The 260,853-nt window shown below is 32.9% G+C and overlaps 13 protein-coding genes and 4 long non-coding RNA genes across 28 annotated transcripts in view; 7 read left to right on the forward strand and 10 right to left on the reverse strand.

Annotated features, from left to right (window-relative positions):
• LOC148619823 (FAD-dependent oxidoreductase domain-containing protein 2-like) overlaps positions 1-97 on the reverse strand; it is a 19,838-nt gene extending 19,741 nt beyond the window's left edge. Inside the window, exon 1 of the mRNA XM_088580148.1 lies at positions 1-97. This exon is cut by the window's left edge and continues 23 nt beyond it. The gene's annotated coding sequence lies outside the window, so the exon portion shown is untranslated.
• A 28,629-nt stretch (positions 98-28,726) lies between these two features.
• On the forward strand, positions 28,727-32,541 carry LOC148619824 (uncharacterized). Its single transcript, XM_088580150.1, has 2 exons — positions 28,727-28,871; positions 30,757-32,541. The coding sequence occupies exon 2, from the start codon at positions 30,757-30,759 to the stop codon at positions 32,467-32,469; it is 1,713 nt and encodes a 570-aa protein (XP_088436276.1). The 5' UTR covers positions 28,727-28,871; the 3' UTR covers positions 32,470-32,541.
• Positions 32,542-35,205: 2,664 nt separating this feature from the next.
• On the reverse strand, positions 35,206-40,233 carry LOC148619825 (UPF0728 protein-like). Its single transcript, XM_088580151.1, has 4 exons — positions 40,150-40,233; positions 36,954-37,057; positions 36,203-36,322; positions 35,206-35,388 (listed from the first exon to the last, which is right to left on the reverse strand). The coding sequence occupies exons 2-4, from the start codon at positions 37,045-37,047 to the stop codon at positions 35,324-35,326; spliced, it is 279 nt and encodes a 92-aa protein (XP_088436277.1). The 5' UTR covers positions 37,048-37,057; positions 40,150-40,233; the 3' UTR covers positions 35,206-35,323.
• A 53-nt stretch (positions 40,234-40,286) lies between these two features.
• On the forward strand, positions 40,287-57,943 carry LOC148619826 (NFU1 iron-sulfur cluster scaffold homolog, mitochondrial-like). Its single transcript, XM_088580152.1, has 7 exons — positions 40,287-40,372; positions 44,573-44,694; positions 45,020-45,155; positions 45,764-45,830; positions 48,207-48,321; positions 49,247-49,350; positions 56,738-57,943. The coding sequence occupies exons 1-7, from the start codon at positions 40,308-40,310 to the stop codon at positions 56,951-56,953; spliced, it is 825 nt and encodes a 274-aa protein (XP_088436278.1). The 5' UTR covers positions 40,287-40,307; the 3' UTR covers positions 56,954-57,943.
• A 13,046-nt stretch (positions 57,944-70,989) lies between these two features.
• Positions 70,990-93,295, reverse strand: LOC148619827 (cadherin-23-like). The gene is made up of 12 exons (XM_088580154.1): positions 93,021-93,295; positions 89,654-89,720; positions 86,858-86,929; positions 85,292-85,491; positions 79,803-79,859; positions 79,002-79,079; positions 78,132-78,242; positions 77,615-77,749; positions 76,886-77,020; positions 74,150-74,234; positions 72,919-73,016; positions 70,990-71,842 (listed from the first exon to the last, which is right to left on the reverse strand). The coding sequence occupies exons 2-12, from the start codon at positions 89,703-89,705 to the stop codon at positions 71,267-71,269; spliced, it is 1,599 nt and encodes a 532-aa protein (XP_088436280.1). The 5' UTR covers positions 89,706-89,720; positions 93,021-93,295; the 3' UTR covers positions 70,990-71,266.
• Positions 93,296-96,529: 3,234 nt separating this feature from the next.
• Positions 96,530-102,156, reverse strand: LOC148619828 (uncharacterized). 2 transcript variants are annotated; one of them, XR_015921654.1, is made up of 3 exons: positions 101,836-102,156; positions 98,654-98,738; positions 96,530-97,295 (listed from the first exon to the last, which is right to left on the reverse strand). It is a non-coding gene; the product is annotated as an uncharacterized LOC148619828 (long non-coding RNA). The 2 variants fall into 2 exon arrangements; XR_015921653.1 differs by having other exon boundaries at positions 96,530-97,332.
• An 8,318-nt stretch (positions 102,157-110,474) lies between these two features.
• On the reverse strand, positions 110,475-124,212 carry LOC148619829 (uncharacterized). 2 transcript variants are annotated; one of them, XM_088580157.1, is made up of 12 exons: positions 124,064-124,212; positions 121,551-121,688; positions 120,758-120,817; positions 119,312-119,520; positions 117,712-117,777; positions 116,662-116,745; positions 116,173-116,286; positions 115,024-115,152; positions 114,004-114,153; positions 113,662-113,749; positions 112,445-112,542; positions 110,475-111,724 (listed from the first exon to the last, which is right to left on the reverse strand). In XM_088580157.1, the coding sequence occupies exons 2-12, from the start codon at positions 121,594-121,596 to the stop codon at positions 111,119-111,121; spliced, it is 1,650 nt and encodes a 549-aa protein (XP_088436283.1). In that variant the 5' UTR covers positions 121,597-121,688; positions 124,064-124,212; the 3' UTR covers positions 110,475-111,118. The 2 variants fall into 2 exon arrangements, with proteins under 2 accessions (XP_088436283.1, XP_088436282.1); XM_088580156.1 differs by lacking the exon at positions 124,064-124,212 and having other exon boundaries at positions 121,551-121,746.
• LOC148619830 (uncharacterized) lies at positions 121,821-128,520 on the forward strand. Its single transcript, XR_015921655.1, has 2 exons — positions 121,821-122,148; positions 126,469-128,520. It is a non-coding gene; the product is annotated as an uncharacterized LOC148619830 (long non-coding RNA).
• On the reverse strand, positions 124,949-130,232 carry LOC148619831 (carboxylesterase 1D-like). The gene is made up of 3 exons (XM_088580155.1): positions 130,089-130,232; positions 126,428-127,956; positions 124,949-125,765 (listed from the first exon to the last, which is right to left on the reverse strand). Exons 1-3 carry the CDS (start codon positions 130,098-130,100, stop codon positions 125,606-125,608), a joined length of 1,701 nt encoding a protein of 566 aa, XP_088436281.1. The 5' UTR covers positions 130,101-130,232; the 3' UTR covers positions 124,949-125,605.
• Positions 130,184-138,705, forward strand: LOC148619832 (uncharacterized). The gene is made up of 3 exons (XR_015921656.1): positions 130,184-130,855; positions 132,809-132,930; positions 138,292-138,705. It is a non-coding gene; the product is annotated as an uncharacterized LOC148619832 (long non-coding RNA).
• On the reverse strand, positions 134,292-139,452 carry LOC148619833 (uncharacterized). Of its 2 annotated transcripts, none has more exons than XM_088580158.1 (6): positions 139,252-139,452; positions 138,563-138,619; positions 137,311-137,598; positions 136,835-136,933; positions 135,984-136,071; positions 134,292-134,965 (listed from the first exon to the last, which is right to left on the reverse strand). In XM_088580158.1, the coding sequence occupies exons 1-6, from the start codon at positions 139,334-139,336 to the stop codon at positions 134,482-134,484; spliced, it is 1,101 nt and encodes a 366-aa protein (XP_088436284.1). In that variant the 5' UTR covers positions 139,337-139,452; the 3' UTR covers positions 134,292-134,481. The 2 variants fall into 2 exon arrangements, with proteins under 2 accessions (XP_088436284.1, XP_088436285.1); XM_088580159.1 differs by having other exon boundaries at positions 139,279-139,450.
• Positions 139,453-154,456: 15,004 nt separating this feature from the next.
• LOC148619834 (glycine amidinotransferase, mitochondrial-like) lies at positions 154,457-162,413 on the forward strand. The gene is made up of 7 exons (XM_088580164.1): positions 154,457-154,640; positions 154,881-155,144; positions 156,569-156,740; positions 158,028-158,190; positions 160,140-160,261; positions 161,168-161,318; positions 162,083-162,413. The coding sequence occupies exons 1-7, from the start codon at positions 154,528-154,530 to the stop codon at positions 162,205-162,207; spliced, it is 1,110 nt and encodes a 369-aa protein (XP_088436290.1). The 5' UTR covers positions 154,457-154,527; the 3' UTR covers positions 162,208-162,413.
• On the reverse strand, positions 162,371-172,715 carry LOC148619835 (uncharacterized). Of its 3 annotated transcripts, none has more exons than XM_088580161.1 (7): positions 172,093-172,715; positions 171,652-171,708; positions 169,997-170,290; positions 166,759-166,821; positions 166,233-166,388; positions 165,747-165,840; positions 162,371-164,055 (listed from the first exon to the last, which is right to left on the reverse strand). In XM_088580161.1, the coding sequence occupies exons 1-7, from the start codon at positions 172,148-172,150 to the stop codon at positions 163,557-163,559; spliced, it is 1,221 nt and encodes a 406-aa protein (XP_088436287.1). In that variant the 5' UTR covers positions 172,151-172,715; the 3' UTR covers positions 162,371-163,556. The 3 variants fall into 3 exon arrangements, with proteins under 3 accessions (XP_088436287.1, XP_088436289.1, XP_088436288.1); XM_088580163.1 differs by having other exon boundaries at positions 172,309-172,711; XM_088580162.1 differs by having other exon boundaries at positions 166,305-166,388; positions 172,093-172,705.
• Positions 172,716-180,911: 8,196 nt separating this feature from the next.
• LOC148619836 (uncharacterized) lies at positions 180,912-218,642 on the reverse strand. 4 transcript variants are annotated; one of them, XM_088580165.1, is made up of 9 exons: positions 218,590-218,642; positions 216,094-216,182; positions 215,524-215,808; positions 214,891-215,028; positions 214,224-214,571; positions 210,416-210,679; positions 183,816-183,857; positions 182,430-182,511; positions 180,912-182,020 (listed from the first exon to the last, which is right to left on the reverse strand). In XM_088580165.1, the coding sequence occupies exons 2-9, from the start codon at positions 216,158-216,160 to the stop codon at positions 181,471-181,473; spliced, it is 1,776 nt and encodes a 591-aa protein (XP_088436291.1). In that variant the 5' UTR covers positions 216,161-216,182; positions 218,590-218,642; the 3' UTR covers positions 180,912-181,470. The 4 variants fall into 4 exon arrangements, with proteins under 4 accessions (XP_088436291.1, XP_088436292.1, XP_088436294.1 ...); XM_088580166.1 differs by lacking the exons at positions 210,416-210,679; positions 214,224-214,571; positions 214,891-215,028; ... (1 more) ...; positions 216,094-216,182; positions 218,590-218,642 and adding exons at positions 184,283-184,540; positions 186,420-186,767; positions 188,307-188,441; ... (1 more) ...; positions 190,441-190,523; positions 192,107-192,281; XM_088580168.1 differs by lacking the exons at positions 210,416-210,679; positions 214,224-214,571; positions 214,891-215,028; ... (1 more) ...; positions 216,094-216,182; positions 218,590-218,642 and adding exons at positions 184,283-184,540; positions 186,420-186,767; positions 188,307-188,441; positions 190,441-190,523; positions 192,107-192,281.
• On the reverse strand, positions 193,118-205,364 carry LOC148619837 (uncharacterized). Its single transcript, XR_015921657.1, has 4 exons — positions 202,847-205,364; positions 201,075-201,368; positions 195,167-195,374; positions 193,118-193,487 (listed from the first exon to the last, which is right to left on the reverse strand). It is a non-coding gene; the product is annotated as an uncharacterized LOC148619837 (long non-coding RNA).
• A 9,621-nt stretch (positions 218,643-228,263) lies between the features above and the next one.
• Positions 228,264-241,563, forward strand: LOC148619838 (uncharacterized). 3 transcript variants are annotated; one of them, XM_088580169.1, is made up of 6 exons: positions 228,311-228,422; positions 233,407-233,647; positions 235,385-235,702; positions 235,983-236,015; positions 236,631-236,706; positions 237,143-241,563. In XM_088580169.1, exons 2-6 carry the CDS (start codon positions 233,560-233,562, stop codon positions 238,479-238,481), a joined length of 1,854 nt encoding a protein of 617 aa, XP_088436295.1. In that variant the 5' UTR covers positions 228,311-228,422; positions 233,407-233,559; the 3' UTR covers positions 238,482-241,563. The 3 variants fall into 3 exon arrangements, with proteins under 3 accessions (XP_088436296.1, XP_088436295.1, XP_088436297.1); XM_088580171.1 differs by lacking the exon at positions 233,407-233,647 and adding an exon at positions 233,712-233,738 and having other exon boundaries at positions 228,317-228,422; XM_088580170.1 differs by lacking the exon at positions 233,407-233,647 and having other exon boundaries at positions 228,264-228,422.
• Positions 241,564-247,547: 5,984 nt separating this feature from the next.
• On the forward strand, positions 247,548-259,852 carry LOC148619839 (uncharacterized). 2 transcript variants are annotated; one of them, XM_088580174.1, is made up of 6 exons: positions 247,573-247,694; positions 253,440-253,489; positions 253,955-254,019; positions 255,751-256,008; positions 256,347-256,484; positions 257,408-259,852. In XM_088580174.1, exons 3-6 carry the CDS (start codon positions 253,986-253,988, stop codon positions 257,626-257,628), a joined length of 651 nt encoding a protein of 216 aa, XP_088436300.1. In that variant the 5' UTR covers positions 247,573-247,694; positions 253,440-253,489; positions 253,955-253,985; the 3' UTR covers positions 257,629-259,852. The 2 variants fall into 2 exon arrangements, with proteins under 2 accessions (XP_088436299.1, XP_088436300.1); XM_088580173.1 differs by lacking the exon at positions 253,440-253,489 and having other exon boundaries at positions 247,548-247,694.
• Positions 259,853-260,853: the final 1,001 nt, after the last annotated feature.

Genomic DNA, 260,853 nt, shown 5'->3' on the forward strand with positions numbered 1-260,853 from the left:
ATCTGCTCTAACCTAATTTAAGGACGGTTCAATCATTTTTTTCTCTTTGTTATTTATTCCATACGGTGGAATGAATAATCTGTAAAATCTGTTCAAACAAAACGCTTAAATTGTTACTAAAATACATCTTTACAAACTTTTACTACTTTTGTTTTGTTTATTAAACACTTCACCTTTCAAATACAAGATAAATATGAAATATTGCATGGTAAAGTACAAAACGTAATGCACACTTTCTTTCTTAAATGGTGTCACGAACAAAGAAAATGAGCAATGGGTTATAAATAGACTTTCACATGACACAGCACACACGTGAGTTCGAATATTTACTATGACTTTATTTGTGATATTAATTATGGCCTAAATAATAAGGCACAATTACGAACATTTGAAAAAAAGCACGACATTCCTATTTTTTTTTTATCAAAAACTTCTATCTGAACTATAAATACAAGTTTCACAATTCCAATACAAAACATTTGCAGTGCTTGATCAAGGAATTTCGAAAACAAAAAGCCCGCTAAAGTAATGTTCAGTTTTTTTTCTTTATAATCTACCACAATTTTTCGAGCACAAAGAGGACCCGACATACGGCTACTCTGACATTTTGTAGATACACCATGACTTGAATAAAAGATGGAATTAAGACCCCTTGAAACATTTATACTTATGAAAGGTTTGTAGTTTTTTTTCCAATTTCATTAAGTGTATTAACGATTGATGTCTGCTATTGTATTATGGTCGGCCTTACTCTTCAAACGTTTAACAATTCGCATGCTTTTAAAAACACAACTTCAAAACGACCGCGGATTGGTATATTGTTTTTGTTACATACTTCCCTTTTTATCAAAACTATTATTAATTTTGTAATTTTATTTAATATATATTTAATCATTTTTATAATTAATTTTTATTATTTATAAAAATGCGAGTATGTGTGTCATGACTAATTATCTGATAAATTGTATTTAAAAATGTCCATTAAATTATAAATTCTAAACGTTCATTCCGAAAGTTAAACATAATATGGCACGCACTTATTTATATAATAATGCGTTACTAAGCCTTAGCAAAGCCTTTTATCTGTCTATCGAATAAACATCGGACGAATGAGGAACAATGAGATAAGATAATACAAAAGTAAAAATAAATGACTAAAACGACATTTGAATGACTTCCATTACATAATACGTGTGCATTATCGAGTGTTAACTCTGTAATCAATGCGTAAATACACGACAACTGTGGATGGAATGTGTGTTTAACATGCCACATATTAATTTAATTTATAACATCTTTAGATACCATATGTCATAGAATGCAAGTTTCAGTAATAAACTTAATGACTTGTTTCGGTCTTTCATTCATTTTTGTTGCAATTGTTTGTATCATTTGGGAGATTACTCACTTACAATATGGCGTGTGCGGGACATGCTTACCTTTCGGGGGCACCTGATATCACTCCCGGTTTTGTGGGTGCTAGTGCTTTAGTTTTTGATGTGACATCTTGTTACTCTCATCTTCTCTTTTATGTGTAACCTTTTTTTCATTCGGTTCGCTTTATTGTGTATTCAGGTCGTCTCTCTTTCATGTGTTTACGTTTAGGCCATATTTTGGGATTTTGACGTATTTGAATCCTCCCACTGCGGGTGTTATTTTCAAGTTGAAATTTTAAGACATATTACTTTTAAAGCAAGGGCGGTTTGAATAATTAGAAAATATTTTGCTCTACCATTTAGGATATATTGTTAACACAAAGTCACCACAAGTCTGGAAGCACAGGACGTTATGTTTTCAGCGTAAATTGTTTTCATTGAACTGATTTTACATATTTAAGACGATTACAACCATATATGAAATATAAAACCTCCTTTTTGATATGTAAATGAACTGCCATATCATTACTTTTAGCATTCAAAATAAAGGTAATAAATGACCTAATAAACACATACTTTGACTGTATTGTATATTTGTAACCAAGGAAGGTAATACAAAGTCACCTTAACTTTCCAACTTTTATTTTTATTCGTATAAATCGTTTTACAAAAATACAGCAATGATGCAATACTTGTAGTTAACTTTGATGTATCCTAAATAAACGTACTAAACATTAACAACAGAAATAAAATAAATACACGTAGGTCATAATCCCTACCGCTTATCAAAGTCTTAATCGTTTTTGACATTCAACTCCTACTAGGTTTGTTTCACTTAAAGGTGTTGTGTAGTATATTCATTTTCATACGATGTGTATAACAAACATAAAAATATAAAAATAAGAATCCTGAAAATTGGCAAAAACCAAAACTTTTTTTGATAGAATTGGCTTCCTATTTCGATTTTTTTTATTGTTTGAAGTACTTCTTGTTGAAGGAATTGTTGTTTGATCGCAACTTTCTCACCTCGTATGGGGAATACGAAAAATACTATTCATATAAATATTGCAACTTTCAGTATCTGACTCCAATTAGCATGTAACAGAATGGTATTTAAGAATTTGATAAAAAAAAATGTCAATTGATAAGAAATAAGCTAATAGTTGATTATATCAAATACAAAATAAGAGTCATAATGGAAATATCGATATTCTATATACACGTGTTTCAAGGAGAAACATGAGAATCAAATACATAGGAAGATCGAAATAAGAAACTGATTATTGTTTACAATAGTTACTCAAAACCAAGACAATCGAAATGGGAAGCCAAATCAATCACCAGGAAGTTCTAATGATCCACCAGCAAAATTTGCTGCAAAATATTGAAGTATTATAAGGCCACTATAATTTGTAACATACCCATCTTATAATGGAATAAACATTGTAATATATGAATCATACAAAACATATTTTTAGCAATGATTAAGGTATTATAACATGAATTTATTCGGGGAATTTCAAAAGGGATTTTAGCATAGGTTGTTTATGATTTATTACAGTATTTTGTTTGCAAATTCTCTGATGATAAACAGTACGATCACCAATAAATCAAAAGATAGCTATTTTGAGACAAATTATATCGAGGAAAAGCCGGACACTCTTAGAACTTTTCAACATGTATTGAAAAATCAAAGGAGTGTAGAATTCAAATATAATACTAAGTGTATTGTCTGCATGTTACACCTAAAAATAGGATCCAAAATCACTGTCATTATCGTTTAAAAGAGTAATCAAGGGAACCATGGTTATAGCGGTAATCAAAAGAATGTAATCCAGGGACAAAGACCAGACATACACAACAAAGAACATAAAATAACTAAAATCATACATACAAAGTAACAAAAGTAAATGAGCAACTCGGACTCTACTAAAAACTGGGGGCATGGACAAGGTGCACCGGTAGGTCAGTTAAAATCATGTATTATTTTGCTATCATATATCGGGTGATGACGTCACTTTAAAAGAGTTTTTTCACAACCTTCACCTGGTATAAATAAGGCAATTACTTGAATCAGGAAAATTGGGAAATATATATATGCACCAAAATTAAACATGCACATTTTAACAGAAAACCGCCAAAATAACCCGACGTCATAATATACCAATGCACGGTACCATAAACGAATATGAAAAACTACTACGAGAAAAATCACTACGAGATTATTAAATATACGACATAAACGTCAGTTCAAACGGTTGTTCTACGTTTGCGCAAATTTACCATTCATTTGCGCAATATATCATTTCCGCCACTACATTTTCAATGATGTATGTACCAATTGCCCTAGTCCATATACATCATGACTTTCCTCCTTATTTTTCTGGGCTTGGAACCAGCAGGTTATTAACCTTGGGGGGGTTAGTCATTTTAATGTTCTTTGTGCGAAAACTTGTTGTTTTAAAACGATAAAACTATTTACAGACTGTGTTTCAAGGACTTACTCTCTTGATAGGTGGTTGGCATTTATAGCTGACAACAAAAACAAACTGTTATCTGGTGATTTCTCCTGAAGACAGTTTATTAAATTTTTCCTCAAGAATCTTTCTTTCTCTATTTTTTTCCTGATACGAACACCTTCATCACTAATGCTCCTCAGTTTTTTTTATATGATGTTAATTGTATTTTAGTATCAGTATCCATGAACAGAAACAGTGATGGGTGAGATTGGTAGAACTGTTCATTGTAGTGTGCATTGATGGCATCTGATCCATTGTTTGTTCGTCTGGTTTGTTGAAGGAATTTCAGCCCAAATAGTTGGTGGAAATAAGAGTAATCAAGAGAACCAATATTCTAGTGGAAATCAAAAGAATGTAATCCAGGGACAAAGACCAGATATAACAAACAGATACACACAACAAAGAACATAAAATAACCAAACAAGTACATAAAAAGTAACAAAAGTAAATGAGCAACTGGGACTCCACTAAAACTAGGAGCATGAACCGAATGCACCGATAGGGTAAGCGTCCACTGATTTTCTAGAAACACCCACCGAGTTGTTCATAAAAATTCCAGAGTAAACGAAAGAGGAAGGGAAAATCATCGCGTTTGTCGTATAGTTCAGTCAATTCTTTCCCTTTACCTTTGATCCATAAGTGTAGATTAAGATATGAGGCTGATTTCACAGTGCCTGTAGTAATCTTTATATCAAGTTCTTTGGGGTAGATGTAATCCCCGAAACTCGGATTGTTTAACGCTAATACGTTATCTATATAGCGGGAACTGAAATTAAAGGATCTAAATAAATGATCCTTCCTTTGGATCAGATCAGCTATAATGTCAGGCTATAAGGGTGAAAAAATAGTTAAGCAAGTAGAGGAGTACAATTTGTTGCCATTAGAATACCGATCGTTTGTTAAAAAAAAAACGCGTCCACCACACTGGGCAAGTATGTTGTCGATCACAATTCCAGCATTTTCAAAACATATTCTTCTGTATAGTTGGAAGATGATTTGTTATTATTTTTTACAAAGTATGAGGAATCTTTGCCAGGAACTACATATTTGTACATAAGTGTACTGTCTTTTTTGGAGTAACAACGATATATAATGGTTTTGAGGCAGGATTTCAATTAAGAATGGGGAATAGGAGTATAAAACGTTGAAAATTAATCATAGGTTTGAATGCTATTGTACTCTGATAATAATAATCCTAAAGTGAGGATTTGCAGAAGATTTTTCGAATTTAAGATCCGCATTGAATTAATACCAATACGGGAGTAACGAGTGTCGTGGTAGGACTTGAGACCCTCTTTGGCCACTACGAGTGTAGAAGTTTTGAAAGAGGTTTGGATGTACATTTTGCAGATCCGGACATATAGCGTTGGTTGTAAGGATTCTTGTGGAGTTTAGGAATCCAGTACATAGACGGTAGAGCACAATCATCGTTTTGGTAGAGAGACCAAAAAGAGGATAGCACTGAGTTATGGTTTTTCCCCATCTCTTCTTTGGAGAAATATTTGGACTCGTTGATCAACAGGCATGTCTGGCATTAAGTCTTCTGGGCATTCGGTTAGTAAAAATTGACGCAATTATATATGGATTAGCGCAAACGTATGATGCCCGTTAAAACTATTCCTCATATGTTTGACAGATATAACAGATGGTTAACTATTAAATCCTTATGTTTGAAAAGTAAAGAACGAAAGGGAAATCGGTGTAATCAGGATCAGAACGGTCATCAGAAAGATAATAATCCAGGAATAACGATTAGACCAAGAAAACAAGACAACATAGAATATTCAAAATAACACGCACAAAGAAACGAAATAAGCCGCCAAGATTATTGGGAATATAGAACAGGTGCACTGATAAGTTAGGCGACCTCTGATAAACTCAATAAATCAACGTATTTGTACAATTATAAATGACTGAAGGAGACCTTTGGTGAAGATCCCCCTCATATATATTCTTAAAAGACTATTACAGTAGCTATATATATATATTTATAGAAATCCACCATCTGAACACATTGAATGTGTTGCTTGCGTTTATTCCAATGAATCTCAATCTATGTAGCATATAGTGTGTTTTTGCATTATATAAACATACAGAAAATAAAGATTTGCTATTTTACATAAATTACATGTAGGGTGATCATATCACAACTCATACATTATGCCAGAGCTTGCCGAAACTATGCAGACTTTTTGTATCGCGCTAGACTTCTAACAAGTAGGCTTCTGGAACAGGGTTATATTGCTACAAGATTGAAGCCATCACTACAGAAGTTTTATGGTCGTCAACATGAACTCGTGTATCGTTACGGCGTATCCTTCTACCCCGCACTTTTTATGAGCAACTCAGCGGGTGTTTCTAGAAAAGCAGAGGACGCTTACCCTACCGGTGCACCTGGTCCATGCTCCCAGATTTTAGTGGAGTCCGAGTTGCTCATTTGCTTTTGTTACTTGTACGTGTTATTTTATTTACTTTATGTTCTTTGTTGTGCATGACTTTTTTTCATGTCTGGTCTTTGTCCCTGGATCACATTCTTTTGATTACCGCTAGAATTTTGGTTCCCTTGATTACTCTCTACTACTCCATTGTAAATAATTTCTTTGATACTTATATTTTTCATACATCTAGGTTTACCACACTATTTCTAGACGAACTGGTTTTACTACATTCTTTTCGGAGAAAAGAAAATGACAGCCTATGTAACTTTATCTTTTAGAAGAGAATAAACGCTATCATTAAGCTAAAGTAAATCGCAATAGTATTTCCAAGATCGATGAATTTGAAGGTGGTTTAAAAATAAAAATACAAGACACTTCAACTTGTTTGTATGAAGTGTACTCGTAACTTGGTCGTAGTACATGTAACAACCTACTATTCTTATATTAATTTAGAATTTCCTAATGGCATTGATGAAAACACCTTTTTTCACATCTATCTGCTACGTGGTCGATGAGCATCAGTTCTTGTGAATCACCAAAATTTCCAAGATTCGTAAAACTACATGTAACACAAATCCTTACAAATGAAGCCACTTTTATGACTGACTTGCGAGTGCTTTGCGAGTGGTCACGAGTATGAATGTTCACTTTACGATTTACTAAGAATGGATGCGATGCATTTACAATAACAGTCTACGATTCATTGTGGTTAAATACGAGCAATTTACGAATGCATATGATATATTTAAGAATAAATTGCGAGTGCAATGCAAATTGTTACAATTTGTCCAAGCTTTATGGATAATAGACGAATGATTTACGATAACCTATCGAGTTTTTTTACGAATACTGTCTTGCGGTTTATTTTCGAGTGTTGTGTGAACGGTAATGAATTTTCAGTGGGATTTAATTTTGTCATTTGAATCCAACCCATACAGTCTCGTGTTTCTTCAATTTCGCAATTTGCATGTTTTAAGAGAGAACAATCAATATTATACTACAAAATCTTTTGGATTCTTCGCCCACTGGCACGACAGCCTAACCCTCATTATCTTGGGCAAAGTATTCGTATATTATTCGCAAAGTGCTCGCTTGAATTCATGTTTATTCTTTAATCCATCGAAAAACTGTCGTAAACTACTCGGGATCATTCTTAAATGAATCGTTAAACAGTCGTGTAAAATAGCAAACCAACCAGTTCTTGCGAATGCTATACGAGCTCTTGCGATCGGGTTTCGATGGCTTTAGAATTGTTTAAAGTGGTTTGCCAGCTGTTTACGAATGACATATTCAATAAAGATTCGTGGACATTCGTGTAAAAAAACAAATCATATAGAAAAGCATTCATAAACCTTTAGAAAAACGGAACGAATGTCTGCGAATGTAAGAGTTTTTAAGGGGTATTTACGAAGTCGAAGAGTTAAATATGGCAAAACATTGACTATTCGTAACGATTTGTGTATGTGAAGAGGGTATAATAAAGGTAACCGGATAACGTTCACACAACAAGGAAGTACATTAAAAATTAATGTGTTTATTTATGGTACAGGTATTTATTTATAGTAAACAAGTGGGGATACAGACTTATGGTGTACTTGCATGGATGTGTTGAACTTTGCTATGTCATGTTAAGGATTGGCCATTTCGCTTAATGTATGTTTGTTGCTCTAAATCTGGACTCTCCAAGATTTTTTAGTTTAACAAAAACTAAGAGTGTGGTATATATCAGTTACATTGAATAAGGGTATTTCTGTACTGAAGTTTTTTGAGTCCCGCAACTCTGCAAGAAAGCCGCATAGTTGTTATAGATTACATGAAGTTAATGTATTAGAACTTTTTTACATTCTTATGTAAAATAAAATAAAGCAATGAAATTGGTGCCATTTTCCTGACATTTTGTATCTTTAGGAGAAAGAACGCCAAGAAACTTCTTGCAAGCAATAATTTATTTCAAGCAACAATTTCCTGTGTATTTCGTCAGTTCGGGCTCTTCAGAGACTGCAAAATAAATAATTAAATTGGTGAAAGAGGATATATTGTTCTATAACAAATGAATGTGTAAACGTTGGAATCATACACTCAGTGCCAATTGGACTAGTAATAATACTACAAATATTTCGAAGGTAGTACATGATATAAAATTAAAAACATAATTTAGATTGTATGGTTTATTTAGTTCAAAATGTACTTCAATTTAATTGGTTGAAAATATGAAACAGCCCTGGTATGATAAGAAACATACCTCTGTGTGACTCATGACAGTTTCATACGACTGCGGGGTTGAACCTTGAAAAAGTAGGGGCAAGTGTTCAAGGTTAATACAGCTTAGAATTTTGATTGCATCGACACAGGATGAGAATATCACCAGAATCAACGTGGCCTTTTTTTTTACCTAAATTAGTTCAATCAGTCTAAAACATTCCCTCAAAGAAAATGAATTTTACTAGAATCAGTGTGGCTCTTTTTGACCCAAATCAGTCTGAACATTCCTCTGGAGAAAAGGCACAATGTGATTTAATTTCAAAGAGATCAGTTCTGTTTTACTCAAGTTATCATCCAGACATCAGGAAAATGCTGGTTTTTGACCCCTAGTTCTTAATCAGATCAAGTCACAACCCCCAAAATGGCACCTTGTAGAACAATCTTAAAAGAAAAATCAATTTACTTGTACCTGGTACTACAGGAAAATACTGGTTTCTGGCCTTTTTGGCCCATCATAAGTCTAACCTTAGTGGTATAGAAAATTGTAGAGCAATATCAGAGACATTCATTTGCTTTTATTTGAGTTGCACGTATATAGTTCAATGCTATGAAATGCTTGCTTTTGTCCCTAATGGTTCAGGTCACAACTCCCAAAATCAATACCACCTTTCCTTTTAGGTTTGAAAACTTTAGCAATTAACTAATACTTATATTACAGGTAATTACCACACTAAACTAAGTGTCCATGGACATGCATTGACAACAGAGTAAGTGTCAAATCATTACGTGACAGCAATTTTGCCAAGTCGAATAAAACATAATCAATCGAATTTTATTAAAATCGGTACAAGTTGTTTGAAGTAATTGCGTGTACTAGTTTGAACAAAGACAGGGTTCTTCAAATTTTATTTTGAAAACCATGCATAATACTTGTAGTACATGCTGTAGCATGCTGTAATACATGTTTAAACTGATTTTTTTTTAGCGCTCGTCATTTCCGTCATTCACGGAAGACTTTTTAGAATGACGAAAATAATCTAGTCTCATTTCGTCATCTGAAATCTTTGAAAGTACAAAAAAAATATGAAGCGCTGTAAGCCCATAGCAACATTAGTTCAAGTGGCGAAAGGGACAATTTTATTACCCCAAGCGAATAACAACTCTCAACAGGTGTCAACTATCACCTAACTCGTCAATTACACTAATTCAGTTAATAATATGATTCCTATGATAGGGCAGTATAGATATGGATGTTACAAAAACGCCCAGTTATTTGGATTGTCCTCTGTAAATTAAAAAAATGTACTTCCAATTTAATTGATTGAAAATATGAAATTGCCCTGGTATGATAAGAAACATACCTCTGTGTGACTCATGACAGTTTCATACGACTGCGGGGTTGAACCTTGAAAAAGTAGGGGCAAGTGTTCAAGGTTAATACAGCTTAGAATTTTGATTGCATCGACACAGGATGAGAATTTCACCAGAATCAACGTGGCCTTTTTTTTTACCTAAATTAGTTCAATCAGTCTAAAACATTCCCTCAAAGAAAATGAATTTTACTAGAATCAGTGTGGCTCTTTTTGACCCAAATCAGTCTGAACATTCCTCTGGAGAAAAGGCACAATGTGATTTAATTTCAAAGAGGTCAGTTCTGTTTTACTCAAGTTATCATCCAGACATCAGGAAAATGCTGGTTTTTGACCCCTAGTTCTTAATCAGATCAAGTCACAACCCCCAAAATGGCACCTTGTAGAACAATCTTAAAAGAAAAATCAATTTACTTGTACCTGGTACTACAGGAAAATACTGGTTTCTGGCCTTTTTGGCCCATCATAAGTCTAACCTTAGTGGTATAGAAAATTGTAGAGCAATATCAGAGACATTCATTTGCTTTTATTTGAGTTGCACGTATATAGTTCAATGCTATGAAATGCTTGCTTTTGTCCCTAATGGTTCAGGTCACAACTCCCAAAATCAATACCACCTTTCCTTTTAGGTTTGAAAACTTTAGCAATTAACTAATACTTATATTACAGGTAATTACCACACTAAACTAAGTGTCCATGGACATGCATTGACAACAGAGTAAGTGTCAAATCATTACGTGACAGCAATTTTGCCAAGTCGAATAAAACATAATCAATCGAATTTTATTAAAATCGGTACAAGTTGTTTGAAGTAATTGCGTGTACTAGTTTGAACAAAGACAGGGTTCTTCAAATTTTATTTTGAAAACCATGCATAATACTTGTAGTACATGCTGTAGCATGCTGTAATACATGTTTAAACTGATTTTTTTTTAGCGCTCGTCATTTCCGTCATTCACGGAAGACTTTTTAGAATGACGAAAATAATCTAGTCTCATTTCGTCATCTGAAATCTTTGAAAGTACAAAAAAAATATGAAGCGCTGTAAGCCCATAGCAACATTAGTTCAAGTGGCGAAAGGGACAATTTTATTACCCCAAGCGAATAACAACTCTCAACAGGTGTCAACTATCACCTAACTCGTCAATTACACTAATTCAGTTAATAATATGATTCCTATGATAGGGCAGTATAGATATGGATGTTACAAAAACGCCCAGTTATTTGGATTGTCCTCTGTAAATTAAAAAAATGTACTTCCAATTTAATTGATTGAAAATATGAAATTGCCCTGGTATAGTAAGAAACATACTTCTGTACGGTTGTATGTCAGAATAAACTTCTACTCAAATGACCTGGTAACACATTGATAACTACACTGTAATTTTCTACAAAAAATAACACATCTACACAGTGTATGACATACAGTTGAATCTTTGTACTTAAAATTTTAAAATATGTATGTTCCTATAACCCAGCAAAATACTTATATTATATGTAATTATCACATGAAACTAAGTGTCTATAGACATGCATTGGTAATAGGGACGACAGAGTCAAATCATAATGTGACAGCATCTTTTTCACAGTAGAATAAAAACGCAACTAATCATTTTTTTTGAATTAAAATCGGTGGAGGAAGCAATTGTGTGTAGTGTATACAAGGACAGGTTCTTAAACTTTTATCTTGAAACCCATGCATAATATTTGTAGTACATGCTGTAACTACATGCATAGATAGAAAACCTTTTCAATTGGTATAATTCCTAGGACTATGATAGGGCAATATACATATAGATATGGATATTACAAAAATATCCAGTGTATTAGGATAGGTCTCTGTAATTAAAAAAAAGTTCTGCTGGAACAAATAAAATAGAAGCCAGATTTCTAGCATTACCAGTTTATCAATTAAGGCTGTTCAGAGTTCATCTTCGTAGATACATGTACATAAAGGAAAACAATACATGTACTCTTCAAATGCTTGTATTAATAAAGACTTCCGAATATTGATCACTCAATTACTTCTAATAAATAGTACACCTGTAGCACCAATGTAGCACCAACATATTGAAAACTTTTTGCATTTTATGAATGCTTGTTTTAAAAAATGCCTGCTTGATAGTGTATGTTATATATTAGATATAATTAAATCCTTCTAATGACTTAACTAATCCCTTGACTTGTGGAACCACATACTTTGTAAGACCTGAAACTTTTACTTCAGTAAAACTTAACACATTTTGAATAATAAAATAACTTATATAGTTCTTCCGTCACATCTTCTTCTGGGGCAATGGCAACACTAATTTCCCGCGCTATATTGGGTTAGTCTTACGTATATGTGACCGATGGCTCACAATGATTAACAATCTAAACTGCTTTTGCACTGTTCGTTGAAAACTTAATTGTTAATTTGATCTTTAAATGATTTTTAAAAAATGGTGAAGTAAAAAGACACAAAACACATATAATCACCAATTTGATTGTAAGAAATGATAAACACCCATATGAAAATTGTTTTAGACTCATCTGTATTGATGCGGAGGACAGAATGCGAAAAATTGGAATTTTCTAATATGCAGGTGACCGAGGGACTATAGTTAAATTTGCATTTAACAAATCAAATCGTACATTACACGAAATATTAGAAGATATATTACTAAAATATTTATAATAATATGAATACTCAACTTTCTTAAAAGATATTTACACGGAGTGTAAACTTACATAACCCCTCCGCAGAATTGTTTAAACCGCTTCCAATTGAGATACCGTTGGGCCCAACTTTTCATTTATACAACAAATGTTGACTAGCGTGTTGTAAATAGTACACAGATGTATAGCATTGAAAACTTGTCAACTACTCTTGAAGGTAAACTATTCGCATCGAAAACATGATCAACTAAGGTATTGAACACAAATTATTAATAAATAATAGTTTTCATATAGAAGTCACCTTTTCATACCCCTTTTACTTGCAAAAGCTCTCTTCCGAATATTGCTTTACAATATAGAGTGAAGGTACTGCGAGGTACATACATTTCAACCCTATTTTAAATTGCTACTGTGGTCATTATATAAGGTTTCGCTTACTTTTAACGGTACAGACATGATTTTCATGAAAAAGCTGTCGACAAATGTTTTGAAACGACAAAACTTCGCCATTAAAACTATCTCTCTTCTGAACTCTGTGTACTATATGATCATGACCGATTAAAGGATTTCTCAACGTCCTTGGCTATTATTTCTTCATGAAAATCATTTATGTACTTTAGTAAGCGAAAGATATTTATATAATTATCACAGTAACAACTTTTTATTCACATAGATGAAATGTACCTCCACGGTACCCTCTCTGTCTATGTCGTTAAGCATACCATATGAGTGCAAAGTATATATTCTTAGTTCGAAAACAGCAATTACACCAAATATATGAACAGTCAGCTGATGTCAGCGTCACCCATGTCGTGCGTTCGATTGGTTAACACTGCGTTACGAAAGATTTTTGGGGGGATTTTTGTGGTTTATAAGCTACGTTGTCTTAGCTTTATAATAAACGAATGAAGCTATTAAGGATGTAACGGATATACGGATAGTGCTATACTTTTCATCTTTATTGTTATAGTGTTATTTAACTAGACTAAGTCTTTAATCAATAATAAGTTCAATGAAAATATGTTAATCATTTGTGTTCATTCCAAGTTCTAGTTCATTTAAACATGAAACGGAACCTAGGACTAGTAATTAGAGCAAACATTGACGTCATCATTCTATAAAGTCACAACGTGGGAGAATTCGTATAAATTATTTATATGTAATTATACATTGTTGAAATACCAGTCCTGTAAATGTAATTGTACTAGAACTCTTGAGAAGACTTGAACAGAAAATACTTCTCATTTATACCTTAAACTATATATATATAAACGTCTCAGCTTCACTGCTCCATCGGATCAAATTGATACAAGGAAGATAATGTAAACGTAAAGAAAGGTCTGAAAAATTCCCAACGATGTTAGAACTGTCAAATTTGCGATGCAAATTTTTGGTCGTTCCCTCCGCGGGACTCGAACTCGTACCGCTGTGACATCTATGGCAACACTGCCTGCACAAAGTCCAGCGTCCCAGACCACTAGTTCGAGTGCCACGCTGGAAATCAGTTCTCTGAATTCAGCATACGATGCTGAATACATTGAGTGAATTTAAGGTCGACAATCGGGAGATGGTCAGAAGTACAACTGTACATCCTATCAGGAAGGATTTCATAAGGTCTTATATTTCTAATTAGGCCAGATCATTTTGATGAAACATGTATATGCATATGAAGGACCTTTATTTGCAGTACTTTTCGATCCCCACCATTAAAGGAATTCGCTGGTCGTGTTCAGCCATTTTTGTCATTTTTTTCGGACTGCCCTGGCTTTATCCATTTCATAGCATTTATTTTTTTGCCCAGTGACACTTTTCTTTTTATAATTTCATCACCACACACCTTAAAATGTTATTTTAGATGTTTTATGAAATCCTCGTTATTCTTAAATAGACCCTCTAATATCCTTAAATAACTAATGTATAGTTACAAAATGTAATAATTCTACAGATTTCATTTTAAATGATCTATCCTTGTCTTGTTCCAATGATTATGGGTTTCATAATGAGTAAAAAATTGTACATCGTAAAATGTTAACTAAAGTTATTTAATTTCAACATCAAAGCAGACGATCCTTGGCGAGTTGGTATTTTGCGAGTTTGTTATGATAGTATAAATTATACGTAAAACGGGTTAATACTTTGCTGTTTTCAACTTTCCCTCATTATGAGACCTATATGTATGGAACCCAAATTAACCAAAACCCTACCTATAGGATAACACTGTTATCTATGGGTTTACAGGCTGTAACTCACAATATCGCCTGTGATCGATAATTAAATTCCGCTAACTATGGGTTAGCAACCCGAAACTACGCAGACTTTTTGTATCGCGCTAGAACTCTAACAAATAGGCTTCTGGAACAGGGTTATGTTGCTACAGGATTGAAGTCATCACTACAGAAGTTTTATGGTCGTCATCATGAACTCGTGGATCGTTATCGTGTATCCATCAGCACCATGAAAACTGATTTATTCAACGGGTAATAGTTTTTCTTTCCTTGTTTGTCTACCCCGGACTTGACTTTTTATGAGCAACTCGGTGGGTGTTTCTAGAAAAGCAGAGGACGCTTACCCTACCGGTGCACCTGGTCCATGCTCCCAGTTTTTAGTGGAGACCGAGTTGCTCATTTACTTTTGTTACTTTTTATGTATGATTTTAGTTACTTTATGTTCTTTGTTGTGTATGTCTGTTTTCCATGTCTGGTCTTTGTCCCTGGATTACATTCTTTTGATTACCGCTATAACCTTGGTTCCCTTGATTACTCTTTGAAAATGTCTTTCATGGTACCAAATGAGGAAACGTTATATTCATTAATAATTTTATCATCACCCGGTGATTTGTTATTTTTGGCATCTCGTATTGCCTTGGCAATCTCATTTGTTGTGATTCTGCTATTTAAAATGACATAGAGTTTTGTGAATGGTCAGCTTTTTCACCCTGGCATTTCCAACTTGCTTTTAACTTAGAGGATATCTTTGGTTTAAGGATGTTTCATATTTGTTTAATAAAAATAAAGCATTATGGTATTCTTCGTAATGAGGGTCATTTTGCCGCAAACCCTGTTTGCCCCGGCCATTTCTTCCCTATTTCCGTTTGTTCCAAGTGGTTTCACCTTATTTTGACTTGTGAAAAGAGTACTTTGTTTTTAATTATTGTGTAAAAACACAAGCTGATAATTTCTTCCATCTTTCCCCATAATGTTACCTAGTTAACTGGTATTTTTTTTTAAAGATGCTTAAAAAATTGACACTGATTAACTACTGATTATGAAATGTTTATTAAAATTCTTAAATTTTGCAAAACTGTTCGAGGAATTGTGTTCAAATTTTGTAACATTGTTAGTCATTAAATGTATATGATAGTATTGGACCGTCATTTTATTTCTACAAATTTTACAGGAGTTATGGGACTTGTTTAATTTGTACAAACTTCACTATAGGAACACTAAGTGGATGCAACACCTCATAAACTTCTTAACGGATTATGTTCTAATTTTGTAGGGTTATTAGTCACCATATATACCGGTAGTTGATCATATTGAACCAGCACTTTGATTTCTACAAATTTGACAGGAGTTATGGGACTTTGTTGAACTTGTACATACTTCACTACAGAAAGTGAATGCAACACCTCGGAAACTTCTTAACTTATTTTTTTTTTCAAATTTTGTAGGACTGTTAGTCACCATATATACTAGTAGTTGTTCATATTGAGCCAGCACTTTAATTCTACAAATTTTACAGGAGTTATGGGACTTTGTTTAATTTGTACATACTTCACCATAGGAACACTTAGCGAGTGTGCAATAATAAATACTAGCCAAATACATGTATATTTAATGGGTGTTAATATCGGGTACGTTCGAGCACTTTAAAATAATTGACCTTATTATACGGTTATTGCTCGCTGGATGTAGTGTCTTCTCGCCTGATTTATCTTTGTTTGTTCTACCGGTAATACTTAAATCCAACATCGAATATGACGTTTTGAACATTAAAACTGTCTTTGCTAAATGCTTCAGTGTCCAGTACTTCTTTAACAGTTGATGCAGATTTTGACTTTCTGGAAGTGGAAGCTTCACTTTCGGTTTTGACCACCGATACCAAGCCGTACACAAAGGTGACCTCTAGTACTCTTCTCTGAGTTCGTGTTTTGGCTAACCAACATAACTTAAATTTTCTTGTTCTAATGAATTTGCAATAAATAAAAATTGATGTTATTAAAATTACAATTAGAATATGCCAAATAGGGTATTGCATCCAATCTGCCTTAATCCCACTTCACCCATCTCTTGCAACCTATCAATTAAATGATTCATTGGTATAAGTTCAGTGGTTTTAAATTCCCTTGGAAAATTCAGGTTTTTTTCAAATTTTGGTTACAAATTCATATAATCGCTAAAAGCAGAGCAAGCCCTCGCTAACCAAATTTTGGCTATTGGCGCTCTAGCGTACACTGCAGGGTGGTTTGATTTTCCTGTTTCAATGTAAACTCAATAGAAAATAAAAACTTTATTACTTAAGTTCACTTTACAAATGATGATATGTGCTAACAGTAAAAGGGATCAATGTCTGAAACACATTTAAAGCCCATGCAAGAATGAGTCTCAGATAACAAACGGTTATTTCTGCTATTTATTAAATTATAACCCATTAACATTGATGATTTAGAAACCTCATAGCTTACCCGCTGTTTAAAATAAATAAATAATTTTTTTTAAACATTTAACCATATTTTTAATGACATCGTTTTGTCACAGTGACTACTAACTTTTTAAAGTTTTACTTTGACTTTTCTTTTTCTTTTAGTTTTAATTAATCCGATTGACATGTTGTCGTCAGTACTCTGCTCATTTTCGTTAGCTGTAAAATCAGTTTCAGTGGTTTTATCATACCTTTCATATGAAAGATCTTATTGTAACAAATGCTTATGTTTTAATTTAGCATTCAAGTCCATATTTGGGATATAAGACTCAGAATTAGACAGATAAGTTTTTCACGTCAAAGTCTTTAAGCAATTTTTATTAAAGGTACATTTCGGAGTCACTGGTATTATTGCTACTTTCACTTTTGGCATGCTATGGTGAAATAACAACTGAGTAGCTCTAACTGGGTGATTAAATTAAACTTTTGGAATTTCCCATTCATCAATATTAGCAGGAAGGATACGTTCAGCATCAGTTTTAGTATTTGATTAATTTAATTAATTTTTAATAACTATTTTTTTCAATTATTCTATAATACGGTTGCCAATTTACTTTGTTTTGTTTGCGATGACGCTTAAAACACACTGGATTGCCAACTTCAAATTTAATTTCTTTTGCGTTTTTATTAGTATATTTAGCTTGACGTTTTTTAGCTTTCTTTAAATGCTTATGAACCACTGAAAAAGATTTATACAGATCTTTTAAAGCGATCTCTTGTTCCTCTTCCCTTAAATACTTTCGTCGGGGCTTTAAGATATTGTCCAACGGCAATATAGGATCCCTACCATATACGAGATAATATGACGGAAATTTTGTTGACTCATCAACATTGAACCTAATAGCAGCTAAAGTTTGTTTTAAATATAAATCCCAAGTTTGCATATTATCTTGAATATTTTAGATAAAACATGTAAAGTTCTATGAAATATTTCAGCTTTAACAGTACTTACAGGATGGTAGTAAGCTGTTGTTATATGATAAATATTTGAAATATTAAAAAAAAACTTTTTGAGTCGGCTTGTGTTTTCACTGCCATTATTCGTAAAAAAAAATGCTAGAGGACATGGAAATCCAGGGAATATATCATTAATTAACAAATGTGCTACATTTATGGACTCTTTATTTTTAACAGCAAATGCTTCTGCCCAACCATTGTACATATTAACAAAGGAAACAAATTATACATTTATTTCCTGACAATGTTGTTGGATATGGACCTGACAAATCTATTCGCAAATGGAAATGGTGGACTACCTGTTTTTTTGTAATGGGGTTTTTACTTTCTTAATACTTCTCATTTGAAAAAAAAACTAAACATTTGGAGATATATTCATAAAAGTCTGTACACAGATTTTGCCAATAATTCTTTAATTTTATACAATTAAACACTTTGACTATATCCATGTGCCCATTCACATCATGATATTGATCAATCACGATATTACGTAACTGTTTAGGTATTATATACAGACGTGTAATTGGTCCATCATCAGCATGAGAGAGAAATAAATTTATTGTTTATAGTTTTGTTATCTGTTTGGTTATTCAATTTATCAATGATTTCTATAGAATTGTATAAGGGTCATAAATTACGATTATTGGTATATGTTGACTTATCTCATGTTGATAAGAAAGTCTTGCATTAAATAAAATGACATATTCAATTGAAATTTACAAAAAGCACATATGCAATCTGACTTGTACTGTTTAATTCATACTCCTACTGAGGAAGATTCTGACATAAATTAAGTCACAATAAAGGAACTGATGACACTTTAGATAAGGTATTTAATATTTTTTATGTTAATATAACATAGTTAGCATACCATTTTATTTCAGATAAGGCGATCAATCTAGATTAAGTGTACAATCGTTAAAAAAATATATCGACATCTGCGAAAATTCAGATTGATATAATTTTAAGATGCCTAACTTCAGCTGACATCAATAGATTAAAAATATGAAAATGAAATAAGCGGAAGGCAACAGCTTTCACTTATTTATCTGTTGAGGCGCGTGAAGTGTGTACCTATAAGTTGCAAAACGAAATCAAAAAAAAAAAAAAAAAGACGAAACTATAAAGCGAGCTGTAAATCTAAATCTACGGCTCAAACTAAATTAAGTGAAACTATTCACGAAAGACGAAAACACAAAACTTTCATTCTTATATTTCAATTGAAATTTAAAATAACTTGGAAAAAATCAATATCCACTAATGCAGAATTTTTTTTCTCCTCTGGACTTATGTTTTCCCTCTGGTAAATTTCTGGCACTTTTTTGGTAAAATGAAAAATTCTTGTGCAATTATCATAGAATTACGGCTGTACTTTGTTACCAATAAGACTAGTTTACGACTAGCATTAACAATATAAGAATCTTTTGAAAAAAATTGTGTGGCTCTGAAAAGATTGATTGATTGATTGTTGGGGTTTAACGTCCGAGCAGCAATATTTCAGCTATATTCAGACGATGAACATGAAACGGATAATAAAATGAACATGAAATGATGATGAAATGAAAAACGGGATGGGACACAAGGACAGTAGGGTCGACAAATTTTGATTGCCACTAGAAAAAGGGAGGGATGGGCAAGGTCGGGCAATCTAGCCTCCTGCGGCGGAGCGCAAAGGTTCCTACTCCTATCGAATACCACAGCAGGGTTCTTTAACGTGTGAGGAACGTGGCATCTTTCCCAACACGGTGCACCACTATGGCTTGCGGTCAGGTTTTCCGTATTATAGCCTGACAACCCCAGCATGTAACATGCCAGGGGTACCCCATTCCACCACCTGGGGCACACATCCCAGTAGCTCTGTGGGCAGAGCGCCTAGCCCCCGGCTAGGTTTCTGAGCACTATTTAGTCGCCTTTTACGACAAGCTTAGCGCTGCTGTAGGCCTATTCTTTTGACACCCGGACCTGCACGGGGTGGCTCTGAGGAGAGCCGTTTTTTTTTTAATGTTCATCTTTATTTTTTTAATGGTACATCTCAATGTCTGTTTCATTTGAGAAGATATCGATGACTTTACCAAACAGCTCTTGGCGTAGTTCAGAAATGGTCTCTGCTTTGTTGAAGTGCGTCAAGTGAGTAGTTCAGCTGGACAATTTGTTCACAGGCACTCTTAAAACGCCGCTCACTGTCGACAAGTGTAGACCGCTTGTTACGGTTTTTCATTTAGACTTTGGCTTTCATTTTGCAGTTAGCACTATGATGACAGAAACAAGTTCTGGTTATTCTGGATATATCCATTGGTTATATAGCTCTCCAGTTTGACACTTGGAATTGAGAAAGTCAAGGTAATGACAGAAAAGAGTAATTGAGTTTAAGGCACGAGTCCATTGACAAAATAGTCGCGTGTCGTGGGCTTCAACCTTATCTGTCGAAAAAAATTGAAACGCATAATAATAAACATAAAAAAAAGAAACATGTCTTTATAACACAAATTACACCCACTTTTAAATCCATCTCTATATTTTTTTCACAAAACTGAAATCTATTCATTTTGACCTGTAAATATCTGCTGTATTTATATGAACATTCCCGTTGATGAAATTGATTTTCAACCAAATATGAAGCCCCAGAATTGTAATTCAAGGTAGAAATAAAGACCATGTACTGACTTTTTTTTTCAAACTGGCGAACGAACTAATCTGACCCTATGTCATATTTATCATTTAGAAGGCATATATACATCCAATATGAATTTCCTGCTGTTATGATTCACTTTATGAAGAGAGTGGCATTTACCTGTTTTCTGTTTTATTCCAAGATTTAGTATCCTTCTCACAATTTTACGAAATACTATCTTATTTTATAATTGTTCAGTAACGCAGTAAGACTTACTTCTATGTTTGGGTTTTTAGGCCGATTCTTTTATGGTTTTATCACTTCTGACGAAGGCCGCGATGCCAAAAATGTTTGCTCCATTATTTGGTGTTTTTTTTTGTATTCATTTTGTAGTTTTCCCTTTTAAACGTGGGTATTTTTTATCATCCCTATTTATCAGTGAATCACATAAATAGCAAATATTTTTTGTTACCCTAAAACAACCCTGTACACGACATTTTGTTGCTTAATGTATATCACATATTAATCGTCTATCGGAACGACTGTTTTATAACTTGAAGGAGTGATCTGCCCCTATCAGGAATGTAGCATTCTGTCTTTCTCGGCCAAATGAAACAAAATAAAACAGAGTGAATATTAAAACAACTGAGCTCTTTGAATCGGATTGTGTCTTGGAGTTCAGTAACTCAATAATTTGGTTTAGATAAGGAAGGTTCATGGTGTGCCAGAATTCCTGTATGTCCTTCTATATTTTTACCTCATACACAATAAGTTAAGTAAAGTTGTTGATAAGTGTGAACATCATTTTTATGGGAAGTAAGGTGAGGTTAACAGACTTGTAAATGAATAAAATTTGCATGTGCATGTATCCACAAGATACACATTAACTAATTCCACCGACCCCGTGGTTAATCATAACAGCAGGAAATTAAATTTTGACGCCGCCAGAATGATCCATTGGGGTAATTTTCCGTTCATATGTCAGTATGAATAGGAAGTTAGTACATGGTTTGTATTTCTATCCTAAATTACAATACTTGACCTACAGTTTTGGTTATACTGATTTTTTAAATTCTAATGTTCATATATATATTAAGAGGGTGTCCATGCAAAAAACAAGATTGCACATGACAAATTTCGTTTTCAAGATTTATTCACCTATCTATATCACAAATGCATCCTTTCTCAAAGATGAATGTTAGTTTCGATTATCTGCAACGAATAAAGAGAAAAAAAAAATACATAGAAAGCATTGAAATTCATTTTGACATTCATATGATGTACACATTACATTAGAACAAAACATTCAGTGGAATAAAATTTACCCTGTGCCACTCATATCATAGGATCAGCCTGACTTTTTACATGGACAGCCTCTTAATGATTTACAAGACCATTTTAGATTTTAGATTTAAGTAAAAACAGGTAGATGGATTTGAATGGGGTGCACAAAGTGGAATACAGATATACCTAATTTCTTATTTAGCGTGAGATAAGCTAGACATGGCAGGGGCGGATGCAGACACTTTTAAAAAGAGGGGTGCCAGCCGGGTTTCCTCAGAAAAAAAGGGGGATGCTAGGACATTATTAACCATTCTTCGTCAATTTTACTTGTGAAAATGACAAATTTTCCAACAAAAAGGAGAGGTGCCAACCCCGTGCACCCCTGGATCCTCAACTGCATGTATAAGGTCATACCTTACGATACAATGTTGAATTTACTCTAACCCATCGGAAGTTCTAAATTATGACTGAAAATATTAATTTAAGACAGAGTTTTACATTTACAAAAGCTTAATTCACCAAAGTTCTTTATTCCATCAAAATAATTCCTTAATCCATATCCTGTTACTATTCAACCAAGTCTATTAATGCAGGAACAAAATTTTATCGTTATTCATTTTGAAATCAAAGCAGGACGGCTTTTAAGTGCAAACTATAGTGAAATACATTTTTTTATTTAATTTTGCTTTTTTATTTTGTTTCGTCATGTCTCGAATTGTTTCGTTTCTTTTTTCTCATTTCGTTTCGCAGTTTTTAGGTACCCACTTCAAGCGACTCTACCGATTTAAAGGATGAGATTTTATTTTTGTAATTTGATTTAAACTCCTATAATGAATACAAAATCTTGTTGAACCATCGTTCTTTTTTATTAATACAATAGGGCTGACCAAGATGATTGTGATCGTCTAATTATATTCGCATCCAACATTTCCGTTACTACTTGTTCAACTACTTGTCGCCGTTGTAACGGCGTTTGGTATAGGTTTAATTTCGGCGGGTGGTCTCCAGTATTTATTTTCATTTTAATTGTTTCAGTCCTACCCATTTGTGCATCTTTTGCACTAAAAATATCTTTATATTTTAAAACAATTTTCTCTATATGAGGTCTAAATACTTCTGGAACATTTATTTTTTTAAACTGATTTCATTAATTTGTGACTTTTATTTTGTTAACGTTATTTATTGAAACAAGATCTTCTTCTAAAATGGGTTTAATGCGACCTACTATGCAACCTCTTTTTAAATCTGAAGTTTTGTTTGTATTGTTAACAAACATTATTATTTTTTTCCAAAATTAATCCATTGTATTACCGAATTGGTTAACATTAGACCTGGTTCAGTACTGACATAGCCTGATTCATTTTGTGATATTTGATAGATTTTATCCCTATCAATTTGTGGATCTTCCTTAACAAAAGCAAAACATGTATTAGCATTTTAAGGATTTAAAATAATATTAGATCGTAATCAGGCAATTGTGGCTATTCTTACATTTTCGAACTCATAGATAACGGTAAATTTATCATCATTACCGTTTGCTATTGATAATTAATTAATATACATTCTTGCCAACGGACACGAAACTGATTGCAGTTCAAGTCTTACCCAGTTGTACGTAACACGTCATTTGATTGGTCAAAGTGTTATCAATGAATTAATTGCGTTATCTATGAATTGGCTTCGGTACCGTATAGCTAGTACCCACCTGGCTAAACACACACACACTATTTTGTAAATACTGTAAATATTGTATATATTATCCATAATGTCTCTGTGCTTATGTAATACGGTGATGAGAAATAAAGATAAATACAGTTGCTAACCCATGGATAACGATAATTTCGTAAATTAATTCATATATAACGGCGTTTTAAATGAATTAACTAGAATTAATTATCAACAGCAAACGGTAATGATGATAATTTTTCCGTTATCTATGGGTTAGCGGGCGTTATCTACGGGTTAGCGAGTGTTATCTCATGGGTTAATACCTACAAGACGTGGTAATATTGGGAATTTCAGTAAAACTGTATTGAGTGTTTCTTTATACAGAATGGCAATGTCATGTTTACCATGAATAGCCACGGGAAGATATCTCGATGAGGGTTTTTTTTTTTTATTTATGTTAACTAAAGATAGATATGACGTTTCACACGCTATTGCGGCACATACGGTAACGTCGGAATTTGACGTTTGTCTACACTTTTCGTTTCTTGCTTGATGCTTATTGAAACACGTGTACAGTATAGCGAAATATACAATAATTTTTAATTGGTAGCAATTGAAACATCTTTAACATTTCTTAGAAAATCGAAAATAGTAATTAAATTGATTATCAGTACTACCGGTAAATTTAATTTGCACATGCATGTGCATCGCAGCGTGGAATGCAAACACAACATATATGCACACTCTGTCTGTCTAGAGAGGAAACATTGCAACTTTCTCCTACGATAAGTTAAAATTTTGATATACATGTATGATTTTAATGTTACATGTACCAATAGCAGAATTGGACCTTTCATCACAGCTTAGTATTTCGATTGAAAGAGCTATCTATTCATCAGGAAATCGGGCTTTTATCAACACCCATTAGATAGCCGCTCATTAATGAAGATTTTAATTTCACTTGCTTATTTGCCCTTTCCGAAATAAAAAAAAATATTTATGACTCCCTTTTATACTTTTATACTATCTACTTTCTATACCTTATTAAAGTTCTGTCAATTCTATGTTGCTTTTCAGTCATTCCACTCCGATCGAATTCCTCTTAATTAAGAATTTATTCAATTCTTTTTTTGGTTTATTAATATTCTTTCGTTTGTTAATAACACAAAATAAAGATACTTTTAGTCTTTTTGTATCCCATCGATTTCGATTTTTTTGTCTCTTTCAGTTGCATGTTCTGTACTTGTAATTGCAGTGACGAGTTTAAGTGTCTGGTTTCTTATCACCCAAAGCGGGAATTATTTCCGTTTTATTTCCCCACTTCCCGATTCACGGAAAACGTTCCAAATGTCCAAAAAGTGAAAGTTGGAAAAATCGCTAGACATTTGTTTTGTTCGAATTTTATCCGTTTTAAACAGTTTAAATCATAAAAAAATGAATTATGTGTATTCCTAAGTGTATGTACAATTACAAAGTATCATTATTTCACAGAAGAAATTGCCAGTTGTCTGTAGAATTGCGTTGGAGCATGGAATTTTCTCAACGAACCCGGAAAATATTGACATCTGACATTTCGCTAGACATTTTCGAAAAAATGTAACTTTTTTGTTTGTACTGAAAATTTTATCAAATGCCGACGTAGAATTGCTGAAAGTATGTACATTTATAGGAAATATTAATCGGAAAAGAATATTGTGTGAATAAGTTCTTACTTTAATAATATAGTTTGATTACTGAACACTTTTAGAATTCTGACCATTTACCAACACTTAGTTTTTGCCTTGAATATATTTTTGTCTTAAATTAACACAATTTCGATAATTATCACAAAAAGAACATATGAAATTATTCTTCCATGCAAAATTTGGCAAATTCCGTACTCTCTGCAATAGCGCAATTCACCTTTTTAGCTTTTTTAGACCTACAGTTCGTTACACCTGACAGGCGGAATTTTGATGTTTTTACGGGTTCTTGGAAAGTTCAATTGATTATAAAGAATTAGAAGTACCATTTGTGACAAATATTCAGAACTAATAATTTGTCCTGACTCCAACAGTATACAGCTTTCACATATTCACAGTTTTGATTGTTTACAATAGTCATTTAAAGTTTACATAGGTGTGTTTTTTTTTTTTGCAATACAGCCGCAATAGCGTGCGTAACGTCATGTACAAATTCACAATCAGCATTTTCTAACAGGTGACTAAAAGAGATAGTGGAGGATGTAATGCACAAAAAATAGCTTTTTATGCTTATAGAAATTGAACCATTTAAAAACATAAGTTTTAGGTTTCAAAATAATTATTTTAAATTAAAGTTCAAGATAAGTTTTAGAATGCAATATTTTGACAAATACTAGTATATGTTGTAAATGGAATTTTTGGCATTTAGCTTTAAAGCTGCATGAGTTGTCATTTTCGTTATTTTTTGTTTCTGTTGAAATATACCTTAACTTTGGATTATTTCTACTAAATTGTACTTTTCATGCATAATTTCATTTGATATCCACAAATAAAATGCATTAAATACATAAAATAGATGTCTATGCATTATTATCTTGCAAGACAAAAAATCTAACTAGATAATTTCGTATGCATGTGACTGCTGCTGACCTTAATCCGCGCATGTGCTGTAAGGATCGATTCTTTAATAACAAATCTGATTGCAAAGCGGAAGTGGTTATTCAACGGCAAGGAAGACCGACGGATTCAAGCCGTAAAATAAAAAAAGTTCGAATATAACGAAAGAATCCTATTTGAAATTTACGTATTGTGATATAATGTGGCTCAAATATGGTAATTATTTATTTGAAAACTGATCAAGAAATAGATGAATTTAAATGATATGAAAACAAGACGTGTATTTTGAACCCAGGTGAATATTCCTGTCGGCAATCTTCGGAAGTAATGGCGAAAAAATTAGATAAGCGCTATCGATTTTCTCTGATTAAAAAAACGTTGTTTTCACAATATTCTGTGGGTGTTATCGACATTTATTACTTCAGTTGCATTACTACAAACTTATTTCACTTAATCAGCAAAATCCAGTAGAATCAAAACTGAACAAATTTGGCAGCTAATGCAGCTTTAAGAATAGAAATAATTTTTAGGATAATAGGTTCTCACGCAACACATTTTAGAAATAATGTTTAATTTTACATGTAAGTTGCGATAAGGTTAATTGTGTCACAAATAATTAAAAATAAACAAGTATGGTGATTACAGAATAAAAGGGTTTATTGTCTCATATACATATATACACTTATGATAAGACTAACATCTTTAGATAACAAAGGTTTTTTTACGTCCTTGAATAGTTAAGTGATATCTTAAAATATAACGGTATAAACATTGATAAGTTGTAAATAAGTTTTATGTATATATATAATATAAAATTAGGTTGCAATTAATTACATTTTTGAGTTATTATGCACTGGATTTCCCTTGACAATATTGTTTAACTATAGATATACGTAATACTAATAAAGTTAGTCATTATTATAAATTATTATATTACGAAATACCTAGTCAAAATTAAAAATAACCTTTAAATGGAAAATATCGACCCTTAAAGAGTATTTCACAGTCATTTAAATAGTTTCTCAATGTGAATGACTGAATGAACCGCACATTAGATTTGAGAAACCAAATGTTTTTGTTCATTAAAATCAATACTTTTCTCCGAAATAGAGTAGGAAGTCTAGAAGTTTTGTTTGTTTGTTTGTTTGTTGGGGTTTAACGTCCGAGCAGCAATATTTCAGCCATATTAAGACGATGAACATGAAAAGGATGATAAAATGAAATGATGATGAAATGAAAAAAAGGATGGGACACAAGGATAACAAGGTCGACAAGTTTTGCAATTTAGCCTCCTGTGGCGGAGCGCAAAGATTCCTACTCCTATCGAATACCACAGCAGGGTTCTTTAACGTGCTAGGAACGTGACATCTTTCCCAACACGGTGCACCACTGTGGTTTGCGGTCAGGTTTTCCGTATTATAGCCTGACAACCCCAGCATGTAACATGCCGGGGGTACCCCATTCCACCACCTGGGGCACACATCCCAGTAGCTCTGTGGGCAGAGCGCCTAGCCCCCGGCTAGGTTTCTGAGCACTATTTTTAGTCGCCTTTTACGACAAGCTTAGCGCTGCTGCAGGCCTATTATTTTAACACCCGGACCTTCACGGGGCGGAAGTCTTGAAGAAATAAACTTGATAATTAAAATAACTTAATATCCAGATATAATCACATAGATACAGGAAAGTCTCTAATATCATACCACCCTCCAGCAAAGAGGATATATTGGGATGGATAATCACATATCAGCGCGAAGATGTTTGTACTAAAATAATTTGCATAAAGAACTTCTTCTATTATTTTGGTGACGCATTTCTGTCATGTATGAAGTTTATTTACCAGGTTTTACCTCATGTTGCACAAATTATGTGCCTAAGCGTTCAATAAAATTTACAGAGATTTTTTTTTACAAAGTTTACTGATTATGGCAGGGATGTAAAAACTTCGAAATATATTTAGCGAATATACTAGTCCAGAAGTTTGGTTTATTTATAAGCTGCTTAGTAGAGCCTATAAGCTAGCGACAATGAAACAAAATAAAATAATGAAAGACGACTAAACAAAACCAATAACTGAAAATAAACAAATGAGAAAGAAAGCAACACCCCTACAAATAAAGTTTAATAAAACAAAGCTACCTCCAAACATACACAAACAAAAAACATACTTTTATAAAGTTATTCTTATAGTTTAAATTAAATATGAGTTAATAATTTGATCCTCATAAACCGAATATTTATCTAATTAATAAAAACCTTGTCCTAAGGAATGCTATTCTACTAAGGGGATTTTTAACGTCCTTGGGTACTCTTACGAGTCTCGCTTGGACGGTACATAATGCTATTTTAAGGGAAGCTAAATATGTATCTTGTGAAACTACTTCACGGAATTATATGAGGAACTAGATGAACCAATCACGTATTTAGGCTGTAAATTTTGTATGATATATATATATTAATTCGTGCAGCGGATAATCAGTAGGACTTCAAAATCGTCTAGCACTGTTTAAAGTGAGTTGCATTTAAGTTACATATTCTGTTTATCATTGAACGTTATATGTTATAAATTTTGACAAATTTTGATGTTGCGGTATACGTAGAAATACCAATCTTACAGTTTAAAAAATAAACAAATATATGAAGCGTAGATACAATATCAAATTAACAAATTAACAATATAACATTATAACACTCATGCCAAGACCGCATTCAGATTCAACTCGTGCGCGGAACAAGTTCTGCACACTCGTTAAATCTAGGCGTTCTTCGGCACTCGTGATCATATTTTGGTTATTCACTCTTTCCAATTAATTATCCTAATATCATTGTGTTTTAAATGTATAAATCTTTTTTTTTATTCTCACGAACTTCCCAAAACCGTAAGGCTCTTATTCAGTTCTCATCGTGAATCATGTGATAGGTCCAAATTTAAAGGAATTGTGTGGTACATTTGTACCAGATGAAACATTTTGGAATAAATAAAAATCGCATACATATAGACAAACTGACTTTACGACAACCTGTATTCAGCAGTAATCTATCTTAAAAGACTGATTAAATATCCCCATGATTGCTTGAAAGACCACCGTGGATCCAAGGACTGGCGTACCGGGCGTACGCCCCCCATAAATCGGTAAGAAAAAAAATTCACCTCAAATTTCACCCCGTAATATTTTTTTGCCTTGCTTTGCACGGCATTTAATTCAATTAACGCCCCCTAAACTCAAATCCTGGAACCGCCCCTGCCTGTTTTATCTGACTTTCTTGACAATGTGACGGGATGAGGAATGGGACGTTAGATATGGTAAATGAAACCTATGTTTTATTCATTGAAATCAGTTCAAGTTCTGGATAATTCTTGAATTGTACTCATGTAAATAATACTATCATTTACTTGTTTTGTTCTGTCTGGAAAACTGGTGAAAATGTTATATCTAAGGGATAGCTAAAAACTAGCGTAGGTGTCATTTGTAAGTCAATCAACATGTAACTTCAATTATTAACTAAACCAGTTGCGGATTCAGAAAGTATGAAAAGAGGGTGGGTTCGTTGATTCATGAAAAAAGGAGGTCCAGGCTACTATGTGCTCATTTTTTTACCCAAATTTATCAAGAAATTAACAAAACTTTTCAAATGGGGGTTTCCTGACCTTGGAACTCCCTAGATCCGCCACTGTAGACTATTTCATAGTTTCTACAATGGGCAGTTCATGGACAAAAGTAACTTCCTTGGCGAAATAAAACAACAAAACCAAACAAACAAATCAAAGCCAGTCAGATAAAATATAACGGAAAAACACTAGCAGTAGAAAAAAAGAGAGGAAAAAACTTCAACTTAACTAGAACGGTATATCTCCAACATGGGAAATGTAATGTGTTTCGATAGTTCTTTATTTGTTCAAAGATGGACTTCTAGAGTATCATTAAAAGATATTCTTTTGTATCACAGTAATGATAAAGATTGGAGGGCAAGCTATTTCTGACTTAGGGAGCAACCATTTGATTTTTTATGGCGGGGAGGGGCTAAGATCAAATGTTTTGTCCCGGATCTTTTTTTTTGTGTTAAGACTATCCTGACTTTTCATTTTGGAATCCAGCCTGTCTTGGATTTTTTCGTGATATCTACAAATATGACAAATTAAAGTATTTACAAAAATGCATGTCCTGATTTTTTTCAAACATGCATCCTGCCTTTTTTACCCGAATAGTCATCCTAGATTTTTTTACCATCTACTATAATTCTGCCTTCTTTCAAATTTAATCCTACCCACGCCCCCATAAAAATCAAATGGTTGCTCCCATAAACGGAATTAGAACCTCTTACGTTGTAAAGTGATGCACTGTTACATCATGTAGATTTCAACCTAATTTACAATTATCTACTCTCTTCTTTATAGATGACTACCGTCGCACTAACCTGCATCTTACAGACACTGTGGACACTGGTAGGAGAATCACCGATTTCCAAAGAAGTGGCTAGGGAAATTATATCGCACCTGTTTGAACGACTTAATATACAGTTTCCGGATAATTTTGAAAGCATATTCAAAGACGAGACCATTCACAGGAGTGCGTTTCTTAATTTTATATCTAAAATATTTGAACGAATAACGGAAGTGCAGCCTTCTGATATAGAAAAGGCATCATTTGACTTTTGTCATAACCATATAACAACGACTGATACTTCTGAAAGTGAACTTGAATCCCTATGGGTTATATTTTGCAGATTATCGGATGCGAGTGAATATCCTCCCATAGTTAAAGACGAAAACACGACTGTATTTTACCTACTGCTCAAGAAAAGCAGTTATCAGGAACATATATTAAAAAATGGTACCAAATACAAACTAACATTCAGTAAACTAGTCAATCTCTGTGATTCTGAAACACAAGAAAAGACAGACTTGTATATTTCCGAATTCATTTCATGTCTTGAAAAAATTGTAATTCAAACTGACAGAGTAGGATGGGTATACGTTAAATGCAGCCGAAATAAGTCATATTCAAAGTTCACGAAACGTTGGTGCTGTCTCAAAGATTATAATCTTTATCTGTACAACACAAAAGAAAGTGTTTTCAAACCTCATTTACATTTCAGCATCTCGTCCAATATCAAACTAAAGCTGCTGTGTGACAAGCAATCTCTTCAGCCTTCTATTTGCTTGACATTAGAAAACGGACTAGTTTATCAACTGAAAGCTTCTGGAAATAGTACTCAAAATTGGTTCAGATCATTGGAAGCGGTTCAAAGTTCAAGAGAATCTAAAACAGTTTTCCCACTTAGAGAGTCGCGTTTGAATACGTCAATGCCAAATATATATAAAGGAAGCTCTAGTCCTTCCCTTTTCATTGAATCGGATGTTCCAGTCAGGGAATCTGCTGAACTTAAAGACGGGTTTAAACAAGTTCGTGATCGTTGGGACTGTTTCATATCCCTTAAAAGACAGGGTAATTGTGGAAAAACCATGATGACTACGCGCACAAGAATTCTTGCTGATGTTGCACCAGGAGATTACAAGCTAAAAGACCTTATGCCTGTCAGAGATCTACCTCCATTAAGGCCAAAGCATACAGTGGTCAGGAACGTGCAGTGGATCAGGAAGAAAATAGGCCAGGCTTCTGGAAAAATCGTTTTCCCACATTCGTTTAACGAGTACGTGGTTATTGAGTATGCTACATCTGAGTTTTTGTCGTACTACGGGTGTACTTTTGCTGACATGTCATCTCGTAATGTATCGTTGTCGCTACGTCACGGAATTCAAGATTTTGACTATAAGAGAGGATATTTGGAAGAATTCGTTCTAAAAAATAGCACAGGGGCTGGTATTGAAAAACATGACTTTACCCATTTAGATTGTCCACTTGAGGAAGATTCCGGTTTCTTTATCCTCGGGGAAATGTACGATGAAAATGAACTTCATCTCACAGCATTTAAGATTCCTCCTTTGCATACGCTATTCGTACCTAGAGGCTGCATTCATTCCAATGACTACCTCCAGGGAGTATGGCGGACAATGCTGTCCGATGAAGCTGACATTGATCATGTAACTTTAGTGAAGAGACTTATTAACTCGAAAAAAGCTGATCAATTTCACTTCAAATTTTACTGACATTCACGTAGGCTTAGCCCCCCTCCCCCACCCCAACCCTGAAACAAAACAACACTAGAGACCAATGAACCATATTACTATTTCTTAATCATAGTGTAGTTTTCATCCCGACAATCGCAATATTTCTGAATTTCCATATGGAGCGAGATCTCAAAACTAATGTATGGCAAGCCAAAGTGGACAAAAATCAATATTTTGTAATATTAGAAAATGAATTTTAAATATTACAAAATCATTTTTTAATATTAGAAAAGATTTTTTTTTATATTAGAAATACATTTTGCAATATTAAAAATTCATTTTCTAATATTATAAATTCCTGATTTAGTAATATTATAAAATATCACACATTTTCTAATATTACAGATTCATTTTCTAATATTATAAATTCATTTTCTAATATTATAAATTTCTGATTAAGTAATATTATAAAATATCACACATTTTGTAATATTACAAATTGAATTTGTAATATTAGAAAATGAATTTGTAATATTAGAAAATCAGTCACATTTTTTAATATTACAAAACAATTTTCTAATATTAAAAAATGGTCATTGAATATGACAAATCTATTTTCTAATATTAGAAAATCAATTGAATTTTTAATATTAAAAATTATTTCTTTTTAATATTAAAAAAGTGTCTGTGATATAAGAAATCTAATTTGTAACATTAGAAAATGAATTTGTAATATAAAAAAATCATTTTTTTAATATTAGAAAATGCTCATTTTTGTCCACGTTGGCTTGCCATATTTATGAGTGCAATATGTCTTAAAAATGTCATGCAATTTACTAATTGTTTACTCATTTTTTTTAAATAAAAAGTACACTAATTGTTGTTGGCTTGTTCTATTTTAAACCCATGTTTTAAAGGTCTAACAATTAATGTTCACAGACATGCAACTATTAACATATGACGTTATGAGAAATCACAGCGTAAATCCATTTTGATTTTAGTTAGCAAAGTATGAATATTACACCCCTAATTCCATTTACTAGTGAAAATCAAGTAATTTAAGATTCGCTTTTCTCGGCAAAGTGACACCTACTGACTTCAAATCCTGGATCTTTCCCTGCATTAACTCATACATGTAACAATATAAAAAGCAAGCATCTTTCCTGAACATTTACAGATGTGGCAAATTATGGTCACAAGTTCAAGTTTGACATACTGCTCTGAATTTTGTCTGACAGCATAAGATTTTGGCAAGAATGGAAGTGGTAAAATAATTTTTAATTTGCAGTACATGGGCGGATCCAGACACTTTGAAAGGGAAGGGTGCCAGTCGGGGTTCCACGGAAAAAAGGGGAGGGCTAGGACATCATTTGCCATATTTTGTCGATTTAACACATGAAAATGAAAAATTTTCCAATAAAAAGCAGGGACGCCAACCCCCTGCACCCACCCTGGGTCCGCCACTGCAATAAGACTTATACAAACTAAAAGATTACATGAAAATAGTGAGACGAATAGATGGACAGATGCGATTTAAAAAAAATATTCATTGATTTCTGAAGGGAACGATAAATATTGAGAGGCCATATAACGGGAAATAAATAATTCGTCTGTCCAGGTATTCCATGGATGAATTCTTCGAGGGCCCCATTTTTGTATGAATAGTGCTGGCAAATAACTCAAAAATTGGTCAGACAGAAATCGCCAACATTTTGTAAATAGGAAGTAGATGTCAGACAGGCTTGAAATCGGATCTCACGATATGTGACCCAGATCTGATGCTGGATACCAAATATCAATTGCGATTAGTAGTTGCCGAGAAAGGTATTATGAAAATAATTTTCTGGTCCACCTGCCGACCGCCATACCAGCCCGACCGACTGACCTGCCCAACTGACATGCACTATGCTGTAATCCAATTTTCACATGTGAAATTCTGCCAAAAATGTATATTTAAAAAAATTAAAATCAAAAGGGAGCTTGCAATAATAAAAATAAACAGTTCAACAAATTGAGCTGTTTCAAGTTATTTTGTAAACACCTGTAACCGTCCTTTTTCTAAATAAAGTCCCATAACTTAAAAAGTTCAGAAATTTATAACAACTGAAAGGGAGCTTATTACAATAAAAATAAACTATTTCCAAAAGTTTTATGGAATTGGGTGCCATCATTATTGAGTAATAGTAAAGAAATTGCAAACCCTCCCTTTTTTTATAAATAAGGTTCAATAATACTATATAGTAATATTGGAAACAAGGGAGCTTACATCATCATAAATGAAATATTGTATAGTGGATAGTTTTTGCAGTGTGCTAATTTTGGCATTTTGGCATATTTTAGCAGTCTGTCAAAAAATGCCAAAATAAATTCTGTGAAATAAATACTTTGGAATTAAGTACTTAGTGCACATGACTACTGACTAGTCAATATTAGAATGCCAAATTTTTTTTGTATACTTTTTTGCTTTAAAATTGCCCAATTTTTCACCAGCCATACCATATTCACTAAATACACAACAGAAGAAGAACATTCCCAAATACGGAGAAGTAACTTCGATACCAACATCAATTTCATTACAATGTTCACACAAATTTTTGTTAACAACTGTCCCCCTAATATAAAGACATATTTCTTAGGTTAGTGATATAATCATCTAGCTTTCTCCCTATATTCTGTCAAAGTCATCTGCATATTCCAAGAGGTAGAATACTTCTTAGAAACTATATTCTTGTTGTATGGAAATCAGGTTTTTAAAAGGTACTTAATAAGTGCATATTTCAGAATCATAATATATTACATAAATCAAATGTACATATAGAATAACAAATCACATTTAAATCATAACAAATATTGCCCCATTTTAAAAGTAGAGTCATCCAAAATATTTAATAAATTAAAAAGCATTGTTCACATTTTCCACAGCTTTTTGACATAACATATCAAGTTCACCATCACTACCTGTAAAAAAGACAAAACAAAAATTTAAATTCAATAGAGATATTGGAAAAGTAAAACTTTTGAGTTATCTCCCCTTTTTATTACAAAAAAATAATTTGAAATGTAATACATGTAATAGAAAACAAGTGAATCAAAAGGGAATAGCTTAGTCTTACAGTAAGTAACACAAATTTTAGAATGATTGAATTATTTTATACAATACATTACCTTTATATTTACTTTGTCAGGCCAAATCAAAAAGGTTTTGTGTTTCCTATTACCCTATTTGAATAAATAATACTGAAAATTCACATTTTTACCTTTTCTGCTAACTGGCAGCATGCAGGCAAATTATTCACACATTCAAACAATATTCATACATTTTTGTAGTAAATTATATATATGGTTTTAAAGTACACATTCTCAGCTTTATTTTGCCTACTTTTAATCAGAATACACACAAATAATGCACAAACAATGCATAGGTCTAGGTTCAATGTGTTTTTGGTACTACATATGTGGGTGGCCATTTGACCATTGGTTAGTGAGACCCTATTTTTCAGTTTAGAGTAGTGTACCCTTGAGCTTGTTTAGTTGTCATTTTTCAATAAGCTCTGTAAAAGTTGGAATGTTTCTCCTATAGACTAAATATGTTAAACAAAAATAGGAAAATAAAAAAAGTATCCCTATTTATCCACATATGTTCACTGTCATTTTTTTTTAATTTGTGAAATAGGAAACACCCTTTACAGTTTTTACCTACAAATGTACTTAAAAGCATGTGGTATGTAATCAGTAACGTACCTACAAATGGGTTATACATCTACATTCTTACCAAAATCTAAGTCTTGAATTTTGCAGTCAAATACTTTTTCTCCATTTACCCATAATTCAACAACATTCCAATCTTCAATCTCTTCTAACTCAACTGTATGACCTTCTTTTCGCAACATACCTGAAAAATTCGTTATTTTAATCACAACACTCCAATATCTGAAATACTTAAAAACTTAAATATGTCATGTCAACTTTTTTATGCCATGATCTCCCTTGTTTGACCAATGATAAAGTTAATGTTTTGTAACAGGAAACCCTGAAAGTCAGAAAAAGAAAAAAGGAAATGCATAATTGCATCATGTGACAAAGAATTTGTAAAAGTTTCATCCAATTCTATTCAGTAGTTCTAGAGAAGTGTGGATTAGAAAATGTTTCACCCTGGTCAAACAATGACAAAAGTTCATGTTTTTCTTCAGGAAACCCAAAAAGTCATTCAGATAGAGAAACCAAATAGATTGCATGTGATTAAGAATGTTTAAAATTTTCAATGAAATCCATTAAGCAGTTTAGAGAAATTGCAGATTAGAACTGCCTTCAACTGGGGAAAGATGGACAGACAGACAGCAAGATTATTACGGTATAAGTTCTTGCTTTGTCTTCCAATTTCTAACACATTTGTCGCAATTTTACTATTGAGTGAAAAGATAAACAGTGAATATTAAATAAACATGAAAAAAAAAAAAATTTTTCAAAAAGTTCTAATCAAAAGTCTTGTCTAGAAATTTAGATCAGCTCATGCAGGCACTTACATTGTAGACCATCTAGCCTCTGTGTTCTGAAGTCTACATTTCCACAAGATTCATATGGACCATGAGCAATTAGAACTTGAGCATTTTGTGGCATTTTCTTTACACTGAAATATATTAAATAATAAGACATAAAACATATTCAAAAACCCCATTGTGTTGAGAAATTGTTAATTAACTGATCATGATGCATCACTTTTAGATAGTTACTGAAGCTTCATGCTGATGATTATACATCAACTCTATGTATTTCTCATCATTGAAGGCAATGAATTGACCTGTAGAAGTTTAATTGTTTGCTGCTTTGCTTTTTCATGGACGATGGTCTTATTGGCAATCACACCACATCTCCAATTGTGTGGTCTTTTGATGGTCTTATTGGCAATCACACCACATCTCCAATTGTGAGGTCTTTAACATACAATCTAATTAAAACTAGTTAATGTGATTTTAACATTGCACTGCCATAATTTAGAATTCAGTGATCAAATAACACGAGCTAGTTTGAATAAGATTTATACTAATTATGCTTCTAAAGGGAGATAAATGGTAGAAAAGTTAAAAACAATGTGAAAATGAAAATCCAGGTTATGCTATACTATGTGTCCTGCAAAGAGGGTGGCTTCAAGGGATCTGCAATATACCATGATGTCACAAAGGAACATGTTAAAATGAAAGTCAGACCAAGATTTGATCTGACCAAACAGCTAAAATGGTAGCCGTGATAATCTTGATGTTTCTGCACATTTGTTAAAACATTTAAATTCAATGGACAACACAAGACTGCCTCACAGAAGTGATGTTATTTTTATTTGAAAAGATGTTTGTTGATCTTGCATAACTTTATCTTTCATTACTACTTCCATATCATATTATGGTAATTGTTTTCATCTATTTGACTGCCCTTCTTCCCTAAGTAAGATTTGTTGGCACTAGATCATCCAATGAATTTTCTCTCCGTGAATGTATCTCTTTCCTCTGATTTGAGACATTGCTTAACTTCTGTTAGTGATGAGTTAAAGTTATCCTTGAGGTACATTATTGTATTTTCATTTCAATCATGTGAGTTAACAGGCATTTGTAGATCTTGAAAATTTAGTTCACTTGTTATCCAGAAACAGCACTCCACAGTATTTAAGAAATGCCAAATTTTGGTCTTGTAATTTTATGCTTTGTAACATTTATCGCTTAAAAAAATTGTCAAGCATCTGCAAATCTATATATCTAAAAATAGATCAAGTCAAGGCCTTCAGAATGCAGTAAAAATTTTCTGGCAAAAATTACCCAAAACAAATAGGATTACCATAGAAACCATGTAAAATATGCTAAAATTTGCAAAAAAGTTGATAAAATCAGGTTTAAAAATGTCAAATTTCCCGCAAAATATCTTGAATTTTTAGTTCATGCTCTGAAACTGTCAAAACATTTTCCTTGGAAAACCTCTTCTTCATATGGGCATCACCAGTTTAGCTATTTCGCTTTGTAATCCACTTATCAAATTTAGCATGGTGAAAAATGACTTACTTTCACTCTCACAATGAAGTCAAATTGTCACTGGAAAAAAGCCCCTTCAACATTGAAAATATATAAAACATTCCAAAATACTCTTAAAAGTCCCCTTTTTCAGAAATTGTTTTATCTACAATAGAATCTTCATTTTTTAATCACTATAGCAAACACCAGTTTCCATTAATGTCATTTTTCATCCCTAGCCAAAAGTGCAAAACTTAACTAAAGTGTGCAGTGTTTCCAGAATTGTTGTGTTTAAATTGTCCTATTGTTCTTTGTTGATGTTTTGACATGAGTGTTGTAAATTCTGATCACAGATACTACACCGTGTGAGCTCTACCATTATTACGTGTACTTTTTATAAATTTCCCTTCTGTTCCCCAATATACTAAAGAAAAAAAGTCATGTCCAGGAAGTAACAAAAAGTGACTGTCCTTATGGAGAAAATTCATCATTTCCTTCAGTCAAGCACATAAAAAATAAAGGTAAAGATTGTGTTTCTGTAAAAATAAATTTTATCTTTTCTGATAGTTTTCAAGTCTTTTTCTAATTTGTTTTACTTATTTAAAGAAGTGAATGTTATGATTATAAAAACTTCGGGAAACATGTGGATGTAAGTATGTGTATCTCCGTTGTTCCACTGTTGCTGTTGTCAAGAACCTAACCCTCCTTGGAAAGAAATGTAACTCCGATTATATTATAAAAATCGAAGTATAGCTTTTCTAAAATAGGGAAGGCAATCATTTTCTTGTTTGGAATTTGCAGACTGTAATATTTCCGGTATCTGTACAGATTGATCTGACAGGACAAAACTAAAATGGATGTTGCTAGAGATGCCCTTGAGGGATAAAAAATGTTAAGTATTGCGAAGTGCTATAAAGTTATTGACAATTTTTAGAGCGAGGTTGGAAATTTTGGGAAAATTTTTTTCAAGTTATTTGTTTATTGAGAATAAAAACTCCCCCATAAATTAACAAAACAGATGTCTAAATATAAATATTGATTTTCCTTGCTGCTTAAATATACATGTAGATAAAAATATTGCACTTGTGAAGAAAAGTTTTCATCTGGGTCGACCCCCACTCTTTATAGTGTCCTTCATTATTTTTACGAGTCTTGCACAGACGGTATATAGTTAAGCTCATGGTGCTCGCTGATTTAGGCAATGCCTACCCCATATTAAGGTTTTGGTTAGAGATCTATTCCTCATAGTGAAAACATATGATTGCATATTGTTGGCCCTGAAGCATACTTTGGAGTGGAGTACTTGTCAACTTCTCCACACTGGGATTAATGGAAAGCATAACAACCAGATCTGTTGTTGGCATAGCTGTAGATGATGTGCTAGTTAAACCACCTTGTTTTGGGACAGACTGGAATCCTTTTTCAAAAAGGTCTGACAGTTTTTACTATCCCAATCTGTGGATATTTTGTTATGTCGGCAACGAACAGTATTCAGTATCGACTGTGGCTTGTCAACTTTAGGTACAATGTGGGAAATGGCGACTGGTTAGCATTGAATCAAAGTTGGTGGAAAACAATATTTTTTGAATCTACGATATATGTACGCGTGTCTTGTCCAAAATAAAGGCTATATTAAATCAACATTGTACATTTGGTTAATAAGTTATTAATTTAAAAGATTTAAGTAATATCATTCATCAGAACTTATAAATTTCAGCATATTTACCTTTTATTGAAGAACTACTGCAATTTGTGAAAAGGCGTCATGTATCCAGGAAGTCAATTTGGATAATTTGTATTCTTGGTTAGCTAAACGCTTTTTTATAAAGAAAATAATAGATTTTGTATTTAAGCGTTTACTAACGTCGATTTCGTCAAAATAAAATGGCCACCAAAATAAACTTCTTTCTGCGGAATACATTTTGTAGACGAAATTTCTTTCTTGGAAGGTATAAAGAGACCCCCTAGTCAATATCATCTTCAAAATTTTGGTCAAATTTATATTTTTTTGCCACAAATTAAATGAAATTTACCAAATTAAGCTAATATTTCACACTTCTTGAAAAAAAATTAATACAGCGATACTAATCATCAGTGATGTGGTACTATGTCTTAGGTGAACACTATGTAATCTGGACTATTTTAGAACAATTAAATGGACGAGGAATTATTCTAGTAATGCAAAAATTTACATTCAATTGCGATTGGTGGATTTTGATCTTCACCTTAATGTTCATCATAACATTTCACGAAGGTGACCCCTATTAGTAGTACATGTATGGGCCTTATAGCGGCTAAGCCTCAATTTTACTGCAACTATTCACTCTGACTACAGGGACTTGCTCCTGGTCAAAAATAGGAGTGTGCTATCAAAGGCAACCCATTTTCTAAAATCGACAGTGGAGTTGCCTTTTGATATTACACCCCAATTATTGACCAGGAGCAAGTCACTCTGACTCCAGACAAAACTGTGTACCTATAAAATTCTTAAGACGTTAACATGTAGCATGCCTTTGATATAAAAAATTATTTCGATTTTATGTAAAACAATACTGAATACTGACCTTACTTTTGCTGTTTATTTTTTTTCAACTTCACAGAGAGTGCTAAATAAAACCAACACCTGTGATTCACTTGATATGACCCACTTGTTTATTTAGTTTAAATCACATACCGCGTATAAGTGGTTATTGTCCTTCTATTGGCCAGCATGACATTACCTTTAATATGTAGGGAATATCCCAAGACAATATCTCAACTTAGTTAATTGTGGCACTATCAGAATCTACAGAATTGATGAAAATACACAGTAAAAGTTGGATAAGTTTTTGATATAATTAATTTTGCATGAAATTGGTGTAACTTTTTAGCTCACCTGGACAAAGGCCATGTGAGCTATTGCCATCACTTGGTGTCCGTTGTCGTCTCTTGTCGTTAACAAATTAACGTCGTTAATTATAAAAACTAAAAAAGCTCTTCTCCTCTGAAATGACTTGACTAATTAGAACCAAACTTGGTATGAATGTTCCTTGGGGTATCCTGCATAGAAATCGTGTGGGGATTTTTGATCCTTCAAAAAACATGGCCCCTATTACTAAAAATAGAACATAGGTGTCAGACAGTAGTTTTTCACATATACATGTATCTTTAAAACACTTAGATTAAGCTTAATTCTGACAGGATAAAAGTGTTCAGCAGGATGATATCTATATCTGGTCAAATTTGGGTATTATTCCATTATGGTCTCACTAACCACTTCTAACGTTTCCATTACTTTACATGTTAAAAAAGTAATTTTCAAAGTCTCACTGTGAATTCCCAGGACAAATGACATCTTAAAGCTGCATACCGTTGCGAAGCTTGGAAAATAAGGCTTCCAAAATCATTATGCTAATGGTACGATCATAGTAGAAATTCTTCACAAAATTTACTTGAATAAATAATACTGAAAATCCACATTTTTACCTGTTCTGCTAACTGACAGCATGGAGGCAAATTACTCACACATGTAAACAATATTCATACACTTTTGTAGTTAATTACATATATGATTTTAAAGTACACATTCTCAGCTTTATTTTGACTACTTTTAATCATAATACACACAAATAATGCACTTACAATGCATATGTCTAGGTTCAGTGTGTTTTTGGTACTACATAGGGGGGTGGCCATTTGACCCGGAAGTGGTTAGTGAGACCTAAGCCATAATTGAGTTATTGCCCTTTTTCAATGATATTTGCTATTTGCTATTTCTTTCAAAAATCTTTTCCTCTGACACTAATCGACCAATTGAAATCAAACTTAGTATGAATGTTCCTTGGGGTATCCTGCATAGAACGTGTGGAGATTTTTGAATTGTCAAAAAACATGGCTGCTGTTACTCAAAATAGAACATAGGTGTCAGACAGTAGTTTTTCACATATATCTCCAAAACAGTTTGATTTAGCTGAATTTTGATGTGGGTAAAAGTGTTCAGCTTGATGAGATCTATCCCTGTTTTAATTTTGGTTTTACACCGTTAAGTTATGTTGGAGTTATTGCCCTTTTTCAATGATTTTTGCTATTTTTAATGTTATTTCTTTCAAAAATCTTCTCCTCTGACAGTATTTGATTAATTGGAACCAAACTTGGTATGGATGTTCCTTGGTGTATCTTGCATCAATGATGTGGGGATTTTTGATCCGTCAAAACACATGGCCGCCGTTACTAAAAATAGAACATAGGGGTCAGACAATACAATGTAGTTTTTCGCACATATCTCCAAAACTGTTATGTTTAGCCAAATTCTTTCAGGAGCTGAAATGATCCTTATTATTAGGAGTACAAAGGTTTTAAGGGATAAAAGTTGTCAGATGACTCCTTGTAAGAGTTATTGCCCTTGAAAGGGGAAAAATGACTTTTTTTTACAGTTTTCAATCAATATCTTGAAAACTGATAGATTAAATGAAACTTTTAATTGTTGAAATGATCCTTATGATAGTCCTACCAAATATGTCTTGAGTCAAAATTGTTGGACAACTTCTTGTTAAATTTTTTGCCTTTGAAAGGCAAAATTCAACCAGGTGAGTGATTCAGGCTCTTGGAGCCTCTTGTTTCATATCTAAGGGATGCTGTGCCTTAAAAAGTTCTCAATACACAAGTTTGTCTGTAGTCTAAGTGAATTTTGCAGTAAAATTGAGGCCATATTTGTCGAAAAGTTATGATGAACCGTAATTAGTACATAACAACAAAAAATATACACATACATGTACTTTATGTGTAATGATGTATCAAGGGTGGACTCAGGATTTCAAGAGGGGGTGGGGATGGGGTTTGTGTAAATATAATTCCATGCATATCGAGGCCAATGAAGACAATTTTGGGAAAAATGAAGATTTCATGCTGAAAATATTTTTCCAAATGGTAAGGGTAGGCCTAGCACTACTGGATCCTCGCCTGTGTATGTACATAAAAATGTATATGTACACAACACATTTTCAGTTTTTAAACTTTTAAACAATTTTGCCATAGAATATTCAAAGTTCTTGAAAATAAATCAGAAAGTGGATTATATAATATGTTGCTTTCGTCAGAATCAGAGTTTTTGTGAGTCAAGACATCACCCTTTAAAAAAAAATTAAGCAAATCGAATTACTTTTCTGTGTCAGATAAATGTGGAGATCATTAAGATATTTTTGTATAAATTTAGGATCATTTCCCCCTCTCCGATCACATCGATCTTTCTCAAATATAATTCATCTCTTGATACTTTCTATATTTTATTAAATGAAAGGTTATCAGATTTATTCATTGAAAAAGGTACAAATCATTATTGATTTAATAGCAAAGTCGGTTGATCTGAGATTTGTTTACAAACATGTTTGACTCCCTGACACATTAACCCGGTCCCTCCAGAAATGACCAATCAAAACATTGTATTATGGTTAGCATGCACCAAGCATATTGTCTTATTACAGGTATAGGTGATTAATAAGTAAGAGATATTTGGAGATACATTGCTGATTTGCAATGTGTGTGACGCAAATTTGAATACATGGCACACACCAAATAAACACTAGGTGCTCGTTTTGAATTCATGGCGCAAGGAATGTAACACATGGCGCAGCTCCATGCAAAAAGGGGTCATTGAGACCCCTGAAAATTTTATTGTATACTTTTGTGATGGTAATGTTCAATGTAACCACATAATGTGATATGTTTAGTACTCAAGGTGGTACATGTATATTCATGTGGACCAAGGGATACATGTACATAACCTAAATTTTTGGTACATGTATATGTTTGCTGTACATGAAATGCTCATTATATACCCCTGTCTGTTCATAAGTTATGGGACAAAAACACAGGACATGTTTAAGCGCAGCTGTTTATTTTCGCTCATCTCAAGTATTACCAATTTTAGTGTACATACATGTATATATGTACATGTATATCAGAGACAATATTGCTAGTTAGATCTGAAGTTCTGTAACTTTTTACCTGCTATATTAATCTTTTATTCTATATTAAATACATGTACACATATAGCAATCATACAAACCTGTCATATATGTATATGTTTATGCAGTCTTTGATTTTCCTTTTCAAAATATATGGAATAAAAAAAGATGTGAATGTATATCTATTCATTCTGTTGTCTATTACAGAGTTTCAAGTACCAGTATTCATACATGTACAAAATGTAACCCTGGAAGAAACAATACCACAGATCTATATGCATCTAAGAAAGCATTCCTCCAGCCTACGAGTCTTAACAGAGCAGTTTCAGGTTATTGTAGTTCTATTATTTGTACATTTTAAGTATAAGTACATGTACATAAATGTTTTATTGTCTAGGGCATTGTCTAGGCTGTTTTCATCAATGATGTGCAAAGTATCAAATTTGTAAATCACTTCTCTGTGTATAATATTGTTATATATTATCTCTTCTAACATTTATACAATAACTTTTTGTTCAAACAAAATGAACTTAAGGGTTTTACATATAAAGGAGTAGGTCTGATGTACATCACAAACAACAGGTAAAATTGAATCTCTAATACCTCTGTTGGAATAGTGTATCTGTACTAACTTAATTTTTTTTTCTGTAACAGTGAGACATATGTTTATACAGACCCAGGAAACACCAAACCCTAATAGTCTGAAGTTCATACCTGGAGTCCAAGTATTGGAGGCAGGGACTAAAGACTTTCCAAATGCTGCTTCTACATATTGTTCTACATTGGCCAGGTATTTCTATAGTTACATGCATCCCATCAGAGATTCTAATTTTAGTTGATATTTGCATGGCTTAATATCAGAGATATGCAAAAAAAAACAACTTATTGAATGTATCTTGCACCTTGCAAAACTGAAGATTACTTGTACAGTTCTTAATATGGAAACAGAGTTCAATTATTTTCATAGAAAGGATATAATTGTGACATTAAACTGCAAATCGTGCAAACTATATTAATGTCATAGCAAAATGGGTAAAAAAGAAGAAAAAAAGTTTGTCTGTCAAAATGTTGTATTGTACATTAAAAGATACTAAACGTCACATGATATTTACATAACATATCATAACATGTAAATAATGTCAATGTTCTTGCATTGTGCACCCATAATTATTCTCAAAACAATGTATAGCTTGTAGAAATGAGATAAAAATAAAAGAAATTACTGAAATTGCAGTATTTTAAAGATTACTTAAGTACATGTAGATTGAAACAAATCTTGCTGGAGAAATTGTTTGGATAAAAAGGGCCTTGTCATCCTTACAAATTCATGCTTAGATTATAAGTTCATGTAAGAACCTGTAAGATTTTATATTATGGTTGAAGTAATATATCTTTCAGGCAATTATTTCGTATAGATGGTGTAAGAGGTGTTTTTTATGGAACAGATTTTATAACAGTGACAAAGGTATTTACTAAGATGATGCGGGTATAACGCATAAGAGAACAAAGTTGAATATTGGCATTTTTGAGGAATGATCAGTCCTTTTTACAGTTTGACATTAAATTTTGTTCATAACTTTATAAAACTGTTTTTATTAAAGATACAAAACTAGTAAGATCCTCACTCCATATTACTGGTTGCCGACCGGGATTTTACTACACATGTATGTGTTATCCATTAGGTAACCAGTATACCTTCCTCGGGTTAACTTCCTGTCAAACTGAAATCAGTCTCTCAGTGCTTCAGAGGTCAAAGGATAAATTGTTATTGATTACCAGTATGAGAACTTTGTCCTCTATGATTTCTTAAAGAGTAATCAAGGAAACCAAGATTCAAGCGGAAATCAAAAGAATGTAATCCAGGGACAAAGACCAGACATGGAAAACATACAAACACAACAAAGAACATAAAGTAAATAAAATAATACATACAAAGTAACAAAAGTAAATGAGCAACACAGACTCCACTTAAAACTGGGAGCATGGACCAGGTTCACCGGTAGGGTAAGTGTCCTCTGCTTTTCTAGAAACACCTTACAGGTGTTAAAAAATTAAAAAGGAAAACATGGAACCCTGTAAGATTAAAAAATCTTACAGGGTTCCCTTAGTTCTTTGATTAAATGGTATATGATAAAGTCTTTTTCGTTAAGTGCTGTATACAAATCTTTTTTTTTGTACAGTGTAATAGCATTTATTTGCATTCTTGAATTTTCCATCTTAATGTAAAACTCTCTCAGAATATGGTATTGTTTTTTTGTAACACTGTTGTCTGGATCAGTAAAACTTCATGTAAATTTAAATGAATGAACTGCTGTAAACTGTGAAATTTTCGCTATTTTCATGCGAAGATCCGTAACTTGAAAATTAATTATAATGAAATATTTTTTTTCAAAGAACATTACAGTGCAATTTCATGAACGATCATGAATTTAAACTGCACAAAAGCAGATTTATAGATGAAACCACAAAAAAAAAAGACCGTGCAAAAATTTTCTGGTTTACATTTCAAATTTTGAAATTTGAAACTTTCCTGATAGAGTGATACCTATCTAACCAATCCCTTTTAGACTTGAAAAATTGGCTCAGTTTAGGAAGGTGTTCAGTTAAGACAGGTGTTTGGTTAAGACAGGTGTCCAGTTTAGACATGTTCAGTTTAGACAGGTGTTCGGTTAAGACAGGTGTTCAGTTAAGACACATGTTCAGTTTAGACAGGTGTTCACTTAAGACATGTTCAGTTTAGACAGGTGTTTGGTTTAGGCAGGTGTTCAATTTAGACAGGTGTTCAGTTAAGACATATGTTCAGTTTAGATAAGTGTTCAGTTTAGACAGGTGTTCAGTTGAGACATATGTTCGGTTTAGACAGGTGTTCGGTTAAGACAGGTATTCAGTTAAGACAAGTGTTCAGTTTAGACAGGTGTTCAGTTTAGACAGGTTTTTGGTTAAGACAGGTGTTTAGTTAAATTAAGTTATAAATACATGTTAATTGATATAAATGGACTTAAGAAGTATCTGATTTAAACAGATTTTAGGATAATCCAGGGTTTGGATCAGACAGGACTCACTATATATAACATTCTTTGATTACTGACTACTAGTGGTAGTGGAATTGTGTGACTATTTAGACTCCTCCATGTCCTTGTGAAAAAGTGAAAGGTTCAAGTTAGGATTGTTGATAAAACCATCAGTCATTGAATGTCATTGGAAATCTTGACCTTGAATTAAGAAATAGGTTACCTTTCCTGAACAAAAAAATAGTATCCTACTAACAAAATCATACACTTTTTAATGGACATTTTATTCTGCCTTAAATTTGAAATTGCTTTTTAACTACTTCTCCGTCTAAGAATCAGGCAAACTGTGTATGAGGTGTGGCACATGAAGAAAATATACACAGACATTTAATTGTATAATCCAATTATTTATACCGCATAACCTGAAGAAATTACTGTCAAAGTGTTTGAAAAGTTTGCCTTTTTAAGATAGTGATAAGTCAAATTTAGTTAAAATGCATTATGGAAAAATGGCGGAAAAATTTTCCTGTACTTCTTCCTTATATAAGCAGTTAAAAAGTATCTACATCACCAATGCTTCAGGATGAATTTCAATTGCTGTTCAGTTGTTTTCTAGATGTATTGAATGTATTTGAGGCAAAAAAGATCAAATTGAGAAGTATGATGTACCACCCATTGCCTAATTCTTACACAGAGTGGTATTTAATACCATATTTTATTATTAAACATATGGTATTTTATTATATTTCATTACTGATTTGGCCAATTTCCCCTAATTTGTTTGGTCTGTTGTATCCTATTTTATGATATGGCATTCATTTCTATTGTAGACAGATGATGATGTTGATTGGCAGGTATTAAAACCAGAAATCTATGGTGTTATCATGGATTTCTTTGCCAGTAATCTACCCATACTTACAGATGAAAAACCCTCAGTTGATACTGGTAAGGCCATTACAGATTTTATCATTTTTTTTTAAGACCCAATATTCTTTACTTGTTTTGATTGATATATCTTTATTCTCCAAAACAATAAAAAAACAGGTACAGAGACTTGTAGTACAGTGTATATAATAATACAACTTAGAATACAGAAAGGAACACAGCTACCTAGGAGATTCTATCTTTTTTATTATTATTTTATTAATAATCATAGGATAATTAATTGGAATGAGTGAATTACCAAAATATTACCATGAGTGCTGAAGAATGCATAGATTTAACGATTGTTCCGCACACAAGTTAAATCTTAATGTGTTATTGGCACGAGTGACCATATTTTGGTTATTGACCATAAGCAATTGATTATTCTATTTATTATATAGATTTCCTCCATTTTTAATTGCTATTTTTAACATAAAATTTTAAATTTTGTGAAGGGGGGGAATTGATATTCGTGTTGTGATTTTTTGGCGGGAGAAAGTGCGAGAGTGAATTTACCGAATTTATCTCTTATTTCACAGTGAGAATTATCGAAATTTTTTTACACTGGGAACATTTGGTAAATCACTGCTATCTATATAATAATACAAATGAATTTCAAAGCTTTGTTAAGTCTTGTAAAATATAAATATTCATAAGTTCACTAAATTTGTTAATGTTTGGTCAGGTGTAAAATTTGGTTTCAGAAATAATTTTCTCTCACATTCAAGTGACTTACATGTGATTAAATAATGATACTCATCACCAATATCTTGAGAATTACATAAATTATAATTTCTATCCTTTCAAGGAATGTTTCACCATCAACCAAATTCTATACAGTTGGAACAGTAAAAAAAAGCTTTTAAACATTTCACCATTTGGTTTGAAATGTAGAATTGAGTATAGCATTTGCCTGATGTTGATGTATTTTGTCATTTCTATTCAGCCCCTGATCCAGAAGATGATGAAGTAGTGCTAATGATAAAAGAGCTACTAGACACAAGGATTCGTCCTACAGTACAGGAAGATGGAGGCGATATTGTATATATGGTAAATTAGTAAACTAAACTGTTTGGGAAGCTAGAATCAATTTTTAAATAAACAGATCTATCAGAGTATTGCACCTAGTAACATTTTGGCAACTGTCATTTCTACTCGTAAAAGAAATGTAAGAGCCATAACTCAGTGACATATTACCCATGTGTGAAAAAAGGTAAATTTCAAACTTCTATCTTTTTAATATGTAACAAATTTTAAATATTGACGGAGCATCAGCGACATCCCATACATGTATAGTGTAAGATCAGAACTATGAATGGCTGAAAAATATCTGGCGCAGGTTAAAATTTGTCGACACAGAAGTAGAGTGTGGATGGGCTGTTTTGTCTTTAAATATGTAAATTGATACTACTTTATAATTATTTTAAAATAATTTGGAAATTATTGGCTGTGTAGAAATATATTAAGCTTTCCTAGAAAGAAGGCTCACACATTCTCCTCACCGAATGAGACTTCGTCCTTAGCAACATGCAGTTGGTAGAAATAAAAACTAGAAGTAAAAATAGTGAAAAATGCATGTTTAAAATTCTTTTTTGGTCTTTATTTCTACCCACCCTAGCAACAAGACAAGTGCACCATAAACAAAGAATGAGCTCTGTTGATCATAAGCATAACCAAAAATCATATCAGATTACTTAAGATGATGTAGTGATGTTTTTGCAAATGAATTCAAGTAACATTTCAACATTACTTACATGACTTACACAAACATTCAGAATTAATAGATTGAATTGAAATCAAGTAGATTTGGGTACTGTTCAATGCTCAGTTATTAATAGGATATTTATTTGGGAAGCGTGAATAACCAAAATATGATCACGCGTGCTGAAGAATCTACAGATTTAACGACTGCACAGAACTTGGTAAATCTTGGCACTGGTAGCTATATTTTGGTTATTCATGATAACCAAATTATCATCCCATTTATTATATAGATTTTCTCAATAATTTGTACTTGCTTTCATCATAAATGTCAAAAGAATGAAATAACAGAATTCATTTCACATGTGAATTATCAATATTTTTTACCCAGGGAATATTCCATAAATCAGTGCTATCTATCTACATGTGATGAAATAGTTGTAATAAGAAACATGGATGATCCATTAGAACTTTTTTATGATATTCCTTTCAGATAGTAGACCTTATAATGTGATTTTCTATCCCTTTCATCATTAGTTGATTCAGTAGATTGAAAAGTGTCACATGACAATGTTGTCACATGACAATATATATACATGTATTATCAATATAGGATTGAAATGCTATTTTTGGTTGTTCATGCATGTATGAACAGATCTCTCCACTCCCAAACATTACATGAATGGCCTTTGGCCATTCATTGAGTTAGACAGCTTCGAGATCTGTTCATACATGCATGAACGACCGAAAATAGCTGCTCAATCCTTATAATTCTATCTGACAGTCAAAGTTAACCCCTGAGAGCCTCTGTCAGTTATGTTGATACACTTCAATACACACATTCCTTTGCACAAATATGGGAGTGCAGACGAATGTTTACACATAATCGGTTGCACAATGACTGCATGGACAAAGTGATGGTTTGCATTGAAAAATATGAGATGTAAACAATTCAACAGGAATATAATTATTAAGGAAATACAACAAGGAGGAAGGAAAATTACAACAAGGTGTTTTCAAGGGTTCAGTCAGACTCAGTTATAAGTTTCTTTCCCCGAGCTGAAAATTACTCTCTGTAAACAAACTTGACCGGTAAGATCAATGTGCATGTAATAAACTATTCTTGTGGCTATATTATGCCGTTCAGTTCGTTTTCACTCTCTTTCGAACTACACAGCCGCCATATTGGTTTCAAGTTGACTGGCGTTCATGCATGTATGAATGATCTGGCAAAGTTCATGCATGTATAGACTTTCTTGCAACGACGTTCTCGACCAATCAAAATGGCTATAAGCATGAAGAATCTCATAATTAGAATTATATCTGAATAAAGATATTAGTTGGGCATATTTTCATTTTGCACCCACCTAACATACATCCTTAACATACATCAAATGACAGCTAACAAAAAGGCTCTTTTGAAAATGTTTATTGTAAAAATCTATGGTAGGATAAATTTTTATTTGGGGTCAAATGTCAAAATTCTATTTACTTATAGAGTAGTTTGGCTCAAAGTTAAAGGAGTGGTCATTGGGAGCTTAAACATTTCTCCTTTTTTTAGAATGCAAAAGACTACCGCCATTTTACAGATGTGAACATTTGAAAGTTTGAGCTTTTTTTGTTATTGAATACCAATTATGAATAGAGGTTAAAATTCCAAATTTTTAACTTTAGATTTACATTTTTAATACGACCACAAAAATTTTACAGGTATTATGTTATGAAGCTGTCATTGTTGTTATTAATTATTTTTTTCCACACGATAAATTTGGTTGTAGTCAACCAATTGTCATGAAATTTGGATATATTGTTACTTGCTGCTAGAGGAAGCTTGCTGTTTGAAATGAGGTCACTAATTCCTACTGTTCTGAAAAAGGGGCCAAAATTTTGGGTTTATTAAAAATTGGTGTTTTTTCAGTTATATGTAATTAAAGAGCAGTTTATATGGGAATATATGGTACCGTACAGTAGTAACAATAAGGAATTATTTAACTATGAACAGGCTCATTTAAAGATACACATACCATTACCACCCTTTCAATATGGAAAATGATAACCTTTCAATTTGATTATCCCCCCCCGTACAGGGCTCTTAGAGTAATCATCTGCCATTTATGCATATTTATATATGTTGCATATTCTTTCTGTAATGTATCTTCTTCAATTTTGATATAAATGATGACTTAAAACTTCTTAACTGTTTATCGAAATGAGGAAGGAAATGTATTACCCTTCTAAATATTTGGACAAACTGACTGATGGATGGAAAGACTTGCTAAAAGACAGCTTGATTATAACATACACCAGACTTTATTTCCCTTGGATTTTTAGGAGTTGTTTGATTACATTTTCTTCCTCAGATTTTATGTACTGACTGCTTTGAATGGAATTTATTTTACTGAAATTTTAATGCTTTCATGACATTTTAGATGTGCTAATTTAAACTTATTTTTGCTTTTGTCTATTTAATTGCTGCTTTTATCACTTTTAGTACAGTCGACTCCACTTAATCGCATATCGCTTTATTGCATATTTCGGTTATTAGCATAATTTTCTCCTGCACAAAACCATTTCCTATTATTCTATTAGGGAAAAATCGCTTATTTGCATAGGCCTTGGAGGTGCATTTCGGTTTATTGCATAGATAATTTTGCGTCGTCCAGGTAAAGACAGGTTTTCCCAAATTCTATTTTAAGCCTTCGGGTCATAAATATGTCAATCATATTTATTGTAAAAACTAGATTATCATCAATCAGGAGGTGTTAATAATGGATTAAAAAAGTCATGGACATAAAAGACAATATAAATGATTTCTAATTACATTAAAATAAACAAGCACCTAGGTGAACAATGAATTCTGACGACATGCCGAACATCACCTTTTGATGCGGCTTGAGGTTATATTTAGATAGTGTCCTCATTAATAATATCGTTTTTTTATCCTTGTTTATGTATATTTGACTATTTGTGATTCAATTGTCATTATACAGTTAATACTAGTGTTGATACCAGCTAATAAGGGACTGTTAAGTAGCACTCCACCTAAGAATCATGCAAAATATGATTCATGGTTGGAAAGCCTACATATTTTATTTTTTGATATTTTGTTTAAATTCTTATAGTAAACAGAAGTTGACATGTGGTTTTTCATATAACCCAAGCTCTTAGCAGATAAAAAATATATACAATGCACTGTAGATTTTTAAACGAAGGGAGATAACTCTGTAAATGATACTCAAATACAATAGAATCTATTGGATTTTCAATGTTGATTATCTTCTAAGAGCAGACAAATTTGAATGAATAATTACACATTACATAATATAGACCCATAAAACAACTTCATGTCAAAAATAAAAATATGTAGCCTTTTTTGGGGTGTAGGGTGTATCACATTTTACAGATTTTGCATGATTCTTACGAAGACTACTATTTAAGTATAATCAATGACCGAAATTAAATAACAGTCAGTGTCAAGTACTAGAATACCTGTGCAGCTTCGTGTTTTGTAAGACTTTGCCATTTTTCACTATAAGTTGGAGTTCACCTAGTACAACAGTGTACAACTTCATGTTGTATCAAGGTGTCATTATACAAAAGAGGAAGATTCATTTGCACTCTTTTAACAATGTAAAAGGTCTTGCATATGATAAGAAATTTTTAGTTTTTTATGTAAAAGTCCAATACAAATAATTTGACTTATATGTATTCAAGCATATTTGTAGTAAAAATAAAACCTTTCTTAATATTTGGGATGTGAAAACCAGGGGAAGGCAACAATTTATACAAAAAATGTACACCACCTTTCACATTGCTGAACATTAGTTACAATTAGATATACATTGAATCTTGTAGTCAAGTTCATTTATCAGCAGGCGTCAAATTCACAAAAAGTGGTTAGAGTAAAGTTGATCGTAGTAATGATGTCATAACAGAAAATCACTAAAAATGATTGAAAATGAAGTGTTTATTTGTATAATATCAAAACTACAAAGTGTTAGTTTGGCATTGAAACCAAGAAGAAAGGCATCATCAGTCATTTGTTCTGTATATAATAGAACGTTATTAATTGATCTGCCATTGAGCCTGTCCTAATGTTGTCACTCTGTTTTTGCTTGATGGTCTCTGATTTCTTCAAAGTTTGATGAAGTGATAAAAAAAGTCACTTGCCTTTTGTTCTTATGTATTAAGTTGTATAACATGTAATGTTTTCTCTCAGTGAGTCTGTCCATCTGTCATCACATTTTCATTCGCAATATGATAAACACCACATGGCCCCCGCTAATCCTAATCGCTGCCCATGAATTAACCCTGCATAATTCATTAACAACTACTGTACTGAATCATGCACATCTTCTGTACTTCATTATACCCTTGCTGGAAAAGCAGGAGGTATATATTGATTATGCTGTCTGTCTGGTTCATCTCCCCCTTGTTCTAATCAGCAACTTCTCTGAAACAGCTGAATAGAACTTGATGAAACTTTCATACATGCACCTTCTTTATAGCATAATGTCATTGTGCACCTCCTGTTTTGTTAGGTTTTGACCATCATAAAGGGTCATTATTTATCCTTTTAGAGGTATTTTTAGGGTCAAAATACCTTATGCATGTTAAGTCACTATACTTGCCTACTATCTCTGAAGACTACATAAAATGTAGTCCAAATGTCATTCCTTTAATATTATTCAATACCTCTTTTAAATTGAGTAAATATATTTCAGATAATTATCCAGCTTAATAATATTCTATCATTGCTGCAAATAAAATTTAGATCTAAACTTTAAAATGAATATTTGATGGACTTCTTTTTGGCCGTAAAAGATTTTGCATTTAGGAAATATATATAGTTTCTGCAAAATCATCTAGAAGTGTTAAATGTGTTATGTATGTCCCATTTAAAACAATTTTTTGTCAAAATCTTCATACTTTCATCAATATTTTATTATTGATACACAGTAATTGAGGGGTGGTAATTTTAACCAAGTATTAAAATAGGCAGGAAATTTCCCCCGTGCAGGTCCGGGTGTTAAAAGAATAGGCCTGCAGCAGCGCTAAGCTTGTCGTAAAAGGCGACTAAATAGTGCTCAGAACCCTAGCCGGGGGCTAGGGTGCTCTGCCCACAGAGCAACTGGGATGTGTGCCCCAGGTGGTGGAATGGGGTACCCCTGGCGTGTTACATGCTATAATACGGAAAACTTGACCGCAAACCATAGTGGTGCACCGTGTTGGGAAAGATGCCACGTTCCTCACACGTTAAAGAACCCTACTGTGGTATTCTCTCGGAGTAGGAACCATAGGGCTCCGCCACAGGAGGCTAAATTGCCCGACCCTACCCATGTCTCCCTTTTTCCAGTGGCAATCAAAATATGTCGACCCCATTGTCCTTGTGTCCCATCCCTTTTTCATTTCATCATCATTTCATGTTCATTTTATCATCAATTTCATGTTCATTGTCTGAATATAGCTGAAATATTGCTGCTCGGATGTTAAACCCCAACAAACAAAGAAACAACATCTAATTGATAAATAAGTGTCTTTTTTGATAATCTTATGTACATCTAGGAAATATTTGTTAAAGGATTTTTTTTAATGCAAATTAATTTTTGGATAGGTTTAAAAAATTGTGAATTAAGTAAAATGTAACTAAATTCCTTAATATGTGTAAATGTGGGTACCGTTCAACTTCTGATTTACATAAATTCCTAAATATGTGTAAATTTGGATACTGTTCAACTTCTGATTTACATAATATATCTCTGAAATTAATGGTAAAGATCAACATTCAGTTTATAGTAATTTGAAGAGTATGGGATGTGCAAATTAATGATTACAGTTTTATTTTACATCAAGTTGTCCTTGAAATTCTGTTCTTTCAACCATTTTCACAAGGATAAAAAATATCCAGTGCTAACAGCACTTTTAAATTATTCAATCTGACTTATTGGGTTACATGGACTTTACTAGGGTAAACCATCTTTTGAAAATCCGCAACACCTCTATAACTGTTGAATGTAAGTTGAAAATTTTCTTTATGCGTTCTTTATCACATGTTGCTATTGTGCACCTCCTATTTTATTTTTCCATCTGAATAATTTTGGGGATTCCCTAAATACATGTATTTTGTTGGGATGGGAGCAAAGGTTATCAAGCTCACAATTTTTCACTAATTTTTCTTCTTATGCTCAAAAACCAGTGATAACTGGATATGAAATCTTTGATATTACTGGGCAAGTAGGTGAAACCCACAACTTACTTCAATCACAGCAAACACTTTAATAGCTATTAATTTCATATTTTTTTGTATATATTAAAGTATTTCTCCATCTAAGAATCGGGCAGTGTGTATAAGGTGTGGCACATGAAGTAAAAAATACAGATTTTATTGCATTAAACTGATATTTATACCTGATAATCTCTAGAAATTAACATTAAAGTGTTTGTATAATTTGCCTTTTTAAGATCTTGATAGGTCAAATTTAGTTAAAATGCACTACAGAAAAATGGCGGAAAATTTTCCCACACTTTTCTTTTTATTAGCAGTCAAAAAATATCTATGTCACCGATGCTTCAGGATAAATTTAAATAACTTTTCATTTGTTTTCTAGATGTAATGAATTTATTTGAGGCAAAAAAGACCAAATTGAGAATTATGATGTTCTACCCATTGCCTGACTCTTACACAGAATAGTACTTAAACTTTCAGTACTTATAATTTCCTGCTTATTATTTTCAGGGTTTTGAAGATGGTATTGTTAAGTTAAAGATGCAAGGTTCGTGTACAAGCTGTCCAAGTTCAGTGGTCACACTAAAACATGGAGTACAGAATATGTTACAGTTTTATATCCCTGAAGTAATGGGCATTGAGCAGATTGAAGATGAAGTAGACTCTGTCAGTAACAATGAGTTTGAAAAACTGGAGAAAAGTTTGGGTGAATCAAAAGATCCTTGAAATTCTCATTGATGCTGGTCGTAAAATATTACCTATCTATTGGTAATGGATTGTAATTAAAAAAATGTTAATTTATTTATATGTCTTTGTTTAATTAGCAATATTGCTTGGTTTGAAGTTCAGGGTTGTTGTGCCTTGTAAAACAAACTAAGGTCTACTGTGTTTTTGAATCACATTAATTGCTTATACATGTATTTCATATATAAATTGCATTAACCTGTAATTTATATTTCCATAAAAGACATCTTGAAATCTGAAATTGTAATGCAATCGATATATATAAGATATATGATATAAATAGGATAATTAATTGAAAAGAGTAAAAAACCAAAATGTTATCATGAGTGCTGATGAATGCCTAGATTTAACAATTGAGCTGAACTTGTTCCGTGCACGAGTTATATCTTCAAGCATTCTCGGGACGAGTGATAAATGTTTTGGTTATTTCTATTTTCTTATTTTTTATAGAGATTTTCTTCATATTTTATCAATATTTTCAACATGAATTATAAATTTTGTGATTGGCAGATTGATATCAAAGTTGTGACATTTTTGCGGGAGAAAATCAGAGTAAAATTCCAATTTATTTCACCGTGTGAATTATAGAAATTTATTTCACTAGGAACATTCGACAAAACACTGCTATCAATACAATAAACATGTATGTTATATTTTGACAAAAGAAATCTTGAAATCTGAAATTCAAAAAGTTTCAGATTAAAAAAAAATTATTGATTTTTACTATAATTTTTATGCAATTCGTATATAATATAAATGTATAAGCAATACTGTCTGAACTTTTGTGTTAAGGCTATACTATTATACAGTGTTAGAAAATAGGAAATTTGCAATTTAAGAGTTTGTTGTAGAACCCATTTGTGTAGGTAGAGAATAAGTTTGACTTATTTACTTACTGTTGAGAAATAACCAGTTGTTACTCATGCAGATGCAATGAACTTTTAATAAAATGTCTCCTCTTTCTGTTTAAAAGTTAAATGTATCAGGTTGAGACCACTAGAATTCTGACATAAAAAAAATATCACACCTCTGAGACCAAGTAAGGAACTAAAAATGTCACCATTCACTTATTGTCAAATAACCAACTATTCAATTACTATTGTTCACTACTATAACTGTATTGCATAGATCTGTATTTAAGTAGCACTTCAGCTAAGAATCATGCAAAATGTGATTCATGGGTAAAAAGCCTACATTTATTAGTTTTGACATTTTGTTTGATTTGCCATAGTAAACAGAAACTAACATTCAGTTTTTCATACAACCCATGTTCGTAGGTGATAAAAATTATATAGAATGCACTGTAGATTTTAAAATTAAGGGTGATAATTCTGTGAATGACACTCGAATACAATAGAATCTATTGGATTTTCAATGTTGATTATCTCCTAAAGGCAGGCAGATTTGAATGAATAATTACAAATTACATAATATAGACACATAAAACAACTTAAAAATAAAAATATGTAGCCTTTTTTGGAATGTGATTACATGACTAAAGAGGCTGCTTTACTCCCTCAAACATCCACAGGCAAAAAATTATCATGTGATTAAGAAAGATGGATTAAGAGGCAATCAAGAGGGTAAGTATCTGTAATTTTTATCACTATAAACATACTAAGAAATATGCATGTAAATAATTATAATATGTTTAAAGTAGATAACTTGAGAAGAAAAAGTATATGTATGAATACCTTCTGAAATTGCTATCTATGTATAACAAAGAAAAAAGTTCTGAGCTAATTCCACCTAAAATAAATAGCCAAAGGCCAAGTGAGCTTATGCCATCTCTTGGCGTCCATTGTCGTCGTCGTGAACAAATTTTCAAAAATCTTCTCTGAAACTACTAGACCGGCAGGTTCTAAAATCTTGGCATGATTGTTCCTTAGGGTGTTTTGCACAAAATGAACGTTGGGATTTTTGATCCATGAAAAAACATGGCCCCCGTTACTAAAAATAGAACATAGGGGTCAGATGGCAGTTTTTTTGCAAATAACTCAAAAATTGTTGCCTTTAGCAAATTTCTGGCATAGGGTAATATTGTTATGCATCATGAGAAGGGCCGATGATGAAATTTTCAAAACCATTTATTGACTGTTTTAGGAGTTACGGCCCCTGAAAATAATTCAAAAATTGTTGCCTTTAGCAAAATTCTGGTTCAGGTCATGAAAATGCCATTAAAAGCATTTCCTGCATTTGACAATTTAGTTGATTTTAAATTAGCCTGTCTCATTCCTCAAGTTTTTCAAATAAGCAAATGGTTAACCAGGTGAGCGATTCAGGCTCTCTTGAGGCTCTAGTCTTATTAAATTTAATCAGATTTGTCTAAACCGAACCAGTTTTAAAGTCCAAATGCGGTTTCATTTACACAGGTTTCACTCCTATTTTTTATGATTAAATATTATGTATATGAATAGTGTGAACTGCTGTATTAGTGCTATTATTGCGTATTTCAATATATGCAAAAACCAACAATAATGGCACTAATACATTCAGTAGTTAACAGTGGTTCAATTTTGTCTTCCTGTCAAAGTTCAATTTTTTGAACTTAGTGCAGTAACTTGGAAACAAAAAATGTATATTCCATCAGTTCGATTTGTCCATTTCAGAATAGTAAGGCTCCTCTAGATGTTCAAGTACTGGGCTTTTTGTTGTCCCTTGCGACGGATCACGAGGGGACATGGAAATGCTGGGCGTCAGTTCATCCGTCTGTCCATCCGTCTTTTCCAAAATTTTTTTTGGCAATGCTTTTACCAAATAAGTTTGTTCTTGGTATGTGGTTATGGTTGATTGATTTTTATGGAAGTTATGGCCCTTTGACTTATAAAATTTCAGTGAATTTACAGTTTTCCGCACTTTTTAGCTCACCTGGCCGTAGGCCATGTGAGCAATTGCCATCACTTGGCGTCATCGTCTGTCGTCATCAACATTTTTTTTCAAACATCTTCATCTCTGAAACTACTGAATGGATTTAGATGAAACTTAAGATGGTTGTTCCTTGGAGTATCCTGCACAAAATGACCGTTTGGATTTTTGATCTGTTAAAAAACATGGCCGCTGTTACTAAAAAAAGAACAGGGATCAGACAGCAGATTTTTGCATATATCTCTAAAAGGGTTAAGTTTAACCAAAATATGACAGGGGTAAAAGTATTCAGCACGATTGAGATCTATCTGTGGTAAAATTTTTGTGAAAATATGTTGACCCATGTTGGAGTTATTGCCCTTTTTGGACGTTTTTTGCCGTTTTTGATGTTATTAATTTAAGAAATCTCAGAATCTATCATACAGAATTCAATGAAAGTTGGCATTCTCGTTTTATAGGGTATCCTTAACAAAATAACCGTTTGCATTTTTGATCAGTTAAAAAAAAAAACATGGCTGCTGTTACTAAAAAAAGAACATTGGGGTCGGACAGCAGATTTTTGCATATATCTCCAAAATGGTTAGGTTTAACCAAAATCTGACACGAATAAAAGTAGTCAGCATGTTGAGATCTATATGTGGTTAAATTTTGGTGAAAATATGTTGACCCATGTTGGAGTTATTGCCCTTTTTGGACGTTTGTTTTCTGTTTTTGACGTTATTACTTTAAACAATCTTCTCTCCAGAAGCTATTCTGCAAAATTCAATGAAAGTTGACATTTTTGTTTTATAGGGTCTCCTTAACGAAATGACCGATTTATGATCGCTGAAAAAAAACATGGCTGCCGTTTCTGAAAATAGAACAAGTGGGTCTGACAGCAGATGTTTGAATACACCTTCAAATTTGTTAGGTTTAGCCAATAGCTTTCAATTGCTGAAATGATCCATATTATAAGGCTTACAAAAGTCTCCAATGAATTAAATGGAGTCAAAAATTGTCTGACAACTCCTTGTTAGAGTTATTGCCCTTGAAAGGCAAACAAATAACCAGGTGAGCGATTCAGGCTCCTGGGAGCCTCTTTTTTGTAATGCTTTTACACAATGATTTTATCTTTTGTATGTAGTCTTTCACAGAAATTTAACAAGATTTCTAATGAATAATGCCAAATTAACAAGAACTTACAGGAATATACATTCTATGCTTAAAGACCACGGGTGTGGCGATGTAAAATTATAAACTGATAATAATCCAATGTTTAAAGATAGCAGACTTGAGAATATGAAAATAGTTTTCTTTGATGTAAAACACTTCATATTTGTCTACCTTCTGACAGCAAGTTTGGACATACGAACTAGGTTCAATCATTTAAAAAAGCACCATTTCTCGAACTACTGGTGACAAACTTATCAATAAATGTGGACTTGAAACCCTTATTTCCCTATTTGTAACCTTGTCTGTAACATGTTTTTATATGGAAGCTTCTTGAAAGACGTAAAAGTTAAATGATACAAAAATACAAAAATTAATAAACAGACAGGCGAAACAACTCCGGTCATAAGTTGGAAATGAAACTTACCCTCTTAAAATTTTCAATAAAATTCAATAAAAAAAAATATCCATTAAAATACATTACTTATAATAATTCACAGCATATTAATGATGTAAAAACAAAACTTTCCGTAAGTACTACATTTGTGTAGAATTCCACCGAATTTATATAAAAAAAGAACTCTTAAAAACAATCCGATACGCGGCTAAACACTGTTAAAAATGCATCATTTCTATGACCAAGAAAGAAATTTGAAGTAAAAAAAAATGGTTGATAAGATTAATTCACGCAGGAAAAAAAAGAGCTGAAGACTGAACAAGACAAAATAAGATAAAGTGAAATAGAATATGAATACAAATACAAAATCTAATTAATCGCGTTATCCTATAAAAACAGTAAATAACGAAAGTACTGTTCTGTCACCCCCACAATCCAACAAGTGCCAGGGGTCAGAAATCGTTCGTACCTGAAATTGTCAATTCTGTCCAAAACTTACCAGGAACCGTCCTTACCTATAATGGTCAGAAATGGCGTCACGCCTATATTTATAGAAACCACAGCTTTTAAATGTATTTACGACAAGGAATCGTGAACATTTCTAACAAGTAGGGAGGTCGTCAGTGGGTAGAATTATTTCTGACATAGTAATGTCAAAAAAATATAATGTAACCAAACATTATATTTTTTTTACCCAAGAGGGGTTATTGTTAGACTGGGTTCAATGTAACATTTGCAACTACAAGCAACAGAGACGCGATGATCGTTAATTTATGCACTTAAATTTTATACAGAACCCGTATTGTGTATTTTTTCAATCAAAGTTGAAGATACTAACAAATTGAGAAACTACTATCAGGACTAATGATATTATTTATAAATAAACGATAATAATTAAACCAGCATCTCAATCGTCAGTTTGTGCGTCAAATCAATACACGTACAAAAAGGCATATATAGATAAGTAGGTAGCTAAGCATCTCAGAAGCAGTATTTTCACTATATGTGAATATAAAAACCTAAAATGTAATGTGGAAACATTTATCATGAGAGAACATTTTTTATTTGGTATAGTTAGCTGTTGTGTTGTCCTTCTTGTCCATGTGTGGAGTCTGCTGATTTTGTGGAAGAAAAAGCAGTTGAAAAAGAACAATTTTCTGCGTCTAGTTATTTCTTTAAGTGTTAGTGACACGTGTTTTGCTGTTGAATATATATACAACTTAATAAACACTAGTTTTATAGACAATTCAACATTATTATTTCAATACCAACGTCTTATTTTGTCAAATTTAATCGGCGGAACGTTTGTATTTTCCCTTTTTCAAACCTTCCAAATATGCATGGAGCGGCTTAATGCAACATTTTTCCCAAAGAAGGAATACCTAACACTTCTGACATCGAAAACCTCATCTGTGGTATGTTTCATCCTTTGCCATTTTATAGCACTATTGCGGATTAATATACAGTTCTTTTTCAGTTTCCCGCCATCGGACGGTCACTCATACACCACGTCACTTTTATACTACGTCACAGTAGATGTGCCCGGCATAATTTTGCTGACACTTATTAACATCTGCTTTATCTCAACAGTCGTAAGAATCAGGCGGCAAAACCTGAAAATAGGTCAAATAGCAAATACAAATGATCAAATTGTAAAAATCAAAGATAGAAACAACGAAGTGAACAGAAATATAAAGACAGTAATTATCCTTATTTGTTTAACAATGGTTGGAATAGTTCCCAGAGAGATTTGTCTTCTTGTCATCCACTCATCCGATAAAAATCAAATCGAACATTTGCGTAAAGTACTTGTATTTTTGAATATATTGACAGTTGTTAATCCTGTATGTGATCCAATTTTGTTCTTTTTTCGATTTCAAACTATACGGAACGAGGTGAGGAAGGTCTTGTGTTACTGGTGCTGTAATACAAATTATCATCAAAACAATGTACAAGAAACACAGAATAGCGATACACAAAATACACTAAATGCACAATCGAATATATATACATGTAATTAAAATGGTCAAGATTCTAAGATGAAAGGAACAGACTATTACATGGAATTGTCGATGTACCAACGTCTTCATCGTAATTGTCACGTGAATGTATTTAGATAAAAAAAACATCCAGCCATGAAATAACGCAACAGTTTTGCAAGTCAAACTTAACCAATGGAAAGGATGCTTAGACGTTTTGATCTTTCAGGTTAGACATGGCATTATTTTATGAAAGCATATACTATTTGTATGTTTTTTTTTTGTTTTTTTAACAGTCAGGATTTATACAATAACCCCACCATCACTACATGACTAGGGCATACAGGGCGTTGATTGAAAAGAAAATTAATTTTATAATTTATGACTATTTCATAATAGAGTGTAAAAAAATCAGTCAAATTTTGAAAAATCAGAAACATGCCAAAATCAACGATCTGACAATATAATTTCACACACAGATGCCTTCTCTTTTTGAAAAGACCAGTATTTGATCTGCACCACTGGATCTGCCCAGAAATTTTTCAACAGAATGTAAGAAAAATGATTTTTTTGACAGAGTTAATGTACTAACTTATCGTTAAATTAACAATTTCATTTGCTGTCGTTCCCTTCAAACCCTCATTATGACTAATCTTGACTAATCTAATTGATTGTAGACAATTCTACTTAATTAAATCTTTGGTATTACATTTCTTGCTACCCCTATCAGAAGAATAAAATGTCTTAAGTTTGATCAATGATATCAACCAGATTCTAAATACACTTTGACTTCTAATGACAAAATTAAAAAAAAAAAAAAACTCACGAAATGCAAAATTTCAGAGCAAAGAATGTTATATATATATATATATATATATATATATATATATAGATAATGTCCTCCCTAAACGGATTCGTGGCTACGCTTATACTGTGACAGTACTTTAATTCGTGGATAGCAATTTTCTTGGATTAGGGAAGAAACAAATTTCCTTTTCGTTGGGAACCAAATTTCGCGGTTTGGCCTACCCACGAAAATCACGAAAATTGGTACCCCACGAACAATAATAATTTAACAGTAGTATATTTGAGCTTCTTTTTGTCTGGTCTAAAAATTCGAACACTCAAAAGATGCCTAATCTATCGTTCACTCTCTGCCTCTCAGGAACCAGCAATGTCTTTCTAAAAGTCTTTTTATACTGCCTAGTTTCAGGCATGTAGTAAATGACTCAAGGTGAACCTTCTTAAATCCACCTTCGATTGAACCTCCTATCAGGGTTTTCCCTTTAATCTTTTCGGACTTCCTATCGCAGATACAGGTAAGAAATCATTTTAATTCGTCGACCATAGCTGTGTAAAGGTTTAGAAGAGATATCAGCATATGAATTATTATTGGAAAAGCTAATGATTTGATTACAGTAACCTTCCCAAAATAGTTTACTTCCTTTTGTTGCAAACTTTCACAAAGCGCAGAAAGTTATTCAATTATTTGTTTGAAAATTTATTTCAAGAAATTATAGAATGTGACCAGTGAAGAGACCACACATTATCTGACCACAAAATTTGACATAAATATTTTATTACCAATCCAGACTCCTCTGTTTTTTGTTGTTGGAATAATTCATTTTTAACATATGATAAAAGGCTGCAAATATTTCTAAAATTCTCTTAACGACAGTTCTGTGCCATATAATGTCCAAACAGTCTCATCAGCATACTCACTGACAATTGATATGTGATTAGTACATTGAATCCATTAAGAGTAGGATTTGACTTAAGTTTCAGTAATAAAATTTATACGCAAATAATAAAAAGATCGAGTGCCTAGGGGTATAACCTGGTCGCCCATCTCTTTGTTATTCAAAGGAGAAGGACATATGTACATTATTAATTATATAGTTTCTTGCAATTTTATAAAAAAAAAAAAAAAATATCGAACTCTTCGACCGCCATTTGTACTGAGATCCAATTATCTGTCATCTTCGGTATTGCATGTAGTATTTCATCAAAATACAATTAAAATTTGAGCTTTAATTTCTTCCGCAAATCGTACTTCAGTGTATTTATGATCGATATATACAAACTTTACAAGAAATAAAATTTACCGATTTTGACAGCTAATGCCATTTTAAAAACATTTGTTATAAAATCCCATTCTACGGAATCCAAAGTTTTCTCAAGTTAATATGTAAAAGCAAACTTTCCATATCATTCTCGTTTTAATAATGCAATAGATCATACAGTAATGTGGTATTTTCTCAAAAAAAACTACCTTAAATGAAACTTTTTTAGTATCACTTATTATAATAAGTAATACATTTTTAAACTTGAAGTAATAACGCAAGTTGCAATGTTTAAATCTATATTTAGTACACAAATAAGTCTACACATTCTCTTAAAGATACTCCATAAAATATGATATCAGAGACACAGAATTACCTTTAGTATATGTAATTAATGACAAAGTGAGTTGTACGCTATTGAATCTATGGTGTCTAGATCTTAAAGGGACTCAGTTATGAATGTTAAGTTGCTTCTGAATTAAAAAGAATCACGTACATGTATATCTATAACGTAAGAAGCAAGTCACAAATGAGAATATGAAAATTGTTTACGACTACTGGAACCTACATTTTAAACTTAAAGATGGATAAATTGACGCCTTTTCAGCAAATCTTTTCTCGAAAGAGTAATCAAGATTCGAGTGGAAACCAAAAGAATCAATTCAATGGATAAAGACCATATAGGAATAAATAGAAATAGAAATAATTGCCGAGTTACTTATAAATGTGGCATTAGGGGTAGATGAATGAGGAAGTGAAAACCTAATAATATGTTTGGCTTGGCAACGTATGATTAACTTATTGAAATGTGACGGTCCCAAATAATCTTCCATGTAGGGAATTCCCTTTCCCTTTAAAACCCCCGTTGTATTTGTATTTATTATACTTGCATTACTACAATGTCAACTTAAACTGTGCATTTCTAGATTCTTCAGCATTCAAATCATAATATTTGATTAAGTTCAATAAACGCTTCTATAACTTACAATTTTAGATATGAATTCCCCATTTAACACCCCAATTTCCCCGCACGGGTTCTCCATTCCCCGTTCTTATTCCCCAATCACTCATTTCTCCCTTCAAATAAAACATGGAAAGTGAAGTTTTCCCCAGTTAATTACTAAAGCATGGCGTGGTAATATGTAGGGAAAATGTTCTGGAAACCTTCTTAAATGCACGCACCGTTAAAACGGCACAATCTTATTTCAAAATGTAGCAGTTATATAAGAATGGAAACGTGACAGAGTGACCGGGGTTTGTAATAGAAATAACTTAAATTTTCACTTTTTGTAATATCCATATTTCAGGTTTTCTAACAGTTTTAGAGTTTACACACACTGACTGCCAACACAATACAACAAAAGTTAACAGAAATTTAGGTCTAAGACGTGTACTAGACTACACGCACACGCGATATATAAAAAAAAAACCAATATTTCATGTTTTCAATATTTGACTAATATCAATGACTTGATACTTAATGAGGAAACACACACACTGCTGTAATATTGAAGGCCTTAAAATAAAGCAGTCAAATTATTTGGGTATAATTTCAGAGATTTATAAGCTCAAAACTACGATGATTATGATTAGTATAAATGAAGAAGTATCACAAATAAAATCAAGATTTTAAATGTACTATTATGGTATTGAATTCTGACCAAAAATTATCTTATTATCATAAAAATTGCGATTAGAATAAATTAAAGGTGAAAGAAAGCCAAAGGAAGACGTTGAACATGCACATCTAAATTGAACACTTCATGTCGAGGATTCCAATCACATTTAATTACTACATTGTATGACTTTGGCGTTTTTATTGAAAATGTATTGGCGAGTGATGAAGACAATGGTTTATGTAACTCAAAGATGAATCAAGATCGTAATAATGGATTCGAAGTAACTCTCAAAGTTCAAAGATGTAAAACAGGCAACTTCAGGGTGTATTAAGAACAAACTACTGAGGTATATGCACCGTCTACCACTAGTATATGTAAGCCGTATATAGAAAATGGCATAAATATCGAAAATGAACTCTACATACAGAACTCAACGATGCCCGACCTTTTCTTGGCTAAGAATATAAAGCTAAATCATACAAAGCATTTTCAAGCCTACTGAAAGAGTTTTACATTTCAAAATCAATTCAATTGCAAAAGAGTCGGAAGAAAAAAACAATAACTCAATACCGTATTGTACTTAGTTTTAATACAGACACGATTTTCTTCCTTCTTTAACAGGAATTCTTTCCCTTTTTTTTTTCTAAAATTTCAGTATCAAAATTTACAGAATTGTATCTGAACAGACATTTTTCTAGACCTTAACCCCCTAATTCATATTTCTCCCCATATTTTCTACTTTTTTTTTACAATGAGCAAAACAATGGCTATTTACATGGGTTGAGTAAAGTGGAGACTTTTCGTAAAAACACACACACACAAAGTAATGTTCTGCCACCTAGACTATGTTATGTTAAAAATTGTTAAATACATTGTACGTGTTGTATGTTCATTAACGGTGTAAATGGTTTCATGAAAGAATGTAAACCTGTCAGCAAACAGAGTATAGGTGTTCATCAGTGTAATTTAATCGAACCAGGGACATCCCTCCAGTCATCTTTAGAATGAATATCACAGTTTAAAAATCTGATTCGGTTAACCAGAAAGCGGAAGCCAGAATGAGAAATTGAGATTAGAACTTCCTATTTCCAATTATATAAACTGAGTGAAAGACTTGAATGTACATTTAGTGAAGAACGAAAATTGTCTCAATATGATTGATAAATCAGCAGTCAAAGCAATTGGCAAATTTCTTTGGCAAATTTCCTTGTCAAATTTTGCCTATACCTGTGTAATGTAAAAGAAGACTAGAGCAGAAACGTAACGACAAAAACATGTCTCCATGCTGGAAACAGTAATTGATAAATGAGGTTTCGATTTAAAAATCTTATCCGAAAAAGGGCTACAAGGCCCCCATTGAAAGGAAAATCATAGCTGAACTTGTTATCAAATACCAGAATTCGACTTAATGTTCATAAATAAACTCACCGGATACAGTTGGTAAACTATATAATAGGTTATCGAGTAATGAATATTACTACAGCAACAAACGAGAATCGTACAAAAAGAGAACAAAATCAGTCCGAATTGTTTTCTATACATGTGTGTATAAACGGGTTGACAAATGAAAGAAGATCACAAGTAGAATTGCAATCCAAACCTCAATGCCAGTTGTCTTTTAAAAGATAAACCTCATTTAAACACTCAGAAGTCTTGTGTATTTAGGAAGTTTATTAAAATGCGTGCATTCTATTTACGGTTAATGATTTGTAGCACAAATGTCTCTGTTATGTATTTCTAAATAAAAAAAATGTACTTGATTATATTTTCATATGAGATAGAATGCAACGAAGTGTTATATAATTAATAATTATAAAGTTTTATTAAATTAAAAACCACTATATTGTTTTAAGTCCAACTCAATTCACGATTCGGCATGAGAGCAATGAATGATTAGTCGAAAAATACAAAGTTGTCTAGCGGAACCAGTAGAAGAATTTTAGAATATGGTGATATTAATATAGATGGCATTGATTCCGAATATATATTAAAATTCAAGATTTAGCCGCTGAAAGTGCTGAACACAAATCAAAATCTAAATCAAACTTACTCATAAACCCATAAGAACGCAAAAAAAACCCCCCAAAAAAACCAAAAAACAATGCAAGGATTATGGATAGATAAGGGTTGATCGGAAAGGATGCCTGATAATTCCTTGAAAAAGTACATGGAAGCCATAGGCATATTTAGAGGCATGTAAACAGTTAGTGAGGAAATTCGATCTTGGTAAACCAGCAGAATGTGGCATTAGAATATTTTGGAAAATACTAGTAGTGAAACTATTAAAACACACGGAAGGGCATATGTTATCCGGAAAACCATCACAATGGAGAAGTTTACTGTTCCTCTGGGTCCATTGCTAATTGTTTTATTGAGAATTTCAAGTCGTCGGTGTTTTAAAACATGTATATAGAACATTATAATATGTTAGTGTATAGCCCAGAGTTTATACATAAATTTCAAACTATCTGCAATACCTGTAAGTAATATTAAACATACATTTATGTAACAAAAATACTTCTTGAACGGTATTAAGATCATGTAAAATAATACTTTTTGAATAAAATTAAATTTATTAACCGACATTTTTTTCTGAATACACGCAAACTGTAACTATTTTATTTAGATGTCCATTTACTTGACAAATGGACTGAATCAGAAACTGTATGGCATTCTGGGATTGTCAGTATTCATGACGTTCCTGGTATGTCAAGACGTATTGTAAAAGGCGACTAAATAGTGCTCAGAAACCTAGCCGGGGGTTAGGCGCTCTGTCCACAGAGCAACTGGGTTGTGTGCCCCAGGTGGTGGAATGGGGTACCCCTGGCGTGTTACATGCTGGGGTTGTCAGGCTATAATACGGAAAACCTGACCGCAAACCACAGTGGTGCACCGTGTTGGGAAAGATGCCACTTCCTCGCACGTTAAGGTAGTACAATATAGTTAGGTCATTTCTAAAAATTTGGTCTCTTTTTTGTTGAAATAAAGCTGTTTTGAGACAGTCAACACAGAAATTTCTAGTATTTTGTCATAAAAAGTGCATATTTTATAAATCCTTGGTGTGTGGAGGTTCAAGTCATTTATAAGTAATTTATTGATTATTCTTATAAAATCCAGTAGCCATGGTAACATACTGAAAAAAATATTACTATGTTTTAAAATAACAGCCAAATACTATGTTTTATAAAATATCAGGCACTTAGACACTACCACAGGATGAAAGCATGCATGGAGTAGGTGGAAAAAAGGTAAAAATAATAAGACTCTTTTCGATTCATTCTCTCACAATTATAGTCCCAACAGTTCGTGCAAAATAAGGTATTTTGAAATTCAGCCATCTGATGCTGAGGAGAGAACCTAATACGACAGGGGACTGAAACGTTCCGGATACCATTTTTCATTTAAATTACATTTGTTTACCATAACATATATTACATCTGTCTATGTATAAATGCTTATCTACATTTAAACAATATATCCACCAAATTTCAACTTTTAATTTTAAGTTTTACAAAATTTGACCGGGGTAACTTGGTGTGCGAAACAGTGCGCCTTAATGTAATTGTAAAGTGCACCCTAAAGAACCCTGCTGTGGTATTCGATAGGAGTAGGAACCTTAGCTCTCCGCCACAGAATGCTAAATTGCCCAACCCTGCCCATCCCTTTCTTTTTCTTGTGGCAATCTAATTTTGTCGACCCTAATATCTTTGTGTCCCAACCCATTTTTTCTTTCATCATCATCATTTCATGTTCATTTTATCATCCATTTCATGTTCATCGTCTGAGTATAGCTGAAATATTGCTGCTCGGACATTAAACCCTAACAATCAATCAATCAATAGTATTTTACGAGTACGATGCGACGGTGCAACATGAGCGAGGATGGAATTTGAAGGTTTGAATTAGTCCATTGTCACCTTACGACAAATAATGTATTCACGAGGAATGACTTGAACGATTTATTGGGTGTAAAAGAATATGTCACACTGTACAACAGGAGTTATTCCTAACTTGACATCTTGTTACTAGTTTCATAACACACAAGCTACTAATATCATCAATTATGTGTGTGCAAATCTAAACTTTAGAAAGTAAAATTCAGCAATAAAATAAATAAATCAGTCAATACAATTAATACGTATGACGCTTTTCAGTATTTGTTTGATATTGTTGCCTACTTTTATTTTCATTCACTATAACATTTAATGTAAGTCAAATCCTGACTATTCGTCGTCGTTTGGAATAGTTATCCAGTACTTAGGATCCGTTTTGGTGTCTCTGCTTCTTGTAGATTGTTTTATTTTTGATTTAGTATTTGAGTCCATAAAAAAATCCAAGTCCAATTTCCCTTCATACTCTCTTGTCCCATCGAATATCTCTGGTTCCTTATTCTTATTACGCCTGCGTGATCTTTTCCTTCCTGTTTCCGTTGCAGAATCCTTTGTCAAAGGAGGTGCGCCTTGCATATTTGCCAACACTGCAGGATTTAACATATCACCAGCAAGAAGCTCTGCCTTGCTTCCCTGCCAATTTTGAGAATGCGATATTGAGATGTCAGTGTCATCATCAGAAGGTTTGACAGCTTTAGCCACCTTCTTATGGTAGACGTAGAATACCACTATGATTCCAATAATAATCAAAAGAGCCAAAACACCAAGTATTATAAGGGCAAGTTTTAAATTGCTTGATTCGTCATCTTTGATAGTCTTTCCGACAAGGGGTGGCGCTGTTGTATCATTTCCTAGTGATACTAAGATGGTTGCAAACTCTGACAACCCCTTAACTGAAATTTCTGTTGCCTTAACACAAAGAAGAAAGTAATATCAGTCTATCATTAGATATAAGTACCATTTCATATAAAATTCCAAAATGGTTGGCGTATGATATGAATTTATATCACTTTTATTGTATGTTTTTGTATGTTTTCTTACATTTAAATCTTTCCGATATTGGCATTTTTCCTTCTGAGATAAATTTAACTTAGAATACACTATGTGTAGAACAGACAACTCCTATCGGATAAAAATTTCCGAGTGTGCGAATTACTTTTATAAATAGCCGTATTTGTTAAGTAGAGACCTTATTTCAAGTATTGTAAGACGCTAATCCTACCGGTGCACCTGCTTCCAGATTTTAGTTAAGTCCGGTTTGTTCAATTACTTTTGTGCGTATTATTTTGGCTGTTTTATTTACGTTGTTGTGTGTGGCTGTTTCTTTGTCTAGTTATTATCCCTGGATTATGTTATTTGGTGTGCGTGTGTATTTTTTTATGTGTAATTGTGATCCCTGGATTATGTTCTTTGTTGGGTGTGTCTATTTTCTTTGTCTAGTTGTTATCCCTGGATTATATTCTCTGTTGTGTGTATGTCTGTAATCTTGTTCCAGTTGTTATCCAATAATTATGTTCTTTGAAGTATGTGTCTAATTTCTTTGTCTAGATGTTATCCCCAGATTATGTTCTTTGTTGTGTGTGTCTATTTCTTTGTCCCGTTGTTATCCCTGGTTTATGTTCTTTGTTGTGTGTGTCTATTTTCTGTGTCTAGTTATGATCCCTGTATTATGTTCTTTATTGTGTGTGTCTACTTCATTGTCTAGTTGTTATCCGTGGATTATATTCTTTATTGTGTGTATCCATTTTCTATGTCTAGTTATGATCCCTGTATTATGTTCTTTGTTGTAAGTACATTTATTTTCTTTGTTTAGTTGTTGTCCGTGGATTGTGTTCTTTTTTATTATCGATCAAATCCTGAATCTATTGATTTCGCGGAATTATCGTAAAGCTAAAATTTTCTATGTGTAAAGCAATTCAAAAGACGACCTTTTTGTGCAATTCTGTCAATGACCAGGCTCGACTTATGAGCCTGATTCAACCAACCTTTATAGTCAGTACCCCTGTAGTGTAAACATCGCCAATCTGACTAATTTGTCCCGTCTGTCGGCCTATAGTAAAGGCGTTACGTCGGTTGAAAGCGACTGTAAAAGAATGAAGGAGAGAAAAATAGACTCCAAGTCCATCACTAATTTTACTTATTTTACCTTGATAGTCAGTTTGGTATTTGTACGCTACTTTTAAGCCGAAAGTTTTTACAGTGTCTGCCATTTAGGGATCATTTAAGGTAGAAAGGTAGCAATTTCCTGTTAGGTTGTATTCTGATATTGAAATGGATCATCTTACTATTATAGTACTGAAGGGTGTGTCTATCTCGTACATTGTTTTAGAAAAATCCAACTTATATGAAAAACCATGTGTAGATTACAATATATGAATGTAATTTCTTTTTTTACATTTAGTAAAATATTGGTTATGACAGAAAACAGTTAGACCTAAATAGCTTTACTAGCTTGATGAATATCCAATGTAATGTATATGAGATTGTTTATTGAATGTTGTATATATTTGCGGCTCTATGGCTAGTTTTCCCTCATCCTTTACAACAAAGTAATGCAAAAGAAGAGAGAGAAGGAAACCAAGATTCGAACGATAATAAAAATGGACTTAGTCCAAGGATGACGACCAGAAAAGGGAAAGACACAAACAAAACAAAAACATGAAAGAACCAAACAAAAACAAAACACATACAAAGACACAACTCGAATTCCACCCAAAACTGGAACCATGGACCAGATGAAGAGTTAGATTACGCACCCTCTTTTATTCTAAAAAACACCCGCAATGCTGATCATAACAAATGAAGTGGTACCTTGAGGTGGTATTACAAATTCTAAATGTCTGAACATCTAAAACGTTTAAAATACACATAATTATGCTATACAGAGTCTTTTTTTATCCCTTTTATGCTTTTAATACTATTCAAAATTCACAACAATCAACAAATGGTTTTGTGCTTGCGAAGAGTTTGCAAGAGTTGTCTTTCTTTATTCGGTTGATTGTTGTGGTAGTGGAACATGCTGAATATGTGGTTTTCACCCAAATACATCAATGTGTACAGAAAGGACTAAAACTAGTGACGTTAAATATGGTGTATGTAAATAATAATAAAAAAACATTGTTCGTTCAGTTAATTTTTCTCTACCATTAATGCTACTGTCCTTTGGCAGTGTATGCATGTTTTTATGGTATTATTTCAAAAATGAATTGATCGTACCTGGTTCTAATGAATATATTATCGTGTTGTTGAAGGAATCTGGATCCGAAGCCTTTATCGGACTTGGATATATAGTGAGGAAACCCTATAATATCAATATCAATATAGTACAATAATATTACACAAAAATCAATAAAATACCGTTTTTTGCATATATGTTATAGAATAAACCGCATGTATCTATATTATATTTCATGTAATATTCTTTACGTATTTCATTGGTTTACACAAAATAACTACTAGTGTACTATTTTACCACAATTCCTTCATGACATCCATCTGCTATAAAGAACACCACTCTCCGTAATATATGAAACATTTTCAGGTGTTGTACACTTTTAACATATGATATACAGAACAGAATTTGAATTATTCCATATAGTATTCATTATAAAAAAACCCTAAACTTACAAACCATTGAGCATAGGTATATATGGATGTTGAGGGAATGTTATGCAATGGCATACAATATTAAAAAAAATGTCAAATGATGTTTTATATGTGTAGAATTTCAATGCACTTTTATATAGATCTATCGATATTTTCCAATGAAATAAAATTGATATTACAGTGTCTTCACTCGAAATTTTAATTCATATGATGCGTCTCTTCCGATCTATGACGCAGTATTGTAATCTTAAACAAATGTAAAATTCAAACTCCAATATAAAATCTTACAATCCAGCTTTTGTACTAGTAGTTTGAGGATCATAAAAAGGAATATCTAAAGCCGAGAAAAGTACTCTCTTAAAATTTCTTTTTACTATTATTTACGACATTTATGCTTGCAAAATATCATATACACTCAGTGTATTTCCCAAACGAAATGGGGCGTATTGCTTTTGTTTGTTTTCTTGTCATTTTGTTTTCTTCTTTCCCACAAATTTTGGTCTGCAAGTGTACTCGGACATGACTGAACGGAATGAAAAAAATCATAAAATGGGGAAAAATGTAGTTTTAATATTTGGTTGAAAAATAGGCCTGGGCGGCCATTTCAAAAATAAAAAATGGCCACCGGTCGAAAATTTTTACAAATCATAGTGCAGTAGAAATGGAATTTTAGCCACTGTGACATTGGAAACATTTGGGGAACATCTGTCCTGGCGTCTATTTCACAAAAAGTCATAAATGTAAAATTGAATGCAAGTTATGACGTAACAATGCTATTGTCTATTAAGACGTCATTACTTACGATCAACTTTATGCTTACGACTTTTTGTGAAAATGATGCCTGGTGTCTAACACAATTAGTACTACTTAATTAGTTTAGTTTGTTACAGGAAAGGTTTATGTACATGCTAGTGTTAAAGTACAAATTAGAGTCAACAAGAATCCAGAGTTCTCTTAGAACAAATCGGAATTCTGATTTCTTCTAGAAGACAAAGTCAAAGAACTTGATTACATCTGGTACAAATTAGAACTTCATAATATACAAAAGGGCAAAGTAAGATATATTGATTAGTACTAGAATAATCCATCTGACAGGTGCTCGGGCGTTAAACTCTAAAAATCAATCAATCAACCATCTGACAGGAATAAAATGCATTGTACTATTTAATAAATTCACACGATTCTAATTTCGTCATTTATTTTTTGTTTAAAAACAGCCGATGCTTTGAGCAGTCCCATTTTTATTTTAATTACAGATTTGATATGAGAAACATTTAATTACAGTATCAAGTTCTATTAAAGGCTTTTTAACATTCATTTACGTAAAACGCTGCAATGATACTGTTTACTACATTAAATTATATACAACATTCTAAAGTTTTATTCTAGAATTATATGTAATCATTAACAAAGTTATATTAAAAAAAATAAAATATAATGCGTGGGTAGTAGTATCTTTTATCAAAAACAGTACCCATTACTAATAAAAGATTGTTTTAAATAGAACAGTCATATTTTAGTGACCTTATGTTCCCAAGAATTCTACGCGCAGTTAAGGCCTTGTTTTAACCGCAACCAATATCAAGTCTTGAGTTGATTGAAGCTTACGCTGCATGAAAAAGAATATCTCTTTGTTCACATATTTGTCAAGCATGTGTTTTACAATGATAAATTGATAATCAGTTATTTCTTCCTTATTTGAATTTCCAAGTCTAAAGAGACTTTGTTTAGTTGAGAAAACTTAATATCAAGTGGAATAATAATACCCATTTATTTTCTTTTAATCAAGTATTTTTCTTTGTAAAAAATGAGATCGTTGTATTAAATCTACCAATGAAGATATTTTTCATTTCGTAGTATTAGTATCTCACTCTCCCTTCTTGCTTGGGACAAATTTTAAATCACGCAAGACAGAGGTAATTATCCTCAATTATACGTGTAAAAATGACGGAATCATGTGATACTTACGAACAAGTACTTTCTTTAAAAAAAAAGATAACCGACGCAGTTTTTTCGAACGCCACTTAGTCATCAGTGAAGTTGCCAGTCGTGAAACAGAATTTAGAACAGGTGACTTGAGTTTCCATAGAAGAGAGTCTTTAACGTCAAAGGGTAAAAAGCGAAACTATACCGACTGAGTCGGAAAAATAAAAAAAAAAATAATGGTATTTGATCATGAATCATGAAGGAATATCTCAAAGGTAAATCAACTTAATTACAATTTTATATTAAACAAATCTATTGCTGCGTATCAGACCGAAGAACTAAAAGTTTATTAAACGCAAATCATGATTTTCTTTTCTAATGTTATTTGAAGTGGAGGGTGCCATTTAATTGCTGACTTACCCGATAGCTTGTCTGTGTGTTTGATCTGTAAGTATTACGGCATGGTGGTGCACAGATACTAAACACAGGTCCCTGATCATCTTCATCTGTTATACTTATATTAAGTGTTGTTGTTGATTTTAACCCAGACAGACCCTATAAAAATGATACATTTGACACTTTAGAGACGAAGTAGTCAAATTTGTAGAGTTACTTGTTCTCTTTTATTTGGGTTTATAACTATTAATGATACCAGTGATCAAATACCGATGAAATGCAAAGATGCACTGTTGATAACAAATGAAGTGTTATAACAAATTTGCCGAATTGATAGACGAAGCGTAGGCAATAGTCAATAGGAATAGTCAAAAACAGGAAAGTCCATAAAACAGGTGGAAATATCAAGGCAAAAACTTGAAAGTAAGATACATACATACATATATATATATATAAAGCTATCACGTTTATTTGTATTTTTGTTGTTAACGTTCCTTCATTATCTGTTTAGAGATAAAGGTAAATATACGAATCAGACTTAGGTGTGTCAGTATTGTTTGGGATTTTTTTTTATCATAAAACGTATAGCGTGACACTTTTGCTATATTCGCGAGGTTTGGGGAATCGCGAAAAAAAGCTCGCCAAATTTAAGTCAAGATAATTTTCATGTAATGTTCGTTAAATAAAATCTAAAGACGCGAAAAATAAAGACCGCAAAAATTACTCGCCATATGATATTTGATTTCCACTTACTTCAGCACGTAGCTGTAACATCAAATATGTTGGTTTTCCTTCAGCTGTCATTTTGTCGTAGTCTATTAACCTCTTTACCTTGATAATACCATCGGTAGAAATAGCTAAATCAAAGTATAGTGATCCGTCAACGCCCTAGAGACGAGGAAGAAATTACTAAGTTAGTACAAACAATATATTCCAAATCCACAATTTACGAATTAATGACAGGTACATGAAATACAAACTGACCGAAAAATGATAGAATTAAAGATATTTGATCCTTGACAAAAGGTGTTATATTTTTTAAGCAACCATTCTAGTAATATGAGTGATTCTCGGAAATTTCCTAGGATATGTAACGACTTGATTCTCGAAATAATTTTGAAATATGACTATGAAATAACAGAAATACGAATCATACAATTGAAATTACTACTTTTGTATAATTTCCTATGACGTCTGATGTGAAAATGAAATAAAAGTAAAAAAAGTTGCTCGTATTTAAAAAAAATTCGATTAGAACAAAATATCGTACCGTATCAACTGAATATCGATCTATATGGTAATAAAACTGTTTACTACTTCCGACATCTTTTTGTTGAACCTTACTTTTAACGTCGAATATTGGTGTTTTTACTGGAGTATTCTGTAGAAACAATTATCAAAACGGAAATTAACGTGAAGCCAACATTAACTAATCCAGATAACTAACGATTATGAAATATATCGTTAAAATGAATCCGGAATTTCAAAGATACCCGTATGCATTTTAATATCAAATTATAGTCCAAAGCTTTAAAGTTTTAAATAATTGTACAAACATACATTAATATGCAATATTTATTCGATTAGTTTTTCACAAGGTATTTACAATCCCAGTAGACAGTCTTGTCTTACTAGGACTATGTATCATATCGTATTTACCCAAATTTGACGTAGCACCAAATTCGAAACCCAAAGAACAGTAAGGCTTCATTCCTTGTACTTTATAATCTTGGATGAAAATCTTATAATTTTTCATATACTTTATTAGATCTCATCGGTACTGGGTTGACTTCAGAGTGCGACATATTTGATTTCGCTTCCTTTTTGTAAACAAATTATTAGTTCCAATGCTGCTTAAATTAAAGATTCCTCCTTGAAACTCGTAAACAGCATACCGATTGGTTTCTTTTTTGCATTAATTACATGGTAAATATGGCGCTCCCCAAAACCTTAGATTGCAGTTTTTTTTTGTTTTATGTCGTTTTTTTTGTGCGTGTGTGTGTGTGTATTTTTTTTTTGTGGTGGTTGTGGGGTGTTACATAAGCAATATTCGATACATGTTTTTCACCATTTGATGCTAAATATTAGTATAATTCTTTTGAACTAAAGATAAAATTTCAAACTGTTTAATTTCTAATACCTCTTTTATTGATATAGCATAGGGCTTCTCAATAAACTCAGGAGGAAACTCCTCTACAGGAATCACTATTACGGCTATCTGGAAATAAGCAATGAATACTCCCATATGGCATTTTAGGACTTTGTCATTGTTCATGTGGTATATTATAACGTTTTAATAAAAAAAATAAATAAAAAAATAAAAAACACTGGGTTAGCCAAGAAAATTGCCAGGATAATTTAGAGTATAAAGTATGTAGTAAAGGATTTTTTCCAATGCCAATGAAAAAAAACCCCCAAAAAACAAAAAAACAAAACAAACTACTACATGTAGTTACTAAGACTTCGACTGTACAATACAAACGTTCCCACGTATACGTTAATGATGTATGAGTAAATTACTGTCTTTAATTGATATGTTTATATAATCATTGTTCATTAATATATCTATGCATTCAAAGATTTAATCCGTTCGTCTGTATTATGACTTTGAAAGCAACATGTTGAAGCATGGTTCATGACATTTGTTTTCTTTTATAATTTTTTTTTTAAAGATAATCATATTCCCACCATTTGCATAAGATGAAAGTAGTATTGCATGTAATTTTGAAGTAATATATAAAAAATGTTTCAAATAAAACATCTGATTCAAAAGGACGACCAATTCAACTCTAATAGGTATTTCCGGATTTTCGAGATGAAAAATGTATCGCTTATTAGTAATGTAAAAGCTACATTGAATACATGTACCATTAAATTATACGTAGAATGATCCATTTTCCAATGTTACGTTTTAAAAATATTTATTTTTACTGCAACATACCTCTTTAACGTCGGTTGGTCCACATTTCAGTTCCAGTGATATTGAAGTAATTTGAATCTGAAAAGGGAAAATATACTGCGTTCCATAATGGAATGTAGCAAATTAATTATTTTGATTTATCTAGCTAAAGTTTAGAAATTTAGGTCGTTCTGTCTGACTCTAATTTGACCTTTATTTTAATCACTTTGAACGCACGTATGAAATGTCTGTAATTACTGTTGTTATCAGTAGTTATAACAATTGGTTATAGCATTGATTCATCCAATGAATCAGATGGGTTTTGTCTCACTTTAATTTAACGGTCCCCACTATTTTACAATGGCGACTAGCGAAAACTTATCGGATATATTAACTAGTGGATTAATTAACAACATTGATTAGTTACACGAAATATAGTTATGGCATCCTTGTTACCAACTTTTCCGTCATTTAATGCTCATGAATGCAGAGTGGATTTACGGTGGAAAAAGTGGACAAATCGTCTAGAAAATCGTCTTGTTGGCATAAATATAAAAGACAAAAAACGTCAACGTGCATTGCTACTGCACTATGCTAGGGAAGAGGTGAACGAAATATTCGATACACTTGCGGATACGGGTGAAGACTATGTTGCAGCTTAAACTAAGCTCACAGACAACTTTTCGACCAAAAGAGAATACTAAGTATGAAATCTACAAATTTAGATAAGCAAGGCAAGGGTCTGACAGAAATATAGATGGATATCATACCCGTCTAAGACAGCTCGCAACGAACTGTGAATTCCATAATACAGACCGCGAAGTGAAATCACAAATTATACAATATTGTTCATCAACACGTCTTAGAAAGAATAATCAAGGGAACCAAGGTTATAGCGGTAATCAAAAGAATGTAATCCAGGGACAAAGACCAGACATGGAAAACAGACATATACAACAAAGAACATAAAGTAACTAAAATCATACATACAAAGTAACAAAAGTAAATGAGGAACTCGGGACTCCACTAAAAACTGGGAGCATGGACCAGGTGCACCGGTAGGGTAAGCATTACGGGAGGATACTACACTCGATCAACTATTGATTTCAGCAAGAGCTCTCGAACAATCCGAACGCCAAGCAAACGAAATCGAAAAAGACCGAATCGAAGGGACAAACTAATGCTTTACAGAAGAAAACGGTGCGTAAATACCAGAAAAGAACACCGAAAGACTAGGGAAAGTACTGAACATCGAACCAAACAATGTTTCAATTGCGGAGGACAGTATCCACACGCAGATAGCAAGTGTCCGGCGAAAGGAAAAACGTGCTCTAAATGTAATAAGAGGAATCATTTCGTAAGGATGTGTCGTTCGAAAGCGAAATCGACCAGGTATGTTAATCAGAAAGACGATTGAAATTGTCATCAAACACTATTGGGGTAAGTTAACCTAAGATAACTGTCAAACTTAATGACTCAGAGGTCAACGTACTCGTAGATACTGGAAGCAGCATAAATGTTATAGATGAAGAAACATTTAACAGTATGAAAATAAAACCAAAACTGTTAATTGCTAAAACGAAAGTATTTGCATATGGTACAAAAATGAATTTGAATTTCAAAGGCAGGTTTGAAGCCCCCATTGAATCTCGCAATAAATTCTCTGAAGGTTTAGCAGGTAACCTATTATGTTACGGCACTAGAGATTGTGTCAGTTATTGCGAAGTTTGGTGAAGAAACTAAGAGTGACAAGTTTTGTAGACAATATCAAGATGTTTTTTACCATCTCAGAAAGCTTAAGAATACACAAGTCAAGATACATATTGATGAATCTATTAAATTTGTGATACAACCGCATCGACGAATTCCGTTTCATGTTCGAAAGCAACTGGAAAAAGAGCTGGAAAGACTCAAAAGTTTAGATATCATTGAGAAAATAGAAGGCCCGACGCCATGGGTGTCTCCAATTGTGGTAGCGCCTTAACCCCAAAATCATGGTGAAATACGCATATGTGTTAATATTAGATTACAGAATAAAACGAGTCAAAGAGAATGCCATATCACGCCAACGATCGTCGATTTAATCGTATATTTGAACGGAGCGAAAGTTGTTAGTAAGCTAGATTTACTAAACGGTTATCATCAGTTAGAATTGACGGACGACTCGTGTAATATAATAACTTTTACACACATGTTGGTCGGAGACGATATAAACGGCTAAGTTTTGGAGTTAATTGTGCTGCCGAAAAATTTCAAAATACTCTCTCGACCGCGTTGAAAGGTTTAACAGGTGTCCGGAATATGTCAGATGACATAATCGTTTACGGATCTACACAAGAAGAGCATGACTCACGTCTAGAGCAGCTATTCAAACGATTACTTTAAAAGGGGCTGAATTTAAACAAATGGAAATACGAATTCAACAAGAACAAGTTGGAATTTTACGGACATATCTTTGGATCAGAAGGTATTTCTGCCTTTCCGAAGAAAATTGAGTCAATAAGAAACGCACCTGTACCTACAAATGTGTCTGAGGTACGCAGCTTTCTTGCTACGACGAAATATATTGGAAGATTCATTCCAGATTATTCTACAATTACAGAACCATTACGATCGTTAACAAAGAAGGAAAAGCCATGGAAGTGGTCACAGGAACAACAAGTATCGTTTGATCGTCTAAAGAATGAACTGACAAATAAACGAATTATAACTTATTTCGATCCACGAAAATCCAGAGTGCTCATCCGTGATGTTATCCCAGTAGGGCCAGCCTTTTTGCTAACGCAAGATGGTAGAGTAAATGCTTACGCAAGCATTAACCGACGTTGAACAGCGCTATAGTCAAATTGAAAGAGAAGCGATAGTCTGGTCAATCGAATATTTTCATTTATATCTGTATGGATACCAATTTACTTTGGTCACAGGTAATCTTCCTCTGGAAAGCATATTTAACAATCCTTAATCTAAACCACCTGCTCGAAATCAGCGATGGAGATTAGGATTGCAAGCGTACGACTTTGAAGTTCGATATAAATCTGGAAAGCCGAACGCAGCAGATTACATGTCAAGGCACCCGAATCGTCACACCAAATTCAATTATCACTCTGATATCGCCGAGAATTATGTGAATTGTAAATCTACGAATGCCGTACCGTAAGCAAAGACTTTGACCGAAATAGCTAAAGTAACTGAAAGTGATACCGATGATTTATTGCTAGTAATAAAAAATAGGAAATCTGGAAGTTGGGACAAAAATGGGTCTTGAAAAATTTCTACACTAGATACCATTGTTTGACTGAAAAACTTTAAAAAATGAATTAACCGTAGGCAACATAAATTCGGATGTCGAATTTCTGATACACGACAACCGAATTGTTATTCCGAAAATGTTACAGGAGAAAGTCTTTGCCATAGCTCACGAAGGCCACCAGGGCATAGTAAGAACAAAACAATAATTACGAGAAAAGGTTTATTTTCCGGACAAATGTAAAAGTTGCATACCGTGTCTTGCAGCAACTCCAGCAAAGACAACTGAACCGTTGGTTATGTCTCCATTACCGTAAGTCAAATGGGCTAACGTTAGTATCGATTTTGGAGGTCCGTTCCTGAATGGATATTACATCATGGTCATGATGGATGAATATACTCGCTTCCATGTCGTAGAGACTCTGACAGGAGTATCGTCGAAATCACTTATTCCGTTAATTGATAAAGTGTTTTCTATCTTTGGAATACCAAACGTCGTAAAAATGGATGGCTTCTGTCTCACTTTAATTTGAAGGTCCCCATTATTTTACACATAATCCAAACATATTTGTTATATTCAGAACTTTGTTTAAGATGTCTAGCTTATATATATATATTAAAAAATAATCTAATATAGTACACTTTCCGTGTGATCTAAGTAGTATAAATATATATATATATATATATATATATATATATATATATCATGTTTAAGGACTTTTTAACGAACTAAAAGTATTATATCAATAACATATAGCTAAGAGGGTGATAGAGCAGTTTATTACCCCGAGAAAATCATTGTGAACCCGAGGCGTAGCCTGTTGCTTGGTCATTATCGCTGTCTTAGTTAATACCACTGTCCTGTGGACAGTCTAAATACCACGATATTGACCAGTTTATCAACAACTATTATGTTTATTTCATTGAGGAACCATATTCTTGATTATTGTTGTTGTTGTACATATAATTAAACTTAATGAAGTGTGACTTTGTCAAATGCACGTCTGAATCGCAACTGCGTTTTATTAAAGGGGCGTAACTCTAAATCCCTATCTGGGTCATTATCGTCAAATGTTCTGATAATGACCGGTTTTCTGGTCCGTTTTCCTTTGTGGTATTGACTGATGGAAATTCTACAGTGGAATTAAGAATGACACATGACCACCTTTTATTCAATTATAAAATCGGATGTTCACCAGTATGAAATAAAGGACAATATCACTACCTGTGCACATATATCCCTGGATTACATTCGTTTGATTACCGCTATAACCTTGGTTCCCTTGATTGCTCCTTCAAAGTATACAAAGAAGTGGATAGCTATACCTAGTGTGTATATGTACCAAGCCAAGTTCAAATATTTGTGCACCTTTAACAGGCTCAAACGAATACTGAGAAAAGAAAAGTTACACCTTGCGTGCACCAGTACCAAGCTCAATTGAACACGAAGAGGACAAATACACATAGTGTGCAAATATACCAAGCTTGAGTGGACAGTTACATGTGCACTTGTACCAAACTCCAACGGACATTAAGAAAAAGACATCTACACCATGTACTCATCTATACCTAGCTCCAACGAACACAGAGAAGAGAACTTTTACAACATGCACCTGTAGCAATTTCCATTTGACACAGATCTAGAGGAGAGTTAATTGTACCACGTGTGCACCAATGGCAAGCTCATTTAAACTGCGTATGTACCTATAACAAGCTATAAACCCAGAGGAGGAAAGGTTTGTACTACGTGTGGATATGTTCCAAGTTCCAACGAACACAAAGGAGAGAAGGGTTGTTCTCTATGTACGTGTGGACATATTCGAAGCTCCAATTAACACAGAGAAAGAAAGGGTTGTTTGACATTAGGACCTGTTCTTAGATCCAATTAACACATGGGAGGAAAGGGTTATACTATGTGTCGAAATGTTCTAAGGTCCAACGAACACAGAGGAGGGAAGGGTTGTACTACGTGTGGACCTTGGTCAACATCAAACGAACACAAAGAAGGGAAGGGTTGTACTACTTGTGAACATGTTACAAAATACAATGTAAACAGAGGAGATAAGTGCTGTACTACGTGCGGATATGTTCCAAGCTCCAATTAACACTGAGGAGGGTAGGTTTGTAATAACGTGTGCACCCGTACCAAGCTCCACTGAACACAGTCTTTATATTTTTTGTGTATCTGACCCCCGTTCTTTGTCTCCTTTGTCCCTTGAAAAATCAAGGACGACTAAGGATGTTACTATGATAAGCATTAAAGGGCATACATTGTCCAAACTTACCCTGAGGTATCTATAAAAATCCTCCAAGTCTAGAGGTTCAGTAACGTACAATAACAATGAATTTGTGTCATTGTTCACAGTCAGGTTAAAGCGACGCAAAGCATAGTCTCGTTTCTGTTTCGTTGAAGCTTCCCCATTAATCCTCGTTACATCTATACTCCATGCTCCTGTCTCATTTTTAGGTATATTAAACTGCAGTCCTATAGAAAAGAAAATGAAGTCCTGTAGTGTCCATGTCATTGTAGACAGATCTAATGGAAATCGGTTAATGGATTTAAATTTTGAAAATGCAACGAAATTAAACTCGCCTTTTCTTGTTTAATTATAAGTAATCTTTTACTGCATCTGCCAAAAACTGCTCCAAAGTAAGGCCAATATAAACATATACAAGTCTATCATTGATATTGACAAAACAGAAGAAAGTATCCAAATAATCTATATGAAAAAAGTGACAAATTATTTATCCATTGTCAAATATTCTTTCCTACGTAGTTACATTCAAGGCGCTGCAGTGTGATGTTTCCATTCTTAATTCAAACACTTTTCTCTTTTCATGTAATGTCTTGTTTCTTTTATATTTAGTTTTTATGTGCTACCTTATTAATTCTGTTCTCTACATTGTGTATGTGTATGCATCTGTTTCATATGTTGGTTTTGGATTTTTTTCCTATTTGAATAATCAAACTGCTGACGCTTCATTATATAAAACTGCGATCATTACCTAATATTCTAAATTAGGGTTCAGCGGCTTACACAAAATCAAATGGTACAAAAGCATGCTACCAACAGATTTAGCATTTAGGCTGTCACTCCAGAAGATATATGATCGATAAGGAGTGGTATCTATCTCCTTCTGTCATATATATTCATGCCTTTGTTCATGCTGGGTGTTTGCTTTTCTGTGTGTACTTTTATGGTATTTTCTGTTGTACAATTTGCTATACGTCAGTGTTCCTGGGACTGTTTTGCTCATGAAATTTGCCTTGTTTGTTTATTTGGTAATTTGGAATGCACTTAGACCAAATAATTAGTGACGGTATGCTGTATTTTGCCCTATGGAATGCCCCACGACTAATTAGTGACGGTATGCTGTATTTTGCCCTATGGAATGCCCCACGACGTCGCGACGAATTACCTTGTTACTGATAACGCTTCGGGGGATAACTCCATATAGTTCGAGATAGGTATGAGCAGCTGTCAAATCTAGTTTCCCATTTTTATCATATATTGAGGATCATCAAAATGCAAACTTTATCACATTTTCTCTCTATTATGTTAATATACATCATATAGAAAGTGACCCCAACCTCTAGGACAACGCCATGCAATCAAGTTATTCGTGCTAGTGTTAATCATTAATCCCATACTTATTACTATAAAATGTCTTATTTGTAGCATTAGTTCCATGAAATCTACTTAAGCACAATCGAGATATTGTTGGTACCACTAGTGTATCCTTCTTGAATGTTAGAGAATAACAATATAAAAAAACGCATTGACCGAGCGATTTAGGACAGTTTGATCCGCTTCATGTTTATCATTTCCAACCTTTTTACGTAACTATACCTGTAACATTCTCTTTTATTCGAATAGACGCTGGAACTGAGTAGCTTAAAATATCAGAGCATGTTCCATGTACTGAAATAAAATAAAAAAAAACAATCGGGGTAAAGTATCAGAAATTGTACATGTACATGTATGAGAGTAAAATACTAGTGAGATTGGAGGTGAGTTTATGTGACTGTTCAGTAAGAATGTGACTGTTTTTGAATCAATAGTTCGTTGTATTACAGGATCTTGAAAATCGGAAAAGGCACAAATATTGAAAAAGAAATGTTTTTTAGACATCGGCACAATAATTTATGGCACACCAACTACCAGTCAACAAATTCCAAGTACTCCAGCACTCAACAGAGATATAAAAAAAATGTAACTCGATTACGAGTAAGAGTAAATCATAACTAGCAACATTTAAATAGCACATTGCAAATTTAACACTCTTTTAATTTTCTGCAGAGAAAGTATATTCGCTATATCAAAGCTTTACATCTCTGGCACACTCAGTGTTAAACCCCAACCCTTTATGCAATTTAGTACAGTACACACTAAACAGCTTCTCGGATTTGTTACGAGTAGTGCTTACGCCCTGTGATTTTTACATCCGTATAGCAGAGCCTATAAGCTAAATGCGTGATATATAACCAGGACGCGGTTATAGGTCTGCGGAGGAGATTGAAATCATTTATGTCAATTTCATGACTACCGACAGAAATATTTGAATGCGCTTTCAAGTCTTTTGAACAGGAAGCCAGACAATTGAAGGTCTATGTTTTAGTACATTTTCAAAAACCGATGAAAAAGACCACAGGAATGCTACAATACAGACTGAAGACCAATTAAAATAGCTTGACACCGGAAAGCAAACTTTCTTTTAAATTCTAAACTGCATAAGAAAATGGATTGTTCTAACCGTCTTAAAACCGTTCTAACTATTAGTAAAGAAAATATGGAAACTTAGAAATCTGTAGATACGACCTATTTTACATTAATTGTCAAAGAGAGAATTTATATACATAGTTTAGATACTTGCACTGAAAGACATTACCCCATGTACCATGGATGTTAATACACATACATGTAGCAGTCTTAGTGTGGAGTGGATGTTTCGATGTTTATCTGACTCGACCCTTACTATATAATTTAGTTAAAAAGAGTTCCTCACATGAATGAAGTAAGCCAAATATAATCTTTCAAAAAGACATTTGTAAAATAGTTGTATTATCCATATAATAAACAAAAATAAAAACAAAATGAACCACGTCAATAGATTATTTAAAAAAGTGTTTAAAGTATCACAGAAAATAAATTGGTGCAACTTGAGAATAGTAGCAGGGGTCAATAAAATCAAACTGTTGTCAAATACCATTTTTAAAAATATTTCAGGCAGGAAAAGGAAGTCGTGAACTGAGTACTGATTGTGCCCCTTCCCTAGCCGATCTCTATATCTTTATTCTTATGAGTCGGAGTTCCTTCAATATCTTGTAAAAAACAAAAAAAGTTAAAGAGGTTACATCCTTTAATTTCACATATCGATATATTTACGATGTTCTCTCCATTAAATAATCCTAAATTTGGAGAATGGTTTCTGCGTATTTATCCACCAGAACTAGAAATTAAAGAGACTGCTGAGACAGCTTCATCGTCGTCATTTTAAGATCTTCACCTCGAATTTGACGAAGTAGACATCTCATTACTGAAATGTATGACAAACGAGATGATTTTTATTTTAGAATTATAAATTTCCCTTTCTTGTGCACTAATATGGTCGATCTTGCCCTGCAAATTGTGTTTATATTTCATTATGACTTATTATGGCTTTCCGGACCTGTCTGTTATGACTTTCAAAACATAAACCATGTTACATGATAAGGTGAACAAAAACAGGAACAAGTTCTATTTCATAAATATAATTTTCAAAACTGGTTAATATTTCTTAATAATAGACCAGTAATATGTCCTGAATCAGTAATAATGGCCTTTAGAAGACTGTAATAGTCCTTGGAGTTGCCTCAAGCCATTAAAGTCTTTCTTGTGCCATCATAACAGATATTAAACAAATAACTGGTAAATTAAGGAAAAACCACAATTATTAAAACTACAATATGCAAGAAAAAGACAACAGATCTGAAATGAAATCGTATGTACATAATTGGTGATTGCCAAGCCCTGTATGGCCTTGCGTCTTTGGTCTATGTAATCCTTAGGACCGACAAGTAACCTGCCTATATACATATCACTCCACTAGCTTATAATAATTATATGCTTTGATATACATGACGTGAAAGAATGCACAAAGCACTACTCATTACAAACCCGCGAAATTATATCCAGTGTACTGTATTAATTTGTATAAAGGGGTGGGGTTTAGCACTGAATGTGGTAGAGGTGTAAGAGCTTTGAAATAACCAATAAATCATCTACTCAGGAGACTGAGATCCTGCATGGTGGCTGTTGGTAAGTGCACTAATCATATGCCGCGCTGTTATGATGGGTTGAAGTGTAACTGATAGTAATATTAGTAGGCGTGTGACCAACATATCCTATGGCCTGTTGACGTACATTTGGAAGCTGATGCTTTATGGCGATATTTGACCTCTGCATAATTCAAATTAACGTACATGTATTATATTACTTTTATTGCAGGCAGATAGTATTCAACTTTAGTAGATATCACAACAATGGAAATAAGATAATATAAAGTTTAAATATAGGTTATCCAAAAGTTCGAAGAAACTGGAGATTGTATATGTTCTTTTAAAATGAAATGATCAATAATGTTTCATTTTATTCAGGTTTTCTTACCGTTCTGGAACAAGAAACAAAACAGTGTTACTGAAACTGCTAAATAGAGCATACTTTTAGGTTTAACCTACAATAAAAACATATAAGACGGTTATAATATCAGGCAGGTGTAACCTGTAAGAGGAAGAAGTTTATATATTGTTTTTGTTTATAATATTCCTGCCTTTTACATCAACTAGAATTTATTTTTCTTCACAATTTTAACAAAACTTTAAGATGTGAGCTGTTAAAAGAATATATTTTTTTGTCATAGATACGAAACTACAAATGTAGGAAAGAGCTTTACTAGGTATTACAGGTTAACTTCATGTCAAACTCTCAGTGCTTCTAAGGTTAAATTCGTATTAATAGCTATTATAAAGCGGACTTTGTCCTCTGAAATACTGACTACTAGTATGTACCAGTATTGAAATATCAAATTACCTTACTTCACTAATTTTCCTGCTGAAAGATTTGTAAGAAATATAATGGTCATGTATGAAGAAATAATCAACAAATTTAGGATTACTGGCATCTGATGACTAGACAGAAAGAAAAAAAATGTTGACTCTGCACGAGTAATTTATACAATAAAAAGCCTGGCTGAACAAACCATCTTCGAGGTGAATGTTTTTGTCAGGTTTGGCAAGTGTTAGGTTTGTTTACATTCACATCGCATGTAATTTGAAAAGACGAGACTTCAGAACATAATCACTTTAAAGGGGTATTTTGTTCTGGGAGGAATGGGTTAGACACATTTTGCTGTATTTAGAAACAGATACTTATTTCCCTTCAAGTACATATATGCACTACATAAAACAATTATCGAACCCCCGAAGATTGATGTTCAGCTATATGTCATTTAAAGAGCACTCATATAAGACTAAACAGAGATTGCTGCAATATTGTGATAATATAGTGCTATCGGATTAATTTGTAAGAATGAAGTTTTAGTCCACATTTAGCTGTCTGCAATACCATGTAACAATACGAAGCTTCGTATTGTTGCATAGTATTGCAGACAGCTAAATGTAGACTAAAACTTCATTCTCACATTTTATGATAAATTCAACTGCAATGACAGGCAATACTGTGTGTGGGTAGTATTTAGGAAGTCAGAAGTATTTGCGTTGATGCGAAGTGATATTTGTGTTGAAAAAAGCCACCTCCTTTTTTCCTTGATTAATCATTTAACAACTCCATTACGATTTTAATATCGGCCTGCCTTATACTCCGTTTTTGAATAATTAAAATAGAAAATCAAAGTAAATGTGTATCGTCATGTAGTCCAATATATGGTACTAAGAAAGCTATAGTAACACTACACTACGGTCTTTGAGTAAAAAATTCAAATTATGCTCCCCTACTCCAACAAAAAAAAGTTCTTACTATGCTCATGGTTTTTTTTTGTAAAAAAAAAAGCTAATTTGATAATTCTTGTTAAGTACTATTGATCACCCTTGGTAGTTTTGTGTTCTTTTGATGGGTTAGGTCGATTTTCGTAGTCACAATTATGTATGTTTCAGAAAAATTACTTTTCCCGGAGCAGGGAGTATAATTATCATGATAATGCCCTTTACATAAGAAAAAAAACTGTTGTTTAAGTCCTGTGTAAACATGCACGATATCATATAAGTTATACTGCAATTGGTGCATTTAATTTTTTTTTTCAAACCACAGCCGTTGTTAGAACATGCTCCTGATCAGAGATATATAAATCTGTATATTTTTTTTAGAAAAGAGTGCATTTACATGTATATCCCACTTAAGTCAAGCAAATTAAGAACGACAACTCTTGAAAAAAGTCGATGTCATGTACAATCTAATTCAAATTAGACCTATCAATTGTTCAATTCAGTCACTGGACAATTGATAGGTATAATAATTATATTGCTCAAAAGTGCTACATCCGAATTAAAATCTAAGACTGGATATGTGGTCTGTAACTGTGTCTGAATAAGAAATGAAAGTGAATTTTGTGGGCTATTGACATGTGAAGGATATTTATAAAGATAAAGTTCACGCTTGAAAAGGACAAGATTTTAATTGAAAATAATTCGCCCTCATTATGGTTCATGTATGTTCGCATAGAAAGTTTAAAAGGGGGCTTTATCTAAACATAATTGCAATTATTCTTATCTAATTAGAATATACATGTATGTCTTTCGTGCGTTATGATTATTAATTGTTTATCTTCTCCCCCGGACTTGACTTTTATGACCAACTCGGCGGGTGTTTCTAGAAAAGAAGAGGACGCTTACCCTACCGGTGCACCTGGTCCATGCTCCCAGTTTTTAGTGGAGTCCGAGTTGCTCATTTGCTTTTGTTATTTTGTATGTATGATTTTAGTTACTGTATGTGCTTTGTTGTGTATGTCTGTTTTCCATGTCGGGTCTTTGTCCATGGATTACATTCTTTTGACTACCGCTATAACCTTGGTTCCCTTGATTACTCCTTCTATAGTCTCAGTGGTGACGTAGCTTATTTAAACAAACATGGCTGAATTGACAAAAGATTGAACCAGCTAATGGCGTGAAACGTTATTTGTTTTGTATGCATTATTTGCTTTATTGTGGGGCAGGTGTAACCTGTAAGAGGACCAAAATGAATATATTGATATTTTTGAAATAATAATGCCTTAAATACACGAAGAGAGGGTAGAGAGGATGTATGTCAGGCGATCTTGAAAACTCACTGTACACAAGCCCCAGTGATCAACCAGGATTTATTTGACGTCACAATTTAAAAAAAAACTTTAAGATGTGAGCTATAAACAGATAAATGTTTCGTGAAATCGGGCTATCGGTTCTTCGGAGGTCAAGAGTTAGTATTGATTACCGATAGGTTTGTTTTTCATCCAATACAACAGTTGAAACGAATTATGGTGAACCAAGCACCTTTTAACTGCGAACATTGAAAATTCCAACGTGGTCACTCACTTTGACAGTTGGGTGCCACCATTTGCAATGACAACAAATTATCCACCGAATGAGGATCTCCATGGAAACGATAAATACTTTTCAGATTTTGTTTATCTGTACGTAAGCAGGATTAATCATGATACATGTATATACTATGCAGTTTTCCTTTTATTTGTTATCAGTAAATGTACATGTATTTCCAATATTGCAAAATTGCATAACAGGTCGGAATAAGGCTTTGATTTTACGCGGTATACGTGTAACAACACGTATTTTACATTTAATAACGCATATACTTTTACTCTCGAAAAATAGGAAAAAGTTCGGTACAAGTTCTTCGCCTTTTAATACAAATATAAGCATAAATTTAAGAAAAATAAATTGAACCGAGACAAATATTAACATATCATCGATAATAATGCTCATCAGACAGAAAAATCATATGATGACTTTAACGAAATACTTACGATTAAGATGTTATCCTCACAAAACTATGTACATGTCATCCATTTTATTCCAATTATTCCAAACATTCCAAAAACACAAGGAAATCCATGTTTGAAGTTTTTGTATAATCTCACATGACAACCGTGGAACCTAGGCTTGGTGCCAGTTCATTAATTCAAATTGCCAAAATTTTCTTTTCTTTTAAATTCAATCTAAATGGAAGTATTTACTTATGTTATCACAAAAATATCGACCTTCTAAAAGATAACAGGTACCCCGAGTTCAGTATGGTAATTCATATGGCTATTCATTGCTAAGCAGTGAGATAAGGTCTTTATATAAATGTGAAAATTGAGGTGTGGTCATTCATCTACATGTAGTTACTGTTAATGGTTATAAAATACATGAAATTTAGAGAATTGATGACTAAAGTGTTGATTTCTCATTTCTAAATCTCTAGGATGCGGGACTGTTGCTGAAACATTTTCCGCGAACGACAACAGACACAAAAATGTACACGCACACCCCTTTTGATTCATATCCTTAAGTTTCTTACGCACGAAGCGACATGACTTGTGTAAAAGGACAAACGCTCACTTTTCCTCGTTCGTGTTTAGGGAGTCATGAATAAAAAGTTAATGTAACGGCAAACACAAACAAAATTTGTCGTCCTAACATAAAGCTAGGCTTGTACTAAATGTCTTTATGAGTAAGCTTATTACATGTAGATTTCGTCAGTCGAGTGTAGATACATTGTGATTGCATCACGAATATGAAACTTGGTATTTAAATTCTAATAAAAACGTCAATGGATGCCCATATCATATCATTAGAAATTCGTGATATCATTGAAATATAGATAACAAAATCAATATCTCGGTGATGTCAAGTGTTCAAACTTTAAAGCTAGATTTAATGCAAAATAATTACAGAATACACACGCTGTTCTTTCAAAGATCACCTCCGAGGGTCGTGTTATCTTGGATTAACCTGAAAGCCCTCGTACATTTGACATGAGATTTGTTGGGTTTTAGTAGTTTTTTTACTACTACTTTGTTTAAACTCATGCGAGAATATTGATAAGTATTGATAAGAACTAGAACAGTGTAATTCTGTTATTATACCGGCACTTCTATCATTTTATTTTGGGTATTCTTTCGATAAAAGACGATTTTTTTCCCCGAAATATAAAACTTCACAAAAACAGGTTTTGCACACATTTGAATAAAAAGAAATTACCAAAATTCTTTTTAGTAGTTGTAGTGCCAACCATTTTTAAAATTGCATGTTTATAGACGTGAATTTTAATTTTTTGTGAAATTTTGAATAATATAGCGTTATCGAGCAACATTGTCCATTTCATATAACCTAACTTTTTAATTCATATGATTTTTGAATTCTGATCAAGAAACATTGTGCTTTAAGTTGAATGGTAATGACGAAAGTTTGTTCTGGGGAGTCATTTTCCTGCAAATTTTTCTACTTGATTTCTGATTTCAACGATATTTAGTTTATATGGTAAATATGGTGTCCCGAGTTTAAGGGTGATGATGAAAATGTTATATAGCCATAGTCAAACATTTTATGTTCTTTTTCAGCAAATCTATATTGAGCTAATGCCCCTTCAGGCGTCGTGGATTAACAGTGCGTAGGGATACTCCTGCCCATATTTTTTCAGAGGTTATAAAGCACTTAGAATGCATTTCCAACATATCATAATGCCTTCGGTACTCAGTTGAACTAACAACATTCAATATATGCTTTTTTGGCAACCTTTTGTCAAACATGGTAACAAAGCATGATACATATACTGACTTAGTTAATAGGGCATGGTTTGCTAGGTAAGCGATTCAGGCTTTTTGAGAGCCTCTCGTTTTAATTTGATGGTACTGTTCTCGAACATTTTGAATGAATTTATCCATCTGCATCTAAAGTAAAGCCAAGGGAAATTATGATCAAAGTTTCAAACTCGACAGCCAAGGAATTGCAAATCAAACAAATTAAAAGGAAACACAAATGTTGGTGTACCATCACAGCTAAGGTTTTCAAAGCCTTGCCAAAGGGGGGCACCTGTCCATGCGTATGCGTGGCTACCGCTGCGATGGATGCCCGAGCCGCGCAGAGTTGGAGACCTGGAAACTTGTCTGTGCATATGCGTAGCTTGGCACGATGATTCACCAGCTTGCCGATTATAGCATGTCTCTCACAGTATTCTTTAAGGCAAAAGAAATTTTATGCCTATTCTAATCGGTGGAAAGGGACGGGAGATCAAGGAAACAAGGATTTGATCGGTAACTAACACAAAAATAACATAATATGGAATAAAGACTTAACAAAAAAAACCAAAAAAAAAATAAGCAATCAACACAACAAAAAACATCAAACATACATAGAAACAAACAACCCGGAGCAACCCGGATTCCACCGAAGCCTTGGAACATGAATCAAGTGCACCGGTAGGGTAAACACCCTCTTTTGTTTATAAACGCACCCACCCTCTCGCTCATAAAATGTCACGTCTGGGATAGACGACGTGACAGCTGCTTTAAAGTGGTAGTAAAACAAATTAGATCCTAATTCCCCCTTACTATCAATGGTTCTTTTAGATTTATGGTATGAAATTTTTAATTACATGACCCTGCCTCCAGAAATCTGAGAGTAGGAAGTGCATACCAGTACAAAAGGTTTGGCAAAGTTTGGAAGTAAACCTTCATTTACAAAAGCGGATAAGATGTTTTAAAACAACATTCAACATCATTGCGTTTGTCGACGATTTTTGTAATTAACTTTCATTATATATTTTTTAATTCTTTCTGAAAACGACAAAGATATAAGTAAGAATGTATAAAATGAAGGTGAATCACATGTAGTTTTTTTTTAAAAACCATCCCATAAGCCGCGTGTCTAGCAGAGAAGCTGCGATTACCAATTTTAAAGTCTTTCGTATGACTATTCCGGATATCGAACTAACGACCCTATACACTCCCAATGAGCTAGTCTGTATTATTGGTAGGATTATGGATTGTTCAATTAAGGAAGTAGACCTAAGGTAAGGGACACAATTCTTAAAAATCAGTTCAACGCCTGTATTCAGCATTTTACATCAATCTCATGTAATCATCAAAGTAACTTGGATTTATTTCATTCTGTTTTAAATAAAAGCTTGGTAGTCTTGGGTGAAATTGTCAATGAATATGATACAAATATATAATTGATTTCAAGAGTTATGCGCCTACCCTAAGTCTACTATTATGAATCTGTTTAGTGTTCGGTAATTCTGTTGTTACCCTTATTCCTTAAAAAAAACATCACCCATTTATTTATAGAAAAGGAACACACATAGTGAAACAATGTCCCGATGTTGATACCAGAAGGACTGACGATGGTGGAATTGTTTAAGCTCGGGTCTAATAATAATAAAATTAAGCCAATCGTCACTTGAAACAAAGCAGAAAGTAAAACTAGTCTATTATTCGATTTTAAATACCATTCAATATTAAATTTTAAATTAGGGAGGGGGTGGGGCGAATGATACGAATTGATTACCTTTTATTGTATGTTTTTGTATTATTTCTAACATTGTTTTTTTCAGAAAATTTGAAATTTTCTATTTTGGCACTTTTCCTAACTGAGATAAATTTTACTTAGAATGCACTTTGAGCAGGAAAGATAACTCATGTCAGATAGAAAATCCGAATATTGAAATTACTTTCATAAATATCCTTATTAGTTATTTAGAAGCCTTATTGTAGGACGCTTACCCTTCCAGTGCACTTGCTTCCAGTTTTTAGTGGAGTTTGGGTCGTTCATTTACTTTTGTTACTATGTGTGTGTTATTTTGGTTACTGTAAAAATGTTAATTTTCGAGTTCTTCTAATTTTTGCTATTTATGCGGTGGACAGAAAAGCGCGAAAACAGTAACCACACAATTGATTTTTAAAACTATGTTACGCTTATCATTTTTTTATACCCGCGAATGTTTCACTCGACAGAATCCGCAAATATTTGCCACCGCGAAAATTAATACGTTTGTAGTATTTCATGTTCGTTGTTGTGTTTATCTATTTCTTTGTCTAGTTGTTATGCGTGGCTTATGTTCTGTAATCGTTGACCCATTGATTTCGCTTACTTGTCTTAAAGCTAAATTTTTAATATGTAAAGCAATTCAAAAGGCGACTTATCAGTGTAATTCTGTCAGTAACAAGGCGAGACTTACGAGTCGGATTCAAGAAACCTTTATAGTCAGTATCGCTGTAGTGTACACGTCGCCGATCTGACTAACTTGTCCCGTCAGTCTGTCAATAGAAAAGGCGTTACGTCGGTGGATAGCGACTGTAAACGAATGTAACAGAGAGAATTACATTACTAGACTTTTTACTTTTTACACTTATTTTACTTATTTTATCTCGATAGTCAGTTTTGGTATTTGCTATTTTTTTAAACCTAAAGGTGTTTCCGTTGTCTGCCATTTTAGGATCACGCTTATCAGGTAGGAAGGTGGCTTGTAACGATTCCATGTTGGGTTGTATTCTGATATTGAAATTGATTATCTTACTATTAAAGTATTGCACGATGTATCTACTATATCTCGTACATAGGTTGAGTCACTTTGGCCGGAAAAGCCATGTATGAATGTAATTTTTTCTTGTTTAATAATTAGTAAAATATCGAATATGATAGAAAGCAGTTAGACCTAATTAGTTTTACTAGCCTGAGGTATATCCTATGTAATGTATATCTACATGTATATAGATATGTATACTGAATGCTGCATATGTATATATGCAGCTCTTTGAATAGTTTCTCCTCACATTGAGACGAGACCAAGTAATGCAAAAAAGGAAACCAAGGTTTGAACAGTAATAACAAAAGAACTTTAGCCCAAGGATGACGACTGGAGAAGGAAAACAGACACACTCAACCAAGAACGTGAAATAACTCGTACAAGGAAACAAAAATAAATGAGCAACCCGTAGTCCACTAAAAACTTGGAGCATGGACTACGTGAACTGGTAGGTTAAGCATCCTTTTTTTTCTAGAATCACGCACCAAGTTGGTAAAAAACATGGTATCTTGAGGTGGTATTAAAAGTTCCTAATGTCTACAATCATAGACTGACAAACTGAAACGCCTATAATACACATACTTATGCTGTACGTAGTTCATTTTGATCCATTTTATGCGTTTTACTAAATTCCAAATTATTAACTTTCGACAATTAGCTAACGGTTTTGTGCTTGTGAATGTAACAACTGTTAAAAGTGCTGTTTATTTTGTAACCTATATGTTAAAAAGAAAACTAAATGATATATCGTATACACCACTGTAGATCGTGAACAACATATGAAGAGTAACCAATATTCAAACAGAAATCAAAACAATGTAATCCAGGAACAAAGACCTGAACCGGAAAACCGACACGCGCAACAAAGACCACTTTGCAAAAGTTATAGTTCTTTATTTGATTGATTGTTATGGTAGTGGAACATGCTGATTGTATGGTTTTCATCCAAAAACATAAATTTGTACGTTGAATATGGTGCATGTAGATAGAAAAAAAAATCGTTCGTTCAATGAGTTTTCCTCTACCATCTATCGCCAGCGCCTAGGCAGTGTATGCATTTTAATGTATTATTCAGTGAATTGATCGTACCTGGTTCTAATGAATGTATTATCGTGTTGTTGAAGGAATCTGAATCCGAAGCCTTTATCGGACTTGGATATATACTGAGGTGACCCTGTAATATCAACATCAATATAATATAATAATATTACAAAAACAACAAAAAAAAATACCGTTTTCTGCATATATGTTATAGAATAAACCTCGTGTATCTATGTTATATTTCATGTAATACTCGTTACGTCTTTCATTGGTTTCACAAAATATCTGATCTGTTTTACCATAATTCTTTTAATGACAACCATTTTCAATAAAGAATACCAACCTCCCGAATATAATATCTTCTATTTCAGGTGTGGTAATATATGATACACAAAACACAATTTGAATTATTCCATATAACATCTATTATAACAACCCTCGAATCTCACAAACCATTTACCATAGGTTTCTGTGTATGTTGAGGGAATGTTGTGCAATGGCATGTAATTTTGAAAACAAATATGTGAAATTCTATTTTATACGTGTAGAATTTCAATGCACTTTTATATATCGGTATTTTTCAGTGAATCCGTCTCCTCCGATCACTGACGCAATAATGTGATCTTAAGCAAGAAATAAGAAATCAAATTCCTATTTTTTATGTTCGACTTCTTATCATTTTATTTTCTTCTTTCCCACAAACTTTAGTCCGGGCATGTACTCGGACATAGCTGAACGGAATGAAACCAAAACTGGGCACAAAGTCGGGCACCATGACCATGTGATGATGTGCAATGCCTGATTAGAAATTCCAATATGGCCGTCGTTTTAAAATTACAAAAAATAGGAAAAAGTCGTAGAGTTTTGATATTTGGTTTGAAAATACGTTATCACTAGAGATTCCGGTTGGCCATATTGTAAGATAAAAATGGCAAACGGCGGAATTTTAAAAAAAAATCAAAGTGCAGTAGAGATCTCACTTACCACCTCCGGCCACCCCCAATGTAGTAACAAAGACACACTGAACCTGATTCCATGCATTGTAAGTGTTAATGACCTAATGTTTCTAAAAATTCTACGCGCAGTTTAGGCGTTGGTTTGACCGCAACCACTATTAAGTCGTGTGTTGATCAAGTTTAGCAAAAACTATACGCTCAATGAAAAAGAGTATCTCTTTATTCACATATTTATCAAGCCTGTGTTTTACAATGATAAGCTGAAAATCAATTATTTCCCCCTTATTTGAATTTTCAGCTCCATGTGGGTCCAGGTGTCAATAGGCCCACAGCAGCGCTAAGCTTGTCGTAAAAGGCGACTAAATAGTGCTCAGAACCCTGGCCGGGGGCTAGGGCGCTCTGCCCACAGAGCAACTGGGTTGCGTGCCCCAGGTGGTGGAATGGGATACACCTGGCGTGTTACATGCTGGGGTCATCAAGCTATAATACGGAAAACCTGACCGCAAACCATAGTGGTGCACCGTGTTGGGAAAAATGTTGGGAAAAATGCCATGTTCCTTAAAGAACCCTGCTGTGGTATTCGATAGGAGTAAGAACCTTTGTGCTCCGTCACAGGAGGCTAAATTGCCCGACCCTACCCATCCTTCCCTTTTTCTAGCGGCGATTAAATTTGTCGACCTTATTATCCTCATGTCACATCCCTTTTTTCATTGATGATGGATCCGTTATTTTCCTTTAATCAAGTACATTTTTTTATATTGGAAAACGGCAACATATTGCTTTGACAAATCCTTTGAATTTTGTCGGCAAGTAAACAGTTGTAATGATGCGCGTTATTAAAAATACTACATTAATACCGTTATATTGAATCGACCGAAGACAATATTTTTTTCTAATATTTTCTTTTCGTAGTATCTCATTCTTGCTTCTTGCTTACCACAAGTTTTAAATCGCACAATTATAGTGTATAACGGTGGAATCTTGTACTGCTTATTGAAATAAAGAAAATAAAGGTATTTGAATTAACATCTTCGTCTGTTATACTATGTTAAGTGTTTTTGTTGATCTTAACCCAGACAGACCCTATTAAAAATGCAGTTTATAATTTCATTGTTACTTTGTTTTTCAAAGTATTTTTTTCCTTATTTAACACTTTAGGTTCAAAGTAGTCTAAATTTTAGAGTCACCTTTTCTCTTTTATTTGTGTTAATAATGATCAACGAAAACAGTGATAAAATAAGATACACCGTTGATGACAAATAAAGTGTAATAACAAAATTACATAATATTTGTGCGCCTGCAACAAGCTCAAACAAGTGCAGAGAAGAGAACAGTTACACCATGCGTGCACCAGTACTCAAATGAACACAATGAAGATGATATATACACAATGAGCGCATATACAAAGTTCCAGTAAAATCAGATGAGTAGACGGTTATACTACATGTGGACCTCTTCATAGCTCCAATGAATACAAATGAGAAAAGGGTAATACTACGTGTGAAACTGTTCCAAGTTCCAACGAACACAGATGAATGAAATGTAATACAAAGTACTACGTGTGGACCTGCTCTAAGCTCCAACAAACACAAATGAGGGAAGGGTAGTGCTACGTATGAACCTGTTCCTATATCAAATCAACACAGAGGAGGAAAGTGTTGTGATACGTGTGGACATGTTCTAAGCTCCAATAAACATAGAGGAGGTAAAGCTTATACTTCAATTTAAGTATAGACCTGTTCCAAACTCCAACGAACACAAATGAGGGAAGGGTTATATTACGTGTGAACCTGTTCCTATATCAAGTCAACACATAGGAGGGAAGGGTTGTAATACATGTGGATATGTTCCAAGCTCCAATAAACACAGAGGAGGGAAGTGTTATACTACAATGTATGTGTGGACCTGTTCCAAGCTCCAACAAACACAGAGGAGAGAAGGGTTATACTACGTAGGAAACTTTTATTACCAATCTCTCACGAACACAAATGAGAGAAGGGTTTTTAGACGTGTGGACCTTTTCCAAGCTTCAATGAACACAGAGGAGAGAAGGATTGTACTACGTGTGGACTTGCTCCAAGTTCCAATGAACACAGAGGAGGGAAGGGTTGTACTACACGTGGACCTGTTTTAAGCTCCACTGAACACAAAGTCTTTATATTTTTTTGTGAATCCGCCTCCCGTTCTTTGTCTCCATTGTCCTTTGAAAAATCAGGGAGGACAAAGGAGGTTAACATGGATAAACATTAAATAAAATAGATCGTCCAAACTTACCCTGAGGTATCTATAAAAATCATCCAAGTCTAGGGGATCAGTAACGTACAATAACAATGAATCTGTGTCAATGTTCACAGTCAAATTAAAGCGGCGCAAAGCATAGTCTCGTTTTTGTTTCGTTGAAACTACCCCATTTAGCCTCGTTACATCAATACTCCATGCTCCTGTCTTATTTTTAGGTATACTAAACTGCAGTCATAAGGAAAAATAGTGAAGAACTGTAGTGTTAATGTCATTGTTGACGGATCTGATGAAAATCAGCTAATGGATTCAAATTGTCAAAATAGAACAAAATAAAACTCGCCTGATCTGGTTTAATCATCTGCAATCTTTTATCGCATCTGCTAAGAGCTGCTTGAAAGTAAGGACAATACAGATAAATACAAGTCTATCAACGATGTTGACAAAAAGAGGAAATTTGTCAAATACACTGTATGATAAACGTGACAAATTATTTATCCATCGTCAAATAATCTTTCCTATGTAGTTACATTCATACATTCAAGGCACTGTATTATAATGTTTCCATTCTCAATTCAAACACTTTTCTTTTTTCGTGTGACGTCTTGTTTCTCTTATGTTTAGTTTTTATGTGTTATCTTATAAATTCGGTTCTCTACATTTCGTATGTAGATTACCTCTGTTTCATGTGTTGTTTTTGGATATTAACGTATTTGAGCACCTGCTAAATCTAGCATCCCAAATTAATATATATATATATATTGACCGAGCGATTTAGGGCGGTTTGATCCGCTTTGTCAAATTCACGTTTATAATGTCCAAACTTTTTACGCAACTATACCTGTAATATTCTCTTTTGTTCGAATAGCGACTGGAACTAAGTAGCTTAAAATATTAGAGCATGTTCCATGTACTGAAATTAAAAAAAAATTAGGGTTAAGTATTGGAACTTGAACATGTATGAGAGTAAGTTACTGGTAAAATTAGAGTTGATTTTATGTGACTGTTCAGTAAGTAATTGACTGTTATCGAATCAATTTTAAAAATCGAAAAAAGGCATAAATATTGTAAAATAATGGTTTTTAGAGATAAGTACAACTTATGGTACACCGACTACCAGTCAACAAATTCCAAGTAGTCCAACTCTCAACAGATATAAACAAAAATGTAACCCGATTATTAGTCAATAATATAGTCAATCATAACTAGCAACATGCAGATAGTAGATTTTAAATTGAACACTATATTCAATTTTCTGCACAGATGGTATATTCTCTATTTCAAAACTTGATATCTGCCACACTCGGTGTTAAACCTCACCCCTTTATGCAAATGAGAATAGTACACCAGAAACAGCTTCTCGGATTTGTAATGAGTAGTGCTCGTGCCCTGTGAATTTTTTATATCCTGTATAGCAGAGCCTATAAGCTAGCGGAGTGATATACAGTAACACAGGAGGCGGTTAAAAGTCTGCGGTGGAAATTGTACTCATTTATGTTCAACACATTCCGAGGTCAATGACATCACTATTGGCATAAATATTTGAATGTACTTGTAAGTATTTTGAACAGAAAGCCGAACCAATTAAAAGTACAGGTTTTAGTACATTTTCTATTAGAATAATAAAAATATTGAAAACCGATGGATAATTAGAATGCTTCAATTTAGATGGAAGGACGATTTAAACAGCTGGATCCTTGAAAGCAAACTTTTAAATTAAAAAACACAGAGAAGAGAAGGAATTATTCTACCCGTCTTAAAGAAAAGCAAATTTGAAAACTTAGAAATCTGTAGATACGAGCTGATTTCGCTAATAAGAAAAGAAGACATAGAATCGTCAAAAAGAGAATATGCATACATAGTTCAGATACATGCATTGGATTTTGATACATATACATGTAGCAGTCTAAATGTGGAGTGGATGTTACGATATTTTACCAGACTCGACCCTTACTTTAAAGGTTCATTTTTCAGATTATATGGATAGTACAAATATTTTGCAGATTCCTTCCTTAACGTCAAGTGCTTAAAATATCACAGGGAATAAATTGGTCCAACTAAAGAAAAGTATCAAGAGTGTACTGAAATTTTCTTGGAGAAAAAATTGCCTTTTAGCAACTTAATCTGTAGCATTAAATAGCATTAATATACAATGTAAAAGAAAAGACAATCATGAATCTGAAGTTAAATCGTATGTACGTAATTTATCATTGTAAAGCCCTGTGGCGTTTTGCATCTTTTGTTAGTGTTGTTCCTAAAGCCACATTTAACCGTCAATCTCAACCACAGACCTATATTTGTTAAAACACTTTTTGATTTTCTACGAATCACTCCGCTAGTTTATAGGCTCAGCTTTACAGATATGAAGCAATTCACAGAGCATGGGCACAACTCATTACAAATCCGCGAAGCTGTTTCCTGTGTACTGTATTAATGTGCATTAATTTGTGGGCTTTAGCACCGAGTCTAGCTGAGGTGCAAAGGCTTTGAAATAGCTGAGGTGTAAAAGCTTTTAAATAGCTAGTTTACCCTCTACACAAGATACTGAGAGCCAGCATGGTGGCTGTTGGTAACTCTTTCGATACAGCGCCTCTTATCAAATTCCGCACGGACAATTTTAAACTAGGTTGTTGAGAAACCGATAATTATAATGATGGGCGTGTAATTGACATATTGAAGATGATGTTTAATAGCCATATTGATTAATTTATTGATTATTGGGGTTTAACGCCCGAGCAGCAATATTTCAGCTATATTCAAGCGATGAACATGAAAAGGATGATAAAATGAACATGAATGATAATGAAATGATAACAAGGGGTGTGACACAAGGATAATAGGGTCGACATATTTTGATTGCCACAAGAAAAAGGGGGGATGGATAGGGTCGGACAATTAAGCCTCCTGTGGCTGAGCGCAAAGGTTCCTACTCCTATCGAATACCACAACAGGATTCTTTAACGTGCGTCCTGGCCTGAATTACTTTTCAAAAACATTTTTTAAACGGGTCATAGTATTCCTTTCCTGGTTTGTCTACCCCGCACTTGACTTTTTATGAGCAACTCGGCGGGTGTTTCTAGAAAAGCAAAGGACGCTTACCCTACCGGTGCACCTGGTCCATGCTCCCAGTTTTTAGTGGAGTCCGAGTTGCTCATTTATTTTTGTTACTTTGTATGTATAATTTTAGTTACTTTATGTTCTTTGTTGTGTATGTCTGTTTTCCATGTCTGGTCTTTGTCCCTGGATTACATTCTTTTGATTACCGCTATAACCTTGGTTCCCTTGATTACTCTTTATACAATATACCAACAGACAAAATTACAACAATGGAAATAAGAGAATATAAAGTATACATGTAGATTATTCAAAAGTACAAAGAAACCTTCTTGAATCAAACAATCGGAAGATTTTTCATGTTATGTAAAAATGAAACGATTAGTAGATTATAGAGTACTTCAATTTATTCAATGGTAAACAGAACAGATTCATGTATGATGAAGCGCAATAAATGCACCATCATATAACCTTTGTAAAAAAGTAAAGACATACAGAGATTACTAAAATGTCTTCAATAAGTGTAAACACACCTTCAAGTAAGCTCTGAAAAGTCCTCAAAAACGTAATAAAATCCATGGTAACAGAACGATGAAACTTCAAAATAAATAAAAGAGTCAAATAACGACACGAAAATACATTAACGACCAACATTTCCTGACTGTGAACAGGCGCATGTCTGTGGTGGTCTTAAACTAGTTTTATTAGGCCTTTAATGTAAGGTCAAAAATAAACTAGAACAACAAATAAACACCCCATGAATTTAACTCTGTAATATATCAAATTCTCCTAGATGGAGTACCTCAATAGAAAACATTCGCCACATAAATAAATTATCCAATTAAAGAAAGCAAACATTCACTGAAAGCTAGCTGAGAACATATTAAAGAACAGACAATACCATCGGCATTAGAAATAATCGGTCATTAAAATTCCAATGTTCAAAGAATAGACAATGATTTGAAAATCGTATCAGGTTTCTTACCGTTTTGTAACAAGACACAAAACAGCGTGAGTGAAATTGCTAACTATTGCATACTTTTCATCTTAACCTACAATAAGAAAGCATATTAGGCAGTTATATTAGGCGGGTGTAAAAGGTTGAATATGTTGTTTTTGTTTCTTTTAATAATCCTGCCATTTACAAAAAATATGATTTATTTTTCTTCACAATTTTAACAAAACTTGTGTGTGTTGTGGGCTGTTTAAAGATAAGCATTTTGTTTTTGTTAAAGATAAAGATACGAAACTACAAATGAAGTAAAGATCCTTACTCAGTGTTTCAAGTTAACTTTCTGTCAGACTGAATCGAGCTCTCAGTGCTTCTAAGGTCAAAGGTTAAATTTGTAATAATAGCTGTTAAACATTTGCTTTGACTACGTTTTGAAGAAAGTAGAAGTAAAAAAACATGGATTTTTGCATCAACACGATATAAAAAGTAACCAAAAAAAACCAAAAATAATTCGTAAATGGAAGGTATAAGGGTAGCTGAAAATCATATTTTGGTTGATGAGAGGGGTACATGTATCTCACCCCATGTACTAATCCTACCTTATTTCATAATTATATAGCTCAACGTTTCATTAGAATTATAATGTTCATGTATGAAGAAATACTGATCAAATCTCGGGTTTCTGTTTTATAGTGAAAAGATCGAAAGAAATAGTTTTATATATATATACAACGTGAGTAAGACTTACATAACCGACCATCCTTGGGGTGAATGTTTTTGTCAGGTTTGGGTGATGTTAGGTTTGTATATGTTCACATCGCACGTACACTGTTAAGACGACTTTAAACGGGTATTTTATTCTGGGAGGAATGGGTTAGACACATTTTGTTGTATTTAGGAACCGATGCTTATTGCCCTTCAAGTACATATATATACTACATAAAATGATTATCAAACCTCCGAAAATTAATTTTCAGCTGTATGTACATGTATTAACTTGCATAAATTTAATTTAGTTTTAAGTTTTAATTTTCTTTTTCTAATTTAGTACATCTAACAAAAAATACAAACAGTTATCTAAATTTCTACTTTTTACAATACTTACAGACCTCCAAACGATGCCAATTTCATAAATAGTTCTATATTTTGAATGTTTGGTTGATTTTACAAGTACCATGGATTTATACTTTGTATTTAAATTCCATTGTAACACGGGATCAAGGAAATCTAGAGCAAGAATAGCACAATTCAATATAGATAATGATTTAATATCACCTGAATGCATAGTAATTACAAAATGGATTTCAGAGATTGTATGTTTTTTATTCAAGATTGCATTTACATGTTGCTAACGCTTCATTGATAACAACAATTTTCCTGGGTTGACTTTAAAAGGGAGATTTACTGATGTTGTGACAAAAAAGTAGCAAGTTTGAATAAAACATAAACTAACCGCAACACAAAATATAGCGAAGAACGCTTTGACAGTTAACTGTTAAAAGTAGAAAGGAATGTCATAAAAGATTTTTTTTTAAATTTTTGATTAATCAGTGAAGTGGTCAACTTGGAAGACAAGTCCCAAAATAAATATGATATTAAAACGTTAGTTTCAAAGTTTGAAGCGATTTCAAACAAGGACTGGTTTCAGGATATGTATCTTGAGAATCGATTTGAAAAAGAAGACAGATAGATTTTAAACATTGCGAATGGGTGTTACAACGAATTATTCGTTATACAATTCTCCTAATGCCATGCAATAAGGCTTTTTTGTCGCAGTTTTGGAGTTTGTATCCGACTGTTTACCAGTCTGTAACGTCTTCTGTCTCAAATTGAAATTTCAATGACATATTTAAAAAAAAACAGTAAAGGTGACAGGAAATAGAAGTAATAACAAAATTACCTAATACATAATCATAAATCGATCGGAAATATCTGAAAATACATGAACCTGGAAGTGGAAAAAAAACCTGAACAAAAAATGAAAATAGCCACTTTATGCCAGGCGTCGATTTCACAGTAAGTCGTAAATGTGAAATGGATCGTAAATTATGACGTCAAAAAATGCTATTTTAGGTTGTGACGTCATTACTTACGATCAACTTTACACTTACTACTTTTTGTAAAATTGACTTGGTACAGGCTTCCCAAAGTGAAATGTTGGATTAAACAAGGTTCAATGGTACGGTAGATCTCCATAGTCCATGGTAACCGCAATAGTTCAAAAGTTTAAATTGGAGGAACAGTAGTGAACTCAGTGTCAGACAAAATAACTACCTTTTGATTATCTCTGACAGTAATTTGTATTTTATATTTAATATTTTTTAAAGTAATACGCTAGTGCGTTTGTTATGTTTTACTAATTCCGTTCTTTTTTCACGGTTTATATGTCTGTTCGATTATTTAAGAATAATTTGCGATAAAATCTTGATACTTACAAATGCATTATGTTTTGTGATTTTTTGATATATTTAAGGAAAGATTTACTAACAAGTCAAAAAATATTAAAATCCAATAGATTTAGTTTGTTCTTTATATACGGTAATTTGTTACAATAAAATTAGTATTAGATATCGCAATTCTTTGTAATAGTGTTAAACGCCCGTCATCACTTACTGTTGTGTTGTTGTTGTTAAAATCTTTTTCTACCGAGTGTGGGTTGCATATTTACTTGTCTGTGGTTTTTTGTATTCGTATGTGATAAATACAGCGAGTAATATATGAGGAAATAGAATTGAACTTTTTATTTGATAAACTATCATCTGATAACTTGTGTAGGTAGTTAACTTTACAATTGCCAAAAATATTTAAACTATTTTTCGAAGATTTTAAGTTGGATTAGATGCCTTGAAATTCCCCTGTCAAGTTAATTGAAAAAAATTTTAATAGGTAATGGTCATCAGTCAAGGTAATTAAAACAATCATATCCCCTGAAGTCAACTTTATTTACTGTAATTTTCAAATAACCAATGCATTCCAGATTTATCAGCTTCCAAATGTCTTTCAATCTTCAGAGCAGTGATAGATTCACTTTCTTAGCATCTCTTTGTCTAAGAATAAAGCATATTGCATATAAGGTATAAAACAAAAACGCAATTATTCTATGAATTATCTTTATTTTCTCCAAGTAAGTATTCCTAACAACCCCAAGCAGTGAATATCAAAGTGTTTGTAACGTTTGTCTTTATAAGATATTGAAAGGTCAATTTCTAAAAGACTACATATTTTTATTTTTGTTGTCAAGTTGCTTTATCGGTCGATATGATGAAATGTGAAACTATTCATTCCAATTTGTCTGCTCTTAGGAGACGCCCAACAGTTCCTATTGTATTGTTGTGTCATTTACAGAGTTATCTCCCTTAAATTTACATTCTATAGTATATTCTATATAATGTTTATGTCTCCTATGAACAAGGGTTATATGAAAGGCCACATGTTACTTTCTGTTTACTATCACATTTTAAACAAAATATCAAACATAAAAAATGTAGGCTTTCCGACTATGAATCATATTTTGCATGATTCTTATGTGGAGCGCTACTTAACAACTCTATCACACTAAGTACCATTGCCCATATCTTTTCGTGACTAAACCTTTTTGTTGGAAGATTATCTTTGAAATTCATCGTTTCCCTTATTTGAATAAATCAATACAAATAGGCATTTTAGACAGTCTAATATTTTAGCTTTACAATGTAGTAAGATAACCGCCATGACTTTTTCAAAGAAAATTTAATGTACCCTAATAGTCATAATAGACATAATTTGTATTAGGAAGTTGAAACCTCCAGGAAACATTTCCTTTATGAGATAAACGTCATCCAGAACTTAATCCAGAGAAATGAATGTCAGTTGACACTGAGGTTTAATTTGAGATTCCTCTACACAGAAAAACTTGCAACATATGTTTTGCACGTTTCTTATATGTTTAGGGCCACCATGAAAAACATGTGTTACTGACTAACAAATTATTTCATGAAAAAAGGAAATATAAATCTTATTGTAATATATGCTTTCAAAAGGATTTTATATTTGAAAAAAAAGTTTCGATAATTTCATGCATTTAATTTCAAATGTACAAAACACATTTCTACCATATTGGTCCTAAACATATGTTTCCTTATGTTTTGAATCATATAAAAATATATGTTGCAATTTTCCTTTGTATCAAAGTATAACCATCAAGAAATAGACCTCGATTGGGTGACTATCGTATTCTTCTAATCAATAAAAAAAATAAAATTGAGACACCACTGAAACCCACAATACACAATGTCGCAAGTAAAAAACAAACAAAAAACAAAAACAAAACAAAACAAAACAATGTAAGAGTAATCAAGGGAACCAATGTTATAGCGGTAATCAAAAGAATTATTCCAGGGACAAAGACCAGACATGGAAAACAGACATACACAAAAAAGAACATAAAGTAACTAAAATCATACATACAAAATAACACAAGTATATGAGCAACTCGGACTCCACTAAAAAGTAGGAGCATGGACCAGGTGTACCGGTAGGGTAAGCGTCCTCTGCTCTTCTAGAAACACCCGCCGAGTTGCTCATAAAAAGTCAAGTCCGGGGTAGACAAACGAGGAAAGGAAAACTATGACCCGTTGAGTAAATCAGTTTGCATGGTGCTGATGGATACGCCATAACATAAAAGCCTGACTTGGCATATGTCAGATCGTGTATTGTATTCAGATTGATCAAAATGAAAACAAAAATATAAACATGAACAAATAAATAGATGAAATGAAATGTTTCAAAATAAGCTATATGTCAAATTAACAACCTACATCCTTCCCTTATTTTCAACCTTCCTTCCCTACGTAGGAACATTCGAGCTGCTCCATCTCATACGATTTCTTTAATAACTTGTCCGCCTGGAGGAGTTGAAGTTTTGCAACGCAGAAACTGCTGGAGCTTTCTGATCACTTTATTTACTCCGGTGTATGTAGTTGTCTTTTTAATTATGTTCTTTCAGAGATAAAATGAGTATGACGTTTGTTAAAATATGGCAAAAAATGTAGGTTGTAAGGGAAGGAAAATGGTTTGCATCTTTTTAATTTTTTTTTCAACATCCAAGGACAAGATGCTTCCAGTTTTCGTTAAAAAATGCATTCAACCGATATGTCATTTGACTTCCTAGTTACCCCTGAATTTCACTTAAGTATAACTGTTTACAATCTCTTTTTGACAAAAAAGTAAAATATCTATAAATTTAGAGTTCTGAATATTTCTATATTTTCATTACAGTTTTGAATTCACAAATCACACTTCGGCCATAATTCGACTTCCAATTGAGAGAGGAAATTAGTCACCCGAGATATCTAATGGTGTATTGTCAGAACGTTTGTTCTTGCTTTTAGTTGAACGCTTCCTTTTCTCTTTGTCTTTGCCTTGGAAAAATTCTGGATCTGCTTGGTCTTCGAAGTTTTTCGTGCCGTCAAATATTTCCATCAACCTCTTTTTCTTTTTTCGGGGTCTCTTCTTTTTGACACTACTTCCATCCGTTTCCGTTGATTCGTCCCGTCTTTGAAGGGGGTCAAGCTGATTACGCGGACCGTTTACAACTGGAAAATCAAGTGGACTTATTGTTTGCTTCCATTGCGTAACCTTTTCTTCGACAGATGGTGCTTTTTCAGAAATAAGATTTTCGCTGAGGGTGCGTGGTGATCGTCCTTCGGATCCAGGAGATATCATCATTTTTTTCTTGGTCCGTTTGTAGACAAATATTATCAAAAAAATTAGAACTGCAATGATGATCAACGAAATAGCCCCAACAATGATCGCTATTATTTTCATTTTATTGTCATTGTCTACAGTTGACGCTGCTGGTAAATAGATAGTGTCATTGCTGAGTTTTACCAATAAAGAAGCGGTGCGATAAAATTTGTTTGCTGTGTGAGCCTCCATGGCCTGCGAATAAACGAAATAACACAAATTAAATTAAATGCAAACATACCGATCATAAGAATAGTACAAATATCGGCATGTTTTTTTTACGTATTTCAAGGAGTACCCTCTCATCAGCAGCATGATAACCTTATATAGTAAATTAGAAAGTTAAAGATTAAAAAATAAAGTATACACAAGGAGTACTCAAAACAAAAAAAAGTATCCAAATAGGAAGCCAAATCTTGCACCGATCAGTTCAACCTAGGTTTTTGAAAGGAGCTACAATATTTGTACTCCCGTATTTAATACAGGTAATGGAGCATCAGAGGTTTAAGGGTTACGACAATTTTTCATGAATAATATATGATGCATAGTTCCGGTCAGACATGTCTACAATTCAGAATTTCATTAAAAAGTAACGAGCAGATCGCTGGGTTGTAGTCTAATTCAACCTACCAGTTCAGTGGACACCATTAATTTTACCTATGTTTAAAACCCTTAGTAGCTCTAAGCGAAATGCATTTCAATTATTAGTTTTGAAAGACTCAAACGTTTTGTATGATTTTCGTGAACTCCTAATAACATTATTACTGGGTGAATAATGTTATTCACGAAATTGTACGCAAATGTCTTAATTTTAATATCCTTTTCCATTGAATTGATGTTTATGTATCAGCAAAAATGTAATAATGGCTTCATCTAATGACCAGCTGAAACGTGTTTATTTATTTGTATTCTTACCTTAATAATCAGAACATCAACTTTAGAAACGTCTCCAGTCTGAATTATTTCTCCTGTGTCAGCATGAATTTTGAAACTTTGATGGTAATTATCTGGGGCTGGAAAAAAATTAAAACTAATTAAAAAAAACAACAAAAAACATAGTTTTCTTTTTATTCCTAAGAATGTTTCATAAGTTACCCAGTTCTCACTTTGTATTTCAAAGTAGCATATCGTCTTCACTCTGCAAAATTTAGTCACTAAGGTAATATGGTAAAATTAAGACATAAATGACGGGACTTCCATTTTATCATTGTTTTACTACGGGCTGGCCGTTTATGTCGCATTGTTATACCCCCAGCGATAGTGAGGGGTTAAATAAATCCATACATTGCCAGCCCATGGTAAAACAATGATAAAATGGAGTTTCCATGACTTATTTTGATTCTAGTTTCTTCATATTTTTTATAGACGCAGCTTACGAGTTGCATGAAATGTTGGTCATGTGTTATTCTGACACAGTCGGTGTTGAGTTTGTTTTGACACCACGTGACATCCATGATGCTTAACCATGGCAACCTAACCGATGTAGCTTACAACCTCGCATTTCATTGAATAAATGTGATAGCAATTGGAAAATGTAAGGCTACGATGAGGTATTGGTGTCCGAAATATTTTTGATTACTTTTATGTGTTGAACAATCTTTTATATATTGAATAATTAGAAATAGTGTACTTGCTGAACCAATGAAAATAATTGAAATACCTGAATAATTAAAAATAGTCTACTTGCTGAAACAATGAAATAACTGAAATACGAAATATAGTACAGTGATATCACAATTTGGTATTAACAAAGCGAGCATATGCGTCGGTTGTCTTTAAAGATAGTACTTGTTTACCATGGATGTGGTCTGAAGAGCTTTGAAGCACGTCATATAAGAATTCATTTCTAGAGTGGCTTCACTTACATGCTTTAGTTCCTGTAACTCCCTTCTACCGATTGTGTGTGGATGACTTGGATACTACTTATGAACGGCTTATCAATTTTCAGAAAGCTCTTCTAAAATGGCTAATTAGCAAATAAATATTGGTTTTATCGAAGAAGTTCGAAATTGAACACACTGCAGAAACTGTGAAGTTCATACCTTATCGAAATTTGTATTTTGAAACAGACGAAATGGAAAGATTACATTTAAACTCTGGACTAACGTGACTAGATTGGATAGTCTACTCACATGGCTGGATACTGTAGACAATCTTTGTATTTAATGAGTCTTGATCTTTTGCTTCAATCTTGACTGGAGAAATACTGCGTATAACTCCCTGCAATAGACAAACTATACTTTTGCTTAAAAAAATAGTCATTTATTCATGGTTAACCCATACATCCATATGATTTTATCTTCTTTTGTGTTTGAATTGTATTCATTAATGAGTATTGTACCATTTCATTGACCATGTAAAGAGTCTGCTCTTTTTGTTATATCGAAATGCAACATTGGTTCAATTATGGTTCAGATGAAACTTCCTCGTTTTCTATCTGTTACTAAATTTGGAATACATTAACATAAGCATACCCTGTACTTTGGGCCGGTAATTGCTGTATACGTTGGTACAGTACAAGTATTATTACATCCGGGATATATAAAAATTGGTGGAAGATCATCGACATCCAAAACATCTATCCGCACAGTTCTGTTTATCGAAAATTTGGTTTCATCAACCGCCTAAAAAGTACAAATATTTACACCAGTGGTAAATGAAGAAAACAATACACGATGTTTCTTAAGTTAGTTACACATCAAGCACAAGTCCCTATGAATTGCATACAATATCTATTGAGGGTGATTCAAGGTAAAAAAAATCCATCAAACAAAAAATGTTTATAAGGGCTACATATACTATATTTCTACGTAAACGATGGTAAATTCTGTATTCAGATCTGTATTTATTTTAAACTGGTACATGCATCTCCCATTTGAATTAATTAAAGAACGACAACTCATGCAAAATGTGAATTCCATACACAATCTATATTATCTTAAAGCGAATTTGTTGGGTTTATGAGATACATAAATTACCTCTCGTGTTGTTTTTTTTTTTAATTAACACTGCTATTTACGTTAACAAATATGAACCATAAGGACATTAAATACATTAAAGAAACCGCACCATATTCTACATACATTTACAAGAACATATTACATAATGACATGCATATTAAAAAAGTTGTGTCGTTATATTTTTGTTTTTGTGTATCAACATTTCATTCGTGTCAGTTTCACACCCATTAACTACCAGATTTGTTGCATGAAATTCGTATTTATCTAGAATAACACTTATATATTGGAGTTTCACATTGTCAATGTCTCGAGTGCAGTTCAGCTTTCTCATTTAAAAAAAAAAGGTCTTGTGTTTTTTTTCCACGTCCTTAGCTTGCCTAGTAGTTTTGTTTTCCATTTTTATAATTTACTTTTTACAACAGCTGTCATTGATTCTTTACACTTTGCGTTAGGTTGAATAACGACTTCAAAAGCAAAAAAAAAAAAAAAAAAAAAAACTAGACATCTACATGACTTACACGCTCATGGAATTACCTTGACAACAATAGTGACTGATAAAATGCTTAAGTTTTTCTTGTACAGTGCATCAAAATCTAGTACTTTCTTTACTTTGATCTCATCAGATGATGCAATAGGTATATGGAACCATTGGCGTCCGTCATTCTATAATGTATAGTTTTACATGTATAAATAATTTTCATAACTATAAAACTTTTTACTGTCAGACGAATCGATGCAGATGTACCTGCATACTATTCAATTTTACTTTCTTTCAAGTAGAAATATGGTAGACGTCTATCTAAGACTCACACATGTTTGAAATGTGAGGAAAGATAACAAACATACACATGTATATATCTAATTTCTTCTATGATTTTATGTACTTTTCTGTCTAAGGCAAAATGTGTATAAGATATGGCACAAGTAGAAAATAATTCAGAGATTTATTGCATTATCCAAATACATATATTTATACCTCTTAACCTGCAAAGTGTTGGTAAAGGTTGCCTTTTTAAGATATTGATTAGTAAAATTAAGTTGAAAAAATATTTTTGTAATAGATGCCTCGAGATAAATTTAAATAGCTTTTCGGTTGATTTCTAGATGTACAAATGTACTGAATGCATATCTGAGGCAAAAAAGACCAAACTGAGGATTATAATGTTCCATCCATTGCCTGATTCTTACACAGAATTTTACTTAAGAATGTAATGAAATTAAGCAATTGATGCACAAATCTTTCATTTAGTGGCGTCAAATGTTCAATAGAATTTTCTTTTAAAGAGAGATAACTCTGAGTTTACTGGCAACACATCACACTAAATCTTCATATATCTTTTATATTGTATTTTTTTCTTGTAAAATAAAACTTCCTCTAAAAAGTTATTCGGAGACCTAATGGACAAGTTAGATAGAGATCTTGATTTTAAACACACGAGGGATTATCTAATTCGAACGTGGCGAATAGTGTCTCACATTGCAACGGATCGTGTCACCTGAAATTGCAATTTGTACTCGTAAATTCGTAGCGTCACAAAAAAATTAAAGGAGGGATGACACTTCAAATTCCAAAGAATTGTGCGATTACCTGCACGTCAAATGTTAAATTGCGACGTTTGGAACTGGCGGTACAAATCATGCGATTTGGACATGGTTAAGTTTCAAGGCAAATGACATTTTTACCTGAGTATTTGTTGGCACTAATGAATAGGAGAAATCTGTGATTTCAGGTTTAGGAATATCCTTGTCATCTATATAAGGATATATGCTGAATACTACGGTATTGATCTTGGCATTCTACAAAAGAGACATGAGAAGTGTATAAAACTATTATGTATACACTATAAAAAAGGAGTAAATTATGTACTCCCTTCCGATTAAAAACAAGTTTACTACTATATTGAGAATGTTTTGTGCAGCAAATACTTGGTCAGATCACTAGTTCAACTTTTCAATCTCAAATTTTGAAAAAAATGATATTTTTTTACTATTTAGATAATATGAGCAGTAAGCAGTATTGCATCCGATTCATCGGCGCAAAAACACAACTCATCATGTTTTTTTACGAACAAGAGGCAGTGTATATTTGTGGAGAAAAGAATTTTAATGAAATGAATTTCTTCAGTATACGTATGTATTTTGTACAGTCCCATATTCGTCAGGTTAACGTACCTCTGTTGCATTGAGTTTGACTGGGAAATTTGTAGCAAACGTCTGGGGATATTCATTCACAGAACCAACGTTAATTGTCATAATCTGTAATATATAAAATATCAATGATATAGGGCACGATTTTTTTCTTTAATGTTCTTTATTAGACAAACGTTTACAATGTATTCGGAAACACAATAAGTATGTTCCTTTTGACAAGTAATGTATTTAAAATAAGTGTTTTAAATGGGATCGGCAATCATGTTTTCACTTCATAATTACTATACATAGTTGTAGAAGAGAATATTGTTACAACTTGAATGGTGTCGTTCCTGGCAAAGCGGTACACAGAGTACTAACGCTACAGCTGGTATATCCCCCTATTATTCTGTGGTACCAATGTTTCTTACTTGCAGTTTGTTTTCAAAATGGTTTTCTCTATTCGTATGTTGGGTATTTTTTTATTAATCGGCTTCGTCCATGGTAATGTATTCAAAAGTAGCATTAAGGACAGGAACTTTTGTAAAAATATTCCAACTGTAGCAAAATATTTTACATAGCCATGAACAGTAAACTATGATTCTTGGATATTTCCTCTATTACTTAACTTTTTTTCTATTTGAAGATTAAAACAAAAAATAAATAAAATACAATAAATAAATAAATAAATAGATAAATAAATAAATGATTAAAATAAATAAAAAAATAATAACTCCGGCTTAGTTGAGAAATTAAGGAATGAGCCCTATGGCAAGGGACACAACTCTTAAAAATCAATGGAACGTTTGTATCCAACATTTTACATCAATCTCGTGTAAGCATCAAAGTAACTTGGATTGATTTCATTCTGTTTCAAATGAAAGCTTACTAGGCTTAATTGTTGAAATTGAATATAATACATATCACTGATTTGCTATAGTTTTGTCCCTTGCCTTAGGTCTACCTCCTTAAATGAAGTTCCCTTTCAACAAAATATCTCAGCCCCTAAATGATCTGTGCGTTATCCTTGTGCCAACAAAGTGTGTGTTATCAAATGAACAGTAAAATCATGTGTCGTATACATATACATACATAATTGACATTGGAACCTGAATGGCATGTATATCTGAGCTCAATGGAACTTAGAACGCCGCCACTCTGGAAAATGAGAACGTAATAAAAACGTTAACATGAAATATAAGCACATATTATGTCAATACAACTGATTGATTGATGGGTGTTTAACGCCCAAAGCAGCAATATTTCAGCTACATCATGAAATGAAAATGGAATGGGAAACACGGATAATAGGGTTGAAGAATTTCGATTGCCACTGGTAGGGTGGGAAAATTTAGACTCTCGTAGCGCAGCCGAGGCGCCTTCTCCTATCGAATACTACAGAAGGTTTCTTTAACGTGCGAGTAAGTAAACGAGGCATTTTTTACAACACGGTAAACCACTATGGTTTACGGTCAGGTTCTTCGTATTATGGCCTGACGATCTCAGCATGCAACATTCCAGGTGTTCCCCATTCCACCACTTGGGGCATAAAACCCAGTGTTGCTCCGTGGGAATAGCACCCTGGCCCCATGACGAGGGTTCAGATCGCTATTTAGTCGCCTTTTACGACAACCTTAGTGCTGATGTATGGTTATTTTTTTTTACACCCGGACCCGCACAGGGCGTCTACACAACCCAAAAAACATACATGTTATAAAAAAATATATTAGATGGAAGAAAGAAATGTTTGCACGGGATATATTTACAAGACCGCAACCATATTTCTTTACGAGAACAGGACAATTTAGCTATAAAAAAATATGTAGATAAGACCTATAATCTTAGTTAGATTGGCAACATCTATCTTCTGAAATTGCCAAATGCTATAGTATTACAACACAAACCATACCATTATAATCATTGTTTATACCGGGAGAGGACCTTGATGATGCTGTATAACTTATGTCCAATCCCGTTTCTGATTTTTAGCAAATAAATATGTTTAAACTAACACAAATCAAACAGCGACGCTTTAGATGGATGGATCATATGCTATGAGAGAACACCAAAAATTGTTTGTATTGGACACCACCAGGAAAAAGAAAGCCAGGAAGACTTAGAGCCACCTGGGGAAGATCGAACCATCCAAACAGAGATTCAAGAGCACTGTTACACCTCGGGGCAGGCTCAGCAAATGACAAAGGACAGAGAAAAGTGGCGGAAGCTTGTTGCAATGGTGTCTTGTGTCCCGGGCAGGATAATTGAATAAGTAACATGACACCCCCCCCCCCGCAAGAAAAAAAACAAAACAAAACAAAAAACAAAAAACAAAAACAAACAAAAAACAATATTTTGTGCTTTTCAGTTCATCGATTCATCGTATTGTTAAAAGCATACACATATTTGTTGACGATCATCTTTTATGTATTTCCGAGAATAAAGTTCAAAAACTTTGTTGAAAATTATATGCAATTACCGTTTTTAACTTTACATCGTTGTACATGTATTATTGAGTGTTAAGTTAACGTTCGGCAGTCATCGACGTTCCGCTACCGGAAGTATGATCGATATCCGGTGTTATTTTTTTTTTACTTTCTGAAATGAATACGGAAGATTTATTTTTCATGTGAAAGTAAAGAATGAAAAAAAATAAAGAGAAAACTCTTAGTTCATACAGTATTAATGTACTCACGGCGACATTTATCCAAAACTGATCTTCTTTGTTAAGAAGTTTCTGTACAGAAAAGGACAAAATAGAATTACTTGTATTTCGAAGCAGAAGAAAATGTTCTCGTAGTTTTTGCCGAAGACTTGCGTTTACAGGTATGTCCATATTATTTATTTTTGTGACCTCATACGTCCAATTTGCTGAGGGCTTAAACGTGATATTCCATAGTAGCCCTGAAAGAAACAGATAGGTGGATGTCATAAGAATACAAGCTACATCAGTAAGTGATATATCAAACTAAAAATAATGTGCTGACTTTAAATAACTAAACACGTGCTTGTTATCCCTTGATTAAAAAATACACTCTGTTGATATTGTCTTTCAAAGAACTTTGGTCAAATTGTATATGAATTTAACTTTTCAATGTCTTAAAACAAGCTAAAAGAAACGCTTGAAGAAATGTTAAATAAAGGCTTCAGTACTAGTATTTTTTTTTGAAAATCTGGCAACGGTCGAAACACTATTAAAACAAACTTGCAACTCAGAGATAGCATTTATAATTCCTAAATATATACTATCTAATAAATTAATCTACGACTTGAAAGGTAAATATAGAATGTGAGCAAGGAGTCGAGCGACAATCAAAAGAAACATACTTTAGGGATAATTACAAGACAAAAAAGACTAACACACACAATAAAAAAAAAACATAAAATAACCAAAGTAGCACACGGAAACGAAAGTAAGTGAACAACCCGAACTCCACTGAAAACTAGGAGCATGGAATAAGTGTATCGGTAAGGTAAGTGCCCTCTGGTTTTCTAATGCAACCGCCGGGATGCTCCTAACATGTCACGTCCAGGGTATATGCAAGATAAAAAACTATAACAAACAAACGGCAAACACATTGTTTTTATGCTGCAGATATATACACCTTAACTAACCACAGGTTCATGATGACCATAAAACTTTTATAAAGGTGACTTTAATCATGTAGCAACATTACCATGCTCCAAAAGCTTTATTGCAAGATATCTAGGACGGAAAGCACTGACATAATGTATAAGTTGTGACTTGAAAACTCAAAACGATTGTACTGAAGGGTGGTTTTCAAAGATGAAAAGAAATTCAACGATACGGAAGGAGAAGCGGTATAGTTAAGTCATTAGTTTTCTTTTCTCATCGAGTAGGTAAGATGTGATGCTGACTTAAGAGTATCTTAATCTGAAATAATTGTACAAAATCACAGAATCTAAGATTGTTAAAAGGCATAACGTCAACTTTTGTTAGAACTAAAACATCCCCAAGTTGAAGGGCATTTAAAGATCGAAAAGGATACTGTTTCAAACGTCAGATAAGTTGGAATGGAAAATCAATGTAACACGTCTCCAAAACGAAACAAAACAAACTTAAACGGAAGTGAAAATAAAGGAAAATGAAAACTCAAGCTGTATATATTTCTTTACCAACCTGTTTGATTCTCCGGAAAACTTTTCACTTGAGGTACACTGGCTGTACAGTTACACGTTACTGAAAAATTAAGTATATTTTTACCCTTACTAAATTTTGACCAAAAGTTGCAAGATGGAAATTACACATTCATTTTTTCCCTAAAAACAATGACTCCAGTTCTTTTACAAATACAAACAAATTTAAACGCATGCAAGTTTAAATATTAGTTTGTGAATAATCTATTAAATGTAACAGGGATCAATTATGTCAGGAACAACCGGTTAAATCATCACCGTAGACATATCTTATTCTCATTTAATATACATACAAAATGTAACGAGTTGTTAAGTTCTGTTAACTTTGTAGAGGCGTTGTCACATATAATACAAAAACAAAAACAAAAACAAAAAAACAAAAAACAAAAAAACCACCGTACCTAACGTAATATACTCTACATTATTTCTTTATTAATGCTTACCATATTCATGTGTGATACTCATCAATGTTAATGTGAACGTACAAATATTAATTGAATTGAACAACTTACTATGATCATAACTTTTACACGTACTTGGCCATCGGAGCGCCCAACGAACCGGAAGGGGCATACACTTTTTTTTCAAGCTAATCTATTTTTTTCTTGGAATTGTAATAGGATAGAAAACTTTCGCTTAATTTGGTAATAACCCTTTTTTAATATCAAACGAGCGCAACTAATGTTCCGATCGAGAAATAAACCTGCATAAACTTGTGTACGTCCAGGAGAAGTGAAAAACTACTTTTTATCTATACTTCCTCATTAGAGACTAACCTTCAGAAATAGTCCAGGCGATGAAAACTGATACAATAAAAATCATGTCTGTATTTACTTCCCAAACTATGTATGTTTTTCATCCATTTCCATTTTAAACTAAACTGAAGCTTTCAATGATATTTACCATGAGATCACCTAAAACAAAGGGCTATTCGTAATCTTAAACGTGTCGATTAAATAAACACACAGAAATGTTTTATCAAATATTTTATGCAGGTAATAAAATTCCTTATCTAACCAAGATATTGCTCTATTTTGTTTATGAACGGTCCTCTAAGCAGTCCAATCGATCGGCTATTGATTGGAAACGTTTCTATCAGGCCAGGTTAACGTAGATTTCCGCACCAGGGCCTGGTATACTAGATTTGTAAGACAAGAGCCGTGCCTTTAAATTTGAAGTATAATTTGCAGTATGACTATGCCGTTTTCCGTATGCGTGCAATATTTATTAATAATTTTTTAAAATTTTTTTGTCGAAACATTTAAAATATTTTCCATACCAGCCTTCGCTGTGTTACAGATGCGTATTCATGTATCCGGGTGGAGGAAAAGGGGGATGTAGGGTACAACTGTTTGAACGTGATTGTTGTCATCGGTAAGTTTGTATTTCTTCATTATACATTCATTATACACATCTGATTTGTCATTCTTTAGGAACGTAATACTGTTATCTTAAATGCTGTACCGTGGTATATCAACATGTACGATGATACATATATATTGCACAATTTCTTTGGAGACTCAGATGTTGAATTTGCAGTGGCTGATCAAGAGATTTTTGGAGGGGGTTCCAGTTGGTGTCCAGAAAAATAAGAGGTTACAACTAGGCTATTATTAGCTCATTTTTGTCTAAATAAGGCACGAAGTTTATAATTTTTTCGACAAAAGGGGTTCCGCCACCTGAATCTCTACCTAGATACACCACTGTAATTTGAGTTTTTGGTTTTACTACATCAATCTTTAACTTACAAAAATAAAATAGACAAATCGACAATGGAGTTTTCATCACATAGTTTTTCAATGATTTAATGTATTCGGTCTCATGTTTTAGTCCGCATTATTGGTTAAGATTTAAAACACGAACGATAACAGTGTACATTATGAATTCTAAAGGAGTAATTATGTGTACCATACAACTTTTATTTCTAAAATATTACACTCTCATGTATCTGTAACTTAGTTGAAAATCAAGTTGTAATCTACATACATGTACATGAATATTTAGTGTCTATTGCAATAGATAATGCTTCGAAATCGTTAGTAAACCCAATTCCGTAGAGTTTATTTATCAACACCTTAAATTCCTTGAAGTACATGTATATTGTTACAAATATATCCCCTTAATTACAGAATTATATCATTTCATTCTCTTTTAAATATTTATCTTTTTATACATATATATATATATATATGATTAACTAATATACGATTCTATATCCTAGTGAGTAAAATATTTCTATCAAACTGTCTACAGGTAGTTGCATAATCTGACAGGTCTAGAATTAAAACTTTTCTTCAAGGAAAATGTTGTTAAATTGATGAACACTATCTAAAGTACACGTATTTATCACTTCTATGGGTAAATAACGACCGATTACGGTACAAATACATGTAAACTTTATTTCAAAAGGTAACCAATGTCACAATAAAAAAAGAATCTTTTCATGTACGACTTTTTTCATTGATATCTGCCTAACTTTGTTCTAAATTGAATACTTTTAAACAGGAATGTCCACAGAAACACATTTCAATGCGTTTTTTACATGATTATTCACGAAAAACACGTTGTCAAATTTTAAATGAGTAAGATAGTTGAGAATGTGGTAAATTTTATTACCGTCTACAGTTTCGTAGTGCAACGTAATCGCGCCTAATTAAAATGTAAATAATCTTTATAAAGATGCGACATACAATTTGTAGTTTAATATGTTATGTACGTTCATGTCTTTGTCGATGTAGTTAAGTAGCTGTCTTTGTAAGAATCATGCAAAATCTGAAAAATGTGATACACCCTAAAAAAGGCTACATGTTTTTATTTTTGTAATTATATTGTTTTATGGGTCTATACTATGAAATGTGTAATTATTCATTCAAATCTTCCTGCTCTTAGGAGATAATCAACATTTAAAATCCAGTAGATTCTATTGTATTTGGGTGTCATTTATAGAGTTATCTCCCTTAATTTTGAAATTTACAGTGCATTCTATATAATTTTTATCTCCTATGAGCACGGGTTATGAGAAAAACCACATGTTAATTTCTGTTTACTATGACATTTCAAACAAAATATCAAAAAATAATAATATGTAGGCTTTTTACCCATGAATCACATTTTGCATGATCCTTAGCTACCTAAGTGTTCAATAAAATTAATGCAGTACACTTTTAATATAAAACTGTTCTACCTAAAGAAAATAACTGCATATGCATGTACGTGTAACAACAAAACTAAATATTGATACAACCCAAATTCGACTTTGTAAACAAGATAGTTCTAATTGAATACTTACAATTTTATAACACCTAATTTATCTATAATGAGAGTCTCCTTATTTTTGCATTTATAACTGCTAAATATCCACGCTACGAAATATCACTTTTTGTAGAGTTTGACTTAGTCTTGCACCTTTCACTTTCAACTGTGTATATTTAAGCTATTTAATAAGCCAGATTGTATCGATTTGAAAAGTTTGATAAATAAATTTATTACCTTTTCAAGTATCTTTATAATCCGATATCATGTTGTTGAAGATAGCTTAGTGATGGCTTTTAAGTAAACAAATGTCAAGCCTTTAAATTGAATGATTGATTTCGAACCTTTCATTTTAATTTTCATTTAATTTTTAGTAAAAAGTCCAACTTTATCTTTTATACCGTCTATATAGTTTGTCGACTGTTTCTAAGACAAGACGAATGAAGGGACTAACGCATTGGGCGTGCACTCTCAGTGATTTCTTTCTCATTTTCTCGGTTTTTTTTTAATTTGAAGTCATGTTAACAAACATTTTTAAATCCAGTTTTTAAAAAGAAATTTAGGAAGAATTCGTTGCTTAGACTGTCTGGATCCACTGTTGATATTCTTGATATGATATTTTTTGTTTGGAAAAAGGGGGGGGGGTGATGATTGACAGAGTTAGGATACTATTATATGTAGATAACATGCCTTTCTACAGTGCATTTTTGTACGCTAGCATGTTTAAATGTTTGAGCGTAAATATAGTTAAGTTTTCGAGTCTTTCTAATTATCAAATATAATCAAACTATTAGTCCCTTCATTAGAAAGAAGGGAAATAATCAATTGCGGAAAAAGGATTTAAAAATATTTAAAACAGACATATAAGCATATGGTTACTCTGTGACAAGTTTCTGTGGATAACATAATTAATAATACAAGACTACATTCTGCATTTATTGTTAATCATTGATAGCTCCCGCTCAACTCTTGAGTCGAGTGTATAAAGTGTTTTTCATGTTCCGTAGTCATATCTTTATTCACCAGTGTGACCGGATATTATTTTAAGACCATCTTGATTGTTCTATTTCAGGTTCACACAATTTTGTCGACACATATAAAACGTAAACAAAAACAAAATAAACTAAAACCCTAACAAAAACAACAACATAAAAACAAAACAAAAACATAAACCAAAAGGAAAGCTAAAGTTTTTAAGATATTTGCCATTTTGGAGTCGCATACATTGTATGTTTAAATTTATCTACTTGTAATCTACTTCTTACGATTACTTGTACACTTGGGTAGATTTACAATATGCATCTTAAATCGTTTTTTACATAAGTGCTGAAATAATATATAGTTATGGAAGCTTCCATGACAACTATATTATATACAAAAGTAAACAATGTTTACAATTATCAAGAAGTTCATGTCGCTTGATATATCGTCTCGGACTTCAATACGATAAAGTAATCAATCAACAATATTTTTTTAATAAAATGTCGAGCGTAACCATTTTTTCTGAAGTTTAAAACCTAGTATTTCTCTAATTTCTGCCAGTAAAATGCAAAATCATCATAATCTGTCAGTCCGTTTCTCAATTTTTCACTATGTTTGGAACTGTTACCAGCCAAAACTTAACTCTGCTGGCGTCATAATAGTTATACGCAGTCAAGTTTTTATCGTTCAATTGTAGAAATGACTTCGTACCAACTGTATACTGCGGCCAAATAGCGGTCTTGTCAGGGTTTGGGTCTCTGAAATAAAGAATAGAGACAAAAGCAACATAAGACTATTGACTATCATGATATTTATATGACCACAGACACAGGCACTAATAGCGCACACCTTTTATGACCGAAGTTGTACATATTTGCATATTGCTTCACATTTCGCTTCATTGATATGCGATAGAATAAGCATTTTTTATCATAAACGATATCTGTCTTGGCTTGAGATTTACTTGGGTAATACTAACTGTGGAAAGGCGCGGATTCCTCTGGATCCGCCGGTTGTGGAAACTCTCCGCCATGTAAAATTTGAGTTCATGACCTTATCAGTATTAGGGTTATTTGTACATTATATTAATAAATCCATGTTTAATTATATACCTGTATGAAGAGATTGCTAAAAATTCGTAACAAAATATTTATCTATAATAGAATATCTAAATGAATGTACTAAAAGAAAACAAAAATAGTGGAGGAATGGAGGATTAAATGGTTTTCTATTGCTATAAGTAAATTCAAAACTACCAATTACGACACAATGAGTAAACAATTTCTTATCTTTAAGAAGTTTTTGTGATGGTCATACGGATAACAAACATCCGAATTGATAGTTAAAGTTTGACATTCCAACGTTAACGTTAACATCATTTCTTTCTTTCAGAAGAACGTTCATTTATAAGTAAACTTACCCCTTTTTAGCAAAGTTAGTCCAAAATTCTTTCATTTTCAGTGACAAATCATACTGATCTGCCGTATAGCTTATATTCAAGAAATGAAGATTCTCCATTCCAAAAAGAAATACTATCTCATCAGCATGACCAACACCTCTGAACCATGAAGGCCGAGGAGCACCTAAAGGTAATGGAGATGTTTGCGTAAAGATATACTGATATGTTTTCGAGACAGAATTGGTCTTTGAGCGAGCATTCAATGTCGCAAACGACGGAGCTATAAATAGCATATCAGTATACATTTGCACAACCTGACGGCTTTGTTCATCCAGGTCATTGTTAACCGTGTATTCCGCACACATGGCATCAGAAACTTTTCGGTTTCGGTTAAAGTACTCGTCAGCCAACGCAGGTGCAAGATCTTTGCATAGAAATTGCGTCGGTATTCCAGTCGTTAAGTTAAAATTATATCTCTTTTGTTCCCGGGGACTTGTCAGCAGAAATAATGACCCTTCCATGTTTACATTCCCTACAATCATGTCAAGGGACTGGAAGAATACGAACTCTCTTGATTGATTATTTGCAAGAAGTTTCGATGGATATTCATTAAATAGTTCCCCATCAATAACAGGTGCTAACGGTATATCTATACGAATTGTTGACGTGACCTTTCCTTCAACAAAGTTCAATGTTTTTTGAATATCGATCGCGGATTTAGACCTGAGGCAAGACAAAACCTTTTTGTAATCCTTAGTTACGGGATCATACGGACAACCGGATGCATCTGAAATAACAGCAGAAACCAGCTTTGTATCGTTTGTAATTGCAAAGAAAGTGTCAGAAACACCACTTTGAGCAATCACACGATGAAACAGTCCTTTATTCTGGGGAATTAATGAAAGCAACGACACACTAAACCCTCCAGCAGACTGTCCAAAAATTGTAACAGAATCGGGATTTCCTGTATAGTCCGCTATATTTTCATTCACCCACTTGAGGGCTAAAATTTGATCCCACAGTCCAAAATTTCCCCTTGCAAGAGTATCATTGAAAGACAAAAATCCGAATATTCCAAGTCGATAATTTATCGTTACCACAACAACGTCTCCATGAGCCGCTAACATTGTAGCATTATAAGTAGTTGCCGATCCAACCTGATACGCACCGCCATGGACCCACACCATGACTGACCTTTTAGCAGTAGATGATATGTTATTGGGAACGTAAATATTTAGCTGAAGGCAATCTTCAGAAACACCAGTGTAATTGTGTATTGTATATGGATTCCAACCCTGCATACATGCCCCGCCCATCACAGTAGCGTTCAAAGTACCATTCCAATTTCCAAAAGGCTCAGGTTTCGCAAATCTTAAACGGCCCACTGGTGGCTTTGCGAAAGGAATATTGTAGAATTTGTATACTATTGTCTTATTCTCCAGTGATTGCTCTTTCATCCCTGTGACCTTACCAAGACGTGTGTCCATGGTAACATGTTGACCTGATACACAAGCTGTAACGGCAGTAACTAAGGTAACAGTTACAAATATCTGCAAAAATAGAATAAACTGAACTATGTCTACCTATTCAAGAAAATGCTTCATATACAACAGGCAAAGTCGTTGTAGGGTAATAAACAGGAAAAAAAGATGTACCGACCAGAATGACATTTTTAGAAAATGATTTACAATAGGAGCTTAATCACAAATTAAAAATACTTAACAATTTTGTAAGTATATTCAAAACAAATAGCCTATATGACAGATGTCGTATAAACTATGTTTGAATTTGACTGCAATATTAAACGTTATTTCATATTACTTTTGTTTCATTCTTTCAAATACATATATTTAAGTACCAGTCAATATAAAATTCAGACACTGCCTGTGCTAGATGGCGTAGAAGAGAAAGCAAAGGATCCAAGATTCAAGCGGAAATCAAAAGAAATATTATAAGGACAAAAGACCAGACAGGGAAAACGGACATACACAACAAAAACATGAAAAAAATCAAAACAACATGTACACAAAAAAAAACAACACAAAAACAAAAACAAACAAACAAACAAACAAACAAACAAAAAACCAAAACAAAAAAACAAAAAAAAAAAACAATAGTAACCTGGACTGCACTTAAACTGGGAGCATGGACCAAGTGGTCAGTAGGATAAGCGTCCTCTGCTTTTCAAGACTCCACCACGGGGTGCCGAATAGGACTCTTGTGGTTTGGTACAGACAAAAATTAATTTCGTTCAACAAAAATGAGTTCAGATTAACAAAATTTTAACATGCTACAAATTTAAATTTTGTCATACAAAGTAATCTGCCAGTGGACAAAAGTTACTTATGTCATGACAAAATTCATTTTTGTATCACATACTTTATTTTTGTTATCTAATTTGAATGTTGGGTAACGAAACTCAATTTTGTATGCAAATTAGTTTAGTTTTGATTCTGTGAACTAATTTGCATACAAACCTCACTTTGTGTTTACCAAATTGAATTGTTCATAACAAAATCATTCTTGCATGCAATTTAATACAAAATTCACTTTTATGTCACAAAATTCATTGCGAAATTTACACCTTGAGTATGAAAATTGTTTTCATTCGCAGAAACTCAAGTAAGAGGACTCAAGGGAACCAAGATTCTAGTGGAAATCTAAAGAATGTAATCCAGGGACGATGACCAGACAGTTAAAACAGACACACACAAACACACACCAAAGAACATAAAGTAACCAAAATAATACATGCAAAGCATCAAACGTGAATGAGCAACTGGTTCTCCACTAAAACCTGAGAGCATGAACCAGGTGCACCGGCAGAGTAAGCGTCCTCTACTTTTTTTAGCTGTTCATAAAAAAGTCACAACGAAAAAGACAGGAAAACTATGACACGTTGAACAAATCGGTTCTCATGGAACAGATGGATACACTGTAACGAATCAGGAGCTGTTGATGACGACCATAAAACTTCTGTGGTGATGACTTCAATCTTGCATCAACATAACCCTGTTCCAGAAGCCTACATGTAATTGAAAGACGTCTAGCGCGCCACAGATGAAAGGAAAGTTGAAAATGTGGAAGTGAAAGGCATTGCGTTTGTCGTATATATAGTTTGGTCAATAGTTTTCCTTTATCATCGATCTGTAAGTGAATGGTACGGTATGATGTTGACTTCACAGTGTATGTAGTTCATCTCAAGTTCTTTGGAGTAGATGCGCTGTATAAAAATCCCGAAACTAGGATTGTGTTAAGATAATACGTCATCTATAAAACATAAACTGAGATCAACAATGTTCATTTCCTTTCTGTTATAAAGTCCCTAAAATTCTAGATCTTTAAACTTAGTAATAGTTATCTGCGACAAAATTCAAAAGAGAGTTGGATAAGTAATGATTTGCACTTTTACTTGATATGTTACGAATAAGTGTATAAAAATGACTTTTAAGCTCTTATATTGTTATAAAGTATGTGTATACGTCGACATATGCTTCTTTGGTTTTGTCAAAGTATAACAAAGAGAAGAGGAACTTATGGTAAGAGCTCTATAACTAAGAGTTGACATTGAGGACAAGACAGAAATGAAAATTATTATTTTTAAATAAAACTTGATTCTGCAAAAATGTGCACATAGAAAGTGTGTGTAAAACAAAGGCATTCGGACAATAAAGATACTTACTTTTAAACACATTATACAGTTTCACCGACTGGTTAGTGAACAGTAATAAAGCCAGATCCACAAATTATATAGAAAACATGAATTGATATTCAATGTCAACTATTTATCAATATAATGTTGATAAATAAATCTAATATAGTAACACACATCACACATTTTGACCTTTATTGACCCTTAGATCAAAACTAATAGCACGTACAAACCTGACACATTAGTGATTAAAAGTATTAGAATACAGGGACATATCTTTCACATTTATATTTTATCGAATATTTAACAAGCATAGAAATAGACCTTTTTCTAAAGATTAAAATAAAACAAATGTTATGATAGTCTGAGACAATTACCTTAGTGGATAAATTCAAAGGCTTTGAAATCAAATTTGTGCAACATTTGATCACATGATTTATGACGTCGCAACCAATTAATGTCTTCTCTATTTGCAGTTCTTCTAACGTTGAACGGTCACATTTTTTCTAGGCTGGAGAGATTCTGTTGTACTGAACACTTTGTGTTAAAGAGGAATCGCGATAAAATATAAATGTAAAGGATAATTAAAAGTTTAAGATGATGTTACTCATTTTTCTCTGTTTCTTTTGGGAATTTCGTGCAATACTCAGTGGTTATTAATTAGGTGGACATCAATTAAAATATATTTTAATAGTATATATATACTTTATTCATATTGCAATTGAAAACAAGATTCAATACTCGCCCATTATATGTTGTCTAGAACAAAGACGTCATCGTTTGTTGAAAGCTACAAGGTAATTATTGTGATTTATTGAATTGATTTTGTTTTATTTGGAGCCATATTTAGTTCGTTTAATATGTGTATAAAAGTGACATAAAACATGTTCAGTATATATGTAGGACGGTTCTAGGATTTTCTTTATTGATATGCTTTGAGAAAAGGGGAATATATAAAGAATTGTTTTGACTTTACAACTATGTTTAATTATAAGAACGATCGATTAAATTAACGAAAAATCATAAAAAAGGTATAACAAATTAAAACCATTCCTACGTTCTCAAAGCACACAATTATTTAAGTAGTCTTTCTAAAAATCAGACAGAAAGTGATTCTTGCATGTCAAAAACCCACCAAATTCTGTTTTATTTCTTGTTCAGACACAGTAACTGATCATGTAACCAGTCTTAGTTTTCCATTCGGTTGTTGCACTTCTGAGATAATAATTATATAGATTGTACGTGGAATTTGCACTTTGCAAGAGTTAACGTTCTTGATTTGTCTTCACTTGGTTGCTTTTAGTGGGAGATAAATGTATGATTTTCTAAAAATAAATGGAAATCTGAAAGCAGAAAATGTTGTTGTTGTGTGGAAGTATTGCATACGTAGACTAAAAAGGCATCCTTTGTTTGGTGGGGTTTTTCTTAACCATGAAACACATTACCATCGATAGTGTCTGAATTTTATATAGACTGGTACTTTATGAAGAAAGTCCTATAACTGTGCTTTCACATATATACAAATATGACACTGTATTGATAGATTTAATCACAGTAATGTGTCTAGTTTGTTGATGTGTGTTACTTACTATATTAGGTTTATTTATCAACATTATATTGATAAGTCGGTGACATTGAATATCAATTTAAGTTATCTGTGTAAGTTGCAACAGATTGGAGGAAAGTTGATAATATGGAATGAGAAGTCATTGCGTTTGTCGCACAAAAAATTCTAGTTGTTAGATAGCGTCTTCTTCAGCATATATGTATTTGAAAGATAAAATGATACCACAGAAATAACATATATGAAACACTAATGATCTGCTAACACGAGAACAGAGGGACTGACATAAACCAATTGAGTACATGTATTTCCCCGGTGATAAGACAGTGAATTAAAATGCACGTGTCTTTTACCATCTTTCTATAATAGGTTTCTTACCATTTTTCATTTTCCAAAGTTCCTTCCAATTTCATTGGAGAAACCGAGGGTTATGTTGCTACAAGATTGAAGTCATCACTACAGAAATGTTATGGTCGTCATCATGAACTCGTAGATCGTTATGGTGTATCCATTTGCAACATGAAAACTGATTTATTCAACGGGTCATAGTTTTTCCTTTCCTCGGTTGTTTACACCGGACTTGACATTTTATGAGCAACTCGGCGGGTGTTTCTAGAAAAGCAGAGGACGCTTACCCTACCGGTGCACCTTTTTATGTTACTTTTTATGTGTGGTTTTAGTTACTTTATGTTCTTTGTTGTGTATGTCTGTTTTCCATGTCTGGTCTTTGTCCCTGGTTTACATTCTTTTGATTACTGCTATAACCTTGGTTCCCTTAATTACTCTTCCTTAAACTTATTCTTGATTTATTTTATTTCTCCACCCTTTATAGCAAAATTAAGATTTTAACGTGCTCGCTAAAGCTCGCGCTTTGAAAATTTTAATGTTACCATCTTAACTGGAGATATAATTCAAATAAATTTCAGGAGAATATAAATTCGCATTTTTTGAATTCGTAATGAACATTTTATGAAGCAACTTGTGTTCATGTATGTTGTTGAACAGACATTAAAGTAAGAAAATCATGTTTTATTTATTTTAAATAGTTCCACACAAGGGTGAAAGTACTGCTGAATTTCAGTTTAGATAGGTGGATATTTAGCTCTTTGATCTACCGGAATTTATATCTTTATCAATCCTATTTGGAAATGTCTTCTCTTTTGTTTTATTTGGTTGATATTTTTAGCCGATCCTTATTGGATTACTAAAAACGTACTTGACCAAGCTCCACGTTTCCTCTCGTACTATCCGCTGCAGGAAAGAACTTTTGAAAAGTGGCAGGAAGGAACTTTGGAAAATGAAAAAATGGTAAGAAAACTATTATAGAAAGATAGTAAACGACAGGTGCATTTTTATTCACTGGCTTAGCATCAAGGAAATGCAAGTACTCAATTGGTTTATGTCAGTCCCTCTGTTCTCGTGCTAGCAGATCTTTAGTATTTAATAAATGTTATTTCTGTAGTATCATTTCAAATACATGTATACCGAACAAGATGTTATCAAAACACTGGCATTTTTTATCGACAACGTATCTGTCCAGTGTGGGGGACGCGTTTAAAAACAACAAATTGTGATCCGCTACTCGCTGATCTATTCCTTCACTCTAATGTGGCTGACTTTTAAGATGATCTGATCCAAAAGACGGAATATCGTTTAGCAAAATCTTTCGACCTCACTTTCCACTTTATACTTGACGTATTATCTTTAAACAATCTTAGTTTCGGGGGATTTTATGCATCGCATCTACCCCAAAGAACAAGGGAAAAAGGACACAATAGACACTATAATCAGCCTCATATCTTAACATACGCTTAGAGATCGATGGTGAAGGAAATCTCATGACAAAACTATACGACAAACGCGATGACTTATCATTCCGTATTGTCAACTTTCCTTTCATCTATTGCAACATTCTTTCAGCATCTGCGTATGAAGTTTTTATCTCGGATCTCCTACGTTATTCCAGAGCTTACCGTAGCTATGCGGACTGTTTTCTAACAATTGGGACCTGGAACAGGGTTATGGTTCTTTAAAATTAAAGTCAATACTACAAAAAGTTTATGGTCTTCATTATGAAGTCGTGGATCGTTACGGTGTATCTATCTGCACCACGAGAATTAACCGATTTGTTCACCGTGTAGTAGTTTTTCTTTCTACTTTCTCCTACCCCCAACAATAACGGAGGACGCTTACCTCACCGATGAACCTGATCAATGTTTACAGTTTTTGGTAGAGTACGAGTTACTGTTGTTTCTTTTGTGTTATTTTGGTTATTTTATGATATGTGTTGAGTGTGTCTGTTTTCCTTGTTTAGTCTTTATCCTTGAATTATATTATTTTGATTTCTGCTCGAATCTGTGTTTCATTGATTACTCTTTCATCCCTTTCTCTGTGTAGATTTATTTTAAAAATTTCAGTTCAAATTAAACGTTTTTAATTATGTAATACTCATATAAAAGGCGTGACTCTACTAGACGAATGAAATGTTTTTGTTATATTACACTTGTAATAATGAATTCAATGTTCAGAATGATAAGATGTTCTCGTGTAAAGTAATAGTTTGTTCAAGTTTTATTCATGTGGACAACCAGGTAGGTGTTCCCAAGGCAACAGATGATGCATACCTTACCGATCAAGTCAATGCTTCGCTGTATTAAATATTGAAATCGTTATGTTTTTGCATCTTCGATTTATTTTTTTAAATATATGACAACAATTTGTCATTCTAATTCCGGATTGAGCTTAAGATTCATTCACTGATATCTTTGAAATCGACAAATCAATCAGTATTAAAGATGAAATTCTCCATGATAAAAACAACTGTCTGATAAAGAGTTATATTTTACAAGCATAATGTTTTTAATTTAAATTTAACTCGTTCTGGTCCAGCCCTGGCGTGAAATGATTATAAGTATCGTCGACATGATTTTTGACAATGTTCTGTCTATCACATCTTGTGCTTACGTCATAAGTATCATCGGGCGCGTTAAAATCATAATTTGACTCTTCCATTTTGCAAATGTTAAAGCTTGTATCGTATGAATTTTCTTCTTCATCATCACTAGAATGTTTCCCGTGCACAACTGAGATTTTTCGACAACATTTGCCGTGACCATCTTTCACATTTTCTGTTATTGTAACAAAACTGTCCTGATCAATGCTATTTGAAACAGAAATTCTTGCTTTCTGTTCGATCGATTTTCTCTCAGAATTGATATTGTCAGAATCTCTTCTTTGTAACATCATTTCAGATTGATCATCTTGCAAACCATCACTGCCAACAGGGTCTAGGTAGGCATCGCTTCTAGTCTTCTTTTTGATTTTGTTTTTCTTCCTTTTGTTTCTACAATGATAAGCAACAACAAAAAATACTTCAGTTTATTATTTGGCGACAAAATGATTTGTAAATGGGACAATGGGAGGTATAAGGGTAGGTGAAAATCATATTTTGGTTTATGAGTGGCGGAGGTTGGTGGAGCAGGGCGGTTATCTCAGTCAACGTACTATTACATTATCAGTTTTACATCCAATAAATTAGGATTTTTAATTTTGAAGATTAGGAAAGCGTTTATTTTCCTACTAAAAATCAACGTGTAACATATCTTTTCCATTTTCATATAAATAAATGAGGTTAACATGAATACTTACATCATACTTATGAAGTTTGCCTTTTTTTGCATTTTACCAATTATTCATCCCCTCAAAAGTTATTGTAAGGGACAGCTTAAACTGCGAGAGAAAAATCATTGCATCCAAAAGTCGTGAAAATCAAGAACAAGTTGTTGAAATGAATCAATATTCAAACTCAGAATATTTTTTAGACGTGTCAATATTGTATCACAACTGTTACTAATGCATGTTTGTAATATAAGTATTTTTGCAGTGTGATATCTCTTTAAACAAATTTGAAATATTTTCAACATGCATTCTTTGTTGAAAACTGATTCAGTCGAATTCACTGTCGAAATTAATTGTCAACTTAAAATCAATGAATGTGGTAACTCAAGGTGAAATTAACTTTTTTGTACACAGATTTATCTGCACTTTGGAGAGAATCATAAATTTTTCTCTTTCTTATACAACCAAACAAAGAACGATAACAATGTGTGGAATTTCACAGTGTACCAAATTTTGCCATTTTTGCGGTTGACAGATAAGCAAGAAAAATATCACTCTGGAAATTTATTGTTTATATTGTGGACATTTATAAAACGCTAATTTTTAAGCGGTACAAATCAATACCCGCGAAATTTTTCACGTGACTGTATCCGCGGAAGTAAGCAATCGTGGAAATTCTTTTCCATTATATAGATCACAACGCAATTAACACAAAGATCAAATTTACTGATATTATACGTTACCTTATCATAATTACTATCAGTATCATTAGTGAACAAATTACTAGTGCTGCAGTTGCACCGGAGATGATACCAATAACATGATCATCGACTATATAATAAAATAAACGCAAAATAACTAATTATTGTTGAAATGGTTGGTAAATCCCCTAAAATCACACCTCTTGTATTTTTCGATTTTTAATTATGTTCTTTTATCAAGCCAAAACATATTTTTTTCAAACTTTAATTCTTTGAAAATGTATGATGTAAATGTACATCATGAACATGTTGACCAATATGCTTTGTAAATCTCCAACAAGATCCACTTATCTTTAAGTGATTTTTCATGAAGTGACAAGAGGAGCCCGGCGGTTGGTAAAAATATGTAGATGACGTTTCCCTTACTGGTGTACCTAGTCTATGCTAGGAGTTAATTTAAGTGGAGACCGGTCTGACGTATTTATTTGTTGTCACATGCCTGTGATAGTTATGGTAGAATACAAGTAAATGAGTAACAGAGTACAATACACAAGTGAACCAGGAGAGGCGAACTGTTCTACAAATGCGCAAAACTGGGTTATTTCACATTGATTAAAATATTACTAAAACTCAAATGGAGAAAATACAGGTTATTTCATTGACGTATAATGAAGAATTAGCTTCCACTTAAGGGGACAATGCGTTTGTTGCCGTATAAAGTTACTTATGTTTCTTTGTGCTGCGCAAAATAATATTGTATTAAAATGCTATTGATATCAGATTGATAAACATCAGCTTTTGAAGTATTCCTCAAATTGTTAATTGAGATACTAAGCTTATATTCAATAATTAAATACGTATTTACTGAACATTATTGTACATTTTGTACATACCAGAAAAGGCGGTAGTCATTTTGGTCGCAGTAGTCATATTTAATGCCAATGATAAAGTTTGAGATGTATTTCTCGGATCAAAGCTTGTTGTAGTCATTTCTGTTCTAACACATCAAAACAGATTGAAAAGAGAAAATATTATCAACCTAAATATGTTATGCATGGGAATGCCAGAAACAAGAAACTTCTGTAAAACAATTAGCATGGAATACATTTCAACATGTCCATAATTCTAATCTTATGTGCACCTTTCAGTTTTTTTTTAAATCAATTTCATACTGTTAATATAAAATAGACTAATATCAATGTATCATTTTTATAGGCATTTATGAATCTTTAGAATTCAAAACAATGATATTGCTTGATAGCAGTTAGACTTATTGGTTTTTCTTTTTTTTTATTTTATCATTCATTAAAAAAAAATCATACTTCAACTAATGTCATCACAATCTTCATATTCTTAGATAAATACTTGCCTATACAATTCAAAGGTACGCATGAATATAAAACCTCCAAATAATTCGTGACTCCTTTGCATGGGTTACCAAACACCTTTTTTGTCACGCTTAATTGGCAACTGGATTTGTGCATGTACCCACACTTCCTTTTTAAAATATCAAGAGTCTTCTCTCTGCTGTCACAGTCTTTAATTTCAATGCCTAAATACTGCGCACAATGACCTGTGCGTCCAAAATTACCTGCCTTAAATTCTATAACTGTTCCATTTGGGCAGTTGATTATTAAAAGCTGTTCTTGGCAGAGAACTGTTTAAACACAATATTTAAAAATATAATTACAGACACATATTCTATAAAGCGACTAGATATATCAAAATGGATTTTGTTTTAAAGACTACTTTTCAATCTGAACTTTCTTTGCATTCTCGTTTCATAGAGGATAACCTCATATGCAGCTTTTTATTTTTTTGGTGGGTCATTCATGTTTCGTCGCATCTGTCATGTAAAATGTAAAAGCTATGGTTGAACGTAAGCAATTGGTTTCGCTATGATAGTCTACTCACATGGCTGTTGAAGAAATAAGAGTTTCAAATCTATAAAAAGAGGTTCTTAAACACAAGCAAAATTACCATGAATATGAATCATATGAAGAGCAACGAATGATTATCATATGAATCAAGTGTTATATAATTAGCATGTTTCAGTTTACAAATATTGTTATCACTTATGAAGATAGACCTAGGGTAAAGGACGTAACTTTGAAATCAGAGATAATGTTGTATGATATTCCATTTCACCAAAGCTTATCAAGCTTTTATTTTAAACAAAATGAAATCAGCCTAAGTTACGTTGATGCTTACATGAAACTGATGTAAAATACTGAATGCAAACGTTCCAATGATTCATAAGAGTGGTGTCCCTTACCCTACGTAAACCTCCTTAATGATCATGATTAGTGGTTTTGTTGTGCATCTCCTACATTTGGCTTATATGTTCTAGGTCTAAGGAGCAACGTAAAACCACCTCCTGATCAGAGATTGCCTATTATGGTCGTAAACGAAGAGAAAGAACTGGTTGTTGTATATATTATTTTAGATCATGTATTCAGATGAAAATGTATCTTTTTTGTATATGCATTATAAATGTTTGTAAATCCTTTATCGTCTAACCTATATCACATCCTAGACCTATATCGCACATGTTCTATATACTAACACTGCTTTTCAAAGAAAGTATACATTTATTTGGATATAAGAAATATTATGATTACCTCTGCTTATTTCTCCTACTTGACATGATTCTTGACAATTTGCACAATTGAAGACAGCTGTACAAAAAATATAGTGCAAAGAAATGCAATAAATAAATATTCATTTGTATGGAAGGGTAAGAAGACCTAAATAATGATTTTCCATAATTTGCATTCCAAACGTCTTTTTGAAAACTTGAAATTTTACGTTGGAATTAAATTTCTGAGTTTTTTTTAACTAAATATATTCCCTTCCTTTAATAATTATAATTTTTAACAGTAGGGCATTCATAGTAGATGCAACGAAATATATCTAAATGATATATAAACAAAGTAATTTTACCACATTTAGAGTTGATTGCGGCACTGGTGTCGATTTCATAAAAAGTCGTAAGTGTAAAGTTCACCGTAAGTAATGACGTCACAACCTAAAATATCATTATGACGTCATACTTTACGATCAGTTTCACACTTACGTTCACACTGTTCGTTTTTAAAGTCTTTTAAATATGAAAGGAATAATAAATTACATTTAAAAATATACGTCATGAATAAACTGCATCAAAAATAATGACCGACCATCTTAATTTTTTTTTGTAAACAAATGCAGTTCCTCCGATAATAACTCGTTGAGAAGGCCAATTTGAGCCATTACATTATGTTTCAGCTGTTAATTAGGCATTACCCCTGAAATACACGTAAGTATATACCGTATTGAAAATATGCAAAACACTCACTAGCCTGGAGGCAGAAATACAGCTTTAATGTCCACCAATACGGTGTAAGAATGTCCATGGTGACATGACAACCTGCAATTTACTGCGAAGTATTAAGTAATAGTTTATTTACATTATTTCCAATCGGAAGTAACTTATTTTTAAAGTATACTTATAAGCGTACATTAACTACTTCATGCGTACATGTACATATAGTTTCAGGATATCAAATGTTATATGTCAAGTAGTTCTCTTGACGATGTTCCTTTTAATAAGAATTTATTGCAGGGCAATGTAATAATGATGATATCAATCTATTTTATTTTGGAAACAATTTAGTATTTTATTAATGGAACAAATATCTTCATTATTAAGGTTTTACAATTATGACGTATTATATACATATTTTAATGTATTTTTTGTCCACGCCCATTATCAATTGGTTATTATGAATTAATCTGAATAGTGTGAATGCTCATGTATAATGTGAAACAATATGAAATCAACTTGGCACAGGATGATAGGGAAAAATCATTAATAAACAAAGTCTCCTTATTATTTTTGAATAATCGTAATTTTAGTTACTTTATGTTCTTTGTTGTGTATGTCTGATTTCAATGTCTGGTCTTTGTCCCTGGATTACATCTTTTTAAATTACCGCTATACCCTTAGTTCCCTTGATTATTCATTATGATTGAAAGATTGAAGAAAAACAATAATCGGGTATTATTGAAATATACCCGATGGGGGTCTTGGCATTTTACTCCGTAATTAAGCCTCATACAGGCATGCTCTAGTTGCTCCAGTAAAATTTAAACGTTTGTGAAAAGGTTGTTTGGATTTGCCAACATATTGAAGGTCATACAAGGGACAGCTAAGTCAATAAAACACATTTGCACTCTTGCACTGCACGTTACAAAATAATTTGTAACGTTTCCTCATGACTGTGTTAGTAAGTGGTGACGACTGGTGCATTTGTTTGCAGCATTTACATCTTTTGTCACCAGAGGATCGACTTGCACCTAGGGTCAAGCTGAGATTAGATTTTTCTGCCCGTACTCACATGTTACGCAAACTATCTGGCTGTCTGAAAGCAATCATAGAAGGCTCGAGAAGGTTTTTGAATATTGTAGAATTTTTCTCGCCATAGGTCCAGTGTTCACGAATGTTAATATTGCTGTTTTTTAGACAAGGGTAGTATGTTAGGACACAAGGAGTTATTTTTACATTTTTCTTTGCCTTAAACTGTAACAGGCTATTCCTTGGAATGTTTATACATACTTACATATAAGGTAAAACGGGACACTTGAGAGCTCTTGTCACATTCTAAAGAACAGTTGTTTCTACTCCTGTTGCAAAATTATTGGGACTGTTTCTGAATATCTTTGAACTTTTCTTGTAGTCTGGTATTCGTGTTTGTTAAATTATCACTTGGTGTTGTAAATACACTACCTTGAAAAATTGTGGCATTCTTGCATTATTTTGTATAAATTGTGCGATCAAATGACGAAATCACATGCGTTTTAGGCAACACTGGTACTATTTTTGACATTCATACTCGTTTATCATATATACACCGTAAAATTAACATAAGACGTAAAATCATTAATTCTGTTGACCTACCGAAATATATAATTTTTTCCCCTTGTATCGTTAAACGTTATAATGATTCATTGTATACTTTATGGACTATAAACAAAATCTACTATCACATTTAATTAACTGTATAAATTAGCAATGCGCAGTATCCGGAATAAAGGTTTGGACAAATTCGTTATGATTTTCAAATTTAAATACGTGAAAGGAGATGAAACAGATAATTCACTAGTCGCATGAGAAACACTAAGATCAGTCCTCGTTCATAATATTGGTATTTTGATAATGTTGTGTTTTAATAATAGTGTACAATTCTTAAGTTCAAATTAAACCATTCAAAATCAAAGCGTTTTGCTTGGTACTTTTTTTTTTATAATTAAACGTGCCAATACAATGACTACTGGCTAAATATCTTTAGATTTTCGTTTACAAGTTTTGATTTGTTTTGTTTTGTTTGTTCGTTTGTTTTTTGTTTTGTGGGTTTTTTGTTTTTGTTTCTGTTTTTTTTTTTGTTCGCTGTTGTTTTTGTTGTTTTAGCGTTCCCCGAAATATGCAAACCCAGAGCGATTCTGCATAATTAATTTACCTTAAAGTGTCACCCATTTCGTAGATGCTATCAAGGTCTTCTAATCGACATTCTTGTATAATTTATTTCAACTGCTTGTTTTCCTTTTCCTAGAGAAAAAATGAAAATGTTGAATAAAACCAAGGTTCCAGGAAAATCACTAGTGCAACATGTTAAAACATGTTTAAATAATAGACCAACCTAAATATACCACTATAACATGAAGCTCAAGTAATTTTCTTTACAAAATATAAGAAATAAACAACTTTCTTTGTTTTATTTCGTGTCCTTAAAATTAATATGTTGTCTATCATTATATTCATATTTTGATTGCTTCCATTCATTCTTGAATTGTGTGTGTGTGTATGTTTCTTTTTTTTCACACTTTTCACATGCTTGAGAAAATAATGAAAATGTTGGTTGACTGCATGTTAGTTGTTAATTTTACTTATTTATTTAATCTTTATTATATTATCATGTTATATTTTGTATTGTTTTGTTTTTTTGTTGTTTTTGTTGTTAAAAAGGGGGAGGGTCTGAGCCATGTGTCAAATACCTAATTTGTGCATTTGTTTTTGTTAGACTGTTTTTCACTTAAGCAGCAGTTTAGCATCTAAGTATGATTAAAGTATTGTGAAATGATGTTTATTCTTCCACTAAATGCAAAAACATGTTTGGGAACGTGGTTGTTAATGACGTTCCTAAGGATATGAAATTGTAATATTTTTTACTTCAGGTTTTTTTTTTATGTTTCAACTATATCACATGAAAAGATAAGATATAAATATATTTGCGTTATAATTACACATGATTTTGAATAATGTTTTAACCAAATAATTACCATATATTGTCACAAAAATCTAAAATTTAATCTAAACTTTTGACCTGGTGTCAGTTTCACAAAAAGTCATAAGTGTAAAATTGATCGTAAATAATGACGTCATAAACTTAAATAGCATTGTGACGTCATGGTTTACGATCAATTTCACACTTACGACTTTTTGTGAAACCGACGCCTGGAACCCAAATTCAGATGTAATAAAATGCTGTATAATCAAATAAGCATAAGAAGATGATATGGATACAAGAGTTGGTGACCTTTGCCCTTGAACTTTGAACTTGGGGTATTTTTCTGTCATGAAGTTAAGCCCCGTTTGGGGCAGGGTGTCAAAATAAAAGGCCTGTGGCAGCGCTAAGCTCAAAACCCTGGCCAGGGACCGGGGATCTCTGTCCACAGAGTAGCTGGGATGTGTGCACCAGGCGATTGAATGGGTTACCCCTGGCATGCCACATGCTGGGGTCGTCAGGTCATAATACGGAAATCATGACCAAAAAAAAAAACAACATATGTTATACATGTTTCGTGTTAATTACTTCTATAATCACTTTGTAGTAGTAATAATATTTCATTAATATTTTGCCGACTTTCCATTTTCAATCAGAAAAAAAGGAACATTGGAACAAAAGTGTTCATAAGATCTTCCACAGGGTTTATGATCTATACAATAATTTCTCCCAACCACTGTCATACTGACTTCTATTATAAACAAATATGTTATATTAAGCTAAAAAAACATAAATCGTATACGTCACTGGATTTTTCAAACGCCAAATTAAATTAAAATGTATATTAAAATCAATGTATAGACTACAAAAAACTTGTATAAGTGATGTCTTTGAATTTTCGGCATTCAAAAGCTAATGCATTAAAAAGTGTAAATGAAATAAAAATTCGCGATATAATCTTACAAAATAGCTAAAATGGGTGATGTCACGTTCCTCGCACGTTAAAGAACCCTGCTGTGGTATTCGATAGGAGTAGGAACATTTGCGCTCCGCCATAGGAGGCTAAATTTCCCGATCTTACCCATCCCTCCCTTTTTCCCAATAAAGTACAATGTAATCTGATTGGTTTAGATCTAGCTACCATAGCAACCAAAATTGTTAATTTTTGACATTTTGAAATATACGAAAATAGGCTATGTTCAGACCCGTTTTGCCAACACTAGAAAGAAGATATTATCCAAATGTATGCATGGATGTGGAGCAAGACCTCTCCACTGAAACATATCAAAAATAAAAATATGTACCCTATCTTTGTTCTTTTTACTCATCTGGACCCGAAATCACCACCCATAAAGACTTTCTTCTTCTTACAGTGACTTTCCTACAACCATGACAGTCTTTTGTTACCAATCTGGTTAACAATTCAATGGATTGACAAAGCTATTGAAACATTTAAACTGACCAGTTGCTATTGTAAGAGTTGATGAATAGGTAGCCACTCACCCATGAAAATTTACTTGGTTAGTTGTAAGGCAGACAATACTGGCTATGTTTCACATCATATGGAATTTTCTCAGCTTTTGAATATTGCTCACAGTGTGTTTTGAGGGAATTTAATGTGTTTTTGTTACATAATTTGTATTTGTTTGTACTTGCTAACACAGGTAAAGTACTAATGTGGAAAATTATTGGTTGTGAATATTGTTTATATTTTTCCAAGAAAAAAAGCTTTAAACCCACAGGTCCCCAAGTGGATAGCAAATATGAAATGGCAAATTAAAGTAAAATAGTAACACTTTCATGGAATGAACAATAACTTGAAGTTACAATGCTATGCTACTATTTATTTATTTGTCCCATCTCAAAGCTGAATCTATTGAATACTGTTTTTAAATATATGCGTTGAAATATACTCCTTCAAAGTATCTACTTTAACAATAGTTTGGATTCTTATAAATTTTTTGCACAAATTTTTATTTTATTTAAAATTTACATATACAAAATGTTTATATAGTTCTCATGAAATTTAATGCACTTCAGCCATAAGTATAATTCCAATAAAATCATTTTCACACATAACATTCAAATCAGAGCTGTAAATCATAGCACTAAATCCAGAATGAAAATGAAACTAAGAAATATTCTCCATATTATTCCAGCTACATGTATATCATTGCACGTAACCCAAGGTGTACTTCCAATGAAAAAAAAACAAAAAACAAAAAACAAAAAAACAATTAATCCAAATCTTTAATTTAAATATAACCATTGCACTAGATCCCAGACTACATTTTACGGTAATGAAAATCATTGCACTTTAGAAAATACACTAAATCCCAAACCATTACATTTGAATGAAAATCATTGCACTTTAATAATCCACAAAAGTTTCAAGGAAAACAGCATTAAAATCCAAAGTTATACATGAACTGCACTTAATCCAAAGAAGTTTCGATATAAATAACACTTATTCCAAATCTTAAATTTCATTGAAAATCATTGCACTTATAATCCCAAATTTCAATCAAACTCAATGCTCTAAATCCCAAATTATAACACAAATGAAAATTATTATTAACATGAAACTTAATCCCAAACTATGAAAACCAGTGTAGTTAAGCCGGAACATCATAATTCCAATGGAAATCCTTCACAATTAATGAAGCACTTAATTCACTTTTAAGCTTACTCATACCCAAAATTGAATACAATAAACTCATAGCAATATTTCAAAAATTGTTTTTCACGTGAACCTCAAACTGTTTGCATTTTGTATAACACTTGTTCCTTAACTATAGTATGAATCATATACTTTTCATTAAAAGGACACATTGGTAGGCCTATTCCAGTTTTATGAAGGAGGGAATAAATAGTGATTGAGGTTTCATTTGTATAATAATATTGAAGACTTCTGTGTAATGTTGTTGAGATAAAATAAGTACTTTCATATACTATTCTAAATCATGGTTTTCAACCTTGTCAACAAAATACAAAACAAAATATAATTTATTAAATTTGGACTCCCCTCACCAATGCTAAACAGAATAACCCAGGTAGCTGCTTCAGATTATATCCATCAACTCTTTCAATAGTAACTGGTCAGTTTAAATGCCCCAATAGCTTTGTCAATCCATTGATTTGTTAACCAGATTGGTAGAAAAGACAAAAGACTGTCAGCGTTGTAAGAAAGTCACTGTAACGCTTTTTATACTAACATTGTCCAGACCATAACTTTTTTGTCTTTTGACCTAGACCGCTAATATTTGGTATGTTGGTATATCCTCTCGGGGCAGAGTGTCACTTGCCAAAGTAAGTGACCTTTGACCTTGACCTTTAATCTCCAGGTCAAATTACACAAATTTTGGCATAATACAATACATAATTTTGTCTGTGCAATTACATGTTGGTCTTTAATCTTAGATATCTGATCTTTGGCATTTCAGTATATAACCTCAAGGAAGAAAGTAATGTTTTAGATAGGGGATCTTTGACATTGACCTCTGACCCCAAGGTCAACTAACATAAAAATTTGGTAAAATATCATACAAAACTTTGTCTTGGCCTTAATGTTTTTTTGTCTTTTAACCCAGTTATGTGATATTTAGTATGTAAGTAAATCACATTGAGGTAGAGTGTTATGTTCTAGATAGGATGACTTTTGACCTTGACCTTTGACTCTAAAGTCAAATGACATACAAAATTTTGGCCAAATACCATACAAAATTTTGCCTGGGCCATATTATTTTTTTTGTCTTTTTTACTTAGACATCTGATATAAAACACTTCGTAAAACGTTTATAGAAGTTTGTGAAATCGGTACCCCTTGGTGCTAAATCATTTCTGTAATAAATCTGTTGTGTTAAATAAACTCTGACTCTTTATTACAAATACGAGCAAAACATACCAGTTGTAAATGTTAGTATCGTAGGAGGTTGCTTCAGGAATATCACAGTCTAGGAATGGGAAATAAACAACAGGAAAATCGATATTGTCTTGTACCCTAATCATATTGAAATAAATTTGAATAGCATTCCAAAACCATTTTATGTGTGATCATTTATTTCCCATTTTATGAAACTAGCACAAGAACTGGCTAAAATTGTGCATACATTTTACATGACGTTTATATGATAAACAAACTATAAAGATAAGCTAGTTTTTTGGGACTTATATTTTCCGCTTTAACAACTCTGTTAAGATATTTTGATTTAGTCTTAATTCTTAGGTATCAGAAATGAATTACATTCCATACCTGGTCAGTCAATAGATCTTAGGAATTACAACCAAGTTCAGTGTGAATTTGACTCACTTGGAATTAGGAAGAACTATTGGAACATCTACAGGCATGTTTATGTCTGTGTACCTGGTTTAACAGGTAAAAATATATATATAGGAATATGTCAAAGAAGACAATAAAAAAACCAAATTTTTTGGTAAAAACATTTTTGATTTAGTACTTTTGGTATCATACCTAATTAAATATAAAAGGGGGGATCATATAACTGAAGTTATATACTAATGCATCAAGGCTAGTGAATTAGGTTCCAGGCAAAGGTGAACTATCTGCAACCTTTATTTTACATTTCATTGACCATGTTAAAGTTTACGTCTGACCTCATGTTTGGGCAATGAATAAGTAGAGGGATCATGCAACTTTGTATTCTATCTTGTATAGTTCATATTTTCTATATTGCAATTGATTCTAATGTTGGGGTTAAGCACAATCATGTGATAAAGGGAATGTGATTCTTTACATTTATGACATACCGGTACTACGAGGTGAAATATTGCATGAAATGAGTAATTAACTTAGGCCGAAATTTTGTATTTCATTTGACCATAAGTTCAAAGGTCAAGTTCAAAAGTCCCACACATTGGTAGAAGACGCTCCGCCTAAGCGTGAAATAGCCACATACACAATGTAAGATATCTAAGTAAAAAGACAAAAAAGTTATGACCCAGACAAAACTTTGGGTGGTATTTTGCCAAAATTTGTATGTTGTTTGACCTTGAAGTTACAGGTTAAGGTTACATGTTACCTACTCTTGCATGTGACACTCCACCCCGAGAGGATACCAAAATATAAGAAGTCTTGGTCAAAAGACGAAAAAGTTATAATCTGGACAAATTCTGTATGAAAATTTGATATGTTATTTGACCATGAAGTCAAAGGTCAAGTTTAAATGTCAACCACTTAAATACGTGACGCCTCCACTTGAGGAAATATAACCAAATATCAAGTGTCTAAGTAAAAAGACAAAACAATTATGGCCCAGACAAAATTTTGTATGGTATTTGGCCAAACTTTTGTATGTCGTTTGACCTTGGAGTCAAAAGTCAAGAACATTACACTCTACCTTAATGTGATTTACTTACATACTAAATATCAGATATCTGGGTTAAAAGACGAAAAAACGTTATGGCCAAGACAAATATTTGTATGGTATTTTGCCATAATTTTTTGTTACTTGACCTTGGGGTCAGAGGTCAAGGTCAAAGATCATCTACATAAAACATTACTCTCTGCCTTGGTGTGATATACATACATGTCAAAGATCAGATATCAAAGTAAAAAGACCAAAAAATAATGGCACAGACAAAATTACGTATTGTATTTTGCCAAAATCTGTATAAGATTTGACCTTGAGGTTAAGGGTCAAGATCAAAAGTCACCTACTCTGGTAGGCTACACATTGCCCTGAGAGGATATACCAACATACCAAATATTAGAAGTCTACGTGAAAAGAGAAAAAAGTTATGGTCTGGACAATGTTAGTATGAAAAGTGTTAAGAAGAAGAAAAATCTTTATGGGTGGTGATTTCGGGTCCAGATGAGCAGAAAACAAATATAGTTTACATATTTTAATTTTTGATATGTTTCAGTATTTTTAATTTTTTTAACTAAAGGTTTCGCTCGGTTTAAGCAAATGATCATTTTACACGGGTTCAAAATATTAATGAATCTCATAAACTAAGATGCCAGGTGCCTGTTTATCGAAGATGTTAATTCAAAGACATGTCATCTGTGATGTGTGTTACGGTACAAACTGAAATTAAATACTGCGGTTGGCCTTATTCCAGGCCCTACGTGTCATCCACTTTATCTGTTTGAGAGTAGTTCAACCGATGAGCGTGATTAAAATATAATTTCCTTACGCGTACATTTTATATGTATTGCAATCATGTATACATGCGATACATGTGGTCTTGTATGTGACCACAAATTTGTTCTCCATTTCGGGGTCACTTCCCGTTTGACTGTATTCAGTGTGTGATTATAACTGCTGCATATTTCAAAACCAATTAATTACATGTATGCAAGCGAATTTGATGTATATAAAATGTGCCTTCGTAGCAACTCTCACACAATGCAAATGATTAATCGTTCTTACTAGAACTGTCTATTATTTTAATGAAATGATAAACGAATATTAAAAACGTAAATTTTACACATGCACTATAAGTGGAGTAAGGGAACAGCCTTAAATCTTCGTTCAAATCGGAATTTTCTTAAAATCCTTTGTTACAAGTGTAACTAAATACGTATAGGGATTTTATTCATATTTCTCGCCATCGCTTCACTTTTTCTGGATTAAATGATGAGGGATTTTTATCGACCCTGAATACCAATACAGGCCTCTCACGGTCGATGTTAGTGTTAGTAGCGGAGCTCAGTCTTCGGGATATCTGACCAAAGAACTCCGTCAGAGTACGTCCTACTAGCGGCTTGGCTGCTGTGTAAACGCACTGGTAAACTCTCTGACTCTAACTGTCTTGGAAGTACGTCTACGAAGAGTAACTAGTACTATATTTACAATGTAATAATAATTCTTTAATACCAAATATGAACTAAATATATACAAGTGTATCGCTCATATATATTACCTGCATTCCATTCATTATCTATGTAGTGTCACTCAAGACGCAATACACACATATCTACTTTCGGCTAAATTACCAAATGGAAGTTTAAATACATGTTTTTTATATTCACTTTTGAAAACAATTTAGGGAACAATAAAACCCATGATTAAGGTTTTCATGATATAATTACTAACCCCAGTAAGAATCGCCCTTAATTTAGAAATCGCACGTGTGAAATGATAAAGAATGCTATAGAAAGATAGTAATATTATCTCTTTGTTGACACATAAATGTGCATCAGCGACTCTTTGACAATTCATTATACTGGTATATGCACATACACGAAGCTATTCTAATTTAATACGGGTCAATTACTGTACAATGTAAAACAAGACAGTTTTCACCCCTATACTTTTGTGTTACTGGTTCCTTTTTGACACAAATATACACTTTCATTAGAAATTAAATTGATCTTAGTATTTCACCGAAACTACCATTTCAACAATGAATAGCTTATATACCAAAGACTCAACCCGCTTACACCCCAAATGACTAGGATAATTTCGTTTTGCTGTTAACAAGTTCAAACATTAGAATTTATAATTCATGGGCAAACAAAAACGAGTGTAATAACATATTTATTTTTAACAAGAATTTTGTGACACATGAAACAACTACAAATTTGCACCCACTTGTCTGCTTTTTATTAGATAAAAAGTGAAATAATTCATAAACTTTCTGTAAAGGCAGATGCCAAACAAAAACATGTAACCACGGATGGGTATTAGCGTCAACTATACTGTTCATTGTTATTATTATTATATTTGCATTATCATGCAAAGTTTTGCATCTAAACAGTAAAAGTAATACTTGTACATGTTACATATCTTAGCAAAAAACTAGCCAGGCACATTGTTTTCGGTGCAAGTGAGATTGTCAACATCCTTTATTTTAGCTGTGCGACTACTTCAGAGCAGGGTCTGTTCTATTGGCAAAGTCGTGCTTGTCATTTCTGCCAAGCGACGTTAAACCATATGACGTTTGAAAATCGTTTTCATACCCCAACTTGCAAGAGTGGGGATATATAGTGTTGGGGTGTCCGTCCTCCCCTCCGCCGATACTTCTTTCCTTCCGTTACATAGGGGTGCATCTCATCTCTCATATCTTCAAGTCTTTTTAAAATGCCTAAATATATTAGAGAAACTCGGTCCTGTCCCGAAGTACCAATGATTAAAATTTGTTTAAAAAGGGATAATGATAAATTCAGCAACATTTTAAACAAAAAGTATATAAAGAAAGTCTCGCAAGATTGTTCCTCAAGCCCTTCAAACAAATATGATATTTTCCGGCAATATACATGTATTGGATAAATATACCAGTAAAAACACAGCTAAACAAATTATGGCCCTAAAACAAGCTACCATTCTAGTATAAGAATCGTGTAATAACAGAGTTTGTTCTTCACTAGCTCCAAAATGATAAACTGAGGACCAATCACTCAGATGGAAAACCTCAAGTTATTTTATCTTTTTGGACTAAAGTTTTTTGGATAAGAGTTTGCGTACATCAATCAAACCATCACACAAAGATGTATATTTTATTGTTGGGGATACGTGAGCATCAATAATTGGATTCTCAGAACCATTAAAGATATTACCAGTTACACTAGTTGAATGGTGAAACCTTAAAAAATTGACAGATACATTGTTAGAAGCTTTTTTTAATACTGTTTGCCGGTTGTTTAGGTCCAGATAGTTGTTGCTGGTTGAACATTTCTTTTACCAACCGGTTAGAGTCAGTTGATAAATGCGTGTTTTATGTTTGGGAAGAATATCGTACGTGATCAATGACATATGGACTAATCCAGAGAAGTTCGAATTTCGTAGTAGTTTTTATATCATTTTTTGTTAAGCCTATGGAGTTTTTTTTAGCTCACCTGGCCGAAGGAATGTGAGCTATTGCCATCACTTGGTGTCTGTCGTCGTCGTCGTCGTCGTCTTGAAATGAACCTTGTTATTAGGACTGCAAAAGTCTTCAGAGACAAAAAGAGCTATTGCCAAAAAGATGTGGTTAAATGCGCCGTAAAACCTAGATATTTACCCACCATTTCGTTTGAAATGCCTGTACCAATGAGGACAATTGCGGTACCAGCTGTTTCGGTGGTGTAATGTCTATTATCTCAGGTTTGTTTTGGACATGACTTGATTATGAAACGGATCAGTGTTCAGTAGTTTTGTTGTTATCCTTTTTTCCAGTCTTGCATTAACTTGAGAGTATGATTTCTATTTGTTTTTTTACAAACTAATTTTTTGTCCAACTATTACTTATGATATAAAGCAAATATCACACTATATTAACTTTTAAGAAAGAAAATTCAACATTAAAGAAAAAAAAGAAAAAAAATGTACCGTTTAAAAGAAGGTTTAATTTTTTACATGTCATATGATGTTACATGAGTGAAAGTTTTATTGAATCAATCTATATATTTGTTTTGAGGAGGTTGACCTAGGGTAAGAAGGGACACAACTCTTACAAATCATATGAACGTTTATATTCTGTATTTTACGTCAATGTCATATAAGCATCAAAGCAACTTGTATTGATTTCATTCTATTTCAAATAAAATCTGTATAGGTTTTGTTGAAATTGAATATGATACAAACATATCACTGATTTCATGAGCTATGTCCCTTCCCCTAGGTCTGCCTTCTTAAATCCTAAAGATGTTAATTTAACAAAATAATGTCTATGGGAAAAATCAATGCAAGACAGAAGCCTATTATACTAATAGGAAATGCTGGAGTTTAACCAGTTGTATTATACATTATCATGTACCTTTATTTATGTATGTCTCAGTATTATGATTGATTGAAATACATGTACACGAATACATCTGAACAAATTATAAAACAAAGAGAGATTAAAGTATATAAATCACTCACGGAAATATATGAGTGTGAATAAGTGACTGCCAACGGTGGATGAAAATTCCTCAACTCGAGGTGAGATTTGGTAGGCACAAATAATCTATATAATCATAATAGAACATGTAGTATTGAATGCTTTACTTAGATGTCAATGAGTAAAGCATTCAAGTATCTCGCCAGTTAAGAATCATGTAAAAAGTAATACATTGTTGGAAAACATACGCATTTTTATTTATTTATTATTTTTTTGACATTTTGCGTGGTAGGTTATAGTAAACAGATATTAAACATTAGGCTTTTAAGAGATTTAGGAGATATAAATTATAGAGAATGTAGAATTCACCATTAAGGGAGATAACTCTATAAATGACACTGAAATACGATTGAAACTATTTGATTTTCGATGTGAATTATCTTCTTTACCGGACAGAATGGAATGAATACTTCTACATTGCACTTTATAGACACATTTAACAACTGAATAACAAAAAAGAAATGTGTAGCATAAATTACGTGAATCACATACCACTAAATTAGCTGGTTCCTTTCAAAGACTGTACTTTAAACTGACTGCAGCAAATGATTACCTATGTAGCAGTATCTAAAAGCAGTGTAAAAAGGAGTATGACGCATTTATAAACTTATTAACAGTGGCATTAGACAACCAATGAAAAGGGGTACCATTTGCCTTGAGGACGATTAATATATATATGTACATGTGTCATGTAAATGTCGGTAATTGAGTTTGATTTTGTTCTTGTTTTTGTTTTTATTTCTGTTGCTTTTGTTACGAAATGAAATGCTTAACATTAATTTTAATCGATTGAAAACAAGAAATGATGTCATCTACAGTCCAAAAAGGGCAATTATGACAGATTTTGTGTTTCAATTTTATAAACAATATTAATCGGCAAAAATACCGAAGCGTCAGCTATGGGATGGTTCAAATTCAAAAACATAGCCTGAAACAAAGACGATTTACATGCAAATATTTCAAGGGTTCAGAATCAGTCAGTCTTGACTATTTACAGTTTTTCAAAGCAGTTCTTTTTATTTGTTTTTACACATATACAAAACTATTAACAAGTTAATACACGTTGTTTGAATCGCTTAACTTTCAAAAAAAGATTAAGTCGCTCTATTTAAGCTTGGAATGTTGAGTGAAAAATTACTACTATAGGTATTTTCCTTACTCAGTATTGGACTTAAAAAAACACAGGCATGTTTCATCGTTATACGGAATTAAAACTAAATCATTAGATTGAAGTCTTCAAAGTCGCTTATCGTCAAATATCCTATGCCACTGATTTTGGCTTGCTTTCAGTATTTAGACGTTGTTCTATAATTCATACTGAAAATACATGTCAGTCTGTATCACATGCCGTATCAACCCGATGCAACACTTTGAATTGAACGTTGGCATAGATTTTGGGTGGGTAGGACACGTGATAGAGATATCTATTATATTAATTATACATGTATACATATTTCAATAATGGAGTATACTGAGATAAGGAAGACGTGTTTATGAGATGTTGGTTAATGAGTGGGATATAGCATGGAAACAATCATTGATATGCAAAACATGGAGTTAATTCCTAAAATGCATATTCCTATAAATGCTAGTTCACAATGTATCTAATTTAAATAGATTTCATAAAAAGATTCTCTAAGATACAACGCAAGTGATTTAAGCAATGAAGACAGAGAAACATTCTCTGAACAGAAAGTGTTTTTCCTGTCAGTACACAAAGTCCATGTTTGACATTGATTTAGCGGACGAGTCTGCGTTAAATTATCTGCCTTTAATCTTTTTCCGTTTATACAATGAAACATTTCAGTTCTTTTTGTTATAAGCTATTTCGTATATTTCAATTACTTTTACAGAAGAGCTTACCTTTCCAGTGCACCTGGTCCAAGTTGCTCATTTACTTTTGTTTATACGTGGTTGTGATTTTGATATTTTTTCTTTGTTGAATATGTCTATTATCATGTATATTTGGTATCCTTGGACCATGTTTATTACTTTTCAAATCCTGGTTCTGCTGCATTCTCTTGCTTTGTTTGTATTTTATTTCATCTGTGGCAACATCCCTTCAGCACTTGCGTATGGAGTTTCATATCACAACTCATACGATATGCAAAAAAGTGCCATACCTACGCAGACGTTTTGTACCGCGTTCTTACAATTAGGCTTTTGGAACTTATTTGAAAAGTAATAAACATAGTCCACGGATAACGAATAGACATGATAATAGACATACACAACAAAGAAAATTAAATATCAACTCGTGGATCGTTACGGTGTATGCATCTGCATCATGATAACCGAGTTCACCTTACCTCTTATGTCTATCAGTACACAGTTGTTTTATCACTGTTTGAGTCCTGGTTCCCTTGATATCCCATAAATAAAGTTTACTTAGAAAAAATGTATTATTAATTAGATTATTGACGCCAAAAGAAATGCTGCTGTAATTTATAAATATCTGTTGCTACATATATATTTTCAGAAATCAATATATTTTCATAATGCAAATTGTTCACTCCTATAACGAATGGGATCCCTTAGAAGAAGTAATATTAGGAGTTCCGGACTTCTGGTGTACACCTCATAAGGAACCAGCATATGATCCTCCCTTTAGGTATGAAAACATGGATTCAGTAGCAAAATGATTATAATCCAATCAACTGTTTCATACTTCTTTAATTGTTCATTTAATTCATATTTTTTGCACCAACAAATAATTCTTATGACATTTTTTAATATTTCTTTTCAATCGGTTTATTTCTCAATGCCCTATTTAAAGTCCTTCAGAGTCCTTCAAAATGGCGACTTTGTATAATGATGACCTTTGACACAATGTTTCTACTCTATTTGTTAGACCAGGGAAACACAGTGATGAGCATATTAAACTAGCAGCGACACAGTACGATAATTTAGAAAGAGTACTGAAAAACCAGTGCAACATTACTGTACGAAGACCTGAAATATTGGACTACACACAACCAGTAAAGACACCATTTTTCTCAGTACCACTTCAACACGGGGCGTCATGTCCGAGAGATTCATTATTAGTCATTGGTAATGAAATTATTGAATCAACAATGAGTAGAAGATGTCGTTACTTTGAATCAATGGCTTACAGGTATTTTATAAGATAAAACCTGCCTTACACTGGCCGATAGACATTTATGAGTCATGTAAAAACCGGTCATGAACCGAATTTCTTACATATGTTAGTACATGGCTTATGAACTTTTTTCCCCTAGAACCTAAAAGGATTGAACAAATATGGACAAGACAATGATAATAAATAGTTTATACATTTACCTGTAGATTTTCTATATTTAACTCTCGAAGATAATTTTTGGATGAACATACTATTGAATTCTGACATAGCTCACTGAACTTAATTTTATAGATAATTGAGCCCTAACTCCGGAGCATTGGTCTCTTCCATGCCTGCACTACTTTTCCATTCCAGAATACGTCAAAGGTACGGAACTGGAGGTGTTTTGGAGTTTGAATTGAGCCTTTATGAAGTTTTTTTTTATATCATTTTATATAGTTTCTGTAGGAATTGTTTACTATATCGCAAACGTTTAATAAAAATAGGCAAATAAGATTAAATATCACTCGTCTAGCATTCTGACATATTTAAAGGAAAATTATGTGTCACTGAAATTTATTCAAAAGTCGAAAGTTTTTACACAAAATTTTTACTTTTCACTTTTAAGAGGCCTTTAAAAATATATATTTATAATTTTATCATATATTATATGAATGAATATGGTGAATATGTCGAAGAGACCACAACCCTCCCCCAGGATGAAAAATGTTTGCTCAAATCTACCCATGGATTTTCAATGAACGACGCGGAAACCCTCACACCACAGGGTAGGCCCTCAAAACAAAATTATACACAGGTATAACGAAATAGTTGTCCCCATATACTTCATCAACATAAAAGTATAATAAAAGTGAAAACGGAGGCCAATCATTCATGACTTGAGACTGACACAAACAATGCAGCGGAGTAAAATACTTGTGTAAGAGCAAAACAAGGCGTCTAGAAAGCTGCGCCTGTGTATAAAAAATTGAGCAAGTAAAAGGATTGACTATACAGTGTTAAATATCAAGCTCTATCCGTCTAGATTTTCGAGAGTGAGTAGATATAGTGAACAAGAACAATTTTATTTAATGATTTATTTAAAGACAAGTTTTAACATCAATTCAAACACTATTTATTCTTTGAAAATAATACATTACTATGGTGAATGCAATCTTCATAAAAAATACTGAGATAAAAAAAAAACCAAAAAAAAAAAAAAACAAATGTTGTAGTACGCCAGTGAAGAAGAAAAAAATAACAAGAACAGAAAACATTGTTAAAAACGAATATTTGATGAGAAAGAAAACAAATTTCAATGCAAACTATCCTGAGTATCACTTCTCGGCTTGCTCGATTAAATTAATTAAAAAAAAACCAAATAGATCTGACAGAATAAAGAAATCCTGTATGTTATATCTGTAACCATCACTTTTTATCCTCAAATTTGTTTTTTTTAGAAATATACTTAACGATTATATGGACAGAGATCCTGAAATGCTCTGGACAATGGCTCCAAAACCTACAATGGAAGACACCATGTATAATTTGGATTTCCCTTGGGACGTTAAGTCTACAGAACGGAAAACATGGACAGAAAACCACAAATACCAAATAAATGAGACACAACCTGTAAGTTCTTATGCATGCCGTTTTTATGTTTGCAGTTTTTCCTATTGTAAGTTCTTATGTACGAAGTTTTGTGTACTGTAACTTTTTATGTGCACTGTTCTTCCATATTCAAAATGTAGTTTGTTTTCTCACCGAAAGGACAAGCATATTCCCATTTAGCCACTTGAGATCTCCTTATCTAAACCTATATGAAGGACAAATCATGTAACGTCCTGTAAAAACAAAGACATTTCGGCGAGCAGAAAGAAGTAAACACCACTAGAAAAGGCAAGATCAGGAAATCTCAGACATTCCCTAGGGGCTGAATTGGTAATGTTATCACCCAATAGCCACTTGAAGCGGAATAGGTCAGTGGCACATTGACAGTTAAATTACCTCAAAGTATTAATTGACTTTTTGAACTTTTTCTTAATTATTTTTCAAAATATGTTTAAAGCATAAAATACTATTAATATCGGTAGATAATTACTATAGTATAAAAAAAGTGAATGCCGAGGTATAAAATTCAAAAAAGGACAAAATCAAAGAATTAGAGACGTTGCATACCGAATGCAGGTAACTTAAACATTGTTAATACTTGTAAAAACTGATGATAATAACAAAAAGACAAGACACAAAAATCTATAGCACCTGAAATAAGAACATAAAAACCTGGAAATGACCGTGTGTGCTCTCTGGTAGTGCATATACTATGCACCAGAGTCAAACATGACATTGTACGTGAGTAAAAACGGGTAAGCTTCAAGTTCGGAGAGTTGTCAAACTAGTGAATCATGGGTTCTAACTAAAGATATTTTGTTAAAAAGAATAATTACATGGAAATTGTGATGTCGACTGTAATGATTTTAGGAACACAAGAATACCTTTCTCTTTCTCTAAAAAACTTATTTGACAATATCCTTGCTTTCGAAAAAAGGAAAAAAAAACATGCACGACAGTACCGCATTGAATATATAATATATGCTCTAAAGGCTGGAGATGTTGATATATTTTTGCCTCATCGTAAGGGAAAGTTTACAATCGGAAAGTCATGAACGTTTTTCATAAGGTATTTAATCCAAACGTCCTGTGTCATTTATGTATAGATTTATTGTGAAGGTATGAACCAGATGAAGTTGAACGAGTAGTCGCTGTATATCAAAGATATGGAATCATTGAAGTTAGTACTATTCAGAGATAACACTTCAACTATATCGTTGAATGAAAGGGCAGGTCACTTCTCTTTTGCTCCGTTGGATTGGTGTTACAATGTTACGATATATTTCTAAGATCACATTGTAATTAAAGGTGTTCGATGCAGCGGAAGTTCTTCGGCTTGGTAAAGACCTAATAGTACAACATAGTTTAACTACCAACAGAAAAGGAATCGAGTGGTTGAGACGCCATACAAAGGCACGTGGTTACAGAGTGCACGAAATTCATTTTAAGGACAAAAGCCCTGTCCATATAGGTAAATGAAGAATTAAATCACGAAAAAGCCTTTTTATCATTGTTTTACCAGGGACTGACCATTTATGCCGCATTATTTTATCCCGAGCGACAAATCGGAGTTTCCATGATTTATTTCGATTGTAATAGGATAATAACGGTACTTTTTTTTTACATTTTCGTGACCTATTACGATAACCTTAAACCCGCCATAGTTGGTTGTACACTGGGCTAGCTATGGCAGTTGAAATGGTCGCTAGTAAATTTTTGTATTTTTTATTATGAAGGGAAGGACGAATTAAGGAGAACGATGTTAGATATGGCAATAGTCGTTTGCATTATAACACTATGGACAGGTACAATGTTTCATTCTTTGACGAATGTTATTGTTTGGTTTTATACATCATGGCGCCCGTGGCACGTGGTGAATGCCCCCGAGTTTGTGTGCAAATATTTTTTACGGAATATAATGTTATTTTTCCAAAACATAACGTTTAATATTTTTTATTAAATATGAATTTTATGTTCATTCAATCTACTGAAATATATGAAAAACAGCTGATACACATCGGAATGTTACGTGTGTTTGTTAAGGTAGGCAGTAATTTACACGCACAAGCCTCGTCCAATAAAATCGCGTGCTGCTCATACAGCAAGCAAAAATCGACCTCAGTTGCGGCCTCAAAGCCTCTTAAGCACTCATATTAGAATATAGTTTCACATACACGTATTCACATTAAATATGTTTTAACGTAAGTACTTTAACTATCTATCCAACCTCTTGCGACAATACTTTTTGATAGATAAAATAATGCATTGTTTTGGGTTTTGTTTTGGTATTCTGGTATTTGATGAATCTAACTATCTAAATATTCATTACCAAATTTGCACATGTGCAATTTATTTGCATTTATGTAAATTTACAGATAGATGCAAATTCATTAAAAAAACGTATTTACACACATACATAAATTTGTACCATATGTAAATTGCATTGGTCAGGACCATTGTGTATTTGATTTTGCACATATGCACATATTTTCGAATGAATATTTTTGTTGAATGGATAGCAAAATTTACATACCTCCGTTTTTCGAAAAATAAACCGAAAATTCTGCGACGATACATACAAAACAGGGATACCAATTAAGCCTTTTATTGTTTAAACTTGCACCAGGGACAAGACATTAACAATTGTAAAGAATCAATGGTGAATCAAAAATTAGGGTGTTCAATTTATACATTTTTTAAGTGGAGAGTCCAGGCTATCATTTGCTCGTTACTGTCCAAATATTACACAGTATAAACGAAATCTTCTAACAAAAGGGGTACTAAACCCGTATTATTCATCTGAATACGCCATACGTGTACGTGCACATGCATTAGCGTTATTGAACATTTACTTACAGATGTTATTCATTGCATAAGCTGTAAAATAGAATGTCCATTTATTTCAAGAAAAGAGAAACAAAAAAAAAAAAAAAAACACACACACACACACACACAAACTTAAAAATACCCTTATACCTAAAATTTCCTCAAATGATGTGCTGATTTGAAAAGAACATATAAACGCTTAGTAATATAATTTAGCATTTGTATGCAAAATTCAGGGAAATGTTATTAGAACAATGTACCGAAAAGTCTAAAATTATCATCATGCGATTTGATAAGATTCTTTTTTTATTTTCTTATGAATAGTTTTCCGATTTTGTGAGAAAAAAAAACAATAATCAAAAGCGACTTTTTCTTCCTGAAAATATTGTGGCACACGGCAATATAAGTATACATGTAAAAATATACAATAAGGTTTAACTAAACTTAAAGTAGCTTTATATTATTGTCTGTTAAATTCTACTTGTATGTTCATGTTTTACGATTCAAAATTATATTCAAATTTTGACGAATTTCTCAAATTGACGAAAATAGGAATAATTCATCATTGATTTCCGTTAATGTTTTTTCTTCAAGATTGCTCACTTATTCCATTGATTCCACCAAGCAATGAGCGCAAAGGTATTCTGATGTGTAATCCAGACTGGCCGATGGACGAGCGCGATAGCGAGCGACTTTTCAAAGGCTCAAACTGGGATGTAAGATAACGAAATCCATTTACTAACCTGATCTATTCATCCTGCGAACCAATTTTCGTTTGCCTTATCAATGAAGCAATGCATACTATAGACTCCTCTTCCATTTGAAGATCCTGGTCTTGTATTGTTAAAGCTATCTTTCTGTAACATTTACGTCTCCTCCCCCCATTGCAACTTTCATATTCCTGAAAGAAAATTCTCCCCAGAATTCCCATAAAATTTCTCATCTTTGTTTATAGCATCTGCAATTCGAATTTTAATCGTTTAAATTCTACTTAAAACGTTTTTTTTTTTCGATTGAGTAAAAAATAATTTTGAAAATCAATACTACCCTGAATTTCGTCCAAACCCAAACCATGAAAATTCAAAACAACCTGTCTAAACCAGACACTGTTTGCAGTCCATTTATATCAGATAAAATGTATTTTAAACCTAGATAAAGCGAATATATGTCAAAACCGAACATATTTCATAATCCAAAAAGGGTTCGGTAAGAACAGGTTTGACTCGATAAAACAAATTCCATATTGTCCCTATTCATATTCCTTACCCGAAAACAAATCCCCATTCAACCATAGAATGAGTAGTCTACAAGAAATGTAACATAAATGGGAAAAATATACCATTTGTTACTTTCTTATCTCACTTTCCATATCAAACCTGTGATACATTTCTTAACCAATCGTAAATGTAAAATTAATCGATGGATATTACATCATAATTCTTTTACGATGTCATTTCCTTAGATTAAATGTGCACTTTGGACTTTTTGTTAAATCATCTGCAGAAAGAATTGTTGTAGCCAGAAATTTTGCTCAAAACTTAAGATCAAGACGCTGTAACATGTATGGGATCTTGTGTGATATAGAAAACCTAATTCAAATAATACTGCATATTCTGTTTTAGATTATAGAAGCTCCTCGGTGTGAAATACAACCTCCTATAGAAATGTGCGAGTTCAGAATCTGGTTGGATATTAATATTCTACTACTCAGCCCAAGAACAGTCTTAGTAGAAGAGAAGGCAGTAACTATGACCAGATTTCTGGAATCCTACGGTAAAAGTGTTGAATGGAACTTCATTTATGCAATGTTTAGCATTATATTGGTATAAAAACAACAATCCAATGAACGAAAAAAAAAAACAAAAAAAAAAAAAAAAACAAAACAAAACAAAACAATAATTTAGTTATGAGGCCTTCCTGAAACAAAGACATAGATATTTTTCTTTCTCGGTAAGAATTCTTTCCCTTAAATTAACTCTATTAATTTATGTACTTTTTCCTTTTTTTCTGTTATAGATGGTTTCTTAAGCGAAAATTTTCATCGCGGATTTCAGCATTTATTATGCTTTATTATGCAATCTTAATTATAATGAATTCCAATCACTAAATACTTTCGTTTACCATGTATAGTCCTTGAACCGATCCGCGCAACAATTTGACAGACCGATGACTGATTGATCGCTGACGGATCGATGACCGATGACCGGTGACCAATCTGATCGCAGTTTTGTTATGTAAAATGACGTAAGACGTGTTTGAAATGAAATATATGTAAAATAAAAGTATAAATTGATGTTTAAAACTATTACATGATGTAAATATGTGTAAAATTGACAAATAAAAACCGTAAGATACAGTGACCGCTCTGTGGTCACTTGATGCCATCACCTATTTAAAGAATCGGTTTGACGGATTGATGACTGACCGAAAACTAATCGGTGATCGATGACCGATCGCAATTTCTGTTGCACGGATCTATTCAGGTACTGTATCATTATTCAAAACAAATAATCAAACTTTATTTTCTTTTATTGAAGGGATGAAATGTATACCGGTACCCCACAGGGACTGCTATAGATTCGGAGGGAGTTTTCACTGTCATACCCTAGATGTCAGAAGAAGAGGGGAACGTGTAAACTATTTTCCAAATCTGGACGAGTAAAAATATCATGCACCATAGTTCTAAGACAATACAGTTACATGGCACTAATCGGAGGAGGTTTTAATAGCTGTCGTCAAATACCTCCATTTATTCATGCACATGTATAACATTACGTATATTTCATCAATGTATATGTTACATTAACGGTAATTGGTTAATTTATATGTTTGTTCTTGGGCTTGGTGTAATAAACGTATATTCCTGAATATTCATTGCATTATCATAAGCAGTTTATATCAGCACAAGTGGCAGGATTTGAAAAGTAACAAGACATTTTGAGAGGTCAACGTAGCAACTGAAATCTAGCATGGAAAACTTAAACTGAAAAAAAAAAAAAAATCTGCCACAGTTGAAGGTTGCTTTTTCCGTTTTGTCAGGTCGCTATTTTGCTTCACAAACATGATTTTACACTTTATTAGGTGTCATGTCTGTACAGTTCTAGCTTCACGACACGCAAAATGTAAAACTAGTATTTATTTTAGACTATTCCAGTTTCACAATGTCAAACATTAGGGTTAAACATAAATCGCCTAAAAACATTTGTGTTTTCCTTATATGTTGAGCTAAAATAATGTGTTTTCCTCCTCCATCTGCAATATCAGTTACTCTTCAGGCGAAAACATTATATATGAACAATGCGTACGTATTTTGAATCTCAATAGTGAACTGCATTACATTATAAACATTTCTCATGATTACTTTTAACGTTCAAATGATATGAAACAAAGTTTCATATCAAATCAAATCAAATCAGTGGTGAGGATAAGACGTCCGGAACGTGCTTTAAGGGACTTTCATGTGCGTTAGTGCATCTTATGTTAATAGTCTTATTTAGTTATTTTTGTTTTTGTTGATATCAGAGAATAAAACTTTTTGGCGTACTGTATGTATTTAACACAACTCGGTTAAATTGAAATGTTTCTTAAATGAAATGCAAGATTGTCTCTCCTTTGATTACTTGGTTCATAGATTATCTTAGTGTTTGTCTTATTACCATTGTATCATTTTCAGAAAATTAATGGGTGGCGTTTAGTTGAGTCGTGGATCGTGTTGAAAGTACAATGGACTTATAAGGTTTCCCTCTGTTATATATCGCCTTATTTTATTACTTTTTCTATGATCTCACCAGCATATTTCTTATGTATTTTCTTTAATGGGGTCTAAAGTGCCATATTATTTTACTCATCTTCATTTCATATCAATTGGTAATAGAAAGAAATTTACCAAACATACTTTTAAAAACATCAATTAAATACTGGGCCGACTATCGAAAAACATGGCTATGATTCCATAATATCATTTCCAAACTTACAATATTTCTTTACACAAACCACAAAACTCATGCAGTCTCAATGTAAATCATATTTGTTTTGTTCTTGATTATTTATAACATGGTCGTAAGTATCATCGATAAGTATATTGGCGATGTTGGACCGATCAAATCTACCGCTGACGTCATAGGTGTCATCAATGAAATGCACATCATAGTTTGAGTCTTCATTTTTATCAGTGATATAAGTCGTATCGTATGCATTTTCATTTATGTCATCCGCTTTATAATTGTTTCCATAAAAAGCAGTATTTGCGTTACTGGGATATCGATCGCATGAATTGGTAATATCATACTCATTTTCTGTGGTGTTGGTCGAAATTTGTTGGTCATCAATCTTCCTTTCGACGTCATATGAAAAATCTGAGACTTTGATTTGTGTCGAAGGCTTTGTTACTGCAGCATTTTCACTAGGTTTATCTGATTTCACATTCATTTCAGTATAATCGTATTGCAAGCTAGCATTCCCTACAGATGTATCGATTTCCAAATGGCGCTTTCGTCGTCTCTTTAATTCACTGTTACAGATAAAATAAGAAAAACAACACGTTGATCATAGGTTTATAAGATATTAATTTTTTATTCTAAAATGGCAAATACCCGGAAATTGACATTGTACCGAAAGCTCAATGCACACTTTGTTTTATATTGCACTAATTGCATTCATTTTATCTATTTAACTTAAGTAGCAGGCAGGAGATGTTTCATGCATATCAGAAAACCACCGAATTTACTTTTATTTCTTATTTAGAACAGTAACAGACCACATAAACAGTCATAGTTTTTAATTTGCCTGTTACACTTTTGAGATAAAAATATTAATAGATTGGATATGGTATTGACACTTTGCAAGAGTTATCGTTCTTGATTTAATATGTTTTGGTTGATATCAGTGGGAATTCTCAAAATACAGATCTGAATACAAATATATTACCGTTACGTAAACATATAGCAAATGTAGACTAAAAAGCATCATTTTTTGGTGGGTTTTTCTACATTTTGAATCACCTCTACAATAGGGATTGTCTGAAATTTATTTGTACTTAAATGCCAAACAACTACACTTACTATAAATTATATGAGAGTGGAGGACTTGTAATTTGTAATTTTTAATTCTGAATATAAGTATACAGAATAAGACACTCTACTGTTAGATCAATGTAATCATACGGAAAAGAACGTTTTGATTGCATTAAATTCCAGTTACATATATTGTACTTTTTGTATACAAGCGTTAACTAATTAAAAATTAAAAAAAAACAATCATAAGGTTTATTGTATCATAACAACTTTTACCAAATTATTTATTCTGTTGAAGCATGGTAAAATGAAAAATTGGTATAAATAAACGTAACTCATGTTGCTAAAAACCTATACTTTATTGAAAATAATGCTCCGGTATTTTGTCTTATTCTTATTCGTGTGTCCGTTTTTAACAATGTGCACATCTAAAGAAGCAGAAAGGTTTATGAGAAAGTTCTGCAATAATCATTTGTGTGTTTTTATCGGCTTTCTCTTTACAAAAAAAAAAATAATAAAAAAAAATTTAAAAAATTACAAAGAACATTCCCAAATAATCAATCTGACACAATTTATTTCCCCTATTTATAAAGTGCATTCTATGTAAAGAGTATCTCCAAAGGAACAATGACCAAGATCAGAAAACATAAGTACAACTATACATAATAATTGGAAGTCCAATCCTATCATCTTCCACTACATTTTTTTTAACATAAGATTATAAGAAGGACCATGAAGAGTATGACCCAAAACTGGCTTCATTTGTGACTCCAAACAGTCAAAAATTATAAATATTTGGATTCCGCATTTCCTGCCCCCCCCTGAAAGACCAAATGCCAATCAAATTGTAGATTATTGAAATTAATATTTGTAGGGAAAGTCGGTTTTCATTACAAAAGGCAAACATCTTGTTATGTACGCTTAGACACCACTCCAGATGGTTAGGCACATGTGTACAGAGTTTAGGAAGACTGCACCTTAAACTTGCTGAGGTCCCGTTCGGGCAAAATTTCGGAGCGGAAGAAAAAGAGCAAAAACTTCGATTATACGGAATGGTCGTCGAGTAACTTTTCATTTATGAAAAATTCATACGGAGATGTGATTTTACCAAAAGTACAAATATGTGAGTAATTTTGTTCATGAATTTGTTCAAAAAGATTCCATGATTCGGAGGTTGATAGTTTTTTACCTGAATATACTAAATCGTTTTATCAACAGTAAAGCTATCAACAGCAAAATAAGTATCACCAGACTACCAAGTACTGACGCAACTACTGTAAAAACTGAAACGATAAAGTGGCTATGATTTGTTTTGTTAAAAGGCTTGTTCAAGCTACTACCAATGTATGTTAGGATTCCTAAAATAAACAATATCATCCATTTTTTATCTTTTATCAACCATATCAAAATTAAGGTCAAAAGAAGCGGTGGTAAAACTAGCTATAGTTTCGGATAACACTTTTTTTATTTCATTTACAATCCAAGATTTGTACAATATGTATTTTACTAGAATAACTCAAATGGATATGATAACTTTTTACCACGAGCTTGCCATTTTTGTTATTATTTTTGCCAAGCGATAGCGCAAGGTGAAGTTATAACACAAATGAATAACCCGTGGTAAAACAATGACATAAAAGGAGTCTCCTGAGTTATTTCTTTATTTCTTGCATACCTTTCGAATACGTGGTATAATGAAGAATTTTTTTTTTAGCAAAAAGGACTGACGACCAGGCGTATACACTACCATAAATCATGTTTGTGCCTTCACTCATGTTTCGTTGAAAGTATAGAGTTGTATTAACCCTTCCTGGCTCGGGCTCTGACCTAACTAAAAAAGAGTACCTATTTTAATGTCTTTTGAATTATAAATTATTTTCTGAAGCATTTATCTTTGATATAATTATCATTTCATATAAAAATATCTTATTTCAAAATTTACAAAAATCATTAATTTTTCGTTGATTCTTAGGCCAGTTGACGAAACATATATCTTTATAAGTAAAAAAGAATTAACAGAATAAGATGTGCAAGGATTACCACTGGTTACAAAACATTGAATGCACAAGCACAAATATTTTTTGTAGATATGGACGTTTTGAAGTAACGATATATGTGCCCCGATAGTTCACACATGCAATGAAAGAAGTTATTTATCGCATTATTTATGTGTGAACCTATCAAAGTTTGTCTCTACATACCGTCAAAATTGGCTGATGAAGGTGTATTTTCATCACTGCTAGTTGTAGTATTGTATGATGGATCTATCATCAGATAAATACAAAACGATATAATGAAAAAATTGAGAAAATTGAGGTTGATGTATATCAACAAGTGTTCTTAAATCTAAAAACGGAAAAGAAATGATAAACCATAAATACATTTACGTGGGTTTAATAGTGATATAACAAATTCCGTTAGCGAGGTACACGCAGTCTGATATATATCGATGTTTCGTGTACTTGTAAGGGCGAAAAAGACAATGAATGTATAGAAAAAAATATAGAGTATATTGTAAATGAAGAAGTACAATGACTTTGAATAAATGCAATAACAGTTATGTGTATTACATGCACAGGAACCCGCTCTTTTTAAAGCTTTTTTTTAATAAAGTTGTGACGCTGACAATGTTTAAGCTTGTGTGAGGTTAAAATTTATTTACGTTTAGTGAACTTACAAAATATACAGATATAAGCTAAATACACGTATTGTATTTTATCTTCAAGAAACACTTATTTGATGTGTTTCCGTTGACGAAACGAAATCGATGATGATTCATCTTAACATTGAAGATATGTTTTTATTTTTTTTTCTTAAATATACAATCCCTAAACTTTGGAATTTCAAACAAATGTCTCTCCATTTGTTAAGATTTACGTTTAACTTTATAAGTAATTTTCAACAGCATTGGTTCCCTTGATTACTCTTTGATTACCGCTATAACCTTGGTTCCCTTGATTACTCTTTGATTACCGCTATAACCTTGGTTCCCTTGATTACTCTTTGATTATCGCTATAATCTTGGTTCCCTTGATTACACTTTCATTCAACTGCAGCTTTTAATTACCATAATCAGCTCAATACGGTAAGCATCACCTTATTGGAGATTTCATAGAAAGGAGTTATCGGAATTTAAATACAAAATAAAGCACATTGCATTAATTTTCCTTCCATCTAAATGACAAATACATGTATGTTTGATTGAGTGATTTGTTTTTTTTCTACAATACATGATTACACATTTAAATTATCAGTCCTGTCATCCAAAGTCATGCAAAGGTGCTTTTTGCAAGTGACAGTTTCTGAGTGTTCGCCGTATTTGCATCGACAACCCTATTTCAGGGCTCAGCATGACATGATGGAATCCTTCTTTGTCCATATTGGCTATCCTAGCAAAGTTTTTAATCGAACGATCATATTGCTTTCCCAAGTTTATAGATCTGAGTCTATGAAAAAGAGGTTGAGAAACACATGTTACCGAATTTACTGCCTATATAAAAAGATAAGAGTCTGATAACGGATCTTGTTACGAGTTCTTTCAAAGGTGCCATGAGACATATTTATACCAATTACAAAAACAAAACAAAACAAAACAAAACAAAACCAAAAACATAAACATAAACAAAAACATAAACAAAACAAAACAAAAACAAAACAAAACAAAAAAACAAGGAAATGTACTTGATCTCCGTGTTCATCATATCCCTTAACTTGGGAGTGGATGAGGTCATCACTTGCTAAGTTAAAAGATGGTTTCACTTGTACACCTGTCTGTACATCAGAAAATGTTATGAACGCTGTGGTATACAAACGCTGAATAATGGTTTATATAAGCAAGACATGTTGGTGAATATTTAGTAAGACCAACTCCAGTTTTATGAAAGTAACTGTCTTTCTGGAAATTTGTTCAGATTAAAAACAGCGACATTTTTAACAATGGACCATCAGTGGCCTATCCCTTTGTTATGAATATAAACACTCGCATTATTAGTTTTCCTATCACGATAATCATAAGATACGGATTTGATAGAACTTTCACATTAGTAACATGCATTTCCTTTATTGTTACTATGATATGGGGTTATTGCATGAATACTGGGGAATATTACCCCATGTAGAGCAAATACATTCTACGATGGATAATATTCCCCAGTATGTAATAACCCTTTTATTGTATAGCACTATAATTCACTGCTGTCTAATTCAACTTTCGTCACGGATAACAAGTGTAATATGAACAGTTACTGCACGCGGACGTTGCATTGCTTTTTTACGGAGAAATGATATTGATATACAACAAAATTACCTAACATTAATCCAATCCATAGTCAAGTCAAGTTCAAAATATATCTGGCAAAATATATATCACACCACCGGGGCATCAGGTACTGCAATAGTCCTGACTTTCAACATTTCAAATGAAATGCTAGATTTTAAAGCGCGTACTAAACCTAGCTCTTCCATTGCGGCGTGAAAATATCAATGCTATTGCGTCATAATCGGTAAATCAGCGGTCACATCAGCACGAAAAACAATGTACAAAAAAAAAAAAAAAAAAAAAAAAAAAAAACAATCATTATATCTGAGACGCATTTCCTCATACCCTGTTACAGAGATATTGATATCGTTCCAGGAAATCAGAGTTGTTATTATTTGTTCCAGCCACTCAATTATGAAATATAAACGAAGACGAAGGTTAATTGCTGTCCAGGTAAGGAAAATGTGTGATATAAAAATAAAAGTCGGTAACAAATATCTAATCAGTGAGGAAATCAAGCATATCGCAATCCTGCTTTTCTGCTTAACACACTTTGCCCTTCTGTGATGTTATGGAAAAATGTATGGATTTGTGTCCAAGAATAACATTATTTTTTTGAAACAGCAAAATATTTACGAATAAGTCCTTTCCAATGAAATTTTAATTTATCATGTGGTAATGTAGTGTAAACAGTTGAGAGGTCAAAAGGTTGGAGAGAACTAATTTCCGAAAAGCTTCGGAATTTTAGGTTTTGAAGTAAATCTTTAGAATCTTTTAATTATTCTCTTATGATTAATGCCACTACGAGAGTAGCTAGCCGTCCATCCTTCACTGTGGACAATATGTTTGTAAGATGAATTGACGTCTCTTTCGTGGAGTAAGATAGAGATCCTGCTTAATTCCTTTCTTTGTATGGGTTCTTATGAAATTTGAGAATTCAATACAAGTAAGGTAAGTCCTAACATTTTGTTTCGGTGTTGAGTGAAGGCAAGAAGGACTTATGGTTGTTTAGGATTTCATCTTCGTCAAAAGTTGTATGTTTGCATGTGGCATGACCTGGAATGTTACTATCAATGCCAATAATATATTTTACTGATCTGTATACTGCCTGAATAGTTTTAACCATGCTATTTTTTCCTAATGGCATAGATATCCTTAATATGTTATTTTGTCTTACTTACCTATACAGATTTTTGGTACACACGAATAGGATACATCTAGATGTTCAGTTATTGCCCAACAGCTAGCAGGTTTTCTGAATTCTTCCTTTGTGACTTTCAAATCGCAGAATGTTTGGCTTCCACAACGATCATTTAAATAATCCAGTGCTTCTTTCTGAATATTGCAACCTGAGATTTCTTTAGCAAATTTATGTGGGGAACGCATATTGTCATTGCGCCCGAAATTTGCATTGATGAATTTTATCACAGTTTCTTCTTTGCAGTTTATGATAAGTGGTTTATCTTTGGGCACAACTGAAATAGGTACTTAAGTTTAATTATCAAGCTCCACGCAGCGGCAGACGTTCGTTTCTTCACTACTAACCGCTGCAGACAGGCCTTTTGTAATTTTCGGGCGTTACATGTATTCAAATCATACGTTGTTTAACAATGGGATAACGTCGCGTAAAATCATTCACTTTTTTCTGACTTTGCATGATCTTGCATTTTCTGAGATGGCTGGCTACAGCGTATAGAGTGAATTTTGAACGACAGACGCTGTTTTGGAGCATGGTTAAATATGTGATTTGTGGTTCTGAGGTTGTTTGCCTACAAAAACCAGAATAACACTGTATGTAATTTACGGTAACCTGGTTTCGGATAACTTTATAGATGCGTTAACTTTCTAAAACAAATTAAAAAACCTACTTTTAAAATTATTATTTGTACAAACTGTACAAAATGTACTTAATGTTTATACGTTTATCTATTCCTATTCCAAAAGATGCATGTATATGTACCTTTATATTCTATTTTTATCATAAGACCTCACCACGAGAGTGAATATCCGATATTAAAGAGTTTGTTCAATTTACCAAATAGTTTGAAATTCCATAAAGTATGAATTATTATACTAATTATATCGAATTCCCCGGTCTTGCCGTGCAGTAAGATTAAAGCATATCGGTTACTTGAAATGCATACTACTACAGACTTTCACCTTTGCATGTAAATTTTATTGGTTTATTCGAATAGATGAAAGTTCTTTGAAATTTTTATCATGAATGATTTACAAAGTGAAGGGGAATAGTAGATTGAAATAAATACTGTATAGTAATTTGAGATATAAAAAGAGTCTTTGATATTTGGCTAGAACTGAAGAGTGGCGTTTATTACTTGTACATGTGAATTTGCAGATATACTTTGAGAGAAAATCGCTCCCGTTATAAACTGCAATCACCTAAGGGTCAATCCCTGTAAGAACGTGGCAGTAGGTAAAACCCAGAATAAAAAACCATCATTTTGATAGTTTAGTTTGACTATATGCACTATCAGAATCAAGGAAAACAGACAAGATTTTCTACATAATGCTGGACCATTCAGTTACTCTGTCAAAAAACTCATTTTTCTAACATTCTATTGAAAAATTCTGAACCAAACCAGTGAGGCAGAGATAAAATCATGGTCTTTTCAAATAGAGATAGTATAATTGAATGATATTACATCGTATGTTTCTGACTATTAATATCTTGCCTGATTCTTACAAACACTTACACTTAAATAAGTAAAGTGTAGTGAGAATTCAGACGCGCTATCTATCGATAATTTGAGTTAGTACATCGGGCGTCTTTTCAGTGCTATTTATTTATTTCATATAAATTCAATTAAGTTCTTACCTTTACTCGTCTTTCTTGTTGGACAAGAGGTTTGACTGTAGTCATCAAGACAGATAGCTGTAAATGATCATGTTGAAATTTAATAAAATATCGTTTCGTAGGAAAAATGATGATGTGAAATATCAGTTATTCACTATTTTGCATATGTTTTTACACCAAGTCTATGTCTGCTTTAAATGTTCCATTGTCTGACAAAATTGATTGTGTTTTATTATTGGCAAATTCTGCTTTCACTTGTGGAGCATATGTTTTTTTTTTGTTTTTTTTTTTTTGTCCGTAGTTTGTCTTCAAAACTTGTTTTGACAGATATTACACTATACTGCAATATTATTTCGATATACGTAAGTCTGTTTTAAAAATGGTCTAATTTTTGTTCATATTATCTTTGAACTTTTTCTTTTGTCATGCAGTACACTAAAACATTTTAAAACATATACTTACCAGGCAGAAGAAATTGGAAAATCAACCACAATCTCAACATACAATCCTGCATTACCATTTCAACATACGTGTACTAATAAGATTGAAAGAGTGTTACGCCCTACATTCGTTAAAATATCCCGTTGTGGAATAAATATACACTCAAGATGGTGATACTAATAAACTGAAAATTGATAATTTCAGGATCATTTAATCCTTTATTTAAGAAATCCTTACCGAATTATATACGTAATACGATACCCTATCAACTGTTATTTTTCCAGTATTATCACCGTTTATGTAGACTAACATACGCCTTGTTGTATAAAAAGCGGAAAAGCGGAAGACGATGATGTTTACGGTAAGTGACACACTTCAACTTAATGTGTCAATTCCTGTATTTATCAATGCTTAGATTAATACTGATTAAAATGAGTGTTTAAGGGTGGAATTAAGATACCGAACTAACTGAGAAATTAAAGAGAAGTTCTTTAATTTGATTCCTTTAAATATTGTATCTTCCTAGCAGTCGTCATCTCATATATATTTTTTGGTCTTTCAACACGTGACCAGAAATTATTATTAATAGCGTGTGATGGAAAGGAGAACGTTGGGCCATTAAATCAATTTGTATTAATGTTCCACCCCAAGCCCCCCACTTTTACAAATAAGAACATCCGTATTTTTCAGTATTGAATTTTAACTTTTGTAGCTTTCTACTTATAATTTTGGTTATTTTACGCTCTTTGTTGTGTGAGCCTGTTTTCATGTCTGGTCTTTGTCACTGGAGTACATTCTTTTGATTTCCGTTTAGTATTATTTTGAAGTATCACAGTTAAAATTTTGGTTATTTTTCATAGACACAATGTATTTACAAAAACAAAACAAACAAACAAACAAACAAACAAAAACAAAACAACAAAAAACAAAAAACAAAAAACAAAAAAAATGTTATTAAAAATTCCATTCTGCAAGTAATTGCACATCAACATTTTTAGAAATTATCAATTAGGTCGATCAATTCATTTTCTACACCATTTCACAAAACAAAAATATGTATGAATTAAAAAAAAACAACATATATATATGTTAATTCACTGCATGTGGTAAAACTTACACTGTAGGCATGAAAAATAAAAATATAAACAATATTCAACTCACAAGAAACTAGACATCGCTTTAACATGGTGAAAAAGAACAAAATGGACGTGTTGATTTTTTTTTATCCATGAAGATTTCTTTGTGAAAATGAGCATTTCTGAGTGTCAAAATACTACAGAAAAGTGATTATTACTGCATTCATGAGTTAAAAGAATGAACAAAATCCTAGAAAAAAAAAAAAACTTCTCTAGATCATAATGGAAATGCTGACATTAATAAGCCAAGTAAGATAAACACTACTCAGTCACGAAATGTTTTGAACAATGACTCGTTGAATCTTAGTCAAATGGCATCCCAATACACAACAAGTATGAACAGTTTTTTGTCAAACCCCTGTTATGCGGCAGATTCCTTTCAAATACACTTCACAGCCGAATATATATATGGTCAGATCTCCTGATTATATTGGAGCAATGTCAAGCCCAATGTCGACCCCCCCCCCCTCCCATGCAACCTATGTTACAGTCCACTATCAGTCACGGGCCCGACTCAAATGCAAAAATGGATTCTCTCATCAATAAAATCGAACAAATGTCTACAATTCTTAGACATTTTAGACAAACTGAGCGAAAAACTGAACAAATTCGAAAGCACAATGAGTAGCCTTGCCAAAAAAGTTTGACAAAATTACAAACCGTGTGAACGAAATAGAAAAAAGTACGGAACTTATGAACGAAAAGTTTGAACAAAACCAAACTGATTGTAAAATTATGATATCTTCGATCGCCAGCCTATAGACCGAACACGACGACTATCAGAAGATGTGGATAAATTTAAAACCGATTTAGGAAAAAAACGTTTTGAAAGACATTTTGACTTACAAACAAGGTCAATGCGGGAAAATTTAGACTTTACAGGAATCCCTGTTCCTGTCGAAGGTGAATTTAAAGACACTGAAGAAGTTATCAAAAATTTTATGACAAACCAAATGCAAATGGAAAGCCCTATCGAATTCCACAGGGCTCATCGTTTTGGTAAAGAGTACGATGTCAAAGATCCACAAAACGGCCGTACATTGTACGCAACCAGATCTATAGTATGCCGATTGATTTAAATGCTAAAAAGATCGTTAAAACAGTTCGAAATGCCGCTGCCAATCTTCAAGGAACCCGATTCGGTGTAAATGTGCAGCACCCAAAGGAAGTTAAAGACCGTCGGAACGTTTTATAGCTTTTTCACAAGGAAGCTAAAAATCTCCGGAAAAAAGTTCATTTCAAGAAAGATGAATTGTTTATTGATGGTTATGAATTTGTTCCACCAGTTACGAGTGGAGCCGATATGAAAACAAATGAGAGACTACCATCCCGTAAATAAGGAGTCTGACCTTTTTTGAATTTCAACTCGAGGACGTGGTAGTCCTGCAGAGGACCCCAGAGACAGACATAATCCGGTCAAGGAAGATCAACGGTTAACAGATGAGACCAACTCTATCGTAACTGACTTTCATTATGGAAACCTTGTCAATACTAACAATGCTGTTCTTGAATAGTGTTTACACTTCTTAGTCTTAAACGTTGTGGTGTTAAAAATAGAATTTTATACATTTTAAAATGAATTTTAATGATGCATTCAATGAGATTGAATTAGAATTTCAAATTTTGCAAACGGATTTTTCAAACATTTTTCTTTTTGGCGATTTCAATAGCAGTACTGGTCATTTGCCAGACTATTACATTTCTAGAAAGACAGAAAATAATAATTTTGATTATGAATTTTCTTTTTGTGAACAGTTATACAGGAACTAGACATTTTGTATATCCCAAGAGATAGAATTTCAGTTGACAAAACTATAAATAACTATGGAAGGAATTTTGTATCATTTTGTAATAACAACAATGTGTGTATATTAAATGGGCGAATAGCTTGTGATAGAAATGGTAAAGCAACGAGCAGAACTACAAGTGTTGTTGATATACGTTATGTACTGCAAATATAGTGCACAATGTAAATAATTTTGAGGTGTTTGATTTTAGCAGTCTCTATTCAGATATACATTTTCCTTTACATTTAGTTGTTGATATTCATAAACATTATGACTTGAACGAGAGGTATGAGGAAATGCAAACAAATTATTCTGACAAAATAGGTCACTGGGACCAAAACAGATTAAACGAATATAGAAATAATATTGATCTGAACGGAGTTGAAGAACTAAAATTATATACCAGTATTTCAAAAACTGATGATTAACAAAGTGTTGATCAGAATTGTATGAATAATATTGTGCTTGAAACAAGAGATGTCTTGCTTAATTCAGCAAAACAAACATTTGGTGTTTGGCGGAATAGAAATGTCGTGAAAAATAGTCCTGATAAAAATTAAACCAAAGATTGGTTTGACAAGGATTGTTACAGAAAGAGAAAAGATTTTCGAAAAGCGCGAAAATTGTAGAAACATTGTGGTTCTAAACTTTTTTTAAAAGACCTATAAGAAAATCTTAGATAATAGTATTAAGAATTATAAGTTTGAACTGAAGAAAAAGATTAAATCTTTGAAAAGTAATAATCCTCGTGAATACTGGAAAGTCCTGAATCGGGATAGACCGGTGCACAGTTATGATATAGCAATCGATACTTCATTTGATTATTTTAAGAAGATAAATAAAAATAATGAAGATATACCAAATGTAATTTATCCTGACGATATTTTGGTAAATGCTGAGCTTAACAAAGCTATTACTAAGGAGGAGGTTATTAGAGCTATCAAAAATGCTAAAAATAACAAGTCTCCAGCAGATGATTTTGTAATAAATGAATATGTATGTGCTAATGCTGATGTTATGTCTGATGTATATGAGAATGTATTTAATATTATACTAGATTCAGGAATAATACCAGAAGCATGGCTAAATGGTAACATTATTCCTCTTTTTAAAAACAAAGGTAGTAAAATTTAACCTAAGATTTATAGACTTATTAAACTTATCAAATCTTGGGAAAATCTTTATTTCGATATTGATCCACAAGCTGTGTAACTATTTAGAAAATAGTTCTATATTACTCGAAAATCAGGATTCAGAAATGGATACAGTACATCTGATCATAAACTTTCTATGTATGCCTTATTTGAATTATTAAAGGTCAAACGAAAGAAATTACGTTGTGCATTCATCGATTTTCAAAGAGCGTTTGACTCTATTCAGAGAAATTAAATAATGAATAAACTATTAGTTAATGATATCAATGGAAAATTCTTTGGAATCATACAAAATATGTATAATAACATTAAGTCCAGAATTATTTTCAATTTAAGCAAATCAGACTACTTTCCATGTTAAATAGGTGTTCGCCAAGGGGAATACCTTTCTCCTGCTCTATTTTCTGTTTAACTCAATCATTTAATAAAAAAATAAAGTTTTTTCGTTTCCAAAAATGTGGTGGGTGGTTCTTGATTCTATCACAACAGGTATATAATTCGCACTTAATATGTATTTAAAAATATTTTTGTTTTTATATTCCGATGACACGGTATTGCTGATAGCAGCACAGAGTTACAAAACATGTTAGATATGTCAAAACTACTGTGAGAAATGGCATTTACCTGTCAATGTCGACAAAACACAAATACTTATATTTTTACGAGGTGCAATTACAAATAACCTCCACTTTACTCTAAATGGTAAAGAAGTTGAGATTGTAAAAGATTACAAGTATCTTGGTTTATATTTCGCTGAAAGTGGGTCCTTTTTAACAACCCGAAAATATCTATACGAAAAAGTTTGAAAGCGATATATGGTGTATTAAGAAAGTGTAGACGAAACAAGCTATCAACTAGATATTTTTGATAAATGCTTTGTTCCTATATTACTATATGGCTCCGAGATTTGGGCATTTGAAAACATGGACATTTAAAATTTTGCAAAAAATATTTTATATATAAAACAGTCTACTCCAGACTGTATCGTGTATGCCGAGCTGGGACGATATCCTTTAGAGGTAACAGCAAATAAAATGTCTTCGTTATAGAATATACAAAAAATGTTCAATTTATAAAATATATTGAATTATTACCAGATAATTTGTTATTTACTCTATGCAAATTTAGATGTGATAGTCAGCATTTGCCAATCGAGACGGGAAGGTGGCAAGGCGTTCCTAGGAACGAGGGACTCTGTCAACTTTGCGACTCGAGTGAAATTGATGATGAATTCCATTACATTCTATCTTGCGAACATTTTTTTTAGTTAGAAAAAAAATAGAAAAAAATTACTTCCTGAGTATTGTTGGAAAAATCCTAATTTTTTTAAGTTCGATAATCTGTTCAACACAACAAATATTATAGTTTTAGAAAAATTAAGCAGATTTGTAAAGATTTTAAGTATGAAAGTCAGTCCTCCGGGTAAATCTTCTAAATTAATACATATTGTATTTTTCACACGTGCATTTGATTGTTATACATTATTGTAATATGTAGTTTATGAGAATAAACTTCATTCATTCATTCATTCATTCATTCATTCATTCATTCATTCAAACAAATCGAAATAAAACACCATAAGTATGTTACTACAGTAAAACTTGATTAGAGTTGATAGATGCTAACTGGGCATAAAAAACATCTACTTGCTAATAAAAAGTAACAATAGGCTTTATCAGGTGATTATGTCCCTGTTACCGGAAGTTGTTTGTCCTGTGAAGTGACAACCTCCTCATTATTTCTCGGAATCAACCGAATTGGCGTTCACGTTTGTATCATCCCTGCCGCGATACTTTTTCAGCTTACATACAATTACAATTCATCGAATTTAAGCACACAGTGTTTTTTTTTTCAAATAAAAACGGAAAATGCCGAACAGTTGGTGTCAGGAGATGACCTCGTTTTTGACAACAAATTAAAATTCAACAATATATTTAAACTGGTGAAAAAGATGTTGGAGTTGATTTTTAGACAAAATCTTCCCCAACTTGTTAACTTGATGTTAACAATATTAATTTTGAGCTTTTCTTAAAAGATGATTTACAGTCCCTGAACCGATCCGTGAATCTATATGACGCGTCAATAACCGATGATTAAATCGTCGCCGACGGACCGATGACCGACAGCTGTGACTGATCTGATTTTGTGTTTTCTTTAAATAACAAATGATCGGTTCCTGTAAATGTCAGAATTTTCTTTGAAACCAATCCAAGAAAATACTTTTGTAAAAGAAAAAGTAAAATTCATGCTTAAATTCATATTATTTAGTAATTATGTGTAAAATTAACAAAAAAAAAAAAAAAAAAAGAAAGAAAGAAAACAAAAAAAACAAGACAAAACAAAACAAACCAATCCGTAAAATATCAACCGATCAGTGATGTAAACAGAAGCGATCACTTGTTTAAGGGATCTGTTTGACGGATCGATGACTAATCGTTGAGCGATGACGGGACGCAATTATAGTTGAACGGATTGGTTCAGGTACTGTATGTGTTTTAAGCAAGATGATTCTGATGTCTTTTTATCCACGAGAACACTCATATTGTACATGTACATTGTCATTTTAATTTTGCGTTTTGACCTACATTTGATACTTTTTACAGCCTTTAATTATACTCTGTTTGGTTATTACTAAGGACTTAATAGTTCATAGTTGTCGATAAAATGGTCAATATCGTGATATTTAGACTGCCCACAGGACAGCGGTATTGACTGTGATAATGACCGAGTCGTAGTCGAGGTCATTATCGCTTTCGCAGTCAATACCATTGTCCTTCGGGCAATCTAAATATTACGATATTGATCAGTTTATCAACAACTACTATTTTTATTTCATTGAGGAACCATATCCTCGATTTTTTTCTCCAGAAATCTATGCAAATCGTGTTTCTGTATATTTACAACTGATTAATCACGAATGCGTTTAATAAAGGGATGAAACTCTAAATTCATAACCGGGCATTATCATATTATGATATTGACTGATGCAACTGTATACTGCAGGTTAATTAATACCACATGTAAATGTATTATCTTATTGAAATTACTTATTTTTAATTGATATGAAATAACATACATTTACATGTACAGCGTTGCCATTGGTCCAATTGACAAGACCTCGTTCACCTGGTTCTCATATCAATTTGCTTTCAAGTGCGTAGAGTTAAAGGATTGTTTGGTAATGTCAACTTCAGTAAACTACTACTATGTTTGTTTGGAAAGATTTCTGTATACTGTTATTTATTCAATTGTCGTCTAACTTAGTCCACAATATCTTTATACAAAATATAACACTTTTAACTTTCCCAACACAAAAAAAAGAACCTTATGTCTCGATTGCTTTTTTTAAAAGTATGATTTGTATTGTGGTTGTTTCCTTGTGACGCAAAACAAATGGATATTAAAAATTGTCCTTTATTGGCTTAAAAAAGTAATTTTTTTTTAAATTTAAAGGCCTTTTCTTAGAAGTATACTCCAGGTCAGTTCAATCCAAAGTTTAAATTTATAACAAATCTTTCCAACCATTTTATTCTCGACACTGAGTTATCGTTCTTTGATTCGCTTTGAGATTATCTGTTTAATAAAACACGATTTATGATCCCTTACGTGAAAGTCTAATCGTAAAGCCGCCACATTCGTTTCAAACCATCACATTGTTTATAAACAATGATCAATGCACTTTTGAAATTATCCACTAACACATAGGCAATTTCCATGAATTGGAAAATGAACAAAAAGTTGTTAAATAAACTTTACGACTTTTTTAGATTTTAAATTTTGAATAAAACGAGAAAAGGTAGGATATTAAGGTCAAAGAGACAACAACCCCACCGGGATTAAATTGTCAGCCCAAGGCCACTCATTGGTCTTCAATAAACGACGAGGAAATCCTCATACCACAGGGCAGGCTGCAGCCGGCCCAAAAACATCATTTTACACAAGTTCAGTAAAAGAGTTGCCTCTATATACTCAAGTAACTTTAAAAATAAAAAAAATAAAGGTGAAAACGAACGGACATACAGAGGCCAGAAATTTCTGACTTGGGAAAGGCGCAAAAATACGGCGGGGTTAAAGTACTTTGGTGTGATCACAACCCTCCCCCTTTAAAAGTTGGCCACTGCGGATACATTATCACACCTAAAAATCAGTTCAAAATGGACTAAATCCCTTATCAAAACAGAAAAAAAGTTGTTATGCTCATAATAAAAACTTTTGTTGATGGATTTCGATAATGTTAATTTTGAATGCTTCTTGTATATAATTTATATTTGGATTAAGATCTTCCTATATATTTGACTCTAAAGCTGATGAGAGGTTACTCCTTGAAACACGTGTACAGTATATTAAAATTCTATGTCTTGAGTGTCAGTCTCAATCAGACAGTAGGTGAAACATGGTATGAAAAAACAAACATTTTGATAGTGTAATTTGATTATTTGCACCATCAGAATCAAGGAAAACAGACAAGATTTTCCATGTCATGCTGGACGATTGAGTTACATTTTCATTGAAATGCCCTGAAAATGAGCATTTCAAGGGCAGATAATTCTGTCAAATACCTTATTTTTCTAAGATTCTAATGAAAAATGTCTGCGCAAAGCCAGTGATGCAGAGATCAAATAATGGTCTTTTAAAATAGATAAAGTATTCCTGAGTGATATTACATTGTTAGATCGGTGTGATTTTGACATTTATGTTTCTAATTTTACCATTTTGACTGATTCTTTCAAACACTTAATTCACTAAAGCAAAGAATGTATTCGTACACTATGAGCATTACTTTTTTATTTTAATTAATGGGTCCATTTGTAACTTACAAAGTCTGTTTTTTCTTTTGTGTTCTTCACATTAAAAGATATCTGATTTATATGGTGAAATGTAGCTATGGAATTGTTTGCCACTTTGCACTTTGTACATTGTGTATTAGTTGTTAACAATTACCGCTTTGTGTTAAGCTTATTCAAACGTACGTGGTTTAGTACGGAAATAAGTGTCATTCAGAAGAATGACGAAATATCTATACGTTTACATATCTTCCCTGTATCAATTTGATCCGATGGAGCAATGTAGTGAATAGAGTCGTCACATTCTGAGACGTTTGTATATATATATATTATTAAAATTATGTATCCATTTTACAACTTAAAGAATAGTGGATGGTTTTAATGTCACCAAGAGCCTGTTTTTAGTAAACATACCAGACAGACTTGCTTAAATATTAAATCAAAATTAAATATAGAATTAACAAAAGCAAAACAAACATAAAAAAGGAAGCAATACACTTGGTGGTTGTACGTATGTATAAAATTATAATACGACTTATTATCGACATAAGTCATAATCACCTTCAGTTTTCTGTTGTGTATGTTGGTAAAATTGATCGTGATCAACATCATCCTTTCTTGCATGAAAAGATGAATCATATGTTTGGTCTACAGATTGCGAATAAACATTGTTTGTGTTATCTTGCCTGTGATAATTGTTGCCTGATATTGCGTATTGACTATCGGTAAAATCATAGGGACTTTCAAAGTCAACAAACGGTTGGGCCATCTGGTAGTTTTCTGTTGTTTTTTCGAGAACAAAATACACTTCTTCGGGTTCTTCGCCAGTTTTGAGTGTGACCAAGTGGTCTCTGTATGACACAGACATTAAATCATTATCTTGTCGGCTTGGAATCAGTTCTTGCTCCGACTCAACACACTCATAATCACTTTGCCTCACATCCCTGTGAGTTTGGTGGAGATCATTCTTGTTTCCATACATTGGTCTCGTGTTGCTGCTCGGTTTTGGTAGAGAAATGTCTTGTTGACCTGTGTAATTAGTTGGTTGTTTTATGATACCCATAGTGCTTTTGTCACTTCTTCTCCTCCTAGTTAGATGAAAACGCAAAATTAAAATTCAATTTAAAACACTTTTACTCAAGTGCAATTTATGACAGTTCTAAGCCAGACCTATTTGGACAATTTTAATTCAGAACTAGGACAATTGGGATCACTGAAAATCCGAAATATTATAAGGATGTCAGTAGAAAAGATAATTGTGAGCTAAAACCTACTAAACATGCAAATATTCACTGTCACGTTGATGTGTTTTTTTTATGTAAATATCGAGTTCTGCTTATTTCAAGTATAATTTGTTTTAATAAAATAGCATCTTTGTGAATGCATTCAAATCATTTTCATTTAGAAATTACCAAACACACTATCTGATTGATCGAAAAAGAAATAAACTAGTACACCCGATCATATATTAAACGTTAAAATGACAATGCAACGTACCTGACAACGAGAAATATAACTGCTCCAACAACACAAAACACAAGTACTACTACCGCTACAACCAATCCAATTTCTTCTATTTCTTTTTTTAATTGAATAAATGATGAAAAAAATAAAACTACACGTGTATAGTATCATGGAACAATTCTGAGACTTATTTTAACATTTACAAAAATTTATATGTTGTAAAAGAATCCGAATAATGTAAAAAATTAGTTTTAGTTCAACAAATTTATCAATTTACAGTTTAATTTTTATAGATAGTTCTAAAAACTATTTTAAACAGTTAAAAGTAGAACAAAAACTGTGGGCAAACTTCACTTGGTAATACCCCGTTTCCCTCCAAAAACTGTGGGCAAACTTCACTTGGTAATACCCCATTTCCCTCCAAAAAGGCCCCGTGCAGGTCCGGGTGTTAAAAAAGAATAGGCCTGCAGCAGCGCTAAGCTTGTCGTAAATCTGACTAAATAGTACTCAGAATCCTAGCCGGGGGCTAGGTCGCTCTGCCCACAGAGCAACTGGGATGTGTGCCCCTGGCGTGTTACATGCTGGGGTTGTCATGCTATAATACGGAAAACCGGACCGCAAACCATAGCGGTGCACCGTATTGGGAAAGATGCCACGTTCCACGCACGTGAAAGAACCCTACTGTGGTATTCTCCCGGAGTAGGAACCATAGGGCTCCGCCACAGGAGGCTAAATTGCCCGACCCTACCCACCTCTCTCTATTTCCAGTGGCAATCAAAGTTTGTCGACCCCATTATCCTTGTGTCCCATCCCTTTTTCATTTCATCATCATTTCATGTTCATTTTATCATCAATTTTGTGTTCATCGTCTGAATATAGCTGAAATATTGCTGCTCGGACGTTAAACCCCAACAAACAAACAAACAAACAAAACCCTCCAAAAAGACCGTTAGGATACCCTTTTAATTGATATAAATATTTAGATGGAAACCAAAACAGGACGTACACAATGCCAAAAAAATGTGAACGTTTCGTAAAATTCCATTCAACAGTTTCAGAAGACCTGCAGATTAGAATAGCCCTCCTTTTTTGGTCGATAAATGACAAAGGCAATTGTTTGTATCAGGAAAATCAAAAGTAATTCGAATGAAATATATGTGAAAGTTTCTCAAATTGTCATTCAACAGTTTCAGGTGCGTTGCGAACTAAAAGATAGTCCTTCAGTTCAACAATTGACAAATTCCATGTTTTGCAACAGGAACCTTAAAAGTTATTCAGATGAGAAAAAAAGAGGTAAACAGTGGCATCATGTAATAAAGAATCCATTAAGCGGTGGCGGGTTAGATCAGGAGACGGAATAACTGGGTGTTTGTGTTCTTTTGAGACCTTCGAATTGATGTAAAATTCGTCTTTACTCACCAAAGATTGCAACATCTGATTCAGATGAAATTTCTGTCTTATCTGAAATATATAAAAATTTCCAGTGTATTTTTATATTTCTAGTATAAGTTAACTCCACTTAATATTTCTCAGCTATTTGTATACGTCCTCATATGGCCAATCCATAAAAAATATGGATGTTACAAAATCTTAATAAGAGTAAAATAATACAATGATGAGCATACTGTCATTAATCAATTAAATGATTAAATGATTAACGACATTTTTTTCAATCTAATAAAACAAAATATTCTTTTTTGATGATTAAACTCATAAAAGATGAGTAGAAGAATTAAATCTAATTGAAAAGTTAAAGACCGGCGTTCTTATGCGCATGGGGGAAATCAAACACATTCCATTTCATTCCACACTTTGGTTGGCTTTGAAATATGGACTTACATGTATACATACATTATGACTATATATGGGCTATATGTGGGTCTTACTTGTGCAGGTAAAATGAAGCTGAATTTCATTCCTCCAAAAACAATCTCGTTTGTTGTTTAGTACTTCAGATAAGTTCAATTCGCACGACGTTACACTTGTATTACTACTACATTGGTTAAAGAACTGTTCTTGAATTTTAGTATACACAGGTGTACATTCATTGATAGTAGGATCGAAGGTGATGTTTAGGCCATTAGCACATGTCTTTATAACAGTGTCAGGTTCCAAAGGCACACATTGTTTTCTTTTTTCCATTTCTGCAAAGAATTAGCTCTATTGAGATTAACTTACAATCATCAAATTAGAAGTATAATAAAACAGGCAAAGAGTGGCTCATGACAAATGTTTTTCACTCAATTGCACTGCATAAAGAGTTATCTCCCTTTTTCAATAAACCAACATTCAACTTTGAGAAAGGATGCATTTTTTATATGACATTGATGATTTTTTAAAATAAAATTTGTTTTGTGCCTCGCACTGCCTGGGATTTATAGACACCTCCTTAACTCCCAACACTAATTCATATATTATGATATTGCCAAAAACCTAACTGTACACTAGATCAGATTTAGGTTTCCTAAATAATCTTTAGAAAGGACGTGAGTCATTTAAAAACAGAAATAGTTATGTTTTAAAGAAAACAAATAAAACCTTGGAGTATTCGTTTGAAAATAATTTAGCTAGAGGTGACCATAGTCATGTCAACACAATGTTTATACGGCTGTAATTGTGTTTGTGTTTTTTTCCGTTTTTCATTGTAGATTTATACGAATAGTCGTCGTCTTTTAATTTAGGCAATTTTATTGTAGATCTTCTTGTGCCATGTTTTGTTTCGTCGTGTCATTTATCATTCGATGTTGTGGTATTTTTTGCCCTCATTGGGCCTGCTACAGTTTGTGCATATTGCATGGGATTTGAATGCGTTTGCATTTATCCATATCATCCCAATTACTTACAGTGGGTCGATATCTTTTGATCGTAATTAAAATCGTATACAATTGACGTTCTGTTGTATTTTAGCGTGTCATCTTATGCATAAAGTCCAGTATTACCATGCTGTAAAATTTGCCTTCACGTGTCTTTTGATAACAATGAGAGATGCCATACAACAAGTTCACTAAATTGTAACTCTCTTCGTCCATCTGTTTTTTCATTCAAATGAATCAGATCTAGAGTTAAATTTTGTGAAAGACAATCATTAAAGATTAAGATAGAAGACCACTGAATTTCACTTATCAATATATTGACGATGTTCTATCCATTAGTTATATTTAATTTGGAGAGAAGCTTCTATTCATTTATCCAACAGAACCTGAAATCAATTGTATAACCTTCACCTCGAATTTGACGACAGCAGTCATTTCGGTACAAAAATATAGATGACATGTTTTCGCTAAACATTCCTGTCTTGGGGGGAATTCAATACATCGTTGGAATCGGAAAACTATTGACTAAACTATACGAAAAACTCGATGACTTTTCATTTCGTATTGTCAATCTGTGGCAAAATCCCTTCAGCACCTGCAGATGGAGTTTTCATATCACAATTCATACGTTTCACCGTAGCTTGACATAACTATGCAGACTACCGCGCTTGACCTCTTGATATTTGGCTTCTGAAACAGGTTTATTTGTCTACTAGATTGACGTCATCTCTACAGAAATTTTATTGTCGTCATCATGAACTCGTAAACCGTTACTGTGCATCCATCTGCACCGATTTGTTCACGGTGTCATGATTTTGTTTACCCTGGACTTGACATAGTATGAGCAAATCGGCGGTTGTTCCTATCATGTGAAAATTCTAATTCTTTGTAGTAATCGATACAAGTTTGTATTTCCTTTGCTATCATATTGTATCCGATCGTGCAGCTGTTGACCTCATTTGACCTCAATTTAAATGAAGAACTTTTCATGACTAACATCCTGGTCTTTTGGATAATTTGGATGCCTTAAAATTCTTCCAGATACACAAATTTGTCTGTAGTCAGAGAAAATAATGTGGTGAAATCGAGGCCATATTTGTCGAAAGGAAATGATGAACCTTAAACGGTACAGCATAAAGTGAATAAAAATCTACTTAAACAGTTGGTTACCTGTACATCGTGTTATGGAACGTTGTCAGTGAAAACTTACCATCGCATGAATGATTCAAAATCTTCAAATCATCCAAAGCAATTGTCCCTTCAAATGGTTTGTTTTGTGCAGATACTTTGAACATAATACTATGTTTAGAACTCGCCTTTAAATCCATAGTTTGTATAGTCCACTTGTTGTACAACTTAGTCAATGTGTCAATCGGTGTTTGGTTTGGCATTTCAAAAACCTTTAATGAATGGTCTGTGTTCGTTTTAAATAACCAAAATGTCAAACACTTATTGGTTAAAGCAACGTTTTGTATAACCAATGTCAATGTTGCTGTTGCATTAATTTGGTTGGTTTTATTCGAATATATATAGGCAAATCGTCCCTTTGAACCAGGGGCTGAAATGACAAAACTGAACAAAATATATTGAAAAAAACATACCTCTGCTCCCTGTAATGAATTATTTTGGAGTATTCTACGAGAGAAATATATGTGTGAATAGGCAGAAATATAAATTTGTGTATTTCAAACCATCTTTTAAACAGTTACAATGTACATTGTAAACTAAAATTGTAAACTTAATAAAAAAATATAACATACAAATACAGACAAAATATACGTTCATAAGATATTTATTGTTAAAGACAAATTAGCACTTATTACATGTATCAACAAACTTAAGGTTCTAAAGGGCCTGAATTGATCACCTGGCTTGGAAAGCAACATTCTATTTTGTTGGAAAAGTGGCCATGTTTTTTCTTGGATAACATTCTTAATACCCAAACCTAGAGAAAATGTATATCTGTTTTACTGTGAAAGTACTATTGTTCGTGTGGTATTAATTTTCGTGGTTTTCGTGGCTAGGCCAAACACAAAATTTGGTTCCCAACGAAAAAAAAAGATGTCCATTGATATGTATACTGAAAACCTCAAACCACGAAATCAAGAATCCACGAACTTGTATTTCTTACATAAACCACGAAAATTGAAACCCACGAATTAAAGTACTTTCACAGTAATTGAATTCTCACTAGTTGTTTCTGAACGAGAATTTATTTAAAGTGATAAAATTGAAAAATGCAAACAGATGTCGAAGGAGGGCAATAACTTCAACATGGCTCAACAGATTAAGACGAAAAATTAACCACAGATAGATCTCACTTAACATACTGAACACCTTTTGTCTGTCAAAATTTCTTTAACCCTGACGCTTTTTGAGATATATGCGAAGAACTGTCTAACTGTATGTATGTTTTATTTTCAGTAACGGCGACAATGTTTTTTGACAGACAAAAAGTCAACACAATTCTGTTCAATTTAGAATTTTCTAAGAAATATTCATACCCAATTTGGTTCACATTGGTTTTGTAGTGTCAGAGGAGAGGAAATTTGAAAGAAACAACATTGAAAATAGAGAAAAAAATAAAACGCCGAAAATAAGCAATAGCTACACCATGGTTTTACAGATTAACACAAAAAATGACCACAGGTAGATTTCCTCATGATTTAACTTCGGCTTTAGAATTTGGGTAATTCTAACGGTTTTTAAGATATATGCGAAACACTTCTGACTGATCCCTAGGTTCTGCTTTAGTAAAGGCGGCCGTGGTCTTCGAGGGATAAAATAATCTCGACATAAATTCTAAGCAGAAACATTCATATCTAGTTTGGTTTGGTAATATCAAGAGAGCCGAGTTTTGAAATAGTGTTGACGACGTCGGACGATGACGACGACAGACGCCAGGTGATGGCAAAATCTCACATGGCCCTATGGGCCAGCTGAGATAAACAAAGGGGATTTGGGATTGTTTAAATGTGAATATGAATGTTTTGATAACATTATGAATTACACATAATCATTTAACTACATACAAAATGTATTTATTTATGTTACAGACAAAACATAGTAAAGAACGGTAAAATAGCCCTTTTCTTACATGAATACGTATGATCTGATGATGGTAAATTGTATTTGCTGCCTGATCGACGTCTCCATTTAAAGCCACCATCGGTATAGTTTCTGCACATGCACCATGACTCAAAGGTACACTCTTGGACTATCTCATTATGGTCTGTGGGATGTTACAATATACAATGAAAAACATCCTTACTTGTGTGATATTAGTGCAACTTATCAACACATTTATTTTCATAACAAAAATATTAAGCAAAAACATCAACAGATTCTCGAAATCAACGATAAAATAATCATTGATATGTCTGAAAACATTTTGCTTACTGATACGTTTCATTCCTCAACTAATCCATTATTTACGGTTTGCAAACTTTAACCTGATTTTACGTTTTTGTTAATGTCTTACGAATGCATTTTAGAGACAGAATCAAATGGCTTCTATATAGACAATAATCAAAATATCCGCGTTTCTCCTTTCACGATTGTGGTCTACTGTAAAAAGTACTATTGTTCGTGGGGTGCCAATTTTTGTTCCTTTCGTGGCTGAACCAAACCACGAAATTTGGTTCCCAACGAAAAGGAGATTCTTATTGATGTGTGTACTGGAAACCTCGAAACCACGAATTCAAGAACCCACGTAAAATGTCCATCCTCCCTAATCCACGAAAATTGGTTTCCAAGAATTAAATAACTTTCACAGTATCTACCGATGTGTTATGTATTTCATTCGCCATACTTTGTGTGCACTGTGTTTCATTTTAAAAAAAGCTGTAAGGAGTACTCATATAGCACAGAGGAAACTATCCCTATCCATACATCTAGTTCGCGCTCACAAAGACAGCTCAGGATCGTGTAATGATTGAGTTTCTCTTTACTGTTTGTCATTGTGCCGTTTGCATATCCGTTAAGTTTTAGTTTATTTTCGTTTCTTTTGTGTTTTTTTTTTAAATCAATACAAGCCTTTCTTTCTATCTTTTAGTTTAAAATAATTAACTAGCACTCCAATTAAGAACCATGCAAAATATAATTCATTGGTAAAAAAACCTACATATTTTAATATTTTGTTTGAATTGCCATAGTTAACAGAAATTATCATTTTGTTTTTCATATTGCTCGTGTTCTTAGGAGATAAACATTATATAGAATGCACTGTAGATTTCAAAATTAAGGAAGATAACTCTGTAAATGGCACTCAAATACAATAGAATCTATTAGATTTTCAACGTTGATTATCTCCCAAGAGCAGATAGATTGGAATGAAGAATTACACATTTCACAATACAGACCCATAAGACAACTTAATTACAAAAATAAAAAAAATATGTAGCCAATTTTGGAGGTTATCACATTTTTTTTCAGATTTTGCATGATTCTTACAAAGACTACTACTTAATCACTTTTTTCTTGATTTCTTAGTAACAAGGAAATAGACTTGTTTTTGAATGATTACGTTACTTATTCATGTTATTGTCGGATCATCAGGAAATAAACAGTTACGGTAAGATACACATATCAATAGTTGTAAGGAAAAGTATAAGTTAAAACTGTTATAAACAGCTGTATACCTAGGCAGGAACTATACAAATTGTAGAAGCCAAGATTATGAAAAACACGTTCTTTGTCTGGAATCATCATTCTATCTATATTACAAGACGTCTTATTGTCGCACTGTTGTTTGACAAAATTAATTGTGTCTGTTGAAATAGCTTGTATTCCAGGACCGTAATCACATTTCATTGGTTGCTTTGAAAGTGATACGTTTTTTATACTGATTACTTTCTCACTTTCATTACATGATATCGGGGTTCTTTCGGAGAAGACTGCTGTAAAGGTGGCCGAGGTCGATAAATCTGAAACCAAGCGGCTTTGTAAAAATGACAGGAATAGTATGCAAACTTCGTATTGTTTTGCTTTAAATAAAAAAAGGTAAAGTGAGTATAAAAGATTGAAACGCATTATGGTACGAACTCTGCGTACAAAAGAATCGCACTAACCAAACATTTTCAAAATCCGTCTGACATACAGTTTACGAGTGTAACTCTTCATGTGTGATTATTACAATTTAAATACTGAACAGAAATTAAGTAGTAGCAACAAAAATGTAAATATGAAGTTTTACGAATAGAAATAAATGTTCAAGTTTTTAAATAACTTACTTTCAGTTGTGTTCGCTCGAATCAGGGCACACATCACCATTAACAACTTCCGACTCCAAAACAGCATCGTAGATGAGACTTAACTATATTTACGAAAGTTTTAGTAGATGAGTTAAACATTTATCAGTATTAATAACAAATCTGTCAAGTGAAAGCAATTACACCACATTTAATCTAAGATCTCATATTGTTAATTTCCTCCTACCAAGAAAGCGACATCCATTTCAAGGTTTTTATCAAGGTTTGTACAATAGAAAAACTGATGCATGTATAATAACATTACAAAAAGTAGACGACATTGTACATGAAAACGTTTTAAGTGCTCCGGTCAAGAAATGACCTAACACTAAGTATTGTTTTTGATAAAATGTTTCAGTGTTGGATCGTGAGACACTTTAAAAAGGAGGTGTGTCAGGCGGGGTTCCTCATAAAAAATGGGGTGCTAGAACATTATTTTAACTGAATTGTCAATTTTACGAATGCAATTGACAAGTTTTCATATAAAAAAGGGGTGCATATTTCATGCATTCCCCTCTGGGTCCGCCACAATGTTTTAAATTGAACCATGAAAGTTGAAAAGAGTATCAACAATTGAATACAACTCAGATGCTAAGTCTTTTTGGAAAATATGTCAAATAAAATGACATTTAAAAGGGAAAATAATTCATTCAAGGAAAATATTTTGTTTTTGTCCTGAGAATTCCGCTGCATTTTGTATTTATTAGAATAATCAAAAGACAGTGTGCATCCATAAGTAATTGGGAAAAAACATAAACGAAGAGGGAAAGTTTTTTGAAAATAATTAACAATATTAGGAAAATTTCATATTAAAGAACTGGTGTTTCGTTCGTTTGTGTATATATAGCACGTAATGGCGCTGGTGACATATTTAGCAGGTTAAATTTTTTTTATAACGTTTGATTATATGTTAGGTCGAAAGTTTGGGTTAAGGTGTGCATCAATATGTGTTTTGTATTTCTCCAAACATTGCTCGGTAATTATTTAACGTTATGTTGCTACAAAATTGACTACAGAAGTTTTATCGTCGTCATCATGAACTCGTGGATCGCTACGGTGTATCTATCTGCGACAAAACTGATTTGTTCAACGTGTCATAGTTTTCTTTTCCTCGTTTGTCTACCCCAGACTTGACTTTTTATGTGCAACTCGGTGGGTGTTTCTAGAAAAGCAGAGGACGCTTACTCTACCGGTGCATCTGGTCCATGCCCCCATATTTTAGTGGAGTCCGAGTTTGTAATTTTCTTTTGTTACTTTGTATGTATGAGTTTAGTTACTTTATGTTCTTTGTTGTGTATGTCTGTTTTCCATGTCTGGTCTTTGTCTGTGGATTAAATTCTTTTGATTACCGCTATAACCTTGGTTCTCTTAATTACTCTCTCTTTGTATATATGATTTTACATACTTTATGTTCTCTGTTGTGTATGTCGGTTTTCCGTGTCTGGTCTTTGTCCCTGGTTTTGATTACCCAATAACCTTGGTTTGCTTGATTACTCTTTTAAACCATGGAAGAAGAAAAAAAGATAAAAGGAAGTTTGTGATGAAAAAAGTAAACACAATAAAATTCTCGTTTTATCTCGTACCTGGCGAAAGGCATGGACTGTTAAGGCTGTTATTGCCGTACAATATGTGTAATTAAGTTCCTTACCGAGTATCTGTACTTCTAAAAGTGAGCATTTAAAATGATATTCCAAAAGAGAATGTCAGAACAAGCTAATCAGTGAATCTGACTGTCAGTTAAAATTATTATCACATAAAAGTAAACAATATCCTCCTTGTGTCGCTAGACACTTCTAGATGTTTTACTTGTGTACTAGTGTAGATACCGACTTCCTGCGTAAATGTACAAAAATAATAACATATCAAAGTTCTGATTGATATTGATAGTTTTTATTTCTATTTATTACATGAGATTCATTCTACGGGTTTCTTTCATAAATAGTTCTTCTGTGTTTGTTTGTGTGGTTTTTCTCTTTATGTTCATGCATTTTAGACTAAACGATATTTTGATCCAATAAATATAAACGAACAAAATAAGGACGGAAACAACAAAGGAGCACAAGCTGTACGAGCTTCCCCTGCATAGTGTGTTTATTTTTCCCATGTGTTAACATTCTAAAATTTGACTAATTATTGTTCCAAAGTTGACCAAATATATCATAAAGATGTATGTCCCATACCTTGCCGAAAAGAATTATTTCGTTTATCCAGACAATTTGATTTTGACTATAAAGATAACAGACGACGGATATTCACACTATCATCAATATATAATCTCTACTATTTTGACCTCTTTTTTTACAAACTTTGCAAGGTGATAATTTTGTGCTCTGTGTTTGTATTGCCGTATATCGGAAACAAATAACCTTAATATTACAGATCTGTTTTAAAATATCACAACTTGATATCTTCAGTTCTTATACTGTTCTAAATCTAATAAACCTTATCACGTGTTTTGACAAATTAACAAGAACATTTTAATTACAAGAACATTTTAATGACAAGAACATTTTAATGACAAGAACATTTTGCAAGAAATTGAAACAAACAATTTTTGTTTAATGTGTATTATTTCTTCGAAAGTAGTAATATTGTTTATGTAATATCTACAACAAAATACTTTGAATAGAATAATATCAAAAGGTATAACAATCACCACACATAAGAGCATTTTCTTTCTCAGTTATAAGTTACAACTGCATTCCATTGGTTTATCTTCAAACAGGTATTTTCTTTTATTAAAGAATGGACAATTTTCACAATGAAATAAATCTGTCCTGTTAGTACCGGTACAAACAAAAGATATAACAGACGTCACATAAAAGTTTTAGAAATATCTGTGATCAGGTAAGTAACTATCCACTGATGAATCTTATACAAGGTCTTGAACTAAAGCATATCATATGGCATCTGGTATGCACAATTCTTTTGCATAAATAGTTAAAAAAACAATCAAGTCTTTGAATAAATAATCTTGTATATAACTGGTATCTTGGTCTTCATGTAACTAAGGCTTGCTTTCGGTAACCCTAAAAAAAAATAACTCAGAATATGAACAATGAGGTACATCATGCAATTTTTCAAAAATGTTCAGAAGTTTGTATGTACTTTTACCATAGTAACAGTGTATATGTACTTTTATCATAGTAACAGTTGAAGATTGTTCGATGATTTGTCAAGCTTCAAAAACAAGACATTTTTTAAGAACAAGCAACAAAAAATAAGTTCATTACTGATATATCTATCTTTTAATGAATTTCAATTTAACCCTTTTTCTGGTCTAATCAGAGTATCAGTTATATTAATTGAGATAAGACTTCTAAATATTAAAGTTAACATTTTTCATTCATGAATCACAATGGTAATTTCCATTAAAAATCTTCATAAAATGAATGTAAAAAATGAATGTTTGAAACAATCAACCTTGACAAGTTATCCCATTTCTACTGGTATATATCTTGCTGGCATTTTTATATATAGAACTCTAACAAATAGGCTTCTGGAACAGGATTATGTTGCTACAAGATTGAAGTCATGCCTACAGAAGTTTTATGGTCGTCATCATGAACTCGTGGATCGTTATGGTGTATCCATCAGCACCATGAAAAGTGATTTATTCAACGAGTCATAGTTTTCATTTCCTCGTTTGTCTCACCGGACTTGACTTTTTTATGAGCAACTCGGCGGGTGTTTCTAGAAAAAACAGAGGACGCTTACCCTACCGGTGCACCTTGTCCATGCTTCCAGTTTTTAGTGGAGTCCGAGTTGCTCATTTGCTTTTGTTACTTTGTATGTATGATTTTAATTACTTTATATTCTTTGTTGTGTATGTCTGTTTCCCATATCTGGTCTTTGTCCCTGGATTACATTCTTTTGATTACCGCTATAATCTTGGTTCCCTTGATTACTCTTTCATCCACGAACATTGTTACGCGGTTTGGTTTTCGATGTCGAGATAATGGTGTTTTATGGGGGGGAATCTGGGATGAGGGGGTTGGTGTAGTTATCATTTAATTGATGTTTTGCATATCCGGGGTTAAAATCCATACGGTTACGGTTATAATGACAGTTAATCAAACAGATTTTAGAATATTAGTATAGCAAATATGTAGTTAAGGATCCAATCGCATACATTTATTGTAAAAAAAAACATACCACATAATCCATTTAAAACAGTGATGTTATCATACTATGTGCTGATTTGAAAATGTCATATGAACGGAAAACAATATTTTATTTTAGAATTACATGTATATGCCAATTTCAGGAAAAAATGCATCTAAACTTTACAAATAGTTTGATATATTTAGCTTGTATGTTTAGGCAATATTATGTACCATTATATTGAATAACATTTCGATAAATATCGCAAAATTGACAAAAATAGAAATTCATCATTGATCTGCGTTAATGTTTTCCTTAAAGATTGCACTCTAATTCCAATGATTCCACCAAGCTATGAGCGCAAAGGTATTCTCTTGTCCAATCCAGACTCGCCAATGAACGAGATCGATAGAGAGCGACTTTTCAAACGCTCAAACTGGGATGTAAGATGACTAGAAATGCATTTTACAAAACATACCTACTCCTCCAGTGAACCAATTTTTTGCATTGATCCTTCTCTTGTACTGTTGAAGCTATCTATAGGTAATGATACGTTTCACTAAATAAAACTAATTTCCACATTCTCTATATTCATATTCCTTACCCGAATACAAAATCCCCATTCCAAATCCTCACTCCCAATCCAGACATATACCATTTTTGTTGTTATATACTTTGAACTTTTTGTTAAATCATCTGCAGAAATAACTGTTCTGGTCAGGAAGGTTGCTCACAGATTTAGATCAAGGCGCTGTAACGTGTGTAAGGTCTGGTGTGAAACCTCATTCATATTATACTCAGTTAAGAAATATCTAAATGCAAATCAAAATGATTTTTTTTATTTAGGATTATAGAAGCCCCTCGGTGTTAAATAAAAACCTTCTTTAGAGATGTGCGAGTTCAATGACTGGTTGGATATTTATATTCAACTACTCAACCCAGTAGAATATAGAGCAGTAACTCTGATAAGACTCCTACGGTAAAAGTCTTGAATGAAATTTCCTTCATGTAATTGTTAGCGTTATATTGGTATAAAAACATCACACAAACAAACAAACAAAGAATAAGATACTTTCTTTCTTCGGTAATGAATACTTTTTCTTAAACCATGTATTAGTATTCCAAATAATGATTGAAACATAATTTTCTTTCTATTAACGGATGGAATGTATACCGGTGCCCCACAGGTACTGCTACAGAATTGGGGGAATCTTCACTGTCATACCCTAGATGTCAGAAGAAGAGGGAACGTGTAAATTTTTTTCCAAATCTGGACAAGTAAAGATATCGTGCACCATATTTCTAAAACACTACAGTTTCATGGCACTAATCGGAGGAGTTTTTAATAGCTGTCGTCAAATACCGCCATTTATTCATGCACATTTATAACATTACGTATATTTCATCACTCTGTATGTTACATTACCGGTAATTGGGTTACTTTGTATGTTTGTTCTTGGGTTTGGTGTAATAAACGTATACTCCTGCATCATTCATTGCATTATCATAGGCAGTTTATTTCTGTACAAGTGGCAAGATTTGAAAAGTAACAAGACATTTTGAGAGGTCAACAGTAGCAACTGATATCTAGCATTGAAAACTTAAACTGAAAAAAGTAATCTACCACAGTTGAAGGTAACTTTTTCCGTTTTGCCAGGTCGCTATTTTGATGACGAATATGATTTTACGCTTTATTAGGTGTCATGTCTGTACAGGTCGAGCTTCACGACACCCAAAATGTAAAACTAGTATTTATTTTAGGGTATTCCAGTTTAACAAGGTCAAATGTTAGGGTTAAACATTAATCGCCTTAAACATTTATTTTTTCTGTATATGTAGAGGTGAAAGAATGTGTTTTCCTCCTCCATTTGCAATATCAGTTAGTCTTCAGGCGAAAACATTATATATAAACATGCGTACGTATTTTAAATCTCAACAGAGAACTGCATTACAGTATAAACATTTCTCATAATTACTTTTAACGTTCAAATGATATGAAACAAAGTTTATATTGAAATCGAAATCAATGGTGAGGATAAGACGTCCGGAACGTGCTTTAGGGGACTTCCAGGTTTTCCTCTGTTATATATCGCCTTATTTTATTACTTTTTCTGGGATCTCGCCAGCATATTCCTGATGTATACTCTTTACTGAGGTCTAAAGTGCCATATTATTTTACTCATCTTCATTGCATATCAATTGGTAATGGAAAGAAAGAAATTTACCAAATATACTTTTATAAACATCAATTAAATACTGGGCCTAATATATAGTGCATTCCAAGTAAAAAATATCTCAAAAGGAAAAAGGACCAGTATCAGTGAACTAAAATAAGTACAACTATACATGATAAGTCCAATCCTATCATCTTCCACATTTGTTTTAAACATGAGATCATTAGAAGGACCATGAAGAGTTCTAAAAACCAAAAACTGGCCTCATTTGTGATTCCAAACGGGCACGAAAACTAAATATTTGGATTCCGCATCCCCCCCTCTGAAAAACCAAATGCCATTCAAATTGTATATTATTAATATCAATATTTGTAGGGAAAGTCGGTTTTCAATACAAAGGGCAACATCTTGTTATGTACGCTTAGACACAACTCAGGGTAGATAGGTATATGTGTACAGTGTTTATTTGTTTGTTTGTTTGTTGGGGTTTAACGTCCGAGCAGCAATATTTCAGCTATATTCAGACGATGAACAAGAAATTGATGATAAAATGAACATGAAATGATGATGAAATGAAAAAGGGATGGGACACAAGGACAATGGGGTCGACAAATTTTGATTGCCACTGGAAATAGGGAGAGGTGGGTAGGGTCGAGCAATTTAGCATCCTGTGGCGGAGCCCTATGCTTTCTACTCCGGGAGAATACCACAGTAGGGTTCTTTAACGTGCGAGGAACTTGGCACCTTTCCCAACACGATGCACCACTATGGTTTGCGGTCAGGTTTTCCGTATTATAACCTGACAATCCCAGCATGTAACACGCCAGGGGTACCCCATTCCACCACCTGGGACACACATCCCAGTTGCTCGGTGGGCAGAGCGCCCTAGCCCACGGCTAGGGTTCTGAGCACTATTTAGTCGCCTTTTACGACAAGCTTAGCGCTGCTGCAGGCCTATTCCTTTAACACCCGGACCTGCATGGGGCTGTACAGTGTTTTTTTGAGGAATTGTTTTGAGAAAAAAGTTACTCACATAATTGTACTTTTGGTAAAATCACATCTCGGTTTGAATTTTTCATAAATGAAATGTTACTCGACGACCATTACATATAATAGAAGTTTAGGAACCTTATCTTAAACTTTATTTTGCTCTTTTTCTTTGGCTCCGGAATGTTGCCCGAACGGGATCTCAGAAATTATAAGTAAGGTGCAGACTTCCCAGTGTACAGTTTTTAGGAAGTCTGCACCCTACTTATAATTTCTGAGATCCCGTTCATGTATTACATGCACAGGAGCCTGCTCTTTTTAAAGCTTTTTTTTTCAATAAAGCTGTGTACACTGACAATGTTTAAGCTTGTGTGAGCTTAAAATTCATGTACGTTTTGTGAACGTTTACAATATACAGATAAAAGCTAAATACGCGTACTGTATTTTATCTTCAAAAACATTTACTTGACGTGTTTCCGTTGGTGAAACGATACTGATGATGAATCATCTTAAATATTGTAGATATGTTTTTATTTTTTAAAATTTATAATCCCTCAACTTTGGAATTTCAAACAAATATGTCGCTCCATTTGTTAAGATTTACATTTGACTTTATAAGTACTTTTCCGAGTTGCTCATTTGCTTTTTTTACTTTGTATGTATGGTTTTCGTTACTTTATGTTCTTTGTTGTGTATGTCTTTTCCATGTCTGGTCTTTGTCCCTGGATTGCATTCTTTTGATTACCGCTTTAACCTTGGTTCCCTTGATTACTCTTTGATTACCGCTAAAACCTTGGTTCCCTTGATTACTCTTTGATTACCGCTATAACCTTGGTTCCTTTGATTATTCTTTGATTACCGTTATAACCTTGGTTCCCTTGATTACTCTTTGATTACCGCTATAACCTTGGTTCCCTTGATTACTCTTTGATTATCGCTACAACATTGGTTCCCTTGATTACACTTTCATTCAACTGCAGCTTTTAATTAACATAATCAGGTCAATACGGTAAGGATCACTTTATTGGAGATTTCATAGAAAGGAGTTATCGAAATTTAAAAAAAAAATAAAGCACATTGAATTAATTTCCTTTCCATCAAAATAATAAATACATGTATGTTTTGATTGAATTATTTGTCTTTTCTAAAATACATTATTACATATTTAAATTATCAGTCCTGTCATCCTAAATCGTGCAAAAATGCTATTCCCAAGTGACAAATTCTGAGTCTTCGCCGTATTTGCATCGACAACCACGATTTCAGGGCTCATTATGACATGATGGAAACCTTATTTGTCAATAGTGGCTATCCTAGCAAAGTTTTGAATTCGGCGATCCTATTGCTTTCCCAGGTTTATAGATCTGAGTATATGAAAAAGATGTTGAGAAACACCTATTGCCGAATTTATTAACCTATATAAAAAGGTAAAAGTCTGATAACAGATACTGTTACAATTTCATTCAAGGGTGCACGAGACATCATGCCAAATACAAAAGAAAAACAAGGAAATGTACGTGATCTCCATGTTCATTATATCCTAGAACTTGGCAGTCGATGAGGTTATCACGTGCTAAGTTAAAAGTTGGTTTCACTTGTACACCCGTCTGTACATCAGAAAACGTCACTAACGCTGTGGTTTGTAAACACTGAATGAGCGAGACATGTTGGTGAATATTTAGGGAGACCAACCTCAGTTTTAATGACACGAAAGTAACTGTCTTTCTGATAATTTGTTCAGATTAAAAAACAGCGACATTTTTAACAATGGATCATCAGAGGCTTATCCCTTTGTTATGAATATTAAAACTCGCATTATTTAGTTTTCCTATCACGATTATCATAAAATACGGATTTGATAGAACGTTCACAATAGTAACATACAACTCCTTTATTGGTTGCTTGGCAATCTCTTACTATGATATGGGGTTATTACATGAATTTCCTTTATTGATTGCTTGGCAATCTCTTGCTATGATATGGGGTTATTGCATGAATACTGGGGAATATTATCCCGTGTAAAGTAAATACATTATACGAGGGATAATATTTCCCAGTATTCATGCAATAACCCTTTCATTGTATAGCAATATAATTCACTGCTGTTTAATTTGAACTTTCGTCACGGATAACGTAACAAATTTTAACTATATTTGCACAAGTGCAAAATGGAAATTTACTGCACGTTGACGTTGCATTGCTTTTTACGGAGAAATTATATTGCTATATAAAAATACCGAACATTAATCCAATCCATAATCAAGTCAAGTTCAATATATATATTCTGGCAAAATATATATTACACCACCGGAGCAGCAGGTACTGCAATAGTCCTGACTTGGTTAAAACATTTCAAACACGGGCTAAAGCTCCCTCTTCCATTCCAATGAGATTACAATCTATCATGTGGTAACGTAGTTTAAACAGTTTAGAGGTCAAAATGTTGTAGAGAGCTAATTTTCGGAAAGCTTTGGAATGTTAGGTTTTGAAGTAAATCTTCAGAATTTTTAATTAATGCCACTACGAGAGTAGGTGGTTTTGTAACTAGCTTGTTGTCCTTCCTTCAGTGCGGACAATATTTTTATCCTTCGTGGATTAGGATGAAGATCTTGCATAATACCTTTCTTTGTATGGATTCTTCTATACAAAGAAAAGAACTCTAATAAATAGGTTTCTGGAAAAGGGTTATGTTGCTACAAGATTGATGTCATCACTGCATAAGTTTTATGGTCGTCATCATGAACTCGTTAACCGTTAAGGTGTATCCATCTGCACCACGAAAACTGATTTATTCAACGAGTCATAGTTTTCCTTTCCTCGTTTGTCTACCCCAGACTTGACTTTTTATGAGCAACTCGGCGGGTGTTTCTAAAAAAGCGGAGGACGCTTACCGTATCGGTGCACCTGGTCCATGCTCCCAGTTTTTAGTGGAGTCCGAGTTGCTCATTTGCTTTTGTTAATTTGTATGTATGATTTTAGTTACTATATGTTCTTTGTTGTGTATGTCTGTTTTCCATGTCTGGTCTTTGTCCCTGGATTACATTCTTTTGATTACCGCTATAACCTTGGTTCCCTTGATTACTCGTTCTAAAATTTGTAAATTCAATACAAGTAAGGTAAGTCCTCACATTTTGTTTCGATGTTGCGAGAAGACAAGAAGGACTTACAGTTGTAAAGGATTTCATCTTTGTCAAAAGTTGATCGTTTGTAAGTGGTATTACCTGGGATGTTACTATCAATGCCAAGGATACATTTTACTGATCGATCAGTATACTGTCTGAATAGTTTTAACCATGCTACTTTTTTCTGATGGCACGGAAATCTTTAAATGTAATATTTTATCTTACTTACCCATACAGGTCTTTGGTACACACAAATAGGATATATCCAGATATTTATTTTTTGTCCAACATCAAGCGGGTTTTCCAAATGCTTTCTTCGTGACTTTCAAATCGCAGAATGGTTGACTTCCACATTGATCATTTAAATAATCCAGTGTTTCTTTCTGTCTTTTGCAACCAGAGATTTCCTTACCAAATGTATATGGGAAATGCATAATATCATTGCGCAAGAGATTTGCTTTGATGAATTTTATAACAGTTTCTTCTTTGCAGTTTATGATAAGTGGTTTACCTTTGCGCACAACTGAAATAGGTACTTAAGGTTAAATATCAAGTTCCACGCAGCGACAGACGTTCGTTTCCTCTCTTACTAACCGCTGCAGACAGGCCTTTTGAATTTTTTAGGCGTTATTCAAGTCATACGTCGTTTAACAATGGGATAACTCGCATAAAATCATTCACTTTTTTTCTGAGTTTGCATGGTTCTTGCATTAACTGAGATGGCTGGCTACAGCATCTAGAGTGAATTTTGAACATCAGACGCTGTTTTGGAGCTTGGTTAAATATTTGATTTGTGATTCTTAGGTTGCTTGCTTACAAAAACAAAACTTACACTATATATAATTTACGGCAACCTGGTTTTCATGGTTCGTTTTCGGATAACTTTATTGATGCGTTAACTTTCTAATACAAACTAAAATAAACCTACTTTTAAAATATTGATTTGTACAAAATATACAAAACGTAGTACAAAACGTAGTTAATGTTTATACATTTATCTATTTCTATTCCAAATGATGCATGTATATGTACCACTTGTATTCGATTTACCATAAAACTTCACCACGAGAGTGAATATCCAACATTAAAAAGTTTATGCAATTTACCATATAGTTTGAAATTCTTTAAATTATACCGAATTTCCCGGACTTGCTCTGCAGTAAGATTAAAGCATAGCGATTACTTGAGATGCATACTACTACAGACTTGCATCTTTACATGTATATCATACTGTTTTATTCGAATAGGTAAGATATATGTAAGTTCGTTGAAATGTTTATTATGAATGACTTACAAAATGGAGGAATAGTAGATTGAAATAAATTTGAGATATATAAATGTCTTTGATGGTAAGAACTGACGAGTGGCGTTTATTACTCATAAAACATGTATATTTGCAGATATACATTGAGCAAAATCGCTCTCTTCATAAACTGTAATCACTTAAGTGTCAATCCTGGTAAGAATTAGGCAGTAGGTGAAACATAGTATAAAAAAAACATGATTTAGATGGTTTAATCTGAATTTTTGCACCATCAGAATCAAGGAAAACAGTCAAGATTTTCTTTTCTATATCATGCTGGACTATTGAGTAACAATTTCTTTACAATGAACTGAAAATGAACATTTCAAGGGCAGATAACTCTGTCAAAAACCTCAATTTTTTCCTAACATTCTATTGAGCAAAGCCAGTAATGCAGAGATCAAATCATAGTCTTTCAAATACAAAAAGTATCCTTGAGTGATATTACATTGTCAGATCGGTGGGTTTTTAACTTGCATGTTTCTATTTCTTCTGATTTTGCCTGATTCTTACAAACACTTACACTTTTCAGCATTAACAGTTTCAATCGCGGGAAGAGAGACCCAACGAATTCAGAAATGCTATCCCTCTATAATTTGCAAGCTATGAAAATTGGGTGTCTTTTCTGTGCAATTTATTCATTTTGATTTGCTGTAAAATAAATAAAAAATATAAATTCAAACCAAACGAACTCTTACCTATACTCTTCTGTTTTGTTGGACAAGGGATTTGATTGTAGTCATCAAGACAGATAGCTGTAAATGATCATGTTGAAATTTGATGAAATACTGTTTGATAGGAAAAATGATGATTTGAAATATCAACTATTCACAATTCTACATACTATATTTTTACACCAAGTCTCTATCTGCTTCAAATGTGCAATTGTCTGACAACATTTATTGTGTTTTGTTATAAGCAAATTCTGCTTACAGTTGTTTTTTATTCGTAGTTTTTTTCTTCAAAAAACTTTTGTTTTCACAGAATTTCCTTCATTACACTCTTTATTTAAGTATTATTTCAATATAGGTAAGACTGTTTTAAAAATGGTCTTCTTTTTTATGTTGTCTTTAAACTTTTTCTTTGGTGATGCAGTATACTAAAACACATTAAAACATATACTTAACATGCAAAGGAAATTGGAAAATCAACCACAGTCTCAATATACAATCATGCATTACCATTTCAACATACATGTATTAATAAGATTGAAGGAGTGTTATGCCTTACGTTAGTTAAGATATCCCTTTTTGGGATATATGTACACTCAAGATGTTGATATCAATAAACTGGAAATTGATCATTTTAGGATAATTTATTGCCAATCCTTTATTTTAGCAATCCTTACGGAATTATATATGCAAGATACCCTATCATATGTTATTTTTTCAGCATTGTCACCGTCTGAGGAAGTATTACACAGTGTGTAATGTATACTAACACACGCGTTACTGTGTCAATAGCGGAAGACGATGATATTTATAGTAAGTGACACACTTCAACTTGATGTGTAAGTTCCTGTATCCATCAATGTTAAGATTAATGAATATCAAAAATTATCTTTTATTGGCTTTAAACAGTAATGTTTATTTTAATTTAAAGGCCTTTTCTTAGAAGTATACTCAACATCAGTTCAATCCAAAGTTTGAATTTATAACCAATTTTTACAACATTATATTCTCGATGCAAAGTTATCGTTCTTTGATTCGTTTTGGGATTTTCTGTTTAATAAAACACGATTTATGATGTCTTACTTGAAAGTCTTCTCGTAAAGCCGCCATATTTGTTTCAGCCCATCAAAGTATTTACAAACAATGATCATTGCACTTTTGAAATTATCCAATGACACATGAATTTGAAAATGAAGAAAATTGTTAAATAAACTTTACGACTTTTTTAGATTTTAAATTTTAAATAAAACGAGAAATGGGGTAGGGTATTAAAGTCAAAGAGACAACAACCCAACCGGGATTAAATTGTCAGCCCAAGGCCACTCATTGATCTTCAATAAACGACAAGGAAATCTCATACCACAGGGCAGGCTGCAGCCGGCCCAAAAACATCATTTTACAAAAGTACAACGAAAGAGTATCCTCTATATACTCAAGTAACATAATAAAATAAAATAAAGATGAAAACGAACAAAGACATACACTGGCCAGAAATTCCTGACTTGGGAAAGGCGAAAGGCGCAAAAATACGGTGGGGATAAAGTACTTTGGTGTGATCATAACCCTCCCCCTTTGGCCGCTGTGAAAACAATATCACACCTAAAAATCAGTTCAAGAAGGACCAAGTCCCTTATCAAAACAGAAATTAAGTCGTTATGCTCATAGTAGAAACTTTCTCTGATGGATTTCGATAATGTTAATTTTTAGTGCTTCTTGTATATAATTTAGTTTTGGATTAAGATCTTCCTATATATTTGACTCTAAAGCTGATGAGAGGTTACTCCTTGAAACATATGTACAGTATATTGAAATTTTTATTATATATGAGTGTATTTTTTTTATTTACTGTGACGTCGTGTAAAAAATGTCCTGTAAGGTATAAAAAACTAATTTCGTCAGAGTTCGATGTCTGAAGTTTCAGTCCCTGTAAGAATCAGGCAGTTGGTGAAACATTGTATGAAAAATAAACATTTTGATAGTGTTGATTGATTATTTGCACCACCAGAATCAAGGAAAACAGACAAGATTTTCCATATCATGCTGGACCATTGAGTTACAATTTCATTGAAATGCCCTGAAAATGAGCATTTCAAGGGCAGATAACTCTGTCAAATACCTAATTTCTTCTAAGGTTCTATTGAAAAATGTCTGCGCAAAGCCAGTGATGCAGAGATCAAATAATAGTCGAACGTATTCTTGAGTGATATTACATTGTTAGATGGGTGTGATTTTGACATGCATGTTTCTGATTTTACCATTTTGCCTGATTCTTACAAACACTTACACTTAATTCACGAAAGCAAATTATGTATTCGTACACTATGAGCATTACTTTTTTTATTTTAATTCATGGCTCCATTTGCAAGTTACAAAATATGTGGGTTTTTTTTCTTTTGTGTTCTTCATTGCTACAACCGGAAATTGCACGTAAATACATGTTGGATACGAGTCTGGGCTTGTTAATTTATAGGTGAAAAACAAGAAGAAGGTTATAATTGTAAAAATTTCAATCTAAACCATTGTCTCGATCATACTTGTTATATATACAGTTGAAAGTATACATTAAGTAGTATGACGCTCAGATAGATAAGAATAACTTGGAATTTTGAAATATTGCATTTACTTTGACCATGATTTTCATTCCCTTCCTTTTCGAAATAAGGGTTGTAAATACCAATTTAACACTTAAGTGCGGACTGAGTATTATAATTAAGGTAATGTGTAATATGTTTAAGTATTATCAAAACTAAATACATGTATCAATAGGGAGATGGCACAATTTTTCTATATTGTTTCAGCGAAAACTACGCGTGTTTCACGACATAAATTGGCAAAACACACACACACACACACACTCAATTTTCTCTTTTTTAAAATAGATAGGAATTTTGCGAGGACTATGGCACCTTTTTATAACTCCTTCTGGTCTCAGTATCGTATTAATTTTGCCATACACTTCTATAGTGAAGTGCATATTTTTGATTCAATATTTCTCTACTTTCACTTTCGTTTTGAACTCATCAAAACTTTTTCAGTGGAACATTATTATGTTATTTTGTTCTTTTAAAAAAGTTTGTCATCTTATAGTGTGATGTTTTGTCTATTTTATAAGTCATTGTTTTATATCTTTTGACAAAACATTAGTTTGTAGAGAGGCAAAAAGCAAATGCACAATATTTTTATAGCATTTTTGTTTTGACGTACACCCACTCAAGGACATGCATTGCGATACAGGTACCTTCTACCTGTCGAAACAAAGGGAAATAATCGCTATTTGAGACGAGCTCTCCCCCTATCTTTTGTCTTTCAATCCTTAGTAATTGTTGATATAGTTTTTTTTTCAACTATATGATCCTCAATTTTTTTTTAATTTCTACAGTAAACATCTAAAAAATATCTGAAACAATTAAAAGGTCTTTTCCAACCCAAGTACCTACATTATTTAATATAGAATCCAGGGAAAAAATAACCCCGTTAATTAAAGTATATATAGTCCAATATATATAAGGGCATTGTAAGGAAAAAGCTTGTTGCTTAGGACAAAAACGTCACTACCAATGTCTAAAATATCATATCTTTATTATTTTAGACCTTCCAATATCATAAACATACGGTTGCTAGGTACAAGTTACTTCCGCTTTACCGATATATCGTTATTGTTTTACACATTCTGAAATAAAACATATGGCAACAAGTGACGTTTGTTCAGCAGAAACGTGTTGATATGGACATTAAACTCACTTTTGGTTTAAAAATGTCATGTTTTTATTATTTTGAACCTTTTGAATTTTTGTATATTATAAGCTTATTGCTATGGATATATAAATAAATAGTGATATTCATTCTCTAAATTGTTATCTACACGAAACATTTTCGATCTTCCCTGGTAATGTTTCGCCATCTTTCAGTGTATATTGGCATTTTGTGATTCATGGTCCTAAATCTTAATTTTTTTTTTACATTTCTTTCTTCTAGCACATTGAAATAATGTTCTATTTCATTTTTTTATTGAATTCAAATTTTAATGGAATAGGTCAAAGCGTTTCTGTTTGACTGAACTGTATATCTATTTAACAATATTAATATTCTGAGTAAGAAATACATTTGAATAACCACATTTATTAAGAATGTTATTGGTAAAGTTAAACAACATATTGCATGTAGTGTTACCAGTGTATTTCATTTAAGCAAAGTTGTACAGAATTGCAGATTACCTGTCTTGCTTGAAAGTGATATAATTTGCCCAATATTTTATCAATCGCAATTTTATACGCAAGCCGAAAAAGTGTCTCCCTAATTCACTATAAATCTTAAAATCTTGAGTAGATTTCTTTGCATCAAAAAAAATATTTGTAAAAATTTAAGTGGACACGTTCAATAATAGCAGTGTTGCCGGTGTCCCCGTGTATAAGAATCGACTGAATAATTTTATCAAATAAGTCAAACTGTGATTGAATAGATAGATTATGTAATCTCCCTTTCTTCAAAACATCGTACATAGCTCTGATAGCCTTTTCTGCATTGTGGTTCTTTTCTTGAACAAAGCTACCTGTCTTAGAGAATACTACACCTAAGTGCATAAAGTCAGTAACAATTTTTTATATTTTTATCATCATATATAGATGATAAATTGTTACAAATTCTATCTCTACAAAAGATATGTAACTTGCTTTTGGTTTGATTTAGTTGATTTTAGTGTAAAATCAATGTATGGTTTTCTCAAAAGTACAGACTTGAACAATGAAAAGACCATTGTAAAAAAACATTAAATCATCAGAAAACCGTTAAAACATTGTTTATACGGTAGGTTTTGTAGACCATGTATCACATCTGTCATAAGCAGTGGCTGAATTTTATATGGACTGACACTTAAATAGACTGTAGCATTAAAAATCATCGTCCATCATTTCCAAAATATCTTACCTCGATTAAAAATATCTGATTTATATGGTCAAATGTAGCTATGGAAATGTTTGCCACTTTGCACTTTGTACATTGTGTATTAGTTGTTAACAATTACCGCTTTATGTTAAGCTTATGTAAATTTCTTCTGTTGTACAGAAATATATTGAATGACACTTATTTCCGTATTAAACCGCGTGCATCGTGAAAACCTGTCTCACTCATGTCGCCAAAGAGTCCCATTCCTACATTATCCTTGGGAAATATGTAAAACCCGAAGTTACACTAATGTGCGCTGGATATATCTTGGACTAACGAAAACCTGCATCTGTGAGATTTGATCTGTAGTGGAAAAGGCGATTCGAGAACATAGGAATAAATCAGTATGAGCGTAACTGATACTGATTGCTATTTAGTAATTGCTACAACAATATAATTGCATATTCGAAAAGTAGAATATGGTGAAACATCTGATCTAAAAACGTAAGACATCAATATGTGTGCACCTGAAACAGTAGTACATCAATATATATGTACATGAAACAGTAACACATCAATATGTATGCACCTGAAACGTTTGCATTTTCAGGACTATAATAACTCTTGAGGAGTATGAAATAAACTTGTAACCTTTGGTTTACAAATCAAGATGTTGTTCGAATAATTGAAGCGGGCAAATTGAATTAACTAAAAACACGTCCACGGAGCCGGTTTACTGGTTTTTGGCTCCTCTTATTTAGACTGGCGACAACAAACCATCTTAAAATCAGATATATCAATAAAAGTTTAGCTGTCAAATCTGTGAAAAAGCTCAAATCTTTAACATAGCGCATGTGTACCTTATAAAATTGAAAACGCCAATCGTAAATAAATACTCTGAATGAACAACTGAACGATGCATCCAAAGATATTTGACTGATATTGTATAAGAATTATATACTTCCTTGTATTGTTTCAAAAAGTTTCTTTTTATTTCCGATGTTCAAATTTGTATTTTTATCATTTTACATTTGTTTAAACGATTTTGTATTACGACTGCAGACTATCGCGGTAAACTCTACCGAGGCATGTCAATGTTGATATTAGTAAAATACCGACGACAGAACATTCCAATTTGCAACTTAAACATTTCATTTCTTTTAATGAAAAGAAACAAAACACTTAGGAAAGATTTAAGCAGTAAGTAGACACTGGAAATCAAAATTTTAACGCCCAACTAAGTTGTTTGTTCCGAGTTCAATGACCCGTTAAAGGATTCATTTTAAAGTAGCTCTGTAAGAATCAGGCAGTCTGTGAAACATGCATGTCAAAAATCCATCAAACTCACTTTTACTTCTTCTTCAGAAACAGCTGTAGACAACATAACCAGTCTTAGTGTCTCATTTGGATGTTGCACTTTTGAGATAAAATTTTATAGATTGCACACGAAATAAATACTTTGCAAGAATTATCGTTCTTGATTTGGTTTGATTTGGTTGATTTTAGTGAGAGGTTAAAGTGTAGTTTGCTCAAAAGTACAGACTTATATAAAGAGAAAACAATTGTCACATAAAACTTTAGCATACGTAGACCAAAAAAACATAGTTTGTTGCGTGGGATTTTCGGTACTGTTCCAACTACACAAAGCACAAGTACTGCTGCCGCTACAACCAATTTCTTCTATTTCTGTTTTAATTGTAAAAATGATGAAAGAATAAAAATACGTGAGTAGAGTATCATGAAACAATTCTGAGGCTTACTTTAACATTTACAGAAGTTCATATGTTGGAAATGTATCCGAATAATGTAAAAACTCGTTTTGGTGCAACAAATTTATAAATTTACAGTTCAATTTTAATAGATAGTTAAAACAAAACTATTTTAAACTAAAAGAAATACAGTTAAAAGTAGCAAAAGAAGAAAAAAACTGGGGCAAAACTCACCTGGTGATACCCCGCTTCCCTCCAAAAAAACTGTTAGGATACTATTTAAGTTATTTTAATATTCAGATGGAAACAAAAACAGGAGGTACACAATGCAAAAAAAATGTAAAAGTTTCATAAAATTCCATTCAACAGTTTCAGAGGAGCTGCGAATTAGAAAAGCCCCCCTTTTTTGGTCGACAAATGACAAAGTTAATTGAGTTGCGAACTAAGAGAGAGTCCTTCAGTACGACAGATGATAAAGTCCATGTTTGCAACGGGGACCAAAAAAGTTATTCAGATGAAAAAAAAAACAAAAAAAGAGGTAAAAATGTAAATGTTCCATTAAGCGGTTCCAGAGGAGTCGCGGGTTCAAACAGGAGACGAAAGTAGTGGGTGTTTGTGTTATTTTGGGATCTTCAAATCGATGCAAAATTAGTCTTTACTCACCAAAGATTGCAACATCTGATTCAGATGAAATTTCTGTCTTATCTGAAATATAATAACATTTTTAATATATTTTATATATTATATTTCTAGTATTAGTTAACTCCTTGTAATATTTATCAGTTATTTGTATCTTTCCTCATATGGACAATCTATCAATAAATGTTATGGATGTTATAAAATTGTAATAAGATTAAAATAAGACAATGATGAGGATATTGTCATTAATCAATTAAAGCTACATCGTTCTTTTTAGATGATTAAATTCATAAAAGATGGGAAGAAGAATTAAATCTAATCGAGAAGTTAAAGACCGGCGTTCTTAGGGACTACATGCTGGTCTTACTTGTGCAGGTAAAATGAAGGTGAATGTCATTCCTCCAAAAACATTCTCGTTTGTTCTTTAGTTCTTCAGATAAGTTAAATTCACACGACGTTACACCTGTATTACTACTACATTGGTTAAAGAACTGTTCTTGAATTTTAGTATACACAGGTGTACATTCATTGATAGTAGGTTCGAAGGTGATGTTTGCTTCAGAGGTATTAGCACATGTCTTTATAACAGTGTCAGGTTGCAAAGGCACACATTGCTCTCTTTTTTTCAATTCTACAAAGAATTAGCTCTTTTAGGATAAACCTATGATCATCAAATTAGAGGATGAATATATTTGTTTTTTAGAGAGTGTCCAGGCAAACATCAGGCGGAGAGTGGCACATGACAAAGTTGGTTTTCAAAAGTTGTTCACCCATTTGATATCACAAATGCTTTCTTTCTAAATGTTGAATGTTGGTTTTGGATGAAATGCAACGATTAAAGAGGATAAAATTGCATAGAAAACATTACAATTCATTGAAAAAGGGAGATAACTCTTTAATTCGATCAATACGTGGTTGCTTTGATAGGAAAACTTTAAAATCATTTTCTGAGCAATTCATTGTCGATTCAAAAGAAACATACTTTTTGACATATATATGGTATATTCAAGACATTGCAAAAAAACATCAGTGGGATAAAATTTACCCAGTGTCATAAGATCTGTCTGTTTAATTCATGGACAGTTTCAATTTCATCAATTGAACATAAGTTCGTTTAAATGTTACACGTGGTGTTATCTTGTTTGTTGCATATCCTGACCCTACCAAGCATGTAAATAAAACAAAGAAGAGGCTCTTTAATTAAAATCAGGCAAATCATGTGATATGGTTGGCACAACATGTTTTATTTTCCTTTTTAACTTTGGGCTCCAGTGTTTATATCATACAAAAGGTATGTCAGAAATTTTTTGATTGACATTGATGACTCATAAACTGGTTTAAAATTGCCTAACAAACCAAAGAATTTGTTTCCACAGCATTAAGAGTTATTTTCCTTTTTCAAAAAATTTCAGTGTTGTCTCAGTACTTTTCTCTAATTGATGTAGTTTATCAAAAAACAACATTCAATTTGGAGAAAGGATGCATTTTTGACATTGGTGATTTTGGTTTAAATTAAAATTTGTCATGTGTCACCCACTGCCTGGGTTTTTCATGGCCACCTTCTGAATTCCTAATACTAATTTATATATTTTGATATTGTCAAAAAACTAACTGCATACTAAATCAGATTAAGGTTTCCTAAACAATCTTTAGTGGGGACGTGAGTCATTTAAAAATAAAAATAGTTATGTATTAAAGAAAACAAATACAACTGGCAACTTTGCTTGAAAAGAATTTAGCTAGATGTTACCATAGTCATGTCAGCATAAGGTTATACGGCTGTAATTGTGTGTGTGTGTGTGTGTGTGGTTTATTCTTTCCTTTTTTCCTTTTTTAATTGTAGTTTTATACAAATTGTCGTCGTCTTTGAATTTAGGCAATGTTGTTGTACATCTGGTGTTTTATTGTTCGATGTTGTAGTATCCTTTGCACTCATTCCATTGCGGCTGCTCCAGTTTTTGCATATTGTATGGGATTTAATTGCGTTCCATATCATTCAAATGACTTATGGGTTTGATATTTTGTGATCGTGGTTAATATCGTATAATATTGACGTTCTGCTGTGATTTAGCGTTACACGTTGTGTATGTAGTCCAGTATTTTAATGCTGTTAAATTTGCCTTCAAGTGTCCATTTATTACTATGAGAGATGCCATACAAAAAAATCACTAAGTTGTAACTCTCGTAGTCGATCTTTTTATTTATTCGTATGAATCAGATCTTTTGAACGGCAAGAAGATTAAAGAAGTAGACCATTGAATTTCACTTATCGAGAAATTGCCGATGTTCTCTCCATTATTAATCCTAAATTTTGAGAATATCTTCTGTTCATTTATCAAACAGAACTAGAAATCAAAGAGACTACTGACGCAGCTTCCTCTGCATCAGTGTAAGACCTTTACCTCGAATCTGACGACAGCAGCCATTTCGGTACAAAAATATAGAAGACGTCTTATCGTTAAACATTCATATTTTTGGGAATTCAATACATCACATCTACCAGAAAATATTTGAGATAAAGGATACTATAGACACTATGAAGTCAGCCTCATATCTTGACCTACACAAATACATCGATAAAATAGGAAAACTATTGACCAAACTATACGACAAACTCGATGACTTTTCATTACGCATTGTCAACTTTCCTTTCATCTGTGGCAAAATCTCTTCAGCACCTGGGGACGGAGTTTTCATATCACAATTCATACGTTTTACCTTAGCTTGCCATAACTATTCAGACTACCGCACTTGACTTCTTACTATAGGGCTTCTGGAACAGGTTTATGTGTCTATAATATTGACGTTATCTACAGAAGTTTTATGGTCGTCATCATGGACTGGTTAATCGTTACGATGTATCACTTTGCACCAATTTGTTCATCGTGTCATAGCTTTCACTTCCTCTTTCGTTTTCCCCGGTATTGACATTTTATGAAAAAATCGGCGGGTGTTTCTACCATGTAAACATTCTAATTCTTTTGAATAATCAATACAAGTTTTTATTCCCTTGGCTCCCACTGTATTGCATTAGATCTTACACCTCTTGACCACCTGGATTCTTATATCCAGATCTAATTGAGAAATATTCTTCTTCTGACAAAATGATTATAGATAATGTATTTTCATAATGTCAACAGATTAATTTTCGGTCACTGTACCATGTCGGAACCATTGCAGTGATTTCCAGCCTTCGGTTTTTACCCTGGTATTTCCATTCATTATACGCAGTGTCCTTTTGATTATTCTTTTTGACAATTGTTTTCCAGTAATTTTGTTATTACATTTTATTGTGTACGAACTAAATGATTTTGGCCTACGACATTGTCATTGACGTATAATCTATGCACTATTATACAACTGTACATACTATTCAATACAAACTTTTTGAATAAAATTACCGCCATAAACTTGATTCTCTTAATTACTCTTAAAATTATGAACTTTTTAAAGTCTTTGTATAATGGTCTCAGAATATAGCATTAAAACTTAGATTAGGCTATAATTTTAGAAATTAGCAAACTGTTTACGTTCTAAATTAAGGTTCATTATTACCTCCCGACAAATATGGCCTTAATTTCAGCATAAATATCCTTCTGACTACAGACAAATCTGTGTATTTATAAGAATTTTAAAGCACAGCATCCCCTAGATGTGAAAAAGTTACATTTATTTTATGTAAAATTAAAAACTGGCATGTCTTTTGCTGTTTTAATTTAATTAATTCTGCAGAGAGTGCGAAAATGAGCTATTCAAGATAAAGTTTTGGGATGTTCTCTATTTAACAAAAGTAATCTCTGGTAATTAGAAGGACAATAGCCAACTATACACAAAAGGTGATTTAAACTGTATAAATGAGTGTGATCATATCAAGTAAATATCAGGTATTTGTTTACTTTAGCACTTTATACAGAATTGATAAAATTAACCCTGCAAAAGTTAAGTTATATATATATATATAATTTTACATATACTTGATGTAACTTGTCCATTTTTGGGGATGCTATGCCTTTAAATTTGTCTGTAGTTAGAGGGAATTATGTGGTGAAATTGAAGCCATATTTGTCGAAAGATAACGATGAACCGTAAACGGTGAAACGCAATGGGAATAAAAATTGACTAAACATCTGATTACCTAAACATCGTTTTATGGAAAGTAATTAGTTAACACTTACCATCGCATGAATAATTCAAAATCTTCAAACCATCCAAAGCAATTGTCCCGTCAAAACTTTTGTTTTGTGCAGATACTTTGAACGTTATACTATGTATAGAATTTGCCTCTAAATCTATACTTTGTATTGTCCACTTTTTGTACAACTTAGTCAATGTGTCAATCGGTGTTTGGCTTGACATTTCAAAAACCTTTAATGAATGCTTTGTGTCCGTTTTAAAGAACCAAAATGTCAAACACTTTTTTGTCCATGCAACGTTTTCTGTAACCCATGTTAATGTTGCTGTTCCGTGTAATTGGTTGCGTGCCTTTGGATAAATATACGTAAATCTTCCAATTGAATTAGAAGCTTAAAACAACAAAAATAAAAAGTATAGTTATAAACATACATCAGCTCCTTGTGATAAATTTAAAAACTTTAAAACATTTAAAAATAAACTGGAATTGTGAACTAACTAGAATATAACATTTATGTAAGAACAAAAGCGTATGTTATTATTATATACAATGAATCATATGACAAGCAAATGGGCAGTTATTAAATGTGTAAACAAAAATGAGGGGGGTGGATTGTATAAATACGAATATGAATGTTTGGATAATATTATGAGTTATAATATTTGTCTACATTGCAGAAGAAAAATAGTTAAGTACGGTAAAAGTTTTACACAAATATGTATGATCTGATGTTGGTAAATTGCCTTGGTTGCCTAGTTGACGTCTCCATTTAATGTCATCATTGTTTGAGATATTGGCCACATCGCACCATGTTTCAAAGGTACACTCTTTGACTATCTGATTACGGTCTGTGGGAGGTTACAACATACAAAAGAAAAGTATCCTTACTTGTGAGATATAATTCATCAGTACGGCTTATCTGCATTTCATTCGCCAAACTTTTTGTGCTCTATATTTACATGTATATATTTGGGGAAATCAAACGCTTTCTCGAGTACTTCTATACCACAGGGGAAACTATCCCCCATACACCTAGTTCGAGCTCACAAAGACAGGGCAGGATCAGGATCATGTAATGATGGAAATATTATTTTGTATTTGTGCCGTTTCTGTATATTCGTTGGGATTTGTTTATATTAGTTCGGTGTTTTTTTCACGTTTTATTTAATTATCACAAACATTTCTTTCTATCTTTTTTAGTTTTAAACAATTACTTAAATCTTGAAAGGCTATGTTACTTATTGTCGGACCATCGATAAATAAATAGGTACGGTAAGATACAAATATGAATAGTTATAGGGAAAAGAATTGTTAGTTAATTTTGTTTATAAACAGCTGTATACCTTGGCAAAAACTATGCAAATTGTAGTAGCTAAGAATTTGAAAGACACCGTCTTTGTCCGGAATCATCATTCTATCTATATTACAAGATGTCTTATTGTCGCACTGTTGTCTGACAAAATTAATCGTGTCTGTTGAAATATCTTGTATTCCAGAGCCGTTATTACATTGCATTGTTTGCTTTGAAAGCGATGCGTTCTTTATACTGACTACTTTCTCACTGTCATTACATGATATCTGGGTTCTTTCGGAGAGGACTGCAGTAAAGGTAGCCAATGTGGACACATCTGAAACAAAGCAGTCTTGCAAGAAATGACAGGAATAGCAGGCAAACTTCACATTTTTTTCACATTAGACAAAGTAAAATGAGTTTAAAAGATGGACACTCAAACTCTGCGCCCACAAGAATCACACAAACTAAACTTGTTAAAACACGTTTGACACAGAGTTTTCGCATGGAAACTGTTCATGTGAAATTGTTAAATATTAAATAGAAATTTAATAGTAGCAGCAATAAAGTTAATGAAGTTTAACGGAATAGAAATAAATATTCAAGTTTTCAAATGACTTACTTTCAGTGGCGTTCGCTCGAATCAGGACACACATCAACATTATCAACTTCAAACTCCAAATCAGCATCGTAGATGAGACTTAACAATAACTACACGAAAGGTTTAGTGGATGAGTTAAACATTGATCAGTGTTAAAAACAAATCTGTCGAGTAGATGCAATTACACCACATTTATATCTAAGATCTTAAATTGTTAATTTCCTCCTACCAAGAAAGCGACATAAATATCAAGCTTGTCAAGGTTTATGCAATAGAAAAACTGCTGCATGTATAAAAATATGACAAAAAGTAGACAACATTGTACATAAAAACCTTGCTCATAATCCGGTCAAGATCTAGGACATGACCTATCACTTTGTATTGTTTTGATTAAAAAGGGGGTGCTAGGACGTTATTTGTCATTTTTATGTCAATTTTACACACGAAAATGACAACGTTTTATTTAAAAAGGGAGTGTCTACTTCCTGCACCCCTCTGGGTCTGCCACAATGTTTAATATTGAACTATGAAATTTTAAAAGAGCAACAATTAAATACAACACACATGCAAAGTCCTTTATATATCAAATAAAATGGTATTTAAAGGGAAAATAATGCAATCAAGGAAAATGAATTCATTTTTTGTCCTGAGTATTCCGCTACATTTTGTATTTATCAGAATAATCAAAAGATATGTGCATCTACAAGTTACTGAAACATACACGAACGGAGAGGGAAAGTTTGTCGATAATAATTAACAACATTAATATCATAGAATAGTTTTACATTAATGAACTGGTGTTTCGTTCGTTTGTGTATATATATCACGTAATGGCACTTGTGAAATATTGATCAGGTTAAAAACAAATCTTATAACGTTTGATTATATGTTAGGTCAAAGAATGATCAAGGGAACCAAGGTTATAGCGGTAATCAAAGAGTAATCAAAGGAACTAAGGTTATAGCGGTAATCAAAAGAATGTAATCTAGGGACAAAAACCAGACATGGAAAACACACACACACAACAAAGAACATAAAGTAACTAAAATCATACATACAAAGCAACAAAAGCAAATGAGCAACTCGGACTCCACTAAAACGTGGGAGCAAGGACCATGTGCAGTTTGAATAAAAGTTTGTTTTTTATTCGAACTGATTGGATTAAGGTGTGCATCAATATGTGTCTGGTGTGTCTCCAAACATCGCTCAGTAACTATTTAATGTTTTTAAACCATGGAAGGGAAAAAACATGAGGTAAAAAGAAAAGAAAGTAAGCATAACAATAAAAAATATTTACCTTCAAAAACAATGAGAAAGAAGTTTTTATGAAACAATAACAGAGAAAAGTTGTTAAATCGAATGTATGAACGAAGGAAATGCCTTTTAAAATACACTTCTACAAGTACAATTATATACACTAGACGCAGAGAATAATATACATTATGAAGGTTTGCTTAAAAGGACACCACAACTCAAAACGGTGGTTTCGAATTAGGAAACGGTTCGTGTTTCTTGCAAGATACTCGCAGTGATTCTCGTTTAATCTCGTACCTGGTCTGGTGAAAGACATGGACTGTTAAAGGCTGTAATTTCCGTACAATATGTGTAATTAAGTTCCTTACCGAGTATTTGTACTAAAAATGAGCATTTAAAATGATATTCCAAAAATGAAAGTCGGAACAAGCTATTCAGTGAATTAGGTTGTCAGTTAAAAGTAATTATTATCAAATATAAGTAAACAATATCCCCTTGTGTCGCCCGAATTGACACTTCTAGATGTTTTACTTATGTAGATACCGACTTTCTGTTTTTTGTAAATGTACAAAAATAATTACATATAAAAGTACTAAATGAGTTTGGTAATTTCATTTCTATTTATTACAAGAGATTCTTTTCACGTGTTTCCTTCCATAAATTGTTCCTCTCTATATGTTTGATTAATTGTTGATTTTGATCTTTTTCTCTTTATGCACATGCATTGTTTTTTACCAAACAATAATTTAGTCCAATAGATATAATATATCTGTGTCAGATCACATATAATTTTTTTTATATAAAATCTGAAATATCAAGCGAGAAAAAAATAAACGGAGAAAATAAGTACGGAAACACAGAGGAGCTCAAGCAGTGTAAGTTCTCTCTGCATATTTTGTTTATTTTTCCCATGTGTTAAGGTATACCAGATATAGTAGCCCATAATTTGACTTGTTTTTCGGATTTTTATTTCTGGCTGTTCATTTAGACTAGCCTAGAGTTTAAGTATGGTAATTTTGTTTATCACCCTTTTTCTGGTACACAAAGAAAACTATTAAAAATCAGAATTCTCCTGACAATGGAGGAAAAGCAGCTTTGCAATTGATTTGCAAAATCAGAAATGCATTCCATATCAGTCAATAAGGCAATATTCAATTATAGGTGACAAATTTAATTTATGAGAAAGGCGGAAAGAAATAAGAGCATTGAAAACAAATCAACATATGTCATTGCAACTTAAAACTGTAAAAAAATAGCAATTACCTAGACGGTAAGAAATGAAGTATCACATCGTCTTGTATTCTATAACAGATTTGTACGTAAGTTACACATAGTAAAGCCAAGGAAACACATGTATGTAACTTGTCTATTGTTTCCATATCAGGTTTCCTATCTAATTACTGATGATACTGTTGTTGAAGTTTTCAACTCATTTATAAATGGTAAGATAAAGAATATTTCCGTAAACATATATATATAGGTATGAGAACATTTCTGTTACTCACTACTGTTCGGACAATTTAATTTGTGCATTGGTTTACGATAGCATTGTCATATTCGACTAGTATCGTACTCATCTACATTTTATTTCCCATGAAATGATAGGAATTTTCGTCAGTATCATCGCTCTTTATCTAAGTGTGTTCTATGGATTCATACATCTTGACTAAAATTATCATACGTATATGTATCTTTTTCAACGGCTGATGCTGCAAACTATTAGGTAGTTTTTGTAGTAGTGTCATATAGTTTTATAAATAGGGATATTTGACCACTAATTGCATCCCTGTTCTTTCATTTTCAGTATTGTACATCGAAATTTGCCTATTTAGTACTCGACGATAATGCAAATCCTGTCTACATGAACTGTACTGACCGATTCTTTCTAATGCTCTTAGTTTTGTTTACAGTTCTTTAATATGTTCTGAACTACCTTTCAGTAACCGCTAGCGATCTATAGGTGGACATATCATTTCTATCCATATGTTGTATGTTGCGGTATTCCATTGAGACAGTTGGATGCATATTATTGGTTCATTTTTTAGTTGTTTCAGAGACCTTCTGGTGATCTCTGAAAGCATTTACTATTTTATATTTAGAATATATGCTAATGCATTTGTTACGTTAACCATATCCGTTCTTTTTTTCCAATTGTTTCATTTTTATCTTCCTGTACATAGTAAAGTTTCGTGAAAATAAAGAAACATGCTATATGTAGAATACTGTATAAAGAAGCGATTAGCAGAGTTTTCAGGAACATAATAATTGCCATCTTAACATCTTGATTGCAATTATCTTGACAATTAATGTCCTAGCAGATATATTTCTCGGTATTAGATTTGTTGCATTATCATTTTAACTTTTAATATATGATCCGGTGTACTAGTTTATTTCATTTTCCATCAGATAATGTGTTTGGTAATTTCTAAATGTTTGAATGCATTCACAAAGATGACATTTTATCAAAACAAATTCTACTTGAAACACAAGCAGAACTCGATAGTTACATTTTAAAACTTTGTTTATCGCTTCTTTATACAGTATTTTACATATAGCATGTTTCATTCATTCACGAAACTTATTACTACTGTCGTATTTTCCTAACAACAGAAGTGTAAACATCAAATTTTAAAATAAATGTACAGATTTACTAGAATAGATTTTTTCCGAAAATACAAATATGCTGTAGCCCAAGTATCTATTGCAGTGCAAGCAAGCAATAATTTGTGACAAATTGCTAGTTTTAAATATTACATGTTTATTGGTGTTGGTGTTTAGCTTGATCATAACATAACATATGTCAATTCATTTAAATTTAAAGAAATTGCATTTTTTTTTTTAGAAAATTAATGGTAGCTTGCACTTCATAATATATAAAAAAACGGGACTATATAAATTTCAGACTTCAAATCTTGTTTTTGACAGCTGTATATTTATTCTAAAACATGTTGTTGACAATTGTGTTGTTAATGTTATGTAGAAGTTTTAGAATATTTTGTCCTAAGTTTGACTTGTACTTGTGTGTTTAATACATATCAAGACGCATTTCAGTGCTAAATTCAATGCATTATGAAAACTATGAATGAAAACATTTCACTAAAGAATGATTGTTTGATTGATTGTTGGGGTTTAACGCCCGAGCAGCAATATTTCAGCTATATTCAGGCGATGAACATGAAGTGGATGATAAAATGAACATGAAATGATGATGTGAATAATGGAATGTAACACACGGATAATGAGGAAATAGGGAGAGGTGAGTAGGGTCGGGCAATTTAGCCTCCTGTGGCGGAGCATAAAGGTTCCTACTCCGAGAGAATACCACAGCAGGGTTCTTCAACGTGCGAGGAACGTGGCATCTTTCCCAACACAGTGCACCACTATGGCTTGCGGTAAGGTTTTCTGTATTATAGCCTGACGATCCAGCATGTAGCATGCCAGGGGTACCCCATTCCACCACCTGGGGCACGCAACCCAGTTACTCTGTAGGCAGAACGCCCTTACCCCAGGCCATGGTTCTGAGCACTATTTAGTTGCCGCTTACGATCAGCTTAGCGCTGCTGCTGGCTTATTGTTTTGACACCCGAACCCGCACGATATCAAGTAAAAATAAACCTTATATTTAATTCATTAATTATCACAATTATTTATGAGGAAATCTTTTTCACTCTTATTAGCTATTCTGGCCATATGACATGTGAGCTATTGCCATCACTTGGTGTGCGTCGTCGTCGTTAACTTTTTTTCCAAAATCCTCTACGCATGAACTACCAGACAGAATTCGATGAAAGTAAGTAGGATTGTTCCTTAGAATATCCTACACAAACTGACTGTCCGCGTTTAAAAAAAAACGTGGCAGACTTAAACCCTGTTAGGGTTATAGAAATGTCGACCAGTTAAAAGCATGATTAAATCTATTCGTGGTCAAATTTTGGTGAAAATCTGTTGACCTATGTTGGAGTCATTGCTGTTTTTGGATGTTAATTATTGATTGATTGATTAATCTGACCATTTCTATGTGATTACTTTTTACTTCGCCTGGGAATCTACTGAACAGAATTCAATCAAAATTAGACTGTTTCGTACGGTATTCTGCACAAAATGGCCGTTTTATATCACATACGTCACTGGAAAAGAGAAGATATAATGCATACAGTAGACCACTAATTCCAGAGGGCCTGGGTGTTTACCTTTAAGTTGATATCAAGTTTTATGGGCAAAGTTAAGCTTATCTTTATTAGAGTTGTTTAAGTGTAACAACTGTTAGTCCGTAAAGAAATCTCGAACAATCTAAGTGTTCAACGGTTTGATTGATACTGTTGGGTATATTCTATTTAAACCGTATCACCCGACATCCATTCTAGAGTTTGTTGTATCACCCGAAATCCATTCTAGAGTTTGTTGTTTACATCTCTGTAGATAGAGATCTCTTCACAAACAATGAACATTGTGCCAAGTTTGCCTATATTGTCTCTGTATATCCAAGGTGGTCTAATTCGTAGTTGGTATTTTAGTGTCATTAAGGGCCTATTTTGTTTCCAAATCATAAGAATAAACGATTAAAATGTTTTACTTGGGCTCACTTACTAGGTAGCGTTTACGACGCGTTGGATGTCTACCATGGATTGAAGATCCAGTGGTTTTGAAGCTGTCATGCTACCGTCATCTGTGACAGTTGGGACGCTAAAAACAATTTAACATCATATAAATATAGCTTTTCGAGAAGGGTGTATGCAAAACTAAATCAAACGCCTTCTTGACATTGATGGTGTACAGAAAAATGATTTGTGGGTCGCTCCAGTCATCAGTTCATTACGATGAGATGATAAAAATAGAGAAGGTCCTCGAATAAAACCTATCTGCATTCGGTTCTGAAATCCAGGTTACGATGAAGCTAATACAATTATTGCCGCTATATCGAATAATTATGTTCAAGGGAGCAAGTTTGTTAACAGCGTTGTCTAGCTTCAGCTTTTGGGTCGTCTATATAATAAGTCTGTCAATATTTTAATATATATAACTATTTGCACTCGATTAGTTGGGTATCTAATCTACTTGCTCATTATGTGTTTCATCAGAGTCCTTGCATTCTAGATTCACAATAATGAGGTCCAACCTACAAGAACTTGTTCTTTCGACGTTGACAGCTAAAATTGTGTTTGAACTAGAGATTGAGCTTTTTTGTCGTTTGATCAGTGAAAAAAACACTAGAAGTTGAGAATCGTTCTCATTTGTTAGCAATATCTCATTTAAAAAGGTGTTATTCCTGAAGATGTTAGCAGTTGTCTCCGTTCAGGTCGTAGTTTTTTTCATATTGAGTTTCAGGGTAATGTCGTTTATACTTGGCCTTCTTGCACATTTCCGGTCCCAGAAAACTTTTTTCTGAAGTGTGCTGAGTCCTACCAGCGCTTATTCTATGACCTTTTGGTGTTTTAACTTTTCTTTTTGGTGGACATACATTATGTTGCCGACTTAGACAAAATCTCCATACTTCGAGATCGGAGGAAACAGTAGCATCAGTTTTAATAATTTCTTGAATAACATTAAATTGTGATTCTACTTACCATTGATATTTGTCTATGCCAGTTTTATCCAATCGAATTATATGCTATTTCATTTATATTCCGTTGTATTTCTCGAGTGTGTAACAATCTGATGTTAAGTTTACTATAGAGTCATGCGACGAGGTATTCAGTGATTCTCTCAATATAGTCTTGTATCCATATATAAGCTTCCAGTTTGAGAAATTATGGTTTAATCAATCTGTGAACTGTCCTTGGAACAGGTAGATGTTGACAATGGAGCGGCTGCGACGTTTGATGTTTGTGTTATCAAAACTGCCGTACCATTGGAGTTAATGGTATTGATGCTCATTCGTTACTTGTCCTAGAAGTTGACGTCATATCTGTATATTGAAGATCGTCATTTGACTGGCGTTGGTTTCTATTTCCTGAATTGATTGAAATTGTTAGAGTCACTAAATAAATTGGTTTGTAACTTTATAAAGTAAATCTCAAGCTGGTGTAGCCTTTCTCTAGAAACCATGTTAAATTTCTGTTTTCGGAGAATCAGATCAGCCTCAAGGTTTGCTATTTTCGTATGATTTTGTTTGAAAAGATTGTTCTTAGACTTGAATCTAATCTTTTAAGTGGTTAATTTCATGCAGTAATACGTTTTTCTCTGCATTTTCTGGTGAAATTTTTGGTTTATTAAATAAGACATACATTCGAGAAAGTTAAGAGGTTTTAAGATATCTTGTTCTTTGCTTTGCTATGGCCAGTATAATTTCTAGAGTCAATGTGAACTGTGGAATAATTTGTTCGATCCCCATTGACGTTGTGTATTTGCGGGATAGAGTTTACTTTACTCTTATTATGATTTATAATTGGTTTTTGTGACAGTTTTTTTTAGATTGATAATAAAACCAAATCTTCACTACACAGTTTTATAGACCTGACAGACATCTTTCAATTATTACGCCACGTACAAATGTTTCATGACCTGTAGGTTGTATCATCCAGGCATTGAGTATTAAAAGTTTAGTATTGGGTTTAAATCACACTCGCTAGTGTTATCATTTAGAATGGCGAGCTGAGAAGAAAGTATTGTTTTTGTTACTGTTGCACAACATTTGACGCTGAGTATCAGCTTCGTCTTTGTTTAAGTATCCATGACAACATGTTTTGATTTCTTTGATTATATCTTTCAAAATTCAGGTGTGTTTTCTAGGTTACTATCGTTACTATCTCAGACAAATAGAGTTGCACAAATAATGAAGTTTTTCTTTCATGTCTTTGGATGATTTGGTGTGATATTAATTTACAAGAAACAGTTGAAATTATTATCTTGTATGGATATGAAGTCATAAACGAGTGACCACCTTTTTCCGCACATTTAACATTTTTGAGTAATACTAGAGTACATCTATCTGAATTTTTCATATGAAGCAGCGGAGATCAAAATTATGATTTGCACTTAACTTCTATATCTACATTTATCCTATCTGTACCATCCTTCTAATTTGAAATAAATGACTTTCACATTTCCCATCTTCGTCGAATCTGGTGAAAACTAGCGTCAGGTTTTTTTCTAGAAAATACTAAGAAGTTTTCTTTTTGTTCTCTTCAGTAAAATGCGATCTTCCAATCAACTTTTTGTTGTTATATTCATGGGATGATGATGTACAAAATGTATAACCGTGGTTAAATTTTCGTGAAAATATGTTAACCCATGTTGGAGTTATTGTCTTTTTTGGACTTTGTTTTGCTAAATTTTATGCTATTATTTTCAAAACTATTCTCCTACGAATCTACTGAACAGAATTTGGTAGTTGGTAGGATTGTTCCTTAGGGTATCTTGCACAAAATGACTGTTGAATTTTTTTATCGGTAGAAAACATGACCGCAGTTTTTTTACCTATTTCTCCAAATAAAGTTAGGTTAAGCCAAATTCTGACAGCGGTAAAAGTGTTCAGCATGATGAGATCTATATGTGATCACATTTTGTGGAAATCCGTAAACCCATGTTTGAGTGTTGCCGTTTTTATAAAATGACTGCTATGAATTTTTCATCTAAAAAAATGACTATTTTGACAAAGAATATAGCTAATCAATCCAGGTGAGGGATTCAGGCCGTTCAGAGCTTTTAGTTATTTATCAGTTAATTGATTTATTATCCTGAAAATAAACCTTATCTCGGTGAATTAAGTATACACCTTCAAAAAGATAGGATCCGCACTCAATTTCACCACTATTTAAGAGATCACATTTGAAGGGCACAGATATAATGGATGTGAAAATTCTTGGACACAAACTTAAGTAGTAATGGAACAAATTAACACTGCTGGTGTTACTTCTTGAAACACGTATGATTTAAGTGTAACCATTGGGTAAATATCACTGGTGGACTTAAAGTCACCGTAGGTATTCCAAACACAATAGTCAGACTCGAATTGTATCATACGTATTAAAATTTCCAGTGTAACAAAATTTCAAAATACTTAAAACACCGCGGATTCGTTCCTTGTATTACACTTGGTAGAACTTCTTGGTGGTGGATGTGGCTTCCTATTTTAACAGTTTTGGTTTTGAGTACATTTTTTATACAATTAACTGATGAGTGGCTACTCCTCCTTGATACAACCTATCGAAATTTGCAATATGTATGATCGGTATTTTTGTACTTTCGACAAAACCAGTAGGTCTTCTTTCTCTATTGAAGCCAACCCAAAAAGTGTTCACTAAACAGCAGAATGAATTTTCGCACCAATGATGACTGATGAGTAAACATAACTGTCGAAAATCCCTTACCTGAACTTAAAACAGAATAGCACAATAAGACATGTCACTGACTAATCTAACAACAAATTTATAACATAGAAAAAATTTTAATACAAATATTTGAATGTTAAATCAGCTGATACCAAATTGTATTAACTTTTAGAAAATATATATATAAATATATATAATATCATAACGTAAATAACACAAAATAATAGGAAACATTAGAATATTATGAAGTTTGATGATACCAACCATTGGCGGCAACCGCCAATCTAAAGTAGCCGCCCTCTTTGTTAGCATCATGCAAAAATTGAAAAATGTGATATACCCCAAAAAAGGCTACATATTTTTATTTTTGTAATTAAGTTGTTTTATGGGTCCATATTGTGAAATGTGTAAAATTATTCATTTATATATGCCTTCTCTTAAGAGATAATCAACATTGAAATTCAAATAGATTTTATTGTATTTGAGTGTCATTTACAGAGTTATCGCCCTTATTTTTTAAATCTATAGTGCATTCTATATAATTTTTATCTCCTATGAAGATGGGTTATATGAAAAACCACATGTTACTTCCTGTTTACTATGACATTTTAAACATTTTAAACAAAATATCAAAAATAAAGTTTTGTAGGCTATCCAACCAGGAATCACATTTTGCATGATTCTTATGAAGGTGATATTTAATAAAAAAAAAACAAATTTCATGTATATCGTACAACGATAAAACAATCACAAAACACACTGTCACCACTCCACCTTTCCAATATCTCATTCATCACTCTGCTCTTTTGATATGTCATCTACCACTCTACCGTATACAGTAATGATATAATTATACTCCTTTTACTTGTACATAGTATACATATATATCATATATTTAGATTAAAAATATAACTTTTTTGTATATGTATTATAAGTGTTTCAACTCTATATCGTCTACTCTATATCGCATACCCTACATCACATGCACCCCTAGACCTACATATGTATATCGCATACCCTATATTGCACCCCCATACATAATGCATTTGAAGTAAAGTTAAAATATAAGATAAAATGAACATGACATGTCAAAATCTGTATCGCATGTGGTATCATTCCTCAACCTATATAACCGCGCGGGCCGATGGCCCTTCGGGTAATATAGGAGTCTCGGGTTGATACCATATGCGATACAGATATAGTAATATTCAGTATTAATTTTTTTAGCTCCTTACTTATATCAGCCAGTCTAAATAACATTGATATATGGACCACTATGAAATTTATAGACGTCTCGCTTTACGCTTCGGTCCAGTTTTTTTCTGTGAAGTTTATGAAGTAAGAACTCTGAAGTAACTCTGAAGTATGAAGAAAGAACATCGCTGAAGTATTCACTTAAAACTCTGAGGTATGAAGTAAGAACTCTGAAGTATTAGGTAAAAACTCTAAAATGACTCTGAAGTAACTATTACGTATGAAGTCAGAACTCAGAAGTATGCAGTAAGAACTCTGAAGTATGAAAATACCTATCCCTTTCCGTATTAATGAAAACTTATGGTTAAATGCATCATGAGAAAGATGTAGCCCACCCAAACTTTAGTTCGAAATATTACGTTATGAATTTGTTACTGTTCTAATATTAGGAAAATTTGAGTTGCCTATTTCCCAAAGGTCTTGAATAAACCCTTGGTTTGTCCCACTCTGTAACTTTGTAGAAAAATTCCCGTCGAATTTCAGGAAATGAACGACAGAAAGACAAAAAACAAAATCAATAAACAATGGAAAAAAATACTAAACGAAACATATCAAGTACATCAAAAGGAAGTCAGCAATGAATTTCAATTGATTTGTCTTAAGTAACTCAAATATGCGAAAAGGTATTTAAACAGGTATGGGATAAAAATAGAATGGCCCGAGATGTATATATCACCGACTTAAGTAGCTGTCTTTGTAAGAATCATGCAAAATCTGAAAAATGTGATACACTCCAGAAAAGGCTACATATTTTTATTTTTGTAATTAAGTTGTTTTATGGGTCTATACTATGAAATGTGTAAGTATTAATTCAAATCTGCCTGCTCTTAGGAGATTATCAACATTGAAAATCCAACAGATTTTATTGTATTTGAATGTCATTTAAACAATTATCTCCCTTAATTTTGAAATCTACAGTGCATTCTATATAATTTTTATCTCCTAAGAACACGGGTTATATGAAAGGCTGAATGTAGATTTCCGTTTACTATTGCAATTCAAACATAATATCAAAAATAATAATATGTAGGCTTTTTACCCATGAATCACATTTTGCATGATTCTTAGCTGGAGTACTACTTAATTCATAAAAAAATTCAAATTAACATTCATACAAACCAAATTAACCATGAAAGGAGAAAATATTATACATGCACCTGCTTCAAATAGATAGAAACAAAATTTTCCTCCTTTTTACTACATGCATGTGAATTGATATGGTCTTATCTACCCAACTGAACCCAGAATTTTATAATCTATATCGATGTCAACACCAAACAAGTCACAATCTTAGACAATTGTTAGTGTTAAAGGAACATTCTTCCCATTTAGATATAGTTTCCAAAAATCTCTAAATATAATGTCCAGACCCCTATCTCTATCGTAAATCTTATATCAATACAAAGTAAAGTGTACACAGAGTGGTTCTTGGGTAACTATATCGATGTGTAAATACCTTCATAAAAGGGGAACTAAATACGTTAAATAATGTTAAGTTACTTCCTTATTCTATTATTGTGATATGGAAGATGGAAGCTATACACTTATGTTTAATATTTCTTCTAAAATGGGGTAAGTCTGTAATTGAATAAACTGGGGGATTAGGATTTATGAATTATCAGTTTAAAAGAAAACATATACCAAACGGGATATGAAGAGCAAATAAGATATATATATATATTCGGGGCAAATGAGGAAAAGGGGTAATTTTTATTATCTTGTCTAGAAAAGGAAGTTGTAACTGTTTAAGATAAAGGGGTGAGGAAAATTGATAAGATGATTTTGAAAATAACATCCGTGCAGCTGTTGAATCGTTGAAACTGATGTTCATCAGACATAAACCTTTCCGGCCTCCAAAGAAGTGAACGTTTTTAGTATTTCTCAAAACATTGCTTCATGGCGATTTTTCTCTTTTTTTCATATTCCTATGAACTAAACGGCATTTTTTAATAGTTTTACTAGTTTTGCATACTTTCTGCTTTAACTGTATGCAAAAGTCACGGCCTGAACACCAAAAATTTGACTGATTTGTACCAAATATAACCAAAAACCTCTCAAAATCATATATCTTCCATGATAACCAAACACCACTCTAAACCCCTTTTTCTTGAAAAACTAAAACCCCAAATTCTCTTTTAATCGTAATCCATACCCCGAAAAAGTCTTGCCTTTGCCAAGCCACTAAACTCAGACTCTAGCTGAGATAAACAAATACCGTGAACATACTTTTTTTCATTAGCATAAATATTTTCGTAAATTCATGGAGTCCTTAATTCATGAACTGAAGTATTGGTAACAAAAGTTTTTGAAAATTTAAATTCTTTGGTAGACAAAAACCAAGAACACCACGAAAAATGGTACGCCAAGAAAAAAGTATATCTCGAGTTATAACCGATAATTCTGTCTAAACGAAGGCGGATCATGGACTGGCGCTTCCAGTGCATGACTTCCCGTTTTTTATAGAAAAATAAGATGTTGAAATGAAAGAAAATCACTGAATCGTGATGGTGCACACCTATCTTTGGTCGATCGGCGTAAATTCATTGACCCAACTTGAAATATTTGCATTCATGTAAAATTGATCTCAATTAAATTAAAACCCCTCTAAATGACAAGCCCTTATAAACATGAAGCATCGTGCTCCAAATGTTTACCAGAGAATATAACAACTAATTGTACCTACATGTATATCAATCATGTCTTTAGTTCCCTTATAACAGTTGTTTATGCCTTATCCTGTAAACAACGTGTCGTTCTGTACAAGTTGTACTATACATTTTTGTGTACATGTTAGACGTGTTTAGTTGCGTGATATTGTTTCCACAGTGGCCAGATTTTAAAAGGGGTTTTAATCAAGACAAAGTAATTTAACCCCGCAACATGTTTTCCGCCTGTACCAGCTAGGTCAGGAATGAATTTTTGGCCTCTGTATGTCTTGTTTCGTTTTCACCTCTAGTTTTTTTTTCATGTAACTTGAGTATATATAGACAACTCTTCCGACGTACCTATGTATAGTGATGTTTTGGGGCCAACTGAAGCCTGCCCTGTGGTATGAGGGTTCCTCGTACCAATGGGTGGCCTTGGGCTGACATTTTCATCCCGGTTCGGTTGTTGTCTCTTTGATTTATTCACCATACCTATTCTCGTTATATACACTATATACAAACATTTAAACATCATGACTACCCAACAAGAACATACTTATCAATAATGTGTAAATGTTGAGCAAAAAAGTTATTTAAATATGTAATATTTGCATGACTTTGTAAGTATTGTAATAAAATTAACAAAACGTATGTCAGCGGTCATTTTAAATTCTTAGGTATCAGTCACCGTAAACATCTGGCGTGTAATGGGGAAGATTTTTGAGATCACATAGGTCGCTGTGAGCTATCACAGTTATACTACTAGAGCCAGTTCTTCTGACAGTTCTGGCAGGGCTGGCGCTACGAGAACAGTTCTACTAGTAGAACCGGTTTTGCGAGAACTGTCAGATTAGCTGGCTCTAGATCTGTACGAGAATGGTTCTAAATTTGTCATACATGTAGAACTTTTCTTTTGACAGTTCTAGGACAGTTTTGTGAGAGGTAAGATATAATCTCATCTGTATCGCCAGATTTATATCTTACATACAGTTTTTTTGGATCTAATGAATTGATTCGTTTGATCTTTTGTGTTTTTTATTACAAACGTTTATTTCATTAGAAATTAACTAATGAACCCTCAATTTCTTAAGAAATTTCATTTTCGAAATTCCGTTTTGTAAGGAAATTTTTTTTTTTGATATATTTTTTTTTTAAATTGAGTTACTTTGAAGTGCTAAATTGTGTAAAATAAGTCGGAACACTTCCTCTTCCATTAGCATAAATCTGTGATGATGAGAATTAATCACTTGAGAAGGGGTTAAAAAGATGGAATAAAAAAAACCCAAACATTTGGTATAAAATGGAAACGGGTTGACTGTCCTCTCGTTTTCTCAGTGGAGTTTGGTTATTTGAAAACTTGGAAAGCCTGTTGCACTGCATTCTCAGATAGCCCAAACTAAATCACATCGAGAGGCAGGGTTGACAACCAATTATTGACCTGCAAACTATCAAAAGTTAAAGAAAAAATACTAGAAAAAAATGAACAAAACTTACTGATTGTTATCCCATTTCCCCACCCTCTCCTCTCCCCCCTTCCTAGAAACCATATAGGAAAGTCATTCAGCTGGAAAAACATAAGTAGGAGGTGGTAACTTAATACCACTGCTACATGTATATACCTTTTGCTTTTAAAGCGATACATTGTAAGCTACGGACTCTGAAACCTTCAGACTAATGAACCTTCGAATTAATAAACATTCGGACTATAAAGCCGCCCCCGTCCATCTAACAGGAAAAGTTTACCCTGTGTACATACCGAAGAATACATGTAGATACATTGTAGTTCTATAATAGTAAAAGTTAAAACCTAATGAAATGTTTATTCCAAAAATTAGGCCGGATTTCAGTTCTGTTGTTCATTAGATTCATGATTTGGCCTATAGAGACGTACAAATAGCAGTTTCGTGCGTTAGCTTGCACGTACAAACTCCTAATAAATTTTCAATAAGGAGACGCACCATTTTCTAAGGCTCTGATTGTCATTTCGAATTGTACATATAAATTTTGTTTTATTGCTCAACCCAAAACCTGTCAATTTCAATTGTTCAGTTTTCATGATTATTGGTTGCAGCTATTAACAAGTCGCAAGTGTTTTATGTCAAGAATGATTATGTAATATAGTTTACTTTGAAATGATACAACATATTCTGTTTAAGGAAGCATGTAAACAATTTTTATACGCCCATTTGTTGATAAACTGTAGAAATACTGAAGCCCAACTTACCTAGCCGACCAGTTTATTTTAACTATAAATTGAATACAGTGTAATTTCAAATTCCATTACTTTTTTTGTAAATGATAACGGTTAACCAAAATAGCTCTTATTTCGTAAAAGGTAAGAATATGCAGATACATGTACATGTTGACTGTGACCGGACACTGATACATTCTGAATTTTAGATTAGGGGTAGTAGAAGAAAATAATACCATGAAAACTCATCAGTTTTCATTAGAAAGCATTAAAAAAGAACTTGGTAGCATTTGAAACCTTGATTTCTAGGAGATAACATGAGCACTTGATTGCAAAGTGAGAACACTTTTAAAAAATGCTCGACTATCCAACTGGAGTTGCATCCGAAATATTACTGTACAATATGGGTCAAATGCAATTAGTCTAACTTGAGTCTACCTGCAGGTTCCTTTTTTTAATTGAAACATGTGTACATACACACGTATGTAGATTGTGACAACTATGGGTTCTCGGGACAATTTTCCAAGAGACAGGAAAGCTCCTTTCATCGGGTTTTAAATAATTGAGTTTGTAGTACCAAAAGTGTTTTTAGATATTTAGAGTAGTATTTTTTAAATATGCCCCGTGATTCCAGTTCGGTGTTAAGGAGGCAGACCTAAGGTAAGGGACATAACTCTTGAAATCAATGACTTGTTTGTCCGTATCAATTTCAATTTCACCAAAGCCTTTCAAGCTTTCATTTGAAACAGAATGAAATCCGTACCAATCTTCTTTACCGGCTTCCTTATAAGGAGAAAAGTTTGTATCTTAAGTAAAGCATATATTATACTACGGATGAATAATAATTACGGAAGTTTAATTGTCGATAACCGTGAAATTAAGTACCTTTAGAAAACTTGACACTTGACCCCTCTAGATAACAAATTCTTCGTTTAGTTTAATGCAATTCTAATGCATTATAATATATAATTTAAAACAGAAATCTTGTGACAACCAGCTGGAGATATTTGGGTGATATACATGTACTTACTCATTTAACCCTTTTATTTCCTCCGGGGACGGGGGTCATAGGCCGCCAACAAATTGTCCTGAGCTGTTCTCTTTAGCTCATTCAAAATCTTTCACATTTTTATACCGTATAGCGGTTAATTTCAGCGGATCCAAAATTTCGCGACTCTAGATTGATCTCTCCGGGTGTAGCAATGTCGTACACTACTTCTCTTCGTTTTTCCTTGAGGATTCCATGTAAGGGCTTGTCATGTAACATTTGTTAATGAGCTACCCACCTTCCACGACTTTAAAAAAAATCCTTGGTGTATAGGTATAAAAAATGTTTCGTAGTTTCCCATACTTTCTTGTTGCTGATGGTATTTGGCCGATAGACCTAGCTGTAGGATACGCCTGAAAAAAAGAGTTTATGAAACTCAGTACCCATTTTTACTGTTGCAACTGTACATGTAGACATCTGTATCTCTGTACCATACAATAATACTGTCCTTACATTACTGTTGAATACTCTTATCTTCGTGTTGGGATCCTGAACTTTTCGTATTCTTGCTTTCATACCCCCACCTTTCCCTCCCTTCTGATCAACTATGCTTCCTGCATTTGTAAAGTTTTGAGAGATACGAAGAATACGAAACAGTGGCTAAACACCATCAGCACATTGGAGCTACTGGGAATTACTAAACGAACGTCTGTAGACCAAAAACTTTTACAGAAACATTGGCGGTGAATAAGCCACACATTAAGGAAGCCACCAACAACTATTATATGGAAGGTCATAACACGGAATTCGTAAGGAAAAAGGAAGAGATTCAGGCCTTTCAACACCTGGAGATTACAATCTAGAAGCAGTTTTGAAAAAACAATAATGGACCGAGAAAGAACTGGAATGAACAGCTTAGGGCAAGGTCATATAGGGAGAGCTTGTTGGTGGTCTTGTAGCACATTGATAAGCGGTAATTTGCCCTTAAAAGTAACGTTTCTATATTTATCTATTTATTTTGAAGTTTTTTATTGCAGTTACAGCTTGTTAGAATATTTATAAAGGTATGGAACTCACATGCACACACTTCCTTTGTAAGAATAGAATGCTTTGCACATAACAAGTTAAGAGTGGTATGGACTATGATAGATATTTCTTATCCTTTATTTTAGATTTGAACCTTTTCAGTTTAAGCACCAGTTGACAAAGTTACAAACAGTATGCCAATGTGCCTTTGTTACTGAAATACATTTTATTGTATAGCAATATAACTTTCCCATAGAAAGCAATGCAACGTCAGCGTGCAATAAATTTCCATATTGCACTAGTTCAAATATAGTTAAAATTTGTGACGTTATCCGTGACAAACGTTAATTTTAAACAAGACTAAATTATTATATTGCCGTACAATAAAAGGGTCATTGCATAAATACTGGGGAATATTATTTTTCGTAGAATGTACGTTGCACTCGTAAACTCGTGCGATATAAAATAATACTCTGGATAATATTCCCCAGTATTCATACAATAACCCTAAAATCACTCGATTTCACTTTCTATGTATACCTAGACGACGATAGTACGTAATGCTATATATATTATACGAGTTTTATTAACCCATACCAACCCTGTGAGCTTGCTCGAGGGTGGGGTTACATGGGACGAGGGTTAGTACGGACGGATGTATATGGAAAAATCCTTATATTATTTTTCTATTGCGCATATTTATTTCAAACTAATGAAGAACATCATGTATGGTGTGTTAAGGATTTATGCAAGGATGATATCAGCTCACTGGGCTGTAATGGATGAGTAAAGTTTTAGTCTGTATCATGTCACAGAAAACAAATCATTTTACTAATCATTAAAATTATGATTAATCACACGAGCTTCGATGAATGCACCATCGCAATTCGTTTGTTATATTATGAAATGCATTGTTTGTTAGAAATTTCGATTATGTTTCATTGCTACTTAAATTCGCTTGGTACAAATACATGTACTAATGCATATCAACTTACATGTACAGTACAGTGGTGGATGCAGAAAGACACCTGGGGGAGCCCCAGTGAATTCCTTTTTTGATATATAATTAATCAACATTTTCGACATTATAAGGGTGTCCCACTTCTGATCCGCCTTTCGTCGAGTACTACTGTTTTAAACACCCAAGTAGAAGAACGAAGCCATGCTGTAAAGAGTTTTAATTCGCTGTTTTAAAGTACAATGCTTATGATCTAATTAAATTCAGGCATACAAGTAGTAATTATTCCTTCAATCACTGCATGCAGGATCTAAAAACACCCAATTCCACTTCCTGTTTACATCGCAGTATCTGATATAGTTTTCTTCCCCTTCTTTAACGCTCGGAATATTATTGCAGACTAATTTTCTCTAAGACAACACAGTTTTGTGTATGATTAACAAACACAAACCATAAAAATAAACATTAACATTTCTAACAGAGAATCAAACTATAAAAACAGATGATGAAATGGGTTCTACGAAAGTGGAAATAAATAAAATGATGATAACTTGTTGTTCTTCAATAAAAAAAAAAGACTTTTCTATAAATATTATTTTTATAATGTTAGAAAGGAAAACGGAAATAGGAAACAACTTGAGTTCCGAAAGAAAATATTGTAACCTTCCAAACATCTGACATCTTATTATAAAGCGATCTTTTCTGATTATGTATGATATCGTTTAGGAGTAGCCTTTACGACGATAACAACGACAGATCAGGTGAGCGACAATTATACATCGACGACATCTGATTTTCGATCTACACAACCTTGGTCATCGACATTTTTGATATCAAAGTCGACAACAAATGTATTAACGGTAAATACCACAACCGACACCACGACGCAACCAGTAATGAGCTATACAGGACCAACAGTAACGTCGCCTCTAAGTGGAACTCCTGACCTTACTGAAAATTCTACAACCATGACAACCAGCACAAATGATACAACAACAAATGATTCGAGCATGTCGTTCCAACTGAATACTACGTTAGGACAAGGTATGTGTACTTATGCTTTGTTTAAGTCTACCCAATCGATGCTATTGTTTCGAGATGATTCAGAATATTGGTAATTTTGAAAGGTATTTTACTGTTTAAAATGTTTGAAATCGAATGAAAATAGTTGTTGGTCGAAAAAGTTGGAAAAATCTGTTCTTATAACATAAGCCACCTTTCAGTGAAAAACCCACGTTTTGGCTTGAAAAAAGATAAAACAATGTATTGCTTTCAAAAGTATTTTTAACTTTGAAATATAATTACTATACTGGTTTATTTTCAGTTGTAAAAGGTGATGGATTATCACCCGAGCAAAGTAAGTTCATCTACACTTACAATTAACATGTACAATATGAAAAGTTATTCCGAAGAAAAGTCTAAAATGTTGTGAGAAAATTACAGTGTATACAATTACAATTTGTTTTGTTTTCATTTCGATTAAAACGTAAACTGCTATACACTGTTGCAGTAGAGTAACTAAAACCATGATTATAGTATTTTGAATTGTTATGTCGGGTGTCTTCCTTCACGGTACAACGATTGTGCATACTAGCATCGTGTACATTCTTCCGCAAGTGTATGATTGCATCAACGAGCAATTAATGTACGTCTTTTTTGCCCTCGGTATTCACAAATATCTTGTAGAAATTTAAAAGTCGAGTGAGTGAGGGGATTTTAACGTCCTTGACTACCCTGTCTGGTCTTGCACAGACGGACATCTTAAAAAGTCGACCACAAAGCGCGCACATTATATCCAAACTCAACCTTGATCAAACCATTCTTAATTAACCAATCATATTCACGTCTGAGAATATTTATTTTAAATTCACAATGGTCTTTGGAATCTTAGTAAACAAAATCAAATTAATAGCTCCCTCGATCTGAACTCTAACGTTAAATTCTGACGTAGCTTCTCTGCCTATATCTTCAGTAGGTATAATAATTGGATCTGTTTCCGGTGTATTGGTGGTGTTGATCGTCATCATCGTATTGTGTATCAGACTCAGGTAGGTACATTTATACACTTAGTTCTTGGTCTTGTTGTGTATACTAAAGGCACTGTTTGTTCTGCTTCGGGTGTATGTCCTGTCATGAGCATGTAAAATCGGTCATTTCCGCTACACTAAAACGAGAAAGACTGAGTATTAAATTCTGATTTCATCATGTTGAGTATCAGATTAGGGATGGTATTTGTAGCAGTAATAGTACTTGTATCTACCGGCATGTATTCTACGCTTGGATTCTACGGTATCCAACATTTAACACGGCAAATGAAAATGTACAATTAAACTATTTAACCAATTTCTGTATATGCATTTTGTAAAAATGTGTATATATACATATCAACCATTACAAAAACCTAAACAAATTCATTTTTTTCAAGTATAAAAAGAAAAGCAAAATGTTTGCACAATATCCAACATTTTCATTTTTCATTTTAAGATCAAAACCTAAATCCTTACTTGAAAAACGACAACCAGTCGAGAGCTGGCCATATACGGGAGACACGTGCCTTTCTATCGACAAAGGTGAAAAACACGGGGAAACACAATCTGATGGAAACCAGAACTATTGTGATGACGACAAGGAAATATCCCTTATGGATAGAAAAGGCAGTAATAAGAACATCACAATAGAATCTGATGACAAGGAGAGGAAACCAAGAGTTGTAAATGATGATGCGAAGTCATTGTCCCAAAATGGCAATATGAAAGCAGTTTCAAATAAAATACCGGTATTCTCAAATTATCAGGAAATTGATGAAGAAATGTTTCTCAAGAATAGACAGAATAGTATGAAGAGCGGAAAATCCACAGAGGAAAAACAGGCAGTAGAATCAATGCCCGAGGTTGAAAATACGAAACATGAATTGAAACCATTGTCCTCGAATTATCAGGAGATTGATGAGGAAATGTTCATGAAAAATAGAAAGTTGAGTGAGAAGAGCGTCAAATCTAACAAAGAAGAAACAGAGACACGTTTAATGATTGAAAATAAAGACACGAAGACCGTACCAGACTCAACACTCACAGAACATGCAAAAAATAACCAATCTATTGAACTCGTCCAAACAGAAGCTGATGAGCTAAATATGCAAAAGGGTACAGCGGAACAAGCAGCGGAACCAATCTATGCACAATCAATGAAAAAGACATCTAAAAGAAAACATCCAGTTTCTATGAATACTGAAGCTATGAAGAACATACTGGAGGAGTGTGAAAAATATCTGGAAGATTGTTGTACGGATATTAGGACAGATGACGTTTATACGAATGAATTTTCTTCAATAGGAGCAGAAGAATTAGACAATATATATGAAGATGCCGAATCCGTCGACGGCGAAAATATTGACAATAAGAACGAAACAACACCTAAAAAGAAAAAGACAGAGGAAATGGCTGTTGCTGATGATCATTATGATATGACGGATTTCGACAATTCTGAAATGGGGGGATTATTTAATCATTCTGGATTACTTCACGTATTAAAACCAGAAGACGACGATGATATTTATGATAATAAGGAAGTTGATAATTTAGAATCTATTAAGGGTAAAGTAGATGAAGACTATACCTACGATTGTGCTATGAGTTCACTAACACATGATAAACCTTCCGATATTTATGACTCTACTTTAGAGAGCGATTATGATCTTACAGAACATGAAAACGGGAAGAGAAGGTTCATTATCGTTTCAAAGGATGAAAATTATGATCACTGTATATTACCCGAAGAACGAGAAGACTACGATTTTGTCGAGTTACAAGAAGACAAGAAATAAGTTCAGAAAGACCTGTTTAAACCAAACCAAGATTAGTTTGGAAACCTTTTCAGCTTGTGTGGAGGCCGAGATGTTAATTATATACTGGCCTAATTTGGACAGTTTTTATTCACCAACTAGTTTGGAAAATTCAGTCAAGTGACGAATAGTACACTCCTGATTCATAACCAAATACCACGTGTGTATAACCATCATCTGTAAACATTTATTCTCTGCAATGAAACCTGCCTAAATCGAACCCTGAATAATCCTAGTCGTCTAACTAGAATCTTTTTAAAGTCGCTTGATATCAATTTAAATAAACTTGTGACCTGGTAGACGGGACACCTGTATAAACCGAACCAATTTTAAAGTCTACGAGGATTCAGTTCTCAGTCTAACTTGTACCGTTTTCATTAGATAAGTTAGTATGCATTTTAAACAAAAGGTTACGTTTAAACCGGCTTCCTTCCTAAGCCCTAAAGGGTTTAGGTACACGTACAAGCCAAACGTAATCGGTACTATACTCGTCATACAAAAATTAAGAAAAACATTGTTTTACTAGTGGAAATATCTGAGTAGCTACGATTTGAATCATTTATTTCATTAGGGAGCAAATGTTTAAAATTTTAGGTGTCAAAAAAATGAAAATAGTTTCTCCTTTTCTACAGCCAAAAAGTATACATGGTGTATACATGGTGTATACATGTATATGTATGACAAAAACTTGCGTTGTGACGGTTATTCATCTGATAAAAAGCCTTATTAGTGCGAGGACAGTAAGTAAACAAACATCCCCTTATATGATTGAATTTTCACAACCAAGCATTATTCTTTATTAACATAAAATAAGCTCATTTCATCGTTTGGGACGGGAAATCTTCCGACGAAAGCGAACAACAAAAATGCAATGTGTTAATCAAAAGATTTTGAAATGCTGATTGAGACGAAAAGAGGTGTGGTAACTTAATATAATTTTACATACTTATGTGTGCCCCTTCATTCTCTAAATTAAGGCTCCTTTAATCCAACCTTGATAAAGTATCTTTCAAAAGCTCCCCTTAATGAGGTAGACCTAAGGGAAGGGAAGTAACCCTTGAAATCAGCGATATGTTTTTGTTGACAATATTTTAATTTGGCTTCTTATGTTGACCGATCGTTAATTGCTGTTTCCACTTTTTGTTTCATATTCGATTTTTACTGATATTATTTTAAAGCTGTTGTGAGAATTGTTGCATTTGTACTATACTCTGTATTATGTTTACACGTTTTTGTATGTCTTGTCAAACATTCGCTTTTAGTTATTATTGGTGCGTTTTTATTAATTTTTTTATAACTTTGTGTATTTCGTCACAAAGTGACATTATTAATGAAATTGTTCACGTGATATGTATTCCTTAAATTAAAAACATTTTAGACCCATAATATAACACATATGCACTTGCACTCACTTAGCTGGAAACATAGGTGTGGGAGTTAAAATCAAAGACTGAAGTATTCAAAGTCGCAAATCGTAAAAAAGATCACTGTCACTGATTTTGGCATACTTTCAACATCCAAAATAGTACAAATGCGATATGCTCTAAAATCGGAGGACTCCTGCAAAAGTCTTGATATAATTGCGTACTCTTTCGTAACCGTTATGATCCGAATGGCTATATATAGATATCGATGTACTGATATTAGGGTTTGTAAGTCTCGTTCTAGTTTCAGTTTCCCTTCCGGAATTTCCGTTGTAGAACGTATTGAAATCAGAGACTGATATGCATTTTAGTGTGTACTTCCGGGAAATTCAAACGCTGCTTCATAATGCAAAATCTTCTATTTTATGCTGTTCTAAACATTTTTATCTCTTAAACTTGATAATTGTCGTTTTTAATCAGTATTTTTACCCAAAAAATGTTACTTCGCTTTTAATATTGAACTCACTGCTATGTTAATGACGAATCTCCATACATTTGAATGGTAGACTAGGACCCATTCTTACGAAACCACGGAGTCACGTGACGAGACTTACATACCCTATTGTAATGAACGCCTGTGTTTGAATCGGAAACTGGGTAATATTACATAAATTCAATGCTAACCGATCATTTTATCTTTTAATAACTAAACTTCCCGTTCTAATGGAAGCAAAAAAAACACGCATAGACATGTGTATGATTTGTTTTTAAAAAGGTACGTTGTAGCGATCTCTGGGTCGCTTATGATATTGACAGAGAACCAGTTTATGAACCAGATTTAAGCAGTTGGCAATGAATATTCATAAATATCAGGGCGTGCTAATGCATATGACCTATAAAGTCTTGTTACTAGCCTTGAGCAGTACCTGAATCGGAAACAGGGTAATGTTCAAAGCTCACTGATCATTTCATGTAAACTTCCCGTTCTCATTCAAGCAAGAAATATAAGTAGAACACACCTGTATGATGTTTAAGGGGTGCATTTTAATCTGGTATGAATCTAGAACTATAACATAGTGGCGGTGAACACGGCGAAGATCTGGATTATGTGGCATATAACTACACATTATTGCAAATCATATGCGAGTATAAATACAGAAATTACGAGTGCAAGAATTCGCTAACACTATTAGCGACTTAACAATAGTCCATCATTTAATCGACAGACAATGTATGCACGTGTGCTATTAGTGTCAATTTCATACATAAGAGTTCAAATGCTTCCCATTTTCCGCATTTTGGTGCGGGTCGGTATTTTTACGTGTGCAATTTTCTCAATGTCCTTCGGGTCTTAAAAGTAATATGTTTTTATCCACCTCTCGTTACAGTCGCTTTCGACTTTATTTATAATTATGTTGCGCACGCATGCGTTGCGTTGACTATGTATGTCTCAATGTGTATGATTGTTTCAAATCACTGATTGAACTGTTCTGTACCATGTTTGGACGTAAGAAATGCATGACTGTGTGTCAAAGTATATCTTAAATCAGGAAGTCAAGAAAAATAATAACAAAAGCAAATAAAACATACAGACTTTAGAAATGTGATTCCTATTACAAAATATGTGCAACGTATTATTATTTTATGTATAACTTCTTTCAATACAGCATGCACATGAATAAAACGTATGCACACATCCACTCGAATCGCAATTATTTTATTTTATGGACACTATCATGCATTTATTTAGTGCATCATTCAAAGTGATCTAGATCCTTAAACCTTAAATGGTAAAAAAATCTCGGTATTCACAACTTCTCTTCTAAGTTCGTTGCAAATCGGACGAATGGTTGGCTTGAAGTCAGGGTGATCTTTCTGAGTGGGTATATATATATATGTTTACGAGAGGACTGTTGCTTCTGTGAGCTAGCACACTAAACATTCCACTCATTTGTCGAAAAAAGTAGGGTCTGGTCGGTTATATATAGCCTCCGTAAGGAGGTAAGTTTATGTTACAATAGTACATAAAAAAGGCGATATCAAATATTCAAAACTGCTTGTAGAAAAATGGTTGTGAAGTTCTAATATTTATTTGATTGCCTATTATGTTAACATGTAGTAATATGGAATAAAGCGATATTTATAAAGACATGTATATAATTAAATGAAAAAGAAAAAAATGAATAAGTTTGCGTATATAGGCCGACTTACGTCAGACAATAACATACAAATCAAGTACTTTCATACATTTCTGACTGCCACAAGACATAAGCGTTAGTCTTAATTTTATGTCTCCCATAGTGTCGCACTTAAGTCGATGGGTCTTTCACATTTTTCACGATTGATTTCCGCTTTGACACACAGGAAAATTCGTCTTGTGAAAAGTTTATCAGGGAACTCAGTCACATCATATTCTTGAACGATTTTCATGATATCAGGTAGTAACCGAAAAGTTTGTTTCGTACATTTTTGGCGAAGTAGTAACATTCTCCTAGATAGATGGATATCTTTCGGTATTAAATAGAGCAGCAGTTCACAGACATATAAACTTTTGCTGTAGCATGCAAAATAATAATAGTTGATATAGTGTTTTGCTGCATGTAACCGGATTTTGTAAATAGTCTAATGACTGACATACAAACTGTCAAATATTTTTCTTTTTGTGAGTACAGAAACTTAGTTTCAAACAAAACTAAGAACGATAACTCTAAAAGTTTTGCAAAGTGCTAATTTTATGTACAATTGTTATAAATTTTAGAGCAACACCCAAATAAAAAACTATGACTGGTTATGTGGTTTGTAACTGATTCTGAATAAGAAATAATAGTGAATTCGTGCTTGTCTTTTAGTTTATAAAGTTTCAAAAGAGTTCTGTATACAGCAGCAAGTAATATAACGAAGTTTTATGCATAGAGAATAGTTACAAATACCTCGGGCTAATAGTTTATAATGTGCCTTAAAGTTTGCTGGGCTTCCAATTTCATCAAGTAGCAGTCTTTATAAATATCAGACAGGAGGTGATACGTGCATGTCAAAAACCCACCGAATTCACTTTTCTAAAGGCCAATTGAGCTTACCCCATCACTTGACGTCCCTCCTCGTCGTCGTCGTCGTGCACAAATTTTCAAGTCTTCTTCTCTAAATCTACTTGACCGACATGACGTAAACTTGGCATGATTGTTCCGTAGGGTGTTCTGCACAAAATGACCATTGGATTTTTTATCCGTGAAAAAAAAACATGGCCACCGTTACTAAAATAGAACAAGGGGTCTGACGGCAGTTTTTTTTGTAAATAACTCAAAAACCGTTGCCTTAAGCAAATTTTGGCACGGCTAATGTTGTTCAGCATCATTGTACGGACCTGTGCCGAAATTTTCAAAAAATATTTGTCAACTAATGTAGGAGGTACGGCCCCTGAAACAGTTTTTTTTTGCATTTTTAGTAAGAACAAGTTTGAAAATCTTCTTCACAAACCCCACTGCACAGAAGTCAATGAAAGTTCGCGTATTTGTTCCTTAGGGTATCTCACACAAAATGACTGTTGGGATTTTTGATTTGTGAAAAAAAAGAAAACATGCCCGCCGTTAATTTAAATAAAACATAGGGCTTAGTTTTTTTTTGTTTTTTTTTTTTGCAAATAACTCAAAAACCGTTGCTTGTAGCAAACGTTTGTCACGTGTAAATTGTCCGCATCATTAAACGGACCTATGCCGAAATTTTCAAAACCATTCGTAGACTGATGTAGGAGTTCGGGTCCTTGAAACAGTTTGTTTGTTTGTTTTTGTTTTTGTTTTTTGTTTTTTGTTTTTTTTGTTTTTTTGTTTTTTCACATGTACAACTTTGAAAATGGTTCAAATATATCTCACATGTTTTGATTTTTTTTCTCATTTCAGCTCTAGTAGTAAGAAAACTGGGAAAAAATACGTCTTGACATTCGTTTAAAGTTGCATTATTTTAAGTCGCTTCACCAGAACAATCGAGATATTAGTAAATGGAATTTAATGTATTGCTTGTCATCGCCAAAATTACTCCTGTAATAAGACAACAACCAGTTGCGTACATCATTTGGCTTGTGACTTCGAGTATTTGATGGATTTTTTTATAACTAAAGCATGTTTTTTATTCATGCCTTTTGAACATGTTTTTTTCTTATATCAAAGAGATCTTTGACGAAAGTCGGACATCTAGAACAAGATGAAAATGTACGCGCCTGAAGGTATATAGATTGTTAGGAGTAATTTTAACATGTTTAGTTCACGTTTCATGTCTGGATTAATAAACATTTCTTTATTCACAACGAAACAGTAATTGTACCCTTTTAAATATGATATTGATCGTCAACGACCAGCACGTGCATGAAGTAGGATCTGCTCGCTCTAATGGAGCCCCTGGGTTTGCTTGTTTTTTTGGTAGTTTTGTGCTGGTATTTTTTTTTTTTTTTTTTATGTGTGCTTTTTCGTTCTTTTGTGTTTCTACGATTTACTGCTGGTATGTTGTTGGAACTATAAGACATAACTTTATGGTAATAAAATTTTAACCAAAAACATATCACAAAATACGAAAAAAAATTCTTTAAACGTAACACATAGAAACAAATAATTAGATAAATTACACGCAAAAATGAGCATGCAAGGTTAATGATTAAGTTGTTGCCTTAACTTTTATCTTTGTAATAAAAGTAATACAATCCACGGTAAAAGATTTATGACAATTCTTCAAAATCAAACTAAAATGTAAAATAACGACACAAAGATATGTTAACATCTCCTGACTGCAGACAGGCGCATGAAAGTAATCATCCTGAAATGTTTAAAATATCTGACATATGGCCATCAATTGTAAACAGAAATGTTCGTCGATCCGCCCAATTGTCCTTTGTACCGATTACTTATGTTTGCGATAAGTCTATTTTCTTTGTGAAGATTTTCATGTATGTTGGAATAATAGGATTCAGTATCTTGGGAGATGGGATATCATGATCAACTCTTCTGTCATTGGCAATTCCAGCAACATAGTTTTGGTTTTGAACTTCCGAAAAAAAAAACAATCAGGAATTTGTAAGTTTTAAGATAACATTTTTTCTAAATAATAAACCTGTTAACATTTTGCAAAAAAAATGCAATTTTGTGTATATGATGTAATAGACACCAATTATAGGCATAAAGACATACTGTATAAATGCCGTATTCTAAGAAAACCAAACTAATGAGAAGGAACCAAAACTAAAAACTGAAATAACCATCATAGTGTTTGTAAAATTTGCCTTTTCAAGAAATTGATAGGTCAAATTTAGTTGAAATGCACTATGGAAAAATGGCGGGAAAATTTCCCGCACTTTTTCCTTATATAAGCAGTCAAAACATATCTGCATATTCGAGGTAACAAATACCAAATTGGGAATTATGTTGTGTCACCAATTGCCTAAATGGTACTTAAAGGGTATTGATACATTTAATTATGATATCCTCCATCATCATGATTGTGATGTTCCATCCATGTATTCTTATAAGAATCAATACAAGCAACGCTTCATAGCTTGATCTGAAAAAAAAAAATACTATCAAGCCTCTTTCCGAAACTACTAACTTCTATAAATGAGGGTCTTAAGGCTTTACCACGACGCTTGTTACTCCTGTAGTGGTATGCATATGTGGACCCAGGAAAATACGAAAGACCTTGATTTCACAATGCTAGATTATTATCTGAATATATTAGCAAAAGGACCCCTGTCTACTTCAACTCTGTATACTACTAATTCCCATGCTGAGTTAAAATCCCGTCTCAAACTCATTATACATCGTTGTTGCTCACAAAATGATGAACTACACCTAAATACAAATACGTATGTACATGTACGAAGCACATGATAGAAATTCTCCATACTTATAAAAATAAAACGAAACAAAAAAAAACAAAACATCCTGAAATCATTCTGAATATACAGGTCAAAATGTTGGTATTTTTATTTACAATATATTTGTCTAGTGTGGTGGATGTGTTTCCAGCTTTCCAATGGGAACAAATTGTGCTCCGCTACTCGCTGACCCATTCCTTTACTCTTATGAGACTGACTTTTTAGCTGGTCTTATCCAATTGTCATTGTTTACCCAGATACTTTGATCTCAGTTTCCGCTATATAGATGACGTTTTGTTTTTTAAACAATCATAGATTAGGGGATTCTACGCATCACATCTTCCCCCCCCCCCCGACACACACACAAAAAAAAAAGAAAAAAAAAGAGATTTAAAAAACGGACACTATGAAGTCAGACCCATATCTTGTAATATTCTTAGATATCAAATAATGGAAAGTGTAGCTCGTGATCCTGACCAGACTACATCCGCAATGACCTTTTGCTCTGTGTCATAAGTTTTTTAGTCGTAAGCTACATGTGTGCTTATGGAATTTTTATATGATAACTCATACGTTATGCCAGAGCTTGCCGAAGCTAGATGGACTTTTCATACGACACTAGTCTAGACTTCTTAGAATTCAGTAGGTTTCTGAAACAGCTAGCCAGGGTTATGTTGCTATAAAATTAAAGTCATCACTGTAAAATTGACATGCTTTTGCCGAATGAACGATTTATCTATCTAAAAGTTCTATGATCGTTATCATGAACTCTTGGGTCGTTATGTTGTACCCATCTGCACCATAAGAGACGATTTGTTCATCGTATCATAGTTTTCATTTCCTCTTTCGACTACCCCGGACGTGACATTTTATAGGAAACTCGGTGGGTGTTTCTTGAAAAGCAAAAGACGCTTATCCTACCGATGCAACTGATTCATTCTGCCAGTTTTACAGTGAAGTCCTGGTTGCTTAAAACTTTACTTTTGGAAATTCTAAGTGCCGGTGTTATTTTGGTTATTTCATGATGTTTGTTATGTGCCTATTTTCTTTGATTACCAGGCGCGTAGCTGAGGCCAAATTGAAGTGTAGGCAAAATTACGGCAGGGGGTCTGGGCTTAAGGCCCCCAGCAGGTCCAGGGCGAAGCTCCGCGGAGATAGCGTTTTAGAGCATCATTTATGCCTGTCCTGGATGTATTTCATCTCAAAAAAAAAAATTGGCAAAATTAAGTGCAGACAAAAGCTTTTTTGCCTGACGGCAGCTGCGCGCCTAGTTAGTAGTTATCCCCGACGGGTTGTTAATTTTTGATTACCGTTTAAATCTTTAGCTATTGGTTCCAAATTTCATCTTTTCTCAAGACCTTTGACTAGGGTATAAGTTAATAAATACAAATATAACAAAAACAATTGGTTCTCTTGATATCTACCACTTAGAGCGTCCATTATACATTAAGTAGCGCGAAGTATATACTGAATATTACATGTCAAAATCTGTATCACATGCTGTATCAACCCGAGACTCCTATATCACCCCAAGGGCGTTATGTACATGTATGGAGAAGACCCTTGTGAGCTGGAACTATTCATGTCTGATCCAAATTTGTTTATTTGCTGGTAAATTATTTTTAAAATAAAACCTACTACTCCCTCTGTTTAGGCGGATCTATAATTTTGTATCAAAAACACATTTAAAAAAAATATGATTAAAAAATAATAAGATTGTGGGAAATTTATCTAAGGCTTAATTAAGACACATTAACATATACTATAATCAAATGTTACTTGGTAAAATGGTCATAGTGATAGAATGTACAGTATAGCTACCGTTTGTTTACAAATGAACACTTCAAGGTAAATCGGTTGAATGAAATGACATTTCCGGTGAGACCAAACTGCAAGGAATTTCAATAATTAGACGTTTTTTGGCACTCTTTTCATATGACGAATGATAGATATTTGTTTGTTTACTTTAAATTAACGGTAAATTTTATAGTGTTAGCGTTTATTTGTTCATTATAACAGAAGTTCTTATAGATAATTCTTTTACGAACTTCGTTTCCAAATTTCCAGTGGAACTTCTCTTTTTTTGGAACTTGTGTTTTAAAGAGGAACCTCTTTTCTATGATATTTAGAGCGATCAAAACTTTAAGATTCATGACCACCATTTCCAACTAAATTTATGACACTTGCCTGTACTAAACTCTCTGGCACTTCTGAGAATGAAACTGTAGAGCCTCATTTATGAAAGTTTATTTTTTGATTCTGCGTTGTGTTGATCACATGTGATTTCTACTAAAATGTCAAAGCAGAAGCAGTATGGTCTGTCTTTTTACTCGATACTCAAATATACTCAAATAAACTAAAATTAACTTGTAAATGCCTTGAAATGGCACAATAAGCACAAATTTTCCAATATTTATGTTAAGTGGTCTCGCTAAATTGTAAAATTTAAACAAAGATTCAATGATGGATAAGACAAGAATTTCTTCCCTGATTTCAATTTTTGGTATTACAAACAATTTGATTTGTTTCTGTTAACAAAGTGGTTTACTATGTAAAATGAGTAATTTTTACTGTTTTCTTTTTGTTTAAAAAAGTAGTAGAAAACAAGAATAGTTAGAACAGTTTTCTCTTATGATATAAAAAGAAACTTCCTTGTATTGATTAATGACCTGTGGTTGCATCTCTGATTGCCTTTAATCCAGACTTTTGTGTTTTACAATTGCAGTAACCTTAAAAATTACAAGTTGTTAAGTTCGTGAAAGGAAATTATTTGTTAGAACAATTGGCATAGGACACAAACTCTCTAAACTTATGACTTTCTACACTTTTAAACAGAGTATACGAAAAATATATACAGTAAGTTTGTTGAAAACCCATCCACCATTGATGAAAATATTTGTAGAATCAGTCTACTTACATGTACATTGTACCTATCCTCTTTACTCCAGATGAAGCATAAAGTCAACACAAGATCTCTCCATTCAGCTCTTGTCTTTGCTTTTGTCTCAGCCTCTCCCCATGTCATCTTGAGATCTTTAAGCTCTACTTCAACAGTCCAAAAGTTATTTTTGGTCTTAAATCAGTCTATTAATAATTTGACCTTGCCGATGAGAGGCATTATAGCTCAATCAATGAAGACCACACATTCTAAATTTCTGTGTGCACTTCAAAACAATTTGACCCAGATGTCATGACTTAGATACCATTTGTAGTTCAATCATCAGACCTGGAATAAATAAAAATATAATTATAATTACATTGTAGCTGTGATTCATTACAATGTAATGTGTAATTCAGTGTTTTTTTTTTTTTAATTTCATGTATTTGAAAATAATGCGTTATGCGTTATTTGTATGTACAAATGTAATTACTAATTACTTTTCAATAACTTGCATACATTTTTAAATGTAAATGTAGACCATTGCTTCAAATCTTTAATACTTTCAGTTATCATGATATCATAATGAGTAAAGAAAATATCCAATTTTGTCACCCATTTGAGGATAAGTGAGATATTGAACTACACAACTGTTATTGACTCAAAGTTATTTTCTGACTGAAATTTTTTTCATCGTGGAAAAATAGGTTTTATGAAACGACAAAAAAAAGGAGCCAATGACCTTAAATGTATTTTCATTAAACACAAATGCAAGAAAAAATGTTTATACTTTGTTCTAAATTTTCTGCAACAAAATAATACAGTGTCATTATACAACAATGGACACTATGATACATGTAAGTGACAGAAGGTCAATGGACGGGGCTTAATTTATTGTCTTGTGATTTACCAATTTAGTTGCATCTGAATGACTTACAAAAAAAAACTCTTAAGAAATATTAAGTAAGATACAAAGATACAATTTATTTTCCCAATGATATATACATGTACATGTAGATACATTTGTAAGTGAAATTATACAAAAATGTAATAAGCTCCTACATGTACAAAAAATATAGGTGGCTATCTGTGGTTAGACTGCCAGTAGATCTGTTGGAGGGATTTGGCTATAATTGTACAACTGTAGCTTCAACCTTCAACAGAATCTACATATAATTATGTAAGTTACATTTGTTACTGTTTATGTAACCATGCATTTTTGGCCACCTAGGAGCTCATAACTTATAGTTTCAACATTTTTCTGTTCAAAGGGCTAAAAATTATCAGAATCAATTGAGGAGTATTCTTCTGAGAATGGTTTTACATAGAAAGTAATAGGAAATTTAGAAGAGACCAATAATTATTGGCATGTCTCTGTACGTTATACATGTACATGTACATGTATGTTGAGTTACAAAGTGACTTGACTTTTGCTGTGCATTTTTTTTCAACCTGCAGAAGAGGACAAAATAAACTCCCAAGTTTCACTTCATCTACATACATGTACATGTAGCCCTATTTTAAGTCTGTACATATAAGGATTACATGTGTCATATAATACCTCGTATTGCCAAAAGAAATATTGAATGTTTGCTTAAATATAAAATGATATACAAAATGTATGTAGAAACAAATCTTTCCTCTAGCAGAAGATATGATAAAAATGAATCAAAAACAACAATAAGCAATAGAGAAGCACTTTGTGTTCCTTCCCATGTTTATTTAGACTGCAGTCTATATTATAAGTATCCAAGTAAGTACAGAGAGGGATCTAGAGAATCACCAAAGGGGACCCAGGGGGCCTACAAAAAAAATTTGTGGAACACTTTTTTGTCCATGCATATACATGTACACACAAAAATGTGTCATAATTTTCTAATTCAAAATGGGGGGGGGGATTTGCTGAAGTGATTGAAGTACAGCATCAAGAAATACATGTGTCAAGTCCTAATACCATATGTCTCCTCTTTTCCCATAATTCTTACAAATAAGTTTTCACAGTAATTTGTTGTTAGGTATAAAAATGTACATGTACTAATGTACTTAGTCAGAGGTCCTGGAAAAATGAATAATAAGGGGGTCTGTTTGTATGAGGACCATTTGATATGGTCCTCTCATTTACTGTAGTCAGTTCAAAACATCTGTTGTGTACATGTCACTATTGTATTGCTATTGACTAGCATGCAAATAGGGTTTGTAAGTCTCATTTTAGTTTCATTGTCCTTATTTGAATTGGCGATATAGAATGTATTGAAAACAGAAGACCATTTCATTGTTACTTTCAGGATCTCAAATTCCTGCACTACACTGCAAAATCTTGTTTTATCATGTTGAAATAAATTTTTGTCATTATTTATCGGTATTTTTACACAGGAAGATGCTTTGCTTTAAAACTAAACTCATTGCTCTGTAAAGGTTTTGAATGGTCAACTTGAAAATATTCTTGTGAAACTACAGAGTCATTTGAAAAGAGCTCACCTTTAGTACATAGCAAACCACAACTACAATGTATGTGTAGTTTATTTTAGTACTCTACAGAATCCTTAAAAAAATGGATAGTCTAATCAAGTTAAGTTGTTTAAATTCTAAAACAATTCTAATCAAATATTTTAGAACTGAATTATAAAAAAAGCAAAAGGGGACCTCTGAATTCTTGCCACAGTTGCCAAAGGAATTACAACTTGTACTGAATTTTAGCTACCATTACTAGACAGTATATGTAGCACAAACCAAATCAGCTAAAGATTTAGTCCTTTAGTCAAGTCAATTAACTTGCTGTTTATACATGTATCTCACTACCTATTACAATACAGGTAGGTTGTCCTGTCACATTACCCCCACATCTCGAGTCTTCGTACCACAAATGACTTAACATTAGCTCATGAGCTATCCAAACCCTGTTGCTTTTTTAGTTCTGTTGGGTGCCAAATGTAAGATGAGAGCATGGTTATACTTTCACCATGAGGATCAAATGCTACCCAGCTCGGTGACAGACCAGCGATAAATCAATTCAGATGAAGAATTAATTCCTTAGCCAAATCAATTAACTGGTTATTTAAATCTAACTACCTACATGTATGATGTACTACAATGCAGGTACAAAACCTGAACCAATCTGAGCAACTACAATTGTGATCAGTCATCAATCATCGATCAGTATCCGATTCATCAAGCCGATCCATTTAACCGGTGATCGCTTCATGTGACCACTGAGCAGTCAATATATTTTATGGATTCTGTTGATTTGGTTGTCAATTTTTACACATATTTACTTAATGCAATAGATTTAAACATCAAGTAATTACTTTTATTTTAAATTTGTTTTATTTTTAACAAAAAAAAAACAATATATGTACTTGATATCTTAAAAGTAGGGCTAATTCAATATGGTAGTATATTGCATTCATTCCAGTGGAAATTCTTAAATTTATATGAACCGATCATCCGTCATTTTACATAACAAAACTGCGGTCAGATTGGTCACTGGTCATTGGTTATCAATTTGTCATTGATCAATGAGTCAGCGGTCCTCGATCCATCAAATAGTTTCACAGATCGATTCAGAGACTGTAGGCTGTCCTGCAAATCTACTGATATACTGTTTTTATTTTTTGAGACTTGGAATCCTCAGATGTACAAACTTGAAATATCGCTCTGTTTATGAAGTGAAACTTGGGTGTTCACTTATTTTGTCCTCTCTTGCAGATTGAAAAAGATGTACATGTACATATATAAAATTGAAATCTTATTTGTGACATGTATATGACCTATAAAACTCTAGATCTCTCTGTCTACTATATGTTATTTTAGAGTTATAGACTGTGTGCTATTTTCATGTACATTATTACAATGTATGTATGATTTTATATATGTCACCATGTTAGGATTAGCATAACAATAGAGGCTATATTTCCCTGTAAGGCTTCAATTGACTTAATGATTAAGTGTACATCTATTTACAGTTAATGGCCTTGAGAATTAGGATAGCATAACAATCTATTATAACAGGAAATTCTAAACAACATGTAATTTCTATTTAAATTGCTAAATTTTTAAATTGTTATTTGATGGTTGTTAAGTTCATGTACATGTAGTTGGTACATGCACATGGTATATTTTGTAAAGTTTGATAATGTTCAATAAATTTGGATTTTTTTTTTGTACATGTAAGTAGAACTTTCCTCTTTTTCTTTTTTTTCTGTATAAAAACTATTTGGTTTTGTGATTTACATGTACTTTATTTTGCTTCAAGCAATAGTATTCACATACATGTACAAAACAAGTATTTTGTTACAGTGTTATATGGATACATGTAACATGTATGTACATGTATGTTTTTATTCAGATTTCTTGGATCACTAAATATAAGAAATGTTTTTAGGCATGGCACAATGTCACATCACATGTTCTCGTTGTTCACATTGCTAATTTTGTACGGTGTCCAATTTTACTTAGGAAAGTAGGAAATATGGGCACAATCATATTCAAAGAGGACACTCAAGTATATTTTACCAGAATTAAAAGAGCTACATACATGTATTTTATATAATTTTGTTGAATAAATGACTGTTTTTGTATTTTAACTATTTAAGTATTTCAAATTTGATTCAACAATGCATATGTTCATGAACATTTGTACATGTACAAGGATTCAAGGCACATACATGTACACTCTTTGAAATGTTTAGGTTTCCCACACGATTGATAACAATAACGAAGGCTCCTAGCGTGTGTTTAAACGCACAATAAACGAAAGATGAAAAAATAATAATATTAACAAATAATGATGAAAGGGAAAATAGAAAATTGAATTAATGAAAATATACAAGTAATTTTTTTTACAGAAAACCAGGACAATGGTGTTTCCTCAATAGAAAAAATGCAACATCATCAAGTAGGAGTAATACTTAGCCAAACGAAAAATTAAATATCATATTTTCTTTCTTGGTCATACATGTACCCTATTTTTGTCAATACAAAATGTATTGTGCAAAGTTTAAGTGTAAAAAATGTATATTATTGATATAGCATGAACAAGTCTTATTCTAGCCTCTTAAAACTTATTGATGAAACTTTAATCTTTTATGTACTCCACAAGAATAAATAGATGAACAATGAATTTTCCCAGCTCATACAATGTACATGTATATCAATAACATACATGTAATTCTTGCAAATGTTTTACACCTACATCTAAACATTAACTTGTAAAGTGATATAACAAACAAATTAAATCAGATCATTTTTTGCACTATTCAAATAAGTACAATGTATCTATAATGGCCAGATGTTGCCTTCGATTTCTTGCAACAATTGGTTGACCGACTACAGAGATCAATAAAAACATCATCAATTTCAGGGTGAGATGTAGATGATGAAGCTTTAAGAAAATGTCAGGGACCAGCACAGGAAAGAAAAATTTAGGTAGGTGTGGTAATATGATAGTTATGTACTTGTAATTGCCTATTGGTTAAAACTTGTAGTCAGATAGTGAAAAAATGCGGTTAAAACTTGATTTAGGCAAGTAAAGATTTTAGGAAAGATGTACACATACATTTGTATACATGTACATGTATCCCATTCATTTTTTTATGTTTATCAAAACTAAGGAATATTTAGATGGTTTAATGCACAGTTACTATTTTTAGTCAAAACATTGGCAGTAATTTTTGTTATTTTTTTTTTTTCGTTTTTTTTTTTTTTGTCATAAATTTAACAAAATTATATGTTTTACCATAGGGAGCTGTTTGCATGTTGTATTCGTCCCTTTTACCTATAGCCAGCCAAAACCAATTGAAGTTATGAAATTTATGGTGCCCTCATCAGTTATACATTTACAAAATGTATGTCAATTTTATCATCAGATTCAATTGTACGGATTTTCAGATTTACAGAGTCTTGCAAAACCTTGATTTTATGAGTATTGTTCAGTCCAGTTGGCAATGTTTGTAAAACACTGAATGTAGTTGCTTGATTGCTTGCTCGCAAATATAACCTGTAAAAACTCAGTATGATTGTTGCATTGTCAGCTGTGCAGACTGGAAACAGGCATCATACAAATGTACGTTGTACCTCACCATAAATACAACCAACTGATGATCATTTGTTTACAATTATGTGTAGACTTCAGCTCATTGATTCATTGAACAGAGGATGTGTTAACTATAAGTAACCTAATTACATATAGATGTTAACCAGTTACCAGACTTACACTAGTGTACATAGTACATTCCCAGCTTTGATTGGCTTTTCTAGTTGATCTTGACTTGATATCTATTAAAATATTAGAATAATAGTTTTACATGTATATACGGTTGGCAAAGTGTATGGCATTAGTCCACACAGGATAGCTAAATTCTACAGGACATCAGATCACTTTATAACCTGTCAATATTTTTCCCTTTTTTCCACCCTCCTGGTTCTCAAATCACAAGTGTGATATACTGATGCATTTACACTACTATATCCAAGCTTTGTAAGAATCTGGAAAAATGGGAAAAATCAGAAACATGCATGTCAAAACCCCGCAGATCAGAAACTTGTATGTCAAAACCCCACAGATCAGAAACATGCATGTCAAAACCCCACAGATCAGAAACATGAATGTCAAAACCCCACAGATCAGAAACATGCATGTCAAAACCCCACGGATCAGAAACATGAATGTCAAAACCCCACAGATCAGGCACATGCATGTCAAAACCCCACAGATCAGAAACATGCATGTCAAAACCGCACACATCTGACAATGATTTCACTCGAGGATGCTTTCTCTATTTAAAAAAAAAAAAACCCCAATTTTTTGATCTCTTTGATACTGGATTTGCTCAGAATTTTTTTCAATAGAATGTTAGAAAAATGAGGTTTTTTGACAGTTACATGTATATCTGCCCTTGAAATGATTATTTTCAGTGTATCTCAATGAAATTATAACTCAATTTACCAAAATAATATGGAAAATTTTTGTCTTTTTAACTTGATTCTGATGGTGCAGATAGTCAAATTAAACTTTCAAAATGGTGGATTGTTATACCATGTTTCATCCTTTGCTTGATGCTAGTGAATGACACTTGATGAAACAAATATGGACTGATCTCCCTCTGCATAATTCTTAGGTGGACCTGTTCATAAGTTTTATGTTTTTTTTTTCAACAGTTCAAAAATTATCAACTCAAACCAAAGATGGCTTGAAGATTGAAAACCAAAGACTGTCAAAGATTTTATCAGATTTAAAAAGGAAGTACAAGTCAACATATGAGGTCATTCTGGTATTGGATCAGGAGTATGAAAGGTCAAAGGACAATCCAGTCACCAGATACGCCCACATGAAACAGATGATTTTGGATGCAACCACAGATGATGTCCTCAGGCTTTCTGAACCTCCTAAAATACCTAAACATAAAGGAGTGAAAGGTATTCTAGTTGTCCCAATATATGGACAAAATAAGGATTTATATCTTTTTTTAGGTCAAAGTTCATAGGAATGATATAAAATTTGGTTTGAAGCTTTAGAATATATAATTGATTGTACTATGACAGTATATGCAGTTTTAACCTTAAATCTACATCCTTAATCCACTTCACATTCTTATTTACCAATCATCCAAGTTTTAAGTGTGGTCAATTGTTCATTGGGAACATCACAGTTGATGTAAGAGACATATAACATTGTCATTCAGAATTGCAGATATTAAGTATCATAGTGAAACTAATTTGTTTACTGATGGGACTCGTACATTACTGTTTTACAGATCTATTCTACAGTACAGAGGGCACAACAGAAGTTAAGGCACCTGTTAATAGTAAACCATCCAGCTTCTTACAAGTGTGTAAAGAATTTGCTGGTAAATCTGATGAACCTTCATATGCAATGAAAACTGTTACTAGAAGTAAGATAATATTCACTTTTAGTCTAAATCTCTAATCGGGGAGGATCCAGGATTTTCCATAGGGTTGGCATGGTCTAGAAATTTTGCAGATGCCCTCTCTGCCAAGCAAATTCGTTAAATATTCGTCGCATTATTGAGAGAAATTTTGCTAGAGAAGGGAACACTCCTTGCACCTGCTTTGTCCACTGATAGTGAAAGTGAGAGTTTATTGAATTCACTTTATCCTTCTTTGTCATTCACCTCGGATACTCTGAGGAGTATTGGTTTCTCATTTACTTTAAGTTTTTATATATTTTTTTGTCCCCTTCCCCAACATAATGTGTGGATTTATAAATCCAAGGCATCAAGCTGTTGCACCTAACAAATGTTTTCATGCCTACATTTTTCAATTCAATTTGATAAAATTTACACCAAATATTACAACCATGAATCTCTTGGATAATTTTTGAAATTAACAATTACCAATTAACTTTTTTGGTAACTGAAATTTCTTCAAAGATTGTTTTGAAAGTGGTCTTGTGCCTTCAAACAGAAGTGGATTATATTTATATAAAATGTTGCAATAAATAAAATCGCCCAGACATGTTGAGCTGTGGACATGGAATGCTGTTCTTTTATACATGTAGCTCTATCAGTGTTCTCCCAAAGATTTACAGATAGAATCCTGGTAACCCCAAATTTCAATATAGCATCTTGCATCTGAAAATTTTAGCGTCACATTTGTATTGAACCTTATGGGAAGTTTTCGGATAGCATCCTGGTGAAAAATATAGCATCAGGGGTATGTGATGCTATATGGCCCTGGGGATATTACTGTCTTTGTGTTGGTAACTGTTTATATTCTTTCCCTTTGAATTAGGAGTCTCTTTTACACTAAGAATTAACCTTTTGTTTCACTGCTGTATCATTTTACAATATTGTAGATCTGTCAGATATGCACAAAGCTGAGATTGAAGATGACAACAGACACAAGGAGCACATGATCAGTGTTTACGAGAACAAATTTCTACGAGCTCACAATAGATTAATCAAATTGAAACAGGAATACTTAGCCTGCAAAGAGGATCTTCCTCCTGTTAGGTATAAAAAACTGAAGGATATGATCAAAGTAGTCACAAAAGATGCCACTCTCAAACCAGAATGATAGACATTAGAAATGCAGTGACATCTTTTTAAACCTAAACCCTGAATATTGTAAAACTCGGAATTTTTTTGGCAATTCAAATTTTGCGAAATTTCACGATTGTTAAGAAATTTTGAAATTGAACATAATTTCGACTTATTCTTTACCTAATGGAGGTCATGATTATTGATAAATTTCCCAATACCTCTATATGCTAGTATATAAACCACAAAAAAAAAGATTCAGTAATAGTAAAATGCACATTTTTGACTCAAAACCACACAAATTTCACTTTGGAAAAAATACCAGTTGTACAGTAAGTAATACAGACAAATCGTCTGTCTTTTTACCACTGGTAAAACCTATGGATCTGTCTTATCAAATCATCTAGTCTTACATCCACATTTTTTGTTATTTGGTTTTTTAACTTTTAACATACCTGGGACAGTCTCTCCCCAATTGACATTGTTCCATGTGGAAGAATTAAATTGTTTAATATTTTTCAAAGAAAATATAGTAATTTTTATCCAAACCCCTCCTCCCCCTACACACACACAAATATTACATTTGATGGAGTTCCTAAATTTTTCATTGATTTTATGGGAATTTCCCTCTAATTTGGGAAGGTAAGCAGGTAAGCTTTAATCTCAATTTAAAGGTCAACTATCTATAAAAAAAGTCACTTTTTTTAATGCAAGTTTTTTTAAACTGGTTTTGTTCTTCTGATGTTATTATATTCATTGAACGTTTCAACATCACATCGCATCCAATTATACCTGTTTATCTTTTCACCCTATCATACCTGTTTACCTTTGGAAAAATTGATGTGGGGGATTCTTCCCCGTTGGCACTGTCTCCTGTTGGAGATGTTTATGTTAAAGCTAATTTTTTATGTAAAAATTCTATTATTTACAATCCCTAAACCGATCTGCGCAACTATTTGGCAGATCGATGACAGCTGACTGATTGATCGCTGACAGAGCATTAACCTATGAACAATATGGTTGCACTTTTGGTATGAAAAATGACGGGTGACTGGTTCATGTAAATTTAAGATTCCCATTGGAACGAATCCAATATATTATCACATTAAATGTACCTTAAATTCAAGATATTAAATCCACATATTGTATTTTGTTATAAATAGAGCAAATTTAAAATGAAAATTTAATGATGTCTAAATCTATTGCATCATGTAAATAAGTGAAAAAATTGACAAATACGATGCTTTTACCGATTTAATGGACCAGTTTGAAGGATGGATGACTGATCGGAAACTGATCTGTTATTGATGACCGATTGCAATTTTAGTTGTACGGATCGATTCAGGTACTGTAGTAGTTTTCACAGCAAATATAGTTATTTTAACCCAAAACCTCCCACAAACTTAACATTTTATGTGGGAGATTCTAAATTTTTCATTGAATTTGTAGGAGTCTCCCCCTTAAATGTGGGGGAGTAATTAGGCATGCTCTTCCAGACTCACTGTGGTGATTTCTATCTCAACTCCAAAACTTATATTCTGTATATACCTTTGTTAATCTGTCAGATGTGTCATGAAAATTCAAAAATGCACCCAGAAATTTTAAATTATACCCCTGCTAAGTAGAAGTATTGGCATTGGCCCACGGATTGTATGAAATTTAAACAGAAAAAAAGTTTGATTCTTAGTGAAACAGTTTATTTTCACATTTTGAAACAGTTTAATCAACTTACTTTCTTACTTTAATTCTAAAACACTTGAAAAAGAAGGTTATAAAATTCTGGAATTAATTATGATTTAAGATTTTTTAAGGATACATTCTATATAGTGCCTTATCTTGTCTTTTTACATTTGTTATGTTTTTTTTTATATATTGTGTTTTTTTCATAATCATACTTCACTGTGTTCAAGCTATAAGACTATTTAAATGTGTTTATTTTATCATTGTGTATTGCTTTTTGCTGAAAATTAAGGAGATATACCTTGGGTAAGGGACATAAGTCTTCAAATTAGTGATATGTTTGTATCATATTTAATTTCACAAAAGCCTATCAAGCTTTCATTTGAAACAGAAGGAAATTATTGCAAGTTACTTTGGTGCTTACATGAGATTGATGTAAAATACTGAATACAAACATTCCATTGATTTGTAAATATGTGTCCCTTACCCTAGGTCTACCCTCTTAATGTAGTAAAATTTTATCTCTATGATCATTGCAAAGGTATATTTGTACTGCATTTGAAATCTGTAAAAGAGAAAAATTGATCTTCTTAGTTTTATCTGTTTTTATTTAAATGTATTCAATTAAATTTCTTGTGTAAATGTATCTTGTATTTCATTACTTACTAAGTAAAAGATCTTTATTATTAGAATTAGGGACTTCACTTGAATTGACTTTTTATTAGGTAAAGCGAACTTGATTATCGTAAAGACTTTGCAATTTTCAAGGTGTTTTTCTTACCATATCAGTGTTCATTTTTAAGTCTTGTGTTTTTTTTTCAACTTACCCTTTTCTTCAATGTTTATGAAAGTAAAAGTCTAATTTGTGCCATACTAAACTTGTTAACAAGAATCTCTGGTTTATAAACTTCAGTGAAATCTGTTTAACCTAACCACTTTTGGACTTTGAATTGAGTTGGACTTTTGGCAGACCTAGGATAAGGGACATAACTCTTGAAATCAGTGATATGTTTGTATCATATTCAATTTTACGAAAGCATATCAAGCTTCAATTTTAAACAGAATGAAATTAGTCCGAGTTACTTTAATTCTCACACAAGATGGTTGTAAAATGCTGAATAAAAACGTTCCAATGAATTGGAAGAGTTTGGGCCTTACCCCAGGTCTACCTTATTAAGGCTGGTGTTTGATCCATCAGGATTCCAAATACATTAAGCTGTTATAAAGTGTCTTGTTTAGACAGGTGTTTGGATTAATTAGAGTTTGCTTGTATCAGATTTCACAGTAGTATGAATATTATACAATGCTTCATTTTTGAAGTTTTGTTCTTCCCTGGCCTGAGCTTCCAGTATAATTAATAATTTCAGCTCCTTTGATATTCTTTATTTCGGCTTGCTGCTATGTTTATTTTTATTTTTATATCTGGTTCTTATTTCATGGTGCTAATTATGTACATTTTATTGAATAGAACTATGTTTTGTTTTGTGACATAATTTTTGCTCCCAATGATAAGTCATAATGCAATATCGGTATTTGTAAATTTTAATTTATATTTGGATTTTTATATATCAAAGATTTTCTA

This window comes from Perna viridis, chromosome 4 (assembly GCF_037379345.1).
Source record: "Perna viridis isolate PV_CMFRI_1.1 ecotype Kerala chromosome 4, ASM3737934v1, whole genome shotgun sequence".
In the NCBI taxonomy this organism is placed as follows: domain Eukaryota; kingdom Metazoa; phylum Mollusca; class Bivalvia; order Mytilida; family Mytilidae; genus Perna; species Perna viridis.

Excerpts from the sequence above, each read along its gene's own strand:
- LOC148619824 (XM_088580150.1), top strand. The coding sequence starts at position 30,757 with ATGACTACCGTCGCACTAACCTGCATCTTACAGACACTGTGGACACTG.
- LOC148619831 (XM_088580155.1), bottom strand. Across the intron at positions 125,766-126,427 it reads ACTAACTTTGCTAAAAAGGG|AGACCCAAACCCTGACAAGA; the intron begins GTAAGTTTACTT and ends TCTTTATTTCAG.
- LOC148619838 (XM_088580169.1), top strand. The coding sequence starts at position 233,560 with ATGGACCGAGAAAGAACTGGAATGAACAGCTTAGGGCAAGGTCATATA. Across the intron at positions 233,648-235,384 it reads TTGTAGCACATTGATAAGCG|GAGTAGCCTTTACGACGATA; the intron begins GTAATTTGCCCT and ends GATATCGTTTAG. Across the intron at positions 236,707-237,142 it reads GTATTGTGTATCAGACTCAG|ATCAAAACCTAAATCCTTAC; the intron begins GTAGGTACATTT and ends TTTCATTTTAAG.
- LOC148619829 (XM_088580157.1), bottom strand. The coding sequence starts at position 121,596 with ATGATTTTTATTGTATCAGTTTTCATCGCCTGGACTATTTCTGAAG. Across the intron at positions 116,287-116,661 it reads TCAAACTCAATGCAACAGAG|AATGCCAAGATCAATACCGT; the intron begins GTACGTTAACCT and ends TCTCTTTTGTAG. Across the intron at positions 115,153-116,172 it reads TAGTGCCAACAAATACTCAG|AATGACGGACGCCAATGGTT; the intron begins GTAAAAATGTCA and ends TATACATTATAG.
- LOC148619833 (XM_088580158.1), bottom strand. The coding sequence starts at position 139,336 with ATGGACATTCTTACACCGTATTGGTGGACATTAAAGCTGTATTTCTGC. Across the intron at positions 136,934-137,310 it reads CGTACCTTTGAATTGTATAG|AAATGACTACAACAAGCTTT; the intron begins GCAAGTATTTAT and ends GTGTTAGAACAG. Across the intron at positions 136,072-136,834 it reads AATGACTACCGCCTTTTCTG|TCGATGATCATGTTATTGGT; the intron begins GTATGTACAAAA and ends TTTATTATATAG.
- LOC148619834 (XM_088580164.1), top strand. The coding sequence starts at position 154,528 with ATGCAAATTGTTCACTCCTATAACGAATGGGATCCCTTAGAAGAAGTA. Across the intron at positions 155,145-156,568 it reads TTTGAATCAATGGCTTACAG|AAATATACTTAACGATTATA; the intron begins GTATTTTATAAG and ends TGTTTTTTTTAG. Across the intron at positions 156,741-158,027 it reads AAATAAATGAGACACAACCT|GTGTTCGATGCAGCGGAAGT; the intron begins GTAAGTTCTTAT and ends TTGTAATTAAAG.
- LOC148619825 (XM_088580151.1), bottom strand. The coding sequence starts at position 37,047 with ATGCCACAAAATGCTCAAGTTCTAATTGCTCATGGTCCATATGAATCT. Across the intron at positions 36,323-36,953 it reads GAGGCTAGATGGTCTACAAT|GTATGTTGCGAAAAGAAGGT; the intron begins GTAAGTGCCTGC and ends CGAATTTTTCAG. Across the intron at positions 35,389-36,202 it reads AATTCAAGACTTAGATTTTG|GTAGTGATGGTGAACTTGAT; the intron begins GTAAGAATGTAG and ends TCTTTTTTACAG.
- LOC148619839 (XM_088580173.1), top strand. The coding sequence starts at position 253,986 with ATGTCAGGGACCAGCACAGGAAAGAAAAATTTAG. Across the intron at positions 256,009-256,346 it reads TAAACATAAAGGAGTGAAAG|ATCTATTCTACAGTACAGAG; the intron begins GTATTCTAGTTG and ends ACTGTTTTACAG. Across the intron at positions 256,485-257,407 it reads AATGAAAACTGTTACTAGAA|ATCTGTCAGATATGCACAAA; the intron begins GTAAGATAATAT and ends ACAATATTGTAG.
- LOC148619835 (XM_088580161.1), bottom strand. The coding sequence starts at position 172,150 with ATGGTAATGCAGGATTGTATGTTGAGATTGTGGTTGATTTTCCAATTT. Across the intron at positions 171,709-172,092 it reads TTTCCAATTTCTTCTGCCTG|CTATCTGTCTTGATGACTAC; the intron begins GTAAGTATATGT and ends GATCATTTACAG. Across the intron at positions 165,841-166,232 it reads TTATACCACGTATTCGAAAG|TTTTTACAGTAGTTGCGTCA; the intron begins GTATGCAAGAAA and ends TTATCGTTTCAG.
- LOC148619827 (XM_088580154.1), bottom strand. The coding sequence starts at position 89,705 with ATGCTCTATTTAGCAGTTTCAGTAACACTGTTTTGTTTCTTGTTCCAG. Across the intron at positions 86,930-89,653 it reads TTGTTTCTTGTTCCAGAACG|TACATGGAACATGCTCTGAT; the intron begins GTAAGAAAACCT and ends ATTTTATTTCAG. Across the intron at positions 71,843-72,918 it reads CAGGGGTACTGACTATAAAG|GCAACAGAAATTTCAGTTAA; the intron begins GTTGGTTGAATC and ends CTTTGTGTTAAG.
- LOC148619836 (XM_088580165.1), bottom strand. The coding sequence starts at position 216,160 with ATGCTGATTTGGAGTTTGAAGTTGATAATGTTGATGTGTGTCCTGATT. Across the intron at positions 215,029-215,523 it reads TTTGCATAGTTTTTGCCAAG|ACCGTAATCAGATAGTCAAA; the intron begins GTATACAGCTGT and ends AACCTCCCACAG. Across the intron at positions 183,858-210,415 it reads CCTTCATTTTACCTGCACAA|ATAAGACAGAAATTTCATCT; the intron begins GTAAGACCAGCA and ends TATATATTTCAG.
- LOC148619826 (XM_088580152.1), top strand. The coding sequence starts at position 40,308 with ATGGCCACCAAAATAAACTTCTTTCTGCGGAATACATTTTGTAGACGA. Across the intron at positions 45,831-48,206 it reads ATTTTATAACAGTGACAAAG|ACAGATGATGATGTTGATTG; the intron begins GTATTTACTAAG and ends TTTCTATTGTAG. Across the intron at positions 49,351-56,737 it reads GAGGCGATATTGTATATATG|GGTTTTGAAGATGGTATTGT; the intron begins GTAAATTAGTAA and ends TATTATTTTCAG.